The sequence below is a fragment of the Cyprinus carpio genome, chromosome A24, assembly GCF_018340385.1.
Source record: "Cyprinus carpio isolate SPL01 chromosome A24, ASM1834038v1, whole genome shotgun sequence".
NCBI lineage: Eukaryota > Metazoa > Chordata > Actinopteri > Cypriniformes > Cyprinidae > Cyprinus > Cyprinus carpio.
Window position 1 is genome coordinate 12,372,507 of NC_056595.1, and position 278,949 is coordinate 12,651,455.

General features: G+C 36.8%; 8 protein-coding genes and 1 long non-coding RNA gene across 14 annotated transcripts; 5 read left to right on the forward strand and 4 right to left on the reverse strand.

Annotated features, from left to right (window-relative positions):
• Nucleotides 1-810: 810 nt before the first annotated feature.
• Nucleotides 811-45,327, forward strand: LOC109052752 (EYA transcriptional coactivator and phosphatase 1). The gene is made up of 19 exons (XM_042714215.1): nucleotides 811-1,407; nucleotides 7,878-8,005; nucleotides 8,558-8,623; nucleotides 10,653-10,730; nucleotides 13,001-13,067; nucleotides 13,430-13,575; nucleotides 14,786-14,908; nucleotides 19,618-19,700; nucleotides 20,073-20,259; nucleotides 21,460-21,602; nucleotides 22,563-22,646; nucleotides 24,285-24,304; nucleotides 28,698-28,767; nucleotides 39,678-39,736; nucleotides 39,828-39,988; nucleotides 40,172-40,286; nucleotides 40,535-40,656; nucleotides 41,251-41,351; nucleotides 43,322-45,327. The coding sequence occupies exons 2-19, from the start codon at nucleotides 7,882-7,884 to the stop codon at nucleotides 43,400-43,402; spliced, it is 1,830 nt and encodes a 609-aa protein (XP_042570149.1). The 5' UTR covers nucleotides 811-1,407; nucleotides 7,878-7,881; the 3' UTR covers nucleotides 43,403-45,327.
• A 25,809-nt stretch (nucleotides 45,328-71,136) lies between these two features.
• LOC122135341 lies at nucleotides 71,137-78,148 on the reverse strand. The gene is made up of 4 exons (XR_006153449.1): nucleotides 78,053-78,148; nucleotides 76,015-76,105; nucleotides 75,067-75,103; nucleotides 71,137-71,686 (listed from the first exon to the last, which is right to left on the reverse strand). It is a non-coding gene; the product is annotated as an uncharacterized LOC122135341 (long non-coding RNA).
• Nucleotides 78,149-107,158: 29,010 nt separating this feature from the next.
• On the reverse strand, nucleotides 107,159-111,100 carry LOC109089226 (XK-related protein 9-like). The gene is made up of 4 exons (XM_042714216.1): nucleotides 111,003-111,100; nucleotides 109,560-109,961; nucleotides 108,787-108,983; nucleotides 107,159-107,859 (listed from the first exon to the last, which is right to left on the reverse strand). The coding sequence occupies exons 2-4, from the start codon at nucleotides 109,856-109,858 to the stop codon at nucleotides 107,210-107,212; spliced, it is 1,146 nt and encodes a 381-aa protein (XP_042570150.1). The 5' UTR covers nucleotides 109,859-109,961; nucleotides 111,003-111,100; the 3' UTR covers nucleotides 107,159-107,209.
• Nucleotides 111,101-114,062: 2,962 nt separating this feature from the next.
• On the forward strand, nucleotides 114,063-121,963 carry LOC109049015 (translocating chain-associated membrane protein 1-like 1). The gene is made up of 11 exons (XM_042714220.1): nucleotides 114,063-114,295; nucleotides 115,350-115,413; nucleotides 115,918-116,039; nucleotides 116,202-116,318; nucleotides 116,409-116,467; nucleotides 116,874-116,958; nucleotides 117,140-117,210; nucleotides 117,845-117,949; nucleotides 118,109-118,252; nucleotides 119,708-119,853; nucleotides 120,912-121,963. The coding sequence occupies exons 1-11, from the start codon at nucleotides 114,173-114,175 to the stop codon at nucleotides 120,983-120,985; spliced, it is 1,110 nt and encodes a 369-aa protein (XP_042570154.1). The 5' UTR covers nucleotides 114,063-114,172; the 3' UTR covers nucleotides 120,986-121,963.
• Nucleotides 121,964-123,678: 1,715 nt separating this feature from the next.
• Nucleotides 123,679-216,760, forward strand: ncoa2 (nuclear receptor coactivator 2). 3 transcript variants are annotated; one of them, XM_042714218.1, is made up of 21 exons: nucleotides 123,679-124,103; nucleotides 165,862-165,966; nucleotides 166,862-167,034; nucleotides 172,297-172,400; nucleotides 178,858-179,035; nucleotides 180,732-180,914; nucleotides 185,071-185,172; nucleotides 185,952-186,092; nucleotides 186,668-186,815; nucleotides 189,299-190,550; nucleotides 200,548-200,743; nucleotides 202,461-202,661; nucleotides 203,456-203,695; nucleotides 203,836-203,965; nucleotides 204,099-204,261; nucleotides 205,248-205,544; nucleotides 206,627-206,704; nucleotides 206,783-207,257; nucleotides 210,036-210,213; nucleotides 210,937-211,129; nucleotides 213,409-216,760. In XM_042714218.1, the coding sequence occupies exons 2-21, from the start codon at nucleotides 165,878-165,880 to the stop codon at nucleotides 213,418-213,420; spliced, it is 4,533 nt and encodes a 1,510-aa protein (XP_042570152.1). In that variant the 5' UTR covers nucleotides 123,679-124,103; nucleotides 165,862-165,877; the 3' UTR covers nucleotides 213,421-216,760. The 3 variants fall into 3 exon arrangements, with proteins under 3 accessions (XP_042570152.1, XP_042570151.1, XP_042570153.1); XM_042714217.1 differs by having other exon boundaries at nucleotides 123,683-124,103; nucleotides 213,406-216,760; XM_042714219.1 differs by having other exon boundaries at nucleotides 123,686-124,103; nucleotides 206,783-207,047; nucleotides 213,406-216,760.
• Nucleotides 216,761-217,913: 1,153 nt separating this feature from the next.
• LOC109050428 (PR domain zinc finger protein 14-like) lies at nucleotides 217,914-224,645 on the forward strand. The gene is given in 10 exon segments (XM_042714221.1): nucleotides 217,914-218,239; nucleotides 219,037-219,639; nucleotides 219,887-219,937; nucleotides 220,046-220,206; nucleotides 220,360-220,541; nucleotides 221,843-221,926; nucleotides 222,040-222,244; nucleotides 222,940-223,041; nucleotides 223,611-223,830; nucleotides 224,082-224,645. Coding segments are annotated over 9 exon segments (1,686 nt in total). The 5' UTR covers nucleotides 217,914-218,239; nucleotides 219,037-219,086; the 3' UTR covers nucleotides 224,210-224,645.
• A 21,711-nt stretch (nucleotides 224,646-246,356) lies between these two features.
• Nucleotides 246,357-248,818, forward strand: ngdn (neuroguidin, EIF4E binding protein). Its single transcript, XM_042714222.1, has 11 exons — nucleotides 246,357-246,463; nucleotides 246,683-246,742; nucleotides 246,854-246,925; nucleotides 247,020-247,157; nucleotides 247,399-247,483; nucleotides 247,572-247,624; nucleotides 247,796-247,895; nucleotides 247,988-248,162; nucleotides 248,273-248,420; nucleotides 248,570-248,630; nucleotides 248,718-248,818. The coding sequence occupies exons 1-11, from the start codon at nucleotides 246,440-246,442 to the stop codon at nucleotides 248,735-248,737; spliced, it is 936 nt and encodes a 311-aa protein (XP_042570156.1). The 5' UTR covers nucleotides 246,357-246,439; the 3' UTR covers nucleotides 248,738-248,818.
• A 2,542-nt stretch (nucleotides 248,819-251,360) lies between these two features.
• Nucleotides 251,361-260,304, reverse strand: LOC109049760 (poly(A) binding protein, nuclear 1). Of its 3 annotated transcripts, none has more exons than XM_019067416.2 (7): nucleotides 259,831-260,304; nucleotides 258,285-258,393; nucleotides 257,910-257,977; nucleotides 257,604-257,710; nucleotides 256,789-256,876; nucleotides 254,893-255,044; nucleotides 251,361-252,034 (listed from the first exon to the last, which is right to left on the reverse strand). In XM_019067416.2, exons 1-7 carry the CDS (start codon nucleotides 259,963-259,965, stop codon nucleotides 251,839-251,841), a joined length of 855 nt encoding a protein of 284 aa, XP_018922961.1. In that variant the 5' UTR covers nucleotides 259,966-260,304; the 3' UTR covers nucleotides 251,361-251,838. The 3 variants fall into 3 exon arrangements, with proteins under 3 accessions (XP_018922961.1, XP_018922962.1, XP_042570157.1); XM_019067417.2 differs by having other exon boundaries at nucleotides 251,361-252,915; nucleotides 259,831-260,303; XM_042714223.1 differs by lacking the exon at nucleotides 259,831-260,304 and adding an exon at nucleotides 259,416-259,603.
• Nucleotides 260,305-262,272: 1,968 nt separating this feature from the next.
• Nucleotides 262,273-272,495, reverse strand: LOC109049757 (zinc finger homeobox protein 4-like). 2 transcript variants are annotated; one of them, XM_042714225.1, is made up of 5 exons: nucleotides 272,339-272,495; nucleotides 269,634-269,792; nucleotides 269,393-269,453; nucleotides 264,609-268,657; nucleotides 262,273-264,157 (listed from the first exon to the last, which is right to left on the reverse strand). In XM_042714225.1, the coding sequence occupies exons 1-5, from the start codon at nucleotides 272,342-272,344 to the stop codon at nucleotides 263,783-263,785; spliced, it is 4,650 nt and encodes a 1,549-aa protein (XP_042570159.1). In that variant the 5' UTR covers nucleotides 272,345-272,495; the 3' UTR covers nucleotides 262,273-263,782. The 2 variants fall into 2 exon arrangements, with proteins under 2 accessions (XP_042570159.1, XP_042570160.1); XM_042714226.1 differs by lacking the exon at nucleotides 272,339-272,495 and adding an exon at nucleotides 271,204-271,436.
• Nucleotides 272,496-278,949: the final 6,454 nt, after the last annotated feature.

Genomic DNA, 278,949 nt, shown 5'->3' on the forward strand with positions numbered 1-278,949 from the left:
TGTGTGTGTGTGTGTGTGATTATATATTTGTATATTCTTTTATTTTATATTATTTATATTATATGTAGATTGATTTTAGTTTAATTTGAATGCAATTATATTATATTAATGTGTTTTTATTTTAATATAGATAGATAGATAGATAGATAGATAGATAGATAGATAGAAGTTAAGTTAGATTGATGGATATTTTGATAGATAGATAGATAGATAGATAGATAGAAAGAAAGATAGATAGATGCTACACATATGTTGGTACACATATAAAATATATATTAACATATCTAGCTAGATAAAAATTGAATGAAATTGCATATATTTTAATAAATGTGTATATACTGAATGTTCATTACGATGTAAGTTTATATATGCATATATGTTATATTGAGATTCACACCACATCCACAAAAGGAATGCATTTCTTTATGTAATACTAATAGATAGCATTTGGTAGTATTCCATTGTCAGGGAGCAGTGAAGGTAAACTTTGGAAACAAATGAAGTAATAAGCTGGAGCAGACAGACGACAGTCATTACCTTGCAAACAGCAGTGAACAGTCTACTTGTTGATGGAGGGCTTCCACTATAACGCTGATCGGACGAACCAGTTTGCTCCAATAAAATTAGCTCCATCTTTTACAAACTATATTTACTTAATGAATACCTACTAGGATCCTTTTGTCAGGGGCAAACCAGAGAGAATCAACCACAAATAAAAGAACCGGTTTGTGGGAAGAAGGAAATAATAATAAACTAGAGAGAGAGAGAGAGAGAGAGAGAGAGAGAAAAAGCTGCGCCCTGGGGCTGTGTGTGTGCAGAGCCACAGGATCCAGCAGACTAGCAGAGATGCATGCAGGATCTGCCGTTTCTTTGTCTTAGGATCATTGAGACAATCTAGAGGAAGGCTATATTGCTTAAAGCTGTGAGTGAATGACATATGGAGGACTAGTGTGAAGAAAACTCCCCAGTGCCTCCTCCAAACTAAAGTCTTCCTGTGAGAGAGAGAAGCGAGCAACTTTCTGCGCTTTCAAACTGCATGCTCCCTCCCTCTCTCTCTCGCTCTCTCCCTCTCTGTCTCTCTCAACCGGCTCTCTCTCTCACTCTTTTTTTTTCTCTTCCTCAGACACTAGCTAGTCACTGCCTGCAGCAGTAATCGGACAACTCTCGTTCTTGCTCGGAGTCTGTCTCTTGAGATCTAACACTGGGCTCCATGACTTTTCACCCTTAAAATGAAAAAGAAAAAAGTTGTCTTTTATCGCTGATCTGCGTGTTTAAAGTCAACTCTAAGAGAAGTTTCTTTAAAAAAAAAAAAGTTCTTTATTTGCTCTGGAACGGACAGACACTCAACGGAAGATTGTTAAAAAGGAGGAATAAAAGAAAAAGTGCAAGGATTCTACTATAATTGTAGTGAGTACTATTTTTGGTTATCTTTTAACAGCATTTTCTTCTACTTTTATTATTTTACACATCCCGTGTTGAACTTTTTATGTCATTTTTAGAGTTAAATGGGTTATTTGCAGCTATGTCTTCTAACTTCACATAATCAAGATCTAGATTAAATTGAAATATTTTTTAATAAAGACTTCTTTATGTCCGTCAGTCAGTTTTCTGAATGACAAAATTGCAGTCCTTTAAAACCGGCAACAAATTATTCCAGCAAATAAGTTATCTCTCAACATTTCTTTTTTTAACTCTACACTTAATGTACTGTTAAATCCTCAATACTGTTGTTTTACTTTAATATATTTAATAAAAGTCTAAAATATAAACAGTAAAACTATTCGTTTTACACTTAAATGCAATTTTCAATAGGTACAATATTAATATTGCTGTAGTATATTTTGACAGACTATTTTCAAAACAGATATTAAAGTTAATAAAAAGCTAATTCCTATATCAATTATTAAACCTTTTTTTTTTAAAGTGACATTTTGTAGTGTTTTGAGTTCACGTTGCTACAAATTTCCAATTTCAATTTCATTTAAAATTTTCTGGTAAATACACAGTCTATTTAAACATATAATTCCCTAAAAAAAAATACAGCAACTGCTTAAACAGTTTTAAAATTTTAAGACCACGCTAAAAGCATCTTGTCACTGTTTGCCGCTCAAATTTAAATCCCCAGTGACTCTCTCTTTCACCTGAGAGCTCACGCACCTGATTCACACCTTCACCCGTTTCAAATTCACCTTTTTGCGTTTCCTTAGCCCTCGGGTGAGGACTATCTTTTTTGATACTTTAAAACAGGTGTACAAAGCACTGAAATGAGAGACTTCATTGTAAATAATGACCCCATTTTGAGTCCAAGATAATAAGTTTCTATTTTCCGTCCAGCAAGTAAAACCCACAATTCTATTCAGCTGGCAGAATAAACAAAACCAGTTCAGTTTTAGCAGTTGGCATGCAATGCCATCTGCTGCAGGAAGGAATGCTTAAGGGTAGACAGACAGCCAGATTGGTGTCTTGTAAGACATCGGCAGACGGCCACCTAAACCAAGACACCCGTAAATTTTTGAAAGAGTCGTTGTCTATCTGAGAATAAAGTTTCTTTGAGAATTTAACATTTTGTGTTGTCCAGTAAAATGTGTAATTATGCAGGACAATATTCTTCTCACTTCCATCTGGTATTTTTGATTTTTTTGTACAGTAATTTAGTAAAAAACATATAATATTTGAAAAGTTATCCCTCGGCAGCTGTTTCCCGGCTTGTGTTGTTTTTTCCAGAGTGTGTTCATACGGTGTTGCCTCCAGCCGCCCTCTCTGTGTTCCTTTCAAACAATAACCCCGCTTATCTAATTACCTCATAATGGGCTGCTTGATTTGGACCGTTTACACACTGTATTTGTTTTAATAAGGCATAAGTTCGACTGCATTAAGCTCTCTCCGATAAGCCCTCGTGCGTTTAGCCCCACGACGTGCCGTTGTTTGCCGAAGGCCCAATGCTTTCCGTATGTGTGCGCCTGAGCTGGAAACGGTGCGTGGTGAAAGACACAGGGTTAATTGAAACTGCTGCGCTCCACTGTTTACGAGACAGAGACAGCGGAAATGGTTTGTGGCCATTAGTTGTTTACTAAATACAGTAGAGTGTTATTTTGTTAACATGCCACTGTTGGTCTCAGGAAAACGTCGCTCAGGGAGCAGGAAATAAGGCTGAGAAGCTCAATTGATCACGGATCTTCTACATCCACAATTCCTTTGTGTTTGTTTACATGTAATCAAGGAGTTTGTTTACTTAAGCATAGGAGCAAAGGATGAGCTAAACCTGAGTGTCTTTTTTTTTTTTTTTTTTGCTTTTAGTATGTTTATGAAGATGCACGTTTTTGTAGAGTGAAAAAAAGAAAAGAGAGGAAAATAAATTAAATGCAAATGACTAACAATATAATGTTTTTTTTTTCTTTTTAAATTTAAATTAATTTGCAAAGCAGTGTTTTTGCTATGTGAAGTTAAAGGAAGAGAAAAAATGCATGAAAATTTTATGTTTTTTTTAAATAACAGTTTACATGTTCTCAGTGTAAGCACTTTTTTTTTTTTTTTTTTTTTTTTTTTTTTGTGACTGCGGTGGGGTGAAATTGATCAGATGTGTACCTTAAATCTTCTCTGATGGACACTTAAAGCGGATGGACTTCTGGAAATAATTTAGCGGCTTGAAGAGATCAGAATTAACAGATTTAATGTAGCTGCGCTGTCCGTCGCTTGAGCTCCATGTCAGATTGAACAAAATGGAAGAGACAAATTGCCTATGAACGAACCGCAGCGGGAATTAAGATTTTAATTACACAAAATTTTAAAAGTTTAAATTGTCTGTTCAATTAATGAAAAATTAAAAACCAAACTTTTTTATGGGTATGTGTCCAAGTGTGTGTTCCCACATATACGTGTCCTTTGATTTGATAAATGATATATATTTTTATGGGCCTCGTGTATCAGTATTTAATAACATTTTATAATAACATATAGTATTTTAGTACATTCACAATTTTAAATTCATAATTCAGTTACAAGGGGGAAAACATGATATTACAGGTACACATTTCTCATTATGTTTTTTTTTTTAGGGTTTTTTTTTTATGTAATCAGTGTTTTGTTGGTTGTGCACATTTCTTTGCTCTATGCTCATCAAGTCCAGTGAAGTGTAGCATTTTGTAAACTGTGTCTAAATCTAGTCACATCTGTCTTTAATTGTTGTCTACATCGACATTCTTTGCAAGTGGATTTATTTTTCCTGGGCCACCATGTGGATTCAACTGACCAGCTTAAATTGGGATTAGTTGTTTTAAAGTTATTTTGATTAAAGCGTTGTTTTTCAAAACTAGTAACCCACAACACATGTTTTGCATAGTCTATAAAATTCAAAAAGAGACATGCATGTCTTGCCCTATAAAATTACAATATTTTAAAACGTGGCTGGAAAGCGAATAAATGCTAAGGTTTCATTATAAAAAATTTCGAATTTGAAAAATATAATTTGCTTATAATCCCCAAAATGTAACTGCACACCTCATATAATTGACAAAAAATCCACAGTATAATAAATACCAGCAAATATTTCAGTCTTGCTTGTTATTACATCAGAATTGAAGTATTCAGGTGAATCTCATCCGTATCGGAGCGGCTCAGACAGCCCGCGTGCTCTATAATCATCAATGTTAAAAGCCCGGCAGTGTTTGCCGATGGAAACGCAGTGCTTGAAATAACCAAAGCGAGACAAAAAGCCGTGCAAACAGTCGTGAGTGAAGCATGTTTGGCTTTTTTGATGACACTTCCAACGCAGGTCTTTGTTCCCGAGAGCTTCAAAGACGGCTTAGTTCAGGTTGAATTCAAGCGCACATCAAAGATGCTGAATGCACTCCTTTTTTGTTTAAACAATAAATATTTAGCAGTACAGCCCCTCCCTTCCCCGTTCACCTGGTGAAAATCACCTGCTGGATGAGGGGCTTTGCCGTGAGACCGGCATGCATAATGCCTCGTAAGCCCAGGGCGCTGAATGCAGGCCGAAGCAAGGTCTTTATTTCTCCGTACAGCGTCCCTCCTTCTACATCTCCCATTTCTTGCAGTGAAGCGGCTGTGTTGGACTTTTTATAGAAAGTCAAAGCATTGTTCCCAAGCTTCGGATGATGTAAGGAACGACTTTAGAGCGCAAAACTGTGTTAATGTGACTAGACAGGGTCAAGAGAAGGAAGATTGAAGGAGAAATTTGGAAAAACTTGACCATTATTCATCACTGCATAGCCATTGTGGGAAGAGGGGGGCAAAAAAACAGCACGACCAAACAGCTCGGGTTACTACATCATGAAAACAGCCCAGCATTAAAAATGCATGCAGGGATTTTTCAGACATTTTTGGTGGAAAGGCTGAATAACTGTGACCTAGATCCAACGATTTGGCTCCGGTCTGATATTGGGTAATATGGCCGCAGGTATTAGCGGAGAGGTGGACGGCAGTACGTAATTGTCAACTAAAAAGAGTAATAGCAGCATTTGAAGTTTCATAGAAAGCATATGTGCCCCAATAGGTTCCATTCCAGCTATACAAGATGCGCACAATGCGTTCAACTCCGACTTATTATACAATATACATCCAAAACCTTCCACTCTGATAAGATGCACTCAATAAGTTCTCCAATTTGTCATGCAAGACACACTCAATACGTTCCACTCCGACTTATCACATAATATGCACTCAGTAGTATCTATCCGTCCCCCAAACCCTCAGGCAAAGTCCCAGTCATCCCCCTGACCATCATTAGGAACTGTCAGTGCGCCTGGAGAGGGATTGTAGATAAATTTCAGATAGTGTCAATTGCAGATGAAAGATGCTAGGGGTGTCATGCTTGACTAGCTTCTGTTCAACAAAGTCCCATCTCTCTCAGCCCCCCTAACCCCCCAACCCACCCAGACACACACTTCCAGAGGCAACAGCGGCAGCGACCCTGAGCAGGCGCCCCCCACTCGCTCACCCAAAACTAACCCCCAAAGCCCCCCCCCTCCTCCTCCCCCCGGTCACCCACCCCTCCTTTTCCTGCTTACCTTGGCTAAGCTGCTTTGCATGTTGATTGGGGGAGGACTAATCCAGTTTGCAGCTGTCGTAGACCAATGATGAATCACCTTACCGTCATTCGGTTCGGGAGGAGGGAAGACCTGGGAAGGAGGAAACAACGGTGGAGGGGTTGAGCCTATAGACAATGTGCCTCTCTGTTCCACCGACTCCTCTCTTCCCATTCTGTGCGAGAATAACAAAAATGTTTTCTCAGACAACGTCTGTTGTGTCACGGATGGCTCTTCACAGAGACATCGAGCTGAAATAACAAGGAGTGATATTGTTTTTAGGGTCCTGGCAGGTGGAAAAAGGGATAGGGAGAAAGAAACAAAGAAAGAAAGAGAGGGGAAAAAACACTATTTGACAGAGATGCTTAAGGTCCGTCCAGCTTCAGGTAAAAGAGAGCTGATTTGCCAGCGGCATCACTGAAAAGCAGCCACTTGTTTTGCAAAGTTGAGTTCTGAAATGCTTAGGACTTCTTGAGAAGGTGTCTGGACGTTTTTATAAACTGCTGGAGGTGTGAACAAATCAAGACAGAGAGAGTTAGAGGTGTTAGAGAAGGAAAACATTTGACATATAAGCTTTGTGTCGGAAACAGACGTTGTTTGAAAAGCAAGTCTAGTTTTAACATCTCTATGGCATGGATTATTTTTCCCATTTTAACTGCGACCATCTGTAACGGATATTTTATAGCCGATCAAGAACGACGCCTAAAAAGAGGTATGATAATCTACGCTGATAAAACGTTACTTATTTCCTCCTCTTTGTTATTCATAAAACTGCAAATGTTTGTTGATAGCAGTGACACAACCATTCCTAATTGATTCTGGCAGAGCGGCACGCAAGGCATCATGTTTTTGGCGCAATTAGCGCAATAATGCTTTTCTGGAGACTGATGTGTGTTTTAGTTTTGCGATCGCGTTCACATCACATACAAACACCCGTAACATACATCCGACCGCAGACGCCCACTGGCCTGACCTTCCATTTGCTATGCATAAAAAGATCCAGTGAGTGTGCGATGGAGCCAGTAGAATAATGTTTTCAGTGGCGTGGTCCTCGGTACATAAACAAAGAAACAATTAAGACGCTCGCCAGAGCAAACAGCATGCTTTAGTGAACTCTTCAGTCGCTCTCGCTGAGGTTTGAGGCCTCGACATCACACATCTCTCTCTCACACAGCCCTGGCTATTGCTGCTTCAGATCAGAGATCGCTGGGGGAAATGAACGTACTGTATGAAAATTGCAGCGTACGCTGCGGGGCTAGTGGTGATTAATTTTTAATGCTTAATATGAGAAAGCCAATCAATCATCAGATGTCTCATTAATTGTTAAATTTGTGTCAAATGTCATTTGATGTGCATCAAGGGAATGCCCTTGTTAAGCGGATTTCTCTGGAGAGCTGCTGGAATGTTCTTATTTATTGTAGTTTGGTTTTGAGAAAGCCATATTTTTTAGTCAAGTATTATTGAAATAATTTGAATTAATTAATGTTGTTTTTAAATAATAATAATAACAATATAAAATTATGAAATTGTTGTTGTTATAGTACTGTTTTACTATTATTTTGTTATTTGATGCTGTTTGTAAAATTAATGGATAGGTATTAAATGTATCTCAAATTAAGCTACATAAAAAAGTAAATGTTGGGATTTTAAATATACATCTGTTATAATATACATACACAAACTGTAATCAGTTTTTATTGTTGATTGTTAATGTAATTAATATATATTTTGAACGATCACTTACATTTCAGATCTTGAAGTACATGTTAGTTTGAGTGTGTGTGCATGTGTCATTCAGTATCATGTGACCGTCTGTGTGTTTCTTCCTCTCAGGTCTATGGAAATGCAGGATCTAGCTAGTCCACACAGCCGAGTAAGTGGAAGCAGTGAGTCCCCAAACGGTCCCAACCTCGACAACTCACATATAAATAACAATTCCATGACACCAAATGGCACTGAAGGTATGTCTCCTCAGCCTCTGGCGGACCACACACCTTAATTACCAAATATTTAACCAAATTACCAAAGTGCTACAGCACACGGTTTTTAACCGGCACATTCCCTTTGTGTAACATTTATGCGCTGAAAAGTTGCATCTGTGTTAAACATCGTGTGATATACTTGTCATAACACGGGGATTCATATACTTCATTCTGACTGTTGTAATCTAGTCTTTTTTTTTAGTCAAATTAAATTGAAATATACATGAATTTGAAGTATCTGTTTCCCTGACCTCAATTTTGTTGCTATTATATTTTATATATACATTTTTGCAAATGCATCATTGCACTTTAGCGCTACATGAATACGTTTTAAAAATGACTTCATGCGTGCACTATATAAACTGCAGAGCTTCACGGATAATGTTACAGCCCATAAGAATTTTAATCATCTCTGAAGTAGTTTACATTATGTAATCTTGACTGTGGTTTTCATATATTTTTGTAGTGATAAGCCCCAACCTGTCACAGTGCAGATTGTCATGTGTCCTGTCCCGTTCTTTCTCCTTATAGGTGATAACATCACTATGCTTACCACAGCTGACTGGTTGTTAAGTTCTAGTTCACAGTCCGCTGCAGGTTTGTGCAGTTCTGGCGAAACAATGAAAGGACAATACTTGGCGTCATATGTGAAATTACACACGTTATATAGTCATTTTAGCCTGAGGCAATCCTAACAATTCCATCTGATTATATTTACAAATGTGAAAAGCCAATTTGATGTGCTCACATCTCTTCAACTATTGTGCCTTTCATTTGGACTCTTGTTTGGCATTCTGTGTTGTGTTATGGTGAATCTGTTGAAAGCATGGTTTGAGACTTTTTGGCTATGATTCCAGACTGTCAATGAATGGTAAAGCTGTAGGCACGCGTATTGTGCGTTTAGCTTTTTATTTGATGTTCTGCAGGACGGTTTTATGGTTATGTGTGGTATGTGATAAGACTTGACTGCACTAGTTCCTGCATGTGCCGTGCCACTATTTTCCCATATCGCTTTGAGAAGGAGGGGTGGGGGGAGCGTTGGGACGTATTCAAACCGCTCCCCATCGACATGTGTTCCTTTGAGGGAGAGCATAGCTGCAACATGTTCGACATGACAAGCTGATGGCTACCTCAGCCATGAGGGATTTCAGTGGGCATGACTCTGTACCCACATTGTGAATTTTGTTTTCATAAATGTAAACCTCCACCCCACCCCCTCCTGAGACAGAGATGGATTCATTTCAAAGATCCGGGCCTGTCTAAATGCTGTGAAATCGTCTCCCGGTTGCCCTTATTGTAGTTCGGAGCGGTTGGGTCAAACACATTTTATACACCATGCATTGCCTTGACATATCAATTATGCTGCACGTCCATGCATTCCACAATTTACTCCTGCCATTAAATTCCACCTTTTTTGCCTGTTTTCCCTTGATGCTACATAAAACCCTTCCGGTAAGAAATCAAGTGACTAATATTATTAAGAATACATCATTTTGCATTAAATAAAAGATCAATGTTATCAATGTATTATTATTATTTTTTTTTAAATGTTAACAAATAAATTAAAAAAAGTAATATTTATATATATATATAACTAACATTTAAAGGTTTGGGGTTGGTAAGATTTTAAAATGTATTTGAAAGAATTATTTTATGCTCACCAAGGCTGCATTTATTTATTTTATGATAAAGTAAGGCTGCATTTATTTAATTAAAAATAACAGTACTGTATATCATTTATATATATTTTTTATATATGTATTATTTTATTTTATTTTATTTAAACTGTTTTCTATTTTAATATATTTATATATTGTATATATATTTCTTAATTAATTCCTGTTATGGCAAAGCTGAATTTTTGGTAACTATTCCTTCAAAATTCAACCAGCAATTAGAAATCATTCTGATTTGATGCTCTATTCAAATTTCTTGTTAATATCAATGTTGAAAACAATTGTGCTGCTTAATATTTTTTGTTAATTTTTATTCAGGATTATTTTATGAATATAAAGTTTAAAAGAACAGCATATTTTGTAATGAATTTCTTTCAAAAAAATTGGATTATTTTATGAATATAAAGTTTAAAAGAACAGCATATTTTGTTATGTATTTCTTTATATATATTTAAAAAAGTAATTATCGATTTTTTATTTTTTTCATGTCATTCTGCCAGAAGTAGACTGGTTTATGCCTTTATATAATAGTGTTTAGTATGGCTTTTGTCCTTAAGTCAACACAAGAGCTGTGTGTATTGGAAGGGAAGTGTCCTTGTCTTATTTGTAGAAGAGATTAGCTTTAATTGTTGGCCTCTCCTGTGAGTTAGCCAGGATAGAGCTGTCAAACCTGAAAGCTGTATTATCTCAATAGAAGCCCTCTTCATTACGCCACCCTTACAAAACCCATCCACCTAATGATCCTTTTCACATTGTGAGGCAATAAAACCATCTGAATGAGCACTTTGACATTACAAAAGTTTGTTTTTTGGCTATGCTTTAAATTTGCGCATTACTTTAAGATTAAGTCTGTTGATTTTACAAGCAGAAAGGCATTTGCCTGTAGTGTGACTGACAACCGGCTTTACTACTGCAGCGTCACAAATGCTCTGCTTTCCTTCTGCTTGCAGTTAAAACAGAGCCAATGAGCAGCAGTGAAATCGCCACCTCTGTAGCAGACGGCTCTCTAGACAGCTTCTCAGGATCAGGTACCACACGCACACACTCAAAGCTGTAGAGCTGACTGGAGGGAGATGATGGGTTACTGATAAGCAGAGGCCCAGGAAGTGGCCCTGTGGCTGGAACTCTAGTACTGTGAGGCTCTGTCTCAGTTCCCATGCCAACAGGCGTTGAGTTAGGACCCTCCCAGCCCCCTTCTCGGCCCTAATCGAGTGACACCCCATCCTGGTGGCCCGCACATGCTTTAGGTTTTAGATGCATGGCTCGTAAATTGTGAAATGCCTTTCTAAACTACAAAAACACAAAACTTTACACCAAAACAATAGAATTTGATAAGACCAGAGACCTAAAGTGGTATTAAATGCCTGTTTGTACTCCATTTCTAAGACACTTCGGAACCACAAAACTACTTCGCTTGCATTGTGTCAAAAGCGTTGTACTCTCAATGGTCTATTTTCAAATTTAAGCATACAAATTTAGGTAGGTCCACTACATGTTATAGACTCCTCACATTACTTACTAAGCAAATGCGAGAACTCTTCATGAAGTATTACATTCCTGCTAATTTGTCTTATTTCCCTACCTATTTGACTAAGTACTTGATACCTTTATGTTAGACTCATATAAATCATGGCTCGGACTTCTATCTCTGACCATATGAATGAACTGAAGTCATATGAGACTGTTTTATACTCAGGGGATGCAGTAGTGCAGAGGTTCAGTGTTTGTCCAGACCAGGTGCTGAAGTGTGTGGAAAAGGCCCCAGTTTCAGGATGCAAAGAATACAGTTACATAGAGCAAGAGCTCCTTAACTAACCCTTACTTTAGATGTCACAGCCAATTATACACACAAGGCAAGAGAATCGCAATATTTGTAATACCTCCACCCTAAAGAAAAGACAGCCAAACCCTACAAATGGTAATTCATAAAGGATGAGGCTTATATTTAGCAGTCTAAAAACAGCAATAGTAAGTTAGTAAGCCTAGTAATATTATAAGTAATAGTTATTATTTTTAAAAACTAATATTTAATACATAGGTATTATATCTAGATATTATATTATATTATATTATATTATATTATATTATATTATATTATATTATATTATATTATATTATATTGAACAATATTATTAATTTTTAGTATAGTTTTAAATATAAATAAAAAATAATAATATGCATGAAAATTCCAACTGATAATAGTGTAGTAGTAATAATAGATAGTAATAATAGTAATAATAAATATATAATTTTATTATTATATAAAATATATAAAATAATTTTATAGTAATTTTTATTGCAAACAATTTAAAAAAACTTTCAAAAACGATAACAAATAATAATATTGTAATATTATAATATTAAAATAATTTTAGTTCACTTAAAACAATATTCAAATATAATAACAACAGCAATAATAATAACAAATTACAATTTGTAAGATAAAAATTCCAACTAATTTTACATGATATTATATTAATAGTAGTAATAATAAAACACTTAGTAATAATAATAATAATAATAATAATAATACATGCATTATTTTAAAATAATTTTATAATAATGTTCATTGTAAATAATATAAGAAAAATGATTAAAATACTAATAATATTATAATATTATTATCATTTTAATTCATTTAAAATATTAAAAGAACAGCAACAACAATTTTAAATACTTTTAATATAATAAAATTATTATAATTTTAATTTTTTACTTTTATTTTTATTTCCCCGATGAAATTTACTTTTTATAAGGGCACCAGAATTTAAGCTCAATTTTCAAGACTTAAGCCATGCATTCACTGGGACATCAAAAGATCTCATGTTCCTCTGTAGTGTTTGTGTGAGTTAACTAAGTGGCCCTCCACACCGTTATTAAGGGCTGGGAACCACAGGGTCGGTATGTGTCTAATGAAGGCTCCTTATGTGTACTACTTACCTGTAATCAGGCCCGCTGATTTCTCATTGTACAGTCCACTTTAAACCCTCCAGTGTGCACAACCATACATCATTCCCAGCTCCGTGTGTGTGCGTGTTTGTGGACACTAGTTCTTTCCATCCTGTGTAGGTTTTTATGTATACAGTCAGCAGAAAACGCTCCCATATTACCTGATTATTTTCCTTCGTTATTGCTCTTAATTTTTCAACTTAAAATAAGGTTAGTGAAATAAATAGTGTAATGCAATGTAATTACTGTTTCCTTGGATTCCAGAAGTTCTGTTGGCAAAGAATAATATTTACCTTATTTTTTAATGTCTGAATATGTTCTTGCCTCTTTTCTTTTTAACTCTCCACAGCCATTGGAACCAGTGGCTTCAGCCCAAGACAAACTCACCAGTTCTCTCCCCAGATTTACCCTTCCAAGTAAGACTTCTTTTATTTTCTTTAAAAAATAAGCAGCATCCAACTTCATTTGCGCCTTTAATTAGATCCTTCTGCCAGATTCTGGACTCTCCGGCTGTATTGTTTTCATTGATGTCTGCAGCTTGCGTACTTCAAAATCTGTTGTAATTATTATCTTGCAAAAATTTCCCTCGTGAATTATTTTTCTTTTTGCAATGTATATCAGCTGCTTAATGGCTAGATTTCTCTCTGTTTCACAGCTTGGCCAAATAGTTATGATTAAGTAGCAGAATCACAGAGAATTTGTCTTTGAGCTAATTTTTCGATATGAGCTTTTGGGTAAAAATACATGTCTCCCTTTCTCTTACTATGCTCTCAAATAGCAGACCCTATCCACACATTCTTCCGACTCCTTCCGCCCAAAATATGGCCGCGTACGGACAGACGCAGTACACCACAGGAATGCAGCAGGCTGCTGCCTATGGCACGTACCCTCAGCCAGGCCAGCCCTATGGGATTCCAGCCTATGGTAACTGATCCAGTTTGTTCTTTTCTGTCTTTTAAAGCTTTGTAATCCAGGTTGTGCTTTGCTTTTTTACTCAAGCAGATGAACTCCCTCCCTTAGAAAACATTTAATCTATTTTCTGCCATAATACTATAGTAACTAAACTAAAACTAAAAATGCAAAAAAAAAAAAATAATAATAATATTAATAATATTAATAAATAATTTATTTATTTATGTATTTACTTATGGAAATGGAAAATTTAACAGTTTTAATTATTTGAATTTTTATTTTATTTTTTGAGAATAATATTTAAAACATTTCTGGCAAATAATCATTTTATAATATTCATTTTGCTACATTTCATAAATAAATTATATCTACTGGATGAAGGTTACCTAGTTATTATTCATTAGTGGGTTTTGTAATACGACTCTTACGTTTCAGATATTTCCTTAATTTTTGAAGATTATGACTAATATTTAATGTTTTTTGGTCCTTCTAATGCATTTAATTGAATTGAAAGTCATCAGATGAGATGCAGTTTAACTTTAGCATTTAGCATTTCTAGCGTTTTGTCTCATACTTTGCGTGTAGATTTAAGATTATTTCCGAAACTTAGCTAACAATGTGCTGATCACTAAGATTAGGCTAACGCTTAACTCAGCCCTTGGTAGCTTCTTTCCCACCTTCAATCGAAACTTGGGACTCTGCTGACCTTTTGTTTTGCATTTGCAGACTCAGTGTCTCCCTCAGACAGTTACTAATTTTTTGCTAGTTCGACAGATTAGGGAGATATAAAGATTTCAGTTTCTCGTCTACACACTGTGAGAACCCAATTCAAGCTAGAAATGTTTTTCCAAGGGTTTGGACGTTATGAAACCTTTGTGAAAATATGCGCACAGATAATGTTGTTTAGTACTGTATAACAATCTCGAATAAGCTCCTGAGGGTTCACATGTTTGTTTGAGTGGAAGCAAATCGCAAACCTGCATTGGGCCCTGATTCAATCTAATCAAAAAACAGGTTTGTTTTAACTCCGTCCAGCAAATTCTTGGAAGTCCATGCTGAGTTTGGCACAAATGCTTCAATGCAAAGGTTGCTTGAACCATGGCCCAGTGTGAAACAAGCCACCATTATCTTTCATTCTTGATTGACGTGGAAGGAGTAACACTGAGCATTGTGCATCATATTGCTCTGGTGTCACTAACTGATTTAGGTCCATTGTGGGCAGGCATCAAGACAGAGGGCGGACTGACCCAGGCTCAGTCTCCAGGCCAGAGCGGCTTCCTCAGCTACAGTTCCAGCTTCTCCACGCCTCAGACGGGACAAGCACCCTACAGTTACCAGATGCAAGGTCAGGATCACCCTCTACTCTTTTCCTCTTCTGCTCTTCCTGGTGGAGTGACAAAATAGAGCCGTGATTCCTCTCAGGCCCCCTTCAAAAAAGGACGCAATTATTGGCAGACACGGACCAATTCATAACATCCCCGAGCTGATGGTTGTATTAGGTTGTAGTTAGACACAGTCTTTTTTGCATTAGGCCTGAAGAGAACCAACACAGATGGAAAAAATCCCTTTTTTCTCTTTAAGACCGGTCTTTTTCTCCTTTGCGCTCGACCATGTACGTTCTTAAGTATGTTTGCTTTAGAAGGAACACCCGTGACTCTCTTCTTTGAGGTCAGTTCATGGAAGTCACACTTGCGTACTGGGAATTAAACGTGCATCAGGCAAAATCTCCACCACCTAGTGTTTCTTTTTTTTCCTTTAGGAAACATTGTCCCAACTCCAAAACCAACAGGCTTTTTCTGTCGTTCTTTTTCTCCCATCTTTCTCCCTCTAGTGTTTTCCTTCGAGCCTCCAACAGTTAGCACCGGTCTGAGCTCTCTAATCTCAAAATAATGTGTGACAGTAGAAACATCTCCACGTTTTTGAACGCTATCCAGAACATCTCACAATAAATAATATGACATATGTGGTCTGTTGAAGCTTCTTTTCCATGCCTCATAAGTAGAAACTTTCTGCTTCTGCTGATGCTGCTTCATCACCAGGGTTGTAAGTGTTACCCTGTCCCAACCGCAGAAGTTTAAAGGCCTGTTCACACCTTTCAAGTCCAATGAAACTAAATGTCATGAAAGTATAAAACCCAAAATATGCATCCAGTCTGTTTAATAGTGTCTTATGCCAAATTTTAGTAATTTTAGTCAATTTTTACACCTAAAGGACCTTGTTTAACCTTCAGATGATACATTACAAAATCATATGCTAATCACAGTAGGGTATTTTGGTGAAATGCATTGTTTCATTTTAAGATTTTGCTCTGAATTCTGTCTTTCTTTTGTGAATTATCTCTTTAACTGTCATCTCACAATGACACTGCATTGAGTTTGTTCAAGTCCAAAACTGAGGTGCCTTCAGACTTCTTTCAGGCCCACGCAGCCATAAACACATTAGCCACTAACTGCAAGAGCAGATGACAGATGACCATCAACCAGGCCAGTCTGTCTCTGTTGGCTTCCTCTCTGTGCCTCATCGATTAGGCAGGTCTGGACTCAACCCGGTAGCCAAATGTAGACCCCCCATCTATATGATACCAACTGCTGTCCCATAACCCTAGCAGAGCGAGCCTGCACCCAGCTGTTAGAGGGAATGCAATTAAATTAATGTTTTTACTCTGCTCTTTCATGTCTAATGGAACAGCGCTGGCTTCCTCTGATCATGATCCAGAAATGTAACACAGAAGGACTTTCCTGGCTTGAAATGTCATCACAGATTGTCGGGTTATCATAAATTTAACGAAATAGTGAGAGAATATGGGAGTGTTAACTGATGTTATTTCATCTCAAAATTCAGAGTGTTAGTGAAAAATATGTAATTATTATCTTTGAAAATAACTGGTATATTTCATAAATTGTGGTGACTTCATTTGCTTCATTCTTTTAATACAGATATCTATCTATCTATCTATCTATCTATCTATCTATCTATCTATCTATATGCAATTTAAGCATGAGCTTAAATTAATAAAGAGATCATTTTCTCTCCTTTAGCAGAGATGTGAATCACTCTATACCAATGAATTTTAAGATTTCTTAATGGCTTCTTTATTTTCCTAAGTACATCCAAGTATGAATTAGGAATTAATTTTCCAGTTTCACACCTGTTTGAGCTTTGCTTCCTTTTCCATAACCATAATGGCTTTAAAGCACGAGAACAGCAAGAGAGCGGCTTTTCTCACTGATTTTCTTTCAAAGTAGATGATAATTACAGCAACAATTGGGCCTCCCTCCGTTCTGCACACCGTGTGAGAGGAACAGCAGACTGCTTTTTAAAGAAGCCCATCTGGACTTGATCGCTTGCTCCCTAGAGAGGCCTACAAAACTTCTGCTACAAATATTGTGCACTGATGATAGACATAGCCCATGGCAAGAGGACTGATCAAGCACAGCAAATGGACTCCCAATTGGAGAGGCCATAAGGAGAGCCAGTGTCTCGTCTTGAGTGAACTAACTGGAGCAAGACAGAGTGGAGAGGGGGAGGAACGGGGGAGTTTTTGCCCCTGGGAAAAACCAGGCCTCTCCCCAGCATGGAGTCATTCTTTTGGGACCAGAGGGGGTCTTGCTTGGCTTTTATGTGGCTCCAGACTCTCTCTGGAGTCAACTGCTTTCCTACGAGTCCTGGCTTTTATGACTTTTTGAACTGTGGATTTAGCTAATTTGTTGTGCATTGGGAGATTCATGTGTCTCACTTTATGTGACGGCCCAAGTCTGGGGAGGAAGTCAACAGCTTTTAGAGCACCTCTTGCTGTTCTTTAAAAACAAGAAAAAGAAGCAAACTTGCTTGTTGAGTCAGACAGTAGTCCACAAGTAAAGCTGTTGTATGTTTGTTACAGTCTGAGGGACCTCATTTTCTTGGAACACCAGAAGATGAAAGACTTTGCTTCTGTTTTTTGCTGAACAAATGTCCAGTTTCCCCTTTTATTTAAACACATTGAGTTAATTTTGTGCCCATTTTATGTTGAGATCGCTGTACAGAGATTGATGATTTCAAGATTACCCACATCTTTTAGCAGCAGGTATTACAGCTGTTTATTAGTTTATTGCCCGGTTTTGTTAGTGTAAGAAAGCTTCTGGGAAAATGCAAATATTCTGTATTCAGTAAATGTTAATATCAATCTGCATCATGTGTTGCTTAATGTTGATTCCTACAAAAAGTAGTTTTGACTCATCCCTCATTTTCTTTAAAGACGCAAAAATCGAGGTTATGTTGAGACACAATAGAAATGAATGGGATACAATTTTTGATGATTTAAATGATAAAACTTTATAAAAGTACTTGATTATTATTTCAGCTGTTCAGTTGGCCTAATCATTTCTACAGCAGTGTTGTTATAGTTCACTAAAACTGAAACTAACACTATTTAAAAAATGTAAAGACCCACTATTAAAATGTTTTCTTAATTGAAATAAACCTGAAAAAAAAAAAAAAAAAAAATATATAATATATATAAAAAAAAAAAAAAAAAAAATATATATAGATTTAGAATATATATATATATCTATATATATATATATATATATATATACGATGAATAACTAGAGTCAAAAAAAGATTTAGATATATATATATATATATATATATATATATATATATATATATATATATATATATATATATATATATATATATATATATATATTTATTCTAAATCTTTTTTTACTCTAGTTTTTTTTCATCGTATATATATATACATATATATATATATTAGATGAAAAAAATTAATTTAGATTTTTTTTTGCCTGGGCAAGTGCAACTAGCTGATATAAATAAATAAATTAATATAAATAGATATAAATAAAAATAATTTTTTAAATAAATAGTTTCATTTGAAATACTAAAATTACTAAAACTTATAAATAATGCATTAATAAATGTAAATTAAAGCTAAATAAAAATATTACAAATATTATATAACAAATACAAAGCACATCACAAAAATACTAGAACTTCAACTAAAATGAAAACTGATAATATAAAATTTTATCATATTGTTTATTTCTTTTGGCTGTGCTATTGGAAAAGTGAGTATTTTAATCTATACAGATTGACCCCCATTTGCTTCCACTGTGTGCGCCTCACTGTAACCAGACTTTTGCTTTTTTTAAAGAAAAATCAATCAAAAATCAATTTCTGTCGATTGACCTCAACTTGTACTGCACCCAGAATATTCTTCTACACCAGTTTTTCAGTCCACTCTAGAATTCCACTGTGATTTAAGCTAGGGTTGGGTACCATTCACTTTTTAACCGATACCGGTACCGATACCGTTTTTTTTTTTTTTTTTTTTTTAGTACTTTACTCTCTTTGTAATAACAAAAACATTTATTGCAGTGAAAAACAAAAAACGCCAAACCTCTTAATTTCAACATTTTATTGTATTTATTTATAAATATCACACACTTTGAGCACTGTAACTCCAAGAAGTACCTCGAAACACAGTGTACCTCCAGGCTGTCTCGCCCCTATAACTCATGTCATATATGTTATTAAGTCATTAGATGCTATCTCTCCATAGAGAGATTTAATTACCCAGAAGGTGCTTCTTTGAGCAGCTTGAAAAGAAAACAGATATGCATATAAACAGAGGCATGATGTCAGGTAAAACTCCCGCCCTCTCTATGTCTGTCATTGTAAAGATAGCAATGGATGAAATAATAGACCCAACCCCCTTTCCTCTTTCTTTCCAACCGTCGTCCAAGTTTCAATCACTAATATGAAGAAAGAAAAGATAAAGCCACGGTTATATCCCACCCACCAACACACACACACACACACAATCCCTCATGCCCCTATAGTACCTGCAAGGCTTTTTCCTAAATGCCTTTGAGGTGGTTTAGGTCTTGCTTGACTCGACCCCCATCTACAATTTAAAAATGTCATTTATTTTGAAGGTTATATTACGCTTATCATCCTCAGAATTACATCAGTTGCAAACAAAGCCTCATTTGATTTGATCTTTCTGTTTTGCATTGCGATTACTCACCGTTATGTATCTTTCTCTCATAGGAGGCACTTTTACAACAACTTCAGGGCTGTACGCTGGAAGCAATTCCCTCACAAACTCAACTGGATTCAATAGTACACAACAGGTAGCTGTAATTGAATTTCTATCCTTCACTATCTAGTCTGTTGAAATCACATTTCCTCCACTTGGCACATGCACCCAGTATTTTTTTTTTCCTTCTTCCTGTAAGCCTTTATAGAACATGTGTACGCTCGCATATTACTCACATGATATGAATCACTCTAAATGTCACGACCACTGTACACAAGGATTACCTTCTTGCTCTTTTCGCGTATGAATTATGCCACAAGTAGAGAAAAAAAGAGTGAAGACAGATCGCTGTCCAGATGTAGCACTCAGGAGACATATGTTCACATTTACGTTTTGGAATCTGTGCTGTAAAGTAGCAGCGTTGCGTGCGGCTATCTCACATTACCCCCTTGATGTCTTTCTGCAGGACTACCCCTCCTACCCAGCTTTTGGCCAGAGTCAGTATGCGCAGTATTACAACAGTAGCCCTTACACTTCTCCATACATGACCAGTAACAACACCAGCCCCACCACACCCTCCACCACTGCCACCTACACCCTACAGGAACCTCCATCAGGGATCACCAGCCAGGCCCTCTCAGAGCAACCGGCAGGTAAGAAATCCTGGGTTGAGGGAGAAAAAAAAGTATGGAGGTCCTAATACTACAAGTTCCTGCAAAGACAAGATGTGATTGGTTAATTTTGCAATACTAAACCCTGGTGATGCACTAAAAAAAAGTCCCAATGTGCAATTTTCTGTAATGATTCTTTTTTTTAACCCGTATTTTGAATTACTCATTGCAGTGTATTATGTTTAGGATTAAAGGGTATGTCCATAAACTTTGTGGAAAAGAAAATCACCGGTACATTTTTTGTGATTCAATATAATATATTGGTACCATATTGGTTATCGGACTGATTAGAGAATTATTTTTAGAAATAAGTGGATTGTGCATAATTTCCAGTGTTCTTTACATTTAGATTTTCTTGCTGTCATTTAACACTCGCTCAAAGTTAACCTTTAGAAATAATTAAATCTCATAATTAAATAAATAGATTTAAATATTTGCATTTTGTAAAAAGTTTTAAATTATTAAACATTTTACATTTTAAAAATTATTAAATTTATTAAAATTAAATTGAAAAGCAAATTTCAAAATAAGTATACATTATATATTTATATAATATATATTTATTATTCACATTATAATAATTAGTTTTAAGAAATATAAATGTATAAAATTACCTATATAATTTAAAAGACTTTTTAGCATTTTAGCATTTATATGTTTTAAGAAATATAAATGTATAAAATTACCTATATAATTTAAAATATATATATATTGTTAATAGTACATATTTATTATTTTTTAGAAGATTTAGAAGAAGATTTATAGAGATTCTTAAATTCACTTCTAGCATGTAATATTTTTATGATTTTATTATTTATTATTTATTGATATTGCTTAGTTCTATAAACAAGAAGTTGACATCATCATATTTTTATAGAATATTGCCAGTTATTTAATCTATTTTTCCTCCCCCAATGACTCAAACTTTTCTTACATTTGCCTTGTCTTGTAATTAGGGAAGGATGGTATAGTGCATAACAACCTCATTGCCATTACTAAAGCTTAAATGGTGTCTAGGGTATAAGGAGATCAGATAAACAGCATGATATTAGAGCGTGTAGGCAGCAGCTACAGCGCTGAACACTAGATGAGGTAAACAGATCCAACCACAAAGTGAAGGTGAAAACCTTTTTTATTTTCCTCTTTTGATATACTTTTTGCCTTACTTTTTTTTTCCTGCAGGAGAGTACAGTACAATCCACAGTCCATCAACCCCCATTAAAGATTCAGATTCAGATCGATTGCGTCGGGCTTCAGATGGAAAGTCACGTGGCCGGGGAAGGAGGAACAATAACCCATCCCCACCTCCCGACTCTGACCTTGAGGTACTGGACCGCTGCCGCTCTGTCAGTGTATCTGGCTGGAACGGCAGCGATAGATTTTAAGATACTTTTGATTATCTAGAAGTGTCCGTTCTGCTCACTGCTTTACCTTAAAAACAATGCATTGACATGTTTAAAGAGTGACGCTGAGTGCGTTTCCATGCTCAGTTTTACATGTTACAACATGTAAATGCTTTTTTTTGGTGAAAGCTTTGTTTTGCATGTTTTGCACGCTTAGCATGCAAAAGCCTAAATCGGTTTTCTGTCTGTTTATTTTGTGTGCATGCCACATGCTTTGACATGAAGACTGAAAAAAAAGCAAACAGATAATTTCAGATCTCTTGTAAATAGTTTTCCTGCATTAAGTTTTGTAAAAAGCAGATTTCCAAAAATTGTCTGTTGCATACTGTTGTGCATGTAAACACACTCACTGGGTTTCAAAAATGTTTTAATTAATATCTTCTAAAAAACTAAATATCTATCTATTTATCTATCTATCTATCTATATATCTATCTATCTATATATCTATAAAATAAAATAATTATATATATATATATACAGTATATATAATTCAGTTTGGTGAAGAATTGTTTAAAAATGGTTTTTACGTTAAATGTTCATGTAAATTTATATCTCGATCATATCTGAGATGTACAGTTCATGGTCTTTTCATTAACATGACCTGAATCTCTTGAAGGTTTCGGCCCCATTAGCATGCTGACATCATGGCATGTTAACAAATCTAGTTAATTAGTTTGTTGGTATCGATTGTGCTAATGCATCGGGGGCAGGAGATGGATTGTCCACTGGTGGTTCTTCCCGCAGTTGCGGGGTGCTATGGTGACCATCAGTGCTGTATATCAGCTGATCCCAGGGCGCATGAATCTATGCACCCTTCTTATTGACAATCAGATCATCTTGCATGCTGAGTGAGCCATTGATTTTGCTCTTTCTTTTCTCAGCGCGTGTTCATTTGGGACTTGGATGAAACAATCATCGTTTTCCATTCCTTGCTCACGGGATCTTACGCCAACAGATTCGGAAGGGTAAGTGATGTATTTTAAATGCAAACATAGGCAAATATTGTGGCAAAGTTTAGGAAAATACACAGAAAGAGGGTCTGTTTGGGTACACCGTCCAGCTTCGAGGAACTTTGAGTTCAGTGTAATTGTTTCTTTTTTTAATAAGATCGTCGAGGCCTTGCAGGCATTCAGCTCGGCCTGCAGCTGTCTGAGTTATTTGGCTGGAACAGGCATGGATTACAAACCAGTTGCACCGAGAATGTCCATTGACACTTCTTAAGGGTTTTTTGTCCTTCAGAAATGGTTCATTGTTAAGTTTAATTAAGTGTTTGCCTTAACTGCCCTTTGAGTGAGGTTAATGTACTATTGCATTGCAGTTGATGAAACTTGAGAAACATTTTCTTTTTAGTTTTAGAGTTACATACTAAAGGCAAATAGTCCCTAAATACATATTTGAAAGACATCTGCATTTATTTGATCAGAAATACAGTAAAACATAATATTGTGAAATATTACTAAAATAAATAGTTTTCTACTTTAATATATTTTAAAATGTAATTTATTCCTGTGATGGCAAAGCTGAATTTTCAGCATCATTACTCCAGTCTTTAGTGTGACATGATCCTTCAGAAATCCTTTTAATAGGCTGATTTACTGAAAATAAATAAATTAATTAATTAATTAATTAATACAATTATTATCATCAATGATGACAGTTGTGCTGCTTAATATTGTGTGACAACCATTATACATGTTTTTTAGAGTATATGTTTTTTTATATAGAGTTAGAGTATATAGTTTTTTATGTAATATTTTATTATATAAAAATGTATATAAAAATATATGTCTAGATTATTTTTTTTTTGTGAGAGTGAATATATTTTTACTTTTATTTATTTTTATATTATTGCCTTTATTTATACGATCATTTTATTAAAGCATAATGCCAGATTTAACAGGTTCAAAGGGGTTATGAACATGCAATAAGAACCAGTTTACTTCTGTGGTTGTTGTATTTGTTATTTTATGTAAACCATCATAAGCTATATTTGAACTCTCAAAACAAACAATTTGGGAAATACGGTAATCTACAATTCTCAGGCTTCGTCAGTGATCTCATGGCTTTATTTAACTTCCATGACTGTTCGTTCAGTTCACCAAATTATAATTTTACAAAAAAGCTAAATCTGAATTCAACATGCATGTGTTTTTAAACCCTCTTTGTGTCAGAAGAATGTAGAAAGCTGCTTCCTTGTTTGAGGGAATAAATCACAGACTTGGCATTTTTTGGCTGAGCTTCTTGAAGGGTTTTTTCTTTGTGGTGAGTGTAGATGACAGCAGCGCTTGGATGTCAGTGGAACGGGGCCCAGCGGCTGGTTTGTTCTCTTTGTTCCTCAGGCAGGGTGTTTGATGGGGGTGGTGTTTTGTTTTAAGGGTGAGGGAGCCCTGGCCCTCGACCCTGCACTGTTTATTTACTTTATCTCGGCTGAGCATGCTGGGTAAAGAAGCAAAACTCTGAGAGTGTCTCAACCGTGTCCACTCTCTCACACACACACACACACACACACTGAACCGTCAGTGCAGCCACGTCTGATTTTAAGGTCCTTTTTCCTAACCAATCTTCATTTATAAGCGTGTGTGTTTCCTTTTAGGGTCAAACAGAACCCAATCTGGAGTGTCAGTTGTTACTATAATATAAAAAAGTAATGTTTCACGCTTAATAATTTCTGTCTACTGGGTTTTAATTGGTCAGAGGAACATCAAAATTTTAATGGGAGAATTAGAGATATTAAAAATTTATTAGAGAGATTAATTAAAAAAAAAATCTGTTATTACATGTAAACATACATAATTGTGTTGTTTAAAACTTTGGGGTCAATAAGATTTTTTACAAAAAAATTTAAAGAAATTAATCATTTTATTCAGCGAGGATACATTAAATTGACCAAAATTAACAGTAAAGATATTTATAATGTTATAAAAGATTTATACATTTTTCTTAATCACCAGATCACCATGTTAGAATGAAAGAATTCTGAAAAAAGTATCAAGCTTTCCACAAAAATATTAAGCTGCACAAGTGTTTTCAACACTGAAAATAATAAGAAATGTTTCTTAAGTGCCAAATCGTTCTTTGTTCTCCTCTCTGCTGTCGAAATCTGATTACACGCTGCCCTTCCACTAGAAATATGCTTATCCCATCTACCCTGCAACATCGCAAACCGCATAATGCTCTCTTAAATCATATCAGCACACTCATCTCAAACCCTTACATTAAAAACCAAGGTGCTTCACGTTTCTCCGATATGAGGCATAGATGACATAAACAGTAAGAAAACCCAGCGAAATGCATTTCTTCCAGCGAAACCGTTGAGGAAGAGCTCTATAAATAGAGCCGTGTTGGAGAGCTCACTGCTGTGGTTATCAGTTATCCTAATTGGCATCAGGGCAGCTCGCTCCCATAAAGCTGATGGTTCGGGCCAGCTGTGTGGCCGTCAGCCCTGGAGGGAAAGCTTGCGGGGGGAGGGGGTTTCAGAGGGAAGGACTTGGCGCCCCTTCGGGTGGCACTGATGTGTGGGGACAGGTGGCAGCAAGAGCAGAAGACCCTCTGGCACTCCGGCCTGCTTGTATTCTTAACTCTCCTGCTGAATGATTGTTTAGATTTAATTGGAGAGGATTCGTCGGGCCAGAGAAGTGCACTTTGCATACCTCTCACCACCAAACCTGCTTTTATTAACTGTCAGATACATACACAGGTGTTTATATTAAGTCCACTGACTGGCAGGCTCAAAATAGATGGGAGGGTTGAACTATTCAGACGTGTTGGAGAAGTGCTTAACAAAAAAATAACCTCTTTTTGATTAGGCTATATATTTAAAAACTTTTATAATTAAAAGGAACATGAGAACAAGTCAGTAGTGTATATAAACTGTGAAATTATTGATCGCTTTTTTCATTAACCCTCATGTTCTTTTTCTCAGTCTGAGAGAATCCTTGACTCTTTTAATAGCTCAGAAAACATACTTAACATTGAAGTATCAGGTTGATGACTTCCTGCACTCATGAGAACTGATTATAAACATCATTTTAACTTGCTAACATGCAAGTTTGGGGTCTTGGAGACCTCAGATTTAAACAAAGAATAATTGCAATGGATTTTCACATGCAAAACATTTGTAGAAGTGCATGTCTGCCAATTTCTTTTGTTTTAATTTTATTTATTTTATTTTATTTGTGAGGTCAACAAACCCAAATCTGGAGTTCCAACTGTTACTATAATATATAAAATTGACATTTCACAATTAAAAATTTTGATTGGTCAGAGGACCGTTCAGTATTACAAGAATTTGATGGCAGAATTAGAGGTTTTATTTTACATTTTCACTTATTAATTTTACACATACATAATTGGAGTCTCTGAAAGTCAATCTCAATAGAACATGTTGGTTAAATATTTTAATTTCATGTACACAAATGTTCAACAGTTTGGGATCAGTAAAAATTTTTTTTTAAAGAAACTAATACATTCATTCAGCAAGGGTGTATAAATTTAGTAAAAGTGACAGTGAAGGCATTTTTAATAAATTTTTAATAAATTGTTCTTTTGAACTTTTTATTTTTAAAAGAATCCTGGTGGGGAAAAAAAGTCGTTTCATGGTTTCTACAAATATATTAAGCAGCAAAACTGTTTTCAACACTGATGATAAGACAAGTTTCTTGAGCACCAAATCAGCATATTAGAATGATTTCTGAAGGGGTCATGTGACATTGAAGACTGGAGTAATGATGCTGAAAATTCAGCTTTGCCATCACAGGAAATGATTACATTTTAAAACATACTTAAATAGAAAACCATTGTTTTAAACTGTAATAATATTTCACAATATTACTGTATTTTCAGCTTTGGTAAGCAAAAGAGACTATACTGTGTATGAATGGGGAAACACATACGCAGTGTGTGAACATCAACCTAAAAACCTCATCAGTGTCTTTGCTGGTGTTCTGTTCTTCTTGTGTGGTTTGCCCTCCCGCTGTCAGCAGTTAAAACATTTTCATTGTTGAGTGTGACATGTAATCAGTAAAAAGCTCAGGCGTTTCTTCAGGCAGCTTTAAGCTCTAATCCCTGCAGCAGAGCTCTCTGACTCAGCACGGCTGTACAGACACTGGAATAAATCCCCTCCTTCGCTTTCCTCTCTCATTCGCACACTTGCTTTATCCTCTTAATGAACAACGGGAGAGCAGCCACTGATTAGAAAAATAAGCCTGTGTGGAATGAAGATTACAAAAGATGATTTTAAATTGAATACTAGTCTAAATATCCGTTTAATAAACCCTGTGGCCTTGTTTTAAACTCGTACTACAGTGTTGCTTTGTTTCAACGCTGTGAACTGTCACTTTAAATACACTGACTCCTAAGTAGTTGTGGTTCAACTGAGATGAGAAAACTGACAATATGTGACTCTGGACCACAAAACCAGTCTTGAGTTGCTGGGGTGTATTTCTAGCAATAGCCAAAAATACATTGTGTGGGTCAAAATTATTTATTTTTCTTTTATGCCAAAAATCATTAGGACATTAAATAAAGATCATGTTCCATGAAGATATTTTGTAAATTTCCTACTGTAAATATATCAAAACTTAATTTTTGATAAGTAATATGCATTGCTAAGAACTTCATTTGGACAACTTTAAAGGTGATTTTCTCAGTATTTAGATTTTTTTGCACAGATTTTCAAATAGTTGTATCTCGGCCAATCATAACAAACCATATATCAATGGAAAGCTTATTTATTTAGCTTTCAGATGATGTATGAATCTAAATTTCAAAAAATGGACCCTTATGGTCCAGTGTCACATATATATGTGCAAAGACAAGTTTGTAATCATGAAAGGTGTAATTTTGTAATGAGCTTTCTTAATGAGGTATTAAAGAGAAAAACACACTGCAAATGATTCATTTACAGTTTAGAGAGCAGTCGCTCCCATCTTTGTGTCAGCTCAAACACAACACGAGATCGCCATTACTGCCAGTATTGCATTACCGTGGAAACTGAATACTTTGAATACATTAAAAAAAAAGAGTCCATTATATTTTAAGTGAGTAATCTATTTTGATAACTGCCAGTGCACGGGTTTAAACATCACTTGCTAAAGCTGTTTTGTGCGTCTTCCTGTTTCTAGAAGTTTCTATTAAATTCCCAACTTCAGCCTTTTAACAAATAGTTGGAAAATGCTTTATCTGATGTGAGAAGATTGTTTGAGGGAAATGGGGGTGAAATGCATCAGTAGTAATGTGTAGAAAGATGATCTTGGCTCTGAGGTATGTGGACAGTGATATATTTATGATGACACTTTGACCTCAAGCTCATTTCATCTCATAACGCATCTAAGATTGGGTTTTACTGCCTACTGAGTGTAAAATTAAGCCCAGCTTCTTTTTTTAGACAAAAATGAAACTATTAATTCTTAAACCTTGTAGAACTGGCTTAGGCAGAGGTCTGTTTTATAATATATTTTATTCTAAAAGATGTGTTATGTTCTGTCTGTCTATATCTATCTATCTATCTATCTATCTATCTATCTATCTATCTATCTATCTATCTATCTATCTATCTATCTATCTATCTATCTATCTATCCATTAAAGCCATATGAATATCTAAATGTTAAGTAAGTAATTATGGAAAAAACATAATAAATATATTATATATTTTGAATATTTAAATGTTAAGTAAGTAATTATGGAAAAAATATACAAAATTATGTTTCTATAAAATACATACATAGATATATATATATATATATATATGTGTGTATATATATATATATATATATATATATATATATATATATATATATAGTATATATATTTAACATACATACATATATATATATATCATTAATATATATAGATATATATATCATTATAATATTTAACATTATATTATATCACGTTTCATTATATATAACATTTTATTAAATATTACGTTTTTAAATATTTTTAAATTAAATATAAATTATCTTTTTAGATATGTATTGTTTGTTTGTTTTATATGGTTTCTTGTGTGTGTGTTTATTTGGGACTAAGAATGGAAGAGATGATCTTCAACTTGGCTGACACACATTTCTTCTTCAATGACTTGGAAGTAAGTCCAGCACTTTTTTTGACTTTGGGGGATTCCCATTTTTTTGCACTCACCATACCTGTCCTCACCCCCTGTGGAGCTTATTGCAAGCCCTCTAATATGGTGATTACTTCTACAGCTTGCTTTCTTAGCGGCCATATTTAAAACCCAGCCCCAAGATGTGGATAAGTCACAACAGAGTGTATACATTACATTACGAGCACAAGAGCAGTCCATTAAAGTTTAAGCCATAGCATCAACAACCATTTAATAGCAGGGTGCCTATTTCTCGCTAACGTCCCTCAGTGGTGAAGTATTACCTCGGAGCCCAAGGGACACTATGAATTTTACATGCGCTGTCAGTCTCCCCGGCCTGCGCCTACCACATGCCCCCTCCCTTCCTTGCCGACCAGGCCAATTTGTCAGCTTCTAATATTTCTGTACATGCTCTGACTGTCTGCATGTCATGCTGTGTGCTCGGTGTCTCTGTCCGCTCCGGCCGCAGACTCTCTGTCACGGTCTGAAAACGGCTGCTTTGCTTGATTCATGTCGGATCAGTGTAAAATCTGCCCCCGGGGGCAGTTACTGAGAGCATATCTAGGTGTCTGTCTGCCCCGCCTGGTGAGGGGTGAAAATGAGACCGGTAGGGTCACTTCTGCTCGTGATTGGCAGCGTTCCCCATGTTCATAGCAGTGAAGTTAAGTTTGACCAGATCTGGCGTTGCTTGAGCTAACACTTCATTTAGTGATTTGAACAGATCAGTGATATGGCTTGTTATAATAGCTTCAGGTCTGAAAATATGGACTGTGAAATAATTCAACAAATCCACAAACACTTAAAAGCCGTTTGAACAGATTCTTGATTTATAAAATGGAGTTCACCCAAAAATAAAAAAAATCACATTTCAAGTCTTTTGAAATTATCCCATAGCTTTGTGTTAGAAAAAGACTAAAATTGAAGTTATTGAAGTTATTCACTGGAAATCTATTCACTGGAAATCTATCAAATACAAAACATAAATTCAATTCATTTTTTTTTTTGTCTAAATGTTTATTAAACAAACATTTAAAAAGACTATTATTATTTTATATGTCAGGCTTTACAGGGTTAAACTCACTGATTCCATTTGCAGTGGAAGATTATCAGTGAATAATAATAATAATAAATTCCCACACAAAGCAATCGTTTGACTTGGAATATAAAAACTAAGTCATGCACAACTTTTATGATTCTTTGCCTCCTTTTTGAAATCTTCAGTCCAAATTCATTGTAATTGAATTAAATAGAGCAGCTTGAACATTCTTCAAAATATCTTCTTTTGTGTTCAACTGAAGAATTCAAATCATACAGGTTTGAAACGACATGAGGGTGAATTAACGGTAAAATAATTTTCATTTTTGACTAAACTATGCTTTTAAGTAGCAGACTTTACAGACCAGACCAGATCTAACTGAACCCACCCGAGCCCAGACACCGCTGGTGAGCCACTTTCCCTCATCCCCAGAACCCGACACCACTGACCAATGATTTTTCTCTGTGTCCTACTCATGGTTGACCCCGCAGAGGAGGAAATGTTTTGTTTGATACTTAAGTGTGAGGAGAACTGTTGCGAGCCTGCCAAGTCTCATTAGTCAACAGCCTCGCTCTGCTTTTCCTGCCACAAGAACCAGGGAGAAAGAAAATGTTTGTGCTGCCTGAGACATTCGAGTGACGGGGAGATTCCAAATCGCACTCATCTTGATCAAAGTTAATTGGCAGCAATTGGCTGTTAAATATTTCCGTATGTTTGGCTACACTAAATTGTGCCCGCTGTTCTTTGTATAATGGATATGCCCCCCGCCCCAGTCATTTAAAAAAAAAATGACAGTTTTGTGACAAAGCTTAAATGTGGCTTTTTCACAACATCTGTCCTGTATTTTGATTTCGTTTCATGTGTTTAAACCACTTGTGTATGATTCGGCTGTCGAGGCATCTTGTAAAATGATTGGATTGTGCAATGCGCAGTTTTTCCTTTCTGCAACATCTCAGCAACGGAATTATTAAATTTCGTTTTGACACTTTAAAGCTAAGGACATTTCTCTTAAAACGACAATTGCATGCAATAGCAGAAAACTTCACTTTCTCTACTTTAAACTGTAACAGAATGTTTTCTTTGAACCAAACGGGGTGTTTAGAAAGACAGACCAAATTTATGGGAAAATTTCAAGCTGTATATACCACAACAGATATGTATTTGAGACCTTGAAGATATGCACATGCTTGGTTTAATTTAGTCAATGCCTTAAAGGGATTTCCCTCTGGCTTTGCACATACAAATGCCTAATTGTGATTGGTGTTTGTCAACTGTGTAACTTACACAAATGTGCAAAGGACAGCCGGCACTGTCCAGAAATACACCATCAGCCTCTCAGCATTTGCTTTGTGCCAAACTTTTACAATGCTCATTTTGGGGAATGAAACAACACTAAGACTTGTAAATATCACTGTTTAGTTTTTAAATCCACGTGGATGCATTTTCCCGTGGTTACATCCTGTCAGGGTGTATTGGTAATGAGTGGGGTCATGTTGCATTGTGTTGTGTTAAATAATTCTGTGCAGTCAATAAGTTGTGTTATTTGTTCACCGTTCCGCCTGCTTTCTTGCATGTATGTGTGATTGGAGTTTGATATATTCTGATTGATTCTGAATGAATTGCATAAATGCTGATATAGAGGAAGGTAATGAAAAGGAAAAGCCATGTCGTGTTGGTCATAAGGGATCTACTTCACACACACACACACACACACACACACACACACACACACACACACACTACTGTGACCTAGCAGACACTTAAACACGCAGAGGTCTTTGGAAAAAGAGACACCCTGTCTTGTTTTTTTGGCTAACTTAATTATTTATATTGTACAATGACAGAATATAGTTCATGCTTGTCAGCATATGATCCTTGTATTGATTGCAGTATATTGATTCAAATTTCTTCATGAGAGAGGAAGATTTTAGTGGTTATTTTCAAGAACCGCAAGTTTGATTTTAAGAGAGTGTGCAGAATTCCAGTAACATTATTATGAATAATTTGATTGAACGGTTAATTTTAAAACTGTGTTTCTGAAAAAAAATTAGAGTGTGATTATTTTGAGTAATTTTATTGTGAGTTTTTTTTTTGAAGTGTGTTTCTTATATATATATATATGTATATATATATATTGGTAAAACTTAATAAGGTTGCATTAGTTAATGCTAGTTAATGTACTAACTAACATGAATGAACAACGAACAATACATTTATTACAGTATATATTAATCTTTGTTAATGTTAATGAAAATACAGATATTCACTGTTAGTTTATGTTAATTCACAGTGCATTAACTAATGTTAACAAGCACAACTTTTGATTTTAATAATGCATTAGTAAATGTTGACATTAACATTAAGATTAATAAATGCTGTTCGTTCTTAGTTCATGTTAACTAAAGTAGTTAACTAATGTTAACTAATGAACTTTATTGAAAAGTGTTACCAATATGTTTGTATGCTTAAAATATATTGCTGTGCCCTTTTTAATATTAGATTTTTTATTTTTATTAAAAGGGTATTTATTAAAAAAATCATCCACTATATACTACATTTTGTCATATTTATTTGCATTTAGCATTAAGTACACAACCATTTAAAAGTTTAGATTTTTAAAATGTTTTTTAATAATATGCTCACCAAGGCTAAATTATTTATTTTATTTTTTTTTAAAATACAGTAAAACCATAATATAGTGAAATATTATTATATATATTTTTTATTTTTTATATATATATATATATTTCAGTAAAACCATAATATATAATATATACTAAATTATTTATTTTATTTTTTTTTAAAATACAGTAAAACCATAATATAGTGAAATATTTTTTTTTGTATTTTTTGTTTCTTTATATTTATATTTTAATTTTTATTTGTTTGTCTGCTGCTCAAGAAACTTTTTTTTTATTATCTATGTGTTCATTTGTATTATTACTATGTTAAAATCAGTTGTCCTTCTTAATATTTCTGTAGAAACCCTGATACTTTTTCCCAGGATTTTTGGATGAAAATAAAGTTCAAAGAACAGGATTTATTTGAAATAGCAATCTTTTGTAACATTATAAATGTATTTACTTCCCCTTTTGATTAGTTTAATGCGTTCTTGCTAATTAAGTACTAATTTCTTTCAAAAAAAGAAATAATACTGATCCCAAACTTTTGAATAATATGTATGTGCCTAAATCATTTCAGATTATTTCAGTTAATTTACTTTACAGTTTTGCCTTGGAAATATTCACAATTAAATTTGAAACTAAAATAAGCCAATTAATAACCCTTTCCTTCATTAAAATATTTAGTTGTTTTTTTAGGAGAGATCAGGGCACAAGAAATAGCATTTTTACAAATCGCACATTTAATATGAGCACAGAACGCACAGAGGTTTAGTTAGCATGGTTCTCTTTGGTTATACCACAACTGGTTATACCATTATTCTTGTATGCAATTACCCCAGCTTGTGTGATATACTGTGTGCAGTACCTGAGTGTGAGGACGTGTTGGGGATGAAAGCATTCTTGTGTGTTGGGTGAGAGGTGGAGTGCGGGTTGGTGTGTGGGAATGTGTGTCTCTGGAGGCCCGGCCGTGCTCCCTCTCAGCGGGGAAGGGCCACGGCTCACCGGGAGAGAAAACAACACAGAGCCGTCTGCGGGACAGAGTTCTCCTCCCTGGCTCTGCCGAGGTGGGAACGGTTTCAATTATTCCTCTGCCGATGCATACCTGAGGCTAACTCCGTGACACTGCAAACGGGACGTTTTTAGCACCTCCAGGATAGAGGGGCTTCGCTTATCAGTTTACAACTTGGATTGCATAGAGGTGTGACTTTTTTTTTTGTGACATCTTATGACTTCAAACAATTTAACAACACAGTGTTGTAGTCTAATATCATACCAGTGCAAATCTTAGTTTGCAGTTTTCTTCTCATCTATTTAGGTAGATAGCTTTATTTAAAATACAGTGTTTCTGGCCAATACCACAAGCAAATGTTCCATCAGAATTCCTCAAGCTCCTTGGACCAAACCAAAATAGAGGAGTGACTCTTTTGAAAGTGAAATAAGTCATTATCATAACTTTCCCTGCGCGTGTTGTGTGTTCGGGAACGCGATTGACTCTGTGGATTTAATGTGTTTTCACGTCTAGACACAGGTAGTGTCTTTTGGCTGTCAGGGCTTTAGAAGTCCCCAGGCAGGAGCCCTGATGTGTTTTGGAATGACTAAAAAGAGAACAGAGAGCTTTTAAAGTCGGTCTGTCTATCTTCTCTCAGCATCGGCCCCTCTCTTACCCAGCAGCCCACAGTAATGGGGCCTAAAAGCAATAAGGGTTGTGCGTCTGTGGAAAATGTAGTGTTACAAACAATGTGGTGACAGATGATGGTTTTGAAGCCGATTGCTCATCCTAATGCATAAATAAAGAGGTTTTTGGATTGAAGCAACATTGTGTTTTAAATTAAGATCCATAATTTAGACAATATGTGAAAAATTGATTAGATATGCTGATATAATAGCATTAATAAGAGTAGGTTTTTGCTTTTCTTCCTATTTGGACGGACTTTTGTTTTAACTGGCGTCACACTTATAAGGTAGAATTGCAGTGGAACATTTGGCTCTTGTACGTGTGTGTTGATGTACCAGACCGTGTTTGACCAAATTTGAACCATATTTTCTATTATCTTCTTTCCATCATGCTTGCTTTACTTGTGTTGAGTTTACGTAAAGATTCACAAAATATACTTAGTAATGAAATTCTTCTTAACTGCTAGTTAAGAATGGTTTGTACTCCTGAAAACATTTCTTAAGAACGTTCTCATCTTTTTTCTTTCTTTCTTTTCTTAAAATTGTTCTGAAGATAAAATTTGAATACCTGAAGAGAATTTTCTTAAAAATGCAATGTTACAGAATGCAACAGAGTACACCATCTTGAGATAGGCTCTTTGACAATAAGTGTTTAAAGTGCTTTGTGCATTTAAAACATGTTTCCAAATTTTGAAATCCCCCCCAAGCAAGTTGAGATAAAAATAGTGGGGAGCGATTATGAGGGTAGGCATCAAAAAAAAATAAAAAAGGTTTACATTGATCAGCAAGCCTTTGGCAAGAACCACTGTACAATCAGATGGTACCAAAGCCTGTAATTGTCTTCTTAAAAAAGAAAAAAAAATTCTTAAGAAAATATTTTAGAACTTCTTAAGAATTTCGAGGATTTGCACTTTTTACAAACATCTTAGATTGTATCATAATAATTTTCATTCTTAAGAAGATTTTCATGTATCTGGCCTCTGCTCTTTCCCGTATTCATATACCAGAGTGCGAAAAGCCTCGGTTTTAGGAAGGTCACGCTTCCAGAGAGCTTTGTTTTACTCGGCTGTTTGAATTCCATGACTGTTCAAGCACAAACTGTGGATTGGAATGAAGTGGGTCTGAAGAACTCTCTTTGTTCTCCATATCCTGTGTCCGACCCACAGGTAAGACGCTCGCTCCCTCCCTCTTTCCCCTCTACCTCTCTCACCCTTTACGTGGGCCAATTGTGATGGGAAAGTGAAGGGGGGCAAACACTGGGGTCATCAACCCCCCTCAAAGACGGGGGATGACAGACCCTGCCAATGGAGTGGCAGCATTGAAAACCTGCGAACCATGGATTGGGCTTTTTCACATGGACTTAGCTTGTAGGCTTGGAGGAATGTTGTGATGATGGCTGTAATCACTCACACTGTGCCTTTGTTACCTGGGACGCTCACCTGTTTGGGAAGCTGGTTCCTTCTCCAGACTGAGCTTTAGTGGAGTTTAGGGTCTGGCCCAAAGGCACGGCCAGGGATGAAAGCCCTCTTACCTCCTGAGCTGAGACACAGAGAGAAGGGGGAAAAAAGAGAAATGGAGGTAGCCAGGGATAGTAATGCAATACGGATGTTTCCAGCTCGGGACGAGAGGGAAAGTGAGGTTTGTAGTTTTAAATAATCATTTTCTTTTTTGACATTCTGCAGCAGTCGCTTCTGTGCAGTCGGCAGCAAAGCCTTTCCTCTGGCCAACAGGAAGAATCAGCCAGTCCGGCCTGATTGCTTAATGACAGATGCCAGCCGAACAAAGGAGGCTCTGATAGCTCGCATAAATGAAAAGGTTTTTCTAGGCCTGGATAGTCAGAGGAGGAACATTGAAAGGAAAATGAGAGAGAGTGAATGGAAATAGAGAAGAGCCGATTGCAAGCTGTTTCTTTTGTAGTTTGTTAGGCTTCTCTTGCAGTTTCCCACAGTTTTTCCCATACATTTATTTCTTTTACCAGGACCTTTAGATAGTTTAATGAATGAGAAGGGATCAAGAAATTGATTAATTAAACAGAGACAACGTGTTTGTGTAAGACGTAATTATGTACGGATTGCAGAGGAGGATCTTTACACAGCCTACAGTAGGAACATCTGGTCTTAGTTAGCAGCGATAGTAGGTTTGTAAGAACCACTGCTTGGTGAACAAGGAGAACTACAATAAAAAAAAAAGACAGACCTATTTACACTGGATCACACTCAACCTCATTGCCATCTTGGTTTTTCCTATATATTAATTTATTTATGAACACATAACACATATATAAATATATAATTTAAAAATGAAAATAAAAATCTATAATTTTTTAAAGACTTTTTTTATGCATAATGCCATGGTTGTATCACAATGTGAAAATCCAAAAAAATATATTAATAATAATTATGAATAAATAATTAATAAATAATATTTTATTATATTTATGGAAAAACTAAAATCATTAAAATAATGAGATATGAGATTGTTGCATGATATTTTAATATTATTTTAAGCAGAAAAAATTTTTTTTTTTAACTGTGTCGCTACCAATTAATAGATATTTCTTTATTATTGTTTGTCATTTAATTTTATCTTTTTTCTATGATAATTTTTTTTAAATATATATTTATTACTTGAGGGTTATGCTACACTAAATGTACACATTAAATGTAAACTTTTCTAGAAAATGCTATAAAAGTTCAAAACCATATAAAAAACAACCTGAATACAAATTTATCATTGACCCTATTATCCTAGTTGAATTTTGACCACCAGCCGTCATGCTGTACTTCATATAATATTTACAGTATCTCATCCTTTCAACATAACACCTTCTTGAAGATACCTTCAGCCACCCTTGAAGATCAACCACATGTTGTACTTTACCACTTAAAGCTGGCCCATCCTCGGTTATTAGGCTTAACGGTGTTTACGAGTGCTTAAGAAGCTGCCTTAATGAGTCTCATGAGTTACTGTAAGACATTAGGACCGAGCGGCTCCATTAGGGTCCTGGTGCAGCTACCAGAGTGGCAGTCAAGTGGTTTATGTGGGTTCCAGCTGTGTGCAGTAATTGCTAGAGGTTGTGCATTCTTTCTCTGCCCTCACTTTCATCCCGGAGGTCTGGAAGCCCACAACACAACTGTTAATTGTGTGTCGTAATAACCATAGAATTAAAAGGCAATGTAAACATGTGGTGATTCCGTCTAAGGGAGATGGTAATGTGTTAAGAGACCTAGGCAGCTGCACACACTCAAACGGGGTTGGTACTTCTGGAATGTGTTTGTGCTTTTGGTTTATAGTTTGGATATTTTTGTCAATCAAACTTTGGTTGGAAATATTTCGAATACTTCCCATGTTTTATTTATCTGAAATGGCGCATTTGTCATCATAACCGTTAATAGTCAGGATTAAACGTTGTGATGGGGGGCCCAGTTTTCCGTAATGATTTTGGCCTGTCCAGAGGACCTCTTTGGAAAACAAATTGGTACTTCAGAAGTATTACAGATCCACTGCTGACTATCTAGAAACAGATTACACAAATAGCTTGAGGTGTTCCTGATCCGCGGCTGCAATTGGCAGTCCATCTTTTGGCCCCGCAACACTCAGAGTTCTCCATGTGAGGTCACCCCGGCTCCCCCTTCACAAACGCCCCTGCCTCCAGCCCCCCTTCCCTTATCTGAGCCTGTGGAGCCCTGGAGAGGAGGAGCAGGGCACCGGGTCAAAGTCTTTTCCTCTTTGGATCTCGAGGCTTGCTGGGAGAGGCTTGGCGAGAGAATGGCTGCATTAGAGCAGGGGTTGTGGGTCAAGATTTTAATTCTGTTAAAGAACAGCTGGTTTGAGTTTCTCTTCACGTTGCTCTCCCCTCCCTCTCCCCACAAATCCAGAGAGATGAAAAATTTGTTCAGAGGGGAACCAGTAAAATAAAAAAAGGTTTACAGTCTAAAGCGCTTACCCCTACTCTGCTGTAGCATTAGACAGGAATGCAATAACGTCAGCATTTGGCCAGGTTCAGATTGAGTTAAAACAAGGAAGTGCTTTTTGTATTTTGTGTCTTAGCAGCCTGTTGAAACTTAATTAAAAAGCTTAAAGTCCTGGAACGGAAATCCAAAGAATGGCTAAAAGGAAATACCCCCTTCTAAAATTCAACTACCAAGTAAATTGTTAGATAAACCTCCATTCATATTTCAAGTTTAATCAGAAGAACTGGCAATGTCAACCTTTGTTCTTTTTATTTCATTGGATAGGGTTTAATTTATCATTTATAATTATAAGTATACATAAATTCACTATTTTATTGTTTTTTTTTTCTTTTCTTTTTTTTTATATGTTTTTTTTGTACATTTTGTTTTTTTATTGTTTTTTTTTTTGATTATAGTTTTTTTTTTTTTAGTTTGTTTATAGAGGTTTAATTCCTAATTATAATTAATATGATTGTATTTAATCAAATAGATAGATAGATAGATAGATAGATAGATAGATAGATAGATAGATAGATAGATAGATAGATAGATAGATAGATAGACTGTTTATACGTTTATATAATTCATAATTATAGATAATTAATTAAAACATTACATATATAGTTTAATCTATATGTATACATAATGTTTGGATTTTCTTGTTTATATTTAATTATTATATTTAATTTTATTCTTGTTTAATATTTCATTTGAATTTTTGGGGGAAATCCATTTTTAAGTATATATATAATTTATTCATTTATTCATCTATTTATTTTATTCCTGATGATTTTTGGAACAGACAAGCCGCCAACTCTATCTTTCCATGTGATTTTTGTTTGATTTGAATGCTCATGCCCTGCTCACTAACATCTAGAGCTCTTGTGAGGGGAGGGGGGAGAGGACTATAAATGGAAAACTAATAACAGATTTTCAGTCTGCTTTCTCCAAAAAGCTGGCCTCAGGCTGTGTTGGTGTGTGGCTCGGCAGCAATCAGAGGTCATAATTTCATTGGCGGTTAGCATCAGGTTCAATTTTTCTAGTACGTTACATTTACCAGAAAGTCTGGTTTGTGTTACTGTGTACACTGGCTGAATCAGCTCTGAGCTGCAGAATCATTCAGCCTCTCCAAGAAGTGGAGACCCTGAAGGAGGCACAGACGCTCTCATTATCCCTCAGCTATCTCTTTGCTCAGGCACCGGACTCTGCACTAGCAGACCTAACACGGAGAGGCCGTTTCTAACTTCCCGGAGTCTACCAATCCCATCCCAATTGACTTTATGTTCCAGCAGATGTGTATATCAAGAGATCCCCCTAGTGGTAGTGAACAAATGGGTTGGACCCCCAGTCCCCCGATGATGGTGTTTATTTTTATTAAGATTTAGCAGGTGGGGGTTAGAGGCTGGAAGTGGTTGAGGGTTGATTTGAACTTTCGGGAGAGAGCTTAGCCTTCAATTGGGAATTCCACAGTTGTTGACATTATTCACTTCATGGATTCAAACTGCCAAATCGTAACCAATTTTTGCACATGAAAACCATTAATCAACTTGATATTTTTTAATTTCAACCAGCTCACCATGTCCATCCTTTGCTTTTGCTTGTTTCCAGGAGTGCGATCAGGTCCACATCGACGACGTGTCGTCAGACGACAATGGGCAAGATCTAAGGTAAAGTTAGCACCATGCTAGCCCTTTCAAAGTTCACTCTGACTGAAGTCGAGCTCAAAAGCCATTCTCTCTCTCTCTTCTCTCTGTTCAGTACATATAATTTTAGCACAGACGGATTCCACGCTGCTGCCACTAGTGCCAACCTGTGTCTGGCCACCGGCGTACGAGGAGGTGTGGACTGGATGAGAAAGCTCGCCTTCCGCTACAGACGAGTAAAAGAAATTTACACCACCTATAAAAATAACGTCGGAGGTAATCCCCCAATAAACTGCTTTGCTAAAATTGCTGGGGAAGAGGGGTGGTGTGTCAACAAAAGCACTCATGAGTTTCTCAAATAATCCCTTATGCAGAAACCACTTGGTCTGGGTAAATTTCGAAATTTCTCAAAGTATTTGCGGGACGGTCCAACTCAAACAATGTTTCTGTTCATTTCAGGTCTGCTTGGCCCGGCCAAAAGGGAAGCCTGGTTGCAATTGCGAGCAGAAATTGAAGCCCTGACTGACTCCTGGTTAACACTGGCACTGAAAGCACTAACATTAATCCACTCAAGGTAGGCCTTAGCACGAGCGAATTATATAGAGCCCCTCTCTGATACAAATAAATCAGTGAGAGGCATGAATAATGGTTTGCTTTATGCCCCAATACCTCAAAGAACACTTACTTTCTGTATAATACAGCATTTTAAGGGACAAAAATTAAAGTCCCATTTATCATGGGGCGTTGTGGATGACAAATGGCATGCATGGTTAGCCTTGTCCTCCCTTGTGCACTTTAACTTAGTTTGCCATTCAATTACAGATCAAACTGTGTGAACATCTTAGTGACCACAACACAGCTCATACCTGCCCTCGCCAAGGTCCTCCTGTATGGACTGGGAGTAGTATTTCCAATTGAAAACATTTATAGCGCAACGAAAATAGGTAAGTGTGAGCTCAGTATTAACTACCTGTGTGTATGAATGGACTCTATTGGAGTGTGGCCGTAATTACTGTAAACAGTGATTGGGTTAGGCTGCAGAAGTGGCGGACACACGAGAGGGTTGATGTTCAGGAAGAGGTCTAATCAGGCTGGGATTATTTTCTTGGAGCTCAGCCTGAACTGGGCCTCTCCTTTTCAGGTCTACATATGAAACCACTTCGGCAAATTTATGTCATTCCTTCTTCTCGGCCTCTCCGCTTTTTCGAATGCAAAATAAACACCAACCTTTACTTTCATACTTTTGTTCGCGCAAAGCTCAGCGCCTCCTTCACTGCGCCATTTGCATGGGAGGTTGATTTAGCTTGTTAAACTCCATTTGTCTCACGTTCTGAGAGGAATAAGGCACACTTAATGCTTTTCAGACTGCTTTTATCTGAGCATCGATCTTATCGTATCTCCAAGCCAAGGCAAAGTGTTTACACTGCGTAATTTTGTGTAACTTCTTGCGTGTTTAAAGAGCCCCTCACTGGGCCTGGATCTTGGATGTGGCTTCCTTGCTTTCTGCAGCAACCTAAACCTGTTTCTCCTCTCCCCAGGAAAAGAGAGCTGCTTCGAGAGAGTAATCCAGAGGTTTGGGAGGAAAGTTGTTTATGTGGTGGTGGGGGACGGCGTGGAGGAGGAGCAAGGGTCGAAAAAGGTATGAAAAAGCCTAGAACTCTATAGCACTTTCCCTTCAAACCTTTCATTTCATCAGGCCATTCCCTGAAAATGTCATTGGACCAGTGAGAGAATTATTCTCGCATTGTAATCAGCTCGATTTCCCTGACAGCTTGAATGTAAAGGGAGGCAAGATGACATAATTGCACGTCCCTGCATGTGACTGTGCCGTTTCAGCATGTGCAATGCTAGACAAATCCTCTCAGGTATTTTAGAGGGGCCGGTTCATAAATATAACATGCGTTTAAGGTGCTTAAATCATTGTTAGATAAGTCGAGGATAATCCAAAGACCATTAGGAACATCAGAGGAGCGTTGTTTTCCAGTCTCTTGTTGTTCAACACAGAAGATTTATGTTACCTTCAGAACATCCGCCAGGTTTTCCAAAGCTATAAGCCACAGAACTTGAAATTATTCATTGTGTGATTAATTATCAAAGCAGCTTGTTGTTCAGAAAGGCTACAAATGGACAAAAATGTGTTGGTGTGATTATTATATCGTGCTAAGTGATTTGTTCCATGTTGACAGTTAATCATGCAAGGAATGTGAACGTAGGAAGTTTAAGTTTTACATGTCAGTCCCCATTTCCTCCGAGATAAAGTGTTTAGACGGAGCGCAGGGGAGTTTAATAAGTCCTTGGCACTTAAGAAACCCAGCTTGATATAAAATGCCACAGTTTCGTCAGATACAACACTAGTGTCAAGGGTGACTTTGTATGAAACCACCAAAGCAAAGTTAAACCTTTGTATACTTTCGTTTTTTCCATCGTATCCCAGAAACAATTCCCTCTAGTTAATAACTCGACCGAGGCAAAGAGATACCTATCTGGCTTTTAAAGTTAAAAGCAAAGACAATTTACAAAACAAAAGAAAAGAGTCTTTTAAGGGTCAGTGCAAGCTTCTCTAAGTGGAACATATGCCTGAGAGAGGCTATACCTTTGATAAGACTCAGTAATGGTTTGTGTGTGGACGACTCTGAGCTGACAAGCTTCTTTCATTCTGGCAGAATCACATTTCCCTGTGGCCTCTCCCAGGAACAATTCCTCATTTGCAATGTTGTGTTCGGATACGTTTGTGCAGAGGTGCTGTATATGTATAGTTTATTTAATATTTATTTTCCACCAGGCCTTTCCTTTTTCTGAAGAGTAGTACAACATTTTGCTGTGTTTTCTAATGGGGCCTTTATTGTTTTATATATTTTAAATATGTTTTATTATATTTTTCCAACAATATTAAAATATATTTTAACATTATAATATTATTCAAAAGTATACAGCTATTCAAATTAAAAAAAAAATGTAATTGCTTCACTGCTTATTAATATTTGAACAACATCTAGCCGTCAAATCATCCTGCAAAAACACAGAACAGGAAATGATGTCATAAAGAGGACCCCTTAAGAACCTCATGACTATGTGTTATGGTCCATAAGTTTCTTAAAATCTTTTTATAACTAGGCAACTTCAGGTCACAACCTTTTTGAAATTTTAAAAAAGGATTACGATGCACGTGTAGACGTATTCAGGGGGTAAGAAAAGTGTTTAAAATGTTTTTAATTGGTTACACCATATGACATTTAGTCATTAAATTGAAAATGGTCTAAACTTTGTTTTTTTTTTTTTACATATGAAACCAACATGAACACAAAGAGTACATTTGTTTTAAACTAGATTTTTCCCCCCTTTTCACGTCATTGAGCTGTCAATTTATTTTTATTTTTTTATGATATTTACTGATTGATCTCAATGATATGGTGCTGCTTAAGTGCTTGTAGTTTGTAAGTCCTTCCTCTTCTCAAGTCTCGTGTGATGTTACGGGCCATCGAGGCTGTTCAGACGGCACTCAGGAGTGTGATTGTTTTTCTAAGTGAAGTGTTCTTTGCAGGTTTTGTTTCTTTATTTTCTCTTTCATCCTCAAACACTCTCTCTCTCTCTCTCCCTGTGTCTTTCCAGCACAACATGCCTTTCTGGCGGATCTCTAGTCACTCTGACCTCATGGCCCTGCACCACGCTCTGGACCTGGAGTACTTGTAGCACTGTGACGGCCCTGTCGCTCTGTCCCAGGCCGTGCGGGGGCCCTGCAGACCCTTACCCAGCACCGTCAGCCTGCTGCGTCGCCCGAGTGTCTGCGTTCTGACAGCACCAGACCAAAAACAAAATCGTTCACACACATAACGTAGAGAGAGAGCAACACGCTCAGCGTGTTGACACATGGCCTCAATTCGTCTTAACCCTAAACCTTTTTCGAAGTGGAGGAGAGTGAATTTATGGCACTGCAGCTGCTGGCCCTGGTTACTGTGAATTGGCTTTTTTTTCCGAAGCCATCAAAATGTTTTACAGCCCTGTCTATGCGGGGGACTCGGCAAGGGTTCACACCTGTGACAAAAACTGAGCTACCGATGCCTTTGGAACTCAGCAGGACTCCGATCCCACTGCAGCTTGGTGTAATGTTTTGTCTCAACGATGGTACAAAGACAGTGGGGCACAACCCCTTCGTTTTCCTCATTTCGTCAGACCTGTTGCCCTGGATGTCCTACGCTTCTTATTTATAATCTCCAAGAGACTTTGTGGAGCGGCACTGGCCCCCAAAAAAGAAACTTGTGCCTTTTCGCATTACAAAGTACTTTGATTCCACTACACCAAGAAGTTTATGGAGAAGAAAAAGGATTTTCTAAGTAATTTAAGGAAAAAGATTTAACGAAACATTATTAACATTGCAGAGACAATCGTGTACAGACATTTTTTGTGTGTGTAAATTTGTAATCACTGGACTATTCCTTCCTATATTGATTAAGGTACATGCTGTGGAAAGCTGTTTCATGAAAGTACGTACGTAAAGGCATTGACGCAGTAGCTCGTGCAAAGCCTGAAAGTGTTGATGTGTTTAAGGTTTCATTCAATGAATAAATGTAGATAAGGTTTTTTTTATTTTATTTTATTTTTTTGTGATAATTGTTTTGTCATGACCAAAAGCATGGATGTCAAGTGTCAATAATTTCGTATTTTTCTTCAGTGATGTTTTGTTTCCTCCTTTGTACGCTTTGCTCCTCAAAGGTGGTGAGTCCATGTAGAGACTTTCTCCACGATGAAATGTGACTCTTTCAGTCAGGATTTCAAAGCGAATTAAATCCCAATGGTAGCTCAAACTCCAAGGAAGAACATAAGCAGCATAATAAGAATAATAATCTTCTGAATGTCAAGCTTCAAGCTGAGTGTAAATGTCTGTATCCCCAGTACTATCTCCTGCCTGATCTGGACATTGAACTTCAGCGTCCGCGACAGGCATTTAAGCTTAAATAGGTTTTATTATCTTTTGTACCGGCGCTAAAGCAGAAAGTCTTGTACAGCAAGTGTATTTTGTATGAAGTAGTCTTTTTATTTTGATTGTGTGCACTTGGAAATCACTGTAGTTGGATTTTCATGTTGCATATTGGTAGTTCTAAGGTAACTGTGGACTGGAAACGCTAGCTCTTAGACTTTAAAAAAGAAAGCCACTACTCACTTGCACCTACACACACACACTCACTCTCACAATGGAGTTGAGAACATACATGTGCTATCGACTGTGAATTTCCCCAGCTAACTCAGTCTGTTTTTCATTTTCCCTCCCGGCACATGATGATGTTTGGCTCCTGCAGGTGAGGTCGTCTTCTCTGGCCTAGTTTTTCTCACCACATTTACAATTTCACCCCTCTTATTGCATCGCTCGCCACCCCCCGTACCGGGGAATCACATTTTGCTGCTAGATCACGGTAACAGTAGATGTTTTCTAGATTTAACACACATTTAGTTTTTTTAAATAAATGATGCAATCATAATGCAAACTGGAAATAATATTACAATATGTGGGCCTCATTGTGAAACAGTTTGTTGTGTCTGCAAAAAGATGTGTACAGATGTTTTTGACATTTATTATTTGATTGTGTTTAAATTAATAAAAACTGATTTGTGAACTGTTACACATATTTTTCCCTTTTTGCAAATGATTGAAATGGAGACTCTGCAATCTTCTGCCATGGAGTTTGTATTTATTGACTGTTTGCTCCTGCGATCAAATGCCTCCAAAATTAAGTGTTTCGGAATAGCAGTTTTCTGGAACTGATGAATATCATTTACAGAAGGACACTTTATAAAAGTCACATTTTATGGGATGGGAATGTAGATTTTGTGTGGTCTCTTCATTTCTTCTTGTCGTTTGGTCTGCAGTTCAGCATTTCCCCCTCTGACAGATTCTCAGACAACACGTCATGTATGGCACTTTTGTTTAAATCATCATAACTGATGTAATGCCATATAAAGCTCTCCATCCCTCTCATCTCTGTAGAAAGCAACTGTTAAAACAATATGTGGGATTTCAGTGTGTACATTAAAAATCAAAGCATTCAGTTCACTTATGAGACTTGCTTCCACACAATATGATCTATAGACACCGTCTAAATTTATCTCACACTGACAGAAAAATGTCCTTTTTTTAAGATGAGTCTGATCACATTCTTATAAAGACAGAAGGAAGCTTTGATTTTCTGCCTCAGCCAGAATTTCTGGATTCAGATGAGGGGAATGAGCAGTAATCATGCTACATAGGCACCGCAGATTTGTCAGTCAGGTGGTTTGTGTTATTCTTGGGGACAGTTGAAGGTGAAACCCTCACCTAATTGTGATTTTTCTTTGCAGCACAGCCAAATGCTTCCAATAACAGCTCCTCTCCACAAATGTTTCCCTGTGTTTTTCGAAAAAACACGCCGCGTGGCCACTTGCAGTTGGGAGTTGAGTTGGTTTATATAACACATGAAAAATATTTATGAGGCTGATTTCATGAGGTGGCCAAAATGAAGATGTAACAAGAGACTGGCAGAGGAATAGAGACTTTCCTGCAAGCGCTCAGAAGAATCAAACTTTCATGGAATCTTATTTTACATGGTTCTGTTCTTCAATATTGAAGTCAATTATGTTTTCAGATGGCATCTAAGCAATATGCCAGGGGACGTCAAGGCTGCCAGGGAGGGCAGATAGGGCTGTTATCCTTGGAATGCCAAAAAAAAAAAAAAAAAGATTTTTCTCAACAGCTAAAAGCCAAAATTCTGTCTGAGGCTCATTTACCACATTGGGACAGGATGGGTTTTGTTCCCTTTGATATACAATGGGGTCCAAAAAACCTAAGAGACCACAATGGAAATAAACATTGACATAAACAGTAGCACTTTTAATACAAAACACAAAAAAAAATTATTTGTAAAGGGGGTTTAAAAAAAAAATAGAAGAATTTTCATTATTTTGTCATTTATTGTTTATTTATTTGACTAATAATAATATTAATAATAATCATAGTAAAAATTAAAAGAACTGATTAAAAATACATACTGTATATAAAAAGCAAAATAGAAGCATTTTCATTAGTGAAAATGTGTTTTTTTTTTTTTTTTTTTTTTTTTTTTTTTAGGTAAATACTACTACTCACTAGTGGCTTAATATCTATTAATTATTTGTTCATGTTTTTGCAGTTCTCAATGAAAAGTGGAAACTATTCATCATTTGTAAATGTATTTAAATGTTTACTAATCATGAAGATCCTTTATGAGCAGTCATCTTGATGGCAAAAAGTGTCCCGAAAGACCCGAATTTACCCTATTCACAAATCTTTATAAATCATTTATTAATCATTTGTTCATGTTTTTGCAGTAACCAATCTAAAGTTGAAACTATTCATCGTTTGTAAATGTTTACAAATGATTACTAATCATTTAGTATCTTTTTGGGCATTGCACTTTTAGCTAATGTAACAAGGTTTGTGTAAAGGGTGGCTGGTCAAGTTTAGTTAATGCACTCACTACTCTTCAGTATATCATTAAACAGGATATTCCTGGAGTCATAAATAAACAGGGGAAAACAAATAATTTTTTAAAAGAAAATACTTTTTCATTTATCAAAACAATATAATATAAACAGACTGAACTGTGTTCCCTTATAATAATCAAATTGACCCCTGTACACTTGACCCTTTAACCAACCCTTAAACCTACCCACACCACCAAACCTGTCCCTAACCTTACCCGTATCACACCTCAATAGCTGAAAAAGTGTCGTGCATTAACACAAGCTTTTAATCATTTTATAGCATCTGTTAAAATCATTTGTAGGTTTACAATAAGTGCTTGATCATATGGAATTGAACAGTATCTAATGTTTAATGAGTTTATTAGCAAACATGTTTCTAACTCTTTGAATATATATAATGATACTTTATGCATTATAATAATCATATTATTTAAAAAAAAATCATTTATAAAAGTAGTCCCCTCACTAATTTACCCAGCTTTAATTTTGTTTTACTCTCATAGAATAATCATACATTTACAAGTAATTTATTACATTTTATATATTTTTCATTCTACATTCTATATATATATATATATATATATATATATATATATATATATATATATATATAGTTTTTTTTTTTTTTTTTTTTTTAAATCACTTTATACTTCTGTTCCAGTAATGCCTTGACAAACAGCACTAAAGTGATTTACTGCCTTAACCCAGACACCGATTTCATGCAGATTCATACAGAAAGAGCCACTCCTGGTGCATCGAAAGTGAATTAATATTATATTACATACATATCAAACATTAAAAACTCGTTCCGCATGAGTTACTTTACAACCAGAGGGACTATTAAAAGGTCCTTGTTCCCCACAGATGCGGTAGCTAATGTGTTTCAAGCTGAGGGAGTTCACTCTGTCTTTACACTGCTGACAAGAGAGAGAGAGCGAGAGGTTCTAATAAAGGACTTGAAATTCACATTCCTCCCTCTTTACTCCAACAGTAACATTATGAAAATACATAAGTCAGTGGTGCCTGCCACTTTACTGCCATCGTCTTTAATAATGATGTTTGCCTCTGGGAGAAGAAAAACATATTTGATGTTATTGTTGCCTCTTTTCATGGTGGGTTTTAGACAGGCTGATTTACTGCACAGAGTAAAGACTTAGTTAAATTCTCGCAGGGAGTGAATTACCTGCCATTACAGCTAAAGGCCTTGCTGCTATACTAGGCCTTTTGGTTTATATTTTGTGTGTGTGTGTGTGTGTGTGTGTGTGTGTGTGTGTGTGTGTGTGTGTTTGATTTGTTTTTTTGTTTGTTTGTTTTTGTCTTTTGTCTTTTGTCTTTGTTTTGTTTTGTTTTGTTTTCATGAGGGGTGAAAAAGGTGTGATAGTTACAGATCCAAGGACTTTTATATAAGATGATTTAATGATTTAAAGGTGTACTCAATTAGTTTCACTGGGTCTTATTTGTTTCTCATTAAAACTAAAACCTTGATTAAAGGAATATGAGGCCAGAGTGAAAGTTAATGAATTGTCTCAATGTTTCTCCTTATGACCTACCTGAGCTCCTATATGCGCACCAATCTTCCTCATATCTAGATTTCTCTGCTCATTTATGTGGGTTTACCATAAGCAGCCACTTCTTGGGAAAAGTTTATTTAGGTAAGGGTTTGATTACAGATAAAGTATCCTAGAGCATTTTGTCCTTTTTGGAGTCACATCTTCTGATATCACATCCTGTTTTTGGTTTGTTTAGATGTCTTTGGTCCGTGTTGCATACATATATCAGCCGAACCACACCAGAGTTCATTTGGAAGCAGACTGAGACCACTTAAAAGTCTGCTTGTTTCATGTGAACCAAGGTATAGATGGCAGCATTCATACTTTCAGCATTCAAACGAATCACACAAACATAACAATAACACCAGGGTTCTTCTCTTTGATCAAACCAAACCTGCCAAGTGTAAACATGCCCTTTTGAAACAGCAGCCTATGATGCCTACAGAAGAAGCTCACTAGGTTTTGGAACAGGGCAAGTATCATGAAGAAGTCATTCATTTTTACACCAAACTGAGTGTTCAGCTGCCTTGTCTTGTACTTCTGTTTACAGTCTATGAGGACCTTGGCTCCAATCCATTAATCAATCCCATTATACCACAGATTTTTTGAGTTATGTGCAATTTATGAAATCGGCCTTGTTAAAGTGTCTCTCCACTTGGCTCAGTGAACGTATCTTTGATTTATTAACAATACTAAGAGGATGTTCTTCAGTGCTACACCAAAGCAGTGCCTTGTGAGACGTGTCCTCCAAACCCTCCGTTGTGTAAACATCACAGCCTATCACAGGGGCCGGTGTTGGTTTTATAGCAGCTGAGTGTTGGCCCTAGTCATTAAGCTGGGAGTTGTTAGTCATATTTGCGAGAGAGCTCAACACTGGCTTTCCGTTCTCCTGTTCGCAACCTCCACCTGCACTTGCGGTCAAACTGCATGCTCAGTGCTCTTTTGTAGGCCCACCAAGCAGTGAGTGGCAGTGAGTTATATGGACGGCTCAGGGCTCGTTTTGGCAGTGCAGAGCCAATGATTCTGGCTTCCCCTGCTTTGAGATGTGAGCTTCTGCATCTCCCGGGACTTAATTTGGCCAGCAAGCTGCGCTCAGACCTCCCGGTCTGGTGTTAATTGGTCAGACTTTCTCCCGTTATGGCTCGGATTCGTTCCAAGCCCTTTCTCGGCTGGCCCGCGTTCCAACCTCTCTGTGAGTTTAATAAACTTTATGTCGTCCGGTTAATAAAACAGCATTGTGTCCCGCCTTGGCTTGTTTTTCCTTGATAAGTCATGGGATTTTTCCACTCTTACTCACCCTCTCCCTTTCTCTTTCTCTCTCTCTCCACGGGCGATTTCAGAAAAATGCATTGGAGGCTAAAATACTCTGCGTGTGAAGTGAATCATGGATCTTTTACTCTCTCTTTTACTCTCTCTATAAAAATTGATCTCCTCCTACTGCCTGATTATTCTATTGTGTCATGCTCACTGGGTCCCACAGTAAAGCATTATAGTAAGTCAACTTTACATTCGTAAAACACTTCCTTTTCTTCTTGGATTCCAGTGAAGAGGGAGGGTTCTTTCTCTTCTGCCTGAGTATGTTGAATGATGTTTGAGCGGTGCTGACTCTCTTATACTAGTGAATGTGGACTGATGTCATTGACAGGCAGATGACAGATACTCCACACTTACGCTGACCTCAGCTGAGGTAATGTGCTCTTCAAGGGGTCACTGATGGTTTTCTATGTCCTATACACTTCTGCAAGTTTATATACCTTTTATAAATCTGGTTTTTGGTGTTTATTTTTTTTAAATAACAGGTTTTGCATGAATGAATTTCCCTGTTCAAAAGTTTACAAACCCTTGTTTTTTGTGTCTAATTATAAAATTTCTGTTCCTGTTTGTTTTCCAGCATGCTTTGCTTATTTGAGTTCTTTTCCACTATGACAATTTGAGATCCATATTTGGCTCTCAGGGTGATTGAAGAACGCATACACAACTGTCACAAAAGACTGGAAACCAACAAAATTAAGAAATAAGGTGTGTAAACTTTTGAACTTTTGTAAGTTGTTTTGTGTAATATACTTTGTGTAGTCTATGTTTCTTGGCTTTTTGCATGACTAGTTTGAAATATAAAATGCAATATATTTTAATTATGCATATTTTTTATACATAATTAAACACTAAGAAAACACATTTGCATGTTTTATATTTTTAAACTCTGAACAATGTATTTGTAAATACTGTACATGCTAAACAACTTGTTTTCAGAATTTAAATATATAACATTAACATTAAACATATATAATATTTGTTTGTTTGTTATTTTGGTATTCTTAACCAATTCTTGCCTTTTTAATAAGCTAAAAATCAACTATGATGTCGGTGTAGCCACAATGTGTTTATTTCCACTGCTTTCTTTCTTTCTTTCTTTCTTAATTCTAAAGGAATGTTAATGTTGGACAAAAATGTTTTTGGCCCTTCTTTTGCCAAAAAAAAAAAAGCAAATCACTCTTTTCGAACAGGAAAGAAATATTTTATTTCCTCTGTGACTCCCGTCGGCCGGGGGATTACAAAGGCTTTAAACTGGCGGATGAAGGAAAGCAAAGTGGTAAGTGACATTTCTGGTCTGGGAATATGGCAATCAGCAGTATGGAGGGCTGCCAAGTCCCGGGCCAGGCCTGAAAATGCTAAAAAGGCTCTGGAAGAGTGTAAACAAACACAGTGTTGTGAAGGTGGGGGAGGGATTCTTGGGGGACAGATCTGTTAGCCATCAGCGAGTCCTTTTCATCTGACCGCTGCTCCTCCGGTAAGCTGAAGGAAGGCTTTGTATACCTGCGTACAGACAGGAGCTAAGCATTCAGAGAGCAGGAAACCACAGCCTTTCCCCCCACCTTCATCCCTCCATCCCTAAGGCCCTACAACAGAGAGTGCATACAGTATGGCATTCTGCGCCAGCGGCCCTTGCCCGCCACTTAGCCGGCCCCAAGCCACAGGAAGCTGGCAGAGTCACTGCCGGGTCAGGGTTCACTTGGGACAAGGGCATACAATGACTCGCTCATGCATATTTAATCACAGGCAGGTTAGAGAGCACCCAGACGTATTTTATAATTCAGTACAATTAGCAAGAAGGCTTTAAGTTAGTAATGACTTCCTTTACATCACTCTAGCCTCCAAACCTGCTTGCTGTAATTCAACAACAGACACAAATAAATCAATTCAAGTGCTATACAAAGATATAAAAAGTCAATACGTTCAATATCAAACTTGACTAGTAACATTATACGCATCTATTTATTTCACAGAAATATCTAGTGTTAAAATGTGCCAGCATTATTGTCTAATGAGACCAGGATGAGCGCTATAATCCCTCTGGGTCACACAGGGACCATCCATTGCCCTTGTTCAATAATTCATACACTTTATCTCTCCATTGACCAAGCCATCACCTTAAAGCATTAACAGGGCTCACAGAAGAAATTAATACCCTCTCAGCTGTGCAAGGGGACGTCTGCTTCTGGGTGGGTTTATTTGTTCGAATAAGACTACAGAGTTATCACAGTGTGTGTGTGTATGTGTGTGTGTGTGTGTGTGTGTGTGTGTGTGTGTGTGTGTGTGTGTGTGTGTGTGTGTGTTTGAAATAATGTGAACCGAAAAATTTTTTCAATAGGACAAAGAACCTTTATTGAGTCTATTTACCAGGTAAGTAAATTGGGTCTATTTTGATTTCATGTTGACCTTAAAGGGATACTCCACCCCAAAATGAAAATTTTGTCATTAATCACTTACCCCCATGTCATCCCAAACCCGTAAAAGCTTTGTTCGTCTTAATCACTTACCCCCATGATATTTTGGATGAAAACTGGGAGGCCTGTGACTGTCCCATAGACTGCCAAGTAAATTACACTGTCATGGTCCAGAAAAGTATGAAAGACATCATCAGAATAGTCCATCTGCCATCAGTGGTTCAACCGTAAGAATGCATTTTTGTATTTAGCTTTGATTTGAAAGAAAACAGGGTATCCTTGTGGCGCAGCTGATACAGAAGAGCATATGTAGCATAGGGTGATATGGAGAGACACAGAGGAGACTGTTGACAAAGGAATTGTTGAAAAAAGTCGTTATTTTTGTTTTCTTCGCTTACAACCACTTTTGAATCACTGATGGCAGATGGACTATTCTGACGATGTCTTTCATACTTTTCTGGACATTGACAGTGTAACTTACTTGGCAGTCTATGGGACAGTCTATGGTCACAGGACTCATGGTTTTCATCCAAAATATCTTAAATTGTGTTCTGAAGACAAACTAATCTTTTTTTCTGGGTTTGGAACGACATGGGGGTAAGTGATTAATGTCAAAATTTTCATTTTGGGGTGGAGTATCCCTTTAAGACAGAACTGAAGGAGTCTAGACATGTGTAAAAGATATTTTACACATCTGTGTCTGACATGTTTCCTAAACATTTACTCAGTTAGTTCATTCTATAGTCACTGAACTTCAGAGGTTTAAATGTGCTGGCAGTGACAGAAACCAAGACACATTTAATTCTCGTTCTTGTTTACAATATTAGTTATGCATTTGTGTAACATTGTCTTTGTTTCATATACACAGCATCAGCATATATGAGGAATGCTGTGGCAAAACTCATTTGAAATTCCAGTCAACAGTGATTGTTGAGTCTAACAATGATTCATAGTCCTGTAACAACAATATACACCTTAATTATTCACACTGCTTTGTTTGAAACCTCATTGTACTCATTCTGTAAACATTTATCTGGGACCTTCTCATCGTATCTTCTCCCCTTCCTGCTCTACCTTTCTCTTTGAACAGGTAAGTGCTTACATGTCTGTGTAAATATGTCCTAAAACCACAAACTCCCTTCTGCAAAAGAAACACTGCCTGCATCACTTGTTCTCCCTGAATCTGGGCAGCCAGCAATTCTCTGTGGAATTCTCAGTGTCTCTCAGTCCATGCAAACCCTCACTGGCTATTTAAACTCTACATGTTTAACAGAAACACTCTTTTGGGAAGCATGTTTGTCTTGCTGTGTATAATTGCCATAATTATGATTATAATAAAAAAAAGAGATTACATACCTCTGTGTTTGGCAGACCAAATTGTAGGTTTCTATGTTGGTGTCATCCAACACAACATAACAGTCTATTTATGGATTTTAATAAGGGTAGACACCATATATGTCCAATAAACAAAAAAAAAAATACACTCTAAATTTTTGGTTCGTTTCGCTGGTCAGTGAGGTAGTCATCTTGAACCTGACTTATACTGACTTTTAGAGGTAGAAATAGTTTTTGGTTACAGATGGCATTGTAAAAATGCACTATTTGCAGTCGGTCATGATATATTTATTCCAAAATAAAACTGTCTGGCATAGGGTGTGTACAAGTCAAGTCAAGTCTAGGAATTTTTTTTTTTTAATTTTTAATTTTCAACAAATTTGCCATCAAATCAGATCCATTGCGTCGACTATGTTTTCTCGCTGATATGCCCCCAACTCAGGAACTCAATCATAATTGTGCATTCAACTTGTAAACACGATCTTTCCCAAATGGCTTGAATGCACCACCAACAGATTATGTGAGTAGTATTCAGGCTGGTCATGTGACTTCAAAATGGTGGCCTCCTTGAAGCGACTCACTTCCTGTAACATAAAACTGCTTTTATTGGGTTACTAATATCACTGAAGTCTTCATTTCATAGGAATGAACAAGATTTTAAACTTTTTGAAAAGTATTAATCTTTCCTTAAAAAGTAAGTAGCTCGAAAGTAGCTCGTGGGCATGGTCACATTAAAAATAATTAGATCAAACGGAGAAACTGGACATCGCGTTGGTTTCATACGGATTACTTTATCACAGAATATTTGTTTACAACATGACTTACTTTATTTAAAAGAAGACACTTTAAGCTTTCTATAGATTTATTTCTCATGTCAAGTTTCAGTTCATTTTAGTATTCTATTCATTTTATTTCTAAAAGCAGTTCGTGAAGACAGAGAAGACAGACCGCGCACCCTGTTTATTTTCTTTAAAATACAAAAGCACAAAGTTTTGTTGTTATTGTGAGTGTACACAAATAAAAGTAGACACATGACAGTTTTGAATTATGTATAACACTTATTTGTGTGACAAAAATCGACAGAGTATTTTTAGTGTCTTTCACACCGATCTTAAAAAAGTAAGCTAGACCATCGACCCCGGGGAGTTAAGTTTTTTTTTTTTTTTTTGAGGCATAAAAGTACATATTTTACCTTTAAGACATAAGAACCTATTAAACAGTCTGTATATTTATCCTTCACAGCCTCGTTGGCATTTGCGTGAAATAAAATATTGTGTAAAGTAATTAAAAATCCTATTATATATTATAACTCTTGTTTTGTGTGTGTTGTGTGGGTTTGGCAGCCATACACAAAATATTTGTTGAATCACTGATTTTTTAATCATCCAGACTCATAGACAAAGTGTTGACAATGAGAGAGTGTAAAAAGTTAATAAAATACTTTTTGTGAATATAGTCTCATCTCCTGGAATACTACACTTAAAAAATTGCTGTAACCCAATAAGATTAAACCAGCGATAACATCTAAAGTCAGTCTCTCACCACAGCGCACCACACCAATGACAAGTGATGTTCAGGAAGCGACTAACATTTGCCAGATCAACAGATAATATTTGTCAAGGGGGGATATATTAATATCTGCACCTTGAATTACACATTCACCTCATAGCCCGAGGCCTGTTCAACTTTGCGGGAGAGGTCACGGGAGGGTGGATCACAAACGTCTGTGTTGTTTTTTTTTTATTTTTTTATGTGCGTGTAGGATGGATGACTTAGCGGCTTCTTGGCTGGCTGACTGTGTGTGTGCGTGTTGAGCTGCAGCGGGCAGAGCTCCATGACAACGGAGGCCAGGTCCCATCCTCTCTCTCTAATTGTCTCTGACCTCGAAATTCGATCTGCACTCTCAAGGCAGGAGGATTTCTTTTCACACGGCAATCACTTTTGAATTTGTCCCCTGCATCTCCTGAATGCTTTGCTGGGCCACGGGCGTGCACTGTGAGCTTGGCAAAACAAATGACCTATCCTTTTAATTTACCCTCCGAACTGCGTTGTTTGTGTGAGGATTTTTTTAGGGGAGGGTAAATCCCACCGCTTGTGAAAAACAAGTTCTTTTCTCCTTTTTTCTTCCATTTTCTCTCTCTTTTCTGCATTTGTCCTCCTCCCCTCTCTTTCATTCTCATGTACACCTACCGATTTTGGGTAATTACAGCCCTGGACAGAAAACAAAACAAATTTTTGATGGATGACGGAGAGGGTGGAATGGGATTAAAATTTTTACGCTTTTCCTCAGCACCTTTCCTTTAAGCACTGGTGTTTAACTGGCATAAAAGGTCCTTCCGATCCTCTCTTCCCCTTTTTACAACAACAGAAGGGGGTGTAGACCTAAAACAGCTCAGTGGAAAACTACCAAATCATGGTCACTTGGCACAGGGGTCGCTTGATAGTGCTGTATTATAATCGCACTAATAGTTATAGCCTATGCTGAAGTATTTAGTTTTTTGGGGGTTTTTTTTATCAAAAAAAATTCTGTCCCAGCTTAATATGCTAATACAATTTTTCTAAATGTATATGTAAGTTAATTTCTGCAAAAAGTGAGAACTCTTTTGCTGTTTGTGCATTTCAACCAGCCCAGCATAGCAACAGCTCAACCAATGGTATTGAGTTTGGGGCGGGGCTTTCTGTTTATTTTAACAAAGGGCCTATGGGGCAGGGTTTAAGAAACCTGTTTGAAAACAGTCAGGAGGAAAACATTCTGAGCAGCACAGCATAGCAACAGCTTGGCCAATGGTGTGAGTTTGGGGCGGAGCTATATATTTGTTTAATCAATGGTGTACAGGGGAGGGTTGTGGAAACCTGTTTGAAAACAGTCTGGTGGAAATATACTAGTATGAATTGTGCCTGCAGATAGCCCCATTTGTATGCTGAATGTGCTGAAAGCAATTATGCAAATCAGGTAACTGTAATTCATCATCACACACATCGCTTTGAAAATAAATTCTGTTTACTATTTATCATTATGGTTATTTTGTCAGACAAAGAGCACAAGTTTGACAACATGTCGTATATAACACATATAATTTACTATGTATTTATCTAATTTATATAAAAAGCAATGTTAGTGCCTGATTAAACTGTATTGTGAGTGATTAGTGATTAAAAGAAGGTTTTATGCTAAAATACTGCACACAAAATACCATTTAGTTAATCCAGCCCTCAGTATTTTTGCTTTATGTTGCTAAAACACAAGCTTCACCTTTAAATACATTTGATGAGGGTTTAGTGCACATCATGAGGTTGTCTGTGGCTATGTTGATGTCTCTGTTCCTCTGGTTAAGGCTTTTTAATGCTTCCTGTCACACTGGGGTTTTAGAGTACAAACGTGCCTCCCTCAGACGGCAGTGGCAGCTGTTGCAAGCCTGAATAATTTGATTTGGTGTTTTATGCCGGAAAAGAGCCTTTCTTCACGAGCCACATTTGTGCTGGGCTTTGGCCATGAGTCTGCCTCCACTGAAAGACTTTACATGACATTAACACGTTTTCAGAGAGCATTACCATTCTCAGGGAGATTTGTCTAGACAAAGACATGGTTTATTTGGAGTTAAAGCTTCATTTCCTGTCTGGACCTTCACTTTCTCTCTTCCTCCATCCTTTATCCACCCATACTCCAACACTCCTCCACACTGCCTGGCTGCCTGTCAGGTAAGAGGATTTCAATTAGTTTACGCTGTGAATATGCACACAAACGTGATAAATGAGAGCAATTAGTCTCTGTCATGTCTTCCCTCTCTGCTCAGTAAATCACCAGTCCGCCCCTCTTGCTGATGTTAAGAGCACATTACATCACCTTCAGCACTTCATATAGCTTTATGAGATTTCAGGCTATTTAGAAAAGAGAGGTGAGGAAGAGAGACCAAAAACCCACTTACTCTAAAACTGATTGGAAAGTTAGAGCCCCTCCATTACGTGTCAAAAGCCATAACTTGGATTACAAGGAAAAAATCAGACATTTCCAGGTCATGGAGGAGCCACGCATTTTTATATAATTACTGGATGTGGTTTCGGGGTGTTTTTAATATAGACGTGTTTGATTCGTTGCCAGGGTGTAAAACACTGTGTTTGTTATTAGACTTTTAAAACAGTGGGGTACCAAAACATGTGGTATGATCATTCTGACTCTGATAGAGAGTGCTAAATACAACCTACACCAAGCGTAGGTTTATATTCTCATACGTTATATTGTACCCTGTGTTTTGAACCAATTGGAGATTTATGGGAACATTAGTCTAACTGGCGGTCCATGCTCATATACAAAAGAACGTCTGTAAATGTCAAAAAATAAATAAATAAATAAAGAAAACTAAAAAAGGGGCCATTTTACCCAAACAACAGACAGACAGCTTTTGGACTCACCAGAAGGTAATATTTAGGTGGAATTCCCCTTGAAATGTTCAAATAAAGCATAGTTTACAAATCCGCTGATATTGTTTGGCTCACTGTAAGAAAGATGGAACACTGCCAAACATAATCAAGCTCCAATATTACAGAGGGAACCCCTGCTGTAGCAAAATAATGCTCTTTAAGCAACTCCTCCAAGTTCTCAACCTCTTCTGAGCCTTTTATTGCGAATATGGATCGCTAAATGCTTTTCAGATGATGTATCATCATTTCATATCTTGTTTATTGAGTGAATCAGTCATTTCACAGTTTGCTACTTAATTCTGTGAAAGAGATTGCACATCCAGTCAATACAATTACTCAAACCTCAAAGAATGTCTGATGTAACAGTAAATCCATGAGTTCATGGTTAAATAAAAGCCTACTGCAAAAATACTTGCAAAAACTTGTCAGAAGCCATGAGAGATTAAAAAGAGTTTAACGGCTCTTGACAGTGATGTTTTAAAATGCTTATTTTGTCAGCATTTTGTATTCTTCCATCTGCCATTTATTTATTCATTTATTTATTTAGAAAGGAGTAAGTCATTCCCTGTATTCAATGCTGACTCTGGCCAACACACTTAAAGGATTAGATTGCACCAAAAAAAAAAAAAAAAAAAAGCTGTCATTTACTCACTCATGTTGATCCAAACCCTTATGACTTTCTTTCTTCCATGACATGAAAAACGAGACATTTTGAAGATTGAGATGGTCTTTGACATTGTCAGTGAACGGGGACTGAAGTGCTGAAGCTTCAAAAAGCTTCAAGCTTCACCATAAAATCATCATAAAAGTGGTTCATAAGATTCATGGACTCTTCCAAGTTATCTGAGAACATATAATAGATTTATGTGGGAAAGAGATGAAAAATTTAACTGAAAATTATGAGAGTTCATAAGAGAGGTAGCACTGTTTGATTTGTAAACTAAAATCGTTTTTTGGAGATGGATCTTTTCAGTAAATCAGTTGATCTGGTTCTCAAATATGGTCTGAATAATTCACTCACAAATTCAGAATGAGCCAGTTCTTGAGTTCAACTTAATGACATGATTTGGTCGCAGTAGTTAACAACTCATTGGAGGGGAAAAAAAAGTGCACAAGTGGTGGTTTATGATACTTTTAAGTGTTTTTGCCTCTTTTTTTCAAAATCTTCGAAAGTCCCCATTCATTGTAATTTTAAGGAAAACAGCAACTGGTATATTTGTTAACATTTCATCTTTTGTGTTACACAGAACTAAGTCATACAGGTTTGGAGCGACATGAAGGTGAGTAAATGATGACAGAATTTTCACTGGGTGAACTTTCCCTTTAAGTAGCATATCAAGGAGTTAGACAGCATATTCTCATGTGATCCTGTTTCTTCATTTCCTCTTTCTCTCCCTCGCTCACTTTTTCTCTCTTCGTCTCATTGCTTGTCAGCTTGTCAGATGGAAGATACCAATTTGACAGGCTCATTCCATGTGGAAATGGCATGATTGGAAGTATTTGGCATTCCCCTGTTTCTCTGGGCTGCAGAATGAGAGACACCATCATTTAAAAAAAAAATGTGTGTGTGTGTAAGAGACTGTGAGAGTGGGGGGAAACCAATATGGGGGTCCAGGTGACAGACATACAGTACTGTACAGAGGGAGAGAGGGGGGCTGAGAAAAGAGAAAGGAGAGAGTCCAGTCTTAATGTGCCAGAACTTGTGCGCTACTCTGGTCCTCACTTCCTGAGAGAGAGTAAATGGAAGATCACTTGTCAAGCTGTCATGTAGCAGGAGAGCCTTACCTGGGGCTGCCGAGCCAGCGTCTCTCTGCTAAGAGCAGGCCATTCACATAACCCTGAAACAATCAAGTCAGGACTTGAAACTGGAGAAATGCTGTGGGCCTGTGTGACGTGGGGAAAAAGGACTGGAGGGAAAAGAAATGTCTCTTGCTCTCCTCTCCCTCACTCTTTCTCTCTGTTGTCTAAGGTTTTTTTTTTTTCTTTTTTTTTTGTCATCAGGCCAGTATCTAAGTGTTCAAAGCTCTGTCAAGCCGTAAGACTTTGATATTTTTCCCAGGCTTCAAAAGAGCAAGACAACAATGGACTTGTGACTGCAGGCTATGCAAAGGTAGCCAAGACAATATTAGTTGTCTCATCTTCTTTATGTTGTTGGCACCAGACTAGGACTTTTTACTGGGTGGAGGTAAGTGTTTCGGAAGGAAGCCCGACCTGTTAGAGGTATCTCAGGCGGGTTGTTTAAGGCCTGAGGAAGTGTTTTGGTTTACATGGGTTTTGTCTTTTGATACAGGTAAAGGTGAGACCAGCGCTGAGTCATCTGTACAGGTGGTCTGCACTGATAAGGGAGCCTTGAGTCATATAATAAGGTCAAATGTGCCAGAACAAAGTAAAAAGAAGTACGTATCACTTTAATCAATGTGTATTGGGGGTTTTCATATGGTACAAATTCACCTGTAACAAGTGTAGTATATCTTCATTAATATACAGTACAGTAGTTTTGGTAACACTTACTTTGACGACTCCATTTACAGTATCAGTAAGTTTAGAATAATTAAGAATTTTTAAATGTTTTTTTTTTTATCTTATGCTCAACAAGACTGCATTTATTTGATAAAAAAAGATAAATAAATAAATAAATAATTTTTTTTTTTATCTTATGCTCAACAAAATATATTTATATATAATATATATATAGATATATATATATATATATATATATATATATATATATATATATATATATTAAATTCTATTTGAATGTATTTTATTCATGTGATGACAAACTGAATTTTCAGCAGCCATTACTCCAGCCTTCAGTCACAGGATACTTCAGAAATCATTCTAATATGAATTATATTAGAATATATACATAGTACATACACATTTAATTATATATATTTTTTATTTCATTTAAGATGTAATCACAAGTATTACAATTTATCAAAACAATAGTTTCAGTATGTAACTTGTAAGTGTTACCTTCCTCTTTCAGTATGTAAACATTTATGTATATTGCAGACCCTTATAGCTTCTAAAGTAAAAAAAAAAATATTAATATTTAAAAAATTATAAGGAAAAATTTTATTAGCACAACATTTAACTAAAATAAACCACTATATGTCATCCATGATATCATTTTCAGAGATCGTGCAGACACAAGAGAGTAATGCGTGTTCATTTTTTCACTTCGTGAAACATAACTCTAACCAACACAGTGTACACAGCTGCAGCACCGCTAGGTCTAATAGGTGCAGTCCTGATCTAATTTTGCAGGCTGTATTTTTTCCTCACTGTAACATGTATTGTTTGAGGGAATGTTAGCCAGCGGCAGATTAGCACCTCCTTAACAAGGCAAATATGATCTGTGTGCACCTCCACAAAGGAAACACTGAAGTTCTCTATATATAGATGCAAAGGAAATGGATACTCTGTTACAATCTATCAGTTATTTAGAGCAGGTGAGTGAAGAAGTGTCTTCAGGTTTTCTTTTCAAGAAAATATACTGTAGTGTCAGACGTGCGTTCTGGGCTTTTTGACAACTAACTAGGACACTTTTAGGGTAAATTTAAGCATTGGTTTACTCAATTCACAAAAGGATGACCAGGCTAGATGTGACACTTTATATTATTATTTTTTTTATTATTTTTTTTTTTATTTTTTATTATTTTTTTTTTTCCCACAAAACTCTGTTTTCATTGTGATTTCCCATGAACAAAAGATACATTTCATTGAACACAAGTTGACGCAATAGAAAGTTACCCCTACACAACCTGAATAATATGCTGTCCTTAATAATTTTAAATGCCAGTATTTTTCCCAACAAAAATGTATGTATATATATATATATATATATATATATATATATATATATATATATATATATATATATATATATATAATATATATATATATTTTTTTTTTCTTTTCTTTTTTCATGCTATCAGAAAGGTATGAAACTACACCTATGGAACACATGTGACCTGATATTAATATATAATAAATATTGACTAATAATAATACTGTTGTTCCAAGATTACAGTTCAGATGAAAATGTATCCTTTTTTATGACTTCCTTCCTACGACAAGAGATAAAAATATAATGATTTCAGGATTTCAAAAACTTTGTTTTGAAACAAATAAACAGTACACAGTGATTACTTGAATAAAAACATTTGTCTAACTGAACTCTTTCTCAAAACCTCATAATTTAGATATAGCTCTTGTGACCACCTCCTCTTGTGACAACTAGCCCCGGTCTCCCCTATAGCAGTTGCTGCTCTATGTCAGTTTGGCTAAAATGCAACAAAATGTCCATTACTGTCAGCAGTACCACTGTAGGGTCAAAACAGTTTGAGGCAGCTGTCATTTATAATATACACAATGTAAAAAATGTAGAATGGGAGTAGATGAAAGCCTATAAAAACTTCCCATTAACACATGAGTCCACCCATAAAGACTTAACTGGGGTTGAGCTGCACAGGTTATCTGTGTTCCTGTCTTGAGCACATTATATGAATCCAACCCCCGACTGGATGAATTCTTTAAGGCTCAGATATAATTACGCTAGATTTCCTCCACTGTCCTTCAGATTCCCTTGCTACAGGAGGAACGATCTAACAATCTGGTATTTTTAATTTTGGAGCTGAAACAAGACATTCACTCTGAAGAAAATCGCACCTTCCTTTGGGAGGGTTGGCCTTTGGCAGCTGACTTTAAAGTGCGACGGCGAGCATGCGGTAGCTGAGTTCGGTCTCTCAGCAGATGGAAATGATGGTGCTGTGATTATGGCTACAGACTGAACTCAGACACAATTAGCCACCAACAGATGGAAGTCTTCACGTTAGAAACCCCCCCAAGCCCTCAAGAGAGTGTCTGGAGGAAAAAAGGCAAACATTGGCATGCAGAAGTCACATAGGCCATACATACTCTGTAATTTTTGCGTAGTTTGGAAACATACACAAATGTAAATGTAGCCCTGATTTTAACCGTGTTCAAGGCTGCTGAATGAAAAGAATGTAAATCATGTATGATTTAGTTTTCACCCTGCACACAGCTTGGCTAAACAGTGTAGTAATTAAAGGGATGATTCACCCCACCCACCCCCCATTCTGTCATCAATCATTTACCTTCATCATTAAAGGGAACAAGAATTAAAGGTATAAAATAAAATAAAAAAAAAAAATTAAGGGACACAAAAGAAGATATTTTGTAAGCTGTGCTGGTTGCTTGTTTTCATGCAATTACTTGGTAGATTTGGTAGATTTGGTTCACAGATCAAGTCTATATGTCTAATTCAACTAATTCAGTTCTCAAGGTCAATTCACGTATCCAGTCATTGTGGTTAAAAGTTCACTGGAGAGAAAAATGATCAGGGAATAATTTTCACAGTTATTGTATGACTTCTGAAGACTTAGAATGCGATACAGTATTTATATGGACAACTTTTAAGATATTGTTACAGTATGTTACTTTTGATGTCATTTTGTGACTCTTGTCCCCATTCATTTCAGAATTTATTTGAGAATACTTAATAAACAAAGCTATTAGCAATTTAGTAGAGGTAGCAAACAAAAAGCAGGACTGCTATTTGAATATGAATTTAAGGAAGTTCAAATTAACAGAATGTGTCACTTTACTTTGTGAAAAAAAAAAATTGTCAAGAAGTTTAAAAAGTCTTGATCTTTGAAGGTTTTAAGTCTTAAAAACAAATCTGTTTGAAATGTCACCTATACACATTTGTACTTGTTTAATATATACACATTTTTGGACCAGGGTGAAAGAAATTTCACTTCCAGTAATTCAAATTCAACTTCCCGTGGTGCATGCCCAATCCGATTAAAGGTCCAACTTATGAATCCAGAGCGACAATTCTTTAATTCTGCATTTTGCTCAAAACTGCAGCAAAGTCTTCAAAATTTCTCCTTTTGTGTTGCACATGCAAAAAAAAAAAAAAAAACTGATGCATTTAAAATTTTTGGGGTGAAGTATAATCACTAAATGCTTTATGATGCATGGGAATATTGCCTGAATCTGACTTCCACAACAACAAACCACAATTTCAAAACATTTTTCAGCATTTAGTTGGTTTTGCACTTGAGCTGAACCGAAGCGCAAAGATGTATTTTGGCAGATGATGAATTCACTGATTAAATATCAAATCCACCCCACTCTCAAAACACCGTGAGCTAGTGTTTATACAACAGTCGGCATCTGAGATTCATTAGCATAAAATCAGGAGTACAGGAACAGGAAATAAAATCTTTCACCATCTTCTCAGCATCAGGATCTTTTCAGCATCCCCCACTGTCATAACAGATCACTCTTTTGCCAGAGGGGGTCCGCATTCTTGTTAAGAATGCATCCACTGGTAGAAAGGAAACTAAAATGTTTTTGTTTTGTATTTGTTGTTTTTCATGCTCTCTCATACTCCAGCCATTCTACACATTCCCTTGTTTCTCTGTCTGGGCCATGACTCTCTCATATAGTGTCATATTTCAAAAAAAGAGGCCCGGTCTCACTCGGTAGTGATGAGAAACTCCTACACGCTCGCCGTTTGCCTTTGATAAGCAATCAGAGCCTGTAGCACACATTATGGGTTGAGACGTTGCTTCATAGTAGATTCACTCCCAAATCTGAAATGATGTTTTAAAATTGTCGCTGGAGGCTATGTAATGCTGGGAGAGTGTGCCAGACTCCTTACACTGTCTTCCTCCTGTTTTTCTTCCATTCTTCGTCTTGCTGGCAAAAAAAAAAAAAAAGCAGAGGCCTGGATCAGAAGCCCAGACAGTGTGTGTGTGTGTGTATGTGTGTGTTTGTGTGTGTGTGTGTGTGTGTGTGTGTGTGTGTGTGTGTGTGTGTGTGGGTGGGTGGCAACACAGGAACATGTGCTGTCTGCTCCCCATGCAGCCAGAGGTGACACACGGGTCCTTGCCATATGCTGTCATTCCTCAGTGTCCCTCAGCCTTGACACTGAATTCATTTATTAAAAGTTTTTTTCACTGTGCCACCGCTACCTAAAAAGCCTTCTCCTCTTCACCGGAGGCTTGTCACACAGATGCTGATGTATTTTCCCTCTCCTGTTGCCAGGTTTTATGATGGAAACCGATACAACAGTGTGATAGAGTTTCGGGATAAATTATTCACGCTTTAAACGCACTCTGCCTGGCATTCTTGGAGGACATCCATTTTACAAAAGCTTCTCCCCTCCACCCCCCACAAAACCAGCCCACAATCCTTTTAATTGATCTACTCCTCCACGGCTGAGACGACGTGTGTGCATGGGACTGCGCATGGACATTTTATTTAATTTCTTTTTAATATATATCTGCATTTGGACTAGGGTTGTGCATCACTTAGAATTTAAAATGTGCTTTAAATTCAAAATAAATTCCTGAGTTTGAAATGAGAATCACAATGTACAGAAGTAGAATTGAAAATTATTTTTTTTAATTTATTTTTTTTAATGGCTTGACAAAGCCTAAAAAGTTTGATAGAAGGATAGAGAGATGGGTACGTAGGTAGGTATGTATACAAAAATGCATGCATGCATGCATGCATACAAAGAACTTATAAGGAGCCAGTTCTTCAATTCTGAATTTTGCAGACAGAGCCCTGCTCTTCAGGCAGCACTGTTCAGCAAAAATACACAGTGACATATTCTCTGAATAAAGAAAGAAAGGGCTGTTTATTGAGAGTCTGGGACATTTTTTATCCTCAGCTCTAATGCCAATACCATCTGCCTGGATGAATCCTTAATTGAAAAGAATCTTGGCCTTAGTAGTTGGACTTGCTGCCTAGGACAGAAGAAAATCAAATAGCTTTTCTTCTTCTTAATACCTGTTGAAGCTATAAAGAAAAGCATGAGGCAGTGAAATAATGGACTTTTCTATGGCGAGTGGGTGAGCGGCTTTCATATTACATTGAACATCTGCAAAGATAGTTTGCAGCAAGAAGGCCGATTGGATTTAATGTTATTGCCAGTCTGCTATTGGCTGTCTATTCGGAGGAGCGTAAGGTGGCAGTTCATACAGCATTTTTTCTTGTCAGATGGCTTGGACGTAAAAGAGGAATTTGTACATAACTGTCAGTCATGCCCCTCATTGGATCCTTGCTCCGGAGTAGGATATTCCTTTAAACAAACATTGGGGGAAAAGGTAAAGCAGACGTTTTGGAGTCAAGGGAAGATAAGTGATGCGTCTACCAGTACGCAAGGAGGAATAGCAGAGGGCTCTTTTAATGTGGTTATTCACAGTCAGCCCTCATCCACCAGAGATTTGTGTGAACCGCACATAAAAGCACAACAGATGGGGGTTTGTATGAATTAAATCAATAAATTTGGATTAATGGCGGTTGGAAATTATCTGGGTGCTGTGTAAAGCTAAACTTTCTGCATATTTCTGGCTGTTGTTTGGTTCATGTGACCACTTTTTGTCATAGATGATGATGGAAGTGAGAAGTTGAGTTATTCTTTGAAGTAATCTAGAAATCTATTTTATTGCAAAATAGAAACCTGATTTCCATTCAGGTCGAGAGTATTAGTATTCTATCACCATGATGTTTAACAGTTGTACCTGTAACCTGACTTGACTCGAGGTTTTTCTATTATTATGTGTTAGAACTGGCAAATGCAGCATGTAAACTAATCGCTATTATTTTTTGCCAGCCACATGGAGACGAAAGTCTGGTTTTTGAGGTGTGGTATTCGCTGCTGAACATTGTGACATTTTGACTTGGGCATTATACGTAGGTTCCTGTGTTGATTTTCTGGGTAAACTTTATTTTAAAGACCAATTATTTACTAGCTTGCACATTACTAGCATATTGGCTGTTTATACTTATAAAGTACATATTAATGGCTCATTCTGAATGATCATATTTTGGATTCCTTAATCCTATCCCTAAAATAATCCCTCTCTCTTTCTTTCTTTTTCCCTGTCTCTCAACCCTGTGGCAGGGTCTTCACACCACGGCTTCAGTAATAAGGCCACAAGGAATGATGCAGTTCAGTGGGAGACAAACGTGCCGGGGGAGACGCAGGAATCCCAGGGGACATTCATCACCATTCTTACTTCCATCCAAAATGAGCCGGCCTCACTTCAAAGCCATAACCAGTCCAGTTTAACTCACAAGCTGTGGATAAAAGCCACTCTTCATGTTCTCTGTCTCCAGATCGTAACATGACTGAACAAATAACCATTACTTTTTGGGGGGCAGCATAGATTTGTCTTCAGTAGATATCTGGGCGTTTTTTTGTTTTGTTTTGTTTTGTTTTATTGTGCTCAGTTTAATTTCATGCTAAGTTTTTACAGGAAGAGATTATTGCTCATGGTTTGCAGTATCTATGCGAGTGACTGAGTTGTGTACAATTTGTACTGGCATTGCAAACTTGGAGAGGACATTTTCTTGAGTCATGAGCAGAGTGGTTATGAAGAAAAATAAATACTCATCAATGTTAATGCACCACACGTTCAGGAACGCATTTGCAAACATAGTTTATGGCACTTCCACGAATAGGGCCTGAAAAACTGCTTTTTTTCCTTTTTTAAAAAAAAGGGGGTAATCTTTATCTTTTTATCTTTTTCTTTTTCCTTTTCTTGCAATTAACTAAACATCAAAATTAGTTATACAAAATAATATAAAAAATGTCTAAATCCTCAAATAAAGATGTAAAATACAGCATAAAATAATTATTGCTTCTCTAATTGCAATTTTTAGACCCTCTACCAAGCAGGTCTGAAATTTGGCCTCCAAATAATCTCCACAGAGTCTTACGTTCATAACTGAAGAGCTCTTGAACAGCAAAAACAATACACTGGTTTTAAAATTCATTGCTAAGTCCTTGCTGGGATAAAGACATTTTACATTTAGATGTTCCTTGCATTTTGTGTTGAAATTAGTTTGTAATTTAGTTGGCAAAAAGCAGAATGGTGCAAATAATGGCTGTTTTCAAACAGGTTTCCTATTATTTGCCATTTTTCAGCCATAAGCAGACAGCCCTGCCCCAGTCTCACATTATTGGTTGCTATTTGTGGCTGGTTAGAATTCTCAAACAAACAGAAAAAAAAATGTTTTGATAACACCAGAGTCAAATTCTACAACATGCTTTTTAAGTATATCTGACTTTTCCGCACAGGCTCTGAACATGAGGCAGTAATGCCACTCTCACACCCTCCAGCACTTAAACCTCATTCCAACAGCCCACATTCATAAGCCACTACACAGGCATGATAGACAGGATGGTGTATATGTGGAAAGAGGAGGGGGGCGGTAGGGGATAATGCTTAATCTGAAGTCTCTAGTGCCCCCAGCTCCAGCTGGCATTGCGCAGGGCTGGCATGACAGAATGTGACAGAAGATCCGGAGGCGAGGGACTAGGGGAATCCCGTAACAATAATGCGGATGGTGAGGCTAAGGCCCAGATTAAATCAGAGCCATCGCCCACCTGCCAATAGAAAATTACAGGGCATAGCCACATACTCTCGCTCTCTTTTTCCATCTGGGCTTAAGTCCATGTGCAGCTAAACACAGCTATGCTGCAACTTCCAGTCATAGGTGTTTAGTGCCTCTGGACTTGCCATCGGACAGCATTTGAGTTTTTTAAATATGTTAATTCTATTGGCTAAAAAGCAGCTGTTGTAGTGTCAGACCAGAGGGTGAAAAAAGTACAACACAGTTAGCATTGAAATATAACTGCCATTTGTTAAAAAGACTTGTACAAAAAACAGTTTCCCAGCAGCGTTTCATGGCTGTGAGCATTTCAATTACACGCAATCAACCCATGATCAGAGATGTATTAACTATCTGATTTATTTTTCTGCAAGCAAAGCTCTTGCCAAAGGGAATCTAGCATTTGTTTTCCTGCAGTGCTATGCTACTTCTACATGATCTCTGATTTGCCTAATTGAGGTTTGTTGAGATTTACTGTGGGTGATTATAATGATGGTTTGTGTCATATTGCAGCAATCAGAAGGGGGAAGCTTGGCCTGGAAGTTGACGGTGTCAGAATAGGGCAGTGGATACGGCCTGATTTTAGCCAGAGCTCGAATGCACCAAGCGAGGCCCCTCTGCTAACTACGTACAATCAAAGAACGGGTTCCTTAAGCCAATCACCCTCCCCACGAGGTCGCTTTGTTTAGATAGAGACCTGCTATGTGAGAAGCTCAAATTAAAATTTTATATCAAATCACTGGAGGCCCATGCCGTTTCCACACAATTGCTTAAATTCACATGCTCCAATCCGGCATCATGAACTGTGGGCAGGTTCTTATTCAATTTCCACTGTCATTGCATTATCTTACATCATTTTTGGTAGTTTGTGAAGAGAAATTGAGATTTTTCATGTTTTAAGAAGTGCATATTTCTGCTTTTCTATAGGTTGATGCTAATATCCTCTGTATTTTTCACTATTTCTGCTGTTTGAAACATCAGTCTATGTCAGAATACGCTGATGACTGGAATATTTACATGTTTATGCTCAGAATTTCCATCTGTTGTTTCTGGAACAATCAGAATCACTCAGAGAGACAGAGGGAATTGCTGTAACTCATGCTCAGCTTGGGTTTTGGTGATTGGAGGCTGGTCTTGATTATCTGCAGCTTGAGTGGGGAAAAAAAAATGTTTTGGTTTTCTTCAAGGCCTTGTTGCTGTTGTGTAGCGCCCACTGGATCTGTGGTACCCTTCAAAGTGTCTGTTTTCCACTGTCAGTGGTCTGTTTTCACTGAGGTTCACTCAGCGTGGGCATATTAGCACAGTGAGGTCTACCCCATCTTATACTAACACAACACACAGATCCAGCAAGTCCTTGCTGTAATATTAGCTATTTTTTAGGTATTTCATGGGCAGTTCACTTTATTCACAAGCACACATAACAATCAAACAAAGAGTCATCTGCAATTTTTACTTTAAATAATATATATTAAATATATTTTTGATTAACTTTAGGCACTAAAACCCAGGGATTTGACCCAGGGATTTGATTTTTATGAAAATTCTAAAATAATTTTCATATGAATGTCACATTAAGACCATTTTCATAATTCCTTAATTATTCACCCTTTGCTACTAAAAACAAAACAACCAAAAAAATAAAAAATAAATGACAGGATTTTATCGTTTTACCCTTGTCCCAGAGCCAGACTTGCAATCCTTAAAAAAAAATCCATCATAAAACATAATGTCATAAGGTAATTATAGCTATATTTATTAGTATTATTACATAAAATGTTTAAATATTGTATATTGTATATTATTATTATTATTAAAATGATTCAAATATAAACAAAGAGATAATCATAAACTATTTAAATATGTATGTATTCATTATTATTCATTTTTATATCAATGTTGTTTATATCAATATAATAATTATATCATTTATAAGAAAAAAAAGTAATGGTGTAATTTCAAACACAACTAAAATGTTGTTAGTTTGTATATTTATTCATAACTGAATAATGATGTTGCTGCCTTTTGTACAACTGCATATAGCTGAATTAAACTTGTTTTTTCAAATGAATGAACTTTACAGTATTATTGTATTGATTTTGAATGTGATATTGACTGGTTTTGGATTGATTATGAAATTGTTAGAATTATTTAATTGTTGATATGATTTGTATCAGTATTTTTTTTTTTTTTTTTTTTTTTTTTTTCATAATTGATTCTGATGTTTTCCTGTTTGTCTCTGTGAAGCTGCTTTGACACAATCTGTATTGTGCACTATAGAAATAGAGGTGACTTAACTTCATGACTTAAAAAGCTATTGTGCTTGTTTTCCAAGGAGGCAACAGTATCAGCGAAAAGCATGAGATGGGATTATATATCTAGAATATTGTTTGAGTACCTTTTGAAATGTCATTTCCACCACAGAATGCTATTGAACAAAATACATACTTTGAGATGTATTGCAAACGATCTTTAATTTCAGAAAATGACAGTTCTTCTGTGAAAAATGTGTTTTAAGAGAAGTACACAGGGCCAAAAGTAACAGTTTTATACCATAGCGAGCCAAAAGCTGGTTCGGTCGTCATCAATGAAAATGTCAAAGACAAAAATATTTGACACAAAAAATCCTTCCAGATAGATGAGGTGTCATAAACATTACCTCAAGGTGTTACATAGTTAAAAAAAAACAGACTTTTTGGCACATGTGCACAGCTTACAAGATATGTATCTTCTGGCAAGATACGCTATATTATATGCAAGTGTTAAATAAAGATTTTAGATAAATAGATTTTTTTTTCTTTGGTGGAAAGTAAAGAGTAGTCTCTGGGGGTCTGAATGGCTGCAGTAAGAGAGGTGATATTGATGGCTAAGAGGGGAGAGAGGCCAGATGAAAGTGCTGCCCTGGTCCCTAAAGATGGAGCTTGAGACATGGACTGGAGCAGTCGGTCTGGTGCGGCTTAGGTTTCCCTCCGGGCCGGAAGTGGCGCTTTTCCCCTGGCGAGAAGCTTTTCCTGCAAAATAAAGAAATCACTCAATTACTAAGACGACAGCTCCTTCACCAGTCCGGGCCTCTGGGGAACACAGCCTCGAGAACTGCCACTACTGATTAGGTAGCTTTGCTTTGGGCCAACATCACCTCCAGCCGAAAATAAACACCATAGTATGTCTCTCTGTGTTTCTCTTTCTCATTCTAATTCTCTTCCTTGTGTTTTTCGCAGACCCATAACACCACCACATCCGAGTGGTATAGTGGAATGGGTGGCCTTACTTGGATTGACATCTGAACCCCTAATAATTAGGCAAATGATCAGAGCTCAATGGCGCTGACCCTCTGCGATCGTGGCGTGTGGCATGCAGGCCGCGTCTCAGTCCTGCTGGGTCAGTTCCGACTGATTTCAGGCCAGCGTCACTCTTCAACAACTCCATCCCAAATCATCTCCACCGCCTGCCAGACGAGCACCGCCAAAGAGCCTGTGGACTTTAGAAAGCTTTACGTCTCCTCTCAGAAAAACCACCAGAGATTGGCCTGAGATCACAAGTTGACCCAGGAGTAATGATTACCGTGGAGAATAGACAGTCTGAATCTGATCCCAGACTCTAGTATGGGTTTAAGGGCTCCTGGAGAGATGAATTGTTGATGCCCTTCAAGACAATAATGTCATCCCTATATTTTTACTGTCTAAGAAGTGGATTCTCCTCAAGCAAAAGGGCGCATTGTTACAGATTGCTCACTGATATCCTAGACAAGGAGTTGCATATTTTTAAATATCAGTGACTTGGGTTACTGAAGCAGTGTATCATTAAAATGTTGCAATCATTTATACGCCTACAGTCCACTGACTCCCCAGACAAACACACACACACACACACTGGTATATGTGGTTAATGGGACTCTCCATAGGTGTAATGGTTTTTATACTGTACAAACTGTATTTTCTATCATCCTATGATAACCCAAACCTACCCTCACAGAAAACTGCATTTTTAGATTAAAAAAAAAAAAACAGATCACCTGAATTAATTAATTTTCATTCACCTCATTGTGAACAGGCCTTTAGACCATTATGCTGCCTCAGAAGCCTGTCTGAAATCTATAGAAGCTTGTTTTCCCCCTTGAATAAACAATAAAAAGGGTAAGGGTAAGGGTAAGAAAAAATTCAGTACTGTGAGACATACTGAAAACTCGCATTTCTGAGAAGAAAGTCAGAATTGTGAGATAAAAAGTTGCAATTACCTTTTATTTATTTGTTTGTTTGTTTGTTTGTTTTTATCCATGGCAGAAACAAGCTTCTATAGAATTGAGTTTCAGGAGGTATGCACTGAAATAAATTTGGTCTAGAAACTTTTTTTTCATTCAGAACATGCTAGTAAATTTCACAAATAATTAAAAGGAATGCAAACACGGCCTCTGAAGTCACTGCTTGATAGGACGGCGAGGCAACCAGGCAGCTGCCTAAGCTTTTAGACACAACCAAGATAAATAGGTAGAGAGAAGGAAAGAAAGAGCGACCCCAGAGGAAGAGCCCCAGGTGTCACAGTCACGTCCAGGTGCAGGGACTCTGTTGTCATACGATTAGCGTGAGCAGAAATTCCCACCTGCTGCTGCTGCTGCTTACTCACAGAGATTAATGTGGCAAACACAAATGAGCCATCAGAGGCCAGGCTGCTGTCCTCTCTAATGGAGACTGATAAAAGACAGACTGCATCTTTCTCTTTCACATACACACGCACACCCAGACCAGCCAGCAGGTCTCTAATGGTTTAACTGGCTCCATGTGCAGATGCATTTACACGTCTACCTCAATTAATGATAGTCTTTCTACACAAAGACTTTATTAGCTGCAGATGGGTTTCATTTTTATTTATTTATTTATTTATTTATTTATTTTGTTTGTTTGTTTGTTTGTTTGTTTGTTTGTTTGTTTGTTTGTTTGTTTACAACCAAATTCTTGTTTAATTAATTTGTTTATCAGAATACAAATTGTTTTTTAAAATATACATTTTTATAATATTTTATAGCATTATTCTTCACTGTCACATGATCCTTCAAAAATCCTTCTAATATGTTCATTTGTTCTCAAGAAACATTTATTTTTCATGTTGAAAACAGTTTTTGCTGCTGAATATTTTTGTGGAAATCATGATACACTACTATTCAAAAGTTTGGAGTTTAAAAACAAGATTTTAAAAACAAGAAATGAATACTTTTATTAAAACTCGAGTAATGGCTGCTGAAAATTCAGCTTTGCATCACATGAATAAATTATGGTACATTTAAAAATGCATAAAAATAGAAAACAGTTCCTATAAATTTTAATAATATTTCACATTATCACTGTTTTTACTGATGACTGTAAAATATATATATATATATATATATATATACATATATTAAATGCAGGCTTTGTGTGCATAAGAGACTTTTTTCAAAAACATTTGAAAATCTTTATCTTTTGACTGATAGATGATAGATAGATAGATAGATAGATAGATAGATAGATAGATAGATAGATAGATAGATAGATAGATAGATAGATAGATAGATAGATAGATAGATAGATAGATAGATAGATAGATAGATAGATATGACTATACTAATGGGGGGAGAGTGTACTGACCTCATTTCTGAAGGTAAATAATAAGGCACATGTTCTCCCATTACCGGATCACTTAGACCCAAATACTCACATACACACAGAAACACATTTGTCTTGAATAAACCCTCTTCTGATTTCCTGTGCCGCCCTGTATTGTTTAGTGACAGTTGAGAGTAACTGTCAGTAGAGTGAGGTTACAGGGGGAGCATGTGCTCACATAAGCGTGTGTGCACGTTTACGTCTGTGTCTTTGCATCATCTGCCCTACAAACCCGCCTAATTAAGGAGCAAAACCCAGGCAAGTTTGTTTGGCATTGCACACAACATTTAAATAGCTTAAAACAACACTGTCTGTTTGCTCACTCAACACATTTCCATGTTCATGCCGTCGCTCTTCTTCTGTTTTTCTGTGGATGAGACTGATTTACAAAAACACAAATGAGATTGTCATCTATTGGTTCAGAGAGATTCCGCACAGCATTGGAGTCTGGTTTGATTCTTGTTTATCAATGCGTTTGGACTCTCTTGCATAACTTTGTAATGGATAACACACTGTTGCAGTGCATTTAATTCCCTGAGTCCGAATTTTCAACTGTTGTACCAATTGTAAACGTCATTTTGCAAGTAACTCAAACAATATCGGGTCTGATCAGTGATGAGTGAGGGAAGATTTACCACAAGACATCCAGAAACACAAATGGTTCACATGCTCCTCTGCCTTTGTATAAACACATCCTTAAAACAGCTAAAGGGATAGTTCACTGAAAAATGGAAATTCTGCCATTATTTACTCACCCTCATTTCGTTCCAAATCCATAGGAATTTCTTTCATCTGTGGAACACAAAAGATAAAGTTTTGAAAAAAAATTTATAATCATGAAGTGAAACTAATGCAGGTACGCTAGCATGCTGATGTCTTTTTCTAGTGTGTTCTGACTCTACACACATCTGGCTCTAATCATCCTGATCCTGTTTATTTGGCCTGTTAGAGACTAAATCGTAATCTTCTCTCATTTTTCCAATAGCAATTGATATGCACTATTAAATGGTATCCACTGTGTAGTTAATGCTTACATAAAAGCACGTCAGTGTTTACAGGACTTTAAGTGATTGGACTTCAGAGGCGGAATGTCATCACCGACCTCGCCTGAGCCAGTTGTGGATAAGCCATTTTGAGGAATCGGATCTATAGAAATGCATCAAGGAGAACACCAAAATGCAGGCCAAAACGAATGCATCTAAACCAGAGCTTAGCCAACAATCCAGCCCTCCAAGCAATATCCACTTTATGAGCATTATTATTACGTAAAGAGATGAGCGAAAGCATGATATTTCATCTCATGTTGCTTAAAAAATAGATATAGTCCAATTAAGGTCCAAAGAGCCTGAGATTAAGCAACATTTTGGAGGGAGTCTTGATTTTCAAGACCAATATTTCACCCTTCCAACATTTTAATCAAAATCATGATTGTGTTCTTTGTGAAGCCGATGCTTTTTCATTATTCCTTAACTAGTCAAATACATTAAAACAAAATGACGGCAATAATAATATGACTTTTATGATGTGATGACATTTTCCCTTGATTTCATAGGGTCGTCATTATAGTTCAAGTACAACATTTACTAAAATGGCCAATCTGTTTGTAATTATCCCACACTCCCAGTGCTCGGAAACGTAATCCGAAATATCTTTTTTGTGTGCATTGTCACGCGAACGCACTGCCACACAATGCCATCACTCACTGTCTTTTATCATCAATTTGTCCTCCAGGCCGTACACTTCTGCACATAATTGGCAACTCTCCTAAATATTCGCAGTCGATCTGCATGTCACCTATACGGGTGCAAAGAGAGACCTGTAACAAAGATGAGGGGTGTATGGGCGTCTGGGGGGCATGGGTCGCATTGTGTTAAAGCACAGTGTGAAAAGGCTCTGGGAAAGGGCCCCCAGGTGAAAGGTGGAGATGCACTGAGGAACAAAGTAAAGGTGACAGTGGAGTGTCTGTGTCACCCACCTGAGGAGTAACCTCTGTGCTATCAGTGTCAGAGGAGCTCCAGGCGTCAGGCAGCTGGGGCCTGAACAAGGCCTCAGTGTTTATGAGGCTGACTGTGACCTTTCAACACAATGTGTCGTTATATAAGAAAGCCATTAGACATACCTGTGTCTGTCTGCTAGTGTTTGATATGAGGGGCGAATGCACTGTTTGGGGCAGGCTATAGAATTGACTAAATATCAGTAAGTTGTGCCTAAATATAAAGTGCATTTAAAACATAGTCATGTTACTTACAGTAGATTATCATTAATAGAAAGTACCTTTAAATGCCCAGATAATTTATTAAATTAGGCCTAATAATGCATAAAATGGTGTTAGTTTGGGTTGAGTAAATCCAAAACATGTATTTAAAGTCTGTTTTTATATACTATCGTTAAAATGTTGTTTTGCAAGAAATGAATTCAGCAACAACACGTTAAATTGTGTATCAATAAAGTGACAGTGAAGACATTTGCAAAAGATTTCAAGTAAATGCTTTTCTTATGAACTTTTTCAATTCATTAAAGACTCCTGAAAATAAAAATCATTGCAGTTTTTACCAAAAAAATAAAATAAAATAAAATATTAAGCAGGACAGCTGTTTTCAACATTGCTAATAATAATAATAAATGTGTCTTAAGCACCAAATCAGCATATCAGAATGATTTCTGAAGATGTGACACTGAAGGCTACTGAAAGGTCAGCTTTGCCATCACAGGAATAAACTGCATTTTAAAAAGTATTCAAATAGAAAAGAGTTATTTTTAATAATATTTCACAATATTACTGTGTTTTTGATTAAATAAATGCAGCAGCTTTGGTAAGCATATGAGACTTCCTTCAAAAACATTAAAAAAAAAAAACTTTTGAATGCAAATATATATTTATTATAATTATAATTCTTTAATTAAATAATGTAAATGAGTTACAGATTTTGCATGTACAAATTGTACTGCATTTTCAGTCTATCAGACTGTTCATGTTGTTTATTCTTATTAATGTTGTTATCAAATCATACTATAATAGTTGAGTTTATATTTTCCCCCAAGCACACTAAAAAAAAGGAGAATAATTTGATGAATAAAAAATAAAACATTAAGGAGGTTTATCTTATTTCACCCTTGTTTTTATGGCATTTTCAATAGACAGTCTCTGTAATCACGTGTGGTTCTGGTCCTTTCTCTACACTGTTTGTACTCGAATTACACACGGCTCCCTCTCCAGCCCAACTCCAGCACTCACTGCAGCCTGACAGCGCCGATGTCTAAGAAACAACCATGAGAAATTGATTCATGTAATGGCAATATTCCTTAATGAGAGTAGGCCTAATTGAGAACCGCATTACTCCAGGACTTCAGAACCGATTAGGTCTGTAAGGGGTGAAGAAAGCGGGGGGATATGTTTTCCATATGCTGAGAGAGTCTGCCATCTGCTATGATTCACAGGTTGAAGAATGTATGCATTCTGAAAACAGCCATCTTCCCTCCTGTCATTTTGTATTTTACAGAGCTATTATGAGCTCTCAGCCGGCTGATATTATTTTCAAAGTTCTTCATTTTCAAGAGGGACAAACACAAATATTTATTTTATGTCATTGCATTTACATTACCATCTACGATGCAAAAATCAGGCATGACACACTGCTGATGAGTTTTACTGCCTTACTGATACTCATACTGTTCAATAATTCAGTTTCCTCTAAAAAAAATGAATCATTTACACATTTCCATTTTTTACATTATACTCACCGTAATCACATAAAGTGGTAACCAATGCTCAGGTCTGATGGTCTTATGAAACCAAACGTTCCCTGCTCAGCCGAAATTAACTGATTGATAGTTGACCTGACCTATAATCAGAGCAGGAAGGTCTCGTTATAAAAGTAGTGGAAATATCTGCGGTCAGCTATAATTAGGCCCAGCACCCCAGAGCAGGTACGAAGAAACAGGGCCAGGAGCAAAGCATTATGGGGCAGCTTGTGACTGTCACTCAGTACGAGCTGTATGTGTCTGCAATTACTAACACAAATACACACACACACACACACACACACACACACACACACACACACACACTGTCCCAATCCCTCAGGCTGCTAAAATTGAATCTCAAGTTGTGTCCTATTTTGGTTGAAGAACAGGTGATCCGCTTGGCAAACACACTTTCTCTTGCTTTCCTTCCCTCCTGTGGCAGTTAATGAATGTGGCGACAACATAGTTTTCCAAGAAAAGGAAAGAGGGGTTGTGGCACAGAACGGAGTGCTACTTGATTAGCATTGTTTTTGCAGTGCACGTCTGGGTTAAATGAGAATGACATGTTTTCCTCCTTTATTCAAGACATTTGTCTTTGATATTGTTTGCTGGCTTACTTCATCTGTTCTGGCATGGATGCAGAGAGCTGGGTAATTACGACCAAGTTTTTGTTTACGGACACTCTGTGTATAGCCGAATGAATGCAAAGCTGTCCGTCTTGGGTGATTGGTATTGTTGAGAAATGCTTGGATGGTTCGGAAATATCCACTCAAATTAGGCAAATCCTTTCACCTCTCTTGCTTGTTGTATGGCATGACTTGTTTAAAATGGGTAAAACGAGGAAAAAGATATAAAGGCTTAAATATAAGGGCTTTAAAAGATTTTAAAAATGGACACGGTGTGATAAACTTACACACAGACAAGTGAAAAACAAATACAAATGCATAAACACACATGTATTTTCCCTATGCACGTGAACCGGGCACCTGTGAGTCTTTCTGTTGTCCATGAAAGAGCATTTACATGGTTGTCAATTACTATGCAAATCAGTCTGGACCCATATAGGCACATAAAAAAAACTCTGAAAATCCCACAATGTGTTCTTTGTTTGTTCCTTCATTTGTTTATGATCTTAATGGGGCCTATGAAGACTGTGGACAACACCAGTGATGTTACAAATGATACTTGTATCATTAAAGCTCCATTTTTTTTGCTTGAGTTACTTTGACTAGAAACATTTATTATGTGTGTTCCTGTACTTTTGATGTAACGCTGCAAGTATTACTGTTGACCACAAACAAAATACTTTTCATTGAGTTCCTGACTGACAATGTTATTATTGTCTTGGAAAAAGTCCTAAGTACATTTTTTTTTCCAGCAATTTGAAATTATTTCTATAATTACATGGAGGCGGTGGATGTGTGTCGACAAATTTCAGAGGCACTTATTAAATAAGAACATGTTTTACTATAAAGCCAAACTCTGGAAGAGTGTAATTACTTTTGAAAGAAAGCAGAGAGGAAGAGCAACCCTATGCCAGTCCTTCAATTACCAGCTCATAATCACAGCCGTCCCGGGCCATCTGACCAGCAATGGACAGCTGCTCCAGTGAAAGGGGAACACATGCACACTTTCTACTAACATTCCCAGAACCCCTCGTTGACTGGCATTCCACTATTGACACCCGTGATTAGTGAGGATAGATAGAGCTGGGACAATGACATTTAAAAAATAATGTTTTAATGGTCTAGTTTAAAACTCGCTTGCCATGAATTCTTTGTTATACAGATGTATTCTTTGTTATACCATTTTTGAGAAAGTTTTTAATTTAGAAATAATTTATAAAAAATAATTTTATAAATAGTTTTTAATGTATAAATATATATTAAATATTTTTGTAATTTTACTAATTCAGTAAATATTAATTATAATAAATAATATTTTTATGTTTTAATCAATTTAATAATGCATATTTAATTATTATTTATTATTGATAATATTTAAATAATTGTAATAATTTAATATTTTTAAAGAATGAATTACATAACATGAATTAAAAATAAATGAATTGAAATAAAAATAATGTATTTCTAAAAATCTAAATAAATTGTTATATATATATATACATATATATATGTACATGTTTTATATATATATATATATATATATGTATACACGCATTAATATATATATGTATTTTTTTGTGGCTTAATATATATATATATATATGTATGTATATATATATATATATATATATATAGATATATTATATATATATATATATATATATATATGTTGTTATAAATATACTTAAGCTTCTTGCCATAGTGGTGTACAATGCCTCAACGCCCTTTTAAGCTATTTGAATAAGTCGGCACTCCAAGAGACAGGGAAATTTCTCAGAGGCACTTGTGCATCCAGCAGACCAGAGTTAGTGGGCAGGGTGGAATCCATGCATGCAGCCTATAACAAAGCTCTCTCTTACCTCCTCTCTCTCCAGCCCAGCGATTCCCGCAACGCTCCACAGATGTTATTGACCTCTGGGTTAACTCATGTCAGGTAAGCCTGGGAGATAATGGACAAAGAGCATTTTCTTTTACAGGTGGAATGACACGGCATATCCGCGGCCGGCCGCTCCTCCCACATTGACAGATTTTCTAATTCACTGCAGATTCTCATAAAACTGGGTGGCCAACCACAGCCCAGGCCAACAGAGGGGCCATTCATACTGGGTGGGATGGAGGCCTGGCCAAATTAACCTGGATTAATTTAAAGGAGCAAAAGGCTCTTCACATTCAAATAAAATGAAGATCAATAAATTAAATGTTAGGGGTCAGGATGTCAAGTTGCCTGGCGATGAGCGACCGCCACGTGGAAAGTTTTTCGCAGAGGGAAGAAAAGGGCCGTTAAATGGCTTTATCCACAAAAACTTCCATTCCTCTCTCTTTACATGCACGAGTTGCTTTCCTATAAACACAGTCATGTCAGCGAAGAATGCTTATTACTTTTCTCATTTACTGGATTGGTTTCTTCAGACCGCTCTTGCCATAATTACTGCCCAACTCTGTTTGTTTCTCCACTTCCAGAATTATTATCATGAATGTTTGACATCTCTCTTTTTGTCTCGCTGGACTTTCCATTAGTACTAATGTCGATAGTCACACGACCAGGTTATAGAGGTTTTTGAAGACATACATTTGTACACGATTCTCCTGGAATCCCATGATAATTATAAACGCAATGCAAACCTAAGAAATGATTCATGATTAGAAATGCAGGTGACAGTTCCAACTCAATAATTTAAGTAATCTAGAGGCAAGTTCCAGTTCAGGAAAGCTCCCTATTTGGATATCGCCGAGTGACGCCATCCAAGCCAAAAACCTGAACCACTTCATGTGTCATTATGTGATTAATTATCTAGTAGAAGGGTTCTGAGGAGGCCTACATGCCATTAATAGCATTAATTCCTAAGCAGCAGCCTGAGATGACATATGGCACAATGGAAAGGGCCCTGAAAATGGCTGACATGTGCTATGGCACTAAAGTTGTTGCCTGTCATTATAATAAAAAAGGACAATTCACAAAAAAACACACATTATATACATATATAATATATATATAATCCACTATACTCTATACTCTACAAGCTATTTGCATCTATTCTCCAGTCCATTGTTCCATAGGAAAGTGCCTGGGAAACAGGACTTTGCAAACATGCCAACAGAATTCAGCCTAAGATTAGCATCAGAATTTCCATAGGACACTCTTAATCTAGGCCACAAGGGAAATGATTATACAGTGTTTAATTCATCTAATAGGTTCATTGGCAATAGGTGGAATAACATCTGATCCAGAGGGCTGAGGGGGAGCATGGGTAAAAAAGTGAGGACTAGGACAAGCACCTTACTCCCCGCCAGCCCTCACACTGACACTGCCAATATCTTTGTGTTCTCTCTTTCAGTTTTTTAGCATGGCTTTGGAGTTCATCTCAGGTATGAGATGCCCACAGGAAGCTATTGGTCTCAGGAAACTGCCCCTCTGACTCCTGGCCCGCTTTCAAGACTGAAAAAAGCCACTCTCTCACTGTTACTCTCCATGTCTCAACACCCCCTTCTTTCTATCCTGTACACACCGACAGGAGGCAACCGGGGACCATTTACCGCAGTCCCGAGAGCCTACAGCTGGTGAGGGAGAGCAAGCGAGTCTGATCTAAGGTCAGTAACTAACAGCCAGGTGATCATGTCCTCTGGCCAGCTGGAGCTGCTATCCCCCACAGACAGAGACTCCGAACAAAAGGCAAAGATGCTCGCCACCTGTCCATTGACAATACACACACTCGCGTACGCAAACAACCAGCACAAGCCAGTTTGTCTTTGTCTCAGTCACAGACCTTCAACACACTCAGCAGAAATCCAAGTCTTAGCAATGACTCTCTATCTGGGTCGGTAAAGTGATGCTACTTTTTGTCAAATACATTAAATATGATATTCATGAAAACACCTTTTGTATGATCAGGATTTTTTCATTTCTGTATGAAAAAATTATTATTGTATTTTTGGAAGGTAAAATGGCACAACTGTCTCAATATCATAATTAATTTCTTGAAAAGAAAACCTTACTAAGTAGTTTGCCGTGATCTTTTATAAATCAAATATTTTTACAAAACTGATTAATAATATCTATAGTTAAAACAAGAAATGGTGAGGACCCCTGCAGACCTTCACGAGTCTGGATGTCGAGGTCATTAAGTCTCTGAAAATACAGAAAAATTAAAACCTTTAAAACCTTTTTCTTTTCTTTTTTGGAATATAATAATTAAGATATACTCATATAGTCAAGGTATATATGTTAATTTTCACTCTATGCTTAAACCACGAGACATAAAATGTAAACTTTTTTGAAAATGGTAGAAATGCTTTTCAAAACCATATAAAAAATGAATAAGACAAAATATATTTCTTTATTGTGAGCACTCATATGTCACTGACTCAAACTGTTAAGAGCCAAACTGGCCTGAATGACTTCTGACTGCTTTGTATTTGTCAATAAAAGAATGTTGGACAATAATCAGATAGTTACTTGTGCTCAGTACCTCAGCAGACCTGGCCAGGTGTCTTTGGAACCGTGTGTTTTGCTCAGTGAGAAGGAAAAAGAGAGAATAACAGGTTTGTTGTGCTGGGCTTTGGATTGGTCTATTAGCTCTACTTTGTTTCTTCCCCATCTACCCAGGAACTAGACTGGCTTCCAGTGGGATTGGGCACCGGCAGCCAGTAGGACAATGAGTCTTTTTATCTCTCCAGCCTTGTCTAAGAGTTCAGCTTTCACAGGCTTATCAAGATCCTCTGCAAGTGTGCTGAAAAGTCAATCACAAATGTAAAAAAAGACCCCTGGGATTCAACAACCCCCTCTCCTGTTCTCTTTACATATAGAGCTCTCTCTTTCTCCATTAAGAGACATGCACTCTGCTGCATCCAGTGGAATTTCTGTGTCATTTCCCAGCAAAGGGAACAGACTGTAGAAAAAAGGGTGTGAAACGGCTCCTCTGTTCAGCTAACCGAAACGGTCACAAGCCCAGAAGCATTTCCTGTGGATGACAATACATGCCACACTTCAAGTGATACTTATGTATTGTTTCTTGAATGTGACAACAGGAGCGGGTTGTTCTGACAAAATAGAGCATCTATTTAAAGGCCACAACAACTAATGTAAATATTGTCACACTTGTCAGTGTATAGAATAGACTAATGCTATAGTTAGCTGTCGCACATTCTCCCGTAGATTCCCACCGCTGGGCAGGGTTGAGAAGATGGTTCGGGGGTAAATCACTTGTGGAAAGGTGAAATGTGGCCAGCACGAGTCAATATAATCCACTCCAGACACATGTGTAACAAAAGAGAAACAGGTGCAAACAATTGAAACAGCTGTCAATGAGCTAGAGTGATCTCTTTTGATATCTTAATTGTTAGGCAATCCTGGCACAATTTTGGCAACATTGCTGTGGGCCCGGCTGCCTTGTCTCCATCTGTCAGAGGGTAGATACAGTGTGTGTTTTCATTCCTAATGGAGAAGAGTGTCTCTGGGATGTGTCCAGCCTTCAGCTTCGTGCTTTGAGGAAAATGGGGCCTGATTGCTGCCATTTCCACCTTCTCTCTTGGCATGGTCAGGGGTGACAGTAATACTCATAATTGTAGTGGTGGGAAACTTTTACAAGGCGTCAAACTCTCCCTGTGATTCTGAGCTTTACCCCCATTTCTATATGTCACCTTCTCCAACTGAACTCAGTTTCTTTATAGCATACCAATCAAGAACAAGATTTCTTTATTTTTTTATATTTAATTAGGCCATTTTTGCTTATAATTACACAGTAGTTTTTGGTGAGAGACAATAAGCAATAGGAACGGGATTGGGAAAGGACCTTCAGTCGAGACTCAAACATGGGTCACCCAAAGCAGGAGATAATTTAATAAATATCCAGCTGGCCGAATTCAACACAATGGTAGTATCCTTAAAAAAGCAACCAAGAGTTTCAGCAAAAAAGTACATTTGACTTGCTGATCTTTCTTTGTGTGTGTGTGTGTGTGTGTGTGTGTGTGTGTGTGTGTGTGTGTGTGTGTGCGTGCGTGCGTGCGTGCGTGTGTGTGTGTGTGTTCTGGTGAAAAACAACCCAATATTTAAGTAATTTCAACAGTTCAGTTATGGCGACCACCATGGACCTTTTTCACAGACTGTGATTTTGCATTTCCACATCATTTTAAAAATGTGAACAATTTGAATGAACATTTATACACTATATTTTGTGTTATATTACCATGGCATAAAATAACAGAGAAATAGTTAAGTCTGCGTGAGTGTTTTTAAAACAATGGCTTAGGGAGTGACAGCAAATTCATAATCTCTCAATTTTTTTCTCCTATTGTGGATTTTTTTCTTTTGCTTCTGAAGCAAATGTAAAGGCAAAAATTATATTTGTTGTCCACTATCCGTTGACCGCTATAGAAGATTACCGAACTATAATGAATTACTAGGGTCAGTTGCTCTCCTGTGCGCAGTCCAGTAGGTGGTAGTGTTAAGATTTAAGTTTTACTTTTAATTTTAATGGTTTTGAATTTTGTTATTGTGTTACTCCCTGAAAAAAGTAACTAATTATGATACTTAAGTTACTTTTCATTGGATTACGTTATTTTTGCAGTACTTTTTAAATCTGGGCTGGGATTGCTTGTTTGTTTTAAAGATAAAAATGTTATATTTTGGCAAATGAAAAGGCCGTTTCACAGCAAAAGTGAAATGAATCAGCCTCAGCCTGAAAGAATTGTAAATTCAAGTCTGTACAGTAGAGGGCGCTGCTCAAATCATTCTGGTTTACATGAAGAATAGGACGCAGGAGAAGAAAGTTCAACACTCTTCAGCAATTAAAAAAGGAAAGAAAGAAACTCAAATGTTGTGTTTATCTAAAGTCATTTTTGCTTGTTAGTTTAGTTGAATTGGACCATCGACGGTCAGCTGCAAAAACAATGGTTAATTAAATACATAGGAAATTTGTATTGATTAACATATTTAATTATTGCAGGTTTTGAGTTTGCATTTTGCTGTTTTTATACATTTTGAGGAATAGTGAATCTGTTTTTGTGCAAGTGAGATGAGTGAATGCATGTTCACATTTAGTGTAGAACTACAGTAACATCATGTTCACACAGCATACACAACACCTCAGAATACACTTACTCAAGATTTCTCTCAACATGGGGACAGAAGGACTATCAGTCAATAAATGGGAATAAAAGGAAATAACTGGAGATATTATATGAAAAAGTAACTAATTTTCTTGTAAAATAAAAAGTAATGTGTTACTTTACTAGTTATTAAAAAATAACAAATAAAAAAGTAATTTGATTACTTAACTCACATTATTGTAATGCGTTAAAGTTTTTTTGTTGTTTATATCAAATTATTGTATTTTTTTAAAATTTCATGGGTGTATAAATAATGACAGAATTTTCATTTTTGGGTGATCTATCTCTTTAATTTACGTTGTCTGCCCGGTAATATTTCTTCAAAAGCTAGCATAACCAGTACACCCCTACTGGGTTAAGAAACAACCAGTGCTTAGCCTAAAGAAACAGCCAGTAGGTATCACAAGAGCCATTATTTACCAACGACAGACAGTGATGACCCTAATAATGGAGTTTTTACAAGAGGTTGATGTGCCATCCAGTGGTACACTCTTACCTTTTGATTTATGTGGACTTGTGAGTTGGTACTATTTGAGGGAGGGGTGAGGAATGAAAGTGTTAACGCTGGGTGTTGGTGCTGTGAGGGTAGGAGGGGGCTGAGGGGGCTTGAGTTATGAGTTTTCTCAGCTGAGTGCTGTGCTTGGGTTACTGCCTCTTGTTTTGATCTGGCAGCAGAGAGGGAGAGGCTGCAAGCCTGCAGGCTTGAACCCCACAGCTGAACCACTGACCCCAACATCCATCAGACCCAGGCTACCCTGACATGAGAGCCAGTCGCAGACACTGGGGGGCGGAGCCTCGAAGTTGAGTGACAGATCAGAGGGATTCCACACTTGTTCAGTGGAGTTCACGTAAATAATCAGTTTTGAAGTTAGACAAACTCAGGTTAGAATATGGTTCAACACACTCTCACCGCAATTTTGACTATTTTAAGTTTTGGCAAATTGGTGGCTAATTCATACGATCACATTCATAGGTTTTTGTATGATTTAGGGGTGGACCTTCAAGCTTACCTTTTTTAACATAAAAAATTTTAGGTTTCCATCCAAATCAAATTGTATGAATTTTTCCGAAATCACAACTTTGTAAAATAGTTACGTTTTATCATTAATGGGGTTGATTGGTCACATGGTGTAATGTTAGCATCAAGGTGCTGTTATTTTTACCAAAGCCTGGCAAATTTTGGCAGGCAAAATCCAGTCATTTCTAAATGAATCCATGCAATTGGGAATTTTGCGTTAGGGATAGATTTCCACATGCAGATACTGTTGCGGTTCAAGTTGGTTGAATTCTCCATGCTGACCAACAGAATGCTGTTTGGATTGAGTGAGCTGTGCTTCATACATCACAACACTATTGACAACAAACAATGGATGTGTTTTGGCAGCTATATTTCACAGAAATTTCACTAATGTGACTGGACCTTTAGCTTCCTAAGCTGTTCAGTGGGTGTCAGTTTAAATAGGAACACATACTACTGGCTGTTTTGTCCAGCACTATCGCCGCAAAAAAAAATAAAAAACATGGCACACAGCCAGAGGGAGTTATCTAGGGTTCTGCATGTCTCATGCTCCACTGAATCTTAGTGCATAAAAGTGAATTGGACAAACAAATATTCTATTGTGCTCTTATAATCTGGTGCAGCCTGAAATTCCATTAGCCGGGGAGCTTATTCACAAAGCTGGGAAAGAGACCTGAAGGAGGCCACAAAAGTGGTTACAGGGGTGACAGTATTTGTCTGTTTGACACACTGTAAAAGGGGGTCGCAGCTTTACACAGCAAGGGGGGATGGAGCTCCAGACTTAGACAGAGAGAGCTAGAGAGCTAGAGAGAAAGAGAACGACAGTGGCAGCAGCAAATCCATGAGCAAGCGAAACCACTGTTTTTAAATAGCAAGTATCTGGTGTCAGCCAACTGAGGCCCGCTCCATCAATATGTTACTTTGCCCTTGTCTGCTCCTGATATCTTTATCTTGTCAGGTCCTCTCCTGTATTTTCCACCTCAATAGCTTCCGTCTGGGTTCACTAGGTGTTGCACAGATGGGGAAGTTCTGGTTCTGGCGAAGACCTGCAAAGCCAGAGAGCCATATCAAACCAAGCACTCCGTCAATCTCTTTTCCACTGGGGCTTCATCATACAGCCATCCCTTATTTTCAGGCAAAAAATTTTCAAGAGTAATTATACTATTACAACTGGTTTAGTCAAAACAGTGAAACACAGTTTTCTGAAGAGTCTGTATTTTCCTTACCTTTCATTTGCTTTGAATGAGACTCAATGTGTAAATTTGCAAACACAGCATTTATTTTGCTCCACAAGCAAATTCAAGAGGCAGTTTGATGCTTGTTAGTGATGTCATCGAGAAACGAAAGAAACTTAACACTTAAATCTGTTTGGTCAACATTATGGCAAAGTCTTTAGTGCCTCAACTTAAAGAAAGTACAAGTGAGAGTAATTACAGTGGCATCTGGATATGTTTCTACAAGCGCCAAATGTTACACAGATGTTATGAAATGGCTCCTCTGAATATGAATCGCTTCAGCTTGTAACAGTTTATATATATATATATATATATATATATATATATATATATATATATATATATATATATATATTAGTGCTGTGAAACGATTATTCACAAATAATTGCATCCAAAATAAAAGTTTTTGATTACATAATATATTTGTGTGTACTGTGTACATTGATATATATATATATATATATATATATATATATATATATATATATATATATATATATAGATATATATATACACACACATGCATGTATATATTTTAGAAAAATGTGATGTTTATATTTTAAATATATTTATATATATTATATCAGTTATATGAATATAAATATATACATGTAAATACATGTAAATATTTTCGAAATATATACTGTATGTGTGTGTGTATTTAAATATACATAATAAATGTACACAGTACACACACATATATTATGTAAACATAAACTTTTATTTTGGATGCGATTAATCGCGATTAATCGTTTGACAGCACACACACACACACACACACATATATATATATATTAAAATGACACTTTTAGATTTATATATTTTATATTTTTAATAAAATATTCTAATTCTAATTTTAATTTTATATATAGGAAAAACTGCCACACAAAGTTGCATACTTCTAGTAAATGACAAAGACAGAAACCAAAAACTGTGTTGTTAAAATCATCTCTCTTTGTTTAAAATAAACAATGAACTGGCATGTGAAAGACTTTCTGTAATTGAACTTGATGTGGGAAGCTTCCCCTCTTTCCTGTAATTTCAAGCTTTACACGTGATGAAAATAGGAGTTAGCATCGTACAAATGACAGATGTGGCTTAGACAGAGCCGTTAATGGGGTCACGTATCATCACGAGGTCATCCCTGCCTTTTGATGATGGGGGATTTTTTAGGGTCACAAATCAGTACAACCTGAAACTCCAGCGTGAGACAAGACTTCTCTGAGACAGACACCTGTCAATCTCCATCATGCCGCTCCTTTTGTCAGCTCTGTCTTTTGTGCGGTCGAGGCGCCTGCCTTTCACCCCTCTTCCCTGTCCAGTTCTTCTTTTAATCATGAGTGTGACTGGTGTAGTCACGAAGCAGACTGAGGTTTTAATAGCTGTCAGTTACCTGCTCGCACTCGATATCCCTCCAGCCTGCCTGAGCAGATGGCTATCACTTTCCAGTTGTGAAAATCAAGCTTATACAAACACGAGGACGCATATCCTTTAATATTCCTTTTTGATTGATTTGGTTTGGGGTGGAAGTGAGGGTAGATTTTTTGTCTGGCTGTCATGCTCCAGGAGCTCTGTGAAAATCATTTAATAGGAGCATTATTCCGTCTCTTTCGGGTCGAGCAGGTGAGAGCTTCTCCTGCGCCTCAGTTAAAACAAGGATTCACTAGAAACATGGATAGGAAGTTTAATACTGATGCATTTAATCGGATTGATAGATTAGGTAAAATATATTGTAAGCAAAAACTTAGACTGCAAATGCGGGGATCAGTGTGTTTGTTTATTTGTAAAGCAGATCTGGGAGCTCTAACTTCATTAGCTGATCTAAAACCACTATCATCAATGACCACCCCCTTTCTGAGGTGCCAACAGAATTTGTAAGACTCTATATGGGATAGAGATTAATATAAAGGATTTACAGTGTAAAAAAAAATCATTATTTTGCATTATTTTATTTGTTAAATGACAGAACTTGTATCATCTAATCAGCTCGTTACATTCACATAAGTGTTTCATTTTTACTTGGTTTAAAAAAATAAATAAAACTTTTTATATTACTCTTTCGATCTATCTAGACTATCTATTTATCTGTCTATCGATATCATTTTATTTGCTGTTTTAAATTAAATGTCTAATTCATAAAGTTAAAAATTAAAATTTGATTACTACACTAAATTTATGCGCAAAATTTTTAAATTTCAGTGCTTTTTATAAGTGTTAAAACTGGTATTGAAGTAAACGCAGTTTATCAGTTTACATAGTTTGGGGATACATTTTTGATTTCTAAACAACTTACATTTGTAACAGGCAAATATGGGAATGTTATAATCAACGAAACACATAACGAAAAAAAACATGTACAGTTACAGGCGTTTAAACAAAATGTGTTACAACACACTCTGGCCTGTAAGACGGCGTGGAAACAACATGCAAGCATATGCAAAACGAATGCTGAACAATTCTATTATTATATCTTAGTTTATTTAACATAAATAATATAATGCATTTTTCTTACTTTTTTTTTTTTTTTTTTTTTTTTTTTTTTTTTTTTTTTTTTAGAAATGCAAATTCACATTGGTTAATTTATGCATATTTAGCTTATATGCTTTATTTTGGATTGAAGTGTATTGAACATCTGTGTGTTTTCGTTTAACACGGTTTATTTCTCATACTTTTCCGAGGGAAATTTAAACTAAGCAAGAAATCCAATATTCTCTTTACAGACGCAGATACGTTCGCGCTGTCTCCTCTGCGTTTGCAGTAGAGTTGTGCCACATGCGGCGCGCGCTCAGTGTGTGGCGGTGACAAGACGAGGCGCGCGGCCTCCAAACCACAAAGAACTACTTCCCTGTCATATAACCCTTATATTTCTGTTACGACAGGGACAGGAGAAACACGACGATGCTGCGTTTATTAGGCGACGTGTATCGGACACGGAAATGTGATTTAAAGCGCATGCCACAAAACAGTTCTTTAGACATTAATAAAACTTTCCAAAAGAAAATAAACCAAAATATACAAAAACATAAAATGCAAAATAAAATAAATACTAATAAAATAATTTATCAGAATATTTAGGCCTACTGAATATTTGTTTCGGGTGAGCGCGCTGAACTGAATAATATCCATAAAAACTCTTACTTTCGTATTATCGACATTTTGTGATAAAGGGAAATTAAAACATAGGCTATATTTTGTAAATGTACTTTTTCTGTATTTATTTGGTTTAATGCAGATGCGCATAATGAAATCTGTGAAATTTAAAATGTAAAATTTCTAGCGTTCATTAAATGTCACTTGAATCTGCAAACGCATTCATAAAATTAATTTAAGGAATAAATCAATACGACTACATACATTTTGTAGATTATTTGAATGAAAATGAATTGTATCATGTAGCAAAGCCTAATATTTACATCGCACATTAATGCTGACAATGTAACCTAATTATTATCATTATTTATAATATTTTAAAAGTTGCACGAGGACGATTTAACGAAATTCAACTTTTCTTATTTATACATCTTAATTAAAACATATATTATATACATATGAAAACAGCCGTTTCTGTTATTTATTTAGGACAATAATAATAGTTTGAACGCCGAAATCACAATTAAATGAAAGTGCATATTATAACGTATTTAATATAGCCTACGTCCATAATTTTGCCAAGGAACTCTTATTTTTCTGTATTGTTGTTGTCGTAATCCCAAATATAACAGCAGACATTCAAATACATTCTATTGCGTTTTGTAAATGATTTATTGTGCGTAGCTTTTTTTTTTCATGCCACGTGTTTATTGATTTTAAGTAGATTAAAGAACTTCTGGCGTCGACAAAGCAGTAGGCTTAATTACTGAAGAGAACTTATTATGATAATGAAGTCGGATCGCATTGCACTGTCTTTAAAAAACAGAGAGTAGCTTACTCGGGTTGTTTAGGGTAAATTCCATGAGGATTCACTGACATCTTCTGGATAAGAGTGGGAAATACCTGCATTTCGGCTGTGTCTCAAAATCTACTGGGTGCCTATTTAGACACCATTTTTGGACACATTCAGGGTCAGCTCAGCACATATAAATAGACTATTTTGGGGAATCACACACATGTTTAGCATTTTTTTGACAATTAGAACTATAAATTATTTTGTGATGCCCAAAAATACTGTCTTTGTAGACAGCTTAGGCTTTGCTACACAGTATGATATTAGCATTCTTGATTCTCGACTGATCGCTGCTAGTGTTGCTGATGAATTGCTGATGTTTTGGTTTTTTGATTGGGATTTTGATTTATTCTGATTATCTTTTTGTAGTCATTATATTAATATATTAATATTGTTTGACCAGGGACTCACAAAAGCACTTTCTTGTAACATTGAGAAGATTATATATGTTTCATTGCATAACAAGCTTACACTGATACTTTCTTTAAAAACATTTCCAGTGAAATCCATGCCTTAAAGGTGTCGCTGGTCTGTGATCAGTTTTACGTTTTCTCTTTGACTGGCTAAGATTAAGTTTGACTGAGAATGCTGGTCCTCGAGCAGCAAAAGATTTAAAATTCTACCTTTGGCCTCAATCTACCCACAGGGCTGAAGTAATGCGACAGGGTCCTGTAAGCCACATAAATAACTACTAGGCCCACAGGAGCACTGTGCAGTATCCAGGTGCTGTGGGACTGCCATTAATGACCCAGCAGGTAGGAAAGGTTTCCAGTTACTGCGTAGGCCCTGAGGTCTAAGTCTCTTATATCGGGGAGCTAGGTCTTCATCAAGCCCAGAGTGGACCCAGGGGTGGTATTAGTGATGTTGTTCCTTCAGCAGGTCCATAAATGATAAATAATCACCATCAGTCATAGCTCAGTTGTGCTTTGGATGTCACACAGCAAGTTAATTTGTTAATGCTGGGGCCTTAGAGAGAACCAGTTGGATACCCCTGAGTGCTATGAATAACAAGCTCTCCATCACTGTGCAATATACATTTTAACATCAAGCGTCAAACTTAAAAGGGTTAGTTTACAGAAAAAAAGGCATTATTTACTCACTGTAAATACTGACTTTCTTTTTTCTACGGAGAACAAAAGGAATATCCTGCCAACTTTTTTTTTTAAATATAATGAAAGTGAACTGGGTCTGTCAAGCTCCAAAATGACAGAAATAAAAAAATATAATAAAAACCTACATTCTTTTAAATCACATCTTTACAATGAACCACTTGATCCTGTTCATTAATTACAGAAAAAAATAATTACAGAATCAGAATCTGATTCTTCAGTTCAAATAGTTTTGGGTTGTTTAACAGCGCACTAGTAGTGAATATAGTGCTTCCAGTCATATGGAGTTTTTTTATATTAAACTTTTATGATACTTTTTAATGCTTGTAAGCTGCATTGCTCTATTATTTTAATTGCATGATAAAAGAAAACAGATTCTTAAAAATGCAAACAAACTGAGATTTATTAAGGATTATCCTTTTTAGCCTTTTTAGTATAATGATTGTGAACTGGGTCTGGCAAGCTCCAAAATGACAAAATGGCTACACAGAAGCTACATTCCTTTGAGTCAATTGATCCTGTTTACCAAAGCTCTGGCTTTTAGGTACCATGAATGTAGCTCAGCTTTAATCGGTGTTCATCACCATAGTAACTCTGGGGCAGGTTATAGGTCTTCACCCCTGCTCTTGAGGACCCACTGTCCTGCAAAGTTTATTTCCAACCTGCTTTAGCACACCTGGCCTGAGACTTTTCATGTGATCTTAAAGACCTAGATTAGCTGACTCACAGATGAACACACACAGGTGTGTTTTATTAGGGTTGGAGCTGAACTCTGCAGGACAGTGGGTCCCCAGGAGCAGGGTTGAAGACTTATGGTTTAAAGATCTCAAAACAGAAATTTAACCAATCAGATTCGAGCAAAGTGACACATCTCTGGGACAGTAAAGTCACTCCCCCAGTTTCTCTTACTCCAAATTAAAGGACAAAGCATAAAACATTTTTAAAGATAAAATTACCTGACTTTCAGAGATGATTATTTGTTATAATTATTTTATATGATTTATATAATTATTATACCCTTAATCCATTGCACGAGCCAGTTTAGTTTAATAATAATTATTAAGCTTTTATTTTAAATGAATATAAATTTATAAAGATATGCAATATAAATAAGTTTTAGAATCCATAACTTTAAACACAGTACTCATTGCTTTGAATTGCATTAAAAATTAATTAAAGTATTATTGCATATGCATTTTGATTCTTAAAAATGTTTTCTTTTGTGATACACAGAAAAGGAAATCATAATGTTTTGAAATTATGTTAAAATGAGCTTACGAGTGCGGATCTCTTTCATCTTTGTATCCTAAAATGAACTTTTAAAAAATGCTGAAGTCCTGAAATTGTGAGAGCGAAGAATATTGTTTTAATTTAAAAGGACTTTTCAGACATGAATGAGCCCTCTTATATTCTCTGCATACACATTTTCCTGTGGACACCAATGTTTAGTGTACTAATCCAAACATGAGAAACGCTAACAACTTTTAAGCATTCTCACCCAGCCGGCACCATTCGGACTTTCAACATACTTTCCCCATGCTTTGTGGCTTTGTCCAGCACTATGAATGAAAAAACATTTTTTCATTCAAATTATAGCTTGAGTCCTTTTGGCAAGTCCTGCACATGAGCAAACCCACCGTCATTCTCTTTACTGGTATTTTACTTGGCTGCTGTTTGTTGGTGGTCAGAGCCCAACTGCCTGCTGTAGGAGACAGAAATCATTATTATTCACAATGCTTAGGTCGGAATGTATGCTAATGAGGGAACTGTTTGGATTTTTGAGGCTGGAGTGATGTCATGGTTGTGTTTTGTCTCACCGTGGATCCATGCCACTACATTTCCTTGCAAAATCAGGGGGAAAAGACTTTAAGCCCAGTCTAAGTCTGAGCTTTGTGTGGACTGGATGATTATGAGGGTTCTTTTGCTGTATTGCATTCCTGAATAGCAATGCTTTGCTGAAGTCCCACTGAGACCAGTCACTTGCAACATCATCCGGTCCAAAATGTAGTGTGCATTCTGAAGTTCATGAATGTGTCGGTAAAAGAGAGAGCTTGCTGCAGAAAATGCAAGGACTAGCATTCATCTAGACACAATGACAAAGTTTGTTTTAGCTCTACTCCAAAAAGAATAAAGTTGTCTTGCACCACAGCATGTGATATAAGAGGCAATGACAAAGAGTTTCAGAGATAAAGAGCAGGAAATCATTTAAAACCTAGTGACTTTAAAACCTAACATGACGTTTTATGTATACAAAAAGAAAGAAAAAATATCTGTAAATTATTTTAAATATTGAGATGATGATTTTCACACCATATCCCAACATTTCTATAAAAAATATTTGATAAAATATACATAAATAGAATTAAGAAAATCTGAGTTTAATTTAATTTTAACCAAAGCAACACCGTTCAGGTCATCACTATCAAGCAAAGAAAGCACATTCATTTGTTACCTGACGCAGGGAGTGACAGCGGCCTTACTCCTCCTGTTTGCTGTCTGGTGAAAGTATTTTTTATTTATTTTTTTCCAAGGGGGGATCCACTCCCCGGCGAGGCAATAAGGGTTTAGTTTTATTGCTCCGATAAAAGTGCGACGAGCTAACGGTCGCAACGCAGTCTGCTGTTTCATGCTTTTGCACGACTCCGGACAAGAGAGAATCACACATCCCATTTCTCACATCGCCCGGTTCCACGGTCCCAAGCGCATTTTATGTAGCTCTCCCCTCTAGTGCAGATGGGTTAAATATTACATCAAAGAGCCTTTAATGTTTCACAGTGCCTCTCGAGTTTCGTCCCTGTATCGAGTTCAAAACTAGTGCACGGTGCATTTTAACAGTAGACTTAATGGATCGCAGTCCATAATCAGATTATCACCGGCTTAATGTAGAACAAATTTCACTACACCCATCATCAAAGAGGAGTCACACACTTTAAGTTCACACTGCATCTTTTTCATAATTCAGTGTTTAGACCTGATCTAGACATGGAGGAAGAGAGACAGATGAGGTATGACATGATCTTGATAAAAGGCAGATTCACAATGGACTTGTAAAGAATGAAAGACAACATCACTTGCTAAACCAGTTGCATATGTGCTTTATGTCTTCTTCCAAATGTTTTACGTTTATAGCTCCTTCACTGTCAGCATTTATCTCAAAGTCATTTCCTTTCACTGTCATTTCTCAGGGTCATCTGCATTTCAGTTCAATTCATATTTTCACCAATGTTACAACAAATGAAGACAAATACGTGTTCTGGCACTGTCTGCTGTGTTCAGTGAAATGGTTTTATTGGTTTTATTAAACCCCCACAATGAGCACTCGTTTTACTTGGGACCACCATCAAGCCTGAGTAGCCTATAAAGCCAGTGTTACTAATTTATAACTTTTTACTATGATTATTGTTACCCAGCTTTCTGAAATACTAGATTCTGATTGGTCAGTTGACCTTTCGTGAAGACCCGCCCCTCTTAGTTCCTGTTGCTATTTCTGATGAGCTATGGAGCATGGTATGAAACAAAGTCTCAGCTTTCAAATTTGGTCTTTTTTTATAAGTTATTAAAAATATTATTTTTTGTGTCTTTTTTGTGTTTTGTGAGATTTTGGTGTATCTTCTATTTTAGAGGTGTATGTGATGATCATCTATTCCTCTTTAATATAGCACAAAATAAACATGAATGAACATCAGAAGGTATCTTGTTTCAACCTCGGAAAGACGTCAATACACACATTTTTCAAGTTCAAGTCCACTGATGTTAATCCACTCTGTCTGGTTTGTTTGTCAGGCAAAATGGCAGATTCTGTGTTATGATTGGTCAAATCGCCTGTCAATCAAACTCCCAGAGCAGGGTCAATTGGGGCATTTTGTGACCTGATATTTCCAAATAGAGTGCATTACTTTTTCACTTTTTCACTCTTTCAGCAGAGTTTCCGTGACAAAATTTTAGAAGCCTTGAACCAAACCAACCTGCCACGTTGTGAATCTCAAATTTTGATTTGAAGCAAAAGAGTATTTGGAAATTGGACAAGACTGTGTACTTAATGGATTTAATGTGGAAAAGAACTACAATCCCATTAAAAAAAAAAAAAAAAAAAAAAAAAAAAACATGAATGGATTAAAATTATTGATTCATGCATATAAACAAATATACAAGTATTTTGACAGCAGTTATCATTTGCAGTGCTTTACAGGAGTGGGTGTTTCTGCAAGACCCATTTGGTGTGATTAGTTAGCTGCAGATTTCTGATTGGTGGAATTTTCAGTACAGTATATGTAATGAAGTTTTATCACAAATGTTAAACATGATTGTTTGAACAAAATCAGATACCATCAATATTAGCAACTTCAATATCAACAACCTCAAACTCACACTAGGACTGTCTTTTAAAATTATTCTTGAAAATCAATTTCCCTATGTAGAAAATTAAAGCTGTTTTTACTTCCAGAATCGCACAATAACTGATAAACCGTTAAAGACAGACCTACTGTGAGCTACGAGGTTGTTAATCGATGGTATATGCTTTTGTTAAAGCTGTCAGCCCGCAATATTTATTTATTTATTTATTAATCATGTTTATCAGCAGAATTCCTGGTGAAAAACTACATTACCCAAGATCCTGCGACAAAATCTCCAACAATAAGAGAAGCGAAACAAGCAAATTGTGCCAAAAGAACTCTTTATTGACCACCCACTCCCATGAACCACTCACTACAAATTAAAAAGAGAAAGAGTGAGAAAAATGTCTCTTGCATCTTGTGTCCCAGTTATGATTGTAGTAAAAAAAATACCTCAGAGAACTTCAGCTGCAGTGTAATATTGTTGCTAGGCTGATTGTGTTGTACATTGTAATAGACTATTTTTTTATTAGAAGCTTTGAGATAATACACAGGAAAAAAATAATAATAATATGAACTAAAATCATTTTTTAATGTGAACATATTTGGTTAGTACCCCTGTAATAAACAGGATAATGTACAGTCATTTGGACATTACTGCAAAATAAACCCCCTTAGGGTGAGAAATTAGCATGCCTTACTATATCAAAATTATTTTAATTTCCTGTTTCATTCACACTTTCTTTGACTACCTTTCTGTCTTTCTGTCCTTGGACTTTGGTACAGTGTAGTAGTGAATGTGAGGAGTCACAGTTCTTGAAAGCTTAGAACAGAGAAATGGACCCCAGCACTATTTTTGGATGAAAAGGGACACTTACCACCCCGAGCCACAGATCGTCTTGCACTGGATGTTTTGGACTTTCTTTGCATAACGAGAAGTATATTCCCTTTGCTCTCTCTATTCAACATTGTTACACCCTGTAATTGGTCAGACTATGATATTAAGCATTCATCAACCCTGCTGCCCAGAAATCAAGCTCAGAACTACAGCGCAAATTCAAAACAGAAAGCTTGCGATTGATGGCTTCCGTAGTGAGTTGAGCTATGATGTAAGAGAATAAACAAGACGGCCTGACGTAGTCATCGTAATCAAGACTAGCTTCCTTTTCCGTAGGCGTGGAATTCTGCTCTGCACTGTGCAATTTCTCTCTCCAGTTCATTCCTCATTCATAATTTCTAATCTTGTTTAGATGTTAATTGTATAGACGGTCCAAATCAGAGGTCCGTGTGCATACAGCAACTCTTCCTTATGCTTTCAGATTGCACAAATAAACAGGCACGGCTATAACATCCATCTTGCTTATGCGCTGCAGGAGCCTGCCCAACAAAAACACAGCTTCTGTTTTCTATCTGTGCGCGAGGTGACTGGGACGGGGCCAGGAGACACAGGCCTCTGTCGTGTGCTGCCCAGGCTGGCATCCCTCTTGAAACACTAAACCAACATCATCTAAATTAGGATTATACAAATTGGCTTTCCTCTGACTCATTTCTTCCTCTTTTATGGTAGGTTACTGAGCGCCTGCAGTACAGTGCGTTTGATGAGGTGCAGCGGCCAGTTAATTGCTCCAAAACCACCATGTTGTTTTCTGACAGCGCAACATGTTAAAGTTAATGTTGTGGATCATGGCAACATCTTCAACTGCTTGGTTCATCAAACTCACAATTTCCGAAACATAAACGACAGTGTACTTAAGAGTTCCAGCTCTGGACCTACTGTATAAAATCAGGTAGAACTAATTTACTTTAATTAGATCCCTTTACTTTTATCATTATAAATATAACACAAATAAAGCAAATGGCATATGGTCAAACAGTGCAACCATTTTAACTGTTCATGCCTCTGTGCATACAGGGAAGAGGGTGATAGCATATATGAATATAGTAATAATGCAATATATACATTGATTTTGGAGTGAATGGGCTTTACCTATTTTAAATTCTATTAACTTCATAACGGTTTGAAACACTCCATGAAAATATTTGTTACTGTGGGGTGACATAGCCTGTTCCAAACAGGCCAAGCCATATGCATTTATTCCCTTCCATTAATTTTAAATTGCATGTTGAAAGCCAACTGATTTATAAGCTGAAAAATTCCTTGGAATGTCACTGTTCTCTTTTTAAAAGCTGATCTGCAATAATACATTCATAGTTTCATTTGGCTCGTGAAGCAAATACACCAAAGTAATCATCAATTAATGCTGAGTCTAATGTAAGCACAATCTATTCGCAACATTGTTCATTACCAAGAGCAAATAAACCTATTTAGGGGAATGTACATTTTTATTTTTCATTTACCATTTACACAGTCAAGGGCAGACATTTGTTTTCATTTATTCTACCATTAGGATCCTTTTGCCATTATACATTAAAGGCCCCAGCGTCATTTAAATGTTTTTTCTTTTCAAAATGATTTTCAATTAATTAATGATCCCAATTTTCCAAGATCAAACCCAAATGTGATTGACAGAGCTGATGTAGTTACCTGGCACAAACATATTCATTCATAATTCTCTCTAAAACTAGCTGCATAGCAGTGCATGTTTTAGTTTACATGTGCATGTGCAACCATGCCTGTGTGTGTTCCTACATGTATGTGATCTTTAACATCCATGAATGAGTTCCAGGTGTGTGTATGTTTGTGACACAGCCCACCTCAGCGCTCCATCTTGAGCCGGGCTCTTTTGCTTTGCTTCTCCAGCATATGAAAACAGGCAGTGTCAGGTCTCTGGTAATGACTGACCTCACCGTAGCTACAACTCAGATTGCTTTTCCTCTCTCAACAGTCCCTTCACTGAACGTATGCCAAATGCAGCCCTGCTTTACAAAAATGCCCCTTGCTAAATTCCAGCTGCCATTGGTGCTGCAAACCATTGTTTAATGGTGATTTTTGAAAAACAGCACCATTGCATGTGGAGTTTATTTAAAGAACCTCCCGGAGATCTGTAGTGCCACTCTATGATCAGAAAGAAGGGGATTGGACTTAATTAAACTTTCCTCTTTTGCCAATCTGTCACTGCCGGCCCGGGCCCTTATTTGTTAGCATGTGCACCGTGATTAAAGGACCTGTGCCCTAATGTACCACACTGATCGCTTCAGCCGTCCCATTCCAGTGAATTCTCCAGCTATGAGGCAGTGTCAGAATCCAGCCTGTGTTGACATTTACAGATTACTGTTGCCACTAATGTATCTGAGCTTGCTGCCACAATTCAAGTCATAATAATTAAAGACACGCCGCATCTCAAGCTCACATTAATCATGCTTTATATGGACTTTGAAGCTCTAATGGGAAACAGCCATCTGTATGACTGCCTCTCCACTTTTATTGTGCTCTGACAAATTGTGGTGAGTGTATGCTGTATGGCCCATTTCTGACCGACTTTTACAGGAAATGGTAATAAGGAAATCAAAAATAAACTGGAGTGAATCAGGAAGACAGTCGGCGGTTATGCTGTCTAGATTGACTCACCAGACAAAACAAAGCCTGATCTGTATGAGTGCAACATAGCACAGCTATCTATTTAGATAATAGTTTAGGATTGTCAAGATATTACATTTAAATAAAGTTAATCCTTTATATCATCAGCTCAATTTAATTTGTTCACTAGGTTCCTTATAACTAACCAATTGTATGAAATTATCAAGTTAAATTACATTTAAGGTGAGGTAATTTGCTTTATTGGCTAGGTTTTGTGAAGCATATTAACGAATATATGAAAAATTCTGCTTATTAGAAACACTGATGAACTATAAAAATGAGCTGAAACTTCCTGAAATGTATTAATTTAAATACATTTATAATAAAAAATGTAATACATTTACATTTACATAAATTAAAGCTCTAAGTCCGCTCCAGTGTCGGCTCCAGCCCCTGAGTCTGCTCATTTCATCAGTTCCATTCCTAGAGTTCAGTGACGAGTACGCTACATCCCCAGAATTCTGTAATGAGTCTGCTTCAAACCCAGAATTCAGTAACAAGTCTTTTCCGGCCCCAGAGTCTACATCGGAACCCATTCTAACCCCTGAATCTAAATTGAAGCCAAATCTAACTCTTGAATTTTCATCAAAGCCCACTCGTACTATTAAATTAACTCTAAGTTTACCTACACTCCTTAAATCTGTATGCGAATTCCCCCAGACCTTAAATCTACTCCAGAGCACAGCCCAGATTCGGCTCAAGCCCCTGACCAGAGTTCAGTGATGACTCCAGCCCTTAACTTTAGTTCTGTGCCTGATCTTGTCCCAGAGCTTAGCCCTGTACCCACTTTCATCCCAGAGCACAACCCAGATTTGGCTCCAGCCTCTGACAAGAGTCCAGTGCAGGCTCCAGCCCCCAAGTTCAGCCCAGTGCCTGCTCTAATCCCAGAATCCTCAACTAACAGGACAACCAAGTCAGAATCTCCAGCAATCATGAGTGCTACACCTCACATCTCCTGTTGTCATAGCCATCATAGTGCTCAACCAGGTTGTTCCAGGCTTGGACGATTCAGAGTCCTTCTGACACTGATTGTTTCCCTGTTATGGTGGTAGCCATAATGTGTGTTTGGGCTGCACACTGCTCTCCCACTCGTCATGAAGAGGAGGTAATCGAGTCTTCTGTCTGTCTGATTGCGACTAAGGAGGTAGCTCCTTATTCTTCAGTTTATCTGAATGCGACTCGTTGTGAAGAGGAGGTCATTCCTGAGTCTTCTGTCTGTCTGAAAGTGACCAAGGAGGCCATTCTTGAGTCTTCAGTTTATCTGAATGCAACCATAGAAGTCAACACTGATTTACTTGGTTGCCCTGAAGTGACCACGGTGACCGGTGGAATCTTCTGCGCTCCTGTCTCCAGTCACCCGTCGTCTTTACCAGAATACAGAGCTTAAGGTGCCAAAACATGAAGACAAGGATGCTGTGACCCAGTTGGCTTTTAAATTTGTGTGCAGTGACATCCGATCTTTTGAAACTGTACATGGTCATGGGTTCTCTAAATTGGCACAAGGCTTGATTGACATTGGTGCATGTGGGCGCTACTCAAGCAGTCAGCAAATACACAGAGAATACGCAGACGAAAAACTGGCTATCTCTGTGTGACTCTCTACTATATCAACTGCAAGTGGGAGTTAATTGAGCAAGTTCACTGCACGTCTACAAGTGGAATAAAGAAATACACAAAACAGCAGACAATATTAAGGCAGCCATCATCAATGCATTAAATAAATTTGGCCTTGATGAATTTTTCATGAAATTGGTGTGTGTGATGGACAGAGAGGCAAATTTAGTTGCAGCCTATCATTCTATTACAAGGTTGAGTTGCTCTGCACACATTTTCAAAACTGTCTTGTCCACCACACTATCAAAAACGTCTGAGCACGACGTGTTTGGTGAAGAAGTGACAAGCAGGCAAACCTCCAGAATCTCAAAAGAACGCTGAAAGCATCTGTGGAGATGTGCTGTAATTCTGTTCACAAGATGCTGGAGTCTATTAGTTGTCAGTATGAGGACATTCACAGGCTTCTGGAAGAACGAGGTGAAGTAGCCCGCCTAAGAAACTTGAGTGAAGAAGCAGTGACTGGCATCGTCACATTTCTGGAATGATTCGGGGAAGCCACCAAAGCCTTGGAAGCATCAAAAAATGTGACTCTTCACTTGACTATTGTGCTGTTTAACAGTATTAAACGCAACTTACAAGGCTCTTTGTGTGCGGAAGAAGCTTTTTGGTTGGATTGCTCAAAATGTTGCCCCGCGTATCATCAGCCTTCCCACTTGTGGAAGCAGCTAGTGCTCACCTATCAATGTCTGTATTTTTTGCTTTTAGCAATCAGTTTTGGGTGAATGCAGACAATGTGATTAGTATTAATAAACCCAACAGCCAACCAAAATTTCCCCAAGAGACACAGATGAGCTACTGAAAATCAGGGGTGGATTTTGTGATTTGGGGGGTGGCGCAGAGGCAAAGTAGGGATAGTATAATATTGTTTGGCTATAATTTTGCTGGATTTTACTTGGGTTTACTTTGTGTTTTGTTTTTCTTGGTGAATGGTGGTTGTTTGTTGTGTTTATTGTTTTTTCATTTTTATTTTATATGTTTTTATTCCACCTTGTGCAATGCAGCATTCACTTTTAAACAGGTTATAACAGTATTAGAGTAGACTGGACACTAGGTGGTGCTTTGGGGTAATTTTCACTGCACAATAGCCTGCACTCTCCAAAGGCTGTCTAATTAAAAACTTTAATATACATTTATTTTACCTACGTAGTCATTTAACTACAAATTTTAAATAAAACTGGAAAAAATGAAACTGGAAATTATACATTTACACACCCAAGGTTTATATCAACACGCAGACGGTTGTCGAGATAATAAACACAGTAAACGGCAAATGTTCACGTGTCCATGCTTTTATATCAACACGCAGACGGTTGTCGGACAATTTTTTCGGGGCCCTTTAGGGCCCTTTGCTTTTGGGGACCCAAGGCGGAATCCTACTTTTGCCTAATGGTTAAGTCCGCCTCTACTGAAAATATGTGTTTTCATTTCCCACTATTGGCATCAGATCGTTCTCAAGATCGATCGCAAGATCTGTCCTTGCCATCCCGACATAAAGCTCGAATTGTCATGTGATGGTTTTGTTGTTCTGGGATCGGAGGAGTCAGCTGAAACCGACTTCTCCTGTGCTGGGTTTGTAATTCAGGAGCAGAGGAGTCAGCTGAAACCATCTCTCTCTCTCTCTCTCTCTCTCTCTTTCTCTCTCTCCACAATAGCCTAAAAAAGTTGATTTTTTATATATTATTACAGAAAAGCTCATATTTGGCTATGTTCTTTTATTTTTTTTTATTTCTGTAAAGATTATATTTGGATATTTTATTTTTTTTTTTTTATTTTAGACCTCCAAGCATCTGCACAGAGGCCAGCTGAAACCATCAACAGTGCTGTGAGGTAAACCTCTTGCATATCAATCTTAAGAGGCGCACTGTAACTGATCTAGGGGCTGCAGTCTTTAGCCTCTCTCTCTCTCTCTTTCTCTGCCTCCCATGCCGGCGAAGTTGCTTTTTTATATATTATTCGGAAAAGAATGAGGTGGCTATGTTCTTTAGGACTATGCCTTTTAGACCTCCAAGCCGTGCACAGGATAGGATGTGAATAATTTACTGACCCGGATAGGATTGAGGTTTAGGGGTGTGACTGTAACGGAGGCCAGCTGGTAGATGCTGTGCAAGTAAACCTCACTCCCCTGATCTCAAGAGGCTTACTAGCAACTTATTTTTTGGTTTGCCTGCCTCCCATGCCGGCGACCCGGCTTCGGGTCCTACTCGGAACAAGAATGAGGTGGAGCGGTTAGGACCGTTGTTAGTTCACCTGCCTCCCATGCCGGCGACCCGGCTTCGGGTCCTACTCGGAACAAGAATGCACCAGGGACTAAAAGTAACATGATAGTGTTATCTAATACTCATATCATAGACTGTCTTTTTTGCAAGTACCAACCTCAGTCCCCTGTCTCAAATATGTTTACTAGCGAATTGATATTTAATGTGGCTGCAACTTTAGCCTTTAATCAAAAGGTCACTAATATCAAGAGGCTTACTAGCGACTGATGCTAGGGGCTGCAGTCTTTAGCCTCTAATCATAAGGCTTAAATTTCTCTGGTTATTTATGAGCGAATATGATTGGCTATTGCATTAATTAGCTCAAAAGAATCATGTGTGATTGGTCATAATGCACAATGCGTACAAACGCGTGAAAATAAATATGCCATATTTAATTAATGCCTCAATCGACACTTTTCAGTTCATTTTCATTTTATTCGCAACAGCCGTAATCGTAATAGATTTTTAAGTATACAGGGACATAACAGAAATGTTCTTGTTTTGTATTATAGCACCACCTAGTGTCCAGTGCATGTGGGGGTGCCTGAATCGTGGGGGGTTTGGGAAGCATCACACCAATTTTGAGATCTCTACAAACTTTTAAAATTACTTTTAAATTACTTTTTAGACCCTTTTAGAGCGAAACGGGAATCCTGTAACTTGCAAAACAGTACAAATGCAATAAATAATAAAACCCCTTTATGTATGAATTAAATTGTTTAAAATTGGAAGGAAAAAAACACTCAAAGGTGCAGAGAAAACCTCAAGCACCATTTGTTTGTAGATGCCATTTCGGGTGATTTTTTTTTTTTTTTTTGCTGTGTGTGAATTAAATGTACGAAAAATGTTCAAATACCTTTCAGGGCCACTGTATGTGTGTATGTATACATGAGTAAATGAAAGAAGGCCTGCAGCCTGCAAAGCAGTGCTCATGTTTATTTGAAATGCTACTACTGTTGAATAAATCTGCAGTCTGTTTGCATGGTGAGCTCACCGCCTCCGCACAGATGTTCACTGAACGGCACACTGAGGAAATGCTGTGACTGCTTCCTATTTGAACCCTCTCTCTCTTTATCTTTATCTAGCTCTTTTTTCTTCTTCTTTCAATCCTGCCACACTCCACAATATTTTGCCGGTAGTCAAAACAGAATTGGATTGGTTTATTATCTTTCAATTAGCACTGAAACAGTCAATCTGCATGATCTCTCAGCCTTTCTTGGACTCTGTAGATTGTGAGGGTCAAAGTTCACATATCTTTCTGCTTTAGTCAGACATACATACATTAAACTAATGTTGCAATAAATTAACTGTGCTAATTACAATCCCAGCTTGTTTTTTGAATGAGTATTAGTAGAATTTATGTTAAAATAAATGTTTTTGTAGCCTGCTATTTTGTTTTTACCTGGTATCAGATGTCAGCCAAATAAAAATATAACTACGTTATTACATAAAAGTTATAATTATTTTATTAAAAAAATACCAAGTTCAGTACTTTAGTCTTTAAATCTCAGCTCACGGTTTAACAAGTCTCCATGATGCCAACAAAGTCTCCTGCAGTGTTTACGTGCTTCAGAAGGGATTATTTTTAGAACAACGGTGCCATCTTGTGTTATTTTTGTGGTAGTGATTGAACTACTAGCAGAAAACTGACCAGAGGCACGATTTCTGGGTTGTGAGGAATTGTGATAATGTTCAGAAGTCAGTAATATATATATATATATATATATATATATATATATATATATATATATATATATGTTTATATTTTTTATATTGTTGTTGTTTTTTTTTAAGAAATGCTTTTATTCATCAAGGATAAATTAATTAGATCAAAACTAATAGTAAGGACATTTATAAGATCTTTCTATTATCATATAATCCTGAAAAAAAATCACAGTTTCCACAAAAAATGGAAAATCAGTAAATTAGAATGTTTTCTGAAGGATCATGTGACATGAAAGACTGGAGTAATGGCTGCTAAAAAATCAGCATTGCCATGACAGGAATAAATTACATTTTAAAACATATTAAACTGTATTAACATTTATTAAATTACTGTTTTTACTGTCTTTATATTTTTGATCAAATAAATGCTGCCTTGCTGAGCATAAGAGACTTCATTTAATTTGTTTTTTTATATTACGACTCCAAACTATTAAAAATAAAAACAAACAAATAAACACAAACTTAAAGTTCAATGAAACCTTTAAGGTTCAACATTCATACCTGTAAAATCAGATATGATACCTTTCTTAGCAGCTTTCAGACATGTTATAATGTTTGAACACAGATCCTTCATACTTTATCAATTCCAACCTAAATGTATATAAATATGCACTTTTTTATTAAGTTAGGTGTTTAGTTTATCAGCAAGACTATTATATTTGCAAAAAATGCTCAAAACGTGTTGGTTTTTTTGGCTCATGGTTCATCCCATCTACTTGATCCATTCCATCTTCCTCTGTCATTTTCTCTCTGCAAGGTTGACGAGGGTGCAGGAGGCTGTAATAGAGTCCCAGAAAACCCAGTCCCATTGAATCAGACACTAATATAAAAAATAAAATGGGCAGGAAGTAGTCAGGCACTCCAGGTTTCGGTTTGAGCAGAAACAACAAAATGGGTGCAGCAAGGTTTTGACCCACACTGAAAATGTAATACACAGTCATGTGAACTTTGGTGTCCTTTCCTTTAATGTTAAAGAAGGTAAAAAGGAGAATAACTCCAACAATGGCTCGATAAAGATGTTCAAGGACTCGTGAAGTGCAGAAGTCGGTCTCCTCCACGAATGCCCAGATGGTTCCCACCAGCCATATGCAGGCCATGGCTACAGTACAGAAGGCGGAGAGTATGATGAAGAGTGTGAGGCTGAGGATTCGAGGGGTTATGGTAAATATTTTGTAGAACAAATATACGGCTGTAGGGATTCCAGAAGGCATCTCTTTAAGGTAAGGTAGAGAGCGCCGAAAACAGCGACGATAATCCACCATGGCCCAGGCTATGTTGAGAAGAGACACGGCCATGCTAATGTCTATTTTAAAAAAAAAAAAAGAAAAAAGAAAAACAAAGAGAGAGAGACTTTTGTTAAATTACTAATCATTTTTAGTTTTGGTCAAACTAATTGTTTTGTTTTTTTATATTCACATTTAGGCATAAAGTGGCCCCCAAAAATTCATAAGGCACAAAAATGTCACTGCATTTTTACAAGCATACTTTCAACCAAAACATTTTAATAAAACTTCCTTAGATTTTAAATTAATATATAATATCTGCTATTATTATCATTTAAAACCTATTAAAACTTAAACTACCATTCAAAAGTTTGGGGATGGTAAGTTTTTTTATGTTTTTCAAAGAAGTCTCTTATGCTTACCAAGGCTGTATTTTTTTGATAAAAATATAGTAAAAACAGTAATACTGTGAATATTGTTACAATTTAAATTAAGTGTTTTTCTTTACTATATTATATTATAAAGTCGTTATTTTTGTTTTCTTTGCTTACAAAAAGTGTTCCGGTCGCTTCATGTAACCCAGATTGCATGTTTGATGGCAGATGGAGTATTCTGACGACGACTTTCAAACCTTTAAAGTACCTTGACACTGTTATTTACTTGGCAGTCTATGGGACAGTCACAGGCCTCCTGGTTTTCATCCAAAATATCTTAATTTGTTTTCCGATGACGAACTGAGCTTTTACGGGTTTGGAAAGACATGGGGGTAAGCGATTAATGACAACATTTTCATTTTGTGGTGGAGTATCCCTTTAACAGTTTAACACTAGCTGCTTAATATTTTTGTGGAAGGCATGATACATATTTTCAGGATTCTCTGATGAATAGAAAGTTGAAAAGAACAGCATGGTAGTGTATTTATCATATTTCTTTTTCTTATGAGAAATCATGACTAGATTTACGTGCAGATGTGCATGTAATGACTGTATCTAATCTGCAGGACTCACATTGCAGATAAGACTGATGGTTGTGCCCCAGTATGATATAGACCTGCAGAACCAGTTGAGGAACGCTCTCAAGGAACACCTCAAACATGCGAAGCATGCTAAGATCTGTAGCAAGGCCAAAAAGATGGAACTGCTCCTCCTCTTGAGTATCGTCCGAACGCAGGACTTTAAAACTCTTCTTCAGGAGATGGACATACTTAAAATAACAGATATGTCAAAAGATGAACTTAAGTTGTAAATGTCTGTATCAAATGTCTGTAAATATATATATATATAACTTAATATAAAGAAGACCATATAAAGAAGACCAACCAAGTGTGTAGATGTTACACTTTCATTTGCTTTCCTACTTTTTTTAAAGCAGGGGTTTATAACTCTGGCCCTCAAGGTCTACTTTCCTGTAGGTTGAGCTTGAGTTGGTTGAGTTTTGCGTCAACCCTAATCAAATACACCTGAACAAGCTGATGGTCTTCAGGATTAACATAAAATTACTGCCAGGTAAGTTTGATCAAGGCTGGAGCTAAACTATGCAGGAAACCTCAAGAGCCAGAGCTGAGAATGCCTGTTTAATAGAGCCTGTTTAACTTTCATTGTGCAGATAAAAAATATATTTTGTGTTCCACAGAATAAAGAAAGACATACAGGTTTGAAAACACATAAGGGCGAGTAAATGATGACAGATTTTTATTTTGGATGAACTATCATTTTAATATATGAAATATAAGATCCACACAGTTCGAATCGATTTAAATGATAAATTAGCATGAAGTTACCTTGTAAAAATGCCTATCTGCAGTACATGTATACAGATCAGATGGCAAGTGGACAGAGCCTTGTTATCTTCTCCATAATTTTCCTTGTCATCTTTGAACCATGCATAGCTGAATATCTGTATGCATAAAGATCCGAGCAGAACAAACACAAGAGTCAGTGCAGCCCATGTGACATGTCCATTTTTGAAATACTGCACAGATAACAAGAAGTCTGATCCAATGTCTGCTAAATAAAAAAGTAGTCCAAAAACAGAGCATAGCCACCGAAACCAGCTAAATCTCTTTCCAGTATTTGTCATGATTATGATTTATGGCATGTCCTTGATAATGCTGAATATGTAGAAGCATTTGAAAACAGCTGGTTGACTCAGTCTCCTCATGTCTTTATCCAAAACTGATAACCTGTATTGAATGACAGAACAGACGGACATCAATATGATTTAAAACATGCATTAGTGAATGAATGAACTGAACTTTGTAATAATTTGAATTCTTATTGATACAGTTCTTTAAGTGTTCATTACTTTCATTTTATTTGAATGTGTTTCTATTATCTATTTATGTTCTGGACTTTGCCCAGTACAAGTCATTGCACAATGAATGATGAATGATTATGTAAGTAAGTTGTGTACAAAATGTGCACTCATTTTCAAAAACAATTGCCTATTTAATAACAGGGCATTCACAATTATATATATATATATATATATATATATATATATATATATATATATATATATATATATATACATTTTTGTATATTTTGAAAACACATTAAAAAACTATTTTTAAAAGCATTTCAAAACATATTTTGACCTCCATATATTTCAGTTCAAAACAAACAAACACACACATACAAAAACAAATAAATAAATAAAAAAAGAAAGAAAAAACATTCACATATATCACATTAAAAAGAAACAATTTATTTGTTGTCCATAGGCTATTCCATCCATTAAAAGTAAATTTATATAGGGCCGGAAATGTCATTTTTATGTTCTTTAAACTATTTTTCTATTGACTGACTAACTGACTTATTTGTTTATTTATCATGCCTATGCAAAGCACTTTGAATTTTCAGTGTGTATGATACAGTATGTGCTATAAAAATAAGCTTATCTTGCCTGTCACCAGGTCTATGTGCAGTTTACATAATAAGTGCAATATGTTGCTATGTACTATTTTAAAGAAAACATATTGAAAGTACATAAATCAAGTAAATACCGTTTTCATGTAAACTACCTTTGATATCAGAACAAAATACATGTGCTAGGCTTCATTATACAGTGGTTAGCAATGTGTAGATCATACAGTATGCTATTGTTTTCAGATAAGCCATAAACTGTCCCTTCATAATCCCCCTGGCTGTAATATTAATTTACATTTACTATCAGAAACAGCCTGGAAATGTTAAAATTGTGTGAAAAGACATTCAGAACTTACCAGGGTTTCCATTCTTCTTCTTGCTCTGATCAGCAGTGACGACGAGTCACGTCTCTAGACCATATGATTTCTCATAACTCCGATGACGGAGTGAACCACTCCCTTTCTGAACTAATCAGTTATGTGTTATGTAAAACACACCTAAATGCTGCTTTAGATTTATGCAGGGGATGGAACAATACAAGTAAATACAGCAATCATTCATTCCCTGACACTTTGAATACAGAAGAAATGGTTGTCATTCTCACAATTATAATACAATTTTCAATCTCCTCGGCCCTCGTATTCTTTCAAACTAGGAAATAACCGTGCATTCTGGTGACTGCTGACATCCTAATCTGAAACTACCATCTAGCTACATGCTGGCAATGTGCTGTGTGTATGCGTGTTTGGCTGTTGTTAATGTGAACAAAAAAAAATAATAAAAAATGAAACAGGAAATGCCTGGTATGCTGCTTTACGTGTTTTACAAAATGAAACCAAGTTCCAAATAACTGTACTTCATGTTACAAATGCTTTGGGGTCACTGCATCAAATTTAATTGATAACATTTTCTTTGGTTTGTTATTAAAATCTAGTTTTCTCAATCTTTACTGATTAAAACTACACACCACAACACCATTTTATATTAGCAGGGCATTCACAATTATTATGAAAATGAATGAATAATAAAATATGATCAGCATATTAGAATGATTTCTGAAGGCTCATGTGACACTGAAGACTGGAGTAATGATGCTGAAAATAAAGCTTTGCATCACAGGAATCAATTTCATTTGAAAATATATTAAAATAGGAAATATATATTAACTAATAATAATTAATATGAATAATAATGAATAATAATATTCACAATTACTGTTTTACTGTATGTTTGATCAAATAAATGCAGCCTTGGTGAGCTTAAGCAAGTTTATATATACAGGTCCTTCTCAAAAAATTAGCATATTGTGAAAAAGTTCATTATTTTCCATAATGTAATGATTAAAAATTAAACTTTCATATATTTTAGATTCATTGCACACCAACTGAAACATTCAGGTCTTTTATTGTTTTAATACTGATGATTTTGGCATACAGCTCATGAAAACCCAAAATTCCTATCCTCAAAAAATTAGCATATCATGAAAAGGTTCTCTAAACGAGCTATTAACCTAATCATCTGAATCAACTAATTAACTCTAAACACCTGCAAAAGATTTCTGAGGCTTTTAAAAACTCCCACCATGGTTCATTACTCAAAACCGCAATCATGGGTAAGACTGTCGACCTGATTGCTGTCCAGAAGGCCATCATTGACACCCTCAAGCAAGAGGGTAAGACACAGAAAGAAATTTCTGAACGAATAGGCTGTTCCCAGAGTGCTGTATCAAGGCACCTCAGTGGGAAGTCTGTGGGAAGGAAAAAGTGTGGCAAAAAAACGCTGCACAACGAGAAGAGGTGACCCGGACCCGAGGAAGATTGTGGAGAAGGACCGATTCCAGACCTTGGGGGACCTGCGGAAGCGTGGACTGAGTCTGGAGTAGAAACATCCAGAAGCACCCGTGCACAGGCGTGTGCTTTTGAACCAGAAACAGCGGCAGAAGCGCCTGACCTGGGCTACAGAGAAGCAGCACTGGACTGTTGCTCAGTGGTCCAAAGTACTTTTTTCGGATGAAAGCAAATTTGCATGTCATTCGGAAATCAAGGTGCCAGAGTCTGGAGGAAGACTGGGGAGAAGGAAAATGCCAAAATGCCTGAAGTCCAGTCAAGTACCCACAGTCAGTGATGGTCTGGGGTGCCATGTCAGCTGCTGGTGTTGGTCCACTGTGTTTTAACAAGGGCAGGGTCAATGCAGCTACCTATCAGGAGATTTTGGAGCACTTCATGCTTCCATCTGCTGAAAAGCTTTATGGAGATGAAGATTTTGTTTTTCAGCACGACCTGGCACCTGCTCACAGTGCCAAAACCACTGGTAAATGGTTTACTGACCATGGTATTACTGTGCTCAATTGGCCTGCCAACTCTCCTGACCTGAACCCCATAGAGAATCTGTGGGATATTGTGAAGAGAAAGTTGAGAGATGCAAGACCCAACACTCTGGATGAGCTTAAGGCCGCTATCGAAGCATCCTGGGCCTCCATAACACCTCAGCATGCCACAGGCTGATTGCCTCCATGCCACGCCGCATTGAAGCAGTCCTTTCTGCAAAAGGATTCCCGACCAAGTATTGAGTGCATAACTGAACATAATTATTTGAAGGTTGACTTTTTTTGTATTAAAAACACTTTTCTTTTATTGGTCGGATGAAATATGCTAATTTTTTGAGATAGGAATTTTGGGTTTTCATGAGCTGTATGCCAAAATCATTAGTATTAAAACAATAAAAGACCTGAAATATTCAGTTGGTGTGCAATGAATCTAAAATATGAAAGTTTAATTTTTATCATTACATTATGGAAAATAATGAACTTTTTCACAATATGCTAATTTTTTGAGAAGGACCTGTATATATATATAAATCTTAATTATTCCGCTAACGTTTGACCTGCTAACGTTTGACCTGCATAATAAATAAAATATGATATCATATATATTAATAATATATTATTTTACCTACAATTTTGTGTGTGTGTGTGTGTGTGTGTGTGTGTGTGTGTGTGTGTGTGTGTGTAAATATTAAGTGTACTTCAACAAAAGCTAAAGTTAAGAAGCTGACATTCAGCTGAATGTTTCATGTTCCCTCTTAGCTACAAAATAACCCTACATAATTAGACTTTTTAAATTGCTAATGATGATTTTAATTTCTTTGCAATGTAAGCAAAGGTGTAAATACACAAATACATATATTATATAATATATCTTACTGTTTAGTAATAATTGCTATTTTTATTAGATATACATGCATTTCTATTTATTTTTATTCATTTAATTCACTATGTATCCTCCCCGCTATCCACTAAAAAGAGCCCTTGACGTTAAAATTAATGAAACGTCTCATTTACTCCAGTCCAAAAGATGGCGCTACTGCATTTTTTGTCACTGTACAACGTGCCTTAAATTGAAAAAAAAAAGGGGGTGGAAGAAGAAAGACAGAAGTAGGCGTTAAGACTGACGTGCCTGCCTTATAACAATAGTGAAGACGTGTTCCTCACTCCCACTCAACAAAAGTTCTCTCAACATCCACCAAGATGGGGATCCGAAAAAAGAACAACAAGAACCCACCGGTGCTCAGCCACGAGTTTGTGATCCAAAACCACGCGGATATTGTGTCTTGTGTTGCTATGGTGTTTCTGCTGGGTCTTATGTTTGAGGTAAGAAGCCACTTTTGAATTAATTCATTCACTCTTACAGATTTAAAACCAGTTTGGAGTCAAAGATGACAAATCAGCCTGATCAGTGGTTATATTTTTTCCCCCTTTTTCTATGAGAAATGTAACGGATCTTTTGTGTTCTATCATAGTCTCGTCCGTTTCACTTCCTTTAACTACAGATAGAACTCTTACTTTTTTGGGTTTGCGTTTTTAAATCCGATTGCATATTTATGAATTATATATATATATATATAAATATTTTAGCGTAGGTTTTACTCTCAAGCGCAGGTGCTTAATGCTTATTGCATTAAAAATAGCTGGGAATTTTGATTCACAGAGACAGGATGCATGAGAGCGAGAGAGGAATTTCCTATGAAGCGATTAAAGGAAGTTTTAAACCCGCGAGATAAAAAAAATCACGTGCGATAATGTATTACATTCAAAGGAGTGTTGAACGGAATAACAGAATTGATTGGTAAATATGATTACGTAACATTGTAGCTGCACGGATACTTTTACGCGCTAATGAAGTCTTACGTGGCAATCGGAGAATGAGTGAGCGCTGTCACCGGTGCACAGCGACAGCACGGTCACGATTTTTGCTACCAAAAAGCTTTTACTGACAGTAACCTAATGATGTGACATACTCAGCACTCGTTAGGAATGAGAGTTTGCACAACCGTTAGATTTGGACGATAGTTTGCTAAATATCAGCGCCAGTGCTGCTGCATCATGGGAAATGAAGTTTTTTTTTTTTTTTTTTTTTTTGCTCATTTCTAACCAGATTTAAGTAAATTATTTTATACTATCTATAATTGCTTTATGTACCTTATAGTCATATTCACGTTAAAGAAAAAAATCTTTAATTTACTTACCCTCATGTTGCTTATTTTTAACACCATTCATCTGCATTGTAAACCTTATTTTACACACAATGCACGTGAATAGTAAAGGTCTGCCTGCCATTCTCTAATTACAGATTTTTCATTTTGAGATGAACTGTTCCTTTATTTATTTGTGTATTGACTGCATTTTTATATTTCTTTCCATGTAGATTACATCCAAGGTAGCAGTTTTGTTCATAACTGTACAATACAATGTAACAATTCCAGCAAATGGTAAGTATATGGCTTTATATATACATATACATATATATATAATTTGCACTCCAGTTTCTTTGTGTCTGTTTGTATAGCTTGAGTATGAATATATTTTTCTAGTTTTAACATTTTCTGTTACATTGTTATTTTTGTTTAAATTAAAACACCTCAAGAGTATCAGGATGTTTTGTTCCGACGAGTTTTTGTCTAACAGCTTTACTAATGACGTTTATTAATGAACTGATAATTGATGCCACTGACACTTACTGTGGCTGTTTATATAAAGGAGCTCAATAATGTAAAAAAACAACACCATCTTTTAGTTTTACAATGATTCTCTCTTTTTATTTTTCAATAATAATGTTCACTTTCAAAGGGTTAACCAGTAAGGTGTAAGATCATTGGTTTTAATTAAATCAAGTTACCATACTTGGCCATAATGAGTGTGCAATCGTGCATTTTTAATAAGATAGCATTATGTTCATATTTATGCTTATATTTTGTTTGTATCATGGATTTTAGGAGGTCCAGAGGAAACAGCAGTGAATTACTTCCATTACGGTCTGAAAGATGTGGCCACCGTCTTCTTCTACATGTTAGTTGCAATTATCATGCACGCCATTATTCAGGAATACGTGCTGGATGTAAGTATCCTGTAAAAACTGAATAAACTTTCAACATTTTAGCTGAAACAACTGACATTTGTCCATAAATGTTCATGTGTATCTTAATAGTGTTTTGGTGCAACACTGTTAATACTAATACATGTTTTTATTTTTATTTTTTTTAAATCCACAACCGTTCAGAAAATCAACAGGAAGATGCACTTCTCCAAAACCAAGCACAGCAAGTTCAATGAGTCGGGTCAGCTGAGTGCCTTCTACCTCTTCTCCTGCCTGTGGGGAGCCAGCATTCTTGTTTCTGTAAGAGCTTCACTACTCTGCTTCATATAAATGAGTTTGTGTGCAGGTCCGTGTCTGAAAGATTCATTTGACTTACTCTGCTTCATCTGAGAGAACCTCCTGTCCAACCCTGTCAGCCTGTGGGACGGTTACCCACACACCCTTATGCCGTAAGTACAGTGCAGATGTATTTAAATGCACTGCATTTTTACAATTTAAATAATGGAATATGCTGGTTAATGAAGGGAAAGTGATGGGTGTTCTCAATGTGGACCGTGAAACGGCGGAGGTTCATATTCCATCTTGCGTCACATCTGCCGATCTGCTGCATGAGCACTCATAAGTTGCATCTTCTTTGGTAAACTGATCTGCTGGGCTGGCTCGCATCAAGAAGACCGTTCAAAAGATTTCTCAAGGCTCCTGATCAAATTATCTTGCATTAGTCTACCTCTAATTCTCTCTTCTGATTTTTGTAGACCTACTGTATGGAACACACTGCTTGCAAATGCAATTATCATTGACATTCGACTTCCAAGAGTCGTGGAGATGCTAAAGAAGTTGCTTGTCTTGTTTTAGGTTCCAACTGAAGTTCTACTACATCTGTCAGCTTGGTTACTGGCTTCATGCTATCCCTGAGCTCTACTTCCAGAAGGCCAAGAAAGTAAGCAAGCAAAGTGTTTGAGGATACGCAACGTGCACTGAAAACCATATTCATGCATCCTGTTATTGTGACCGGACTTGACAATAGACAATCACTGTGGACATTTTCGGATGTGTGTATACAATGACAGTTTAAGAATATGGAACCGTTTTAGTAAATGTGGTTTTATTTTATTTTTCAGGAGGACATTCCTCGTCAGCTTGTTTATATCAGTCTTTACATGGTCCACATCACAGGAGCCTACGTTCTGAAGTAAGCAATTGATATGTCATGTTTATTTATCGTCATAAACCGTTGTCAGGGCACACATTTTGTACTAAAACATAAATTACACGCTCACTTGAAAAATGCCCATCCCTAGTTTAATGTTACAAAAGATTTCGATTTCATTTCCACATAAATGAGACTTACTATTCATCAAAAAAAAAAATTTATATATATATATATATATATATTTCAATATGTGTGTTTATATATATATATACACACATACATATATACACATATATAACATATATATTTACACATATATATGTGTGTATGTCTAAATCTGTATGTGTGTGTGTGTGTGTATATATATATATATATATATATATATTATATATATATATATATATATATATATATATATATATATATATATATATATATATATATATATATATATATATATATTTTTTTTTTTTTTTTTTTTTTTTGTGTTTTTTTTGTTGTTGTTTTTTATTATTGTTGTTGTTTTGTTTTATGTTATGGTGTAAAGTTGACATGATTGTCAATTACAGATTAAATTTTTTTTTATTTTTCATTTTTTTTTTTTTTTTTTTTTTTTTAAGGATTAATACAGTAATTTCATTCATGTTAAAACCATTAATGATGTGTTTTCCAGTCTGAACCGGTTGGGCCTGGTGTTGCTGGTTCTGCATTACCTTGTTGAGCTCCTCTTCCATGTATCCCGACTCATTTACTTCAGCAATGAAGACAGGCAGACCGGGTGAGTGCTATTAATTGCACAGACCATGTCCAGTTAATAAACATTAATAAATGAATTTTACTGTGCACAGGGAAGTTGTATATTTATTAGCACATTTCTGCTTTTGAAGCTCAGGAAAGGATGTTTGACCATTATGAAGCATTTTGTGTATGTTAACAGGTTTACAGTGTGGGCTGTTCTGTTTGTGCTGGGCCGGTTGTTGACTCTTTCCCTGTCTGTTCTCACTGTGGGATTTGGGCTGGCCGGAGCAGAGAAACAGGGTCTGAACCCCGCAGAGGGAAGCTTTAATGTCCTGTTTGTTCGGTAAGCAGTAGGACTGGGTAAAAAAATAATATTGATTCTCATTTTTTTTTTTAAACGATATCGATTCATAAATCACTAGCCTGTCAGATAATAAACGGAACATTGTAGTGCACCTACCATCCAATAAATGGCAATAAGCTTTGTTATTGTTACTTTTGATATGAAACAAAGTCTCAGATTTCAAATTTTGTCTATTTTATTACAACATTCAAATATTAAATGCCGTTTTGGCGCTGATTAATGTGGAATGACGGATCGCTGTAGAAGCGGCAGCGCACTAATCGTCTCCACTTTAATAGTGGTTACAGCACGAAATAAACATGAATGAACATCCGAAGCTATGTTAAAAGAAGGAGTACAACTTATCAAAATCTGTATCCTTGCTTCATGTAATCGCTCAATCAGTGTTTCAACCGTGGAAAGACCACAATAGCTTGTAAACAATGTCACATAACACCACATTTACTACAGAAAAACATTATTCGGTGATCATAAAGTCATTAGTCAGCTAGAAAAATGAACTCTAGAGAGGAGCATTTTGCTAAATATACACCATATAACATTCATATTCAACTGTTCTTCAATATTGAATTTATGTTTGAATAAATCTGTCAAGTTTTTGTGACAACCATCATTTAAATGTTTGTTTCAAAAAACGAATTGGTGTAGAAATGTTAAAGTAAGTATTATAACTGTAATATTACAAATATTTTAAGTGTTGTATTCAAATCAGCAAATTTCAACCTTCCATATTAGTGACTCTCAGGTATATTTTACAGCATTACTTTAGAATTTATTTATTTTTTCCTTGAGAAAATTTGCCATGTCCTGTACCTGAACTATATCCAAAATTAACGATATTGGATCGCATCGAAAGTTTGTGAAGGATAATCGAATCGAATTGTGAAATTTGTGTCAAAACCCAGGCCTAGTAAGCAGGGTGATATTCATCTTGTCCATTGCAAAGGAAAGGAAGGAATATTTGAAATAAATCATGCAAATGTTTTAAAGCATTTTGGCTTGCTCTTCAGCAGTTGCCGTTTTGATTTAATTTTTCAAGAAATTCAAATTAAATTCAAATGCTTTGCACCATGCTGGCTTTGTGGTTTGTGCAATGCTGTCCAAAACTGATTTGCACAGTTTAGTTTTGAAGTGTTTGGTTTTTAGTATAAAAGAGAAGATTGAGAGATGGTTACAGAATTATGTAGCCAAAGAAAACAAACCTCGGCATCAAATATAAAAATTTGCTCTAGTGGCCCAAAATTTCCAGTCAAAAAAGAAGTCTCAACTCCTAACATGCATAATATGTAATCACATTGTAAAAGCTTTTCTGCTGAAAGTGAGAGCCTTTTGGATGGACGTGATTCATTTAAACACCAGATGATGGAAAAGAAATGACAACCTTTTGCTGTATTATTGTAGGAGCTGTTTGTAATGGCACTCTGTTTCTCTCAGGGTGACTGTCCTGGCTGCAATATGCACCACTCAGGCTTTTATGATGTGGAAATTTATCAACTTCCAGCTGCGACGATGGAGAGAACACGCACAGACTCAAACCTTAAAGAAGAAATCGTCCTCTTCTAAGAGCAAATCAAAGAAAGGTCAGTATTGCCCACTTAAGATCAGTTAACACGTTTATTTAAATACCACATGCTATTCTAATGTTCCAGTTATGGGTGGGCGATATGACTGATGATATGAGTCATTTTAGAGGCTGCTGTCACTTTGTTTTACCAATAAACAGACATGCATCTGTTTACGTAAGACATAAGCGTTTTCATGAATACTCGCCAAAATGGCATTTTGACAATTTTGTGTGTATTTGACCATCGAAGTGCAATAAGCCAATAAACATAACTGAATTCTGGATCGTATGCTGTCTGAGAGATTGTGCGTATGCATGCTTTGGGTGTATGCAAGTCAGTGCAAGTACTGTACTGAGTTCTAGTTTTGTGGCTTATTGCACGTTTAACATCAAGCACATCTAGAATCTACATTTAAGCAATAAACACTTGAGGCTGTATGGTATTGTGAATACAGAGTTGTTTTTAAAGTGTATTGCTTTTAAGCAAAATCATTTTTGGGTGAACTGTCCCTTTTAGTGGCATCGTTCTACTTGAAGATGCAGTACACATCAAATGTTTGAAACATTTTCATGTTTCTGAAAGAAGTCTCTTATGCTCACCGGGGCTGCAATTATTTAATCAAAAAGAGTAAAAACAGAAATATTGTGAAAAACTGGCGACAGCCAAGGTCATACTCAGAATTTGACCACTGCATTTAACCCATCCAAGTTAGTGCACACACATTAGAAACAGTGAGTTGTGAACACACACACACACACACACACAGAGCTCTGGGTAGCCCTTTTTGCTGCGGCGCCCAAGGAGCAATTGGGGTTTAAGTACCTTGCTCAGGGGCACCTCAGTTGTGGGTATATATCGACATTTCCTGCCCATTTCTAAACTCGAACCCGCAACCTTTGGGCTACAAGTATCTGTGACAGTCTAACCATTAGACTGTATTTTTGATCAAATAAATGCAGCCTTGGTGAGTTGATGAAACCTTTGACTGGTAGTAACAGAACTTCAGGAACCTAGACTACAAAATGAACTGCTTAACACTTACATCAAGCATCTTCTCATTTGAATTTTCACAGCTAATGGTGTGAATGGATCTGTTGGTGCCAGTGGAGCAGATTCTCCCAGAGCGAGGAAGGAGAAGTCATCATAAAGTCCCAACTTCTGTCCTGGATGAAATAATTCAGCCTGATCATTCCACTCCCTCCTCTCCATCACACAGTTTGTCTGTAGCCCATTTTCCCTTTCCCCTCTTGTTTATCTGGAAAAAAAAGAAAAAAAAAAAACCTGCTCCTTGATCCTGTAGGATGCTGAATGCTGTATTTCATGAAGCCATCCAACTATTACGTCTCTTTGCAAGAAGGGCTTAAGGAAAAGTGGCTTTGGGAGATTTCGGAGGGGTTCTTTTTATTCTCCTCTACATTTGTTTCCTTATTCTGAAGGTCCATATGCTCTTTGCTTTATTTGCTTAATGCTGCCATCCCAAATCCAAATCTATGATCCAGCCATACCTAGAAAGAAAAGATGAAAGCTGTGGGGAAAATGTAACTTATTTTTACAAGTGCCTAACCATACAGATCAGAGAGGACTAATTCAGTATTTTAACTTGAGTTTGAAATCAGGGTTGTATTTAAAGTTCTCTGTAGGCTCACAGTTTTTGTTGATTCTATCCTATGCATTTGGAACTATGTCTAATGTCTCTTTGTGTTGTATAAACGTGTTGCACTGTACTGTGTAATTGGTCAAGGTAAACAAAAAGTGTAATGCTCCACACAGTTTGTAATTTAATTTAGCAAAGGATGATGAACAAAATGAAGAAAAGCTGCGTGCTTTTGATTTGTTAATAGGTTATACTCTTTATTCTTGAACTTTGACTTGCTGTTTGGTGTTGATAACGCAGGAAAATGTCAAATCACAAATTTTAATTCCAGTGAGCTTGTGAGACTGTGATCAGAATCTAAGGAAAAGTTCTCAGACATCAACATTTTCATAGATAGTTTTGGTTTAAGAACAACAGTACATAGGGAATGAAGTTCAATAATAAAAAAAATCTCTCATTTATTTTTCTCAAGTACAACCAATGAGAAAGACAACCAGTGAACACATTAATAAAAAAATTGTTTTCACAGTATTTGCCCCATTGGCTATGAGTGAGTCTGTATTTGTTTTATTACATTTTAGAAAATGATGGTCAAAACATTTTCAAAATTAGATTTATATATATCTAATGACAAGGATTTGAAGGGCTTGAACCGCTCAAAACTAAGCCAAAAAAAAAAAAAAAAATACCACGTTTCGGTTACCAGTAAATGTCGAGTCCGAGTTGGTCAGAAAGTACCAAATAATACTCGTGAACAGTAGTCGCGTTCTCGTGAGGAAGTAACCATAGCAACAGTTGGTCTGGCATAGTAGGAAAAAACCCCGTTATTTTTGTATATAATCCTAACGATATTACAACAAAATTTGTTTTATGAAAAATATTTAATCATTTGTTACGTAATTCTCAAACACAGTAAAAAGGCATACTGTAAACTTGGTTTTATTTCATTTGGCTTCAAGAGGTAATTTTCCTTAAAATGTTGGTGTTGAACACGTAGTGGCGCTGTTCGCCAAGATTTTTCTTAAGCACTGTGATATTTATTGGTTTTGAAAATCACTCTGCGCGGATGTTAGGGGGTAATTTCCATTAGCAAGCACGTCTAAAATATGAAACCAAAATGACAACATATCTATATGCTTTCCTGAACTGATAGTGCCGTCTCTTTCGTCGGGACGTTTCGTTGCGAAAACCCCGTGCTGTTTCACAATTGTTGTCAAGCGCGTGCCAATCTGAAAGAGTGTGAACAGCGAATATTGCATAAGTCACTGTTTGCAGATTTCCCTTTGAGAGAAGTTACATTCGATGTGGACCTTTGATCGACTCGGGCTGCAGCTGTAGGATTCGTTTCGATTCGCCCAGACTTCATCGCTGGGCTTGCGTTCACGTGGAAGTATTCTATATAGGATATCAACCTTGATCTGATACCTGACACATTTGGGGTTTATTGCTGCTGAGTAATCACGGTAAGCTTTGGCTTCCTGCCCGATCAAACATTCACTGAGCTCGTGGCTCTCTGAGGCTTGTATTCTGGGAGAAAATTAAGAACTGTATGTGTATTTAATAACTCAATACACTTAGGAGACATGTACTTGTCTATTGAAAAACCCTTAAAGGGGCTTCTACCCATTGTATTTCAGAGATGCAATGGCCAAGAAATGTTCTTATATATCTTTAAATGACGTATAGCGATGTGGACTCATAATGTCTTGACTTATAAATAATATAAATACAAAAGATGCATTTATATTGCTTTTATTATTAGGCTATAGGCTATATAATACGATATTCCCTACAGTGATATGACAAAATTAACATATATTGATACTTTTTCAGTACATAGAAGACTTGAATCTTTATTTAAGATACAATGTCGACTTGCAAAACAATTATTTCAATGTCTACTAGCAATTTTTTTTTAAAATACATGGATAAAATTGGGTTTAAATTGGCCTCTGCTATTCTCAGAGCCAAACACTATTGAATTCTCTCTTATCTTGTCAAGACCTGAACGTTATGATGTTGGTGTTTGTTAAAAAGTTTTTATTTGATGAGAAATGTCGATTAAATGAATTTCATGATTCCTAGAGTAAATCATAACGTGCAGGATGTGATTTATGGAGGTCTGGAAAGCAGTTTCATGTGGGTCATATAATGTGATTTCTAATTAAGCTGTTGTGACATTGATAATAGAGCGCAGATTGCTTTGGGTTTGGAATAACAACAACACCGGCTCGTAAGCTGACCACTGGCACACTTTTTCTCCCACGGCACCACTTTAAAGGAGAAAGCTTTCGTAAAGTGCTATGTAAACTGGCTTTTCAAAACAGTTTTGGTTCCCTCCTATAATATTATGAAACATCTACTTGCAGTTTATAAACACAAAGACACAGAAAATGCAATCCAACGGGCGAGCCTCGTCCTTATGTTTGCTGTATCATCATTTTGCTCCATTGCTCACTGCGAGGTTGCTATGCAGGCTGGAGTAAACGAGTAGATACTGGTGCCCGTAGTATGTGGGGGAGGTTTTGCTGGCGAGATAAACAAGCAGCCAGCCATCGTTAGGCATACGGCAGCAGGAACATGGCGGCGGCAGTTAACTATAATGCTGTTTCACCAACCCGAAGGTCAGCGCTGGACGTAACGTACAGGATTTAAGAGGAAACAAAACACTGTAAGTACGATGTGGTTGCAAATGGTGAATGTTTGCGAGTGAATGGCGGTTAGGGGTGGCTTTGTAAGGCGAATTTTACACACTCGCTGCAGGATCCAATCACAGTTCCGCGGCGGCGGTATCCAGCGTTAGCTTGCTAAACCAGCTACACTCGCTATTTCAGCTTGGCCACTTTGCAGAGTTAGAGAGTTGTGTTTTGCCTGTTGTCGCTGTGTAAACAAATCGCTTTGAGCGACCTTGAAGCGGGTGCACGGCTGTTACTCTTTTAACATTTCAGTTGTGTCGCTGATTTACTTGATTCCCCCGCGCTGCTCGCATTTGAGCGATTAAGTTTAGCCAGCTCCCCCCTCTTATTTGCCTGGCTAGCTTTAGCCAGCGAGCCTCCATTTGACTGTGTGAGGAAGGCAAGTCCATCCGCGGAACGATATCCAGTGGTGTTTTAACTTTAGCGGGCAGAGCGGTTACATTTGTAACGTGAATGGAGTTCCACTGGAATGCTTGTGTTACATTGTAGCGAGCTGGACTGTAACAGTTCTGAAAGCGGCAGAGTCGTTCGCGTGCGCGTTCTGTTGAAAGTAAACGCGCGTTGTTATTTGTCAGTCACCACGTTTCGTTTCTGTGCGGGCTGAGATTAGTGAGTCAGCTCTTTGCTCAACTACTGCACGCCACGGTTCGGTTTATTGGAGCTCGCCCGTGTAAGGAAAGGAAAAGTTGGGGCGCCAGTGGCTGGGAATGCTGCTAATTAGCATTTACCTCGTGATTTGCCTGAACTCCGCTATTTCCACAAGCGCTTATATATGAAGCAGAGGCTACCTTTGTCGTCCAGCAGGAGATTTTTTTTTTTTTTGTTTGTTCGACAGAGTTCGTAGCCGCCGTGACGAGGGTTCACGGTGTGTGACGTCACGCCGCCGGGTCGTTCACTGGGTCTAGGTCATGTTTAGATGCACCTTAGCATTTAAGTAGTAACTCGAGAGATACATTTGGTCTCGAATACGTGTTTTGTTGTTGTTGTTTTTTCTTCTTTTTTCTCTTTCATAAACGCTGATCATAGTCTTATTTAATTCTCTTTAAAATGATGCTATCGCGAGTGTGTGAATTGTGGGAATGGTTTGGTTTGGTTTCGATTCCTCTAAAGATTCCAGTTCAGTAACGGTGCCATTAACGAGTTTTACAATACAGGTTTCATTTGTTAACATTAGTTAACTGCTTTGGCTAATGTGAACTAACAATGAAAATTAGGGAGCATGTATATATCTTAGTTAATGTTAATTATAACTTACTGGAACATTATTAAAATCAAAAGTTCTATCTGTTAATATTATGTAGTGGTCCTGAGGTTACATGAACTAACAATGGACAGACAGCTGTATTTGTATTAACTAACGTTAACGTTATTGCTCTTTGTTGTTTAATGTTATGTAATGCATTAACTAATATTGAAATATTTAGAAATAAGAAATACTATTCGCTTTTACAACCCTCCGATTTTAGCAGAACAGTTACAACAAGCCAGAAATAAAATAAAAAACAAATACAAGATTTAATATTTTATCAAAATGTGTTTACAAATGTTTTTTTAATAGGGTTCTTGGTTCATTTCGAGTGACACGTGATTCAGTAAGAGAGTCATTCATTCTGAAGTGTTTTTGATTCACCTTAAAGAACTGGTCCATAAGAGTGATTCGATTGAGAATCAGACTACAATGGTTGCTGTATGTTTGCGATTCAGTAGCAGTGTTGCAGTGCAGCTGTATAGTAAAGAAATACTGTAGGAGTGTTTTAGTGTTTGGTATGAATCTTTACAATGTTCTCTTTACTGAATCGAATGTCATGACAGTTCTGTTTGAACCCGTTTCCATATAAGAACAGGTTCTCAGCTCCCAAACCCTATTGGTTTACTCTATTGGTGGTTTATAAGAAATTATCTGCTTGAATGCTCAAGCTTGGAGCCTGTACACTGACAGCCGGTGTTCACCTCAGATTTGCATCAGTGCTGCTAAGAGCTGCAGTAGTGCGACTCAGCCTGTTGGACCAGTAGCTCAGTTCATGCTAGCTTTGTTACCCACCTCTTACATCATGCTGACACATTCCAAAGTAGGGCTTGGGTGGCGAACAAATGCTCCAACATAAGAGTAATATGGCCATTGCTTTAATTAGTTGGATTTGTGAATGATGCAGAGTATTGTTTTATAGTTTCATGTAAATGCAAGCAAACTACTAGTGATGTTATTGTTAAAACTAAAATCTTAAAAATAATTTTAATTGAAACAGATCTAAAATGCTTAATCTTAGACTTAAAAATAAAAAACAATTAAAAATAAGTTAAAGATCTAAAAGTGGAATAAAAATAAAGCAAAACTAATAAAATTATTATATGTTATTAGTTTATAATATAAATTTAAATTTTAAATTTTAAGATATTTGATAATATTATTAAATATTACAGTGTTATAACATTAAAATAATGCTGCAAACTAACTTAGTTAACTACTTTTCCCCTAAACATGTATTGGACTATGTTGGAGTACAAGAAAATACTATTTATTTAAAATTTTCTAAAACCCAGTAATATTGATTTGATTGATTGATTGATTGATTGCTGTGTATCAGTAAACAGGACAAAGGCCTGAGGTGTGGCCTTAAAAATTCAGAATCCTTATGATTTCAGTTAGCAGATTTTAGATGAATTTACATATTTATTTATTATAAATTTAGATACATTTATTTATCAGTTTCTGAGTGAAAATTGTTTCTACAACAATTTTTTTTATTTTATTTTTTTACCCTCAGTATACTAAAACAGTTTTTAAATGAAATAAATCTGAAATACTTAAGTTAAAAGTTTTAAATAAATTAGAAATGGCAAATAATTGAAATAAAATTAGTTGTAGTTCCAAAATCAAAGAAAAATATAGCAAATTAATAATAATAATAATAATAATAATAATAATAATAATAATAATAATAAACAGGCACATACATTACTAAATTACTAAAAGTTAATCTAGAACTTTACATTTAACCATGGTCATGAAAACTTACCATTTTAAAATAAAAGCTAATTTTAACAAACACTAAAATATTATATTAATAAAACGGAAATAAGGCAAACTGCACTGTAAAAAAAAATTCAAAGAGTATTTTTTTTACAATAAAAAAATTCTACTTTTAGATTTAACATTTTATTCAATGTGTTACTTGACATTTCTTTGTAATTATTTGTGAAATTTACCAGTAATTTCAGATAGAATTTTTTAAATTTTCACAAGCTCAGTTTTTTTTTTCTGTTTATCAATAAAAATGTCAAATGCCTGCGGTATGGCCTTTCAAAAATTCTGTTATGCTGATATATTTCTAGTATCAGTTAACTAACTTTTTTTTTTTTTTGTCAGAAAGCATGCACTTCCTTTTGTAGTAAAAGCTTTCCTGTATTCTGTAGTAACTGGATTATTTAGGGAATGTTTTAGGTCAGGCAAGACTGTCAAAATGCGATCACCAGTGAGCGTGCATGTACGCGATGCTGTCTAGGTCTATGTGGCGTAACGGCATTCACGCGTGGCACTCTAAATATGGCACATCCACCAGTGGATGCCCTGGTCACATGACACTCCCGGCTACCATCAGTCGGGTGGAAAGAGGAGTGTTAGTTCACATGCAACCATCCAGCAGTCCAGAACCATAATTTCATCCTGGATCAGCTGACCTTTGACTCGCTCTATTGATTGAGGTATTCCATCACAGTGAATTGCAGGATGATTGTTGAACTTTGATCTTCCTGCAAAGTGCATTTGCCACAGTCGCAGGCCTTCAGCTGGGCAGCTCAGCAGAAGGTTGAAAGGAACAGAAATTTGTCACGAGGCTGTTTGATTTTAACGCCACATTGACAAGATGCAGTCTGTCAGTTAGAGGGATGATCATATGAGCCACTATCAAATCAGATCAGTGTCAAATGGCATCAGATTGACATGCAGAGACACACAAGCACTAAAATCATTGGCTGAAAAAAAAAAAATCACAAAGATACAAACATAAGACCCTAATTTTTAAGTGTTTAACCTGGTGAGTGTTTTTTTTTTTTTTTTTTTTTTTTTTTTTTACCGGGACACAGTAGTTCTGTCTGTAAGGATTACTGTAACCAAATTAAGCCTAATTAGAAGAAAGCTGGAAAATGATGACCTTGTCCGGCTTGATTAGGTTAGACCGTGGCTGAATGTGAACATGCCTGCTCTCTCTCTACCTTTCATTCAGTTCTGTGAGCATGGGTCCTTTTTTCAGTCTTCTCTCAAATTACACTGGGAGCAAAGGGCAGGGAGGAAACCAGGACTGCCTAAATGACATTGCTGCTCACATTCAACAGTAATGTGCTTTTCTCAGGAACGGTATTTACAGAGCTTCAGCTGGAGTTTGTCAAAAAAAAGCTGTAGTTAGAACTAATAAGCAGTGACTTAATTTGGAAAATAGCTCTGTATAAAGTTAGTAGGACTGTCAATGGATTAATTAATCACAATGGTTTTTTGTTCGTTTTACTTTTCTTTTCTTTTTTTTTTTAAGAATTGTTTTAAAATTAATTTAAAGCCCTAATGCCTCCACACACCTGGCATTTTAATCAAATTAATTCCATTATATCCTAATTAATTGCATTAAAAAAAAAGTTTTATTTTTATTTTTAGAATTGTTAAATTTACAGCCTTGATACTATTGTTAGATGTTTTTGTTTTTTGCTTGCATATTTTTTTCTACATTTAATCACATTAATTTCATTATATGCTATTCAACTGTCAATTGTTTTAGAAAAAATCATGTTTTATTTGTTTGTCTTTATTTATTAGAATTGTTTTAAAATTAAATTTATAGCTCTAATTCTAATTTTTATTTTTGTATAATCTTTTTTGCTTGCCTAAAACATTTTGTACTTCACATGCCTCACATTTAAAGCAAAACAAAAATAATTCCAGTAATTGTTTCTTGTACTCCTGAAATGATACTGAATGTAAGTTTAGGAGTGTGTTGCCAGGGTAACAGTGGGTAGACGGGCCTGAGGCCTCACAGTGACGGATGAGCTGAGTTATAATGGCTGGGTTCATTCCACTCACCGCTTCCTCTCACAGACATACTGTCCTTGCACAGAGTCTGACCCAGGATTGCTACACACATCTCTCTCAACTCCCCACTTCTGCCTAATGAGCCTGCTGTGTGTGTCCATGATGGCTCTCAGACTGTTCAAAATGTGCTGTCTTTCAGTTGCACATCGGTTTAGTCTAGATAGCGCAGAGTACTTTAAAATCTAGTCCATCCAAATATTGAAAATGTCTCTAACAAAATAAACACACAACAAATGAGAAAACAGCAGTTAAGCAAGCATCTGATCATAGTGAAGTGGATGTTCACAGCAGCTCTGCAATTCCAGTCACATCACATTTTTTTTCATTTTTTTTCACTTTATACATTAGATTGCTTTAAAGCAAGCAACTTTACAGTATTAAACATGAAGAATAGTGTCAGCGTCGTTTCAGTTAGAATAACAACTTCGATTTCTACTATAAAGCAGCTCTCCAGTGTGTTCATGTTTTTACTCGCGTTTGACTCGGACTAAACCGAAGAAATTAACTGCAGAAGTAGTAAGGTGTTTACCAGCTGGAGTTTTTATGTATTAAATAAGCCAAAAATGTGTGGTGTATGAGCTGTAGGAAGGGATTGAGAAGCACTTTGCTAGACCTCAGCTGCAATTACATTTCCTTTTTAATCGAAGAAAGGTTTTAAGGGAAGGCAGAAGGAGTGATACTGATCCGGGCACTGAATACGTCGCTCTGCACTTACAAGCGAGACTCTCTTTCTCCACTCAAATGCGTATTGATTTGACTTTGGCTGGTGACATTATGTTATTGCCACAGATATTTACTGTGAAGGTGGCCTTGCACAAACTGGCTCACTGCTAAGATAATTGAGGTCATGTAAGCCTCACAAAGAGCAAATGTACCAAAGCTGAAGGAATATTCATGGTTGAGTTAAGCTCAAATGACAGCATTTGTGGCATAACACAAAGTTAGCACAAAAAATGTACTCACCCCTCTTTTTCTTAAAAAAAATTAAGATGGTGAGGCACTTACAGTGGAAGTTTGTAGGGTTAAATTTTGGAGGATGTAAAAGGAGAAATGTAAAGCTTTTAAATTTCATAAAAGCATGTACTTTAATTATTTTGTTGAAACTTACATATAGTTTGAGCTGTAAATCTGTTTAAATAATTTTTACAGTCGTTTTCAGGTTTGTGGATTTGCTCTGCCTTGGTATAATTGTATATAACTTTACAGTAAAAGTTGGTAAGCAGTTTTTTTTTTCCACACTAAAATCATGTTAATGCACATATTGTTACAAATTGTTTACAAATCCGTTCACTTCCTTTGTAAGTTTCTCACTTTGCATGCACAACTTTTTGTCAGTTGAAATGAATCTAGTCCAATTTCAGAATCTGAAAGTTGTTTATATAAACCCTAAATGTGAAAATTCCATACACATATTCATTTACATAAGCATTACATGTATTCAGCAATTCACATTGAAATTTCGTCAGATTGTGCTCATTCGAATCGATTGAGGTGTTTTCATTCTGACTGAGCCATCAATCAATCTGATTATAAAAATCAATCTGATTATAAACAGATTATTTGGGTGCATGTAAACACAGCTACTGTAACAAAGTTTTTATTTATACTTTTTAATGAAAAGGATGCACAAAGGAAGGTTATTTAGGGAAGGGCAGTTAGTTCTGTAGAAATTCAGTTGAGCACAACAATTCTATACTTAATTCACCAGTTGCTCCAGTTCTTCACCAATGAATTGTAACCCAGTCAGAGTCTGTTTATTTCAGAAGAAAGGGTCTTTTGCCACAAGAGCATAAATCTATCATGTGAAGGCTACCCACAAGTAGTTCACCCACTTTGAAGCACTACATAGACGCTCAGCATGGTATCGCTGAGATTTCGGTGATGGAATGCAGCTGGGTTTTCCACATTATCACCTGGTCTGACTGGTTAAGCACTGCTGGGTGCTCTTAACCCAATTAATGAACCTGACAAATGAAAGTTAGCGGAAAGATCAGCGCCTTCTTACCAGCACCCTCAGTGAAGCGGATCTCAAGGTCCCCGTGTCGCTAGAAGATATCGACGCGCTCAGAGTGCATGGCTGCAGCTATGTGGAGAGGATGGTGTTCTTTTCACCTCTGTCTGGAGGTCTCTGCATGCTGGAGCCCAGCGTGTGCCTGGCAGCAGACCCAGAGTGTAATTCTTGGCAATTGAGTGTGGCCTGGCACCAGTTCAGAAAGCCACAGTTAGAGTGGTGGGGGGGCCCTACTTTAAGAAATGCCAAGTCGAAGGAAGGAAACAATGATCACAGAACAGGTTAACCCAGGGTGGCCACAAGTTGAGCTTGAGGTTAACGTTGCTAAGAGACGTGGTGCGGCTTCACTTTCACTTCATTAAAGAGATGTATGCGAGGCTTTCCTGTCCGCATTGTAATGTCGGGTCAAGCAGTGGCCAACTACACATTACTGTACAGTGTAGAAAGACCACAGAGACCCTCACACAGATTTGAAGCGCTTCAAGATTGCTCCCTGTTCACTGTCAGAGACCTTAAACTGAACTTGACCACATTGAGATTCCGGTTCTCATTCGTATCTGGTTTTTTTTTTTTTTTTTTTTTTTAATAAAAACAACAACTCTAAATAAAAGAAATTTCATGATGGTCAGTTCTGTAAACTGTTATAAAATGTCTGTCTTCTTTTATGCATAACAGAATATTCAAACTAAGCATCAGAGCCATTGTCGTGACTAGAGGTGGGCAATACAAGCAAAAATTTACACTACCAAATCACAATATATACTACCATTAATTATGTAAACTGTTATAAAATGTCTGTATTTTTTTTTTCTTTTATGGATATTTGGACTTAATTCTTTTTAATGTTATAATGTAGCTTTTCTTCTTCTGCTGACGAAGTCTGCATTTATTTGATCAAAAATACAATAAAAACAGTAATATTGTGAAATATTATTATTTTAAAATGTTGTTTATTTCTGTGATGGAAAAGAAAAAAAAAACATTTGGTGGATGGAATGTTCAAAAGAACAGCTATTATTCTAAATGAAAATCTTTTGTAATTTTATAAATGTCTTTATAAATTGATAAATTTCTATGCATCCTTGCTGAATAAAAGTGAAAAATGTATGAAAATGAAAATGAAAATTTTGTCATTAATCACCCCCATGTCGTTCCAAACCCATAAAAGCTTTGTTCATCTTCGGAATACAATTTAAGATATTTTGGATGAAAACCGGGAGGCTTGAGACTGTCCCGTAGACTGCCAAATAAATAACAGTGTCAAGGTCCATAAAAGGTTTGAAAGTCGTCATCAGAATACTCCATCTGCCATCAGACGTGTAATCTGGTTTATATGAAGTGACGGGAACAGTTTTTGTAAACGAAGTTACCAAAAATAACGACTTTATTCAACAATTGCTTTGTCAGCAGTCTCCTCTGTGTCTCTCCATATCACCGTATGCTGTGTATGCTCTTCTGTATCATCCGCGCCACAAGGATGCATTGTTTTCTTTCAAATCAAAGCTAAATACACGTAGAAACAGCGCATCCTTGTGGCACAGATGATATCGCTTCATATAACTTAGATTGCATGTCTGATGGCAGATGGAGTATTCTGACGTCGACTTTCATACCTTTTATGGACCTTGACACTGTTATTTACTTGGGACAGTCACAGGTCTTTTCATCCAAAATATCTTAAATTGTGTTCCGAAGATAAACATAACTTTTACGTGTTTGGAACGACATGGGGGTAAGTGATTTAATGATGACAATTTTCATTTTGGGGTGGATTATCCCTTTAAATTAGTTTTTAAAAATTAGTTTCTAAACTCCTAAATCCCAAAGTAATGGAGGCCCTCACAATTTTGATGATTTTGTTCACAGCCATTGCAATGAAACAACTTTATACATAAAGATAAAATTGTACTTTTAAGAATACATTTATTCATCTTTTTTCCCCCCAGTGGAAGCAGTGAGGCTTCTCTCATTTTATTTGGCTCTAAAGCCTTTCCATTGCACAGTTACTCCTTTGGCAGATTCAGGGAGTTCATTGAGGAAAGGGTTTGCCAGACTGATTCAAACCAGTAACATCTGAGTCCTTTTTTTTTGTTGAACAATTGAGCAAAAGAACTGGTTCAAAAGAGTCATTTGTATGTGAATCAGAATGTGCTATGTTTGGTAGCATATTGGAACTCAAATGAAACTCAAATGAGATTGTTTTTGTCTTATCACATTCAATTTAGACAAACTTGCATTAACATTTTCATTTAACCGGTACCAGATTTCATTTCTCATGCGTATTGTTTGTTCTGCAGTTCTTCATTATGATTATTCATTATTATGCACTCATATGCTTCAGTCTGCTTCATCTAAACATTTCCAAATTGAAAGGAGATAAAGACTGATTTTGTTTATCTATTCTGCATCTGCGTGAAACTGACTCTGCCTGAACAGTTTGGATTATTTTGCATTCTTCAAAGACCTGCCATTGAATGACGACTCTAATTTGGTCATCATCTGCTGACAGATACCTCAATAAACACTTGCCGTTCTTTCGGTTCCAGCTCTGAACCACCGAGGATGAAAGAACCGTAGTTCTCTCGTATACAAATGCCCTCAGGTTGCGTTTTTCTTTGTTTAAAAAAGAAGGTTCCAGCAGATCCTCCAGATGGCATAGGCCTCTTTCTCCCGCAGAGCCTTTCCTGCTGTAAAATCGACTGGGTCTACTATCTATCGGCCAGCTCCAAAAACTGGGCCACAGATCTAATTGCTCTTTCATGCAGTACGAATTCAGGGGGGAAAAGACTTCTGCGGATGCTTGCGTACAGCATGCAGGAATGCACATGGTGGCAAAGATACAGCTTCCGCTTGCAAAACAAAAATGCAACACTAGCAGAAGAACTCATCTTTACAAAAAACAGACAAAATGCATCGCTTGCTAAAGGCCTGACACGGCTGTCCGCACGGCCCGGAAAGTGCAAGCCAGTGTCCGTGCAGGGCTTGCAAAAGGCAAGTCATCGACAGCAAAACGACTCGGGACAAAAACACCAAGACTATGCTTGCCTTGCAGAAGCCTGTTCATTACAGTGTTAGCAGTTGATATCCTACTCTGGACAATTGAGTTGTGCTCTTCTCCTTGATCGGCCCTCTAATTCATCGCCGGCGGTAGTAAACGACAGTATAGTTTTATGTTTAAACCAATACCTGTTGTTCTTATTAGTAAACGCCCTTAACTGAATCAATTGCTCCTTCTAATTAGCGTATCAGAAGCAGTTATCCATAACTCTCTCTCCGGCCTTAGACAGAAGACTTGGCAGCTGCTATCACTAGAGGTTGCTAAGCAGCTTGATTCATTCGCCAGCCAGCTCGTCTGTCATCAAAATACATTGCATTGGCTGTCATTTGTCTGCTACAAAACACACACCTTCGTGCCTTGATGCTATTTCCGTACGCAAAGAATACAGAAGTCCTTAATCTGAATGAGCATTGGCTCTCTTGAAGGAAATTTCTGTAGACTATTCATGAAGGTAATGGTCCTGATGTAGGTGTGTTTACATTACGTTGGCTGCTTTTAGCTTTGGGCCGTCTGTATACAGAAGAAGTTAATTTACTCCTGCACTAAAGATGACTACTGGTCATAGGTTAAAGAAAGAGACTGTAAGCAGCCCTTAAAACCTCTATAATCAGTCTGCGTCGGTCTGTTACAGATATCTGTGGCTTTGGCACCTGGAATTGTGGGTTGTCAAAGCAAATCCTCTCATGTTACAACTGAGGAGACAATTACACATACACACCCACGTACCATGCAGGCAGTGGAGGGAATGATTATCTTTGCATCTTAAACAGTTAGCGATTAGTAAATGCTGAGCATATTTTAGGGTGTTAATTGCTGCTCACAACACATTTTACTTTAGGGATGCACAGTACTAGTTCTGGTTAATTAGCTGGTAATTATTTTAATGTACACTCTGGAAAAGTCCATAAAATGTTAATATGACGGAATTGTCTGTAGTAATGTGATTTTATACACAGATCTGTATTTTTAATTATGCATTGCATTGTCTTTTTTTTTTAGGGTTAAAGGAAGTATTCATAAACTTAATGGAAAGTGTCCTGACAGAATTTCTAGTAATTTTTTTTTTGTTGCAGTTTTTCCAAACAGTTATTCTGACAGTGTTGTTATTCATATAGATATTAAAATGCTTTACTATTTTTAAAATCAATTAAATAAAAAAAAAATCATTGTAATTGCATCACATTATAATATAATGTTATAAAGTATTATACAATGGATATTAATTTCCTTTGCCTTCATCTAACGCTCACTTATAATCTTTAAAATGCTAATAATTTAAAACACTAATAAATAATCTTTACTAAATCTCATAATGAATATCCATTTTTCACATATATATATATTTATTTTATTTGTCTTTTTTTATCTTTAAAAATATATATATTTAAAACACTAATAAATAATCTTTACTAAATCTCATAATGAATATCCATTTTTCACATATATATATATATGTAATTTTTATTTTATTTTACTTTTAAATATTAACTTTTAAGTAAGTGTTAGATTAAGCAAAATGTATCTAAATGTAAAAATAGCAGAAATATAGGGGAAATTCCATTTTGCAATTAAATATCTAATACTGACTAATTCCTATTATAAATCACTATATTGTATATCCATATTTTACTTCCACATTGTCATATATTGCATTGCAAAATAGAATATATAAATAAATGCAGGATTCTATTTTATCATCAGGAATTGTTTGTATTGTGAAAAATGGTTACTATTTTTACTTAATATGTGCAAGTTCATTTCAGTCCATAATTTCCAAGTGTTTTATACTTTCAAGGGTAGGATTCATGTACTTGTCTTGTGGAGACGCAAAACAAGTGATATTTTGTGATTCGGTTAGAATCAATCAGAAATTCATAAGATTATGCTATAATTCATTAATTTTATTGACTCCACAGAGTAAATTTGAAAGAAACCTATTTAAGTCTATCATAATATCTAAAAAAAAAAAAAATTCTCTATCTGGACCTGGGGCTGATGTTTTCTTTGACTCTCAAGCAGAAAAGTTCTTTCATTGCAAACTGTCATCTCCAACAATGCATGCTAAGTCTTTACAGCCCAGTCGTTACTCTGTTTATTTTTATTTCTAAAGTCATCTTACAGTAAAGGGCCTGGAGTTGTAATCATGACATTATGGTTTATTTTGAAAGCCTTAAGCTTGAGTGGCCAAAACACTAATTTTGGATAATCATGGTATTTGACAACCGGAAGCTGTAATGCAATTTTACAGTCTTGATGTTGACTGGCAGATTGACATCTGCTGTGAGTGCCTTGTCCACAGAGGCAGTTTTCCAATGCAGCCTTTTACTTTTTCCCTGTCTTGTCCAATTACGTGTCCTGCTGGAAAATCAGCAGTATTCCTAATCAGGTAATGCAGGACTTTTAGTCACAGGATTTGCCTTTTTGCAACTTAGTATGTTTATTTAATTGGGCAGAAAAGCCATCTCTTCATTCCAAGTCAGAGCATCAGATCCTTGGCCTTTTCCAAGGGGTCAAGTTTTGGCAGGTTAGCATGATCCTACTTGGCCCCTGCTGATAGATTCCATAACTGCAATCTCTTCTATAATCTCTTCAATCTGATTCTTTTTTTCTTTTTGTTTTTTATCTTACGTTAAGCTTTATGGTGCTTGTTTATAGCTGATAGTTTGCATAAATCACAGTTTCCACACAAAAACAAGCAGCAAAACCTCTTATCAACATTAATAATATCTAGATATGTTTCAAATCAGCATGTTAGAATGATTTCTGAAGGGATTATGGATACTGGAGTAATGGCTGCTGAAAATTCATGAATGGATGAAGTATATTAAAATAGAAAACAGATAATAATTTTGAATTGTAGTATCGTTTCACAGTTTCAAGCAAACAAGTCAAAAACATTAAAAAAAAAAGCTAATTTATTCTAGAATAGCATGCTGAGTGGTTAGCTTTTAAGCTGTAAGCTAACAAAGAAATATTAAATTTCCCAATCTGTATTGAAATATGTTGGTTATTTATTTCACACATGACCGCAACTTAAAAGACATTAATGACATAGTTCAGACATCACTGCGATGAATGGGAATGCAAACGGATATCTTTCTTTAGGTATTATAGGTCTCGCCACCCACTTCTGAGTCACTGAAATGTTAAATAAAGCAGTTAGATTCACAATTTAGAAAAACACAAAGCCGCCTTAGTGAGTCTGGCCATTGTGGAGATGGCTCGTATCCAGAAAGGGTAAGCGTGGGCTCCCAGCTGGAGAGAAGAGAGAATGATAATCGCATGTGGAATTGGAGCTGACATCACATTCACCAAACAGAAACCGATCATTGATGTGTGAGGCAGAGCAGGAAGAGTGTCAGGATGGATACCTCTAGAAAAACTCATTCACACAGAGGGACTGTCATGAAAGCAATCAGGTTGATGTCTCAAAAGTAGTATTTTAGCGTTTGTCTTCTGATTCATTAGGAGAATGTTGTATTATGATATGGTGCGATACATGCAGTACTATGATATGACACGATATATCAGTTCCATATCTGGTATTGATCGATATTAGGGATAGTTTATTTGGATTTTTTAGATTTTAATATCTCTGTTTGTATGTTAGATGACCTTTTTTACTATATAACACTTATTTGAAGTTCGTCTTTGAAACCATTATCTTACAATTGTTTTATCCTGTTCAATGCTTTACCAAACAATAAAAATAGATTTTTCATTTTTTACATAATACAGTTTTGATACCTAAACTTTTTTTGCATTATTTAGTGCTTTTTTTTTGTTTTATATTTTTTATTTTAGAAAATTTATTAATTATATTATATTACATGGGATGCAAAGAGATTTCTGTTCAGTTTTCTATGCTTATAGCAATAATTTTTTGTCCTGCTCAACTCATTTTAAAGTCCTCCAAAAATCACTGAGATGTGGACAACAGTGCTTTGGTTTGTGACTGTACCTAAGCAACTGAGTGGAGAATGCTGCCTCATGGGATGTCTGCTAATGTTGGGTTTTCCACACTGAAAATTAAAATAATTATTTGATGGATGGATTTTCATAGTGTTTCATTACAGCTGCTTTAGTGAAAGTGGCTTTTGTACAAATTTTTGATTTGATGTATTTTTTGGATACACCTTTTAGACCCGAAGTAGTTTTACTGGTTTCCCATATGTAAGAAATGACTCTCTCTTTACTGCTCACGAGGTTCATCATGGGTTCACGTGTGAATGTGGTTACAAGCTACCTCATTCAACACACAGAAAAGGGGATGCACACGATTACAAATATATTATTGAAATGAGGTGTTGGAAGAGCTTCAGTTTTGTTTTAGGGAGAGATGATTATCTCGGTGAAATCACCGGAATTTACAGCTTAATACTGCAATAACTTTGGAACATTAACACCCAGACTGGTGGTACTGAGCGGCATGTTTACTGCTTGATTCATGGCTTTGGCTCGGCAGATAAGACTAATTTCATATGACTTTTAAGATAAGGAACGTATGTCTACAGAGCAAGGAAATTTAGAGGAGAAAGCTTGTCCGCGTTGTTTAGTGATGCTACATTAAAGCAAGCATTGCTTTTAGTATCGCTCATACTTGGGGTTAGGGACTCTAGCATGTGCAGTAAGTGTTGCATGTTTGTGCAAATCCAGTTTTCTTCAGAAAATGTAAAAGTCTGGTTAAGTGTATATCATTTCATTAGCTCCAGTGGCCTGTACAGTGTGGTGATGTTATTTACTTAGTTGAGGCTTTATTAAATCTTTGTCTGACTAATACAATCAAGAAGTTGATGGATTGCCAGTGAAAATGTTGACATGGAAGGTTAAATTTGTATTTGGCCTCCACGTCTGGCCCATTGTGGTCAGTTTTGAGTGAGTAAAAGAATCTGCACGGCCAATCTAATCTTTAGCCCTTGAGTGGTACGATTAGCTGGCTGCTTTCCCCTGACATAAGCCTTTAGTGACATCCCCACTGAGATGACTTGCACCTGCTTCAGGCCAGGAGGAAACAGAGAGGATCATGGGGGAGAGAGCAGGATCACTTACCCTCAAACACAGGGTTTAGACAATCCCCGCTCACATCTAGTCAAAGAGCTGCTAAGTGAACTTGACTGAATACGTGAGACTTCTCAAAAGTATCAGGAGCTGTAGGGTTTTAGAATAAAATCTGAACTTCTGGACTCTTATTTCTTCCTTGAGGTCCACATGCAATTAATTTTTGTGCCAAAATGTTTTCCCCTTTTCTCTGTGACGCTTAGAATTAAATGGGCAATTTTTATTTATTTATTGATTGATTGATTGCTCGTCTTCAAGATTTTTGTATGTAAATAAGTTTGCTCTTCGGTTCAGTATAGTATGAACTGTCCCATTCTTCAATAACAGTCCCTTTGCAAAGCCCGCGTTAATTTGTGATGGAAGTTTGCTAACGGTATAAATGTAGAATATAAATATAATTGCACAAAAATTTGAGTGGCACATTCCAGTAGTTAAGTTCTGAAACAACAATCATGAACCTTGTTTAAAAGAAACTTAAGATCTGTTATTTAAGTATTATTTTTTGTACTATTATATTTTTTTTAATAATATTTTGTATCTGCTTTTATGTTGACTTGTAATTTTTGGTAATTTAAAAAAAAAATATTTGTATGTATATTTCATGTTTTACATTTTTTTTTTTTTTTATCTAATATTTATATTTTATTTAATTTCAGCTGTATTTAAATTACTGAAAAATAGTTTTAGTTAACAACATCAACACTGAACTTCAGTCACTCATTGAACTTCGAGATCTTTTAGAAGGATGCGCAGTGCTGTAGGTGCTACACAAAGATCAGTTCCCACATATGGATAAGTTCTGACATTTGGTATGATTTTTTGGATTGGTATGATTTTTTTGTGATCTCTTGTAGTACGGTCTACATCTCAAAAGATAAAGAAAAAATAGAATTATATCCTGTCCTCTGTTTCTCATGTGTATGCAACATGTCTCTTTACTCCGGTCTAATGGGAAATGTGGTTCTGACGTGACATTATGAAGGAGAATAAGTGTTCAGTCAATAATTTCTATGCTGTTGTAGTATTAGGCCTCACAGTGGCCAGTGGTTGAGAAGATGGGGGATATGGTCTGTGGTGTTACACACACACAACTGTAACACTGACATGAACTTTTGACCCAGACTGCAGATGGAGAGGCTGTCAGATCTTCCTGGCCCTTTGGTGTTTAGTGTTTATTGAATAGTAAGGAGCAGCTGTTTTGGAACCTGATTTGAAATGTATCTGCAGTTGTGACTGTTTGTTTGATTTCAATTCTACGGCCACAAAAGCTTGTGACTTTATGGTATTTGAAAGACATTTCCACAAAAACAAAAAGGCTTTTTGGTGTCTATCTGACAGCTGAATCAGACGGTTGACTGATTTATCATGGTTGAGGGACCCCATAACTACAGTGACCAATCGGGTTAAGATCTGCTGTGGGCTAGAACAGACATGTGACACACGAAATTGAGGGAAATTCCTCCGTCCCTGGATTTTTTTTTTAACTTCCCCCTGACCAGTGAGATAAATGTAGTCTTTCAGAATGCATCTGATGTGTGTCTCTCTCTATTTAATTATGATTAATAGTGATTTGGATATGCTAGATTAATTTTAATGTTTTTTTTTTTTTTTTTTTTTTTTTTTTTTTTGATTTTTATTTTTCTCATTTAGATTTTGGATTGTGTTTGCCATTTACACCCTTGTGTAACTTATGTATAGAATCTTTATTATTATTATAATTATTATTATTTATAGAAACACCTGCCCAGAGCATTCTTATTATTTAATATACCCAACAGAATCCCAGCGCTAGGTCTTTTGTTCTCCATTTGTGTTGTTGTCAGTGTGCCCATGGTGTTGTAGCAGGGCGGCTGCTGTTAAACTACATGTAGCAATATCTGGTCAGCACATGACATCATGTGACAGCGCTGCGGATGGCCCTCCCCTCAGGTATTTGTTCACAAGCTCCCAAGAGAGCTTCTGTCTAAGTCAACAACCCATTTAAAGGCATTTGCTCACAATGGGAGAATTCTGGCTGTTTCTACATACGCTTTCAACTTTGTTGAATGATACATACTGCGGCAAGTAGTTTTTTTTTTTTTTCTTCTTCTCCGAGGCTAATTCTGGGATCGGGGAGATGATTTAAACCCTTTTTTCCACTAATTACTTGCTGAACATAATTAAAAAGGCGTACTTCATGTTACTATCTAATAAGCTTGAAATGATTCCCTTGTGGAACCAGAGGCCCTGAAGACGTGTGTAACACTATTAAATCTTTAACAACCTGCTGATGATTGTCATTTTTTTTTTTCCCTTCTCTTCCTGTTACTTAAATCTTTAAAAAAAAAATTTGTATACAAAAGTTTTAAACTTTTGTTTTAAAATAACAAAGGGGGGAAATTTTTAAAAAAACATTTAAAATTTCCGTCGAACAATAGTTTTTTAATTTTTAAAAAATTTTTGAAGGAAAAAAAATTTCAAAAAACCTTAAAAATTATGTTTAAATTTTATTTTGGAAATTTTACCCATATTTTTTCCCCCGGGGACGGTAATCCTTTTAACTTTAAAAATCTTTTTTTAAAAATTTTGTTTTTTTTTGGCCATCCACTTTGGTATTTTCCTGTTCCGAAAAAAAGGGTTTCCCCTTTTAAAAAATGATTAATCCCAAAAATTAATTGGGGCCCCCTTTTTGGGACGTTTTCTTATTTTTTTTTTTTTTTAATTATTTTTTTTTGGGAAAAAATTTTTTCCCCAAAAATTTAATAGGGTTTTTAAAATGTTTTTTTAAATTTTTAAAAATTTTTTATTTTTAAAAAAATTTTAATTTTAATTTTTAATAGTACCCCCCCCCCCTTTTAAAAATTTTTTCCCCCTGTCAAAAAAAAATTTTTAAAAAAAAACCCCTTTTTTTTTTTTTTAAATTAAAAAAATTTTTTTCCACAAATGAATTTTAATATTACTTCCGTGTCAATTTTAAAAAAATCATTTTTTTAATTTTTACATGTGGAAATTTTTTTTTAAATTTTTTTAAAGAAACTTTTTTTAATTTTTGGGAATAAAAATTAAAAAAAACTTTTTAAAAAAATTTTTTTAAAAAAATAAATATTAAAATTTTTAAAAACTTTTTTTTTTTTTATTTTAAACTTTTATTTACAAATTTTTAATTGTTAAATGTAGAAGATTAAATTTTAGAAAAATTTATTTTTGAAAAAACTGTACTTTTTATTCCAAAATTAAAAACTTACGTTCCGCCTTTGGGGGCCAAAACTTTTCACTTGAAATTTAAAAAATTTTTAATTTAATATTCGAGGATATTTTTTATTTTTTTGGGGTTGAAATTTTTTTTTCCCCCAAAAATGTTTTTTTTTGGTTTAAAAAAGAACCATTTTTTTTTTTTTTAAAAAAATTTTGCAAGATTACTGTTTTTTTCTTATTTTTGATCAAAAAAATGCAGCCTTGATGGAAAAAAGCCCTTTTTTAAAAAACATTAAAGTCTTAGGCCTGTTTCCCTCAGGCCTATGCCCAATTTGTTTTTTTTATCCTTTTTTTTTTTGGGCTGTTACGTTTTTTTTTTCCCAAATTGTTCATTTTTCCCCTAACCCTTTCATGGGGTTTTTGCCTTTCCCCCTCCACGTCTTCCCCCGATAATATGCCTTTCCAAAAAAGATCCCCAGAGAAATTTAAAAAAAAAAATATATATATAATTAAAATTAAAATTTATATAATAATTTAATTTTTTTATAAAATTTTATTTATTTTTATAATTTTTTAAATAATTTTTAAAAAATTTTTTTTCTCTTTTCAGAAATCCATCCCAAAAAAAAGGGTTTTTTTTTTTTTTGGGAGGGGAAAAAAATTTTTTTTAAAAAAACCCAAAAATTTTATTATTTAGAAATTTTTAATTTTTTTAAATTTTTTTTTAAAAAAAAATTTTTATTAAAAACAAATTTTTAAAAAATTGGGGCGATGTTTTCCCCCAAATTTAAGCAAAAGGGGCTTTGTTTGCTGAAAATCAAATTCCTATGGGGTTTTTTTCCCTTTCAAGTTAAAAGTCGATTTTGGCCCCATCCAAAATTTTTTGGTTTTATAAAATTTTTAAAAAATTCCTTTTTTTTAAAAAAAAAAAATTTAAAAACCACTTTTTTAGGTTTTAATTATTTTTGATTCTTTTATTAAGATTTGATTTTTTGTCCCACAGATGGGGAAAATAATAAAATTTATTATTTTAGAAATCCCAAAAAATTTAGAAACCCCCTTTTCTAAGTTAAAAAATATTTTTAATTTTTATAATTTTTTTTTTATAATTAATTAATTTTTATAAATACATATTTGGAAGTAAAAAAACACTTTTTGGTTGGGAAACAAAGGGGGGTTTTTGTTGGTTTTTGTGGGGGCGGACGTCTTTTTCCCCCCCGTAATTTTTTTAAAGCAAAAAAGGCCCTTTTTTTTGTTTGCACCTTGAAAATTTTTTTTTTTCTTGTTTTTTAAAAATGGGTTTTGTAAACTTAAAACCCGGAACCCCCCCTTTTTAAAAAAAGGGTTTTTTTTGCCCGTGTTTTTTTTTTTTTTGGAAATTTAAAAGGGAAATCACCCAAAATTTCCCTCCCCCCAAATTCCTTTCGGGTTTTTTTAAAAAAAATATTTTAAAATTTTTTTTATAAAAAGTTATTTTATTTTTTTTTTTTTTTTAAAAAAAAAAAAAAAAAAATTTAAAAAAAAAAAAAATTTGAATTTTAAAAAATTTTTTAATTTTAATTAAAATTTTAAAAAAATTTTTGGCATTTTTCAAATTTTGAATAATAAAATATTAATAATTTTTTTAAAACTGTTTTGTTCTTGTCACTTATATTGTGAGATTAGTAAGCATGCTCTTCAGGAAGAAACTTTTTCCACAATGAACTTGGAAGAATATAATACAAATTTATTTATGTTTTATTGGTTCATTTGAGTCATTGCCTTTTTTGAATAATTTGAATGATATTACCATAACTGTCCTTTGAATGAGTGTGTGATGGTTAACAGTTTTTCTTCAGTCATTCTTTCATTTGGAGGTGATGAACCGCATACACTATATTTGTGCCATTAACTTTGTGTGAGAACATGTAACAGCCATAAATATTTGCCATTATGTGAAACTGTTTATTACAAACCACTGCGGACTGTATGTGTTTATATTATTAGGGCCCATCAGAAGTGTATATAATGCACACGTTTCTCAAGATGTGCTCTGAGCAGGTTTTGTGATTCACATAACACATTACAAAAACAACAAAAAAGAGAAATGTAAAATTTGGCTGGAAATATGTCACTGGAATTTCAAGTGCACAATCAATGTATCCAGATGATTATGTAAGAGTCATCAAAGATCTTCGACTTGACTTGTTTTCTCTATGTGCATTCCAGCCCATGTGTCAGGTTATGCTGAGTGTTGCATGTGGTGTCAACTGCTCAGCGCTGTCCATATCTTGCAAAGGCACTCTCTCTCTCTCTCTATATATATATATATATTAATGCAAGTCATCCACACATCTATAGCCCTTAAAGGAACCTGTCCTGTATTGAGAAATCAACATTGCTTATAAATGGGCCCTTAAACTGCTTGCACATTGACTAGGCAGTGTATTTACATCCCACAGATATATCTTTGAACTGTCTGTCTTTGACATATTGATACAGTTGAATGTATAACTGTAAAGTTTAAGCATGTAGCCCATAGTACGTATTTGATGTGCATTCTTGTGTTACTGTGTCATGAATAAGGTGATAGAATTAGCATCAAATGTTTGTGCTATTAAACTGGACCCAGATAGCACACGTACGTCTGCAAGATGTCTGGTAAAGATCACTTCATCTGGAAAGCATCTGCTATGTACAAACTTCTGATAGACATCTTTCAGACATCAGTTTTACATACATTTAAATCATAAATTTAAATCGTCTATTTGACATCTGATAGGAAACGTTCTATAGACATATTGCAGAAGAGCAAAAACTTGAGAAAAAAAAATGTCTTGCAAATGTAAATTCAGATGTCAAATAGATAACTCTGTGATGTACGTGTGCAGTCAGGGGATGTGTTGTTATTCAGGTAACTAGCTGTAACCATGTTGATGAGATCTAACTTGCTCTGCAAGATTCTTTTCAAACTGTTGCTGCATCATTACAACAGTTGACCTGAAAAAGAAAACAAACAGTAGACAGTTAGAGCTAATGCTAATGCAAAAGCCCTAATGTATGTTGATCGAACTTTCCAAATTGTAGCCTAAATTTTAGATAAGGATTGAAAGAGTTTATAACTTAAGCTTTTTATTTCTGCCAACTATATTTAGGCTATAAAATTCATAGAAGTTGTGTTCATTTGTGAAGATTATCTTGATGAACACGTAAGAATCCTAAACCTTTTGGTCAAAAAGCCTCTTTTCTGTTTATAACTTCAGCATAAAGCCAATGGAAAAAATCTAATTTTAGATAGGATTGAAAGGAGTTTTTTTGATGTGTGTGTGTGTGGATAACTTCAGAGTGATGCTAACTATCTTAGGCCAGGTTGGCTCACAAAAATGTGTCATCTCTGCAGCACTCTATTAGCTAAAGCTTTCTTGAACTAGTTTGGAATTGTTGACATTTTGTATGTACAGAAACCTCTAAAAACTACAGTTAGCTTTCTGGATGTGCCAAACACACCTTGCTCAACTAATGTTCAATATTATTTAGTGTAGGTTAAGTTGTTGTATTAGAACATCAGTGTGAGGCAGCTATTTACAATACCCTTGTTCCATAAACGCTTTCTTTTAAAGAAAAAATCTTACTCTTTCTTTTAAATAATTCAGAGAGGCCGGAACACAGGAGGTGGTATTTAAGCTCGTCGGCGATCTAATCTTCCGAGCTCGGTTTGTCAGCTGCAGAATGTGGACCCTCCCACCTAGCATGCACTAGAGAAGTTTATTGATTTTTCTCACTTGCATCTGTGCCTCTTGTAACCCAAAACCCATCAATACACATCAGAGATTTAACCCCCTCTCTGTTACACTTTCAGTTATGGGAATACAGTTAACCCAGCGTTTCGAAATGTTCCGACAGGCTCAGTGCTAGAGCAAACAGTACACTTCTGATGGACAGATAAGGGAAATCCATTCCAGCCGCGAGCATCCTGTGCCCTCGAACCGCTCCAGATCCGCCGTTTGCCGCTTAATGTGTTTATTATACAGTGCTCTCCCTGTGGCAACTTGAAGTGGCTGTCAGTTTAAAAGATTCATGAATATGATCAGCATTGGTAAATGGACGTTGGCTTTTTGGGCCTGCTTGATGCTGGTACTTTAAGACCATTACGTTCTCAGTAATTGTAGAGCTTATGAGTGGCAGGAACATCTCTCTTTCCCTCTCTCAGTCTAACCATCTGGGACAGTGGCTGGAGACCAGGCCTGCGGCTCTGGGGAGGAGAGAATGTCAATCTCCCCTCCTCCTCCTCTCTTGCGCTCTCTCTCTATCTCAGTCACATGCTCGTTGCCGTCCCCACCCCCCTTCTCATCCGCCGCTTGTTTTTTTACATTTCCTTGCTAGACTGTTTTCAAGTCTTTCACATATTCTCCATCAGCACTGATTGGTTTCATTTCCTTCACTTCCTGTCTCTGCTCATTCTCACTAGCTGACGTTTCGTCTTCGGGCTCATTATCATCAGCTGAAGAGGCTGTAAACACCGAATCTCTTGCAAATCTCCCTCAGACACTCGCTGCTAATAAAGGCCCATCTGTTCTGCATAACCACGATCCCCATCGGCCTTAGGGATCTCTCCACACTGTAATCAGTAATGTTGGGTAATAGCTGTGGCTCCACACACTCTTGTGTATTTTGGCTTTGTGAACCTCCACCCCCCCCAACCCAGAGATTTAACTAATTTCACCTTCGAGCTGAATTTGGGCTCTGTGCCATCAGATGAGCGCGAAGGTTGGATTTACGTGGCGAGATTTAACGTATGATTATGATGCAATTCCCCTCGGTTTGAATCATGCTCCGGCCCGTATAGGAGGGTCAAGCAAGGACATTGTTCTTAACAGCAAGGCTAGTCATTATACAAAACCTTCAAAGACCCCTGGACCGATGCAGAAGTGGTGCCCTTGCCATGTCCGAGAGCCATACAAGCACAGGGTGTGTCACCAGTCTTGATCCCTCTGAGCTTTTCAAGCCACAAGATTACAGGGATGGCACATGAAGCTTTGGTGCAAGCTGCCTCTTTGTCTACTCCAGGAGAATGATGGATGGAGTCTCCCTCCTCTGCTCCTCTCTTGAGATGTCTGTTGGGCTTTGTTTGGCAAGTTTAACTCTCTGTCTTTTGGTAGGCGCTGTGTTAACCTTCCACAGTATCCACCACACAGTTGGAGCTGGAGGCTCAAGACTATAGTGTATCTTCTGCATTTTAAGATGATGGTTTAGCAAGTACTTTAACTTTAATACACAATGAATGCACTTATTTTATGATGGATTAAAATCAAAAATAAAATACATGTTCTCTTTTTTCCTTTTTTTTAATGACACTGAAGAAGGCTTTTAGTCAAAACTTCTGTGATTAATATACAAACTTCTTATAACAATGAATGCACTATAATATATATATATATATATATATATATATATATGTTATTATATATATATATATATATATATATATATATATATATATATATATATATATATTATATATATTATTATATTTTATATATATATATATATATATAGTTTATTTTCATTTTAAATTTTCATTTCATTTTTAAATGTTATATTTGTAATATATTTTTTATGTTTATATATTTTGAAACATGAGATATTTGAAAAACTTTGTCAAATAAAAGACACGTAATTGGATCCTTTTATAACAAGGATCCTGTTATGGCAGTTAGGTTGTGATATGTCGTGTGCAACTCACAAAAAATGTAAAATTTTAATTTGACACATATTTAAAAAAAAAATTGTAACGTACTGCACACACATGTATTCAAGCTGCAAGGAAAATGCTAATGGTTTTAACTTGGTTATACCACATAAAAATTTTTTGAGTCTTTGCATTTAAGTTTTTTTGAGAAATTGTTTCTCAAAATCAACCTGAATACAAACATTGCATTTAGAAGTACTTGGAACGTGTTTTTGGTTCTTCCTTTCAATTCCAGCATTGTCGTCTCTGCTTTTTGAAGAACCCAGACTGTCTGTCTCCTGTCAGGCAGGCACTGTCTCTTCCACTGATATCCAACCCATCAGCGGATGTGTACTGCACACCAAGGGCTCTCTGACAACTTCATCAGTGGGGCAAAGTCAACTGATTTTTTCAGTCATTACTTGTGTGGGTGTCTATATGTATTTCCTAACCTCTAAAAGGCAGTTCTGCTTTGGTTTGAGGTGATGTCAATCCAAACAGGTTTACTCCACTTCCCAAAGATGGTACAAGAATATATGTGTTGGTGTGTCTATATACACTCATCGTTGCCCTGGCGGAGCCACAGAATGTCCAGGTTAATGTGATCCAATCTCCTTGCAAGCTATTTGAAAAATTGCTGCTCTCGTAGCCTCTGCCAACAGTTTGTCCACACTAATGATGTACTGTACAATAAAGTACTGTCTAATAAAGAAACATAGAACATTGATGAATCTTTAGTCATATTCATCGGCTTCTAATTCCTATATTCTTCTCACATTGTGGGGATCCAGACTTCAATTAAACATTTCAGAGCATTACTTTACATTACTTTAAGTTGATTGAATTACAGAATTGCTCTAATCATTTTGTATAGAGCCCTGCATTTGATGTTGGGGCTTTTTTTGTTGTTGTTGTTGGGACAGTTCAGGCTCTATGAATAAATCCATGTTGACCATTTACTTCCATTATTGTCCATTGTTTGATTTTCAACAAGACTACACCAGGTCCAGCCAGGCATGACTGGATGAACTCATGAACTCCGGGCTCCAACAAGTAGCCATTAAATTTGTAACTAGGAGGTTTTGGCATGTCATGTTTTGTGAGGCTTGTGATGTAGTCATGTCAGTGCATCTAATGATAATTTTACACTACAAGGAACGCCTGTGCTTACACAAGATCATGAGGGAGCAGTGTCAGTTTTTGGGTGTGTGTCTGCAGGAAGAAATTAGGCTGCAGGATGATTAGCCTGGTTGTGAACTCCTTTTTAGTAAGTGCAAAATAATATTAGCATTATTTGCCATCACGCCTGTTGTCCAGCATGCCTATTTAGTGCGTCACATACAGTGAATTGCTATGACCCAGTTTTATGGCCGCCATCAGCATGTGCTCACCAGACTGGATTTGCTTTTTAGGTTTTGATGTGTTTTTTTTATTTTTAGTTGTAGCCAGTGTTATTTTTAGGGTTTGTTGTGTTATTCTAATTTTTTATGGAAGCATAGAAACAGCTAAAAAACAGCAATTAATTGAAAGGGGCAAATCAGTTAAGCTTCTCTTTAGAAGTGACATATCCACACATATTTAAATGTTGTATTACAGCGATAGACACGGGTCTCAGCACAGCTTTGACAGACTATGCATTGTAGGCATAATACCCAGCTTTAAACTCAAAATGTTTGTCAATGGTTTAAGCTGTTTAGCATTATGAACGTGTAATATATATCATAAATTGTAGAAATAAAATTTGAACGTTTTTTCTACTGCTTAGCAGAAGTCAAATTTGGATGTATTTACCTTAAGCTACACTGTAAAAAAAATAAGTGTAATTTTAACTGTAAAATTTTGTAAAAATGCTAAGAAAAAAAACTGTTAACAGTAAGTTCCCGTACTATATACAGGGAAAAACTGTAAAAGATCTAACCTGACATTTCATGTAATTTTACAGTAAAATGCTGTTAATTTTACAGTTTTTTTTTAAAGTAAAGAAGAACAAATCAATGTATAATTTACAGTCAAAAACTGTAAACTGATATTCCCATAATTTCCTGTGTTACACTCCACATTTGAAATTATTTAGTTTAAATAATTATGTTTTTTAATAGTTTTTGTTATCAGTTGTGTACATTTGTTCTTTGTTACATCTTCTGTTGTTTAATGAAAGTTTATTGCATTATTTAAGTATTGTGTGTTACCATGATATTGTTTTGTGTTTGCATGAATGACTCTGAGCACCTTCTATATATTAATATAAACTTCTGCTTGTGGCGAAGCTACTTGTGATGAGCTTTGATTCTTCATGTGGCTTTCTCTTTTACCACCTTCATTATTACGGTGGTTGTCAGTATGTTAAAGGTACAAAACAGATTTTAATAGAAGTGTGCATTGTTGAATTTTCTAGTTTGTAAATTACTGTAAAATCTACAGTTTTTGGCCATAAATGTATTTACAGTTTTTCTGTATTTTTTACAAAATTATGATGCTTACTTTTAAAGCATTACATGGACTGGCACCACATAACCTTACAGAATTGTTACATCTATACATTCCTAGTCATAGATTGCGTTCCTCTCAGTCAAACTTGTTGGTTGTTCCTCAAACACCTCTCAAACACGCTTTCTCTTTCTATACTCCTGTCCTTTGGAATTCTCAGCCTCTTGAACTTAAGGATGCTCAGAATTATGTTTTTACGGTTCAACTTAAGACATATTTTTTCAACTTGCATTTGCTTGTTGATTTTGTATTGTTTTTTATTGTATTGTCTATATTGTGTTCAGTGCTTTGAGAAGCTGCTTTTAAAGGCGCTTTATAAAATAAAGTTTATTATTATTATTAAAATGGTTAAAACAGACCCACAAATCTGATAAACAATTGCAACATAAATTTTGTACAAACATTTCAGCATGTCAGAGTTTCAACAATTTGCAGGCATGTTCATGGCCCTAAATGAGAAAACGGCAGTGTAAAGGAAAAAAAAGTCATAGATTAATCAGTATTTCTGACACCGTAAATATCAATTTGCATCCAGCTGATCCACAATAGAATATAAGGGGTAAGGATGGGCGATAACACTTATTTTGTTTTCTATACAATAATGATATCTTTAAAGGCCAGTATCGTTGATATCGATACCGATACAATACTTCTAAACTGAATTTTTAAATTATGAAATTGATTAGTAAATTACTAAGAGTTAAAAGGGTAATGACACCCACTTAACTTGATATTTGAAATGCATTTTAAACATTCAATGCACCTTAATTGCAATTTAGTAGGTTATATTTTTGTTTACACGGTTAAAATGTTTATTGTCTTTGTATACTTGTTAATTTAAAAATATTGTGTTTTATTTTTTGTTACTTTAGTAAAACCACCATGGTTCATTTTCATAAGGGACTGACACTGAAAGGCTGTTGCATGCATAAAATGCAACCTTTTGATTCTGACAGTTATGATTTATATTAACATTACAGAATAGAACACGATCAATATGAACATTTAACTTTCAATTTAAATAAATGTAATTGCACAATTTGTTTATTGTGAAATAACTCAAGCATATATGTTTTTTTTTTTCTGTTCTCTGACAAGCATGGTTCTGTCATTTGGTAAGGATTGTTTTGTTTCTTACTGCCATTCCAAAAAACATCAATGCTTTCTTATGAAACGCAGCCCTGTTTCTCTCTGTGGTTGATTAGTTTTGTCTTGCAGCATTTGTGTGTGTTCAGATGAACAAACCTTAGTATTGATATTTTTATTTGAGTATCGATACTTTCGATTCTCGCATCAGTATCGATACTTCAGGATCGATACGCCCATCCCTAATACGGGGATAAAACTCACCATGCCGGAAAAAACAGCTTGTTAATGGAGGTTAGTGCTGTTTTGGTGCTAGTCTAACTGATAACCTAGCATAGCCATTAAAAATTTTGCTGGTCAAGCTGGCCAAACCACACAGCACTTTTGATAAAGTCAAGCTAGTTTAGAAGCCAGGTTGAGAAGCTGGTTGTCAGAACTGGAAAGACAACGCATGCTGGTGCTGCAGTTTAACTTTTATCCCTGTTGTTGTTGCCTTCAGGGACTGAAGCGATCGACTGCGATTCTTTTCTGTTTGGATGAGTAAACCCTCCCGAACACGAGTCTTCAGATGTTCATTTGGTGTCAGTGATCAAACATGGTATTTTTAGTTCTGTTGAATCACAAACAAACATAACTCCCTATAACCCTCCAACTGTCCCAGATAGAGAGTCTCTTCTCAGTTGTGTTGATGGCAGCAAAGCTTTCCAGTAGGGAGTCATCCCTGCGGACTTTAAATGATATCACTGGAGGAGAGAACAAGAAGCTGTCATTGCTCAGTATGCTGGAGAGTGGAAGTTCCCTGCGCTGCCTCATTCTCTTTTCCTCCTCCTTTGTTGAGTGTTGCAGGCTGGCACATCTGTTTATGGCAAGAAACGGTAGATGGGGTAAAGAGATGGAGGACTTTCCTCAAGAGAATATAGTACTTGAAAAAGAGGAGTCTGAGCACAATTGAGATGCTGTACTGGATGTTATATTTTCAATAAAATACTTCCAATCTGTCAAGATTAGAAAACGCATAGAAAATAATGCAGTTTAGAACTCTCTTGTTGGCTTGGTTTGTACACTTTTTGTATAGCCAAATCTTGTCCTTAGAGTAGACATTTAGAGTAGATGGTTTGGGGATTCATCCAAACATGAAAATTGACTCCCTCTAATGTTGTTCAAATTCCATATGAATAGAATTTGGTAAATGCAACAGTACTTGCTTGAAACACAACAAACCTCATCGGTTGTTGTGCGTCAATCAAGCACATTTGAGCTTTTGTTTATTGTAATTTATGTGCACTGTGTATATCCATTGATCAGTGTTTTTGTCAATGAAAGCCTAGATAAAATCTGTTCATCATTTGTCTCTTCAAAAGACTTGGATTAAACACTTGATTCAAATGTATTTTTTTTACTATCTCTTTATAAACTTTGACAGTTCAAAAAGTCCAAGAACTTTAAAGGGATACTCCACCCCAAAATGAAAATTTTGTCATTAATCACTTACCCCCATGTCATTCCAAACCCACAAAAGCTTTGTTCATCTTTGGAACACAATTTAAGATATTTTGGATGAAAACTGGGAGGCTTGTGACTGTCCCATTGACTGCCAGGTAATTACACTGTCAAGGTCCAGAAATGTCTGAAAGACATCGTCAGAATAGTCCATCTGCCATCAGTGGTTCAACTGTAATGTTATGAAGTGACGAGAATACTTTTTGTAAGCGAGGAAAACAAAAATAACGACTTTATTTAACAATTCCTTTGTCAGCAGTCTCCTCTGTGTCTCTCCATATCACTGTATGCTGCGTATGCTCTTCTGTATCAGCCGCGCAACAAGGATGCACTGTTTTCTTTCAAATCAGAGCTAAATACACATAGAAACAGCACATCCTCGTGGCGCGGCTGATAAGTATTAAAAAGTCTTTAATTAATAAAAAAGTCTTTAATTAATAAAAAGGTATTAAATTTTGTCCACAGAGGTTGTATGTTAAAGTTTGCCTGAATTTAATAATTGCGTAGGCGAATAGTGGGATTCTGTGTCGTTTATTTATGGAATCCCGCTAGATTTGTTACTGCACTCACTGACTGACTGCACTGCTGTGTGATCCCTGTGTGCAGGTCCCTTTACTCCCAGTTTTTAAACAACATCGTTTTAGGGTGCACTCACACTAGGCACAGTTACCTTGAACCGAGCCCGAGCGTGATTATCCCCCCTCCCCACTCCAATGTTTGCGGTCGTAATGATGACAGTAGCGCACACAAAATATCTTCTCTGACGCAGTTAGCAATCACACTACATGCATACTGTGCTCGAACCCAACTGAATCATGCTCTGGTCCACCTTTTCCAAGCGAGCCAGGGACGGCTAAATGAACCGCACCTGGGTGCGGTACAGAGCGATCACACTATTCAAATGAACCAGGCTTTGGGGGTCAAACGTGATCGGGCACGGTTTAGATCGCCTTAGATCACCGTGTGAGTACACCCTTTGTCCAGTTACTACACCGCACATGGGATGAACAATTAAAATGATGTAATAATTGTGATCATTATTTTACCTTTCATGATCATTCAGACTTGATCAGGTGCAGTACTGACACTGACACAATGTTTGAAGGACTACCTCTGGTGCATCTGGTCAGGCACTCCGTAATCACAAGTAAACTGTCTGACCAGTCAGGTGTTTGTCATGAGAAGTGTTCCACAAAAGAGCTATGGTTTGCGGACAGTTTCAGTGGGGAAAATATTTATTTGACCCCCTGCTGATTTTGTAAGTTTGCCCACTTACAAAAAATGAAGGGTTTGTAATTTTTACGGTAGGTTTATTTTAATGTATAGAGACAGAATTACAACCAAAAAAAATCCAGAAAAAAACATTATATAAAGGTTAGAAATTGATTTGCATTTCAGTGACTGAAATGAGTATTTGATCCCCAAGCAAAACATGACTTAGTACTTGGTGCAAAAACCACAAGCACAGAGGTAAGATTTTTTTTTTTTTTTTGCAGTTGGTCACCAGGTTTGCACACACATCAGGAGGGATTTTGATCTACTCCTCTTTACAGATCCTCTAAATCCTTAAGGTTTCTTGGTTGTTGTTTGGCAACTCAAAGTTTGAGCTCCCTCCACAGATTTTTTTTATAGGACTGAGGTCTGGAGACTGGCTAGGCCACTCCATGACCTTAATGTGCTTCTTCTAGAGCCACTCCTTTTTTGCCTTGGCGGTATGTTTCGGGTCATTGTCCTACTGGAAGACCCATCGATGACCCATCTTCAGTGTTCTGGCTGAGGAAAGAAGGTTCTCGTCCAAGATTTTACAGAACATGGCCTCGTCCATTTGCCCCTCAATGCAGTGAAGTCATCCTGTACCCTTAGCAGAAAAACAGCCCCAAAACATAATGTTTCCACCTCCGTGGTTGACTATAGGGATGGTCTTCTTGGGGTCATATTCAGCATTTCTCTTCCTCCAAACACAGCAAGTCGAGTTAATGAGCTAAATTTTGGTCTCATCTGACCACAGCACTTTCTCCCAAGCCTTCTCTGAATAATTTAGATTTTCTTTTTCTTTGTTTAAATTTGAATGTGCTTGTGCATTTTTGTATTTTGGGTTTTTGCGGGCGCTGCAGGATTTCAGTCCATTGTGGCGTAGTGTGTTACCAATATTTTGCTTGGTGACTGTGTTCCCAACTGCCTTAAAGGGTTAGTTCACCCAAAAATGAAAATTAGGCTGCGTTTTACTCACCCCCGAGGCATCCTATGTGTATATGACTTTCTTCTTTCAGACGAATCCAGTCGGAGTTATATTAAAAATTGTCTTTGATCTTTCAAGCTGTTTCATGGCACTCAGCGGGTGTTGCATTCCTTCAGTCCAAAAGCCGTGAAATAAAAAACGCAATTTTTTGGTTGATATACTATCTCTATCCGTTTAAATAAACCTACCATAAAATTATAGACCCTTCATTTCTTTGTAAGTGGGCAAACTTACAAAATCAGCAGGGGATCAAATAAATATTGTCCCAACTGTATATATTAATTAATGTGTCATATTTGTGAGTGTACGTCTAGAGGCCCTCTTTCGAATGAGAACACACCCCTGGCGATAGCCCCTGGGGTTCGGGAGTTACGGGTGGTTAAATTTGCGGTCCGGCACCTAGCGATCCCAGGGGGCTACTTATGCGCAGAGGGTGGCATTCGAGAGGGCTCCTCAAGCTGAGTGCCCTGCGAAGTGGACTTCACATGAAATTCCACCATGATTCCAGTTCCAAGAGGATGTACATATTACATTCAAAGGGCATTAAAGTGTGCGAGACGTGAATTTATATTGTATTTATTTACAGAGGTATATGTCACACTTCACACTTCTCTAGTAAGTTTCATCTGTGTGTGAAGACAGTAGCGCCGATCCGTGAATGAGTGTCCCGAAGTGAAATAAACTTCAATGGAATAAGTTGAATGGAATTTAATTGAATTAAAGTTGAATGAACTTTAACTTTACTGTTCACTGCACTGAGGTCAGACTCATTTTGGATAATAAAGTTTATTGTTAAATTGTTAAATGCCCTGCCTCCATTACATATCTCTGTCACGTCATTATAAGTGTTTGATCACCACATTTGAGTGATCATTGCAAAATATGTTTTTGTATGTATGTTCTGTTTATGTACATACTGTATTTTATATATAGTACCAGTCAAATGTTTGGACACACGAATGGGAAAGTGTCCATACTTTTGGCTGGTGCTGTACTATAATACACACAAAGAATATCGGCTGATATATCGATATCGGCCTCTTTAAAAAAAAAAAATAAAATTAATATCGGTATCGGGCCCCAAAAAAACTATCGTTTGGGTTGTGATTTATTTGTTTTATTTCATTTTTTTTTAGAATGAATTCCAGGAAAATATAATATATATTTTTATCTTTACACCATATTACGGTTTTGAGGAGTAATTCAATTGAAATCTTTTTTTTTTTTTTTTTTTTTTTTTATCAACATGAATCCAAAGAGCACATTTCTAAGAATTTGTCACACGTGTTTCCAAGTAGATTTAACTCCTTTTTATTTATCCTGGACACCCTTATATATCAGTGACGCACTTTGTTAATCGTTCAGCTGAGAAACCACTAAAATATGTCTTCCCACAAATTTCCAGTGGACAGAAAGATGTATTTTTAATGTTAAATTGGCTGGATAATTGATAGCCTAATTTCCGTTCACATCAAATTAACTAGGCCATCTACTCTACTAAGGTCTATTACATAGCATGGAGATGGGGTGGGGGCGGGGCATGAGTTTAGAACCGCTCCACAGTTCCACCCACCAGAGAATGCCTCTGATTGGGCATCCACTAACACTTATCATCGGCATCTTTAACATACTCTAGAGCTGCTAATGGGAGTGAATGATTGAGAAATGTGTCAGTGTTCCTCATTATCTCTCTCTGCCTCCGCAGTGCTGTTGATTAGTGGAGGTCTGACATGGCTCATGTTGTGTGTGGAACAGCAGCAGGCTGTTCAGAGTCTGCCTGGCTGACTGGCCCTCTCCTTCCCTACTGCTGTAAATAATTAATGATCCATATCAGTGCCTCCCCGGCCCTGTCGTGGGCTATGCCCTGTTCACTGCACCAGCTGCGACCTACTTAAAGCGCAGGGGCTTCCAGAAGCTGGTCATGCTACATTCATGTTGAACTGTTTGTGTGGCTCTAATTAGCACAACTTAACTAGGTTAAAGTAGCTGATTGTAGCCCGCCTTTATGAGTCATTCATAAATATTAAACAAGGCAAGCCTGTTTTATGATTTGACCCATATTTGAACAGAAACAGATGCGTTTTTGATTGAACCGTTGATTGATTTTTACTCTTTGCTGCTTCTACAGTGTATGCAGTATGTAGCATTAGTAGTTGAGGAGTTAGCTAGAATAATTATATTTCACTATTTAAGTTTACATCAGAAAAAGATGTGCTTATTTTAGAAGCTTATTAAATTAGTAGTGTGTGCTAACTAACCAGTATCAATCTTCATAACTTAAAAGGCAGTGCAAGAACTTTGCATGACCTTTAACCTTTAATTTAATTTTAGGGTTGCACAATATATTGATCAGGGTTGTTTTAGTTTTAGATTTAGTCAAAAATTACTATTAAAAAATATTTTTTGTAATTGAAAAAGTGCTGAAATATATATATATTAGATGGATAACTTTGTTTAACGTAGCTCGTAGTAACATAAACAAAAAGGACAAATATTGCCTTGGTGATTAACTGATAGATAGATGGCTGTTTGGCAGATTGATATTGCATGTATTTTTTTTTTAATCAGTTGATATTGGACATTTATTTATTTATTTATTTTTAATGCTAATTTCCTTCATTTTTACATTAGATTATTCTCACTTAATCTTGAAAACACTAATAATATAATAACAATCTCAAAATGAATATTTATTTTCCATTCTGTTTATTAAAATGTTTTGTCTCAATTCACTTATATCATTTAAAATGATTTTACTTTTAATTTATGCCAAATAGTTTACAATTTGAATCTGCTTTTTATCAATCATCAGTCATAACATAAAATAAAATATATTTATTGTCTTATCAGTGATGGTCAGAATTATATTATCAGGTGACCCATGATTTATATTATGTATTGTTATGTGTAATACTAGTGCTAGATTTCTCAGCAGATCGCACATATTTCTGTGCATGCATATATTTAGAGCAGAGAGGTTTATTAGACACATGTCGCTCACCGGGAGTTTTAACACAAGCCGGTCACCATACCACTAGTCATCACGGAGTTCTGTGTGGGGGTGTCTGGATATCAGACACCTCTGACTGTCTCCCCCTGCCTTAGGGGACACGAACATCTCTGACTCATTCTTGAGCGTATGTGGGTGATGCATGCAGCTTGCGGGACATCTGCTAACTGTAAACCTGTCAAAAGCAGTCTGGCATTAACTTTGTTTTACATTATTTTCACTTACATTATCAAAGAGAATTTCATCAACAACCCATTAAGGAAACATAATTGCTTCTAACTTGAGGGAGGAAAAGAAAAGGAAGAAAGTGTCTCTTTCCTTTTCAAGCACGCCCACTCAGTAGAGATCTTATCAGTCACTTCAAGCCTGTGGTTTCATTACTGTGCCCTCCCAGCCTGACAGCAGTTGGCATCTCTGTAAAAACTCCATTGAGATATAGCACTTGAACACTAGTGTAGCAATTCCTGATAATATAAACATATCAGAGTATCTGCAAAGATCTTGAGAGCGATTGTTATCAGCACAGTATTAAAAGGTGTTTCTGAGATTTATGATGGTGGTTCTCAACCAGTGGGTCATTGCCCAGAAATGGGTTGCTGGTGAGGTCTGGTCCCAAACAACAGGACAAATACAACTAACCATGTAACTTTGTACAATCAGGACTGCTAAATCAATTTGGATATTAACATATAAGAGAAAATACTTTAAAATATTATGTTGTTGACATCAAAGTTTGCAAGTCCAGTCTAGTGTTGTCACTTTTGTTTTATTTATTTGTAGTTTGCTTATGTTCCATTTTTAATTATTTTAGATTATTTTTTATTTTTGTTTCTTTTAGTTTTTGTTTATGGTTTAGTCTTATTATATTTATTTTTATTGTAGTTTAGTTTTTTGACAGTGGTTTTGTTGTTGAATTTAAAGGCCGCAAGTTCAAAGAAGTGTTGCTGCTTTTTTGTTTTGTTTAATTTCATTTTGGGTTTAGTGTGTTTGTTTTGTTTTAATTAGTTTTTGTTAGTTTTGTTTTATTTAATTTTTTTAAGGTTTTGTTGTAATTTTATCTTAATTTTAGTTTAGTTTTTTATTATTATTTTTTTTTTAAATTTTTTTATTTCTTGTCAGTATTGCTGTGTCGTCAAGTCTTTAATTGAATCAGTGCTCTTTAATACTGGTACTGCAGACTAGTTTCAAAACTCGCTGATTAAAGAATTTGATTTACCACCATACTTGCAAACTTGGATTTCGTACATTTATCCCAAAGCTGCTTGACGTTGCCTCTATTGTATCAGATATTTGGTATTCTTAATCTTTTGCACTTTGGTCCCCTCCATCTGTGATGAATCCTCTTCAGCCAATCAGATTGTGTCAGTTAGTGGGAAAAGCTGATAGCATTTCAAAGCCGCCTCTGTAATCATGTCTAACATTCGACGCCTCTCATGGTGATCGTCCATGGTTTCAGCCCGAAACACCTACCTTACTGCGTGAAAGTCCCCTGCTGCCTCTGAGAAGCTGCTTTTAACAATTGATTGAATTATGTGTCACATGACAGAGAGCTAGTTATATATAGTAAGGCTGAAGAGGTTGAAGTGGCTCTGATGTCTTAGTATGAAGAAAACTGTGCACCTGACAGCTGGACGCATGAGTGTTTCCTATGGTTTGAGAGTTTAGGAAATGCATTTCTGCATATTTCATGCCAATACCAGTGAAATTGTATGATTATCCATGCTATGATACTTGGTGTAATAAAACTGTATGTCAGGGGTTCTCAAAGTCTACATTTAAAGGTCCAAATTTTAATTTTCATCAGTGTCAAAGGTTCGGACCAGAACAATTGGTTATTACAAAACTTTTTTTTAATAAACATACATAACATGCATAACAAATAAATGCCATTTGCATTCATAATACATTAATATCAATTGCAATAGTGGCAAAACAATTCATTTAAGTGTCAGCAACAGAGGTCGACTGATAAGGGTTTTTCTCTGGCCGATGCCGATATTTAGAAATCAGGGCGGCCGATAGATGATGCTGATGTTCTTTTTTTTGTTTGTTTTTTTTTGGTTGATATGTTTGGCCGATGATTTTTTTTTTTTTTTTTTTTGTTTACTAAAAGCATATCCATGCTATGATACTTGGTGTAATAAAACTGTATGTATGAGTTTGAGTAAATTAATACTGCAGGGCACAAGATGGTAATAGTTGTATTAGTGGTAATTGTCTAATCAGTTCTGAAGCACACTTTTTGTTTGTTTGTTTGTTGACGGACACCAGTGTTTCCCACAGACTTGCAAATGCAAATTCATTCCCTGCCAGCAAGAGGCGCTGTTGGAGCAGGAGATATAGCGGTATAGCGATAATCAAATAAGCACTGCGCTCACAAACGCTAGGAAAGACGAAACAATATGACATCAAAGCTTTTCTGAAGATGATCGGTTCTTTGTAAAGATGCATTCATTTTTTAAAAAAACTGCTGCTGCATTTTAATTTTGAAATGTGCAGTGCTCAGTTTATTCAATGAAGTATAATGCTTTTGGAAAATCTATTTTTGGAGTTTGAAGTAACTCAATGTATGGGAAACACTGGACACTGCTATAAGTCAAATGGCCATAATCTAAGTGATTACAAAAAAAAAAATGTTTAATTTCTCACATTAGTGTTGAAATGTTGCTCGATTATGTCAAGCGTCATATGCTCACTGAATATCATGATAACAAATGTCATGATGGAAAAGTTTCAATATCTCGCCTTCCCTTTCATTTCGGACCATCTCTAAGAAGACATTAAACAAATTATTTACAAGTTTAACATGCGTTTATCAAAATAGGAAATAATTAGTGCTCATGAAATACGAAATGGCGGCGGGTCCAGACTGAATTCCCTCCAGGTCCGGATCCAGACCGGAGTACGGACTTTGAAAAGCACTGCTCTATATAGTTATCTATTTTAGCATTGGCTAATGCTGGGTTTACGCTACATGATTTTTCGCTGTTCCTCTGAAATTTCCCTTGCCCTGTATCTTGCTCTCTCATTGGCTATAGGTCATCACTGATGTCATTTCCAGTCAAATTACTTTTCACACTGCAAATCTCTGTTGTCCAAATATTTAGATTTCTAAATACTACTACTTTCAGATCATGTGTTTGATGATACTAGAGCTATCCTCCTAATAGCCGACTAAACAAGGCTTGGTCAACCAAAATAGTTTTAGTTAGTCGCAGAGAAAAAAAACTGGCCGTGATGGACAGATCGTTAACGGCTTGTCCTTGAGGTGATGACAGTATATCGGGCAGGAAATCCTACCTTTCATCTACCATTCATCAACTTCAAAATATAATGGCATCTTTACATCCACTCTAACAGTAACCTAGATAAATCTGTGCGATTAGGCTAAGTGTATCTAAGTGTTTGTGTGTAGTGTGGAAGCTGTTAGCGCACTACTGCATAACATGGAGGTGCTGGCGAGACCACTTGCATTTTTTCTTGATAACAGTGGAAACAACTTAAAATAGTCCATTTTAGTTCATACAAATAAGAGTAAAGGCCCCGATATGCTTCAAACGAAAATCGATGAACGAACTGATGTGACGTCACTTTGAACAAAATCAGGCCAAAACTAAGTTCATTTTGGGAGTTCAAAATGGCTTGCCAAAGTGAACTCTCCGGAAAAGTTCTCTCTGGCTGCAAAACACCTTCATACACTCTTAGAAGAAAAGGTTCCATATAGAACCTTAAAAGGTTCTATCAGGCGCTTCATATATGGAACCCCTAAAAGGCTCCATATAGAACCCTTTTAAGGGTAAAATCAAAAGAACCCTTTATAGCTATTTTATCACTAAAAACTGAAATAACAATAAGCATAACACATCAAGGTGTTGTGTGATCATTTAAAGCCGAGCTCACACTACAGGATTTTTAAAATTTCACTGAATCTAAAAACTTAAAACTCCATATTATATGGCATGGTGCTCGTCAATAAAAGAGCTGTATGGCATCTTACATGACATGATAACTAACTTGCAATTATGTTAGTGTGCTGATTAAATAGAAGACTATAGCGTGTAGGCCTGCCTATTAATAAATAGATAAAACTGTCCAGATTGCTTTACACTTCTAGTACAAATTTCTACCTGATCAGTTTGTAGGTATAAATTAATAGGTTGATTCAGCGATAGTAGACTTAAGTAAACCAGTTAATTTAGATGTTAGGCCTTTTTTCAGTGTACAGGATCACATGGCAATTATTTTCTATTCAACTTGACAGTGCAGGTGTAAATTTTAAGTTTATTTTCTTCAAAATAAAGTTGTGTCAAAGTTAAATTGAAATAAAACACAAATATAATGTCATATAATATTTTTAAATAGCCTAATGTGTAAAAATACATAAAGCATGGTTTAGCCCAAAGAACCCTTTTGTGCCAAAAAGGGTTCTTTCTGCTTATATAGAACTTAAGGGTTCTTTGGAGTTGAGTAAAAAACCCTAGGGTTCTATAAAGAACCCCAAAGAACCTTTTTTTCTAAGAGTATACTTCACTGGGCTGTAGCGATTAAGTAATAGGTAGGTGTGCCCTGAGGCTCCGCCTCCCTTCACACAGAATACTTCTCATGCAAACATACCCATGTTTCTATGATCAGATGCTTTTCTTATGCTTTCTTTAAAAACATGCTTGCTGTTCTCTCATTTTTGTTGTATTTATTTTGTTACTGAGAGGAAAGCTTGCAGCACATATTGACATGTTCATGTAAACGTTGCTGTCTTTAGTGTGGTTGGTGCCGGGATGTTCGATAACAGTATACCGCTGCTCACGTATTTCAAACTTCGTATTATCCCTAAACAAAGAACGAAAAAGAACTTTGCTCTGAAACTGTAAAGGGTCACTCGCAACTAAAACAAACAGGATGTGCTTTCTACCGTCTCGGTCTCCGTGAGCTGGAGCGTGTCACAAAAATGAAGTGGAAAATTGTGTAGTGTATACCAGTCATCTGTAACATTGCTTTTGACATATTTAATCCTAATGCAGACTAACAGTTATGCTAACTGTGACATTGTCTAATTACATACATGATTCCAGTGGTGTCCGCTGTCCAAAGGGGCACAGAAAACCTTCTAGACTGTGTCACAAGAAGTCGTTTGTCATCAAGAAGAACAGAAGGGCCCCGTGAATGACAGAAGGCATTACGTAATGTTACGATTCAGATGTCTGGCTGATGAATGTCTCTCAGACCTGAAGGTTAACACTGTCTGAAAAAATCTTTCTCTCTTTTTTTCTGTAGTTAGCTGGTGTCCAGTGTCTGTAGCGTCTGCCTCGTCCCCCAGAGCTGTTTGATTGGCCTCTCTATCATTAGGTTTAAGTAGGGCACTGCAATCCAGCAGGGATTCAATACCAACGCTCCATTCACTCCGGCTCTAACTCCCCCAGCCGGCCTACAGTGAGGCTGCAAATTACGTAAGGCAATGTGTGTGCGTCAGTTTGGCCTGAACGCAGCCCAATGTGTTGGCCTCGTGTGCTGGCCCGGGTGTCTCTCCGCCTGCTTCTCAAACACTGCAGATGAAGCCCTGAGAGAGGATGGATGGGGTTTTCATTAACCTCCACTGCCTGGTGTTTTAAATTAGTGCCAAATTCACAACAGGTCTCATCAACACTCTGAAATGCCTGTTTTTGCTGACGTAATAGTATCTTTTTTTTTTTTTTTTTTAACTTCCATGTTTGGCTTCAGAAATGGAAATCGAACTAATCTAAATGATCTAACAATGCTTTTGAGTAGATAATGCTCAAATCGCAACGGACCATTATCATAATTCCACCTTTTTAAAATAGGCCTGCCATTTTCAATTGTGATAATTAGCCCACATAATGCTACTTATATAATGTTTTTATTGGAATGCTGAATGCAATTTTCAGCAAATTTAGCCCAGAGACTGTAACCATTTGAAAATGTTTTCCATTACATTAACGGTTCTATTTATGTCAAAAATGTTCAGCACGACCTCTAATACTTTGCACACAGAGGTTTCTTTCTTTTTTTGTATGTATAAATACAAAAAAAGAACGCTAACTTGTACTATTATTGAATTATATTATATTAATTTTGTAAGAAATCAATAGTTTTCAGTAAGAATGCATTAAAATCATCAAAATTAACAGTACATACATTTATAAAGTTATAAATGATTTCTATTTCAAATAAATGCTGTTGTTTTTAATCTCTTTATTCGTGACAGAATCCTGAAAAAATGGTTTTGCAGTTTCCATCAAAAAAAAAAAAAGAAAGAACAGTACTAAATGATGAAACGTACTAGTTTTCTCTCTCTCTCAAGGGAATTGACAATTTTCATGTCAAGCGTGGTTCTATGAGGCACACAGAAGTGAATAGAAAGTGAAACTACATATTGTAGTATGTGTTGGAAAGATAAATGGCTGCGCTTGTGTCTGTATTTGTTGGGGCTTGTTAAATGAAAATTTGCATGCGCAACAGTCTTTTTGTGCTGTACAGTATACGGCACATTGTGTTCTCTCACTCGCTGACCCCTTACTCTCTCTTTATTTCTCATCACTCTCAATCTCTCTTACTTTCGTGTTACTTCCACTTTTCTTTCATTGCTCTGCCCTCTCTTTTCTCTCGCTGGCTCTCAAGGGACACCCATTGTCGCACAATATAATTGAATCCCTTTTTCGTTCCATTTTCTCTCATTTTCATTTTCGTAGGCCTCGTTACGCCTTCCAGCATCAACCCACATCTTCAGTGTATGACCTCTGAACGCAACCCCTAAACCTTCTCACTTTTAATTATCTCTAATTAGTAATTACATTTTTCAGTCCTTGTGAAGGAGCCATTTAAGACTGTATTAATTGATAAGAATTTATTTTAGAGATTTTTGAAATGCAAGCTGCCAAGATGATTTCAGGCACATGCGGCCAAACTTAAGAGGGGAAAAAAAGTCCCCAAAATCCTTAGAAATTTCTTTTAGAGTCATTTCAACCACAAGCACCTGATATATGACTGATAGATCCCACATGAATATCTCTCAGAAGAGCTGTTTGGCTTGTTTGCAAATCATCAGGTGCTTAAATTTATGACATTATGATGTTTAACTGCATGTGTTTGAACTGTTAAGCAGACCTATATCTACTGGCTTTCTCTAAACGCATTAGAAATAGTTGTCATTTAACCTGTTCAGACATTTTTTTTTTTTTTTGGTCCACCTCTTTAAATGCGGCAATGAAGCCTAAATATAAATATAAGTGTGTTCATTTGTCAAGCCTACCTAAAGATGAAGTGTCCTTTGAGCATTTTCTGAATCTCTTACATTGACATTGTCTCCAATAGGTGATATGCATTGAGGATGAGTGCTGTCGGGGAAAACTCGTCGGACCCTGCCAGGTCAGAGGCTCAAAAGCGCAAGGAATGCCCTTCAGACCTCCTGGGTCCAAGGTACTTCACCTAGACACGGCATGCAAACCAGTAGACAAATGAACAGCAGGTTACAGGGAATTCTGAAAGTGCATTTGTTGCGGCATACACATTTTTTGCCTGTTTGTACAGCAGAGTGAATTTCTCAGTGTCTATGCTATGAACCGCTGAACTGCAATAATCTTGAGCAGACCTCCCACCGGTGGAGCTCAGCCTAGATAATACACGTTTCTATATAAAGCCCTTTTTCACTGAGTCAGGAAACATCAGTCTGTATAATTCATTCATAGGAAGGAGCTATGCATGCCGCCTTTATTGACTAAATTTTCTGTATAAACTGCTGAAGATGCAGAGCAGCAAATTGAATGTACAACAATACAATCCTTTGCTGTTGAGGATTGTTTAGATTTTTTTTAGGTATTTATTTGATCCTCCTAATGTCATAAAGCATTTTTTTTTTTAGAAAATTGCATATCATCAGAATTGACTAGTCATTGGGTTGTGTGAAGATTGTTAACATAGACAAACTTGAAATGGCATCTTAAATACAATTTATCGTCCAAAGACAACCATAAGCATGTGTAAAACATTTTAAAATATGAATAAAAGAATGTGCAGCCTGCTGGATTTTCAACAAATAATGAAACTAAATGTCTGTAACATTTTTTTGCAGAAAAGCAAAAAACAGTAGTTTTCTCAGTAATTGTTAAACGTTTCAGTTTTGTAACAAAAATGCTGATTTAATTTTTTTCTTTTTTTTATCATTTCCAAAATAATAGATAGGTAAAAGTTGAAACTAACAAACTGAGGAGGCCGTGATATTTTTCACTTAAGCAGTACACATAAAGCATGTGGGTCTGACTGACAAGTTTCATTCTTGTGTTTTAGTCTTTATCATTTTTGTTTCTCTTCACAGTCCCAAACGAAGCACTGAGAAACGTAACCGGGAACATGAAAATAAATACATAGAAGAGCTCGCAGAGTTGATTTTCGCAAACTTCAATGATATCGACAACTTCAATTTCAAGCCTGACAAATGTGCAATCCTAAAGGAAACAGTCAAACAGATTCGTCAAATTAAAGAGCAAGGTAAGAAAACCAATGAATTCTTCTTTGAACTTACATTATTACATGTTTTACCAATGAATCTTCAATTAAAATACAAAAAAGCCCCCTAAGTGTAAACTCTGAGGCTTGAAAACATAACTTAAGCATAGACCTTTGCATTAGGCTAGAACTTATTAGTAGCTAACACAAGACAGATGTAGGCTTTTTCAGGTTTTTTAGGAAAATATATGGCCTGTCTAGAGATCTTGGGAAAGAACTTTGTCAAATCAACCATCGATTCCAGATTGGTTTTTAAGCAGGAGCATACATGGATTAGCATCATGCTAACTGCAAACTTGCACTGATGTGAAACACGTGCCATTTGGCTTTCATTTCTCACTGCATTAAGAAAAAATACAGAAACTAAATGCAAGATTTAATTAGAAGTCACAGCTTCGTTACTTTTCTACATATGTGTTTTATTTTAAAGTTGTCTCGAGTTATGTTTGACTCTGGACTCTTTTGTGTTTCTTTGTTGCCAAAATTATTACGTGCAAGATTTGGATCCAGGTGCAGTGCTTGTTACCATGTTATGATTTTAGTAGGTATGAATAGATATGAGGATAAATTTTAGAAACATTATATCATAACTTCTTAGATGAAGCTTAACTGAACCTCGAATCTTATTGAGGGATATCATATATCTCGTCCTTGCTATTCCTGCGATGAGAAATTTCTTGAATAAACGTCTTGGAAATTTTCAATTTGGCACAATCATTAATATAGACTGATACAGATTTAAATAAATCATAAGATTGGCTCGCTCCTGCAGTGTTTTTCTGCCCAAATTAACATCTGTGTTGTTTTCAACAGTTGAGACTGGGTGCTATTTTGATGTGTGTGTGTGTGTGTGTGTGTGTGTGTGTGTGTGTCTGCATTGATTCAGACTGGGCTGTGATGGAGATTGTTTGTGATGTACTGAGCTCTGGGTTATGTAATGCTGAGCAATGTGATGCAAAGCTAACGGAGCGATGGTCGCCGTCTGCTGCGTCGTCCCTTTCCCCTCCTTCACCTCCCCTCCGCTACGCTCAATGCCACACGGCCACATAATCACACACTGCTCTAACTGTGCTTGTACAGCCTCAAACTGCCTCCAAAGACACAAATGGGCCTGTAAACAAGGCCTCAAGTATAGAGCGCAGCAGTCAGCTTTCCTTGTAAAGGAAGCACAACATTATTGACACTCACAGGAAGCCCTTTAAAGCAGAAGCTGCTTTCTGCTAAAAATAGCGTTCTGTTCCTCACATTTTATTCAGACACTTAGCAACAAATGTCTCTTTGGAGAGATCTTTTTTACTTTGTTGCTGTGGTTAAATATGAAACATTTAAAAAGTCACTGCCATTGAGGTAGTTTAGGAATTTTAGTGTGATGCTGGGAAAAATAAAATAAGTGTATTCTGATGGTGAATGCTAGCTTTTAAAGGGATAGTTTACCAAAAAATTGTAATTTTCCTAACCCCAAACCTGTGTGACTTTTTTTTATACAAAATGAGATGTTAGGTAAAATATTAAGAACTGACATCCTCAAAATGTGGTCACAATAGTGTAATTTGGTGAAATTTCGCGCTCATGCAAATTTCCAGATTGTGTGGATTCCTATGACAGGATTCCAGTTTCGAAAATTCGCTGAACAACAGCACATTTTTTTCTACACAGTGAAAGTAAATGTTCAACTAAACAGTCCGCCTAAAATCTCCTTTAGGTTCCACAAAAGATGATTTTTATGTAAACGGTCCCTTTAAAACAATGTTTAGACTTTGAAAAAGTGTTTTGATTATTGCCAGGGAGTTGCTAAAGTGTTAACCGCATTACTACGCGGTTGCTAGGGTGCTGTGGGTGGTTGCTCAGATTCCCAAGTCAAAAGAGTCCACCTCCAAATCTCTAGATTCCTTTCCATAGATATGACTCAGATCCTTCCTTCAGTGTGAGTATATTATTCTCCATCAGGTGAATATTGGAAATCCAATTGCCTAGCAAAATATTAGCACACTTTTCATCAGTAAGTTGTGATTTGAGGTATAATTCACAGTACAAATGGTGCAATAGAAGTATGAGCAATAATAATAGTGATGCGTTTATGCTAGCTATGCTAGCAAGCATGACTAATATATTGCAGCAGTAAACAGTTTCCTTCCTCTTTCCATAGAAAACACAATCTGTTGGACATTTACCTGTAAAGGGTGTCTTTAGTCTGTAATTCATCTGCTACACATTTAAACACCAAACTGGAGTTTGAAAACTGGATTATGTTTAATTACATCTTTAATTTATTCATTAGTGAGTCAGCGTTTATAAATGTAGAGACTGAACAACACCCAGTAGATGACGAGATATGGAATTCTCCCATGGAAAGTCATGACCTAGTATCTGTGATCAGGCTGTGCACTGATTGGTCGAGAGTAGAGTCATGGGTGGGGCTTTGAATTGTGACTGATAGGACAGATCCTAAAGGCTTCAAGAAAATACATTTGCTGTTGAAGTAAATGATATGACCTGATTCACATTCTTTTTGGAGATAACACAGCCTTTTTGCTGTTTGATGGGGATTGGCTGACGGAAAGGAAAGTTTGAGTTTGAAGTGAGAGAGGGAATGAGTTATCACTGGACCTCTGGTGCAGCTGTGCGGGTTTACCAGTCCCTGCTGGGCACCGCAAAGACCTGCTGACACAAAACATGCTCACATCCACTCATCATCAGGAGTGTACGCATGCGTACGTCTCCCAGACACACACACGCACATATACGGGAAGAGCAGCGTTTGGAGCATCCCAGAACAGTCTGAGGGGGAGGCTGATGGATGGCCCTCTCTCTTTGCCATATGGCTACCCATCATGCCAGCACAGTTTGCCGCTCTTTCGTGTCCTCTGCGAGCCCACTGCATCCACTGATGATCCCGACTGCTCTCTTTAATGGATGGGAACAGACAGGAAGTTAGACTGGTCTAGGGAATTGTGAGATTAAGGATGTTACTGACGGCAGAAATTGTTAATTTTAGTATTGTTTATATGCTGCTATAAAATTAATGTTTTGAATTAGTTTTTATTTTTATATTCACTTTTTATTTTTATATTCACTTATTTCAGTTTAATTTTGTTTGTTTGGTTATTTCATAAATTTTCTTTTATGGTTTTGTCATCTTTATTATTTTTTTTTTTAATATTTCTATTTGACTTCAAATTTAGTTCAGTTTGTTTTAGTAATTTTAGTACTTAAACTTATTTTAGTTAGCTGCAAAGGATAAATTTATTTTTACGTTTGTCGTCTATTTAATTTTTAGTTTATCTTTATTTTAATTACTATAGATGTTTTTTTTTTTTTTTTATGTTTATTAATTTTATTTTAATTTATTTATTTATTTATTTATTTATTTATGTTTTAAGTAACACTCCACTTCAGAGGATGCTTTATTACTGTAGGCTACATCTCACATTCTTTATAAATAGTGTAATTTAGAGTTTAGCCACTTTCCCAGAATTATTTTAATCTCAGCATCATATCTCATCCCAAAAAGAGCTAATTAATATAATAATTAGATTTAAGATTTTTTTTTATTTACATAGTAAATTAATTTAATAATTAAAATAACAATGAATTTTTTTGTTTGTTTTGTTTGTTTTTTACAATAACAGTACAAAAAAAGAACAAAAAGAATGTTTGCTTACTTGTCATGAAAACAATTTCCTTTAATTTTTGTCATAATTTAGTAATTAAAACATTCCAAAAAATATTTACCCTAAAAATAGTAAAATAATAATATTGCATAAATAATAATGATAATTATTATGATGATGATGATGATGATGATGATTACTATTTGTGATGAAATATGACCTGGACGTGTCCTTTCTGAGATTCACCAGTTTTCCTTCTAGATTTTATTTATTTTTATTTATTTATTTTTTTTATTTTTTTTGGAGTGAGTGAGCGCATGTGTGTATTGACCGTTCCATTCATGTCCGGGCTGTTGGCTGCATGGCTGTTATGTGAGGCTTCACATGCACCCATTTAGCCTGACAGCTTCTGTCTCATCCATTGCTAAGGTCCGGATGTATGCCATAACAACATGTCTCAACAAGTGCTTGGCAGTATGAACGAGTGAGAAAGGGGTTTAAAAAGGTGCATGAGGGCAGTATGAAATTAAACGCTTTAGTGAGCAGAGAGGGAGAGAACTGCCCTTTCAAGAAATGCTAATATGCTCAAGCTAGCAGGACCACATGAAGTGTCTTTAATTTGAAAATAAAACACTTAAACTCTGCAGGATCTAATGATGGGTTTCAGGTTCTTTTATGGAAATAATGGAAATAATTAATGTTTCCAACTGAGGACTGAGTTTCTGACCAAATTAACCGTATTCACTTAGAAGGGGAGAGAGGGTAAGCATTGCCAATTTTTGCTTAACTTGAAATTTTTTGGTGTGTAAGTGATGACGAGGTTTGATTTTTTTGGTTAATTATATTCCAGGATGTCTGCTATCAACTCAAATTAGAAGAAAGCATCTATAACTAAAGGCAATAGAAATATGACCTTTCAAAAAGGGTGAGCAAGGGGTTAGTTGAATCATTGGGGAAACGATTTTAGCAATGTATGTGCAATGTATTTCAAATAAAAATATGAACATAATGTACTGTTAAATTCCAAAGTCTATTTTACTGCACATTATTTACATTTTTGTAAAGATTTCCATAAACCAGCAGGAAACAGGTTTAAAGACATTCTGGGAAGATTTTCCCCTATTTTAATGCTTTTGCGCTTCCCAGTGTATTCTGAGACCAATGTTATAGTGTTTCCTGCATAAAACTCAATATTATGGGTTGAGTCACTTGCACAGTCTCTTCTGGCAAATTTTACCCCACACCTGTCATTTCGGGAAAAATGCTTCATTTAATAATTCATGGCAAATCTTTAGCCAGATAATTTACTTGATTTTATCCACTGGAAATTCACCAACAGGAGTAATATTTTAGACTTGTTTTGACACAAAATGTAATTTTTCTGCGAAGTGGAAAATGTATTTTGACATGCAAAATAATTTTTAGCGTTAAAAAAAAAAATCTCATGTGCATCTCAATCACAGACGGCTATAAATGATCTGCCCTTTCCCAGAATGTGATCACATGACAATAAATGAAGTACAGCTTATTTACTCTTTGGTTTTTTAATGCAAAATAGCAAAATTATTCTGGAAAGTGGTGTTGATGTTCTGTAATGGACTGAATTTGTCTGCATTGCTCTCTCCCTCTGCAGAAAAAGCTGCTGCAGCCAATGAGGATGAAGTGCAGAAGGCTGATGTGTCGTCGACAGGCCAGAGTGTTATTGACAAAGATGCCCTTGGACCAATGATGCTGGAGGTGGGTCTGTTGTGCTGTTTACTTGGTTACACTGGCTCTACTGAACATCCACAAAGAAGAGCCAAGCATGAACCTTATATGGGCGATAGAGTGATAGTGAATGCCTTTTAGTATCCGTTATAAAAAAAAAATAATAATAAAATAAAAAAAGTTTTTGGCTGCCATTTGATGTTCTTCCATCTTGTTGCTCAATATATAGCTCATGAGCTGACAGTTGAGAAGATGTACATAATTTTTGGCATTGAAAACATGCTCAAGTATGATAATGTGTCTCTATGGCTATGTTCTCACTGCAAGCTTTACTGCCCTGTTCTGATTTATTGCTCGGATCTAATTTAAAAATTTTTTTTAGCTGTTCACATTATTTTTAAAAATGTGGCCAATATCAGATTTGACTGTGAACTGATCACAGTTCCAAAACTGAATTGCATTTGCAAAAGAACAATAACACAACAGCATATATTACGATATACATACTAATACTCATACCTCACTGTCGCTCCACTGACTACCGTCACAGCTGTCTTCCATATTAACCAAGTGACGAAAGAACTACCAGTATTTAAAATCTTTGGATTGACTTTTATCTTGTGGAATTGTGACGAATGTCGATCTAGAGTGACGTGAAAGTTCACATGAATTATGATATGACCGTTCAGACTGAAGTTTCGTTGCAAAACATTGACCTGTATTTAGTATATAAAGAAGTTGCCAAATATCATAATCTAAGAAATCGTGTTCCTTTGTTTTTTTTTTCTTTTTCAAACTGTTCAACATATCTGAAACACAAATGTGTGCAAAAATTGCACTTTTGCCTGCAGTCCGAAAATAGCCTGTGAAACAGTGTTTTGTTTTTTTCATTTTAGTGTTATTTGGTATTTGTTAATATTTTGAATTAAATTTTATTTTTATATTTTCGGTTGTAATTTTCAGAATTTTTTTGTAAATTTTATGCTTTTATCGTTTATTTATTTCTATATAGCTTTCATTTATTTTTATTTATGTTTTAATTTAAGTTTTAAAATTGTAGTTTTTCATATAATATATATATATATTAAGAGTTTTAGCTGTAGATCTAATTAACGATTAACAGTAACAACACTGCTGAAACTGAATAAACGTTGAAACCGTTCAAATCTCTTTTTATATAATTCTGCATCAAACATCAGATATGCTCTGATATGCCATGCTAGAAGTTTTTCACTCATTGTGTGCAAACATATTATGCAATGTAAGCTCAACCAGTGGCGTGAGTTTGGGGCATAACTGTCTGTTTCTCCAGCCAAAGGCATAATAGTCCAGTCATTATTTTTCCAGTCCTGTCTGCTAATGACTTAAGGGTGAGAAAAGGGTTTTTAAAAATACATTTTTATTTTTGGGTGAACTATTCCTTTAAATAACAGTTCAACTCTCTCCAGTGCAAACGAACAACTTCCGTCGGTCAGCCGAGCAGGCAGGACGCCCAGCTCTGAATGAATCCACCCATCCAGCCTCTCCATTTTCTCTCACACCCTCTCCTCTTTGGGGTATTTATAGCCTCCGAGGTCCTCCGTCACCGAATCGACACGAAGCGGATGCCAAATATAGCCTGCTTGCTTTTGCGCTTGATCTTCCATCTGTTTGAAACGGCCGAAGGAAGGGACAATTCACACCCACACGCTATAATGCACCTAATTAAAAACCACTTGTGACAAAAGGCCAGAGAGAGGGGGACTCACCCGACTGGCCTTTTCCACCCGACACCCATAACAGCCCCTCCCAGGCACACGCACTCATGCACACAGACAGGCCTTGTGTAGAGCTTTCGCAGTTCTGCACGGCCCCCTGCCCCAGTGAAAAAACCCATTGTTTGGCGATGGAAGCTGAAGTGTGAGCAGCCATAGGATCCGCTAAAGCAGCTTTGTGTTCTTCGGAGCAGTGTGTGTGGGGATTTGTGGCCAAGCTCGCCGTGCCACCGGGTGTGTGTCCGTTTTCAGTGTCCACACCTCGCAATGAGTTTGGACCCCGTCTCTCCTTTGTATAGGAAGTTATGCAACCTCCCACAGCAGGACAGTGAGGCCGGGCCCACCCAGCTCCATTCATGTTGCAATACATGTCCATCAGCACATTTTACAGAGTTGCATAATTCTGGCTAAATAAAAGTGGATTTGGCATTCCTCTGCGTGTTTACTCTGCGATGTTTGCTGAATGTGCCCACCAGATGGCCACATCTAGAGCAGTGCACAAATAGGGGCTTGTGGGCTTTTTTTTTCGCTCACTCCCTCTCTCCTTTTCCATCCCTCGCTTTATCTGCTCTCTGGAGTATGTACGTTTGTTCTTACCTTCTCTTGAGTGTTTAATTTTTTTTCACGGCTGAGTGTTTGTGAAATAATTCGCTGTGTTAGGAAGAGGCGCTGTGTTTGTTTTGCTGATAAAAAGATTTAGAGCTTATTACGCTCCGCCGCAGATTAAAGAATGATTTCCGAGCTGCTGCTCCACATTCTAAAGCAAACAGCAGCTTTTATAGCGATCGCTATAGGCCCTCAGGGGCCCGACTGCATTCAGAGGCCTAATTGACACCATCTTGATAGGTAATGCTTGACTTAAGGCTGTGTTCTTTCAATTAAGACTCGTCAGTATCATTTCTGTCACATGCTATGAAGCACTGAGATTCTGAAGAGCTCGTTTATTCCCGACACAAGCAGGCAAGAAAGTTAATCTTCATACAAAATGAACACATTAAAGCATACAGGTGCTGGTCATATAATTAGAATATCATCAAAAAGTTGAATTATTTCACTAATTCCATTCAAAAAGTGAAACTTGTATATTATATTCATTCATTACACACAGACTGATATATTTCAAATGTTTATTTCTTTTAATTTTGATGATTATAACTGACAACTAAGGAAAATCCCAAATTCAGTATCTCAGAAAATTAGAATATTACTAAAGACCAATACAAAGAAAGAATTTTTAGAAATCTTGGTCAACTGAAAAGTATGAACATGAAAAGTATGAGCATGTACAGCACTCAATACTTAGTTGGGCCTTTTGCCTGAATTACTGCAGCAATGCGGCGTGGCATGGAGTCGATCAGTCTGTGGCACTGCTCAGGTGTTATGAGAGCCGAGTTTGCTCTGATAGTGGCCTTCAGCTCTTCTGCATTGTTGGGTCTGGCATATCGCATCTTCCTCTTCACAATACCCCATAGATTTTCTATTGGGTTAAGGTCAGGCGAGTTTGGTGGCCAATTAAGAACAGGGATACCATGGTCCTTAAACCAGGTACTGGTAGTTTTGGCACTGTGTGCAGGTGCCAAGTCCTGTTGGAAAATGAAATCTGCATCTCCATAGAGTTGGTCAGCAGCAGGAAGGATGAAGTGCTCTAAAACTTCCTGGTATACGGCTGCGTTGACCTTGGACCTCAGAAAACACAGTGGACCAACACCAGCGGATGACATGGCACCGCAAACCATCACTGACTGTGGGAAACTTTACACTGGACCTCAAGCAACGTGGACTGTGTGCCTCTCCTCTCTTCCTCCAGACCCTGGGACCCTGATTTCCAAAGGAAATGCAAAATTTACTTTCATCAGAGAACGTAACTTTGGACCACTCAGCAGCAGTCCAGTCCTTTTTTGTCTTTAGCCCAGTCGAGACGCTTCTGACGCTGTCTGTTGTTCAGAGTGGCTTGACACAAGGAATGCGACAGCTGAAACCCATACGTCTTGCATACGTCTGCGGATAGTGGTTCTTGAAGCACTGACTCCAGCTGCAGTCCACTCTTTGTGAATCTCCCCCACATTTTTGAATGGGTTTTGTTTCACAATCCTCTCCAGGGTGCAGTTATCCCTATTGCTTGTACACTTTTTTTCTACCACATCTTTTCCTTCCCTTCGCCTCTCTATTAATGTGCTTGGACACAGAGCTCTGTGAACAGCCAGTCTCTTTTGCAATGACCTTTTGTGTCTTGCCCTCCTTGTGCAAGGTGTCAATGGTCGCCTTTTGAAAAGTGAAAAGTGAAAGTCGTGACATTTGCCAAGTATAGTAACCCTTTGTTGTTTTTTGTGATATGTTTTTATAAGTTCCAAGTGTACACACACAGCAGTGAGAAGTGAACACACTGTGAACAAACACCCGGAGCAGTGGGCAGCTATATCCAGCACCCGGGGAGCAACTGAGGGTTCAGTGCCTTGCTCAAGGGCACTTCAGCCATGGGTATTGAGGATGGAAGAGAGCGCTGTTCATTCACTCCCTCCCACCTACAACTCCTGTCAGCACCGAGACTCGAACCTGCGACTTTCGGGTTACAAGTTCAACTCTCTAACCATTAGGCCACAGCTGCCCCTTGACAGTTTTGGACAACTGTCAAGTCAGCAGTCTTCCCCATGATTGTGTAGCTTACAGAACTAGACTGAGAGACCATTTAAAGGCCTTTGCAGGTGTTTTAAGTTAATTAGCTGATTAGAGTATTGCACCAGGTGTCTTCAATATTGAACCTTTTCACAATATTCTAATTTTCTGAGATACTGAATTTGGGATTTTCCTTAGTTGTCAGTTATAATCATCAAAATTAAAAGAAATAAACATTTGAAATATATCAGTCTGTGTGTAAGGAATGAATATAATATACAAGTTTCACTTTTTGAATGGAATTAGTGAAATACATTTTTTGATGATATTCTAATTATATTCAGTTCTGACGTACTGACACAAATTTCAAATGATTTTCTTTGGTTGCTTTGTCGCATCCAGTGTAGCTCTTTTATACAGTCTATGGTGTAGACAGACTTTAGCTGTTGTGGCGCAATACTACAACTGTCGCGTCCGGTGTAGACACGGTGTAATAAAGGCAGGAATCTCTGTGTGTGTGTCTGTCTGTTTGCATTTGTATTATGTCGAGAACCGTTCATCCAATCGATTTCCCATGTGGCAGGTGTGTTGCTGCGGACCCAAGGGAGTGCAGTGTCACATTTTGGTGCAAACACATGTTTAGAATGAACACACAGGTCTGTTAAGAGCAATACTTTTAATATAGACAAATTAGTATTAGGCTGCGCTACTGTACGGGTTTTTTTTTTTTTTATGACTGCCGTATTCGCAAGTATTCTCCAAGAAAAATAAGTGCACGTTTTTATCATATTTAAAATTACTAATTAAGTAATTTTTTTACACCAACAATATACTATAGGCGTACTACTTACAGAACTCAGGTGCTTTTTCAAACTTGATGTGCTGTTGTGGTAGGCCAGTTTCAAATCGCATATTTGGCACACTGCCTTTGTCTTGTCCTCACTCAATTTAAAGTGCTCCCACACAGCTCGCAGGGGATGCCAGGTATTCGAGAAAAAAAAAAGAATCTTCGAATCTCTCATTTTAAAATTTAATGCCAACCCACCAAATTAATATTCGAATAATCGAATATTCTGGTCCAGCCCTAGTATTATGTAACTATTTTTACATTTATTACATAATTACAAAACGTACACTATTTAACTTTGAGTGGAAATGTCCAATATTAATATTCTTTTTAAAACTCTCTGCTTTTTGAGTAGCAAATCAGCATATTAGAATGATTTATGAAGGATCGTGTAACACTGCTGAAAATTCAGCTTTGCCATCACAGGAATACATTACAATTTTAAACCCTGTTAAAATAGAAAGCACTTAAAATTTTATTAAATTTGTCAGTATTTCTGTTTTTGCCGTGTTTTTGATCAAATAAATGCAGCCTTGATGAGCACAGGAGACTTTTTTCAAAAACATTTGTAAAAAATCGTACCGACTCCAGACTTTTGAGCGGTAGTGTATATCTAATATTAATATTAACAATTAACAATTATTAACTGTAACAATTAGTCTGTCTCAGTTTTTTCTGTTTCTTCATGTAAATCCAGACTGGATGATGGTGAGATCCGATCCTGTGTGGAGCACTGGCTGTTGTCAGACTCCTTGTGCATGTAGAAATTTAGCTTATTTGTTTGATTTATGAAGGATCGTGTAACACTGCATAACTGTGCATAAAAAAATCTCAGAAAAAACAGTTTCACTCTGAGAGGAAGCCTGTGAAAATAACCTCCTATCTGCAGCTGATGAGATCTTCTTGTTTTCCTGCAGCTAATTACTTCATTATGGTTTACCTGAATTGAGATCATTACGTTCAGCCTGTTGTTGCTCAAAAACCACTCAATCAATCTTAAGGCCATGAATTCAGACGCATGCCTTAATCCTCTTGACTTCACTTGATCTGTTGTTTGGAGAGTCTACAAGGACTCCCAGCCTTCCTGGATGGCTTTTTGTTTTGTTTCTGCTGGTTATCACATCTTCCCTATTGAATGTTTATGCTTTTAGCTAGAGCAAGGATGTGTACTTTATGTAGCTTTTATGTCTACTTAGGCTCTTCATGTGATAATATTGGTGTTAGCTGCGCATCTGTGTTCACATTACTAATAGCCAGTGTTTTTCTCCTCCAGGCCTTAGATGGGTTCTTCTTTGTGGTGAACATGGAGGGGAACATTGTGTTTGTGTCCGAGAACGTGACGCAGTACCTGCGGTATAATCAGGAAGAGCTGATGAACACCAGTGTTTACAGCATCCTCCATGTAGGAGACCATAATGAATTCATCAAAAACCTCCTACCCAAGTCACATGGTGAGAATTTGTTTCCTTCACATTTAGCTATTTTCATTTAACTTGCACTTCTAGCACCTCTTCTTTTCAGGAACGACTCATTTCTCAACACTCAAGTGTAGCGTCACTAGAGCAGTTCAATTTTCCACCCTGCGATTATATTAATCAGATTGAGCATTAAGAACTGGGATTTACAGAGAGGAATATCAGAATCTCTTCCTCCCTCAGTGGCGGCAAAGGGGAAAGTCTCTTACGGAGGTGAAAGAGAGGAAGGACTCAGGCCTAGAAACCGTCTTTTTTGGTTTAAGTGATATATTCAGCCAGAAAACACACACTCATTGGTTATGGGTCCCATTCATAGTGAAATCCAGTTCTTCTTCACATAGCTGTCAACATAAAATATGTTTGGACTGACTGTGATTTTGTTCTGCACAGCAATTAGCTCTTGTATATTTTCTTGAGAATGACATTATAACATGGGTTCATTTAATAAAGTTACTGTAAATGGCTTTGGATGATTAAAAAAATCAAACAAATATATGCCAAATTGCTACCATCTAAAAGTTTAAGAGGTGTTCACACTAGCTAGCTTTCCATCAATGTATTTCAATTTAAATTGAATATCACGTAAAGATACTGCATGAAAATGTTCAAAATGCATAAAAACAAACACAATTGCTCACTTGAGGTGGATGACATTTTTTATTCAGTTAAGAAGACATTTGTGTAAACTAATATGGATGCACATTTCCCAAATAAATTCCAAGATATGTAAAAAAAAAAAAAAAAAAAAAAAAAAAAAAAAAAAGTAATTCATTTTAAATGACAGTTGGCGATGTGAAGCATTAGCAAATGTTGGCAATGAGACAAAATGTATATAAAAAATATAAAAGTTTATATATAAAAAAAAAAGTACTAACTCAGTGACTTCCAATGGACCTCCAATTTATTTTGTTTTTTTTAAAGTCACAATGAAACAGAAGTAGCGACAAATCTTACATCACATTCTTAATGGTTATGTATGTCTAAGTGTAACAAATTATCAAAAAAGAAAAAAAATTAGGACGAGGACTTGGTTATATTGTTCAGATGCTTGGCTGTTGTTTGGATTTTGAGATGTGGTTGAGCTTGCAGTCAAATGTGTAGTCAGTAAAAAGTTATGTATATGTCACCAGAGAGAAGTCTGCAGTTACACTATAATATTGAGTTGTAATATATGAATTACCATTACAACATCAAAAAAAAAAATAAATAAATAAATAAATTGTTCACAAGATCTTTAACATGCATATGAGGTGGAAACACTGCTTTATTGGCTAATTGTTTTTGCAAATAGTCTATTTTTTGCGTACACTTATTTGAAACATAGATCGAAACATAGCTACTAACATCAGTTAAATCACTGAAGGTCACCAGTTCACCGCAGTATCCTGAAGCGACATGAGTCACAGGCGGATCATGTGCACACACCCTTTGGAAGTCATTGAGTTAGCACAATTTTTTATATATATATATAAACTTAAAATTTTGTCTCTTTGCAAGCAGTCTCTCATGTCGCTTCACATCGCCAACTCTCATTGAAAATTAATGACTTCCAGTCCCTTGCCACTGTAAATCATCATAAGTGTGAGCACCGCTTTATTCAGTAAGGAAAAGTTAGGCAATGCTGGTTCAAATGAGTGACAGTGAGTGATGTCTCTTCACCTCCCTCCCACAGTGAACGGAGTGCCGTGGTCCAGCGAGAATCCTCGGAGGAACAGCCACACCTTCAACTGCCGCATGCTGGTGAACCCTCACAGTGAGGCCGAAGAGACGCAGGATCACGAGGCACAGCAGAAATATGAGACTATGCAGTGTTTTGCTGTGTCTGAACCAAAGTCCATCAAGGAGGAGGGAGAGGGTGAGCCACGGTTTCTTAAAACACACTTAAGCCACATGAACGGTACTGAAACTCTAGATTTAAAGCTTCAAAGCAGAGCAAGAGGCTTCAGCCAAGCAAAGTGACTACTCCCCTTACATAGAGCTGAGCGTTCATTTGTCAAGCTTGCCACAAACAAGCAGTTTTTAACCTATGGTTTTTCAAAGGACTTTCTGTTCAAGTGGATGAAAATTGTCCTTATCTACAGTCGTCGTTAGTTGCTGTCATTTTGTGGTCTTGTTACTATAAAGGGCAGTAGTAATTTAACATACACTACCATTCAAAAGTTTGGGGTTGGTAAGGTTTTTTAAATGTCTTTCTTTTAAATGTCTCTGTTTTTTTTTTTTTTATGTATCTTTTCTGAATAAAATGATTCATTTCTTACTTACCCTAAACTGTTGACCTGTAGTGTACCAATGCATCAAAGTATTCTTTGCAGAACTTTGTAGTGGCATGATAAATCTGTAATAATTCAGTACCATGGTATATATCAGAGTTCCATGGTATTACCATCTGATAGCTTTGCTGTGCTGTTGTATTGAGACACTACATTTGGTGACTCGATGACCGTATTCTGAGGATTAGAATTGCACCGAAAGTAGACAAATCAAATTAAATGAAAGAAACTTCATAAATAGGAATGAGATTGAGCTTGGACCTGACAATACAATATTACACTGGTTTATTAGCTGCAATACAATAATATAGTATTTGATTGCATTCTTTGTCACTTTGTTGCTTTGTGCAACGAGTGATGAGCAGAAATACTGTACCTCGTTTCATAGTCATAATATCATAAAAAAATTCCTTGCAGTTTACCACACTGTACCTTGAAGGTCCTTTATGGACTTATATCTGACTTGCTATCTGAAATTGCTATCTTGACATTTTAGGATATCAATTAGTTGTAAAATATTAAAAAAATTGTTTTTTTTGTCCACCTCAAATCCTTAAATGTGATCCATATGAGAACAACGGAAAGAATTCAGTCTCTTTAAGTTTCAGTTGCTCTGCTAATGTAGAAGCGACATTTAGTGTTGAAAGTCATTCCTGACATGTGAGAAAAATGAGATTTCCAGTTACTGAAAAATAAGGCGAAAAGGCGACAGCAGCACTCGTGGAACGTGCATCTGAGTCCCGCCCCGAGAAATGTTTCAGTCTGTAATTCATTTGCTCTTTTCTCTCCTCCTCTTCCTACTCTCGGAGTCATCCAGAGTTCAGGGTGCATTTAAAACCCACTTCTCTACTGGATCAACACGGCTTTGGTTTTGGCCCTGGCTGGGGTTTAAGAGTGTGTGTGTGTGTGTGTAACAGCGAGTGCGAGGCAATGAGAGATGTTTAGTGTTGGTCTTCCTCTCTCTCTCTCCCTAAAATACACACACATAATGTTTCATTTTTTTCTGGGTACTGTTGGTGTGTTGAGTGATGGAGCGTCTCTCTTTATGGCCCATCGGTGTTAGCTGTGTGCCAGCTGCTCTTTCAGCCAGCCAGCTCACCCTGGCACAGGAGACAGAGAAGGAATGTGTATGAGGAGAGGGGTATCAGAGAGAGTTTATTGCAGAGACATTGAAGCTGGGTCTTCATGCAGTTTGGAGTGAAGACCACCCAAGGGGCTCTACAACAGCCGTGTGTTTGCACGTAAAGGCCTGTTCACATCAACTTGATATAAACATCATGACCCGTAGCTCAAAATGTAGAACATGTCATTAGCAACAGCAGAATGCATTCATGAACTGTAGTCTGATTCATAAACAAGGACTTTTTGAATCAGATTCCGACAAATTCTTCACAGTCGGAGGGGTCAGAGGGGTTGCTGCATCAGTCAGAGGGGTTGCTGAATCAAAGTCTGACTCACTGAATGAACTGCCAGTTTTAACTTTCAGTGATGTTCATCTTTAAAATGAAGCAAATAGTAAAGGTTTGGGAAAGATGAATGAATATCTTTAGCTATATAACCATATGAACAATTATCAGTAAAGTTTTTTTTTAATGATATTTAAAAAAAAAAAAAAAAAACATGTATACATTATATGTATACAGGTGCATCTCAATAAATTAGAATGTCATGGAAAAGTTCATTTATTTCAGTAATTAAACTCAAATTGTGGAACTCGTGTATTTAATAAATTCAGTGCACACAGACTGAAGTAGTTTAAGTCTTTGGTTCTTTTAATTGAGATGATTTTAGCTCACATTTAACAAAAACCCACCAATTCTCAACAAATTAGAATATGGTGACATGCCAATCAGCTAATCAACTCAAAACACCTGCAAAGGTTTCCTGAGCCTTCAAAATGGTCTCAGTTTGGTTCACTAGGCTACACAATCATGGGGAAGACTGCTGATCTGTCAGTTGTCCAGAAGACAATCATTGACACCCTTCACAAGGAGGGTAAGCCACAAACATTCATTGCCAAAGAAGCTGGCTGATCACAGAGAGTGCTGTATCCAAGCATGTTAACAGGAAGTTGAGTGGAAGGAAAAAGTGTGGGAAAAAAAAAGATGCACAACTAACCGAGAGAACCGCAGCCTTATGAGGATTGTCAAGCAAAATCGATTCAAGAATTTGAGTGAACTTCATAAGGAATGGACTGAGGCTGGGGTCAAGGCATCAAGAGCCACCACACACAGACGTGTTAAGGAATTTGGCTACAGTTGTCGTATTCCTCTTGTAAAGCCACTCCTGAACCACAGACAACGTCAGAGTCGTCTTACCTGGGCTAAGGAGAAGAAGACTTCTTCTCCAACTGGACTGTTGCCCAGTGGTCCAAAGTCCTCTTTTCAGATGAGAGCAAGTTTTGTATTTCATTTGGAAACCAAGGTCCTAGAGTCTGGAGGAAGGGTGGAGAAGCTCATAGCCCAAGTTGCTTGAAGTCCAGTGTTAAGTTTCCACAGTCTGTGATGATTTGGGGTGCAAAGTCCATCTGCTGGTGTTGGTCCATTGTGTTTTTTAAAAAAACCAAAGTCACTGCACCCATTTACAAAGAAATTTTGGAGCACTTCATGCTTCCTTCTGCTGATCAGCTTTTTGAAGTTGCTGATTTTTTTTTTCAGCAGGATTTGGCACCTGCCCACACTGCCAAAAGCACCAAAAGTTGGTTAAATGACCATGGTGTTGGTGTGCTTGACTGGGCAGCAAACTCACCAGACCTGAACCCCATAGAGACTCTATGAACATTCTTTCCAGAAGGCCAACAATTCACTAAAAATGATTTTTTTTTTTTATTGGTTTTATGAAGTATTCTAATTGGTTGAGATAGTGAATTAGTGGGTTTTTGTTAAATGTGGGCCAAAATCATCACAATTAAAAGAAACAAAGACTTAAACTACTTCAGTCTGTGTGCGCTGAATTTAATACACAAGTTTCACAATTTGAGTTGAATTACTGAAATAAATGAACTTTTCCACGACATTGTGAAATATTATTACAATTTAAAATAAGTGTTTTTATTTCAGTTTTCAGTTTTTTTTGTTGTTGTTGTTGTTGTTGTTGTTTTATTCCTGTGATGGCAAAGCTGAATTTTCAGCATCATTACCCCAGTCTTCAGTGTCACATGATCCTTCAGAAATCATTCTAATATGCTGATTGTAATATATTTTTTCTAATATATTTTTTAAAAACCATGTTAATTTTTTCCAGGGTTTTTAATTAACAAGGTTCAAAAGAACAAATAGAACTCTTTTGTAACATTATAAATGTACAAAATTTGATTAATTTTGAGTCCTTGTTAATTAAAAAAAAAATTAATGTCTTTAAAAATCATCAAAACTTTTGTTGCATATATATCAAGGATGGTGTTACTACAGTGTTCTTGTTTATTATTCCTGATCATGTATGCGTCTGATGTGTCAGACTGTAGGTGACATTATAATTCTCTTATGATCTTTTCATGGGTGGATGAGGGATGACTTTTCTAACTTAGTCTCTATGGGAGCAGCACAGCAGGGTCAGCCTCCACAATGACACACAAATGAAAGGTCACATTCCATCATATCACCCCACGCTCCACTCCGCACCGCCCCCTCAACACACACAAACACACAGAACTGATGCCTCATCATTCAGAAGAATCCTTCAGAACACTTTAATAATCTGTTATCACTGATCTGATCTTTTTCTCTCTCACTCTGACTGTAGATTTCCAGTCGTGTCTGATCTGCGTAGCGCGGAGAGTACCCATGAAAGAGAGACCCATGCTCCCCACGCACGAAAGCTTCACCACCCGCCAAGACCTCCAAGGTAACCATGCCAACACCACCCTTCTCTCCGCTTCTACACTTCAAAGGGAGTTTACATCACAGAAAACGCACAGCCCCTTGTTTAAAATAACAGATACTGACTTGAACCTGGAACGACTGTTTAATAACATGAATATGACTTGCCGCCCAGTTTTACAGTGTAAACCTTTGAAGGGCTTTCTTATGATTCATGCGGTTTCTTTTTTTTTTTAGGTGAAATTAGAAAACATTTTTTATTGTGTTTTATTTAAAGTAGAGTGAATGTAGCTCCACAATTATGTTATATTTAAGTGACGTGAAAGTGAAAGTGATGTGACATGTGGCCAAGTATGGTGGCCCGGAGTTAGTGCTCTGCATTTCTCCCATCCAAAGTGCACACACACACAATGGGAAGATCGAAGGTTTTTTATTGTCACACCAACCACACCTTTTGTCACATTCTGATGTGGCTACGTGATGGAAACTCCCAGTTTTCTGTTTATTATAACTGAGAAAATTACAGAGCTGAGATGTTTCTATCATACTTTGTTTGGTTTTTTGGTCACAGTTCTTACAAATTAACATTCGATATTCCTCAGTCGTGCTGCTTAGGGGTTTATTCTAAGTCCATAACCCTAAATATTAAACTTCTGCAATTAATGAAACACTTTGAAATGCTCAAATTTTGCTTTGCAGAGCAGCTTTAGATCTGCTTAAACATTCTTTGCATTACTACATTTAAGATTGAAGCTTGAAAACAGACAACTTGTCGCAGACAAAACCAAAACTGTGTGTTTGTAGGTAAGATCACCTCCCTGGACACCAGTCTGTTACGGGCCTCTATGAAACCTGGCTGGGAAGACTTGGTGCGGAGATGCATTCAGCGCTTTCATCTCCAAAACGATGGAGACATGTCATTCGCCAAGCGACATCAGCAAGAAGGTACTGAGCACATCTCACATTAATCCACTTAACATATAATTAAGCTATTGTATTATGCATGCAAATATTTACTATATTTTTGACAGTAATTGCCCAGTATTCGGAAAACCATAGTGGTTTTAATACACCTTGAATTTAGCTTCCGACAGCAAACCAGTTTCACACACACTCCTTATGTCATGACTTGCTATGCTGAGAATGCAAGACAGACATTTTATAAATGTTTTATGAATCTCAGTTTCAATAATGCAATGTTTAAATCGTGGATAAATGGATAAATATCCAGATCTGTAGAGAATATTAGCATTAGGGCAATATAGTAGACATTACTGTATTTTTCATATTGTAGCAAACAACAAATAATCGTGGTGTCTGAAAATATATGAAGTGTGTGTGAGTAATATATGCAGTATCTTTACTGGAAAGGCTAATCTTGCTATTTTAATATGAATTATATGGGTTTTTGTTTAATAGCGATTATTATCTTGATCTAATTTAGATGTTGCTTGTTTCAGTGTTCTTTAATGTACAATTACGTGATGATGTTCTAATCATGTGGGTGTGTTGTTTTGCAGTGCTGAGGCATGGGCAGGCTTTCAGTCCCATCTACCGGTTTTCCCTGTCCGACGGGACCATCGTCTCAGCTCACACCAAGAGCAAACTGGTTCGGTCGCCTGCTACCAACGAGCCACAGCTCTACATGTCACTGCACATTTTACAAAGGTACCCAGCTGCACAGCTTGCCACGAGTGCCTGCACTTGAGTTGTTTTGTTTCTGTTTATATCTGAATCTGAGTTTTTCATGTAAATGCAGTGGTGTATTTTATGAACTACTACATGAGTAAGTGTTTGAGTCATTTTTGACCCACTTCTCACTGTTTCCTGTTTGATTCAGCTCTGTGTGTGAGCAGTTGAAACACACGCTTTCTAGTTCTGACAAGCCCAGTTAATGACCATATACTGAAATCTCACTGTCATGTGAGAACATCCGACCATGTTTTCCCAGAGGCCGATGCTGGTCTCGAAACATTCCATCAGAACCAAGAATAACACGACTCCCTCGAATCCCACTGCTACACATTGGCAAACAAGCTTTTTTACCCTTGATAATTCCTCAGAATTTGATTGCTGATTTAATTAAGTATGGAGTAATTGAACACGAATGATTCCAATGTTAAAGAAAAGTTCACCCAAAAAAATGAATTAAAAATGAATAAATCTTTGTTTTTAATTCTTGTGGAACACAGTGAATAACGACTTAAATTTCTCACACAGAGCTATTATATGACTTCGTAAAACTTATGTCAGTACTCACAGTTTATATAGACCACTTGTATGATGCTCTACATACTTTCTGAACCTTGAAAGCTTCAGTCCCCATTCGTAGTAATTGCACGGAAAAGAGCAACCAAGATATTCTTCTGAATTTCTCCTTTTTTGTTCCACAAAAGAAATTCATGCCAGTTTGGAACAAAATAAAGATGAGTAAATTACAAATGAGTATTTATTTTTTTCTTTAGAGCATCATTCAGTAAAGTCAGATATCACAGTTTCACATAAAATCCAATCATTTGGAGTGTATGGCTTAGTAAAGCTTGGATCCACAGCAGGCAGTTGTGAACACAGTTTCATATGTTAGCTACAGAGTTTCTATCTCTCTCACAGCATGCGAGGGAGGAACACCGGTTTGCTTTCTGAGACAATAGCAGCAGTGTTAGGCTGGGGTGTCGAGCACAGATAAACATTAAATCCAGAGTGAGCTCACAGCGGGAGGGTGGCTGTCTTAAAGCACAGCATCTCTAGCACAATAACACACAGTCTAGCTTGACCATTGATTCATCCTGCATGCTCCGAACAAAGGCATCTCTATGCATTTATCAGCTCTGAGCAAGTTTTTGTATGTAGCTTGCTGAAAGCTTTATACCCCGAGGTGATTTTTACATGAGCGGGGAATACGACAGCACAGCCGCTTGTTTTCTCTGTATCGTGACTTGTTTTGAGGGATGAGCACTGCTGTTTTTCTTTGATAGTAATTTGTTCCCCTCTTTTAACCTTCTCTGCTGAAACATACTTTCGTTAATTAAGCCATTCCTGAAATTCCGCTTAAGCTCTTTTCTCGGATTCCTTGTTTGGAGCGCTAGAAGAACCGCTTCCTGACTACGAGATTAATTTAACAAATGACTGCACTGGATTAATGTAATGAAATAGTTTCAATAGAATTTACTTGGAAATCAATATTAATTCCTTGGATCACAATTAAAACACCATTGTCAGCAATAGCACGTGCCAACCTGGTGAGACAGGCATGCCCTGCCTGAACTAAGGCATTGTTTTCTGTTTTTGTTTTTATGCCCTTTTTTCCTCTCACTTTTTTCCTGCTTCTTCCCTTGTTTTATGTCTCTTTCTTTTTACAATAATTAAACAAAATTTTTGCATGGCTTTAAAGCTATGCCATTGAATTGTCGTCAGGGCATTGATATGTGGTTGTCAAGTGTTTTTGGCTTATTTGATAAATGGTTGCTAGGGCTTTGTGTTTGGGATGGTTGCTAGGTGATTTCTTAATTGCCCCTTTGGGCGCCTCTTTCAGTGTTAGTCTGAGGGATAGTTTGTGCATTAAATGGTATAGGATAAGATGTTTAATTTAAAATTTTAAAACAGCGTTAATGATTTATTCAAATTGCTTATTTTATTATTATTAATATACTGTTATAGTACTTATTAATAATTTAATTTAGCGTTTTATGTGTATTAAATTTTCATTTTATTATTATTCTTTTTTTCCAAACGTTATGAAGTTTTGATATTTTTATTGTTGATTTTTTTTTGTTTGTTTCATATTTAGCTTTCATTTAATTTTTATTGCAGTATTAGTTTGTCATTTAGTGCTTAAAATTGTTTATTTCAGTTAGTTGCCCAGGCTAACTGTTTTTATCACACACTTAGATTTTTTTCAATTACCAAACTTCAGTTATTGAATTTTCAATCACAGATTTTTAATTCTGTTTACAATTTAACAATAGTAACAATGACCTTTATTATGTTCACTAATTATGAATTTTATGCTTGTGCTACATCAAGCTTGTAATCGTTAAATTAATCTTTGTCTATAAAACTATGTTTTGTGCTACGTGCGTGTATGTTGCAGCAATATTTGCTCTTTAGATGACCTATTAGCGACTATAAATGTCTATTTTTCTCTGTTTTAGGGAGCAGCCCATCTGTGGCATGACCCCTGATCTTGGAAATGCTCAGAATATGGGCAAAACCATGAACCCCATGAGCTCTCCCAACACAGCAGGTTCCTCCAGCACCCCCCAGGGGCAGGATGCCACCATCAGCAGCAACACATCCACCTTCCCCTCCCCTGGTGGCCAGAAGGAACCCGGTGCCATCGGCCCTGCACAGGGCCATCGTTTTGGGTGCCCGGGAACCATGAGCCATTCGGCAACCATGCAGGCGGCCACCCCTCAGGGCAGTGGCTACCCACTGAAGTTGAGCAGCCCGTCTCAGGGCAGTCCGGGCATGCTTTCTCCACGCCACCGAGCCAGTCCCGGAGTGGCAGGATCTCCACGCTTGCCCCCACCGCAGTTCTCCCCAGCAGGCAGCTTACATTCACCTGCGAGCATGTGCACTAGCAGTACAGGTGGCAATGGGGGAGCAGGCAGTAACCATGGTTACACAAGCAGTTCCCTCAATGCCCTCCAGGCACTTAGCGAGTGCCACGGCGTGAGCCACAGCCAATCGCTGGGCTCACCCGACAGGAAATTGGGGTCACCAGCCTCATTGGGCGTCAATCTTCACATGTTGAACAAAATGGGAGCCTCTGAGTCATTCGGAGAGCAGAACCAATCAGAGCAGGGTAACAGCGGGCAGGAGGATGGCATTGAACAGCAAAGAGATGAAAAGGGCAACCATAGCCAGTTTAACAACCCGGATGCCATTGATCCACAGAACCGGCTACGTGACAACAAAGGCCATACTAAACTCCTGCAGCTCCTTACCACTAAAACTGAGCCTATCGAGTCCACCTCACCCCCTCCAATGGCTGGTGGAGAGCCCGGGTGTAAGGACCCCGCTGGCGGCCTAGGGAACGGCGGCATGGGCGGAGCCGGGTCACATGCTACCTCCCTGAAGGAGAAGCACAAGATCCTTCATAGACTTCTCCAGAATAGCTCGTCGCCCGTCGACCTGGCCAAACTCACAGCCGAGGCCACAGGGAAGGAGCTGTGTCAGGATTCTGCAGGTGGGGCGGCCGGTGTGGCTGAATTAGCCATTAAACAAGAGCCCGTCAGCCCCAAGAAGAAGGACAATGCCCTACTGCGCTACCTACTGGATAAAGATGATAATGTACTTAAGGATAAAGGCAAGATGGAACCTGGAGAAATAAAGGTGGAGGGCGGTAAGATGCAAGGAATTACGACAGAGAAAACTGATGGCGGCTACGACCGTGTGGAGCCGGTAAGTGATGTCGCCAACCTAGCAATATACCAAGAGATATTTAATACAAGTCATTTAGAAGTTTTTTATACATTTAGTCTTTTGCATCATTTGCATGTTGTTTTTTTTTTTGTTTTGGTTTGTTGTTTGGTTTTTTTTTTTTTTTTTTTTTTTTTTTTTTTTTTTTTTTTTGAAAAGGGAACAAATAATAGCCTGTTATAAAACATTATGGAAAATAGCATCATTTATCTGTCTAAATTAGTGGCAAGTGTGGTGCTGTGAGATTGGACATTATTTTTATTGTTATTACTGTTGTGATATTTGTTTGTCTGATTATTATTATTATTATTATTTTATTTTGGAGGGTTCACCATTGTGAAATAATACAAGTCCAAAAAAAGAAAGTATGTATATAATTTCTAGTTTATACTGTATATACTTTTTTAAAATTGTAAATGCATTGTTAAAAATATTTTCTGTGGTAACTGATAGCATGCTGTCAATAGAGCTTAACTGAAACAGAAAGATAGTTTATATATGCGATACACCACCTGAATTGTGTGATATATATGTATTTTTAAAAATATTTTCTGTGGTAACAAAAACTGAAATATTTCCATAATGTAATGATAAAAATTAAACTTTTTATTTTGATTTTGCACACCAAATATTTCAGGTCTTTTATTGATACTGATGATTTTGGCATACAGCTCATGAAAACCCAAAATTCCTATCTCAAGAAATTAGCATATTTCATCCGACCAATAAAAGAAAAGTGTTTTTAATACAAAAAAGTCAACCTTCAAATAATTATGTTCAGTTATGCACTCAATACTTGGTCGGGAATCCTTTTGCAGAAATGACTGCTTCAATGCGGCGTGGCATGGAGGCAATCAGCCTGTGGCACTGCTGAGGTGTTATGGAGGCCCAGGATGCTTTGATAGCGGCCTTAAGCTCATCCAGAGTGTTGGGTCTTGCGTCTCTCAACTTTCTCTTCACAATATCCCACAGATTCTCTATGGGGTTCATTCAGGTCAGGAGAGTTGGCAGGCCAATTGAGCACAGTAATACCATGGTCAGTAAACCATTTACCAGTGGTTTTGGCACTGTGAGCAGGTGCCAGGTCGTGCTGAAAAACAAAATCTTCATCTCCATAAAGCTTTTCAGCAGATGGAAGCATGAAGTGCTCCAAAATCTCCTGATAGCTAGCTGCATTGACCCTGCCCTTGATAAAACACAGTGGACCAACACCAGCAGCTGACATGGCACCCCAGACCATCACTGACTGTGGGTACTTGACACTGGACTTCAGGCATTTTGGCATTTCCTTCTCCCCAGTCTTCCTCCAGACTCTGGCACCTTGATTTCCGAATGACATGCAAAATTTGCTTTCATCCGAAAAAAGTACTTTGGACCACTGAGGAACAGTCCAGTGCTGCTTCTCTGTAGCCCAGGTCAGGCGCTTCTGCCGCTGTTTCTGTTTCATAAGCACACGCCTGTGCACGGTGGCTCTGGATGTTTCTACTCCAGACTCAGTCCACTGCTTCCGCAGGTCTCCCAAGGTCTGGAATCAGTCCTTCTCCACAATCTTCCTCAGGGTCCCGGTCACCTCTTCTCGTTGTGCAGCGTTTTTTTGCCACACTTTTTCCTTCCCACAGACTTCCCACTGAGGTGCATTGATACAGCACTCTGGCAACAGCCTATTCGTTCAGAAATTTCTTTCTGTGTCTTACCCTCTCGCTTGAGGGTGTCAATGATGGCCTTCTGGACGGGCAGTCAGGTCGGGAGTCTTAACCATGATTGCGGTTTTGAGTAATGAACCAGGCTGGGAGTTTTTAAAAGCCTCAGGAATCTTTTGCAGGTGTTTAGAGTTAATTAGTTGATTTAGATGATTAGGTTAATAGTTCGTTTAGAGAAACCTTTTCATGATATGCTAATTTTTTGAGATAGGAATTTTTGGGTTTTCATGAGCTGTATGCCAAGATCATCAGTATTAAAACAATTAAAAGACATGAAATATTTCAGTTGGTGTGCAATGAATCTAAAATATATGAAAGTTTAATTTTTATCATTACATTATGGAAAATAATGAACTTTTTCACAATATGCTAATTTTTTGAGAAGGACCTGTGTATATATATATATAATGTTGGATTATGATGTCACTTTGGTGAAATGCAGTAAAGATTCATCATTAGTGGTTGTGGGTAATAAATGTTTTGGTTAGATATGGCTAGATATTGGCTATCAGCCAGATTTGTGAATTCTCACGTAGAAATAACCGATATGACATCTGATGCCAACGCATTCAAACACTCTTATCGACTTGTTTTCAGTTTGTTGCTGTAGTGTTAGAGTGTGTCCATCCTTTCCTTTCCCCTCTGTATCTCTTTTTGTATTCCTCTCTATTTGGGTGTGAAAGTAGAGCAAATAACGGATTTATAAACCGGCCAATGAAGCCCCAGATCGAGGCAGTATGGTAACAGCAGGGATATAAATGACTCAGCCAGCTGGAGAGAGAGAGAGAGAGAGAGAGAGAGAGAGAGAGAAAAGGAAAGTGAGAGCTCTGTCACAGGAAGTCGATTCTGTGGGAAACTGGCAGGACTTTCTCAGAAGCAGCTCTGTGACATTTGAAAAAAGGCATCTCGGTGGTGTTCAGTGCATCTCATCTGGCACAGCAGTTGGCACATGCCCTACTGAGCTGGCACCGCGCACCAATCAGGCCTGGCACAGTGGCGGTAAAGTTAGAGAAGCGTCTGGGGCCAGGCAACAGAATAGAGAGATTATTCTGTATGTGTGTGTTTGTGCTCATTGGTCCTCCTGGGCCTCTTTTACAAGCTGTTGATTAAGCCACAAATTGAGTCATAGTTGTCAAATCAAAGCAGCGGTCTCGGGAAGCTGCCGCTGTTAGCCTGTTAGCAGAATGACCTCGCCGCCCCACGGTTACCAGGAAAAGACCCACTAGTGAGGACCTCATGGTCTCCACGACGGCGCCATTGAGAACATGAAGTACAGTGATTTACAGAGCAGGGAGGCCACAGCGGGACACGAAGAGTGATGGAGGAGATGCTCAAGCATGGACGTGCATGGAACAAAAAAAAAAACGGAAGACTGAAGGAAAAAACTGAATTAGTGAGGATGCGGGAGAAAGGAGGATGAAATGTGGCAAGAGTGGAGAGGGAGTACCAATCCCTAGTGAGCTGCCTACCTAGACATCAGTTCAGGAAATAAGTCTCTCCAAGAAAAAGAAGTTGCTGAACATGGCTGCATTTATTTGTTCAAAAATACAGTGATATTGTGAAATATTATTAAAAATTTTCATTTATTCCTGTGATGGCAAGAATACACTTTCAGCATCATTACTCAAGTCTTCAGCATCACTGAAGTGATTCTTCAGGAATCATTCTAATGTGTTAATTTGGTGCTCAAGAAATATTTCTTATGGTTATCACTGTTAAAAACAGTTGATGCATTTTTTCAAGATTCTTTGATGTGATGAATGGAAATTCAGAACAGTATTTTTTGCAATAGAAATCTTGTAACATTATAAATGTCTGGCACTTTTGATCAGTTGAATGAATCCTTGCCGAAAAGAAGTATTAATATCTTAAAAAAAAAAAAAAAATTCAGTACTAGCATACTGTATACTGCCTTCAGTAATGTACTGTGCTGTGCTTATATGACCTTTAATTCCATCCAGTTACCATTTCAGATTTGGAAAATAGACCAAAAGCTCTAAGCAATCTAAACAAATAACAAGTCCCTATTCAGAAAGACGTCCCATGTACACTATTAATTTTGCAGCTGTATTTTATTTAGTACTGCATATGCATTGTAGAATAGAAAAAGTTATGTCATTCAAAATGTTGTTTAAAATAAACAGTATTTGACTGTCATGAATATTTCTTCAAAGTCATTAGCTTAGCAACATGCTGAGTCTTTTGTGAGTTAGGAAGTGTCCAGTGTATGTCGACAGTAAGGTGGCCCACTGGGGTTTAGAACAGAACTGGTGAGCTTTCACCATTCATCTCCCTCTTCCTCCTGTGATAAGACGAGCAGCAGGCTGGTGTGATAGAGCTACAGCTGAGACTGAAGAGAAGCAGGGATCTGTATGAAAGGTCATGATGGCTCAAGGAGTCTTCACTGACACCGTGCCTCTAACGTCCACTCCTGACTTTCACCAGCGTTGTTCAGTGCTCAAGGTTTTCTTCACAGTTGGCTTACAATTAAAGGCTTTCAATGGCTCTGGTCAGGGTGGCTTTAAATAATGCAGTTTTTATAGCAGACGGTAGAAATGACCCAGATGCAAATATTGTTGTCACCCAGGCAGCTGCGTTGGCTTCAGTCACTCTGTTCACTGATGTATCAATCCCTCTTTTTCTCTCTCTGTGTCTCGCTCTCCCTATTGATCATTCAATCTCTCAGTCTCTTTTACATCCGGTTTGTCCTAGTTTACTCTGTTTCAAAGCAGCTGTGTAGCTAAAGAGCATTTTACAGCATCATAAGCACAGTTAAGATACAAATACTGTTCTAAAAGGTAGGCAGCGACATTACAGTGTCTTATAAGACAGCTTGTTTTGGCCAGATTTGCATCTCATGCATACTTCATGGAGAAGGCGGTCCCATAATGCATTGCAATGAGCTTAGAGAAAAGCTGTGTTCGAAATGGAATACACAGTATACAACATATTGAATGATACATGGTTGATTTCTGACATCATTGCAAAGTTGTAATACAATATAACTGATAGAGACGAAAAAATTATAAATCATCATTATATAATTATATATTATATTTTCCAATTATGAATAAATAGTTTAATATAACAATTTATTAAATGTCAATATTAAAATATTAGCACTATTTGTTGCTGCCTAATGTATATAGAGCGTTCCAAATCATTAAATTTATTAGGTTCCCCTTTAGTCAGCATGAATAAGCAGACAGCCAAGCAACTCGCTAGGAACATCGCTAGGTTTTTTTGTGCTTCTTTGTCTCTATATGCTCATACAGAGAAGGATTTTAGTGTTTCTATTTGTGGCGATGGTTTGTCTTTCCCTGAGTGTGCTTCTATAGATGTGCTTTGTATGTGTGTTAAAGTCTGATGCGCTTTCGTGTGTGTCTCTGCAGCAGGAAGTGTGACTCAGGATAGGGTGTCACTCCTCTTCCCTTCCCAACCCCTCACAGAGCTCTAATCGGCACCCTGACACCATTCCTGGGTTGCACACACACACGTGCAGTGCAGGCAGCTGTCCCAACCCTGACACTGTCGCTTCGTTGGTGGTTGCTCTGTGTACCAATTAACCCTGTAACCCCTCTTACCCCTTTGGTCCTGCTCCTGTCTACACGACTAACAGCCCTCCGTCCCATCAAACCAGCACTGATATCTTATTTCATACTTGGACTAAGGGTTGAAGTTTGGCATTCATAGCGTATCCTTAGGGGTCTTCACCAGGGGGTCCGCAACCATAGGGGTCCTCTGCAGTACTGCATAGCAGCAGTTATTGTGCTTTCTTATTATTGCATTGAAAAAATTTTAAATGAACTTCAGCCAAAAGCTAATGTTAACCAAGTAAACTAAATGTTTCATTCTCCAACTTGCATTTAAACGGGTTAATTAAATTGACAATGTAATATACAATGTTACAACCCATTGAAATAAGTATTTAAATATATTAATGTGGTGCAGTAGTCACGTTATTATATTCCAAGCTTATAATTCAACACTAAATTTTATACAGTATGTAATGGGGGTCTCTAATTTGTCTATGTATCCACTGAATGTCTTTGGCTTTAAAAATGTTGGAGGTTGAATTTTTTCTTGTAAGTTATCGGCAATTAGCATAACATAATGAATCCGTTTTATTGAATTTATATTAAATTTAGTAGTTATACTTGACATACTTGATTTTATAAATGTATTTTCCTAATTCTAGTAAATTTCGAATTCCTAACAAGTTTGGGGCTTGTGAGATTTATTTATTTAGATAGAAATAATAGTTTTCAATACGAATTGGTCAAAAGTGACAGTGAAGACATTTATAATGTTACAAAAATGTATGTTTCAAATAAATGCTGTTCTTTTGAACTTTATATTCCTCAGAGAATCCTGAATTTTTCTTATCTCAGTTTCCACAACAATATGGAGTAGCACAACGTTTTTCAACATTGAGAATTAGGGGTACTCCGATCAGGATTTTTGAGGCCGATCACAGAAAGCAGTATCTGCCGATACCGATCACAAGTACCGATTTTCTAAAGCCTTATTTTTATCATTTATAACTATATATAGTGATACTCCAATCAGGATTTTTAGACATTTATTCAGGGCCTGAATTTCATTTTTGAAAATGGGGGAATTCCCCTCTTAGGTGATTCTTGTGAGAGGGGAAGCAGCACGGACTGTGCTTTCACACAAGAGTCTGCTACTGATCTGTGGCTGTTTACCAAAAGCAATTATTTTTTTAAACAGTACAGTAATACAGTCTTTAATAGACGTTTAAACACAAATATAAGCAACACATTATTCAATGATTTTTACTTTTGCATTTACTTCTAGATTTAAATATTAAGTTGCTCGAGCAAGTGGCAAAACATTTAGACCTCTTTTCTTACGTAATCACAAACTTACCATTGACAGAAATAGTCAATAGAAAAAATACGCACCGCATAGGCACTGCAAACTGAGTAATGTGTACCTGGCGTTATGTGTGTGCGCTGCGAGTGTGCATGAGCGCACAGTCTCCAGGAGAGCATGCAAGCACTGAATAGTTAAACACTGGCAAGAATTAAAAAGTAATGCAATTTATAAACTTAAGTGACGATATGACACTGCCTCGATTGTGCAAGTGACCATTCCTGTGTCACCTGTGCAGCTCGCTTATAGACAGACGCGATGTGGGGTGATTTGAAGCCATTTGCGTATTTTGAGAGAAAAAGAGAGAGAGAGCGCGGTGATTCATTCATGCTGTTTGTGAAGTTAATTTCCACACAAGGTTTTCAAATTGCTTTATACGTTTTTTTAATGAAGAAATATAGCTTTATAATTATTTCTACCGCGGCGGACAGAGACCGAGATGGTGCCGCTACATGTCATGCCAAACCTCTCTAGGCATCATCAGCTTGAGATCAGCCTTTTTAGAGACCGCCGATCAATCATCCCAACCTGATTATCGGCCGATAGTGAAAGTGAAAAGTGAAAGTCGTGACATTTGCCAAGTATGGTAACCCATACTCTGAATTGGTGCTCTGCATTTAACCCATCCAAGTGCACACACACAGTAGTGAGAAGTGAACACACACCCGGATCAGTGGGTGATCGGTAGCTGATTAATCGGAGCACCCCTATTGAGAAGAATAATAATAAATGTTTCTTGAGAACCAAATCAGCATATTACACTGATTTCTGAAGAATCATGTGACACTGATGACTTGAGTAATAGCTGCTGAAAATTTAGCTTTCAGTAGAGTTGTTTATTTACATTTGAAAATATGCTAAAATGGAAATTATAAAATAGTTATTTTTTAATGGTAGTATTTCACAATATTACTGTTTTTACTGTATTTTTGATCAAAATAAGCTCAGTCTTAGTGAGCATAAGAGACTTATTAAAAAACATTTTCAAAAATCTTACCAACCCCCAAACTTTTGAATGGTAGTGTAGCTGCAGTTCCTGTGACCTAATAATAATAATACATTTTATTGTCTTAAAATGAACTGCAAGTGATTTAAAATGGTTTTAAAAAAAGAAAGAATTTATTGCCAGTCACAGAACCTCAAAATTTACACTTTTGCTCATGCATTCATATGCAATTCAACTTAAAATCATGATGTTAACAGTAAAAGTTCATGGACATGTCATTTATCAAATACCCACATCCAAAAGTGTAAATTATAGTGGAATATGTTGGATAGTTTGACTGTAAGTGCTCTGGTAGCTGATGAGAAACACAGCTCTCATAGATCTCCACACAGGGAGCTTTTCCACCATTGGCTCAACATCATGCTGACGTCAGCGCTCCCACTGGCGAGAAAGTGATCCATGAAGGTGCAGCTCAGTGCGATATAAAGAATCCATGCTAATGCACAAGCACCTTCCTGTCTGGACTGAGCGAGTGCACACAGATAATACACAGGAGAGAGGGCAGTGAGTGATCATTGGAAAGACGAGGAGAGAAAGGCTGAAACAAGCAGCCTGTGAGATGCATGGACAGTGAATAATCAGCAGCAGGTTTGATTCAAGAGGGCAGCCAGGGACATGTGGTGCACACACAAGTGTGTGTGTGCACGTATACGTGTGTGTGTATGAGATGAGATGAAAAGAGAGAGAGGGAGATCGGGAAAAGAGCTTCCCAGCGCTACACGAGAAGAGTGACCTCATTAAGCAGTTTCCTCCTCTCCACTCACATCCTGTTTGTGCAGCGCTTTTCTGTCGCAAATCAACGACAGGAGAGGCCGACGGCTTCATTAGGCTGCAGACATGCAGCATGAAGGCAAACTTTCAACCCCCAGAATAATATACAGCATGTGATCTTTCACCTTTAACCTTAACTACCCTCCACAACAACCCTTAAACAGACACAAAACACTCTCTCTCATCCACTGTCACTGAAATTTTTTTTTTTTTAGGCTATTAGACATCTTAAGCATGTAAATATATATATGTGTGGGTGTGTGTGTGTGTGTGTGTGTGTGTGTGTGTGTGTGTGTGTGTGTGTGTGTGTGTGTGTGTGTGTGTAAAATATTTTTGCATATATTGTACTATTATATTGTGTGTGTGTGTTTATATAAATTATATACTTATTATAATATAGACTGTATATAGATAAACATGAACATAAATACATATATTCATTTCACACTCACATATATATATATATTTTTATATTTTTTTGTGTGTTTGTTTATATATTTATTATATAGACTGTATATAGATAAACATGAACATAAATACATTTATTCATTTCACACTCTGTATTTATTTATATTGTTTGATAGATGTATTTACTGTCCTGATTGTACTATAGAAGTCACGAGTGCTACCCCCTTGTGGTGGCTTAAGTTCCAGAACTGGTGTTCTCCTAAAATCTATATATTAACCAGCGTAAATATTTATAGAGTGCTTGTGTACAGGACACTTGATTTAGCATTTATTTAGTGTAATTTAACAGAAGTTGTATGCATTTTAGTCTTTTCTGATAGATGACGACAGCTCTGGATAAACAAAAAAAAGTACAGTTCTGAATCTTCGAGTCAATTTTGTTTATTTGAAATGCACTGCTGTAAGAAGGTTTCTTTATCTCAACAGACTGAGTTGGACTTTGTCAAACTCAAGCCAGAATAAAAAGAGTTGCAATGCATTAGGGCAGATGTTTCAAATACAAAATAGGTATATCAGAACTGTAGTGCACTACAGCCAAGTGTGCATTTAGATTTCTAAGGTAATAAATATTTTTAAAAGCTTGTGAAGGAGATGAAAGGATTTGAAGTCAGATCGATGGTGTATTTAAAGTCAAGCTACGTTCCGAGTCATGCAGTGTGTGTGTGTGTGTGTGTGTGTGTGTGTGTGTGTGTGTGTGTGTGTGTGTGTGTGTGTTTGCTTGCGTGCATTTAGATGATCTTGCTCTGATGGAGAAGCAATCTAGGGTTTAAAGATGATAACCGAACCATGACAAATGGAGTAGTGTTCAGCTAGCCTCCTTTAACTCAATGTGAAGCTTGTCCTAGATTCCATCCCCGAGTGTGTGTGCACATGTGAGAGGGAGAGGGGTGTGTTTCAGCAGGAAGACTTAGGACTCTCCAGCGTTTTCCTGCTGAGAAACCAAACCTTGTGACTATACAAAACATAGTCGTTATATATGATAATATGCATTGGTATGTTATGTACATGTGGATATTTTCATGTGCATCCAAAGCCCACCAGAAATTTGACCTTGACAAACCTATTTTTGATATTAGACAAACCGATGAGACTAATGAAAATACTAAGCTAAAGGAATTTCCTTTTGTGTTTGCAGTCCAGCGAGCTGGATGATATTCTGGATGATCTACAGAATAGTCAGCCAGGCCTGTTTGCAGATTCCCGGCCTGTGTCTTTGCCTGCTGCCGTGGACAAGCAGTCAATCATTAATGACATCCTGCAGATGACTGGAGATGGTGGAACCAACATGGGTCCCCAGCAACAGAGAGCACTACAGGCTGTGGGCCAACAGAGTGAGTAACACACATTCTCCTACAGTTTTCATCCAATGGCTGGAATAGAGCAAGACTTCTGAAACCTGAGCAGATTTTAAAACACTTGACATTATAAACTTGCCAAATTGGTAAAGAGTTGCAAAGAAAAATGACTGAGGGTGCATTCAAACTTCAGTGATATACTAAAAACGGAAATTTTTATTTTTTGCATTTTTTTAAAATGCTATATTATGCATGCCAGGCCAGTAGTTGGCGATGTCACAATGTATAGCAACACTGCACAAATTGCTATAGACTGAATACGTAATAGGCACATTGCATGTTTTCACAAATTCTCATTTTTGTAGTTTACACGAAGACGAAACTATTTTAATTTTCAATGGTATTGTTTTCAAAAACTTGCACAAAAGTTTGCGTTTTCATACCCCCAAAACACTGTTGTTGTGTAAATGACAACTTGCGTCAATTTGTCCAGACTGTAAATCAGGATTGGGAGTTCTGTGTGAGAGCAATAAAGTCACTCATGTTTAAGTTATGCAAATTTGCACTGCTGACCATCAGAAAGCTACTTAGTTTGAAAGTGACTTGGACCTTTAAAAGACAACAAGTGAACAAATGCATAAATATTGCAGGTTCTTCCCAAGCATGCTTACTTGTGTACAAATAGTCATATAATTGCTTTATCGCTCATATTTGTGCGCACACACCCTCTTGAACGCTCATGTAAGATTAGACCAGTGTAACACAATGGTTTGAGCTTTGCCTTATATTGTGTAATCGACTTCTTTTAGGACAACTATCCAGATTGCACCCAATTGTAACCAATGTGTGTTTACAAAGAGTTTCACTGAGTAGTCTTGGATTTTTTTTTTTTTTTGCATTTGTTTACAAGGTGACAGCAGGAGGAAAATTCCTGTCCACAAACAGCGACTTAATGTATTTGCAAAAATATTTAGAATAACACAAGTGTGAAAATGAAGTGAACTCAGAGTGTTTTATGTTTGCATGTCATCCATTTTTGCGAAACACTCTAAAGCTATTCAAGTGTGCCCAGAGGCTGACCGAAACTGTGAGCAGGAACATGAGTTTCTCACGACACGTTTGTTTCTCAGCTGCGTGGATATTTTTTCTCACGTACGTCATAAGAGGCTTGCCAGAAACAGTCATTTTTATACACCACTGTACAAAAGTTTAGTGTCCGTAATATTTTTTTGAAAGAAATCAATACTTTTTTCAGCATTTTTATGTTTGGTTATATTTGATTGTAAGTGAATTTAAATGCATATTTTCAAATAAATGCTGTTCTTTTGAACTTTATCAAAGAACTAAAAAAATAAAATAAAAGAATCCTGAAAAAATATATATATATAAGTTTTTTCAAGAATGTTAATAATCACAAATAAATGTATCTTGAACAGCAAATCAGCATATTAGAATGATTTCTGAATGATAATGTGATACTAAGGACTGAAGAGTAATGGCTGCTGGAAATTCAGCTTTGCCATCACAGGAATAAATTATGTTTGAAAATATATTACGATAGAAAACTTTGAATTGTAATTATTTCACAATAAAAGTTTTTTTTTTACTGTATTTTGATCATATAAATGCTGCTTTGGTGAGCATAAGAGACCAGCTTTTTCAAGTTGTTGTCCTTTTTTCTATAAACTTTTAATACCAGAGTTCAGCTAAATACTTTTTTCATTTATTGGATATTTGTTATGTGTGTTTATAGATTTTGGTGCCCCACGACCAGGTCAGCCCGGCAGAGCTCCTCCAGTCAGAAGCGTGTCTTTGGATATGAACATGCCTGCTAAAGGCGCTCAGGGTCAGTACCCTCTGATGAGGAACAACAGCCCCTACTCGCTCATGCAGCAGCAGGGCATGATGGGAAACCACAGTGTTATGCCTAATCAGCCGAACATGGTCAATGCAGGTGAGTTGAGCTCGGGTCAGAGATGCAGTGCTTCTTATTCACTGCTGCTGTAACATAAAATACAATAGAAGTAAAGTTTGTCTGTACATATGCGGTGGAACACAGGGCTTCCCCCACACTTAACACCTACTATAAGAGGAAAGTTCCAATGCCACACCAACCATGTACAAACCAAAGTTTCAGTGTGATCAGTAATGCACAGTCAAGCATGACGTTGTTGACCGAGAGAAAGACAAATGTGTAAAACGGTACAAAAGTGTTGAGTCAGATCAAAAGCAAGCCCCCTGTGCAGCTTTTGTTTGTATGTGGTGGGTTACATATGCTTGCAAGTGAATGTGCACATAAAGTGAACGGCTAGATATAAATGTCTCATAACCTTAGGAAAGAATCGTAGGGTTTCTGGTGTGATCGTGTCTGCATGTTTTTAAATATCACATTTCTGAGGATGAAATGACACCGTAGGTATATATATATACCACTATTTTTATATTTATATATATATATATATATATATATATATATAATTTATTTTGTAAGTTGAGCCTAATCTTAGGTCTTTTTTACCGTTGGGAAATCAGACAAGCTTTACAAAACATGCAGTCATGTCTGTTTGGAAACTTGTGAAGTTTTATTGATAGATTTAGAAAGAAAAAAAAAGTGTAATCTCTATTTATTTTGTGTCATTATTATATGAGATCTGGAATGTCCCGTTACACGTTGCTAATACCATTTAGTTTATTTTTCATGAAAGTTACCTTTAAATTAAAAGCCCCTTTTCTTTCTCTTTCTTACAGGAGTCATGGGTAATAATGGGCCCCGTGTAGGTATGCAGCAGGACAGTTGGGGTGCACAGGGTCCTGGTCCCGTCGGTAGCGCAGCCTCACCCGTCACAGCTGCTCCCGCCAGCCAGCACTCTCTCACACAGGGGGCGCTCCACTCTCGCATGGTAACCAACTCTGGCGCAGGCATGCCCATGAGGCCCAACAGCCAGCCTGGACCAAGACAGATGCTTCAGTCCCAGATGATGCCCAATGGTAAATGGACACAGAGCAGATACATAGAGCTTTACAGAAAGTGTAGAAAAGCAAAGACTTGTGGATAACTTATTCAGACTGCTTTACAAATAAAAATTGTCTTTTTAATCATCTTTTATCATCTGCTGTTTCTTCCTTAGCCCAGTCAAACATGGACATGGGCATGGCTGGCCACCAGTTTCCCCAGCAACAGGCACCGCCCAATCAGACGGCTCCATGGCCAGACAGTGTGATGCCTATAGAGCCGGTGCCATTTGGGAACCAGAACAGGTAAACAGCATTTATTACTGTCACTGTTGTAAGGCCCACCACTTTATTGGAGTGTTTTTTGTTCTTCTGTAAGAAAATAACTAGACAAATACACTGTCTCAGCTCTTTAATGAGAGTCTCTCGTCTCTGTCAGCTCTATGTATAGCGGTTCTCGGGAGGATGTTTTGTGCCCTCCTGCTTCTGAGGGTCCGGCCGATGAGGGCGCTCTGCTCAGCCAGCTCTACACGGTTCTCAAAGATTTTGACGGCCTAGAGGAGATCGACCGTGCTCTGGGCATCCCGGCTTTGGTGGGACGGGTAGGTTGAACACCTTTGTTTTACAACCCAGTCTCTTTTGTGTATTAAACACCAGAACCGAAATCTGTTTTAATTAAAAATCTATTAATTAATCAAGTTTACTTACTACCATTTTTTTTAATTAATAAGCTTATTAATCAAACTTACTCAATCAGCACTCAAATCAAACATTTTACTTGCACCAAAGGTAGTTTTTAATGATATAATTGTTTCTACTCCAATTTGTTGTTAAAAATATAAACATTTAAACGATGACTGTAATAAAAACTTGTTTTCATGAAACTTTGTTTAAACTTGCATTAAATAATGAAAACCATAGTTTGTTTTTTTCTTTCACATTATTGACTAATCAAATTACTAGTGATGCAACAAACTGATTTTGTTTTTGTTTTGTTTTTTTGTTGTTGTTTTTTTGGCGCCAAAACACAGAAACCGGGTTTCATTTAGCTGAAAACCAGAATGGAAGGGTTTCTTTTATTAATCAGTTAATTAATCAAATTTACATTTAATAAAATTTACATTTTCGTTGCATGTAAGGCAGTTTTCTTTCTACTTCAATATGTTGTTGAAATATAAACATTTAAATGAAATCTGTAATAAAAACTAGATTTCATGACAGATTTTGTGTAAATTTAAAAATATATATGTAATGTATAATATAGTGCATAATAGCAAAATGCTCCTCTCTAGAGTTATACAAACTAACAAACTATAGACATTGAATTGGTTTCCTGAGGTAGATGTAACTTTATTTACAAGATATTTTATTGCCATCTTTCTGTGGTTGAAACAATGATTGAGTAGTTATTTGAGACAAGATTCTTTTTCGGTTGCTGAAATTTCAGTACATTAATACAAAATCCAGGTTCAGAACTATCTGATTTATTAGGTGCATCAGCTATTAAAATCACACACATACATAAAAATGTAAACATATGGCATTACTAAGTTTAAATTTACTGGTGTATACTCCTCCTCGTGTTCAGGCTCAGCCGGTGGAGCAGGATCAGTTCCCCGGTCAGGACCCCAGTATGATGATGGATCAGAAGCCGCCCATGTACGGCCAGCAGCAGTACACCACCTCTCAGGCCCACATGCAGCAGGGTGGATACACGTCCATGCAGGACCCCAGCTTCCATGGCATGGCAGGACAGATGGGGCAGAGGCCGGGCTACCCCATGCTCCGCATGCAGGCTAGACCAGGACTGAGGCCCACCGGGGCCGTCCCCACCCAACCCAATGCACTCAGACTGCAGCTTCAACACAGGCTACAAGCACAGCAGGTATGGTTTACACTCTCATCAATGAGAAGAAAGAACACTCTTGATTAAAGTAGAATAAAAGTAGTTACATTTTTATTTCCTATTCATAATATTGTCTGATTATGCCATCAATATTAAGCACAGTGATCATTTAGTTAAAAGGATAGTTCTCCCAAAAATCATTTACTCGCCCTCATGTCACACATAATGTCATTCCGTTGAACACAAAAGAAATCTGGAAGAATGTTTGTAACCAAACAGTTTTGGTGACTATTAATTTCTGTTGTATTGACAAAAAAAAAAAAAAAAAAACTTAAAACCCTTTAAAATGTATATAGACTTTAAAATGGTTTGTGTTGTATGTGAGTTTTGCAATGGGAAGTGTTCCCTGTGAGACTTAATTGGTGTAAACGCATAATCTTTTTTTTTTTTTTTTTTTTTTTTTCCCCTTTTTTTTTTTTCATCCATATGCATTTTTTTCCCCCAGAATCTAAATCAGACTGGTGAAGTAGTTCCGTCTGTGGTTAACTGCCCCCTGCTGGACATTTCAGAAATTGATCCTTGACCTCATTTTGGGTTGATTTAGGGGTCATGCCTCTTAACTGTTTAGTTTCTGGCAATTTAAAGCTAAAATCAGTGATTTTATATATATTAAAAGTACATACTTAATACACTATTATATACAGTAAGTATTTTAAATACTTAAAGCAAGAAAAAAATTTTTTATATATTTGTTTTTTAATATATAGTAATTGTATATTTGTAATATACTATATTGCACAATGGCTAGTTTCAGTGCCTTTCAAAGACTGATGATATTTTGTATTACAGCACTAGAGCATTTTGTTGTTTGTATCACTCCACTTGTGCTTGTTTGCTACATAGAATTCAAATTTTATGGTCATATTGTTTGAAATGCCTTTTAATGGATCTTAACATTTTGTTTATCAGTCTCTTGTGTAAAGTCAGTATCTTATAAACAAGAGTGCTATTATATTGAACAGAAAAGATGTTGAAATGTATTGCTTAAGTATTGAAAATTCAAATGAGTGATTATTCTTTTGAAATAATTCTACAATGTTCTGTGTTTGTGTCTGTTCCAGAACCGTCAGCCTATGATGAATCAGGTGGCTGGAGTGTCAAATATGAACCTACCTCTAAGACCTAACGTTCCAAATCAGGTACGCTGAATCACTTCTTGCATTCTCCTTTGTGCTCCGATGCCAAAATAACACGCCTAACTCTCTCTGTCTTCCCAGGGGACAATCAACGCTCAGATGCTGGCCCAGCGGCAGAGAGAGTTGCTGAGTAATCACTTGCGCCAACGTCAGCTGGACCAACAGCGGCAACAGCAGCAGCAGCAACAACAACAGCAGCAGCAGCAGCGCAGCATGGTCATGCGAGCCCAGGGCCTCAACCTGCCGCCAAACATGGCGGCGGCCACAGCAAGCATGCCCGGAGCCATGAGCAATCCACGGATCCCCCAGGCCAACCCCCAGCAGTTCCCCTATCCGCCCAACTACGGTACAGGACTGGCCTCGCCGCCCCCCTCCAGCAGCCCTTTCTCCCCCGGTTCTCCCAACCTCCCCGCCCCCCAGCTCCTCTCCCACAACGCCATGCATGGCTCTCAGATGAGTCTAGCTAACCAGGGGATGCTGGGCAGTCTGAGCGGACAGTTTGGGGCTGTTATGAGCCCTCAAATGCAGCACAGTGCCTTTCAGTTCCCCAGCTCAGGTACTGCCTGCCCTTTCTCTCTGTCTGTGTGTCATGCGCTTCCACACACACACACAAACACCTGCGACCAGCAACACTACAGGCTGAACGTGTGTGATCTGAATGTGCGGTGAAAAATCAAAGACGTCCAGGGACAATCGAACATGGTATAATTAGAAATGCAATAGTCTAGACACAGGTCAGCTGTGTAAAAATACTAATCCAGCAGCTATAGTCAAATCCAATCTTGAAAAATTATATTCTAAAAGAATTAAATGATTGTGATTTTTTATTTTTTATTGATTTGTTTTACATTTTTGTTTTTTTTGATTATTTTAAATTTTTTTCTTTTGTGGAATAAATATTTTTGATTTTTTTTTTTTTTTTATTATTTTTTATGCAAAAATATATATATTTTTTTTTTATTATGTACTTTTTGTAAAATATAATAGAAATGAATGAAGACCAGACTCCAGAATAACAAAAAAGCACCATAAATGTGTTCTAAAAATAAAAATAGCCAGGATATTCTTAAAAATTCACCTTTCCGCCTGTTCCATGGAAGCAGGAAAGACGTGTTGTTATTGTTAACTAAAACTATTAAAAATCGTTTTCGGTTTTTAGAAAACGATTTTTGCATCTATATAAATATTAGATGCAAAAACTTGAACCTAAAAATCTTAAAGGGGTAGATCTACCAAAAATTTTAATTCTGTCATTAATAACTAACCCTCAAATCGTTCCAAACCTGTAAGACCTTCGTTCGTCTTTGGAACACAAATTAAGATATTTTTGATGAAATCTGAGAGCTTTCTGACCCTGCATAGACAGCAATGCAAAGTTTTATGGCACAGAAAGGTAGTAAGGACATCGTTATAATAGTCCATGCGACATCAGTGGTTCAACTATAATGTTATGACGCTACAAGAATACTTTTTGTGCGCAAAGAAAATAAAAATAACGACTTTATTCAACAATTTCGTCTCTTTCCTGTCAGTCATCGCGCGTTCACAAGAGTACCATGACGTATGTGTGTGTGTGATGGTGCTGCTTATGCAGGAGCCGGCGTTCTGACACAAAACCAGGATGCGCTGCGCCTTGTTTGCAAGCAGAGGAATGCACACACATGCAAAGTGGTACTCGTGAATACAACACGGAAGAGAAGAAATTGTTAATTTAAGTCGTTATTTTTGTTTTCTTTGCACACATAAAGTATTCTCCTAACTTCATAACATTGCGGTTGAACCACTGATGTCACATGAACTAAAACTTTTCAGTAACGTTGCTGTCTATGCGGGGTCAGAAAGCTCTCGGATTTCATCAAAAATATCTTAATTTGTGTTCTGAAGATGAACCAAGGTCTTACGGGTTTGAAACGACATGAGGGTGAGTAATTAATGACAGAATTTTCATGTTTGGGTGTCTTAATAATCTTAATAAATATTGTAATGGTATACAATAACACATGAAGAGAGAGAGAGATTTAAATGAGATTTTTAATGAGATTTATAGTTTCTGGGTTATGTTACCATGTACTGTATTATGAGATTAGATGCTGCCATAAAGCTAAAGAACAAAATTCATTAGTATCTAGTAATGTTTCATAATCGCAACTTGAAAAACTTTTTCAGTGAGTATTCAGGTTTTTAAATATCTGTTTATAGTTGTCTAGTCAAGTACTGTGAGGTAGGTTGAGTTATTTAGCACTTTATGCTAGTTAATTAGCTTTTAATTATTGTCTTTATGTAGTGCCCTTGAAAGATCATAATGTTATGGTAGAATGTGGCACTAGAGGGCAGAAGAGTCACTTTAATGTTTTTTCCACATGTAATAAGAATATATAACAGGAATACTTCAGGTTATTTCCAACTTAATGTCTATAAGCAGCATGCTGTCTATTACCACAAAAAATTATTATGATTCACAGCTCAGCTTTTAAAATCAAATAGTGTGATAATTTGCATATTTTAGACTTTGCCACCCACTCAATGACCCTGTTAGCCTTTCATTGAAATTAAATTCCATTTTGCACTCTTTTTTACAAACTCAAGAACAAGTTGAAATCATTCTGTGGTAATCAGCTAAATTCAACAGATCAGAGACATTAAGAATTGACATAATCCAGAACATCCATATTTGTACTTTACCATAGTAAATCTATATGTAACACTTGAGCTACTGATGCAATCAGATGATCAGTTTATCATTTAAGCCAAGCTTAAGATGTGTTAAACTGTTGATAATTGTTCCTGCGTCTATGCCTTTGCTGTGTCAGTGTCTGTCCTGCCTAGACTAATTGGCTGATGGTGATCAGTGGAGGCGGAGCAGTTGATTTTTAAACCAATTATGCGGTGACCCAGACCCCACCCCCTCAATCCCACCCATTACACACCCACCCACCCCTCTTTTCTCTGGCTGTCTCAGCCACTAACACTAACCTGCATGTGTAACTCTGCCTTACTGCCTGCTTATAACACCTCTAAAGCCCTCTAGTATACTCTTGATTCCTCACTTTTGATTATGGAGATGGGCTGAAATATTCTCAATATGATTTCTGCTTTGACATTTCTAAAAATGATGATCAGCTAATCTAAACAACAAATGTTAAATAATTGTTGTCGTAGTTGCAGTTATTATTCGTCAAGGTGCTAAATGTGGATGTTTTCTGACAGCGTGAGAGTGAATATGATGTGAAAAGTGCTGTACAGTTATAATTACCTCATTTATGTTAAATAGTTCTTTGATATATGTTTATAGCAAACCAGAGTTTGTTTCTTCATGTCTGCGTGTGTATGTCAGGTATGAGTCAGCAGTCGGAAGGCGGGTTCGGTGGTGCCGCCACCCCTCAGAGCCCCCTCATGTCTCCCAGGATGGGCCACGCCCAGAGTCCCATGATGCAACAGGCGCAGGGCAACACCTCTTTCCAGTCCTCCCCTGACATGAACGGCTGGACACAGGGCAGCATTAATCCCAACAGGTGCAGCTTTGCATCTCGAATTGTGTGTGTGTGTGTGTGTGTGTGTTGTTGTTTTTTTTTAAGAAATAAATACTTTTTATTCAGCAAGGATGTTAAATTGATCGAAAGTGACAATGATTATATTTATAATGTTACAAAAGATTACTGTTTTGAATAAATGCTGTTTTTGAACTTTCTGTTCATCAGAGAAACCACAAAAAAATAATTAATGATTTCCACAAAAATATTAAGGAGCACAACTATTTTCAACATATTAATAAGAATGTAATATTATGTACAATATTATTCTGTAATATTTTTCTATATAATAATAATGATAAATGTTTCTTGAGCATTAAATCAGCATATTAGAATGATCTTACGGCTGCTAAAAAATTCAGCTTTGCCACCACAAGAATTATATATTAAAATATCTTCAGACAAATACATTGTACTGTTTTTTTAACAATATTAACGTGCATTTTTAATTGAATAAACGCAGCCTTGATGAACATTAGAGACTTAAATAAAAATCTCACCAACCCCAAACTTTTGAACAGTAGTGTGTGTGTGTGTGTGTGTGTGTGTGTGTGTGTGTGTGTGTGTGTGTGTGTGTGTGTGTGTGTGTGTGTGTGTGAAATTTTATCAGACATGAAATATGTTTAAAGTTTTCAATTCAGGAAGCAAATGAAACGTTTTTACCACCCGAACGAAACTTATACATTTATCTGCTTCCTTCCACAGTATGTTCACTCAGCAGTCGCCACCTCAGTTTGCCCAGCAGGCCGGTAACAACATGTACAATGGTAACGGCATGAACCTCAACGTGCCCATGGCCACCAATTCAAGTAACATGGGCCAAATGGGCAACCAGATGAGCATGAGCTCCATGAACTCTGGACCTGGGGGCAGCATGGCCAACATGGGCCCTGAACAGGTTAGACAAATACACAGTCAGTTTCTGAGTCATGTGACACCTTTGTCTATTAAAAACAGTGTGAGAACATTGACTTTTGGGAACCCATGCGGGCACCACTGTTCCCAACAGTCAACTAAACTAGATGGTTTTAGAGTGAAACTACTTTGCAGCGCTGGTCAAACTCTAAAACTTTTGATCACTAATGAAGCACACCTCAATGTTCCACCCAGGAGTTTAGTAAAAAGCGATGCGCCGTAGATTTATTGGATGCATTTATTTACTCAAACCATTAGAGATAGAATGTCTAATGGTCAGACTTTAAGTGTCTGAGGTCACCAAATAGCGTAGTTGACTCTGCAACTAGCTCATTAATAATTTACTCTAATTATCCTGGGTAATTTTGCAGATGAGAGGGATGATGCAGAACTAGGCATAATAGGACAGTCATGTGATTAGTTGCTGGCAATTAGTGCCCGTTTGAGGTGGATAAAGAGATCATGTATGCACATGACAGACTTTAAGTGCTAAATATCAGACATGACGTCTACAAGTCAGCTAGGGTTTGACCAAACATGCCCACACACACATTCCTGCACTCCCTGAACTCCATCTAACTAAACATTAATATCCAATACTGTGGTTTAATCATATAAATAGTTAAAAGTTAAAATAGTTTGCAAAAATAAATAGTTTTAAGTTAATTTTTTTGTTTCTTTTTACTGTGTGTGTGTGTGTGTGTGTGTGATATATATAAGTTGTATATGTGTATGTTTGAGGTTTTATTTTGCTTTGATTTTAAAAGAAATTAATACTTTTATTCAGTAAGGGTGCATTAAATTAATAAAAAGTGACAGTAAAGAGATTTATAATGTTCCAAAATATTTCTGTTTCAGTAAATGCAATTCTTTATAACTTTTTTTTCAGCAAAAAGATCTGAAAAAGATCACATTTCCACAAAAATATGAATCAACTTATTTCAACATTGTTAATAATCAAAAATGTTTCTTAAGCACCAAATCTGCATATTAGAATGATTTTTGTAGTAATATTTCACAATATTACTGTTTTTAATATATTTTTTATTAAATGAATGCAGGCTTGGTGATCATAAGAAAGTTCTTCCTTAAACATAAAAAAATCTTATTGACCACAGACTTTTTAATCCTTTAATATCTTTTTCTTTAAAATAGTTATTTAATATGTTCATATATCTTAAGTGATGCACTCTCTCGCCAGTTACATAGTAAAGATTTTTTTATGCTTTACACAGTCCGCTGCAGCTTTTAAGTTTCATTAAATAGTATGAATATTTAACCAAGTTGCATCAGTTTGATCGTGTGCACTTCGTGTTTTTATAAGTCCATAGGATGTTGAATTCTCAGTCTGCTGATTTATTACCAAGATGTGTGTATAGTCACAAGTCTTTTAATAATTTAGCATTTCACCATTAGTGGAGGTTTAATGAATTATTACTCTCTGTTTCTTAGCTGTAATTATCTTTTCAAGGCAACACAGAGTTTGGCATTAAAACACATTTTAGTGAGGGGTACATGAAACTGGGTTACAAGAGCTTTTAAAAAGTACTTTACTTGTCGTGATTTATTACAGTATTTCTTTGGCTCAGGGTCCACCCAGTCAAAGCTGCTGAAATATACAAATAATGTAAAGAGAATTTTTAAGAAGCAGATATGCGGTGAATACCACATGACAAATACAACACCTCTAAATAACCCAGAAAACCTTAAAACAGTAGTTCACATGATTTATTCATGCCATGATGCATGCTAGGATAATGAATCTAAAAATGAAAAATGTTATCATTTACTCACCCTCATGACATTCCAAATCCATAAGGTTTTGGTTAATTTTTGAAACACAAATGAAGATATTTTTAATGGAACCTGAAAGGTTTTTGTCCTTCCACTGAAAATCCATGTAACTCAAACTTAGAAGATTCAAAATGGTTATACAGGCATCATAAAGTGACTCCATATGAATCAAGCAGTTAAATTGAAGTCTTTTGATGGTCAGTTTATAGAAACACATTTATTTTAAGTTTTCAGGTACATGTAAACAGTGATCAAAACTCATGCATAGCACAAGACGGTTTTTTTTTTTTTTTTTACCATACAACTTAATTATTGTTAATTAATATACTTTGCCACAATGTGAACACTCTGGCATAAAAAAGACCTCATATATGATTTCTGTGAAAAAAAAAACTGCTTCTATGGTTTTGAATTGATTCTATGGTTTTGAGTCTAAGACCAGATTTCTTTTTCTCTTTCCCACAGCAGAAGTATTGTTGACCCGGGGCAGACGACATCCCAGTGCAGTTAACCGAGTTTAATGAAGATGTTTGATGAGTGATTTTCAGCTGCAGCGTGATCAAGGAGAGATTGGAGTGATGCTGTGCTGTTTAAGCTGCTATCAGGGCTGTACGGGTCTTTAGAGAGCCTGTCTACTGCCCCCTACTGGACATCTCTAGAGGATGCATCAGGGGTACTGGAGCTCAGAGGGGATGGACACTCTGCCTCACTCTCTTTCTCGCTCACACACACACACACACACACTGACACTTTGATCTAGAACCCCCACGCCCCGCCCCCTCCTTCAGTCAAGCACGGCCTTCTGTCTCATACTTACACTGCAAGCCCTTTCCGTCAGTCTGCTCCGTTGCATTCACCGTAGTGTGACTTAGGTCTCCCCTGAAAAGACTCAGTGGCATCGGAATCCTTGTCTCCCATGAATGTATTCCTCCCTCTCTTTTTCCCAGTCTTTCTTCCTGGTTCGTCCTCTGGACTTCAAACTCTTCTTAAAACGTTCCTTTGCCCAACCATATTTCTCTCTGACTTCTTTCCAATCTGACTTTCCAAAACAGGCAAGAAGACTGCATTTAAAATCCACACTCAAAATTCAGCCATTTTGCCTTTTTATTTTATTTTTTATTTTTTTCATAGTGCAAATAAAGATAGAATGATGTTGAAAAAGCATCTACATATAGATTATGAGAATTCAGATGATGGTTTGTAAAATTAGACTTAATTTAGTCAAAAGGTTTATTGTGTAATAAATTAAGTTTTATTCTAATGTATAGTTTCTTTTTTAATTAACATTGTAGATTTCTTTATAAACCATCGGTTAGAAAGAGAAAAATCTCTCAGAGTCCTCATGAATTGCCTCAAAATAAGAAAAACGTTCAACATACCTATGGATTTTGTTTTCCTTGGTCCAGTAGTTTCAGAGAGAACGTGACTTTGTTTTGTTGTGGTTAGTAAAATGAAATGATGGTGGATTGTAAATACCAATAATAGGGGGGATTTTTTTTGTATTATATTTATTTTTTATTTTTTATTTTGTCTTTCAATATATTTCCCCTTCCTCCCCTCAAAGTCCGGTCTTAACTTTTTCTGGAACTAAGGCGAATTTCTCACGACGAGCGTGTTTGTTTGGCGGGAAGATGAGGATGCGGTGATTCCTATGGTACTAAGGAAGAGGAGCTGGGGTGAGGTGGTCCTTCTTTCCTGGGAGTGGGTCTGGGAGGGTTCTGTGTGTACAGTGTACAGATACTCGCTTGCTTCTAAGCCTTTAGCCGGGAGCCCCACCGGAGGAACCCAACACAGCCATAAACTCAACACTGAAGCGTGCTTTCTTTGTTGTGTGGAGTGACGTGCTTCACGCCAGACGCTATAGGTACAAGGTGTGTGTAAGAAAAGACAACAAGCAATAAACATTACTTGAGATTTTATTTTATTTTGTTTCGTTTTGTAATTTTTGTACAGGACTTTTCAGGAGACACATTTTTGCTCCCCGGTTCAAACTCAGTATTAAAATTTTTTTTTTTTTTTTTTTTTTTTTTTGGCTATTATTATTGTGGTTTCTGTTTTGAAAAAGACAGAAACAAGATGTCCAAATCTACATGTTCCTCAGTGAAAAGCAGGTTTTAGTTCTGGTGTAGCCAAAAAAAGATAAATTAATAAATAGGCTAAAAAAGCAGCATTTGTGTTTTGCGTGGGTATTCCTACATTCACACTTAATGTTCGCCATCTTGAAAACCTCCGGATCAACGGTTCCGATTTGGATGAGCGGTCACTACAGGCACGTGAACTCTTAACGCTGTAATGTACGCGATACAGTTCGTGTTTTCTAGCCTATTTGAGGACGAAGCCAAATTTCCTTGCCTTTGAATTGATCAGTAGACTTAAACACCTTTCATTTCGTTTTCGTCTCAGGTTTGCACACGGTTTGTATCGGGGTTAGATTGTCAGCCTTTAGCTTTCGCTGAAAATATCGCCATGTCATCTGTGTTTAAGCTGGTGTGTAATAAAAACAAAAAACTAAACAAAATTATATATACTGTATGTACCAGCAGCAACTGAGGTTTGCAACGACCAGCTCTGTCATTATGCGCTGAAGGTGCCGTGGTTGTGTACGAATATACCTGGTGTCTTGGTAGCTTTGTAGCTTTGGCTTTTCCTTTTGAACACTGTAAATACAATTTTGATTTCACATTGTTTGGTTGAAACGTCACTCTGCCCACCATTTAAAACTTTCTGTGTCCTTTGAGAAACACCTGCATTCTCGTGTGGGATAAAAACTTGATTTAACAATCGATTTCAGTGAACCTGCTAACATTTGTCGACTAAATCGAGCACTCCTTTATTCCGAGCTTTTTTGATCACGATTCTGATGAATGTTAGATGCCTTGAACAAGGACTGCCATCCGGAAGCATCTACACTATCATATTGGAGAATAGCCAGTTTTGAGGTCGCACATGTACCACTTACCCTCTGCAAAGTCCAAAGATTGTCAAGATTTTGAAATTAATATAAGCCATGATGTGAAGGTGGTGCAGAGTTTTCTAGTCTTTTTATCAGTGCTAGTGCAAAAAGAGCCATTTGCCCTAAAATAAAGAAATAAATGGAATTGTAACGGCTATTGATTTTCCTAAAATTATCTTTACCTTACCTTTTGGGGTTTTTTTCTGAGACTTTAAATGTCTTTTTGTATAGTCTGCCGATTTCTTAGAGCTAAATGCAACAACCTTGAAATGCTAAAACTTAGCATATTGCCTTAGATCTGTTTTACTGTCTTGTATATTACAAAAGTTGTCTGTATTATATTTGTATAGTGAATCATTGACAGGATCGACCCAGTTCATTACTGCTCATCTATTGCTGGATACATACATACATACCTGTCTCTCTTCTCCATTCCCTCACGCACCTGCACTCTCTCTCTCTCTCCTCCAGTCTCAATATTGCTCATTTTCCATGTTTTGTTTGTGATCAGTTGTGGGTTTTATTATTTGTACAGTCTTGATTTTACCTTCTCAGTTATGTGTGAGAATGAAGATGATGCAATGGGAAATCGAAGCAATATGTAATTTAAAAGGACTTTTTGGAGAAAGCTTACAGTGTTGTGCTCCTGAGATGTATTTTTTTTTCCCAGTTGTGGTCACATAAACATCTCTGTTCATTCGCATCGATGTGTGTAATCTTAGTGTGAGCCTTTTATGCAAAGTTAGATATACCGAGAGAAATTTAAATACAGTTATGCAAGTTGTCACCTAATATGGCTTTGCTGATGCTATTTGATGTTGAATCAAACTGAATTGTAAATAAAGAATTCTGTTATTGCAACATTTATCATCATCTCATGGCTTTTGTTTTCCATTTCGATTGTGTGATGCATAGATCTTTTTAAAAGCTTTTATAGATTAATAAAATGGGATAGTTACAAAGATTGAATTAAAAATACAGGCGCGCTTGCCTGTTCTTGCCAGTAAATGGGTGAAGCGTCAAAAAAAGTAAATACATTTAAAAAAAAAAAAAATATTTTTATAATGTAAAATTGTTTTTATATTGTTTAATTGGGATTTTATATGTTGACGGCTTGTGTATTATAGAGTATTTGTGTATTAATGAATATCAGAAAACACATTTTTTAAAATTTATTTATTTTTTTGAATTTATCTCTGCATATATATATATATATATGTATATATTTGACAATACACCTATTTTGTTGAATTTATCTCTGCATATATATATATATATATGTATATATGACACTTAAACGGGATCTATGAATGGAATGAAAACTGCATGATTGCTTGAGATAATCATTTGTGGTAACCTTATAATTTGTTTGGTTTAATAATAGCTAATTTCGCTAAATATTTTTGTTAAAAAAAAAGAATGCGAAAGTTGCCTTAAACCCATATAACTTTTTTTCCCTAATTTGTAATTTATTAAATAAGTATTATTATTATACTAAGTTTATTAGTAGTATTGCTGCTGCTTCTAATAATAAAACATTTTGTTGTTATTTGTGGCAAATTAAAAAGTTATTTAAAATTACGTTTTAATTTTTTATTTTTTTTATATTTTGCTTAACAAAAAAATAAATAAAACAAAAGTACAAAATAAATGTGACAGTAGAACCAGTTAAAGATTTTAAATAATTCATTACAGTTGGTGTGCATATTATTTAGAACAATTATGTTTTTAGCTCAAAATGTATAATTGTGTTAAAGATTTGAATCCTACACCAAGACCTTTACTTTTTTTTTAATCAAATTATGTCTTTTTTTTTTCGTAATGTATCAAGCACAGCTGCTGTGAGGTGTAAATGGTGCTGTGAAACTCTGCTTTCACGGAATGAAATCATCTACAGCAGATGCTTCATCGGTTTTGAAACTTCATGTTCATTCACACAGTTAATTCCATTATTAAATGAATGCCGCTGATGACTTTCGATTTCACTAAGAGCCTCTAACTGATCTCGTACAGTTCGCACTGTCGCCCGGTTAACAGTGCTCCTGTAGTAGTTAACACATTAGAGACTCTGTTGCATATGAAAGAGAGCTGTGAGAGGAGGCTCAGCGCCGCTACAACGTGTTAAAGTGCAATTCCCAGAGGATGAACACAGGATTGACCAATGACAGCACAGATAAGGGAAAGGCACCCCATCTCTAGTAGCTTTCTTACACTCAACCATATGCCTTCAGACCTCTCTGAAGCTTCACACACACAAGTCCTCAGTCCAGCGCTCCTGAGCCGCCAAGTCAAAAGTTACCCAAATACTAGAGGAGGATCCCAGGACTTCAAACAAGTCGCTATATGGTAAGAACATTTGTAAACAATTTCACTTAACAATATTTTTCTAGTTTTGCTGACAGATAACTTATTTTTGTTTTATTTTGCATTACCATTATGAATTTAAGCCCACTCTTCATGTGCAACAACCAGCTGAGGTCAGGAGTCTATGGAGCATGACACCTTTAATGCTTTTTAAAAGAGTTGGAAAGGTTTCATTAATGGTGATCTTTCTTGCTGACCCTCTGTTCTTAAAGTGCAGTGTCACGACCCTCATTCGTCTCTGCACAGTTCCGTCTATAGTGATCAGTTTAGAAAATGGCAAATCGGAAAAAAGTAGAGCAATATTGGAAACTTTTGTTTTTGAAGCTCTTTTTTGTTTGTTTTTGATTTTTGGTTAATTTACAAAGCATTGCAAGCTGTTAAAACGTTTCTTTAAATTGACTTTCTGCAGGCAAAATTTGTTTAGAAAGTCGTATTTTTTGTTTGTTTACGTCGGAAAATTTTACTTGCTCAGAAGAAGGCCTACACCCACTACAAACCATTAAAAAAAAACTAATTTTTAAGAGTGAAAATACGTTTCATTATGCTTCTTTTACTTTCATTTTGAATTGAGACAAAGAAAACAACATAAAATTTGTTGAATTGTTGTTTGAAATAAGTCAAATCAAAGTTGTGCCAAACTGCAAGTTTTAAAGCTACAGATGGAGAAAATCTAAATGAAAATCTGAAAACTCTTAAAATGGAGAGGAAATGACACTTTTACATTTTTTTTAGTTGGATGGAAACAAAGATATTTTTATAATGATGAAAATATTTTACAGTCTACAGAACTGAAAACAAACTGCAAGTGAAGTTCTCATCGGCTGTGGTGATGTCGGTGTCTCTCTCCAGTCACCCCGCAGTCAGGGACAGGAGTCTGGCTGTCTACCCTTCTATGCCCGGCGCGCACTACGCGGACGTCCTCAAGAGCGCGCATAGCATCTTCCATCCGCTCAAGTCTCTGGGCCGCATGGTGACCGACGCACAGACAATCATGCCGTTTAACTTCGCCGGGACTCCGTCTTTTTTCAGCCACAACAGCCACCAGACCGCGATGTTCCATGAACAGATCCTCAGCGTGTCCAGCATGCCATATTTCCAGCACATGCAGCAGTCACAAAGCATGTACAACGGACATGAGGAGCAGAGCACCGGCTCTCCGTCCGAGTTCAGCAGCCCGTGCAGTAGAAAGTCTTCTTCGGCCCCATCCTCTCCGGTTAAGGACAGTTTCAGCTGCCTGCAGGCCGCAGATCCATCGCCAGAACACACGCGCACCTACAGTTTTACAGAGGAAGACCTCTTCACTGTCCTGTACGGATATTCCAAAAAACAAGGGCAAAATGTTGGACATGCCATATCTGGATTATCATTTCCTCTCAGAACAGGTATGTAATAATCATTTGAATTTATATAGCACAAAGTAATTTTATTGTGCTGAAAAAAAATAAACAAGCATATCTGGCAGCATGTATTATGTTGCACACATATTGATAATGTGAATGAAATATTTTACGTTGTTCCAAGTACAATTAACATACTTTTCATTCTGTTTAAATGCCACATTATTTTAGTTTTTCATGTTTAATTTCCAAAATTGTTTTTGTAACTCGTGTTTTTATTATTATTAATTAGCTGATCGTCATCTTCTCCCTGTTGATACCGAAGGATTCGAACTCCCAGAAGGTAAATTAACTCTTTCTTTCTTTCTTTCTTTCTTTCTTTCTTTAATGAGAATTTCTAGTCTTAAATTTACAGCTGGCAATTTCATGGAATGTGTCTTGAATTTTTCAGGTTTATCGATTTTCCAAACTAATTGTGGAAGCCTTTCCCACTATGGAGTTTTTGCTGACAAAAGCACATTTCCAAAAGGCACCAGGTTTGGACCGTTTCAGGGCAAACTAGTGAACACAAGTGAGATCAAAACCTATGATGACAACACTCTCATGTGGGAGGTAAACAGAAAATTGAAAATAGGCTAGATAAATATCATAATTGAAATCCAGATCCAGCGTCTACCTGGAACGCATGATTGACATAATGCATATAACGGTTTTCTGATATGAAATAGCTATATTAAAGCTATTTTTTTTTCTTCCTATGTAAAGATCTTTGAGAACGGCCGCTTGAGTCACTTTGTGGATGGAAGAGGCGCTCCAGGGAACTGGATGTCCTTGGTGAAGTGCGCGCGCTTTCCCGAGGAGCAGAACCTGATTGCGGTCCAGTGTGAAGGACAGATATACTACGAGGCCTGCAAAGATATCCGAGCTGGCCAAGAACTGTTGGTCTGGTATGGAGACTGCTATGTGCAGTTTACTACGAGGCCTGCAAAGATATCCGAGCTGGGGGGGGGGCTGAGGGCTGGGTTGGAAAATATGTGACGTCATTATGTTGTGACTGACGACATTAAATTTCTCTACTAGTCTTTCTCCCCTGGCGTGATTGTTACTGTTTTATACACAAAAATTGTACTTGATGTACTTGTACTTTGATGTTTAATAAAAATAAATAAAAAAATAATAAAAAAAAATCTCTGTACTGTTTAGGCTATGTGTTGTAGCCATTAAAGAAAACATATTTGGTTTAATATTTGTTTAATATTATAGGCTAATGTAATTTTTTTTATATATTTAATCAATCTTTATTATGAAAGTGAGCATGCAGCATGAGAAAGATATGATACATCATGCTCAATAGCCTATGAGACCATGGAGTAGGTAAGACATGATTTTGACCACTTTATTGAGTTGTGTTTGTTTTGTAGAAAGACTCTGTTTAAAAGATTTTCGTTTTGTATAAATTGTATCTTAATTTTGATCAATATTTTATCAACCCATTGCCTGTATTTTAATAAACAAGCAAATATATTAGCAGACAATGTAATAAGGTGCCGGCACATCACTTGTATTGCACGTGAACTGGAGGGCGCAGAAACTCAGCTTGTGCCTCACAGACAGTTTTTGAGAAATATAGGCTATCTATTATAGAAAGCTTAAAAATGTCTACTTTTAAACGAAAATATTCAAAACGAAAATAAATAGGCTACTCTCTGAATATGTAGGCCATCCATATGAAATGTGCATTTCTCTCTGGCGTTCATGGTGAGTCCGCATCGTCTTTGCAGCGACACAGAAAACACCATTTTATTAATAAACAATTAAATGTCTCCTTGCTATTTTTGACATTCATAAAATTCATAATCATTTCTTCAGCCTGTTCTTTGTGGCAAAATTATGCATGCGGTCCGTGCGCTTGAGAGCGGCTAGTAAACGCCCATTATTCTGACGGAAGCCAATTATTCTGACGGTGACGGAAGCATTCCTGAGGAGGCTAGGTTAGTCTTTTATCAACGAAATATTAAAATAAATTAATCATTAGTTTTTTTATATCTTATACACTATATGTTAATGCCACATTAAACACATTGTTATGTCTGTTTTTTATTTTATTTTATTTTATTTTTTTTCACGTTTTTAAGTACAATATTAGGTTAGTCCACAGCCCCCCACCAGGGGGGGCTGATGCTATGACGGGGGGGGCTGCAGCCCCCGCAGCACCCCCCTTCCCGCGCCATTGGTTGGTGTTGTTATGGTATGGAGACTGCTATGTGCAGTTTCTGGGTATTCCTCTCACCCTCAAAGAGTTTATTGATGACACTGAACCGCTTCTTATATAATTATTTAGATAGATATTTATATCTCAATATGTTCTGTTATTTTTATAGTAAGATTTTAATACGTTCAGGTGTGTTTGCAAACTGCTAAACAATTCCTGTTTTTCTTCGTTACAGACTCTGGAGAGGGTTTCAAGTGTGATCGCTGTGGTAAAGTGTTTGCTTACATGTACTACAGAGACAAACACCTGAAATACACGCGCTGCGTGGATCAGGGCGACAGGAAGTTCCCCTGCCACCTCTGCAACAGGTCTTTCGAGAAGAGAGACCGGCTCCGAATCCACATTCTCCACGTGCATGAAAAACACAGACCACATAAGGTAAATATATCTTCCTCAGTCTGATTCATTGAAGACTTTAACGAAAGAACAGCTATGGTGCTGAAAGAACAGCTCCCTTTTAGAAAAACTGCACAAATCCGGAGCCTAAAAGTGAAAACACTAAAACATTGCAATTTACTAATATTCTCATACTCGACGTATTTCAAATGGTTTGATACGTTTGTGTTTATATGCTTGTATAAGAGCATGTATAACGAAATGGAAGCCTTTTATATTTTGGAACGATTATTTATGTATTTGTTTTTTATTTATTTTTAAATGAATTAGGTTACTCGGGATTTTTATTTAAGATTATACGGATTATGATTTAGCTATTTATTTATAGAATTATAGCATAATTTTAATAAAAGGGGTTCGAAATGGCAGGTACTGACACATAAAGTTGAGAATACAATTTTTGTAAAATTTGAAAAATATATTATGTCCAAATAATTTTAGATTTTATTTCCTTTTTTCAATCAAAATATAATTTTAATTGTTATAACAGCCGAAAACAAATAAATAACATTTATTTTAATTTGCCAGCCAGAACACTGATGTTTGTCACTTTTTACACATAATAATGAGGGACACAAAAGCACCCATTTCGAGAAATAGCTTTTAAAAGCTTTTAAACATGCCGATACGGCATCTTGAGTCTTGAATGTAATATGTGTCCCTCTTTTTCCTCTTAGTGCTCCGTGTGCGGCAAAAGTTTCTCTCAGTCCTCCAGTCTAAACAAACACATGCGCGTGCACTCAGGAGAGCGGCCTTACAAATGTGTTTACTGTAACAAGGTGAGTAATGCTTGGTGCTTATACACATGCATTCCAATAAAGTACTGCTTCAAGGATTTGACTAATTTCACGAGCGCTTATTACGCACTCTTATAAGACACTTACGTGCCAATTAATGGCAGATGCACCCCCAGTGCATTGTGCACGAGGATTATGCTTAAATTTGTGACACTCGAAGAGACAAAAGTTTGTCTGTCGCTTTGTTGTAACTCGTCTCCTTCTATTCTTAAAGGGTGACTTACGCGTGCGTTTAGAGCCGTTCAGTGGTCTTGCCACTCTTTCTGTCTTGTTTGTGGACTGCCAGAGACCGTTTTATTATTCCTAGTAGCCTGTAGACCCATTGTATGAGTCAGGTTTACATATATAGGGGCCAACAGAATAAACATACTAAATAACAGCTTCATAAAAACGTAAAAACTAGTGTCCGGTAGAGTTATTTTATGATTTCGGTTTTAATATATATGGGATCTGGGATGTGGATGTTTAGATTTTGATGTTGTGTTTGTTTTTAGTGTGTGTATGTTGCCATTAGGCTATTTAACATAAACATGCTTTTTTTAATGTCGCAGGCGTTCACGGCCTCCAGCATCCTCCGTACGCACATCCGCCAGCACTCCGGCGAGCGGCCGTTCAAGTGTAAACACTGCGGGAAAGCGTTCGCGTCTCACGCGGCCCACGACAGCCACGTCCGACGGACACACTCCAAAGACAAGCCCTTCTCCTGCGGTGTGTGTGGAACCAATTTCCAAGAAGCACAAGAGTTGAAATATCACATGAAGACGCATAAAAGTACGAAGACATTTTAAGCTGCTTCCCGGGATTCCATTTAGCCTTTAATAGAACTAGGCTAGACGACTTTGAAAGGGACTGAAAATTATCAACATGTAAAAATATTTGAAACAGAACGGGAGATTAAGGCTTAAATATTCATGATGTCAATAGCCTATATTATATTTGTTGAACTCATTATGAGCCATTTATTAACACAATAGGCTATAGGCTACAGGCTTATCTAATAAAACCAAACTCTCTCCCCTCAGAACGACCACTTTTGGATAACACTGTTCTTCCTGGAGAGAAAAACACGCTCTTCCCCGCCGAAGACTGTTTACATGCACAGAAACAGCTGGGAGACAGCATCACCTCCGAGTACAGACCCTGGAACTAATGCTTCTGTTTCTGTTAGTTCGCCTTTTCTCAGAAGGTTATATAACCTTCACTTTCCTCAAGGTTCTTTGCTATTGTGTATTTTATTAGTTAGCCTGCCTGTCCCCTAAGAAAATATGTTCGCTTTAATATTATTATTTTTTTATGTTGTTGCTATTTATTAAAATGTAGCTCTTTGGCTAGAGAAATACGTGTTTTTGTACTTTTTAAAGTTAGCTCAAAGCAAATATGATTTGTCGGCGTGTAATAGTGAGCTGCACAACCAAAGCCAGTTAATAAACCAAAGACGAACATATGATTATAATTAATTATTAATTATTGTTGTTGTTGAATGTCCTGTTATCTATCGTTGTTTTCTATTTGTACAGTCTTTATCATGAGCTCCAGGCCTACCTGCTGTTCAGATATGTCAGTGTGTGTCGGAACGTCTGCAAACTGAAAATTAAAATTTATGATGTAAGAAATATCTGTTATTATTTCAGTGTTTTGGTTTTCCCTGCAACTTTCTAAAAATTGAGAAAGGGATTTATGAGGGTTTGTGCTGATTTTTTTGTTGCTTCCAAAAACGATTTTTAATTCAAACTGAATGAAATATTCGACTGTTCAAAAATATTCTCTTTTTAATATTTATTCAACTTTAACTTTAATGCTGTTTTCATGTTATTCACATCATTTAAAACGAAAAACAACAGATTAAAACAAAATAAGTCAAAAAAGTTAGATACAGTGATTCACAAGTCTATTTCAGATCTCTTTTACACATAAACACTGAAAAATAATAACAATAATAAGAAAACACATGGAAGCCATTCACATTTGATAAGGATGAAATGAATGGAGACACTAAATGCAACATCATGCAAACAACAAACTCTGACATCTTGGAAACAACCAACTGATGCTGATTCTGAACGAGACAGACAGACAGACAGACAGACAGACAGACAGATAGATAGATAGATAGATAGATAGATAGATAGATAGATAGACAGACAGACAGAGAGAGAGAGAGAGAGAGAGAGAAAGAGAGTTTACAGTGTTTTACTAAATGATGGCCACTGACAGAAGAGGAGGAGTGTGAACATCCCCCAACAGCAAATTAATGACAATGGACTACTGCAATGAGGTGGTCCAGTGTGGAGAGAATGGAAACAAAGGCGGTCTCACTGACATCTGCTGCCCCCCAGTTGTGTCTTCATGGTACCAACTGTCTATGATGGAGAAGGAAAGAGAGAAAAAGGCTTTCTGACAGATTACCGCTTCCACATTCTCCAGGAGTATTCACCTTCTCAAAACACACGACAACAAAAAGGGGCCAAAGGGCACAGCTAAATGTTACATCATTTATCATGCAGTTTGTTGTGATTATTACCTTTAAGTCAGATCCTTTCCACAAAGGACTGAAAATTTTTTGTTAGTGTAGATGAGTTCAGTTCAGGTTATTTGGTCTCATCATGTCCAGCCATGCACTGTAAAATATTCCTGAAATAACAACTGAAATAGCTTTCTTAGCTTCAGTCTCAGAAATCATTTAAAGATGTTGAGCTCATATCCATAGTCTTTGTTGTGAAATATTCCCCGGCTAGGCTTCTCATTTGACTGGATTACCTGCAGAGCCTCGGTGGTCCCCTGCCATCAGATTCACCCAGCACTGGCACAGGGAGCTGCCATGGATTCCTATTATGAATTTCACCCTCACTGGTTACATACAAAACTGGCCGGGTCATGGGTCAAGCTTCAGAAGACAATTCAATTACCCTCTCATACTTCAGCAGGGAGAGATGCAGGCTTTTCCATTCTGTCTGCAGCTTTTGAAGTTCCCTGGGGCTTCTGGTAGTACATATGTACATCAGAGCTCATGGTGAGTTAACAGAGCTTGAAGTTATGATAAAATCACAAAGAAGCCCTCAGGGTCAATAATAAAAGCATCCTAGATGATGGCATTTTTTTGTCCATGCAAACCCTTGTGAAAAAGAATTGCACTTAATTGTTTTGAATGTGCACTTGTAGTGTACTTCAAATCTTATATATATATATATATATATATATATATTTTTTAAAAAGGACTTGCAGATTATATAATGTTATACACAATATACACTTTAATTACTGTTTGAACAGGTTTTAAAAATTGCACTTTGTAATAATCTCAAATTACTTGGAAATAAATGTAAAATAATTTGGTTTCAATTATGTCAGTGTTAATTTATTATAATTGAGATACTATTATAGTTTTATCAGTATTTTGGGTTAGTTTTTAGTTTCATATTTTCATTTTAGTTAAGGTTTTAGTTATTTATTGTGTTTTGTCATATTAGTCATTGTTTTTCAGTATATCTATGTAGTGCTTATATTTAAAAAATATTTTAGTACATCAAGTAAACTAAATGTAAATGTTATTCAGTATTACATTTAAAGTTAAATGTACTTATGTACTATGTTCAAATATACTAAATCACAACTTTATCTTTACAAATGTGTAAATACATGATAAACAAGTTTAAATACATTTCAATTACATTAGAGTCAATTTTTACCATGAAAGTTAGCATGCACGTACATTCAGCAGTACACTTTAACCATATTCCAAAAACAATAGAAATAATTATAAAAATGCTCATTGCATTTATTGCATATTATTATTATTTCAATTGCATATAAACTTTTTCTATTTAACTGAAAATCACATGCAATTATCTGAAAAGTATATGTTCTTATTTCCATTATAGGTGCTCTTCTTTTTAAACCATAGCAAAGTGTATTTCTTTCAAAAAAGGAGAATGTTGAATGATGCTGCAATGTGGTTCATAATGCAGAGCCAATAATGATCTCGTAAAAATGGCTGTCTTGATGCACTCGGTAAAAGCTCTGTTGCGTTAAAAGCGTGACTTTGTGGCAAACTGATTTAGAGGCTGCGTTCGCTCGCTGTTTCTCTCCTTTCACTCCCTTGCATTTTTATACGCTCATTTATAAGCATTGATTTCACATTTAACCTTTGGTGCTTTAAATGCTTCCCCATACACTGTGGACATCCATAATTCAGTTTGATTTCTTTATTAATATGAGATTAATGATACCCCCAGTGGCATTTGGATGCTTGTGTATGATACGACTACACTGAGGTCAACCTCTCATAATGGCTGCGCAGTAATTCATTTTAAATGAGGGCTGTAGTACGTACTAGTCACTGGAATCACAAGTAGTATATTTAATATAAATAAAATGCCTGTTTAGCAAGTGTCTGTATTGGAAAAGGGGCTCATGATGTCCTTATGTTTGGCCCACACTGTCTCTCTTTAAGTGGTTACCTGTCAGTTCCTATTTCAGCTCTATGTCTAGTAGTCACCAACAGTTGAGCTAAACCACAATCTGATCAATAAGCCCTATTGATCCTCTAATAGCAGTCAGCACACATCACTAGACTTGTCTAAAACTAGCCCAGGGCTCTTTGCTGAGTGAAACCATAAACTCTGCTTTAACCTCTGTCCGGGTCATTTTGACCCGAAACCACTCTAGTTATGTAGAATAAACTTTCAAAATCAACAGTATGTCTTGCTACTGTTTTAAGGAATTGGTAAAGTGCAAATAACTGATCCCAGGTCAGGTGCCTGAGTCTCTTGAGCAGCTTGGAAGCAGAAGGTACAGGCTGGGCTGGTGTTGTCATTGTGATGGTAGGTTCCTCTGGGACTGTAGGTAATCCTCTGCAAAGGCCGGCTAAAGGCTCGGCATGCTGCTTACTGGATGAATGACAGATCAAACACAGTAAAGCTGCTCCATACTGGTAGAGAGAGAAATGAGAAGAAGGGAGAGAGTAAGAGAGTGACTGAGCAAGAAACATATAGAGGGGGAAAGAGGAAAGAGAGATTGTCCAGATGACAGTAGTGATGGGGCAGATGGCTGAGGTTGCTTGGATGAAGCTTCAGTGAGCTTTCACTGACGGTCAGTCCCATGAGACAACACACACACACACACACACACACACACACACACACACACACTCACACACACACTCACACACTACCCTCTATTAGATATCTGAGGTAATACTGAGTCTCCAATTGACAGCTTTATCTTGAGAAACTGGTATTTTTTTTTTTTTTTTTTTTGTAGGTAAATCAAAGATTATTGGAGTAGGTTTTAAAAGAAAATCTAATTGCAGTCTTTCTACTTCAAAATTGCACATTTAATTTAATGTGTTACTTGCAATTTCTTTGTAATTAATTGTGAAATTTATTAGGAATTTTTGAGTGAAAATTGTTTTAAAGTATTTTTTCAGTCCAATAATGAGTAGTAATTATTATATGTCTAATAATAATTAAACAAAAAGTTACAGAAATAAGAGTTATGTTGTATTGTGTGTAGTGTACATACAGAGTGATGGTTCTATAAAACATCATTTTATAGAGTTTATTCATAATATGTTCATGAGTTTAAAATCAGAAAATTAGAATCAGAAATCAAAAATTAGATGTTAAGTAGATTAGATATTAAGTTGAAATGTATACATGATTGCATTAAAAATATATTAGGAGGGTAAAATAAATGGTCACCATTTTTTTTTTTTTTTTTTTTACAATTTCTAATCATGATTTTTTTCTTCACTAGTTCATTTTAAATAGTACAATTTAAAAAAATGTAATGTCAAATGTCAAAACTGAAAGCATAAATAAAGAATTAAAATACAATTAGCAAAATTATGTTTAGAACAGGTAGATGTTTAGAAATAATTGGTGTTAGAATATAGAATTGTTTTTTTTTTTTGGTTGCAATGATGCAAACTATATTTAGAATAAAATGCAGCCAACACAATGGAGTTATCTCAAATGTGAAACTTTACAGTGCTGTTATACTAAATATGAATGATCAAATATAGTGGACTGAAACTAACTGTTGTATATCACAGTTATACAACAGTTAATTTCAGTGCACTCATTTGATTACTCATATATTGATACTTCATCTACTTGACAAAATAATTATCTGTAAAGGCCTATATTTGGCATTAAGTCTGTTATGGTTACTTATGTATTTCAGAATTTATTGTGACATTATATGAAATTATAACATGTATTAGTGAATCATGAATCATTTATGAAGTCTTCAGATAAATGTAGTATGTTTAGACCAGCAGGCCTGAATCAGACATTGTCATTCACATTTGCGAGTGCTGAGCTTTCTCTCACCATGCATCATGTTAAACAATGGCCCACAAGGAGTGTGTATGCATATGTGTGAATGTGTGTGTTTGATGTGCTTTCGTCTCTTTTTCGCAGTTATTCCTCCTGACTCTAACAGAGCAGCAGGGGGAGAGAGAAAGAGAGCCATGCATGCAGCGAAGAGAAAGAGAGAGTGAAATATTTAGGGACAGAGACACATTTGAGCTGTTCCTGGCGTGCAGACGCTTTGTAATAGGAGATGACCTCACCTTTCATGGTTAACTAAACATTAGTAATGACAGGTGTGAGTAAAAAAAAAATAAAAAAATATTTTAATTTTGCCAAATTAAATTCCCTTTTAGCACACTTTACCATTAAAGCTACTTCTGATTCTCATTGTGGATATGTAGATATGATGATGATGATGACCTTGTCTTTCCCAGGATAGTCTATTAATCTGTTTAATGAGTGGGATGACTGAAGAATCTGTGACAGTCTTTCTTTCACTCTGTCCCTCCAAAGCAATGTTCTGCCCTCTCTTTTGTGAATAGGACAATTTGCAGTGACCCCTTCCAGCTCCCAAAGGTACTCAGAGGTCAGGAGGAGTAGCTGCAAAGATAAATACACACTCACAAACACTCGCTGGACTGGGATGTGACGGCTGGGCGAGGGCTGTTCTGTCTGTTTAAATGAACAGAAGAGAAAAAGGTAAGCTGTCGACTTCACAGCCATGTAGTACTCTATATTTGGCTTGAAAATTGATTATTTTGATAACTTTGTAGAATTTTTCTTTAAATGATCTATAACTTGACAATTAAAATTTTCACCAGATTATTAGAAATAAAAGCAGACTTTAACCAGACAAGGAGCCTTTAAAACATAACCAATCACAGAAGCCTGAGTACTAATGGAATAGGTACGTTTTATTGCCCCATTAAACCCTTGCATACATTTACACAAAGGTGAAATAAGAATGTGCATTCTTTTAACACAGACTCTCTCTCTACTCTATGGAGACAGCGACTGCTTGCAAAGCCACAGATCTCTCCCATGGAGAGCCGCCACAAGACATCGTCCCTGAGTATCTCTGAAACATTTATGAAGCCTTATAATCCCCTCTCTGCCTAATGTACCCTAACAAGCCTTTACTGCATCTCTAGCCCTGTTAGTGTTCCCAGCATCTAACCCCTTTAATACTCTACTTTCAGCACGTTTACATGGTTTTTGCATTTTTAAAACTTATAGCATGGTCAGATAGAGATGAGCATCCTAACAGATTCAAAACATGCTTAAATGTTAAGTATAGTGCAGTATAACATATAGGTATAATGTATACTATGTAGGAAAGAATTATATAAAACGTGTGTGTGTGTGTTTGTGTGTGTGTGTGTGTGTGTGTGCGTGTACAAATTTTATTAATGTATCCAAATATATAAAAGATCAATTTGAATATATGGTGGGGTCAAAATTAACATTTTTTTTTTTTCATTTTTAAATTAAACCTAGAAATAAACATAATATTTTAATATACAAAAAAAATCTTCTTCTTCTTCTTTTTCTTAATAACAACAACAACAATGATAATGATAATAATAAAAATAAATAATAATATATATATAATATTAAATAAATAATAGTTTAAATAGTTAAAAAATTATACATAAATTTTCATTATAAATCTGAAAACATATGTAAAACCTAATATAATGTAAAATATGACATAACATAGGAGGAAAGTGAAATAACGTAGCTGATTCAGACACTGGGTGGGTGGGCAAGTGTTTGAGGGCGAAAGGTCTGTGTGGACAAAGTGATGTGACCTCAGGTTGTCATTGTGCTTTAAGGGCTCTGACTGGACATCAGGAGACCTCCATTACTGCATGTGTGTGAGTGTGTGTTGTGTGTGTGTTAAAAATGGGGTCTTTGGGGACCTGATCCCAGGAGGCTGTTTTACTGCAGCCTCTGCCTTGTGCCGATGTTTACATGTTGAGAATGCCATATGGTAAATTGGCTAGTATTACTGCTCAGATTTCCCTTAGCTGCTCTTCCACACTCACGGCTAAATGAGGAGTTATCAGAGAGCAGTTCCCATTTATTTATAAGTGATTTTTTGCTTTTGGGGTTTTTTATAAAGGAATTTACGCATCAAGTGTTGTGATGAGCATTTTATGACACTGTGATGTTTTTTTTTTGTTTTCTTATTTCTATATGATAGTAAAAAAAAAAGAAAAGTGACCCACAGCCAAAAAACAAACAAACAAACAAAACATTTATTTATCCAGAGAGGGGATTTAAAAATGACTGATTACAAGGGACCCCTTTCCTAAAACATAAAACATATATTTTCATGTGTATTTTATATGTAAAATATTATCTGGAAAATGTTTAGTTGATTTTAAGGTGACAGATTTGTTATATAGTATTTATTTATATTCATATATATTTTATATTTTGATATATCTTATTTCTCTTATTTTTTGTTTGTATGTTTTTTGTTTAAATCAATATTTTTATTTTATTTTTATATATTTTTTTTTTTTATATTTTTTTTGGCAAAATATTTTGAGTGTTTTAGAATCATTTCTGAAATTCAGCTTCACATCACATGAATAAATTACATTTTAAAATATTTTAAAATAGAAAACTGTAATAATATTTACAATATCAATATCACTTTATTTTTGATCAAATAAATGCATCCTCGGAGAGCATAAGAGATTTCTTTCAAAAACATAAAAAAATCTTACACTAGTGTACATGTATTACATAATATTACATATATGACACTTCTTTTCTAATCTTTTCCATGTCACCTCAGTATAAAAACAGCTGGTTTAAAACCACCATGTTTTGAAACTCTGCAGTTTGTATATTTTAATGTGCTAATTAGTACTATTTGTGAAATGAAAAATTCTTAATTTGTGGATTATTGTAGTAATAGTTCAAATCAATAACTTAATAAATTAAAAACAAACCAACTTTGAGTAAGATCTACAGAATGTCTGTTGGCTGGAATGAGCTTGTGTTTCTGGATCAATGCAGCTGCAAAAGAAGAATGCTTTTCATCCACAGTAGTCAAGCTAATGGTTCAGAACATCATCCAAAGGCATCCCATCAGTGCTGCACAGTCATAACACGCACACACACGCGCACACACAGGGCGAAGGAGACACAGAGGTCAATACGGCCGGTCGTGAGGAAGCTTGTGGTGTCCATTACACACAGTCTTCATTAGCAGCATGTTGAATACAAGAGCACAGTAAAGCTTCTCATACGATACAGCGTCTGCATCCAGAAAGCAGCTTTTTACGTAAAAATACACCCTGTAATATCCTTCAGGTCCCTCGTGTGAGATAACCCGCCCTTTTCTACATCCGTGTTGCCACTTCCTGACACAGAATATCTTGTCTGGTTGATATCAGCTGGTGTTAGTGATCAATGAGGAGAAAAATATATTTAATTCCCTGAAACACGTGTTCTGCTCTCCATTGCTGGATGTTGTGGTTACAGTAAGACTGCGATATTCTCTTGCTGGAGGAAAGGCGATGAGGAACATTTGGTCAGCTCAGATCGGCTTTAGAGGAACCTCTCATGGGACGATAGATGTTTCACACAGGGAGGTCATACCACCCAGACTGACAGCACAGTTTTTTTTTTTGTTCTTGTGTGTGTATTCATTTTTCTAGTTTTTGAGTTAATTGTTTGTAATAAGGTTTTATTTGTTATTTTTTTGTTTGTTGTAAGATCTGTTAACATGAGCTAACATGAACGTGAACCTTTTTTGAGGTTCATAAATGCTGTAAAATATATTCCTTAATGTGTTTATTTGTTTACATTAGTTATCTAAATTAGTTAACATGAACTAACGATGAACAATACATCTGCAGCATTTATTAATCACTATATATTAATCTCAACATTTATACTAATGGATTTTTAAGTTGCATAGTTAATGCACTTTGAACTAACATTAATATTTTTATTAAGTAACAATAACAGGTTAATAAATGCTGTAAAATATATTGTTAATTGTTAAATACATTAGTTAACATTAACAATAAACAATACATAATGCTTATACTGAATTTATTAATAACATTTACTAATACATATTTAAGGTTTTAAGAAAGTTGTAGCTGATAAAAACTAGTAAATTTACTGTGAACTAACATGAACATGAGCATTTTTATTAACTGACATTAAAAAAAGTTGTTAGTTCATGCAACAAAAAAAATAAAAATAATAATAATAATAATTACTAGTCATGAAATTGATATTCGTCTATGTATATTCCACCAATGAAAAATCAGCCTATCAATACCTCCCGTTCTTAGTTAGACTAATAATTGTGCTGCTTTGATTACCTTTGTCCCAGTGTGTAGTAGAAAGCATTTTTTTTCTTTTTGTTCTGGCAATGTTCTGCACCGATGGTTTATTGATCAGAATAAGTCAGTTAATAAGCTTGAGACTAATTCATCACGGGGCTAGAGACTGGAACAGCAAAGCCTAGCTTAATCAACTCATCAAAGCTCTCCGCGCATGAAGACGGTAATTAAAGGCAAAGCGGAATGTATGTTAGATAGATAGTAACAGGGGTCTAGGCCCGAGCAAGACTAAGATAGAGAACTTTCATTCTCTCTGCTCTGTTCAGTGTGTGTAAATCTGTTTCGGCCCGCTGAACGCTGGCCAAACAAGGTCTTTTGGATGATTGTAAACTCCAGTTAAATAATGGTGAAAGTGCCAGAATAGTACAGCTTCATTTGCAACACAAGATTTACATTTTGCTGGTACAGTTTTTCTTATTTAACCTAATACTGATGCAGTCATTTTTTATATGAATATAAGATATTCAAAACATTGTATGAATGATCCAGGCTTATTTTAGTATCACTGATATACAATTATAGTTTTTGTAAATATTTTGAATTTGTTTTTATTTTATGTTTTCTTTCAATTTTAGGTTTAGTACTTGTTGTACTTGTTTAGTACTTGTTGTGTTTTTGTAATAATAATAATAATTATTATTATTATTATTATTATCAATTTTATATGTGTCTATAGTTTATTTGAGTTTTAGTTATTTTAATTCATCAAGTTAAACTAAATGAAAAATGTTGCCTAATTGGCAACTAGCTAAAATAAAATGTCATATATATATATATATATATATATATATATATATATATATATATATATATATATATATATATATATATATATATATATATATATATATATATATATATATATTATTTTTATTTTTAATTAAAGTTTATTTTATTTCAATAATTTTTTTTCTAATGTCTTATTTATTATTATTATTATTATTATTATTATTATATTAGTTAACATCAGTAACCCTGGAATTATCAAAAATAAACAAAAAAAATATATAAAATTTCTGAAAGTATTAAAAAGAAACTGCACACATTTTATGCATATATGCAGTATATGCATTGCCAGATATAAAAATATGGGCAACACTTTACAATAATATCCTCTTAGTTAACGTTAGTTAATACATTTACTAACATTAACTAAAAATGAGCAATACATTTTTTACAGTATTTATTCATCTTTATTAATAAATTATTTTATAAAAAATACAACGTCATGTTAGCTCAGGTGCATTATTAACACATCCTATTTTATTGTTTAATGTTGAACTGAAATTAATAAATGCTTTAGAAGTATATTTCATCGTTAGTTCGTTTGAACTCATGTAGTAAATTAAAGTTAACAAAATTGAACATTATTATGAAATGTTACCTATATATGTATATATGTATATATATATGTATGTATATATGTATGTATATATGTATATATATATGTATGTATATATGTATGTATATATGTATGTATATATGTATATATATATGTATGTATGTATGTATATATATGTATATATCTTTATTTTGATCTCATGTGACACCCATGTAACTTAACAGTTTGAACAGTGAATCTGCTTCTGAGGACCGATCGTCTGTTAGAAGATGATGCAGTCCTGCCTAATGACAGATAGGGCCTGGCAAAATCACCAATAATTACTACCATCATCATCCGCAATATTTCACTCTACCCTGCAAAGCAGCTATTGAGAGCTGTGCACACAGAGAGCGATGACCTCATTTGGACAAGAACACAAGTAGTTCATGGAGTCTAGATTTAAAGCATGACTCAGTGGCTGTTTTCCCAGTACAATAACTTCTCTCCTAACAGGCAAGCAGAAGAAAAGTGGAGGAATTTAATGAGTTTTGGGCCTCATTCAGAACATTGTGAGGCATGTTTTCATTAGTGTGACAGAGAGAAAAAAATGTGCTAACAAACCATAAAAAGCACTTGGCTGATAGAAAAATAAAAAAATAAAAAAGGTGTTTATAAATGTTCATATTTATTTAAAAAAAAGAAAGAAAATCACACACATGTCTATTAAATCTATCTATCTATTTTTCTAGACTTATTTTATCAACATTTATCATCAGAATTATTTGCAAAAATATAAGTTGATTATTTTATTAAGTTAAAGAAGTATTATAGAAACATTGATTATCACAATATTAGTTTCTTGAAGTACTGTGTAATATAATATAACAATAATAATAATATACAATATAATATAATATAAGATAGATATCTATAGATATATATCTATATACTGTGTATAAAAATATATAAAATACTGTATATATATATATATATATATATATATATATATATATATATATATATATATATATATATATATATATATATATATTTCTATGGTGAATCTAATCAATAATCAGCAGGTGATTTGTATGGTGCAAGTAGTGATTATTTGCTTGTGTCATAATTGCAGTGTATATGTCTCCAATTCGTGGCCTTTAACCACAATTATAAGCTCCCCAGGTGAGTCCATGTCCACCAAAAGACAGTTGAGACATTATTAAGATGTCTTTGTCTGTTGCTTTTGAACCTTTGTGACCAGTGGGTCCATGTGAACTGTCCGTGATGGCCATCCTCTCATGCAGACGATATACCCCAGTTGACTTTTTGGTTGTTTTATGTTCAGTTGAGTTACTTTTCACAGTCCTCACCTCAACTACACCCTAATGAAGGAGACCTGATGGGTAATTGCTCCTGTTGGTGCCCTTGAAGCCTTTCTGCAGGTGTGACACAAGTAGCCAAATGAGGGTGCACATCAGAGTTAGTTAGCGCTGCTATGAGGCCTTAGCCCTTAGCGACCGGAAAGACTGACAAGGGACATTATCATCAGCAGTGGTCAATAGGTGTGAAAGAGTTAATTTAACCACTTTAGGACAGCCTATTCAAATTAATGATCATACATACCCATCTACAAATCATATTTTAGCTGCTCTATCTATCTATCTAGATAGATAGATAGATAGATAGATAGATAGATAGATAGATAGATAGAAACATCCATGAAAATATGTCATTACAGTGTTCAGAAAACTACTTTTTAAGTTTAACAAATATCCTTATTAGATTTTCCTTATTAGAAGTTATCTACCCTTTTTTGGTCCTATAGAGCATTGGCATGTCTTCATTTTATAGCATTGCGGCCCTGGTGATGATCAGCTATTGATTGGAATGAGGGTGGAAGCTAAACTGTACCTCCCACTAATCATGAGCTGACACAGTGGATTCCAATCCTCTCTCCCCTGAGATCCCACCAAGGTCCTGCAATCCTGCCATTCTTACCAGTCCACGACATTAAGGCATGCATCTTAGATACATCTGATTTAGTGATACATGTTTATTAACTGAGAGCGGTGACATTTTATTCTTTATAACCCTTTATGGCTCAGCTTGCATTACAGTAAGCAATATGGCTTATTAAAATATCCCCACTAATAGCCAGAGGAAGTATTTTATTACTCATATATTAGACTTTCTTTTCTCAATGATGTTTAATAACATTCTCTCACATGCACATTGACAAAATAATAATATATCAGGTAATTTGGTTTTTGAGAAATGTTTGAGTTATACTAAAACTAAACCATTCCACCTGCAAGTAACAGTGAATGACAATGTTTTGTGTCTCCTTGAAGCAATTTTATGTGCCACTATGGTGAGCATTAAGACCCTGACAGAATAATTCTGATTTAAAATCAGAAGAAGTGGATATTTTCCCCATTCTGCTTTAGATTAGTCTTAATCTTTCAGATCATCCAGCCCTATATTGTGTACACATACATGCAATTGAGAGCAGAGTGGATGTTCATGCATAACCAGAGAGACTGTTCAGACTGGGACGGAGCTCAGGTAACACCCTCGATCCATTACTTCCCATAGATCTGTTAGTTTGTCTGATGCATGGCCAGATCACTTGATCAATACCACATAACCTCAGAATGTTTATTTAGGTATGCTGTTATATAAACATAGAGCAAAAAGAAATGCGTTGATTTGTTTTATTACGGATCAGGAACAGATACAGGGGCAGCTAATTATTGGCCCATTGGGCTGCCATGGGGAGGGTGCTGAATCCCCACACGGGACTTTTACACACCCAAACCCAGACATCATGTCAGATCATTAAGATCCTTGGCAGTGCTTACCATGCCTCTTCTTTCGCTTGCTCATCTCTCCCACACACACACACACACCACACCTTGAGTTCATTGAATTCTTCCACTGTTTGGAAAACAGATACTACAGCACTGTAAATATAGCTTTATACATGATGAGATATCAATAACACATTGAGTTGTGTTGTCACGCTGCAAAGATGAATGAGACCATTAAGCTGTTAATAGTGTGTAGGAAAGAAAAAACAAAAACTGAGCTTCACACTTTGTGGTGATCTCAATGAGTTCAGCTAAATTAGTTTCTTCTATTACATGGCAGAATGTTCACAGTTTCAATTTAAAAATACACACTGTATTTAAAGTGGAAATTCTCTCATTATTTATCACCCTCATGTTGTTCCAAAACTGTTTGACTGTCTTTCTTCTGCAGAGCACAAAAGACGACATTCTGAAGCATGTTAGGAATCAAACAGTTTTGGTGACCCTTGATCCCCCCCAAAAAAGGGGAAAAAAAGAAAAAGAAAAAATAAATTTGCCCGTGTTGACTTGTACAAGACCTTCTTAAAATGACACTTTTCACACTCAAACCTTTTTTTTTTCACTAAACTAACAATATCCAACAGAAAATATGTATGTATGTGTTTAAAGACATTCTATGGTGGCATGAAAAGATACTAAGGCTGATTAAGACATTAAGGCTAATAATGTATACATTGTCACTTTTGTCTTCTTGGTACACTGTAAGTATGATTTTTCGAAGTTGTATATAAAAAATGTAAGTAATTTTTTCACTGTAAAAAGTACACTAAACTTTTTTTATTTGCTCATTCGTTTATTTGGAGAAAAATATTGTTGGCCTTGGTGGAAATGAACTGTGAGACAAGAAATGTGTATGAAATCTATAAATCAGTTGTTCATCATATATATTTAGATTATTTCATATTTTATGTTTATTGAGATATCACAAAAAAGAACAATATAAAACAACATTATAGTGAAAACAAATAATAATAAAAAAAATTTACACACAATTTACACACAAATATTAATTATTCAATTATTTTACAGTTTGTAGACTCTTATTTTTTGTATTATCATAGTTTTGTAATTATTTTTTTTTTATATAATTATGAAATCATATAAAGCCATCATAAAAATAATTTAGATTAAATATCTAGGTCTGGGACAATGTTAACAATAATAATAAGAATAAAAAACTTTAAATAATTGTAAATAAAATTACTTTTATGTGCCCTTTATATAACAGAAAAAAGTTGAAGTCTGTTGAAAATCCACTGTAATTTTGTAAAATGGCTTGGCTGAGGAAGATTGACCAAACATTTCTTTTTTATTTGTTAGTCTAATTTTGGTGTGGCCCGTTATTCATTTGTCAGCCAACTGTGCCTTTACATTGATCCTCATACAATCATTGACAGGGAGCTTGGAGTGCTCCCTGTCATCAGGAACTGCAGATGAATGACAGTTTAACTTCTTCACATCCATTTGTTAAGCAACATTTCCAGCTCATAATACTTGTGCCACTCACATCACTGGCAAAGTGTGCCCTCCAAACACAAATCACAATAGGCAGTCGTGACAATAGCCGTAAATGACAGTGGCTGTGTTTTGCGGCCGGCACATGGCTGTGGGTTTTTAGAGTGCCGTATAGAAGTCGAAACCATTGTGCTCGGGTTTCCTCTGTTTCTCCTCACACTTGCTGTCAGTCTGCTAATTGTGTCCCTTTCAGGGCTTTGTAGATCAGCACACTTCTGGAGTCCAGTGTGAAAAGAAGAAGGGGTGGGATGGGGTGGGGTGGGGAGGGGGCAGAGGGGGACCCGGGTCCGGTAAACTCTGGCCCCCTGAACGAGGGTGAGGCACATGCGCTCCACAATGCAGCCTCCAGATTAGGGGCTGAACGAAAGCCGGGTCAACTGTAATTACACAGCAAACAGCTCTGAGGGTGAATGGGGGGACTGACACTGCTCCATCCGCAGCTGTGCTTCAAGCAGTCACTTACTGTAGGCAGAGGGGAGGAGAGGAGGAGGAGCGGACACACGCCGATGAGAGCTGTCCGCTCCATATGCCTCCCCTCCCCTGCTCAAACACAAACACACTAAGGCTCAGGAACAAGCACGTACAGTGCATAGGCTCCAAAAGGCTCAGACCACTAGCGAAATGCTTCTGTTTTGTGCTTCACAAAACTGCATGCTTGCATATGAACATCATAAAAAAAGTATATTGCTGCAAAATATATGATGACATGGATTTTTAACCAACTTGCACTACAAAATGTCAATTTAATTTATCCTGCTGTACAAGAAATTCATGTTAGCTGGTGAGAAAACATAATGTGATCAGTGACAGCTTTCTGTAACAGATTGTAAGCCCCAGTTTTAATAGGTGTGACTAATGATGGCCTAATATTTCCCACTCAATGCTAATTTGTGGAGGGTCTTAAGCCAGCACTAGAATCTGCTTAAGCTGGTAAAATAAAGGATAAATTGGCAGAGAGGTTAAAGACTAGAGATGAGGCAGCATGTTGGTTAGACTGCACTGAAGCACACTAGGGAAGCTATTGAAATGCAGCAGGACTGGCCGAGGCTAATTAACAGTAGGGTTTTAGGGTTCACAATAAGTCAGGATGGTGCAAATGAAACTGTGGACACATGACGGTGTCATTTATGTAGACTGGTAATGTGGGTTTCTCTTCAAAGGCTGCAAACACTTTAAACTAAATGAGCAGCCATTGGCTGAAGTGAAGTGACAACATCAGTCAATCAGGAAAAAAAAAAATCAAACGCAAAGCCTGTAAAGATGATTTTAGCATGTGAACAGGTTAAAATAATAGTTTTAATTAAACATGTGCTTAGATGTTGAAAATCACATTTTATTTGGCTATGAAGACTGAAGAAAGTGACTCTCTATCTATCTGTCTATCTATCTATCTTGTGTGTGTCTAATAGGCATCATATTTGATGCATATAAATACAAAAATTAATTAAAGTTAATTAAAGTTTTTGGATTCAGCACTACATAGTTTAATGTTCTTATTTGCATAATTTTAAGATTAATGACACTTGATTAGCTAGTTTGTTTTTTTCTGAAAAAAATAAAAATAAAACAGATGGTTTAACTCTAAAAGTGCCTCTAACTGGGGTTAAAGGTTAAAACCAGTTGTTATTAATAATTAATTAGGAATATTCAAACAAACATCATTAACAACAGCTCTGTCACAAGATTAATGGATCGATCATCTAAGCAGTCATCAGTGTTTTTGTTTAAATTTGGTGTTTTTTCCTTATAGTGTGACAAGGGAAGTCTCATTCATTTTCATTAAGCTCAGCTTTGGGTTTGACGATCAAATCAGCCAACACCCTTTCTCACATTATCCAAAGTTCCTCAGGAGATGGACTTAAAGCCCAGCCTTCCCCACCTGACCCTGATCACCATGGCCTGAAGGCTCCATTGAAATAACTGGGCCTTTTAGACTTGCTACTTTAAGCTCCTCTAGAGCAATTATGCATTCATGTGCACGTAATTGGCATCCACGAATATGAAATGTTTGGTGGGCCCTTAAACACTGTTAGGATCTTTGGATGTCGCTCTTGTCAGACAAAGCCTGGAGGTGTTACCCCATTTCCATCTATTTAGAGTGCTTGGAAGAGGTTGAAACAGCCCTGTGTTTACAGTAAACTTTAGGGGAAAATGCTGAGTGCTACTGAACTGCTCTTCACCCACTTATTAGTATCTCCTCCCCCCACCAGTCATCAATAGCTGGAGTCTTAATTAAACAAGCAGATGCAGGAGTGTCAATCATATGCCGAGACAAGATTGTAACAGTCTAATATGCTGGGTTCTGCTGGGTTTTTGCTTCCCCTGACATTACTCTAAGTTCTGGAGGAGAAATCATGTGAAAGAAATGCAGACGCAAACCTTCGAGGTAATCCACCACAGAAAACCACTGTATTTCCATTTGTATTAATTCCATGTTTCTCTATATATATATTCTTTCTTTATGCATGCATGAACCTTTTCTGTTTGTTTATTCATTCATTCAACCATCTGTCCATCAATCCATTCACTTATTTATTTATTCATTCATCTATCCATTCATGTATCCATTCATTCATTCATTCATTCATCAAACCACTCATGTATCCATACATCCACATATTTATTCATTTATTCATTCATCGATCATCTATCCAATCATGTATCAATCCACCCATTCATCCATCCATCCACTTATTTATTTATTCATTCATCATTCATCCATCTATCCATTCATGTATCTATCCATCCATCCATTCATCTATCCATCTATCCACTTATTCGTTCATTCATTCATTCATTCATTCATTCATTCATTCATTCATTCATTCATTCATTCATCCATCAATCCATTCATGTATCCATCCATCCACTTATTTATGCATTTATTCATTCATCAATCATCTATCCATTCATGTTTCCATCCACCCATCCATCCACTTATTTATTTATTATTTAATGTATCATTATTCCGTCCATCCATGCTTCTACTTATTCATTCATCCATCCATCCATCCATCCATCTATTTATGTATCATCCATCCACTTATTTATTCATTTATTCATTCATCAATCATCTATCCATCCATCCACCCATCATCCATCTATCCATCTATCTATTAATTCATTCATTCATAAATCTATTCATGTATCCATCCATCCACTTATTTATCCATTAATCATACATCCATCTATCCCTTCATGTATCCATCCATCCATCCTTCCACTTATTCATTCATTCATCCATCCTTCAACTTATTCATCCATCCATCCATTTATTTTTTATTCATTCATTAATCATCCATCCATCCATCCATCCATCCACTTATTTGTTTATGTATTTATTCATTCATCCATCTACCATTCATGTATCCATCCATCCATCCATCCATTTATTTATAAATTTACTCATTCATTCATCCATCTATTCATGTATCCATTTGTCCATCCACTTATTTATTTACTTATTCATTCATCCATCTATTCATGTATCCATCCATCCATCCATCCATCCACTTGTTTATTTATCCATTAATCATACATCCATCTATCCCTTCATGTATCCATCCATCCATCCTTCCACTTATTCATTCATTCATCCATCATTCCACTTATTCATCCATCCATCCATTTATTTTTTATTCATTCATTAATCATCCATCCATTCATTCATGTATCCACCCAATCCTTCTATCCATCATCCATCCACTTATTTGTTTATGTATTTATTCATTCATCCATCATCCATCTACCATTCATGTATCCATCCATCCATCCACTTATTTATTAATTTACTCATTCATTCATCCATCTATTCATGTATCCATTTGTCCATCCACTTATTTATTTATTTACTTGTTCATTCATCCATCCATCCACTTGTTTATTCATTCATTCATTTATCCACTTATTCATTCATTCATCCATCAATCCATTCATGTATCCATCCATCTACTTATTATTTATTCATTCATCATCCATCTACCCATTCATGTATCCATCTAGCATCCTTATTTATTTTTTATTCATTCATTAATCACCCATCCATCCATTCATGTATCCATCCATCCACTTATTTATTTATGTATTCATTCATTCATTCATTTATTCATTCATTAATCATCCATCCATCCATTCATGTATCCATCCATCCACTTATTTATTTATGTATTCATTCATTAATTCATTTATGTATTCATTCATTAATTCATTCATTTATTCATTCATTAATCATCCATCCATCCATCCATCCACTTATTTACTTATTCATTCATCCATCCATTCATTTATCCATCCATCCACTTATTTATTTATTCATTCTTCCATCCATCTATCCATCTATCTATCTATCTATCTATCTATCTATCTATCTATCTATCTATCTATCTATCTATTTATCTATTTATCTATTTTTTTATTAAATCATTTATTTTTGGAGTAAGTATTCATTGTTAAAGTCAAAATTCACTATAGTCTACTTGTAAAATGACAATAAAGGAACTTTATTCAATTTAAAGTGAAATTTAGACGCTTAAAATTTATTATTAATATATAAATTAAATGAAGAAAGAAATTAATATACAAGTAAAAAATAATTATGTAGATAAACAAAATAAAATATAATAAATAACAACTGTAAAATAAAAAATGTGAAGAAAAATAAAAACAAAGACTTTTTTATGATAAAATTGCTTGAAAATGGACAAAATAACAAACAAATATTAACTCTCTGTTCTTTATCATTTATATGGAAAGTGGTTAAAAAGCCAGAATTATGCATGAATTTCAGGCCTTAAATCAAAAGCCTCTTGTCAAAAAGAGAGAGCGCAATTCCCACTTCTCTGCAGGATTTTGCTTTGCCTGCATGGTGTCTTTGTCAAAAGCAGTTGTATGTTATGTGAGTAACAGAAACAGCCCTGGTAATCCTTTATGTGACAGGACGCATAACTGTTAAAACTCCCCTGATAGTTGGTGTGGGGGTGTGTGGCGTTCTATTGTGATTGAGCAGCAGCTCACACTGTGTTACCATTGGATTCTTTGTAATGTGGCCTGAGTTTTTTGCATCACCATAAGGTCAATCTGCTTGGATTGCTGCGCTTGGTAAGGGGCCTATAGGTTTTCAATGAGGTCTGTAGTTCACTCACTTTCAACCGTTATGCTCCCTGCTTATCCTTGCTTAGCCAAAGGTGTGATGTTATTTTATTTAGAGATAGACTAACTAGATCACATCTCTAAGAGTTTCATCTAGCTAATGATATTCCCAGCCAAGACTAATTTAAGTGGGAGCCTTGCTTAAATGGCACTAAAGAACACCCAATCAGAGAACAGAAAGACTCTCGAAAGCCTCAGAATGACTTAAAGCCATTTACTGATGAAAGAGGGAGAATGGGCAAACATTTTTATTGCTTTTTTATCCTCTAATCCATAAGAATGGGAACAAACATGGCCGCTGTTTAAGAGACAGATAATAATTACATTACAGCAGCCACAAACATAGACACAACACATATCCTCTGTGGCCGAGAGTGTATGTTCCAGAAAAGCTTTGTCTGAAACACATATGATTTCCTTTAGTTTCAGAAGCATGAAAATGATTCATTTGTGATTAATCTAAGGTGATTGATTTAAGGGATGGTTAAGAGAAAGGGCGTAGGTTCTTTGGTGATTCATCTGATGTTCTTGGTGTCACTGCTTTTCTCACACTGACACACATCTGTCTCTATCTGTTCTCACTTTGCACCTCTTTCAGCCTGTTTCTCATCTCATACCATTATCAACGCCTTTTTGAATATACAGGTGCGTCTCAATAAATTAGAATGTCGTGGAAAAGTTAATTTATTTCAGTAATTCAACTCAAATTGTGAAACTTGTGTATTAAATAAATTCAATGCACACAGACTGAAGTAGTTTAAGTCTTTGGTTCTTTTAATTGTGATGATTTTGGCTCACATTTAACAAAAACTCATCTCAACAAATTAGAATACTTCATAAAAGCAATAAAAAAAACATTTTTAGTGAATTGTTGGCCTTCTGGAAAGTATGTTCATTTACTGTACAGTAGTTGAATTACTGAAATAAATGATTTTTTCCATGACATTCTAATTTATTGAGATGCACCTGTATTTGTGCCTCTCTCTTCCTCTTATTATGGATGTAATTCTTTCAAGCAAACACTCACAACATTTATCTTAGTGTCTGAAATGTGCTATACATTACTGTATGATTCTTCGGTAAGACTTTAGATTAGGAAACCTTCACTTTTACAGTTGCTTATTAGCATACATATAATTAGCATATCGGCAGTTTATTTGTACTTAAAAAGCACATATTAATGCCTTATTCTGCATGACCATATTCTAGATCCCTTAACTCTGCCCAAAACCAAAACTTAATTACTACAACTACTTTATTTACTAAAAGCAAATTAGGAGTTTTAGGAGTATCAGCACTTGGCTACAAATCAACTCAATAATAAATGTGCTACACTATTCACAAGACTCTGAATAGTGAAAATTCTCTCATCTAAAGTATTGTATCGCATCTACTATGTTGTAATATTACTGTATGTAATATTATTGACTACAGTATAATGCACATATGCACATTTGCCTCTTGCACATTCCTGTGTATCTTAATATTTAAGACTATAGTATACTTTCATGCACATTATGTTCTATTGTTTACTTTTATTTCAAAATGCCCCCCTTGTTTATTTAGTTACAGGATGAATTTTGGCCTTAAACCAACAAAACCCCTCTAAACCATAGGCTGGTTTAAGAATTTTCATTTTTCAGTATATTTTGATGTATGTCATACTTACATGCCTATTCTACATAATAACAATCATCTGTATAATAATTCAAGCACTTTGGAACACGAAACAGTCCTGTCAAAAATGTTGACTTTTGTCTCAGGACGATATTTGAATTGCGTGCTGTGAGTTTTGTCCCTACGTGGCATCCGTAGCAACTTGGTTAATCCAAGATGGCGGCCACCGTAGTTGGAAACGTGAGTTGTTTTTAACCTAAATAAAATTGTCCTTGATTGAACCTAAACATAGATGTTTTGTGATGTAACTGGTATATTATAGTGTTATTATCACGTTGTTATGGAATCGTCTATTATTTCGCGCATAAGTGACAAGATATGGTGAAATTGTACAATGGCTAACCTGAAATTCTTTATGGTCTGCGAAGCACACTAATGTAATTTAGTTGTCTTTTGCAGGATCTTATAGACAATGACCTTCCCACTTCTGTGCGTCTTCTCAACAGTCTCACGGAACAGGTTTGTAAAGTCACAGAGCCTGGATATTTAGCTTTAGATTTTATTTTGAGCACAGCGTCACAGTTGGCTATAATACAATGACATGGGAAGATGTGATGCTCTTATTTTCAGGTTGCTTCAGTAACAAGTCATGTTCGGGACCTGATAAAGAAAGTCAGAGAGAAAGCTTATCAGACTTCTAAGGTTGATCATTTTTTTATAGTACTTGCATAACAATATTAAATACAGTCACAATCATCAAAACTGTTTCTGACATTTCTCTTCCTTTTCGCTGTAGGGTTTGTCTTTTTTGGACTTGAAATATCATCTGCTACTGTTTTACCTTCAAGATATCACTCATTTGATCAGTTTGAAGACCGAAGGAGAAAGCCTGAAGGACAACAGCGCCATCCACAGGCTGGTCACCATCAGGACGGTACGACACAAACCCCATAACGCACATAACACGTTCAGAAATGAATTTGGAATAGATTTTCAGAAGCATTATTCCCTGAACAAAACAAAGTGTGTCTTCCATTTTTGTCAAATTCCTCAGTTTGAATCCGTTCTTTTGTAATATAATACATGTTTAAATACTTGTCTTGGTTATTTCTGATTTCACAAATGCTGTGCCTGTGTCTAAAGAGAACTTTTCCCTCTCTCTCTTTGTTGTACAGGTTTTAGAGAAGATGCGTCCTCTTGATCAAAAGCTGAAGTATCAGATTGATAAATTAGTGCGGACGGCAGTAACAGGCAGCCTTGGTAAATATCTCAATCTTACACTTTTTGTCATCGATCGCACATGTTAAGAACATTCATCCACTGACATGTCTGATGGCACTTCCTCCAGCTGAGAATGACCCTCTACACTTTCGGCCTAACCCTCAGAATCTGGTCAGCAAGGTAAAACTCTTATGTAATATAATATATATTAACAGTGTATGTGTGTATTCATTTGTACAGGTATGCATGTTGTATATATGTGTAAAGCAAACTTCTATAAATGTTTATTTAAAATATAATTTTTTTTTTAATTTAATTTTTGTATTGTATAAGCACATATCATTTACCTAGAGATTTGTTGTTTTGGTTGAAGGAGGAAAATCAAAGGGGGTAAAAGAGCCCTCAGCCAGCAGGAAATACATACCTCCTCGAATTGCTCCAATGCATTATGGCAAGTCTTTTGATTTTGTAGGATTCAGGTGTAGTGACATAATTATATTAATTGTTAATAATTATCCCAAACCCTCCCATGTCCATACACAGATGGAGACATGACCGAAGCAGACCGGCAGAAGGAGCAGATCGACAAACAGAAGAGAGCGGCACTCCGCAGCTCTGTGATCCAGGAGCTCCGGCAGCAATACAGCGATGCTCCCGAGGAGATCAGAGACCGCAGAGACTTCCAGACCGAACGGGAAAGCAGAGAGGAAATGAACAGGTACGTGATATGGAGGTTTATGGAATTATTAGATTCTAGTTTCAGGTTGTAGATTATTCAGTAAATGTTTCTTTTTTTCCCTAATAATTTTGGAAAATATTTCATGAAAGGAAAAACTATGAGGAGTCGATGTTGGTGCGTCTCAGTACACCACGTGAGCAGAGATTCAGGAAAAGAGGAATGGTGGGAATGACGTCACAGCTGAGCAGCATCACACGATTCAGTGACATCACCGCTCTGACAGGGGGAGAAGCACAGGTGAGTTGGCAAGTGGCATCATGGGTAGCTTTACATATTTTTTAAACGTTCCAGTTACCATTGTAGTGAGTTTTTGTATGTGCATTTCTGTATCTGGTAAAATCCAGTAAGATGTTGATCTTTTCTAAGTGCTTTTTCTCTTTTGATAGGATACTGATAATCCAAAACCCAAGAAAAAGAAGAAAATGATCAAGAAAGGCAAAAAGAAAGGCAAGTATTTGTTTTGTATGTGATGCGAGTGCCTTCAAAAATACAAGTGTCCAGTGTTGTATATTAATAGATATTCTATCTTTTCAGTTGTCAGGAAGCGCAAGTAAACCACTGATGCCAAGGAGACGGTTTAAGCTGAATTTCAACAAATGATTGTTTTCATATGTCTAAATAAAGCTTTCTTTGAAGATTGTTTTCATATGTCTCATTGCATGAACATGAGTTTTTCTGAGCGTGAAGCCTTATGTGTAAAAAAAAATAAAAAAAAAATAAAACGATTTTAATCACAGTGCCAATCTGAGTAGGCAAGGCAGGTTTATTTATATAGCACACTTCATACACAATGGTAATTCAAAGGGATTTACATAAATTAAAATAATCATAGAAATAATCACAATAATAAAAAAACGAAGGATGATTGAATTATTTAAAATGATATTAAAACGGTTAAGAATAGAAAATGATAGATACAATACAGTGCAATCAGTTCGGACGTAGCACAGTCTTTCAGATGTGTTTTGAGTCTGAATTTAAATATGGCTACTGATTTAGCACATCTGATCTCTTCTGGAAGCTGGTTCCAATCGCGGGTGGCATAGTAGCTAAAAGCGGACTCCCCTTGTTTTGAGTGAACCCTTGGTATTTCTAACAGACTCGATCCTAATGATCCGAGTGGTCTGTTAGGCTTAAATTCAGTGAGCATATCTGCAATGTATTGAGGTCGTAGGTCATTGAGTGATATATAAATGAGTAATAATACTTTAAAATCAATCCTAAATGTAACTGGAAGCCAGTGTAAAGACCTGAGGACTGGGGTGATGTGATCAGATTTTCTGGTTCTAGTCTACCTTGATTTGCATATCTGTTTCTAATCAAATAGGGTGACTCAGTGGCATGCTTATTTTTTTCAAGTGTATTCAGGGGTAAAACATTCTTGTAAAAGTGGTCATGAGGAGCTTAACATGGTTACACTAATTTCAGCCATTTCATATTTAATCAATTAATTGGATTTATTTGATCTATTAATTGTTATGTTTTGGTCTGGAGTTATAATGTTTTTTTTTGTATTTAAATGTTTTTTATTTTTATATGTTGTTTTTAATGTTTTTTGTCCCATTCAGATCATGATTGCTACAGTAAATGTAGCAAACCAAAACAACCCACGGGTTCCATATAATTTGTCTGTATAATTCTATTGATGTGTTAAAACTACAGTATAAGAGTTTTAAAGTAAAGCTAAGGGATGACCTCAAAATCAGGTCTCGGTCTAATAGGTGTGCTGTATAACATTACAAAACTTACAAATGTGAATTCAAGATGAAAAGACATATTATCAAGGACATACAGTGGATATAAAAAGTCTACACACTCATGTTAAAATGCCAGGTTTCTGTGATGTAAAAAAATGAGACCAAGATAAATAATTTCAGAACTTTTTTCCACCTTTAATGTGACCTGTACAATGAAAATAATGCGTGCACACCCTCTTATAACTCGGGATGTGGCTGTGTTCAGAATTAAGCAATCACATTCAATCTTATGTTAAATAGGAGTCAGTGCACACCTGACATCATTTAAAGTGCCTCTGGTTAACCCCAAATAAATTTCAGCTGTTCTAGCATGCTTTTCCTGATATTTTGTTAGTCGCGTCTTACAACAAATGCATTTTAATACTCTTATAACAAAAGCTATGGTCCGCAGCATTGTTAAAAGGTATCGGTCAGGAGAAGGGTACAAAAGAATTTCCAAGGCATTAGATATACCATGGAACACAGTGAAGACAGTCATCAAGTGGAGAAAATAAGGCGCAACAGTGGCATTATCAAGAACTGGGTGTCCCTCCAAAATTGATGAAAAGATGAGAAAACTGGTCAGGGAGGCTGCCAAGAGGCCTACAGCAACATTAAAGGAGCAGCAGGAATTGCTGGCAAGTGCTGGATTTTTTGTAAATGGTACATGTGACAACAATCACCATTATTTTTCTTGTGTATTGGGTAGGGTGGCAAGATTTAAGCCTTTTCTTACAAAGAAAAACATTCAAGTCCGGCTAAATTTTGAAAAACACATCGGAAGTCTCCAAAAAGCATGTGGGGAAAATGTGTTATGGTCTGATGAAATCAAAGTTGAACTTTTTGGCCATAATTTCAAAAGGTATGCTTGGCACAAAAACAACATGGCACATAACCAAAAGATCACCACACCCACAGTGAAGCACGGTGGTGGTAGCATTATGCTTAGGGGCAATTTTTTTTTTTTTGCTAGAACTGGGGCTTTAAGGTGGATAATTCTGGCTTTTGCCATTTTTCAGAACATATATCCATTGTGATATTTTAAATGATGGTTATCTTATTTTTTTCTATGGAATTTTACGTAGAACTAAAGCATGGATATTTTTTCGGGTCCCTGGGCACAGATTTTAGGTTGAAATAAGTAAAATATTTTGTACATTAAGTTGGCATGAAAGCACCAAAAGCATAATGGTGGGTTTAGAATGAGTGACCTGTTTGGCCAAACCATTTTAGTTTCCACACCGTTAGAGGTCCTATTATTTTTTTTTTGTTTTTTTTTTGTTTGTTTGTTATTGCTTTTTTAGGTTTTTGTTTTTTTAGTTTTTTTTAATATTTTACAATTTTCACACAACCATGAGAAGCTCGTATAGAAGACGTAGAAATGACAATTGGAGCAAACATAATACAATGCCCCAAAGAAAGACCAAACAAACACTTAAAATACTTTTTACACAATGTCTTTTATTTTTTTTCTAATTACAGACTCATGGGTTAAAAATAAAATAAAAAAAGGAAAACATCTTTTCTCTTTTCATCCATACCCACTCCCCCATCTGAAAAAGGAAAACGAACGGAAACGAGAAACCCCTCTCCACACAACCCCTCCCCCCTCCCCCCCCACGAAATAAAAGCTCCGAAGCCCTCCTTAAGTAACCGATACCTGTAGCCCACGCGTTAGTGCTCCATCGTGCCCTAACTGCACTGTGCACTGAGAAAGACAAGGCTCTAGAAGAACCCTCCTCTTCAACCTCTTTCTGGTCCTGCCTCTCTCACTCACTCGCAATTTAAGCAGCCATTGCTCTATCATGGCTCTGCCTTCATGATATATAAATTTGTGGTGGATGTGTGCGGTGTATGCGTTGTGTCTGTCTGTGTTAACATGGGCCTGGTGCATCTCAGTATATTCATGTCGGTAAAGCTCAGCGCTTGTTATTGTAATAAATGCCTCCCGCAGTGGGCCGGTGGTCGCCCTGTCCCCCTCCCCCGCCCCCCCAGACGGAGAGGATGGGGTGAGTGTGCATAGCGGGAGCAGAAAGAGACAGAGACGCCGCCGAGACGGTAGGGGGCGCCGCAGCCACGGGAGGAGGGGTAGTCAGCCTCCACTGGTCCTGAAACCTGAAACGACAAGAAGTGGTCTAATATACAAAGAGAGAGAAAGAGCAAGAGAGACAGAAGGGTGGAGGAGCAGCAGCACACGAACAGGGAAAGGATGGTCGGGGATGGCATATGGCAGCGCAAGTCAAAAAAGAACTATTAAAACACAAAAGAAAAGATCTCAGAGCTCAGGCCATGTCATCTTACAATAGTCGTATGGTGTGGAAGATGGTTCAAGAACAGTAAAACGTAAAAACAACGCCAAACTCTAAACCACTGTCAGAATAACACAGGTGGAGGAAGTAATCCGAGTGAGGGATGAACAGGAAAGAAACCAGTGCTGGGAGGGAAAAGGGATTCCAGAGAGCACAGACAAATAATAGAGAATATGATCTCAAATAGCACAACTTTGTGAAAACAACAACATTCTTGCTATTAAATTGTTCACATATTCACGTTACAATCATAAAAAAAAAGCTAACAATTTTTTTTTTCTGTTTGCCTTCTAGTGCAAACATAAGAGGGGCTGTTTGGTGAGAGAAAAATCACAGCCAGACAAAAGGACACACATCTGCAGCCTGAGATTACATCATCTTCTCAAATGTAAACAAATGCCACCAAATCTCCCCAATGGCCATATTGTACCTTACCAGGGCGATCGCAACACCTCCTCACACGCACGCGCACACACAATCGCACACTGCGGCCAGTCAGTCTGTCTTTCCTGGAGATGCCCCCTTTTTTTTTTGTCTTTTTTTTCTTCATTTTTTTTCCTTCCTTTTTTGAGAGGGGTCTTTTTTTCTTTTTTTATAGGGATACGGGATGATAGTAAGGGGGGATTTCATAGGGGGGTGGGGAGGTATTAGTAGGGGGAGTACCACGATGTTGTTCGCCCTCGGCCCCTGGAAAAGAGAGAGAAAAAGAGGGTGAGTTCTTTTTTGTGGTTGGTTTGAGAAGACGGGCACCAGTTCAATTTTCTGTGGGTGTAAGTGTTTGTGTGTCAGTAATATGCATTTTAAAGGGCCTTATCGTTTGAGGACAAGGTGAACATTTATGCACTCATGTTTCAGGTATACACATTAATTCAAAAAGGAAATGCAATGTATACCCCTCTTCTTCTGATAACACGTTTTAATTAGTGATTAATGCAACCACGTATAAAGAATCCAGTAAATGTTTTTTAATACAAAGGGAAGCTGAGGAAGATTATCCAACAGCAGAATGTGTGTTTGTGTGTGTGTGTTATATTCAGGCTTTAGGAATGATCAAGTGTCCAGTGTAGGGGACAGTGAAAGCACGCTCTCCCTCTTTCTCTCTCTCTGAACGGGGCGGCTCCTGTGGTCTCTGTAAAGGAGAGATCCTGGGGACATGAACCCCTCCAACACATGCACACACAGTTACAGTCAACGACACACAGCTCTCCACATACGGACTGGGCCACACACACACACACACACACACACACACACACACACACACACTCATATACATCAATAAATGCAGGGGCATCCATTCAGGCAGCCAGAGATGCTCTTCATTCACACAAACCCTGTCAAGGATCAGCCTGTGAGCTTTATGGCACAGAATCCTTTGTTATCGGTTGGATACTAAAACAGTCAATATCAGGCTGCAGGAATGAACCCTCCATTCTGGAAGTGAACATTATTAATCATGCGAGGGGGTGAAAATGAACCAAAACGGGCTTTTCTGAACCAAACTTGCCAGAGTTCAAACTCACACTTGCCTTCAAGTTATTCAGAGCTGAGCTTGACATCCAGCTACATACTCAACATAGTTTAGCTTGTTGTACAGTCTAATCCCATTGGCTAACTTTAAAAATGTACAATCATATAATGACCTAGTTCAAATATCAAATATATTTCAAATCTGCATAGCAATTTGGGTGTGGGATAAAAGAAATATTTAAAAACTCATCAAAAACCTTTTACAGGGCATTAACTCAAGCTCCACTCCAACAATAAAGTCAAAGTGTGGCAGTGCACGTACAAGAGTTTTCCAAAAAACTGATGTACAAGATTCCGATTCATAAAATGTTTTCACTCTACCAGATCTTTTAATACAAATGCTCCCAAAAATCTATTTACATCCCTTCATCACCAAAACTATTAAAGCCAAAATAAATCATGTGCTTAATCCACCCACAGGGCCTAACAGGATTTGGGTTGTGTCCCAAAACCTAATGAAGTGCCTATCTAAAGAGGACCACGGGCCTTTTTAAAAATTCACCACTGTGTAAGCAGCTCACTTTGTTTTGAGACACAATGCAGAAATGATCTTCACATTGGGAAGCAGACTAACTTCCAAACGTCTGGTGAGTGTGAAGGCTCATTCCGTGCTCAGAATCTTACACTGCTGGAGGGAAATGGACAGCGATGACGACGATGGCTGTGCATGTGTGTTTAATGGTTTGTAATTCTTCCTCAGTTTTCCTTTTAACATGACGACACACAGGAGTTTGTACAGAGAGTGCAGGCTACAAATAAGAGTGGTGCGGTTCCTTCTCTCCTCACACCCAGAGGCTTTAAAGAGGGGCATGCATACACACAGAGGCAGACTGTTATACAATTACAGATCATCACAATGTTTTAAAGGTGAAAAAAAAAAACTGATAAAATTTTAAGAAACTTCATGTTGTTATAAAACCAATAACCTGTGTGTGAATGTGAATTTTATATTCCGATACATTTTTCTTCTGAAACTATATAAAATGTATAACAAAATGAAGCATCAACATTTAGAAACGCTTTGTCCCGTCGCCCCCACCCCGATGCGCACACACTTTCACAGCAGCACTCTCTGTCAGGATGGAGCCTGTGTGTCAGTCACTGTCAAACATGCAAAGTTGGCATGGAGCTCACCTAAAGGCCCGTCCTCTGCCTCTGGGAGGGGTGTAGCCACTGTAGTAGCGTGCACGGGATGAGAAGTTTCCTCCCCGTGAGCGGAAGCGGGCCCGAGGAAAACCGCGGTCTGTGGTGCTAATGCCAGGACGATTTGTTCTCTTGGCCCCAACCTGTAAGAACAGTTGGGAAATTTATGATTACAATTTTAAAAGACTGCAAGTAATTCTGAAAGAAAAAAAAAGAAAAATTACACATACATACGGGTTTTTTTTTAGTGGTCATTTTGGCATTTTGCAAATATCGGCCGATAAGTTTTCCTGCTTGGCCAATGTGTTCAAGGTGTTTAACTTTCATTTTGATGGTGTGCCAGACTTTTATTTTGACGGCGCTGAGAACAGCAGCACCAGAGCACAGAGCTCACATTCTCCCTCAGTTCTGTGTAATATGGATAGAAGTCTGACTAATAATCAGATAGAACGGTTAAACAAAGGAATTAATGTACCGTTTACAAAAAGTATTATAACGACTGCTTTTATATTGTTAGTAATAGAAAGGCAAACATTATAATACTTTCTTGTTTGCCGTCAGCATTAAGCAAATATGCATTTATTTCATTTAAACAAATCTTTGAATGACTAATGAACATTTAATATCACAAACCTTGCATGATCGCGTGTTCTCTGCGTGACGGTCGGTCCATGTTAATTGAATGCTTTAAACTTTAAACTCGTGATTTCAAATTATGCTGCACTTTATGCATTTGCCCACTGTCATATTCATGTCATTTTTTCTGTGTGCTCTTTGAAAAATGAGTGTTAGCCTGGCTTTATTTGGAAAAAAAAAATGTGATTCCCAATTCACACAAACTTGCCCTGTTGGTTACAGTGTTTACTTTTTTTAATTAAATTTTTATTTGTGAAAAAATACTTTGTCATCTAAAGTATAAGTATGTTTAATTTACACTTTTATTTTTTTAACCATTGCCAAATGATTTAAAATGTCTTAAATATTAATTAACATTTTTAAATTATATCGGCCATTGCCCCCTTTCTTTCCAAGATATCGGCAGTCAAAAAAACAATATCGGTCGACCACTAATTAAATAAATAATAAAAAAAAAATTTTTAAATTATATCGATGTATGTATGTGTAATATATATAGATATATATATATATATATATATATATATATATATATATATATTTTTTTTTTTTAAACCACTTAAAACACATCTCTTCCATCTTTATTTGACCCTCTAACTTTTGCACTCACTATTCCAATTCTATTTAAAAAAAAAAAAAAAAAATCTAACTACCTTTCTAATCTTTTTGTATTCTATCTATTTTCTTTTCATTTATTATACAATTATAAAAAAAAGACCTCTAACACTAGCTTGCTCTATTCTTTTCCATTCTATCTGTTTTCTTTTTATTTATTATATTATTTAAAAGCCCTTGCTACGTATACTGCGTTTTAGGCTAACTGAGACTTGTTATAGCACTTATATATCATTGCCTCTTTTGTTGTTTTTGATTGCTTCCATTGTCCTCATTTGTAAGTCGCTTTGGATAAAAGCGTTCTGCTAAATGACTAAATGTAAATATTATATATATATATATATAGATATATAATATATATATATATATATATATATTATATATATATAATATATATATATATATATATATATATATATATATATATATCCTAAAAAACAACAACAACATTATAAGGGGTAAAAGAGAACTGAAAAAGTATATGACTGAAGTGTTTGTCAATGTGACAAAGCATATCTGCTACATTTTTACACATTTTTTGTTGTTGCTAAAATTTAATTTTCAATTATATGTTGACTTTAAAAGTCAACATTTATTATCAGTATTAGTTTGCAAGCTTGTAATGCATCATCTCACCTTAATCTGCCTTCCTCTGAATAAAGACTCATCCAGTGCCATGGCTGTCCTAACAGACTCCTTGTCTGCGAACTCTATATATGCAAACCTGAAAAATGAAGAGGGCAAATGATCAAATGAGGGCACGTGAGGTCAACTGAAAAGTACAGAAAAGCACACACTGAAACCGCTATGAATTATTTACTGTTGGAAGCATATATATACACTGATGCATGCATCAAAAACTAAATGTGCATATTGTTAAAAATTTATAAAGATATGAACTAAACACTGTGTTCAAAGGTGTGATTAAAGTTTTGCATCAAAAGTTACTCTATGCAATGTGGCAGCTTAAACTAACTTAACACTGCAGCAGAATACCACAACAGCTGAAAGAAAATCTCACACCTCACAGTCTCAAGATCACATATAGTGTAAAACAATGCCACATAGCAAAAGGCATGTGCCTACAGGGACCATGGGGCCCATTCAAAAAGAGAAACAATTATATTCATATCGATTCTGAAGAGAAAATTATTTTAAGGTTTAAAATAACAAGAAATTAAGTGTGCTTTATTAAACAAAACTTCTTTACTAGTACCACTGCCAATATGCCTTGAATTTCAGAATATTTGTGCATTTCTTCAATGGCTACAGTTCAGTTTGTGGGTTGAGGTGAAGCATCAGTGCCTTCTCTAAACCTATGGTGCCTACCCTGAGCAGATGCTGCACGACGGAGGACAAGAAAATAAGATGGCAAAAATAAAGACGAATATCAAGTGGATAAGCAAGTGGAGGTTAAGAGGGAAAAACAAACAGAGGAATGCATGAATTACCCTTTGGGGTGTCCTGTAAACTTGTCACACAAGATGGTGACTCTGTTTACGGAACCACAGCCATGGAAATGCGCCTCCAACTCCTCTGCCGTCGCACCATAATCCACCTGGAAAAGAAAATCATGTCTTAATGAATGTCATTAAATCAAGCATGCTATGAAAAATATCATGGCATGTGATAAACTCAATTTGATATGCAACATATGAATGTAGTATTAAATTAAACAAAATACATGCAATATTAAATGCAACAAAATACATAAGTACAGCTTGTAACCAAGAAGGAATGAGAATAATCGCCCATACATTTCCAACATAAATAGATCTCCCATCTGCTTCCATCTTCTCTTCAATGGACATAATGACAGGGCCAGCTGCAAAGAGAAAACACTGTATTGCCATGCAACTCTCATCCATCGCCATATGCAAGCATGTGATTTAGTGCAGAAACCATTGTCTGCAAGTTTACTGCATAGCTTCACGGCTGAAATCTAGGTTGCGTTCAGTTTCTAGTCATATCTCGATTGACCTCAAATGGTCCAGTGCTAGTTATTCTTCTCCCTCTAATGCAGTCCTATCCATCAGCACTGTCTGTTCTGTAGTGCTCTCCTTTGAGCTCAATCTACCCCAGACTTCCTCGTGCACCCTCCCTCATTCATTCATTCATTTATTCTCACTCACCAGGTGGAGGACTGAGATTCATCTGTTTCTCCACCTCGTTCTGTAGCTCCTTCAGTTTCTCTGCCTCCTCCTCCATCTCTCTCACCCGGGCTTTAATTGCCTCCAGCTCCTGAAAAGGCAAAGTAATGCACATATATTAAGTTGAGCCATCAAAAACACAGTATATTAGTAATTTAACAAAACTGGAACTGAATGTTTTGCATAACTACATCCTGAATAAATGATTTTGGTGTCCCTCATCGACAGCAACATCGGATCTATAGTGCATCAATATCAAGTGCTGCTGCTAAACCCATTTTGAAACGCACAAGCAATTTCTTTCCTAGAATGCACACTCATACGTTATTCTCACCAGTGATCGTGGACACAGCATGCACATGCACATTCACACGTGACCGTGCACTGAGCTTTTTCAAACCACCATTTATTACTGTCCAGTCAGCAAGACGCCCTAAGCATGATGCCATCCGTGCACGCATTGTTGTGCGCGAGAGAACACTCTTTTGGTGTGTGTTCACACGCACGCACACAAGTTTCAGCAGTGCTGCATTGCAGGGCAGTGGGAGTCGCGCTGGATCGAGAGTAAAGTAACCCAGCATGCTTGTGATGTCCTCTTTCACGCAATTAAAACAAGATTTTCCATGATACGAGCAACAGTGACAAATTATTTAAATACTACAGATCCTCACTGCATGAGGAAATAAAGCAGACATGCATTCAGCATGCAAATGCATGACCTACTATAGCTCCAATAATGTTAATGTGCATGGAGAGAAACGCACCAGCCCAGCCCTAATGGACCATCTCCATCACAAAATCACCAACAAATGATGCAATACATCACGAGCGGCATTTAATCTTTAACGCAAAAAATCATCACGGTGATACAGATGTGCATTACATACAGTGCGCTTTGCCCCCCGACAACTCTGTAGTTTTCCTTAATGTTCCCAATTCGACGCAAAATCTGAAAATAAAAAGCATCTCACGCCTCTTTTTACATGTCACACACGTCGCATAAAGATTTATTCCATCGCAGAGGCCAACAACAATCACGCGCAGTTAACGTTACCAACGCGACTTACTTTTGCACGCCACAAATATTACTGATCAGAAAAGAGGCGTGTTTACCGTGAGCCGTCTGCTTCTTTGCGGATGGACCCACACTGCTGTGGCTAATGGCGGCCTGTCCTACCCTCGCCCCTGTCTCTTACATCTCCCGTCTCGCATTTTTGCAATGAAGATTTTTTCCCCCCGCTAGGTCGACACAGATCTGGCGCAGAGGAACCCAGACCGATGTTGCGCCAACATGGCGGCCAACAGCACGCATGTCACTCACTAATTCTACTGCACTGCGTGAACCACAATGGCGGACAAACCGACCTGGCAAAACCGGTTTCGCGTTAACATGAGTATTTGGATTTCTTATGAAATTCGCATATTTCTTTTAAATGTGAAGTTAGGGGGAGTACTCAAGATGAAAACATATATATATATAAAAATTACACTAGTTATTAAAGCAAGTAATAACGCGTCCTTCACCCACCGGATCTTCAATAGCGGCCTCTCCCTCGTCTAATCCCGGTTCTTCATCTCCGACGCCTGGGTCTTCAAGTTCGGAGTGTCCCGGGTCTGAGTCCAGCAGAGATTCCTCTGTCAGTCCGTTACCAAACTCCGCCATCGCCTGATTCCCGGTGGTCCGACGCGCCTCGTGGCTGCACTACAGGCCTCGACTCTCACAGGGGGGAGCGCGAGAGAGGGGCAGGGGAGGGAATTAAAAAAAACGGCGGAAAACACCGCTCACTAAAGTTAAAATGGGGAATAAAAGCCCGCCTCGCTTCTTCTGGAGCTCAAACGTGCCCTTTAGCGTAAAAATACAACACTATTTATCCAAATATAAATAGGTTTCACTTCGTCAATATGTCGCACTTACTACTCTATTTACACTAGAAGACAAATTCAAAAAAGCAAATGTGTATTCGCGAGGGCTCGTGTGTTCCAGAACAGAAATGGAAGCCGTGGGCGGGGATTCCGTGCACTGCAGGCGCACCATCGACGGGTGATTGGACAATTTCCCACTTTAGACACGCCCTCTTAATGTATCGAGAACGGTTATTGGTGTTCTCTTGGGATATTTCTATGCGCTCGCCGTTTAGACTTTACAACAGCGACTGTGATTGGATAAAAGCAGCGTCAATCACGGCTGAAGGACCCTCTTTAGATTAAAACCATAGACTGTATAAAAACGACTGAAACGGGATTATAGCTACTATGCAATGTTGCCATGTTCGCACAATATAATCCACTTTGACTTGTATTTTACACACACACACACACACACACACACACACACACACACACACACACACACACACACACACACACACTCTCACACACACACCACACACACTCTCACACACACACACACACACACACACACACACAGTTAAACTTACTTCCAGAATACAGGGCCATATTTAAACTTCCTAGTACTTGGCCTAAATAGCACAATAAAGTACGACCAACCACTTAAAGCACTTAAGTTGTTAAATATCAGAAATTTGATTATATACATTGTGCTTTATTTATTTATTTACTTTCTCTCCTTCCTTCTCAGGATGTTTGTTTTTGTCTTTTGATAAATATCCCCACCTGTCAAGTCCAGTCAAGTCACCTTTATTTATATAGCACTTTATACAATACAGATCGTGTTAAAGCAGCTTTACAGTGTCACACAGGAAAATAGTTTGTCAGAAATTATTTCCAGAAATTAAGCGTCTCATACTGCTGTATGAGTTGTTACTTACTGTACAATTTCTTACGTTTCTCCATTTTCCTTTCCCCACGTGTGCACACAAAAGACAAATTTAATCATTCATTTTGATGACCAATAGTTGTAGAGAGCCTATATGCAAATATTTAAATCTTAATATTCATATTTTATATTTTCACTTATTTTGGACTGTTTTCAAGTGAGATCTGGCAACAATGCAACCCATAGTGGAATTGCTTAATCTTCAATATAACTTAACCCGAGGCCATTAAAATTGTGCATATTCGTCTTACCCACTACAGTATGTGACATGAATATGAATATCTCTAACAAGTAGGCCTACTTTTTCAGTTTTTTTTATTTTGTCTACCACATCAAGCAACATTTGAAGCCCAAAGTGTTAGGTGACAAAATATATGCTACTCATTTCTCTGATAACCCCCTGATAATAATATGGTCCATAATAGATATAATTAGTTGCTGTCCACATACAACTTAAACATAAAATATTAATAGATCTACATAATTTATAATGGTAATTTACACAATGAAGAGAAACATCAATACATGAACTTCAATTTATTTGTTTTCTGCATAAGAAAAAAGGAGAACCAACACAAAATGAAGGTACAAGTGAGGGGAAAACAAGCTTAATCAATATTCAAATTTTTCATAAGACTGTCACCATTATCGTTCAATATTCAAATCAATGACATCTCGAAGTCTGGGATGCCATTAAAACCGTTATGAATCAATAACAATCAAAAGTGATGAAAGTACTGAAAAATAGTAAGTAGTACAGTTATAACAAGTGATAATCAAGTGTCAATGAAAAAAGTGAAAAGATAATATAAAAGCATTTCTCCATATTCTACCAATATACTCTGAACAGTGCAACACCGTGTGATCCCACGTCTTGTAGCACTGCACTACAACCCAGTCCATGTTCATTTCATATGAGCTACAACGACAATAACTTGTATTTGCTGGGATATAGCGAAAACAAAACTTTTCAATGAACTTCAAGTGTTCCAAACTGAGTTGTCTGAAATGCATTTATCTGTAGCTCATGCTTAAACCCTGGACTAGTTCAAAGTGTCAAGGCATGGGAGCTCCATTTGCGGTTTGCATTCCGAACACTTCCAATCAAGATTGCTTTTTGGTTTCTTTATTGTTTAAATGAGAGAAGGAGAGTAGAAGAATAATTTTGTTTTATTATTTTAGTTCATTAAAAAATCTTTTTTAGTTTTGCATTTTGTTAAAGTATTAATAGTATCAATAATAATAATAATAATAATATACAAAATAAACCAAAAAGGAAAATCGTCTTTAGTATTTCATGTCCTTCAAATCACACCTCCTATTGCCCTGATGAGTAGTTTCCAGGTCCACTAAAGCACCCTGTCTTCTCTCCTGGTGAGTTTTAGAAAAAAAATACTTGATTCTACTCAGTATGAGCACTCGGTTTGCAACAACACAAAATGCTTAATGAAAGAAATAGAAAAAAAGATGACAACTCTCTCCCATAATTTTAAAATGCTTTTGCTTTTACCATAAATAAATGACTTTTGGGTTTGATTTATATTGACAAGCTGGGTTTACTCCCTAAAAATTCAAACCAACTGAAATGGTTTATCAGAGGGTATAAGGTATATAATTTCGATGTTCCACAAATCCATATAAAATTGTGTAAGTACAGACTTGACTTTGGCTTCGTGCACAGCGGCTAGGTCTGATCCATTTATTTATTTATTTTTGTCTGTGTTTAACTATGTGCAATGCAAACCCTTTAAAAATAACATTAAAAACTGATTAATACTTCATAATAGTCTGACATACACTAAGATTTCACCATACAACAAAATTATGTTTATTTTGCGGAACACGAAAACCTAAAAAAAAAATCATGTTTGAGACTTTAAAAGGGTCAAAGTGCTATATGATGACCATCTGACAACTTTCAACGACAGCTCTGCTGATGACAACAGGATTGTCATGATGGTCGTTCAAAAATAGCTATCGTATCGTAACGTCCTCGATTCATTGTGTCTGGATTCAGAACTCTCCCAAATTCTACACTACACATATTCTCGGTCTTATTTGTCATTTCATTACCATCTACTGTTAGCATAGTCAAGAAGTTTCTTTCAGCTGAGCCAGAAGGAAAACTTGAGATGATTGGAGATAAATCTGCTTAGAAATTACTCTTCTATATAGGCTTTAAAACAGGCTAAAGACCACCCTGGCTCAAGCAAAAGCAGTACCACAAACATATTTGACAACCCAGAGCACTTTGGTTGAGTTTTTGGGTGCTTCATTAGCATAGATTCTCCCAATCAAACAAAGTGTTTTGTGTAAATGTGAGTAGAATATTCCCCAACATAATAGGAGTTTAAACCGAGATGAAATTGTGAAAGATGGACCATAATCACATAAGCATTAGCATGTCCATGATTACCATTTCAGTAGATTATTTATAGTAAAATGATGCTGTGGCAATAGGTCATTAAAAAGAGCCCTGTAAGCAAAGACTCAATATAATAATGATAATAATGTCTCACTGATATCCAAGGAGAGAGAGCGAAGATGGCCAGAGTCAACTGGGCCCGCTCCAATTTTAGAACCTCAAAAGAACATTAGCTTAAAAGACCAGCACCCATCTTCTGTCTATTGAAAGCCAACAAGTCTGGTGGGTCTGCAGACAAAACCAGCTTCAATTCATTGTTTAGCTGGAGCTGCTAGCTGGTGATGGGGAAGAAGTCTGGCTGGCAACACCAGAAGACCCGGTACCAGATCCATTGCTGACCACCGATGCTTGCTGACCAAAGTTAGTGGTTCTCAGAGTGGCAAGATGTCGAGCTGAGAAGACATGGTCACGTGCTGCAGCCCTGGATTCGAATTCAACCCCACAGGCCTCGCACTTGCCTCTCAGAGTCTCGCGGTTTGTTGTCTGGCCGATGATATATGATGGAGTTGGTTCCACAAATGTCAGTTGTACAGGTTTGGGCAGGATGGGACGGTTGGCTCGGAGAGCATTATATTGTAGGTAGCTACCCGAGCTGAAGTCTACCTTCTTTGAAGTGTCACTGGGATTAGGAGACTGTGTGAAGACGTAAAAAAATTACAATGTTAGTGTTATTTCATTAAAATAAAAAAGTAAAAAATGTTAAACAATATCAATACAAATAAAGAGAACACTGTCTTAAATCAAAATTTGGTCATTTATTTACCTGATGAGGCTCAGTAACCATGTGCACAAAAAAGATTAACTTCTGTTCTTACAATCTTTTTTACTTTATTCGTGCATAAAAAAAATAACTCTTGGTCTGAATCATTTTCCACCATGTCAAGGGAGTAATAGAATTTTAATTAAAGATGACTCTTTATTAGTGCTATTTTATCTTATCTCTTTTACTGCACCTGGCACATATCTTTTGTTGCTGTAAAATTAGAAAACATCTGAAGGACTCGAAGGCCAATGACATCATAGCAAAATACTCAAATTTGGCATGAAAACAGCTGCTTTGCAGTATTAAATAAAATGTCCTCACCATTTTCTCTTGCTGAAGCCTCCATCGTTTCTCCTTGGCACGTGTATTTTGGAACCAGATTTGCACAACCTTTAGTGGAAGCCCAAGCTCTGTCCCCACCGCCTCGCACTCAAGTGCATTAGGATGAGCACATGTCTCATAGCACGACTGCAGGATGGACAGCTGAAGACAGTTCAGATGAGTTCGAGGGCGTCTTGGGGTGGAGTTCTGCTGCATGTAACTTGTTTCTTTTTGGCTTTGACCAGAGGATACTGTAACTGTCACAGGGGATGGTGTGGTAGGGGTGGTGGTGGTAGTGGGCGTAGGTCGCTGTGAGCTCAGGCCTAACTGTTCTCTTGACAGGGTGTTGATTTTAAATGGACTTTTCTGAGACCAATATTTGAGCCCATTGTGTTTCGGAGATGCTAAGGCAGAAGACTTGTTAATTGGTGTAGTGGACAATTTTTGCACCATATGGCTGGTAGTCCCAGACTCGACCCCTCCTTGGTAATCATCGTCCTCTTCATCAGTATGGTCCGACTCCGCTTGTGCCTCTTCAACTTTATTTTTCAGAGCAGATCGAGATGTAGGAATCCCACTGACAAGCAGAGGGACTGCAACCGGTGTGGCCACTGTTTTAGGAGCTATTTTAACCATTGTAATAGGAGTTACTTCTGCTTTGGTCTTGTGAACTAATGAAGGACTGGTGGACACAACGGTGAAAGAGGGTGTCTGATTTGGTCTACTTGGACCTTGAGTGGGAGTTTTCAGGGGCTCCTTGACCTCCTTCATCTTATCCGTCTTTGGAGGAACATTTCCAGTTTGGGGTTTTGCAGAGACCCAGCCGGTAGAGGGACTTGGGTTAGCTTTAGGTGGGGTTGAGAATATTGGCTTTGAGAGTGGCCAGGTGAACTTAATGAGTGGTTTCCCAACAGCTGCCAAAGTGCCATCACTGATAAAACGGACCTCTCCCTTCCGCTCCCTAGCCCTCATATTCTGGAACCAGATCTGAACCACTTTCTTTGGAAGGTTCACCCACTCAGATATTTGTTCAAATTCATGCTTTCCTGGGTTTGGATCTTTGAAATAACATCCATAGAGAATATCAAGCTGGTCAGCATGGATGATGGTCCTAGACCGTCTCATGTCCCTGAACCGTCTGACTTTTGGCCTCTTGTGCTCCCGCTCTTTTTCTCGTTCCTTTTCTTTTTCCCTTTCCATGAGTGATGAGCTAACTTTTTCTGCTGCCCTCATGTACACAGTGCTAGTCTTAGCCAAATTATTGCGATTAGTTAAAGTACTGTTTTTGGAAGATGGGATAGCAATGGCAGAATCTGGCTTCACCTGAACAACAATAAGACTTCCATCTGTAGGAACCCCAACAGTCGCTGGTCTCAATCCCAGACCATCAAGCAAATGACTTTTTTGTATAGAGGGCTTGTTAGCTGTGGAGCCAGATGACGATGTTGATGATAACATAGAGCTGTGGTTTTTCCCCATGCTTAGATCCAAAGCAGACTCACAATTATTACCATTCGATAAAAAGGAGTGTGTAAGAGAGGTGGCTGTGGGTGCATTAAGGGGGTCCGAAAGCGCTGCCAGGCTTCGAGTAACTGCTTGAGTGTTTGAAAAGGCTATTTTACCCCGATCACCTTCAGAAACACCAACCCCAATAAGTGATGAAGGAAGCGAGAGTACATATGGACTGTATAACTGGGTGGAAAGTGGAGTCAGAGACAGGGAAAGCGGCAGTGACTGCAAGAATCCAGCTGGAACACCCTGATGATCAACTGCAACTGAAAGAGGAGTAGGAGGGTCTGCTAGTGCCTCCAGCTGAAGATCAAGATCTACATCTTGCTTCTCCTGCTTGATCTCCACCTCTTCCTTATCAATTTCACTCTTTCTTTTTTTCCTCTTTATACTTGGTTCATCATCATATTCATCCTCTGCATCTGAGAGGAAAACTGTAGTAGAGCGAAGAACCTTTCCACCACCACCTGACCTTTCAGCTGTTGGCTCAACCTGTGAAGACTGCTTGATTGGGCTACCGGACTCCTCCCTCATAGAGCTGCTTTGACTTTCTTCATCAGTAACGATAACAGACGTGTAGAACTCTTCATTTTCAGAGTCAGATGTCAACAGCAGTTCTCTTGGGCTTCCCTTACCAATTCGGTGTCTTTCTGCACTACTGGATAGGTCAATGGCATGACTACCTGTCGCTGATGGACTGTGTCCATCTTCACCCTCATCTATCATTAAATTACCTTCTTCTTCCTCCATACTTCTGTCTCTTTCATCATGGAAGCTGCCTAATCTCTCCCTAGCTTTGGATTGCCGGGCATCCAAGAACCACTTGCGTACCTCTTCTCCACTTAGCCCTACCTCCCTGCCAAGGGCTTCGCAGTCCTCCCGCTGAGGACTAGATGTTTCAGCATCATCTCGTGACTCTAAAAAGGCCCACAGAACCTGAGACTGGAACTCAGTGAGCACATGCCGTCCTGAAGACAAAAGGGGTTGATCTTTTGCACTTCTATGGCCTGAAGATCTTAAGGCAAAATTAGTGTTACGAAAGGAACATGTAGCAGCAGCAGAGCTGTTAACGGTATGGGTATGGCTGAGACCCTGGTTTGGATCCAAAACACATAACAACGGACTATCACCCTGAAGGACTGGGGCTGCTGAGGATTTAGTTACTTTGAAGTTTGCATCTTCCTCCTCACACATCTTTTCCCCAGTCCCCTCGACTTCCATTTCACTTTCTTCCTGCTCTTTTTCATCAAATGTTGTACCATCACCCTCAATTTTCTCACTTTGCTCCTGTGTATTCTCACCCTTAATACATATCTCTTTTTTTACCCCATCGATTTTCCAGTCCTCTTCAGATTTTACTGACATTTGCTGATCGCAAGGCTCAACTTTGATCTCACTGCATACTCTCATATCTGCACCTTTGTCCGGCGTCTTGATGGTCTTCTCTAAACTCATTTGAGTGGTGGTTGGCCGGCCAAATGCAGCCCACTGACTTTGCAAGCCACTGAGTCTTTGGGCCAAGAGAGCCTGTTGTGCAGAACTGAGACCAAGAACTGGCACTGCCTGCTGCAAAAGCTGGTTTGGAGACTCTGGATTCTGGCCCTGGATTTGGGTTTGGACTCCATTCAATACCAGGGGCATGAGCATCTGAGGCTGGGGTATAAGCTGCGGGGTAGCTGCTCCTGATGTTGCAGACGTCCCGGTTGTGTAGAGAGAAGGAAGAATGGAGTGTGGGAGAGAATTTGAGCTGGAAGTCAGGAGAGTGAGAATAGCAGACATGGCTTGGGCAGAGGCCACCGGAGAAGAAAGTAATGAGGGAGCTAGCTGAGGCTGCACCTGCTCTCCGTCTTTGGTCGTTACTGCAGATGCAGTCAGGTTTGCTTCGGTGACACAATTGCTGGTGGTGGTGTTAACTAACTGTGGGGTGCTTCCTATAGTGGTCGCAGCCAAGTTTGTAACCATAGATCCAGTTCCTGTATTTGCAGTGGAACTAGGAGTGGCATTCCCAGCACTCCTGCTGCGACTCTGGTGCAACACAGATTTTAAATGACTTTCTAGGGTGATGGCATGATTGTAGGAGACACGACAGACGGCACACTGGTATGGTTTGTTGGAGACGTAAGGTCGAGACAGGAAAGGGGTTGAGTCACTCTCTTTCAGCGACCCGGTTCTCATTCTCTGAATATGGGTGGTTGAATTATAATGAACACTCAAAGCCGTTCTAGTGGGAAATGACTCCAAACACGCATTACACTTGAACGGACGGTTATCACCTTCAGAGGCAACGTTGTTTTTACAGACAGATCTGCCATTGCTGACAGAAGCCTCTGATGTTTTTATAGTTTGCTCCGCACTGTCCTGATCTGACTCCAGGACCCCCACATCACTTTCCTCATTTCTCCTTCCCTCCATCTCTTCATCCAGCTCTTTTTCCTGAGAAGAACCACCCTTGTCACCTGCATCTGTAGATTCACTCTCATTTTGGGAAGCCATTGAGGGGGATTTTGTGTTCTCTAAATGTTTCAGCTGAGATATGTCATCTGATGAATTAAATGAAAATTCAATATTAGTAAGCCTTAAAAAAAAAGTCCAAAATATGTTTTGTAACACTAAACAACTGGCTAATTTTATACAGAATATATAAAACAGGTCTTGGACAGGGAATCCTGTAGTAGTAAAAAAGGTCATAAAAAAATGCAAGATATATTAAGGAACATTTAACCAAATCTAAAGTTAACAATAAATATATCCTAAAAATAGATAAATTGTAACATAAGTAAATGAGTAAAAAATTATAATTGTCTTTGCAATATCATAACGTAGATAAATTATTATGAAATTGTACACGTTATTATAGAGGATGCTTAAAATGCAACACTCAGTTTATACAATACAAAACAGGGGTCGCTGGTCCATCCCTGACCTTAGAAAGCTTGAAAGCCCTATCCAACATAAAACATTTTGGACATCAGGTTTTCATGATTTAAAACCATGAAAAATTTAAATAAACCTTTTTTCTATTTTCAATCCTCATGTCCAGTAGTCAGCACTAAAACTGAATACTCAGTAGCCTACAACCTACAGGTGCTTCATTGCCATGGAAACTACTGAAGTGAGGTGGTCACCAACACAGCCAATTGTGTGTCCAGTGGTGCATAACCTAAGCCTGGTATCAATAACACTGGAACCCAGGATTTCAATGCTGGGATAGTGTTGAACCACTGTGGCACAAACACAAACACTTCAGAATAACTTTATAGATTATCCAAACTCACCTGCATCAATTTGCACTTTGGATTCTTCGTCTTTAGCAATGGAAGAGTGCTTAGGAGCAGCCATGAAAAGAGGAAACCAATTATTTACTTACAAAAAATAAAACTTGTGTAACACTTAGTTTCCCTGACAACATACAACCATGTCATTACTTTTGAAAATATCTACAGAGCCGGCAGCATGAAAACTTACATAATAATATTACTAAACAATTTTTTAAGTGCTCTTTGTAAATATACTCACAATATCCAGTAACTTCTCAAGGCAAGCAGGGAGGACACTGTGTTTGTCAGTGAGGTGGTGAGAGAGATTCTCACGGTCTGGATGACTTTCCTGACACAGAGGGCATAACCACATTGACCCCCTGTTAGTGGCACCTTCCAGAGTTTCTCCTGGCTCCTCCTGAAACCAAAGTGGTATTATTATATGTAACAGTATTTTATCATATCTAAACAAGACAAATGTTTAATCACTCATTCATTTTCATAATTCACAAGATACTTTTTTTTTTTTTGATTTTCAATTATTTAATAGTATTTTTGTTTCCTCATGCTACATACTGTGTATTTGAATTGGTCATTGTTTAACATGTCAGTGATCTGAAAGTACTTTGAAATTAACAAATACATGAAAAATGCAGCACTCTAAAGCTAAAGTATTAATGGGCTAGTTTACCTAAAAAATAAATAAATAAATCAGTTGTCATCATTTATTCACCCTCATGTCATTTCTAACCTGTATGACTATCTTTGCAGAATACCAAAAAATATATTTTGACGAACAAACAAAATTGAACCCCACTAAGCCATTTTTATCTTCTTTATGTTCCACAGAAGAAAAAGTGACAAGTTGGAACTACACGACAAAGCACACGTCTAATGTACAATCAGCTTTAAAATAGTTGTTCAGATCAAATAAGGTTAATCAAAACTTATACTGTAAAAAGTGCAATAACTGTCTCATTAATTAGATTAATTGGCTTTGACGTAAGCTGACACTTACAAATCATAACTAAAAAAATAATAATAAAACACTATACATGATAACATTAGGACAAACTACCCCTTTCATCTACTTGAGTACCTTCACAATAAGGTCTGACATTGTGACTTGTAGTTATTTATATAGGCCATACAGTTTGTGGTATGCACTTATAACAGTACTTACACAAGACATCAGATCTGATTCACAGATGCAGTTATGTTCTTTTTGCTAGACACAACATAAATCCATACCACCAATACCTTGTTTATAATTCATGCATTTGAATGTTTATTGCTTTATATGAAGCATCCCATGTTAATCAGATCTGATAACACCCAAACATATGCATGCATTTATCTGTTCTGCACTAACTAGGCTATTTAACGTCAGAAGAGGCCTAAATGTTGACCTTGACTGGTCTTATAACATGCTGATGTGAGTGAAATCCTAGTGTGTGGATGTGTCACCATGTTGCCCCTTGTGAATAAGGTGACATGGGCTGCAAATAACAGATAATGGGTGCAAATCCCCTGGGATGTAAATGGCAGGAATGTCTCTTTAAAGCAATAACCCAAATAAATAAAACATGTCCAGAACAGAGATATAAACATCTTAATTGACATCTAAACGACTTCGTTTAGCGTATGCATGCAAAATCTTTTAAATTACACAGTTTGCAGCTCCGTTTTTACATGCCACTGTCACAGACATCAAATGCCAACAGTGCTACAATGCCACGCCAATTAGCTTCCCTGCTAGAATGAAAACATGCACTGAATCCTGAACACAAGTACTATTAACTTCTCCTAAAAGTCAAAGACAGACGAACCCACACGCCACGGGACACCGCCGTTCGACAGTGAGCTCATATGGCCGCCATAACTCTTGATTATTTCGTTAATTAACCCACAGCCTAATTAGCAAGACCCGTGTGCTGTTGAATCAATTGGAAAAGGAGAGCATTAGCCTGCCTCGCTAATACACACACACTCACTCCAGTGTAATCATAACAAATACCCCATTAAAGTGCATTGCACCGCAGTCTGCTGCCCTAATTACCCCTTTTCCCAACTTTAATCGCTGCAAAGCGACTGATTTTAGTGATTTCTTACTTGAAGGGTAATGTTAAAACAAAAGAAGCCGTTTTCTCACAAACAGTCGTGGCACTTCACATGGCTAACGCAGCTAACAACACACACAACAAATTGGTCAACTAATTATGTATCGCGTATCTAGCCGCAAATCGCCCACAAACTTCTCAAAGACGCGGAATTTGAACTGCAAGAATCATTTAAAAGCAAAACCAATCGCAACGCTCGAGATGCTGCAGCACGAGACTGCTTTAATGCACTAATTGAATTGTGTAAATAGGCTTTCGGCTCTCAGATGTAAACCTCGGGCTTGATTAGTTCCTCGCCCCCTGATTGTGGCCTGTTGGTCGGGCAGTGAGACATTCCCCGCCCGCCGTCCGCTCCACAGCGGAAATTGCGGCCTACATCGACTAAGCTATTTAATTAATGAATTTGGGTTGCTTCGTACAGATGTGTTAAAAAGCAAACCGTTTGCCGTCCCCCTCCAGCATTTATTTAACCCAATACCTTGCAATATGCGATCTAAGTTCGCCATTCAGTATATAATGTAGTTATAGAGCGTTATAAGTGCTTAAATGATTGCAGAACGCAGTAATTAACGATGGATGAAGCGCATTGCTGCTCGAAAAGAGCGACGTGCAACACAACGAGCAGCGAAAGGGGGTGGTGGGGCGAAAATGAGACCGAGGCAGAAAAGTTAGGATTTTAATACTCGAATTGGAACTACATATTCGCAGTGAAATGACAAGCATCAAATTATTTGTCGTGCCCGGATGCGATGAGATCCACATCACCCCCTCGATTGCAACTTCGTGATCAATTCGACGTCAACATCGTTTAATTAACACTAAAGCAATTAGCTAAGGCTTTTACCTGCATGGTTGGGACTCCAGCACACGCTTCCCCTCGCTCTTTAAAACTGAAAAGTTTTCTCTCTCTCTCTCCCTCACTCACTCAGTCACTCCCTCCCTTCGTCCGTCCGTCCTCCCCCTCTCTCTCTCTCTCTCTCTCTCTCTCTCTAGCATTGCTCTCCTCTAGTAAACACACGACAGCTCCCCCCCAAAAGCTGACTGCTCACTCTCTCCAAGAATGTTCCTCTTCCCACTAACAGTTTAAGCAACTTTGATATTTAGCCACATTAATACAGAAATAAATGCTAAAGTCCTTTTAGTGTATGAATATTATGCTATGACTTGAAAACATACTCTGTATAATTTTATTTTTAAGTCATGTGTAATGTTTTATCTATCTATCTATCTATCTATCTATCTATCTATCTATCTATCTATCTATGCGTATATATACAGTATATTTGTGATGTATTATGTATACAATATTTACACTTCAAATTAAAACATATGTATATTTTTGGCAATTGATGACAACAGATGAACATAGTGCTGTTGAACATGTTGTTAGTTTTTATTTTATATTGCTGTGTAAATATTACAAAACCAGATTGTATAAAGTAGCAATACGTATTATTCAATGACATATATGTAAAATGTAATATTTTAAAAAGAAGTTCCGTAATCTTGATAGAAATATAATATTTGTCGGAAAGTAATACTTTGGTCATTCACGGGATTCATTAACATTTTACCTTGGATTTTTTTTTTTTTTCAACTACAAATTAATTTTCTAAATACCCCACATCATGAGGCACATATCAAACCTCTAACAAATCATATTTTTCCACCTCAGTCATTAAAGTCCTTTTATTATTTTTTCTTTAGTTCAGATTTAGACACCTTTAATTCTGAACCCCATAACATGACAAGTGTGTTATTTATTAGTATTAGTATTATTATTATACATTTGTATGTATGAGCTGCCAGGAGTCACGATCGTTTGTCACCATTTCTGCTGTAAACTACAGTTTTTTTTTTATAAAATATTTGATGATGCATATTATATACCAGCAAGCAGAATATGAACCCAATAAGTGTGCAGTGTGCATAAGCATTTTCCCAAAAAGAACATACCCCATAAGGAGTGCTTAGCTGTATAGACAGGGGGAGTAGCCATCATTTCAGAAGGGGCAGAAATGTTTTATATATATATATATATATATATATATATATATATATATATATATATATATATATATATATATATATATATATATATATATATATATACATACACACACACAGTGCCTTGTGTATACATTATACATACAGTATATACATACTGTATATAGAAATATAGGAAACTATGTTTTTTCTTATTTCTTTCTTTTAATTGACTGAGAAATCAGATACACTGTTGGATGCTAACCAATAAATGATTTGTTAATGTACTACAAACATTTTTTTTCTTCCATTTTTTATCACATAATAAGGCAGAATAGTTTCTGTAGCCTACTGTAATAAATGCTATTTCAAGTAGCACTGAATTGTTCATATACTGTCACGCTCACTCTGGGAAAGAACAAGGAGACAAGGCGTAAATTAACACAATATTCTTTTTAATCCAACATCCAAGGAAATAAACAGGGCAGACAGGAGCACAGGTAACACCAGGGTTGAAGTACAGTATCGGACAAAGACAGACAGCACAGACTTAAACTTAAATGCAAAGGATAACTGGAGAAACACAGGTGTACAGAATGACTAATTAAATAAACTAGGACAGGAACACGACCAAATAAGGACAAACAGGAACAGAAACAGGGGCAAAACATGACACAGAACAGTCCAGAATCCTGACATATTGCCCCCCTTCCGGAAGGTGCATCCTCACTCCGTAGAACAACAGAGGGGGGGAAATGGGTGGGAACTTTGGAGGAGGTTCCGGAGGAGGACGGACACCCAGAAGGGGGCCAACAGACAGAGTCCAGGGAGGAGACGGTGGAGGGAGGTTCCAGGGAGGAGACAGGAGTGGCTTGGAGCAGGAGGAGCCCAGCATGACCCAGGCCACAGCCATAATGTCGCCCCACGGTGGAGCCGACTGAGGGAGGAGCCATGGAGCAGGAATGGGCGCCGACTCCAGAGGACCAATCAACGGCAGCGGAACAGGTGGTTGAGGAGCCTGAGGTGGCAAGGGAGAACTGATGAGCCAAGGCGACAGGGAGGATCTGGAGGACCTAGGCGGAACCGATGGTACTGGAGACTGACGCAAAGATGTGGATCCAGGAGGCCACAGTGGAGAAGGAGCGACCAAGGACTGAGGAGAAGCCAAGGGGATGAAGGAGCCTGACAGAGCTGTAGGGACGAGCCGAAGCCAGAGGAGTGGAGTCCAGAGGCGCAGGATGGTCAACGCCAGACCAAGGCAGACCCGGAGGGACGAGGGAGCCTGGCGGAGCTTGTGGACTGCCGGGCCACGGTGGAGAGGAGGGAGCTAGGAGCCATGGTGGTGCCGAAGTGTCAACGGGTGTAGTCTAGGCCTTAGAGGCTGGAGGCGGAGTCAAGGGAGACTCAAGCCACGGCAACGCTGGAGGATAGCAGTCCTGCAGAGCTTGCACCGCATAGATGGTTGGCTGAGGGCGAGCAGAGGGGTTGCCAGATGACAGCAGTGGAATAGGCAGGATTGGGTGGGAGGGCGGGGATTCGTGAGCCTCCAGGCATTTGGGGCTACACTCCGGATCAGGAGCCCTCTCTAGGCTGAACTGGAGGACGCTCTGAACTGGATTCGGGGACTGGAACCCTCTCCTCATCTTTTTGGCACTTATGCCGTGCTATACTTGGCTTACCCTCAGCTGCGGTGCATGAGGCGGAGCTCCTCTCCATGCTCACACCATCCGTGGCTTTCTCCCTTGTGGTAGGCGTTGTTGCCGGCTCACACACACCTTGACTGACATCACTGCCTCCGGCTCCACGGCGATCCTCAGCTCTGTCGCTCTTTGCGGCGATGGCTCATCGGTCATGGCAGGCTCTGGCTCTCCTTCAGCGGTGGGCTGCGCTCTGGGTCGGGAGTGGCACTCCACTCCACAAAGACGCTGAATTCCGCTCGAGGACCATCTTCGGACGACAGTGCTCTGCACGCGGTGTTGAGGCTGGTGTCATAGAACACGCAGAGCATGTCGTCCGGCAATTGCCAGAAACAGTCTGGTATGACCCTCTAGCGATTTATCCCCGGCAGGAGGAGGATGTATTCAGGCCCAAGGAGGGGATCCATTCGGGCACACAATTGAAACAAAAACACTGAGAAAAAAACAGAAACAAAAAAGAGGGGAAACACGCAATAAACAGTCTTGGTCCGAGATTCTGTCACGCTCACTCTGGGAAGAAACGAGGAACAAGGAGACAAGGCGTAAATGATCACAATAGTCTTTTTAATCCAACATCCGAGGAAATACACGGGGCAGACAGGAGCACAGGTAACACCAGGGTTGATGTAAAATCTCGGACAAAGACAGACAGCACAGACTTGAACTTAAATGCAAGGGATAATTGGAGAAACACAGGTGTACAGAATGACTAATTAACTAAACTAGGACAGGAACACTACCAAATAAGGACAAATGGGGCAAAACACGACACAGATATTTATTTCCTGGAGATTTTAAAAACCACAAATAAACCATATGTTGTCGCAATCGTGTGTTTAATGTCTTCAAGTTTCCAAAGGTTTCTTCCTTTTATTCAGATCATACAGTGATAGCTGGATGCTTTTGTCCATATTAGGGATTTCCTGGTACATCTTAAGTTATTACTTCTATATGAGTCTGTCTTTCACTTTCTGTGCGAGAGCGCCCTCTGGCTTCGAGTATGAATGAAACACACTGAATGAGAGTGCTGAGCGCTCTATGATGTTCATCTCACCTCATTCTGGGTACTAATAAAACATTAGGTCATGCATAGACTATCTTGTCTCTTTAAATTTAAATCTATATTTTTTCACACCAGCCCTTTAAAACCCTTATAACACACTTGCCCGAAAAAGTATGGGAGACGAATTTGCGTGTTATTAAATGTGTGTGAGTGAGTGAGGAGTGGGTGGCTGGGGTGGGGGGTTATAGGGTAAGATGTAGAATATGGTCACACATAATAAGGCATTAATATGTGCTTTATTAGTACTAATAAACAGCTAATATGGTAATATGCAAGCAAGTAGTTAATAACTAAAGTGTTACATTAAATAAATGTTTGTGTGTGCGCCGTGTATTTGTACATAGTCTACATACAGTATTGGATAGCAGCAGCTGGCACTCCTTATGTGTGTGTATGTTCTTTATGGGAAAATGCTTATGCAATTTAGCTTATTGGGTTCATATTCTGACTGCATCTGCTTGCTGGTATATAATATGCATCATCAAATCTTTTATTTAAAAAAAAAGTGTAGTTTACAGCAGAAATGGCGGCAAACGATTGTGACCTCTGGCATGAACTCTGGCAGCTGATACATAAAAATGTATAATAATAATAATAATAATAATAATAATAATAATAATAATAATAATAATAATAATACAATTGTGGGAACTTTGCATCATCGTTTAAAAAAAAACACCACTGCACGCCACTGAGAACAGTGTAGTTTTACCGAACAAACATCATATGAGGTCATATGATGCTGCTTAAAAAGAACATTATTTTGTGTATTTGGTGTAATGAAATGTGTTGATGCGGTTTAAGGTTAAAAAAACACATTATTTTCCACATGCTGTACATTATTGTTTCTCCTCTATGCCCTGCCTTCTGAAACAATTTTTACAAGGCTTATCGGTCTGAAAAGCGAGGTGTGCTCTGATTGGCCAGCTATCCAGTGCGTTGTGATTGGCCGAATACCTCAAGTGTGTGAATGAAATGTCTAGAGGCCTAGAGTGAGCTGTGGCCTAGAGTGAGCAGAGGCTGGCTTGAGTGAGCAGAGGCGGGCGGCATGAGAACGGTGTGGCCGGCGGTTTATAGTGAGGAGAGTCCGTTTTGATTGTGGAGAGGACATGTGATGACCCCGGGCTGGACTCCGCTTCGTCCACAGTGAAAGCCGATCCAGCGAAATGGCGAAGCATATCAGGCATCATGCAGCGGATATCGTCCTCTTTTGGAAGGTCAATCAAAGTAGTTTTGCTTTCACAGTGAAACACACAGTGTCTATACGACATGGTGGTGGTGGCAACAACAATACTACAACGAGAATAAAATGTATGCCTTCTTTCTTTGCGTGAACATCTGGGTGGCGTTATGCAAATCTTCCCACATAGTGACATAGATATATGGGGGCGTGTTAGAACGATCCGTTTTTGGGGGGTGTGGACAAGTCTTAACTTTTATAAAGAATATCTCTTTGGATTTGAGACTTTAGTCTTTGCAACTTTACAAATCTTCTTTATGCACCAAGAGCTTGTAACACTCCTAAGAGAAAGGAAAAATTGAAATCGCATCATATGACCCCTTTAAAAACGGCGAGAAAGACTATGACAGCTGCCAGTAACGACCATACAGTCCATGGTAACGACTAGTAGCAGCTGCCGAAAACTCTGGCAGATGCCACCGGAAGTGGCGTTGCGACCTGCCAGTGCCAGAGAGAACGCCAGCTCTTGCAGATCATGCATTACCGTTTTAAAAATAGTTTTTACATTAAATACCACCTTACTTACAGTTTGCGGCATCGTTGTTGGGTTCAGAACAGTTGGCACGGCCTGATCTTTGAGCAAAAGTATTCTGGCAAAGCCAGCATCATACTGTGATTTGTTCTCAAAAGAGTCAACGGTGAAATGCACTGAACACACGCGTAAATTAGCACTGGGAAGTGTGATTGGGTTGAGTTCAGACTGAGGGACAATAACTTTATAATCTGTTTTTATAAAATATCTCGCTTTTTTTTTCAGAAAAATATTTTTCACAAGAAAGGAATGAACACAAATAAATGCCTACATTATTGCCAAAATTATAGACACTGTGCACAATTTGTTAATAATTTTCTAAGTACAACTCATTGAATTGGACATGACAAAATGCTTGGTGTACGATAGAAATTAGACATTATTTTATGATAAAAAATTGTTTTTTGATTGGTTGCAATAAAAAAATTATGGTATTTTTATTGATTGCAATAATTGTTTTTTATTCATTATAATGGGCATACCAAAGTATTGTAAAAAAGCTTTTAACACTTCCTTTCGGTGAACCACCACTTTAAAAAGTCTGAGGGACTGAAACGTTACTGAATCAGGAACGGCCCACTTATAATAATTATGTTGTGTAGTTTTTTTTCATTATTTTTTTTTTTATTATTATGCTTTAAATGAGAGATACAAAACAATACAACAGACATTATAAAGCCAGGGTAACAAAGGATTAAAGAGAAAAAAAAAAAAAAAGACAAAAACAAAAATCCAATCATAGACAGGGATGACCTTTACATTTTTGAGTTGAGTATAGAACACAAACTGACGGTTTTAATAGCCTTTCTTTTAGTACTATGTTAAATAATACACAATTATCCAACTCTTTATAAAACACTGCAAAACGGTTTTGTTTTTTTGTTAGAAAATTTACACTTATAACTGACGGTTTTAATAGCCTTTCTTTACAAAAACT

Coding starts and splice junctions, on each gene's coding strand:
- LOC109052752 (XM_042714215.1), top strand. CDS start 7,882: ATGGAAATGCAGGATCTAGCTAGTCCACACAGCCGAGTAAGTGGAAGC. Junction 22,647..24,284: donor ACGCCAACAGATTCGGAAGG/GTAAGTGATGTA, acceptor AGGGTCAAACAG/AACCCAATCTGGAGTGTCAG. Junction 39,989..40,171: donor CTATAAAAATAACGTCGGAG/GTAATCCCCCAA, acceptor TGTTCATTTCAG/GTCTGCTTGGCCCGGCCAAA.
- LOC109089226 (XM_042714216.1), bottom strand. CDS start 109,858: ATGACAAATACTGGAAAGAGATTTAGCTGGTTTCGGTGGCTATGCTCT. Junction 108,984..109,559: donor CAGATAGGCATTTTTACAAG/GTAACTTCATGC, acceptor CTGTTATTTTAA/GTATGTCCATCTCCTGAAGA. Junction 107,860..108,786: donor CCATCAGTCTTATCTGCAAT/GTGAGTCCTGCA, acceptor TTTTTAAAATAG/ACATTAGCATGGCCGTGTCT.
- LOC109049015 (XM_042714220.1), top strand. CDS start 114,173: ATGGGGATCCGAAAAAAGAACAACAAGAACCCACCGGTGCTCAGCCAC. Junction 118,253..119,707: donor TTTAATGTCCTGTTTGTTCG/GTAAGCAGTAGG, acceptor TGTTTCTCTCAG/GGTGACTGTCCTGGCTGCAA. Junction 119,854..120,911: donor TAAGAGCAAATCAAAGAAAG/GTCAGTATTGCC, acceptor GAATTTTCACAG/CTAATGGTGTGAATGGATCT.
- ncoa2 (XM_042714217.1), top strand. CDS start 165,878: ATGAGTGCTGTCGGGGAAAACTCGTCGGACCCTGCCAGGTCAGAGGCT. Junction 205,545..206,626: donor ACAGGCTACAAGCACAGCAG/GTATGGTTTACA, acceptor TGTCTGTTCCAG/AACCGTCAGCCTATGATGAA. Junction 206,705..206,782: donor GACCTAACGTTCCAAATCAG/GTACGCTGAATC, acceptor CTGTCTTCCCAG/GGGACAATCAACGCTCAGAT.
- ngdn (XM_042714222.1), top strand. CDS start 246,440: ATGGCGGCCACCGTAGTTGGAAAC. Junction 247,484..247,571: donor GGCAGTAACAGGCAGCCTTG/GTAAATATCTCA, acceptor CACTTCCTCCAG/CTGAGAATGACCCTCTACAC. Junction 248,163..248,272: donor AGCAGAGAGGAAATGAACAG/GTACGTGATATG, acceptor ATTTCATGAAAG/GAAAAACTATGAGGAGTCGA.
- LOC109049760 (XM_019067416.2), bottom strand. CDS start 259,965: ATGGCGGAGTTTGGTAACGGACTGACAGAGGAATCTCTGCTGGACTCA. Junction 257,711..257,909: donor GATCTATTTATGTTGGAAAT/GTATGGGCGATT, acceptor TTTCTTTTCCAG/GTGGATTATGGTGCGACGGC. Junction 256,877..257,603: donor TTTACAGGACACCCCAAAGG/GTAATTCATGCA, acceptor TTCATTTTTCAG/GTTTGCATATATAGAGTTCG.
- LOC109049757 (XM_042714225.1), bottom strand. Junction 269,454..269,633: donor TTGAGAAGTTACTGGATATT/GTGAGTATATTT, acceptor CCTCTTTTCATG/GCTGCTCCTAAGCACTCTTC. Junction 268,658..269,392: donor CAAAGTGCAAATTGATGCAG/GTGAGTTTGGAT, acceptor TTAATTCATCAG/ATGACATATCTCAGCTGAAA.